The 288,358-nt window shown below is 42.4% G+C and overlaps 4 protein-coding genes and 2 long non-coding RNA genes across 12 annotated transcripts; 3 read left to right on the top strand and 3 right to left on the bottom strand.

The window, feature by feature from the left end:
• Nucleotides 1-51,318: 51,318 nt before the first annotated feature.
• On the bottom strand, nucleotides 51,319-69,863 carry LOC148687347 (uncharacterized). 2 transcript variants are annotated; one of them, XR_015947731.1, is made up of 5 exons: nucleotides 63,702-63,837; nucleotides 59,802-59,894; nucleotides 53,611-53,707; nucleotides 52,281-52,394; nucleotides 51,319-51,448 (listed from the first exon to the last, which is right to left on the bottom strand). It is a non-coding gene; the product is annotated as an uncharacterized LOC148687347 (long non-coding RNA). The 2 variants fall into 2 exon arrangements; XR_015947732.1 differs by lacking the exons at nucleotides 59,802-59,894; nucleotides 63,702-63,837 and adding an exon at nucleotides 69,762-69,863.
• Nucleotides 65,099-69,716, top strand: LSM6 (LSM6 homolog, U6 small nuclear RNA and mRNA degradation associated). Its single transcript, XM_035112839.3, has 3 exons — nucleotides 65,099-65,206; nucleotides 68,065-68,178; nucleotides 69,443-69,716. The coding sequence occupies exons 1-3, from the start codon at nucleotides 65,113-65,115 to the stop codon at nucleotides 69,475-69,477; spliced, it is 243 nt and encodes an 80-aa protein (XP_034968730.1). The 5' UTR covers nucleotides 65,099-65,112; the 3' UTR covers nucleotides 69,478-69,716.
• On the top strand, nucleotides 69,740-86,017 carry REELD1 (reeler domain containing 1). Of its 5 annotated transcripts, none has more exons than XM_088660287.1 (9): nucleotides 69,740-69,877; nucleotides 71,223-71,335; nucleotides 74,320-74,382; nucleotides 76,882-77,098; nucleotides 77,885-78,107; nucleotides 79,542-79,714; nucleotides 81,210-81,363; nucleotides 82,322-82,385; nucleotides 85,094-86,017. In XM_088660287.1, the coding sequence occupies exons 3-9, from the start codon at nucleotides 74,371-74,373 to the stop codon at nucleotides 85,718-85,720; spliced, it is 1,470 nt and encodes a 489-aa protein (XP_088516413.1). In that variant the 5' UTR covers nucleotides 69,740-69,877; nucleotides 71,223-71,335; nucleotides 74,320-74,370; the 3' UTR covers nucleotides 85,721-86,017. The 5 variants fall into 5 exon arrangements, with proteins under 5 accessions (XP_088516413.1, XP_088516408.1, XP_088516412.1 ...); XM_088660282.1 differs by having other exon boundaries at nucleotides 81,051-81,363; XM_088660284.1 differs by lacking the exon at nucleotides 69,740-69,877 and adding an exon at nucleotides 70,050-70,067 and having other exon boundaries at nucleotides 81,051-81,363.
• On the bottom strand, nucleotides 85,989-97,856 carry LOC148687346 (uncharacterized). Its single transcript, XR_015947733.1, has 3 exons — nucleotides 97,495-97,856; nucleotides 93,591-93,737; nucleotides 85,989-86,245 (listed from the first exon to the last, which is right to left on the bottom strand). It is a non-coding gene; the product is annotated as an uncharacterized LOC148687346 (long non-coding RNA).
• A 1,819-nt stretch (nucleotides 97,857-99,675) lies between these two features.
• Nucleotides 99,676-237,914, bottom strand: SLC10A7 (solute carrier family 10 member 7). Of its 2 annotated transcripts, none has more exons than XM_035113913.3 (12): nucleotides 237,155-237,914; nucleotides 232,454-232,536; nucleotides 230,949-231,085; nucleotides 226,604-226,679; nucleotides 202,612-202,650; nucleotides 151,140-151,175; nucleotides 138,534-138,617; nucleotides 128,594-128,759; nucleotides 126,011-126,062; nucleotides 123,950-124,023; nucleotides 105,834-105,979; nucleotides 99,676-103,355 (listed from the first exon to the last, which is right to left on the bottom strand). In XM_035113913.3, exons 1-12 carry the CDS (start codon nucleotides 237,252-237,254, stop codon nucleotides 103,311-103,313), a joined length of 1,038 nt encoding a protein of 345 aa, XP_034969804.2. In that variant the 5' UTR covers nucleotides 237,255-237,914; the 3' UTR covers nucleotides 99,676-103,310. The 2 variants fall into 2 exon arrangements, with proteins under 2 accessions (XP_034969804.2, XP_088516414.1); XM_088660288.1 differs by lacking the exon at nucleotides 99,676-103,355 and adding an exon at nucleotides 103,563-103,853.
• Nucleotides 237,915-272,916: 35,002 nt separating this feature from the next.
• On the top strand, nucleotides 272,917-274,729 carry POU4F2 (POU class 4 homeobox 2). Its single transcript, XM_035113181.3, has 2 exons — nucleotides 272,917-273,183; nucleotides 273,791-274,729. Exons 1-2 carry the CDS (start codon nucleotides 272,917-272,919, stop codon nucleotides 274,727-274,729), a joined length of 1,206 nt encoding a protein of 401 aa, XP_034969072.3.
• Nucleotides 274,730-288,358: the final 13,629 nt, after the last annotated feature.

Genomic DNA, 288,358 nt, shown 5'->3' with positions numbered 1-288,358 from the left:
CAGCTATATTAACTATGATCACATAAATGAAAAGATATTTCAGCTACCTTTACAACTTTTAGAGCTACATGGTTGACAATACATATAAATTTTTGTACTAAAGCTTACCTAATTTAACAAATCTGGATTTTTGTTTAAACTTCTTTGGAATCCCAAACCCAAACACAATGACAGTATGTAATATCACTGTTGCTGTTGTAGTGTTGCCACAAACTTTGTATAAAAGCTAAAGTACAGTTTTAAAATGGAAAGGATCAATGTGCCCCATGACTCAACGTGCCCCACTTTCCTCTAACTCACACACCATGCACTGTCAGAGCCCTGGAAATGTCCAAATCTAGATTATGATAATGATGCACATCGCACTATACAAGGCAGGCAGGCTACCTTCCCGTAATAGCCATTTTTCAGATTATATTTGCAAAGTATCTTTATGACAAGAAGATCTTGTGCAGCACTACAGGTGAAGGACAGAACAATTTGTTTTACTTCAGTTTCACAGGTTCAGAGGCTCTCACCTGTATATTCATAGCAAAAAGAAACATTTGCATGACATTTCACAGAGTAACAGTATGTTTTCCTGCACAAGATTGTCTTTGGATGTGAAAGTCATGTGCGAACTAGTTCTGCATATAGAGCTATGTCATATTTCAGCCATTCTGAATAAGGATGCTTCTATCTCCTTGATTGTCCATTTAATTAGAGCAGTGTTTCTCAACCAGTGTGCCTCCAGATGTTTTGGGACTACAACTCCCATCATCCCTAGCTAGCAAGACCAGTGGTCAGGAATGATGGGAGTTGTAGTCCCAAAACATCTGGAGGCACACTGGTTGAGAAACACTGAATTAGAGAGCTATCGCAAGGATCAAGTTTAAGCCAGACTGGAAAGTATAGTCTGAAGTGGGAAACACATTGGGAGATGCCACTTTTATACCCCACTTCATAAATAATGGGACATCAAGGCTTCTGATCAGTAAGTGCAACACAGCAAGCAAACTGCAATTAGAACATCAGTGACGCAGTTGATATTCTTGTGTCATCCCATGCTGGTTACAGATATGCAAAAAAAAAAAGCCTGATGAATATTTGCCTGCATTATCATTATTTTCTATAGTACTTTCAATTGTTCAGAGTGCTTTGTTAACATTATTTACCCTGCAAGGTAAGCCAGTATTATCTATATTGCAGAAGGGGATGGGAGATAGGACTGAGGTTTATATGGAGTTGCTTACCTCAAGCAAAGGTGGATCTATGGGGGTGCATGAAACTTCTGGGGTGCTGCAGGGGGTGCCACAACTATGACATCCAATGGAAGGTGAGAGGCAGGGGGACGGGCCTAAATGGCCTCAGTCCAGTATACCTGAAGGAGAGTCTCCACCCCCATCATTATGCCTGGAAACTGAGGTCCAGTGCCGAGAGCCTTCTGGTGGTTCCCTCGCTGTGAGAAGTGAAGTTACAGGGAACCAGGAACTCGGTAGTGGCACCCACCCTGTGGAACGCCCTCCCACCAGATGTCAAAGAGAAAAACAACTACCAGACTTTTATAAGACATCTGAAGGCAGCCATGTTTAGGGAAGCTTTTAATGTTGAATAGATTACTGTGTTGTATTTTAATATTCTGTTGGAAACCGCCCAGAATGGTCAGGGAAACCCAGCTAGATGGGTGGGGTATAAATAATAAATAATTCTTATTCTTATTATAGCAATGCAAAGAGCACCACTGAAATACCGGTATTAGACGCCAAGGTCTGCCACTGACCTAAAGCCATGAACTACCTTAAGTTCTGTACATAACCCTGCTGAAGTCAATACAAAATAATGATTGCCTATTCCTTCCCCTTCACATGTAGAAATTTAACACCTGCAGTGTACTAGTAAGGGGGTTGAGAATTTATATACCAATATAGCTAGTTCAGCCAGCACTTGAAAACTACTCATGTGTAGGCAACCTAGTCAACTGAAGAGGGGGAAGATCTTACCCAGCTATTCCTGACTTTTAGTAATTAATAGGATCCTCTGGGCAAGAATATATTGTTTTGTTTGTTTGTTTGTTTGTTTAAAAAACCTAATAAAAAACAAAACCATTAAAATTAAAAACAAAAATAGATTTAAAAACAGGAAGAAATTTACATGTGTGTCTCTCCAATGTAGCCTCATTCTCAAGCATTGTGAAAAGTTAAATGATGCTCTCCCATGACTTTGAGATTCCCACAAAGTTCACATTCATCTTCCACAGTGATGCCACATTGGGGTCATTCTGGGAAACTAAAATGGTGGCACAGCACTGCTGCCTAATAAGTCTACTAGGGAGGCCCACAGATGTACAAGGAAGCCCACCCAAGAGTGCTTTCCCCATCAAGCATGAAACCAGCCCTGCACATTGTATTATTAGCAACCTCATACTGAATTTGTTTAACCGAACTACATGTTTTCAGAGTTCATCCTGCCACTAGGTGCAAATATTGTCACCTTCCATCCAACAAGGGCAACTTAAGAGTAATTGGATTCATCCAGGGATATGAAGTTGTCACCAGTATATTACTTCTACAGGTAGATCAGTGTGTCTCAACCTTGGTTCTCCAGCTGTTTTCAGACTACAGTTCCCATCATCCCTGACCACTGGTGTTGTTAGCTAGGGATGATGGGAGTTGTAGTCCCAAAGCAGCTGGGGACCCAAGGTTGAGAAACACTGTTCTAGATCCTGAGGCAGATTCTGCAGTGGGGGGGGGGACCAACTGTGTGGTTCAGGAGAAATTTTACCAGCAGGACATCTGCTTTCTGTAACATTCTTCTCCCTTCAACTCCCCACAGATTTCTGTAATACCATTAATGCTGACACTGTTGGTACTTGTTTACATCACACTGGTTTCCTTTCTACCATTTGAAACCTCCTTTAGGACTTTTGGTGGTAGAGACCGTCAAAGACACCATAGGACAATGTCATAGCTTCCTTGAAAAACTGTAGACCCATGGAAGAGTAAGATGGGAATTAGTGGTGTGCAGTACACAGCATATCTGAGTGAAGTGTTCTGCCACAGTAAATAGAGATTTGTTTTTTTCAAAAATTAAAACAAGCCTAGAAAGTATAAAACCACCATTTTGTACAACCTTTCTGAACTTCCATGAAAGGTAATTATTAATCACTGGCTGTATTTAAAACCAGGTTTCCATAACTCTTTCTTTGGGCTGTAAGAATTTGAAAGCTCTGTCCAAAACGTGACCTTAGCTCCTAGGGTAAGGAACTAGAGATTAACCGATTTCTACAGGGACCATTCTATTAACTGTTCTGTCTGTGTAGTAGTAGTAGTAGTAGTAGTAGTAGTATTGTCATTATTTGTTACTACCCCAATAACTCATTGACTCAGTTGGTCAATGGACTCAGAACTTATTTTAGTGTACACACATGTGTGTATCTCTCTCTCACACACAATTTTATACCAAAGCAACTCTTGGCAAATTTTGCCCAAAGAAAAGCCAGATACAGAATCTATTTATTAAAATGTTTATATACCACTATATCATAAAAAGTATCAAAGCAATTTACAGTGATATCTATATCTAATAAAAGCACATACAAAGTTTAAATTGAAGACAATCACCATAGCTGCCAAGTTTTCCCTTTTCTCACGAGGAAGCCTATGCAGCATAAGGGAAAATCCCTGTAAAAAAGGGATAACTTGGCAGCTATGACAATCACTTAACAATTATGGAAATATATTTTCTTAATTGTCTGCATAAGCTTGGTGCTTAAAGCCTACGGAATTGCTCTGAAAATCTCTGAATTAGCATTTCATTCCACAGGACTCAACAGGTCACACTAAAGGCTCTGTTTTATGTTGATGTCAAATGAGCCTCACCAATTCAGGGGGCAACCAGCAACATTCCTTCAGATGATCTCAGTGATTGTGCTGGGATTTAGACAGTCCCTAAGGTATCCTGGACCTAAGTTGTTCAGGGCTTTGCGAATTAATTCAAGGCCCTTGAACCTGCAAAACAGTTGTAATGCAAAATAAGCTAGTATTAAAATTTGCTCATATCATATGTAGGATGCAAGACTGCAATGTTTAAACAATTAATTGGTTAGATTAATAAACTAAAGGCTTTCTTAATTTACTAAAGAGGCAACAAGACAGCAGATTTTTACAAAGGGTCAGATCCAACACTGCTGTTCCTCTAGTGCGGCAAGACTTCTGCTTGTGGAATGGAACGCCCCCTCTTCTTTCCTGCAGCTCCCTATCACCCTCAATATCTGCTGCAAAGGGTTGGACAACCCTGCTGAGCAGATCTGAGGGCACATGCAGAGAAGAGAAGAAGGAGAAGACCTGCTGCACAATAGTAACTCCTTGCATGTAGTGTTGGATTCAGCCAATAATAATAATAATAATAATAATAATAATAATAATAATAATAATAATAAATAGAAGTATTATAAAATGTGCAGGTGACAAGAAAACCTTAAGCATGGTGAGCAGGTGAAGAAGATGAAAGGATTCCTGCATCTGTAGTAGTTGTAAGGAAGAAGAAATTCCTACAGATGTAGCTTGAAATGCAACCTACAGCTGCTAAAATTCCTATAATACAAAACTATCAAAGGTGCAGGAACATTGTTCTCTTTTTTTACCTGCTCACCCTAACCTTAAATGCCACATTCCCCATTTTGTCTGATGCTGTTTCAGATGAAGCCTGATACATGTATTTTCTTTAAAAGGCAAATATAAACCGATGAGTTGCCATTTTGGTAGGCTGACCAGGTTTTACCCAGATTTTAGCCATGCCACCTCACCTGGTGACTGTTTCCAGGCCTGGATTTTAACTATTTATTTATTTATTTGAAAACCAAGTCTCTGCCCCTTATAGAAGCTGAGAGGTAAAATGAGGTTAATATGAGGTAAAATATTATTAAAGCTGGGGTACCAAAGTCTGTTACCAAATATTAGAAAATGAATAAACTGTAGTATTTAGATAATATTTGGGATATGAAGGGGAACTACAAGCTGCAGAACTGTGCCAGACAAGGAATTAATGGGTTGGTTTATGCAAACCAGCCTGGCAAGGTGAGCTATGTGCAGAGTCTTTAAGGAACCAAGTCCCTAGTCATTAAGGGTCATTGGCAATACAAAAGAACTGTCATCATCATCATCATCATCATCATTTCTTATTTATACCCTGCCCATCTGGCTGGGTTTCCCCAGCTTCTCTGGGCGGCTCCCACTCAAATATTTAAAATACCTTAAAACATCAATCAGTAAAAACTTCCCTAAACAGGGCTGCCTTCCGATGTCTTCTAAATATCAGATAGTTGTTAATTTCTTTGACATCTGATGGGAGGGCGTCCCACAGGGGGGGTGACACTACCAAGAACGCCCTCTGCTTGTTTCCCTGTAACTTTGTTTCTCGTAGTGTGGGAACTGTCTGAAGGCCCTCAGCGCTGGACCTCAGTATCCGGGTTGAACGGTGGGGGTGGAGACGCTCCTTCAGGTATACAGGCCTGAGGCCATTTAGGGCTTTAAAGGTCAGCACCAACACTTTGAATTGTGCTCGAAAACATACTGGGAATCAATGCAGGTCTTTCAAGACCGGTGTTATATGGTCCCGGCGGCCACTCCCAGTCACTCATTTCTCCCAGGAGTGGACAGAGGCAGGTGAATTGGGAGGTTGCCGAGGTGATGTCACAGGAAATTTTGTCCTTTTTGAAAGCTAAAGGTTTGTTGGGAAGGAGTGGGGCAGAATTCCATGGGCTGCCATGGAGGCGAGAAGCAGGAACAAAGAGATAACATGTTGGGTGGGTCCGAATGCAAAGCTGGGTGGCAGGAAAGGACAAGCTGCAAACTCTGCACTCCCTTCATTTACACCCAGATTATACATATGTGTTAATAAACCATCTTTCAAAGACACTGCAGATTCTGCTGTGTCTCATTTCTTCCCAGAGACACACAGACCCTGTTTGAGGGCCAAGACTCCTGGCATCTCATGCACCACTCAGCAGAGATTGAGGTGGCTCATAACAAATTGTAGGCACTATTTTTCCCAATTGTTTTATGGGAAACCAACCAATCGCTTTGTGATAAACAAGCATTTCATATTCACAACCATGTGAGAAAGCATGTGTGAGTTCCATTAGGCTGTTACAGGGTGGCTATGCATCTTACTTTACAGAGGGCTCTCCTCTCTGTGAAGAAATTGTGAGGACAACGTTTTATTCAAATGAATCTTCTTTCAGAAAAGGCTGTCTGGTCCATGTCCAGTTTAAAGATAAAGAACCAGAGGAAGGGGGAGAGAGCAGCATCCACGAAGTTGCTCAACAGTCCACACACATGGATCACCCATGTCTTATCCATGCTGGTGAGAGGTATTTCTATTAAAATTAGAGCAATTCTGTCTAAATTTGCACCTATACACTATAAATTAACACATGTAAATTTTATGCAAATCTGCATCCTCTTTTGTTCTCTTTTTTGATGATGCACTTCATCTTTCCTTGGCAATGCATAAATGGCCACCCTAGGCTCTTACTGGCACAAGGTCATTCAGTGAACTGAACAGTTAAGTGGGCATTTGAACTTGGGTCTCCTCAGCCCTATGCTGACATTCAGACCACGACACCGCACAGGCTCCTCTGACTATAGAGATACATTCACTGGTTCAGAGTCTAATATGGGTGGATGGTACTGTGTTACGAAGGCCAAAGCAGTTGTCACAGCCTGTGATTTTACTGACAACCCTATGACGGGTTCAACTACCCAAAGGCTAACTTTCAGGAACTATGACACACATGGTCACTTGCAGAAACCTGAGGATAAATGAACGGAAATTAGAAGCATTTTCCTCTAGAAACAGAGAGCTCATCTACCTTATCTCAATAGTTATAACATAGTTATAGCATCTCGGGCTTATATTGCTTTTAGTCTAATTTATCACTAGGGATGGGGAAATCTGTCAATTTTGGTTTCTCTCAGTTTCTCATTTTTCTCATCTTCAAGTTCAGTTCTCCATATTTCCACATCAGTTTGCAACTTTTTTAAAAAATAAAAAAGCCCTCATGAAAGTTTACCCATTAATTTCTACACACACACACACATACACACACACACACGAAGCTAGTTTAAAAAACACACTCTCTCTAATGAGCCAGAAACAGGTTAGAAGACTGCAAACTTTTTTAAAAAGGGAAAGCAGCAAGTTTTTTTTAACTGACAGAAACAAAACGGAAATCACCAAAACCCATCTAGACAATGCACTCCTGTGTGTCTGCAGTCGGGTACCAAGTGATTTTATTTGGGATTTACTTCTCCTGTTCAGATTTTTTCCAGATAGGGAAAATTCAAATATATTGTTGAAAAACTAAAGCGTACCAGTTGGCTGGGGAAAACATCATGTGGACAACATCCAAAAATCAAATGCAGTTTCAAATCTCCATTAACCTTCTGTGTGATTGAGGCCTTTGTCCATTTCATTTGTACTTTCAAAGCATTAGAGGTAAAATTGACAAGGCTTTCTTATTTCATTTTTATGTATCGTGATTTTTGAGTGATATTTGGATAACACAAAATATGTTATTGTCTTGTCACATGTTTAGTGTACAGTAATTCTCTTTTTAAAAAGATAAGTCCCTCCTTAGCACCATGCACCGAAGAACTGGAGAGAGGGGAACAGCTGATTAACAGCAATAGGAACTGACGCAACTAATCAGTGATTATGTTTATCTCCAAAGTTTAACAAGCATTGCTTGTTGATTTATGCATATCATAGCTCTACTAAAAAGCTCCACGCCCCCTTTTCAACTTCTTATCAGCTGGCAATCCCAGCTTTAAAAACTCAAAGGCTAAACAACTTTAAGAACTATTTTTGCCAGTTTGCTGCTGGACTCAGCTCAAAGTTCTTGAATTAATTCATAAAGCCTTAAACAACTTGGTCTTGAAACACCTTGAGAATTGCCTGATCCTTTATGCTTCACCTTGGTCACTGAGATTCTCTGATGGGGCACTTTTGTGGTTCCCCACACCCCTGAGGTTTGGTCAGCCTTTATTAGGGACTGAACCTTTAGTGTGGCAGGGTTTGAGTTTGAGTTGCTGCAAGCAGAATGCCTGAGCTTGACCCTATGCAGAGTAGAAATGAATGAGCTCCACCATAAGAATGCATTCCAAAAGGTTTTACTGTAAAACTGCCTTAAACTAGTTACAAAATAAAACATTGTAAAAATACAAAGTAACAGATTGCTTGTCTTTCTAGTTGTCACAGTCTGGTCGGCGGGCATCAGGACCAGAGGCAAGATGGTGGTGAAGAAGCAGGGTCGAAGGCAGAGGCGAAGGTCCACGGGGCACGAAGCAAGGCGAAGGCAAAGCGAGGGTCCAGGAACAAGAAGCAAGGCGAAGGTCCACGGGGCAGGAGCAAGGCGAAGGCGAAGCAAGGGTCCAAGGAGCAAGGAGCAAAGCGAAGGATCCAGGAACAAGAAGCAAGGCGAAGGTCCACGGGGCAGGAGCAAGGCGAAGGCGAGGCAGGGGTCCAAGAAGCATGGCAGCAACAAGGCAAGGGTCCAAGGAACAGGAGACCAGATGCAACCAGGCAGGGATAGCGTTGCTGTGGCAAAGAGCTGAAGGGAAATGCTGGGCTTTTATCCCTCCCAGCTCCTGCCACCAGGTGCAGTGAGATCTCAAGTGGCCTCACCTGGGTGATTACTCCTTGCCTCTCCAGCACAAGCTGAGGACTTCACCTGTGTGGCCACGCCTTGCTTCTCCAGCACAAGCTGAGGCATGCCCCAGTCCTGCAAAGCACTACAGGCCCCAGAGCCTGACTCCTGCCCATACTCCTGACACTAGTCCTTAAGAAACTTTCCTCTCCCTGGCCCCAAAGAGCAATCCTATTCAATCATCTTGCTTTAGTTACAGGTAGGTAGCCATGTTGGTCTGACGTAGTCGAATCAAAATACAGTGAATTCCAGAAGCACCTTAAAGACCAACTAAGTTTTTTATTTTGGTATGAGCTTTAGCTGAGCTGAGCTTCTGCTGCTGTTGACTCCAAGGACTGACTAAGAAACTGAGTTCTCTACATAACCTTTTTTTTGTTTTGTTTTACTTCAGTGTATACAAACCCCAGGTGGTGCTGTGGGCTAAACCACTGAGCCTAGGGCTTGCTGATCAGAAGGACGGCGGTTCGAATCCCTGTGACGGGGTGAGCTCCCGTTGCTTGGTCCCAGCTCCTGCCAACCTAGCAGTTCGAAAGCACATAAAAATGCAAGTAGATAAATAGGAACCGCTATAGCGGGAAGGTAAACAGCGTTTCCATGTGCTGCTCTGGTTTGCCAGAAGCGGCTTTGTCATGCTGGCCACATGACCTGGAAGCTATACGCCGGCTCCCTCGGCCAATAATGCGAGATGAGCGCGCAACCCCAGAGTCGGTCACGACTGGACCTAATGGCCAGGGGTCCCTTTACCTTATACAAACATTACAATTATGTGTATTAAACTTATATCTTTAACACTTACCCTGTGGAAGTCATTGCCAGCAGAAGTTCAGCAGGAATCACCCCTGCCTTCTTTTAGATGTCACCTGAAAATAGTGTTATTCAGATGAGACTTTGAAATGCAAATTATTTTTTAACCAACCCATATTTATAGATGTCCATCCTTGCTCTGATATTTTAATGATGCTTTTATTGTTGTTGTTACAGGTAGGTAGCTATGTTGGTCTGCCGTAGTCGAAACAAAATAAAAAAATTCCTTCCAGTAGCACCATAGAGACCAACTAAGTTTGTTATTGGTATGAAGAAGTGTGTATGCACACGAAAGCTCATACCAATAACAAACTTAGTTGGTCTCTAAGGTGCTACTGGAAGGGGTTTTTTTTAATTGTATGTTGAGCATTGCCTTACTGTAGTTTTACAAAAGTGCAGTTTGCAAGTATTTAAAGAAATAAGTTTTTATGATTGCCAACTGATCAGAAAAATCAACACGGTCTGCTCCCTACTCCTCCCGTATAATTGTAGCTTTATTTCACCATGTGAACCTAAATTTTGCCAATGGCTAAAGTATGCACAACAAGCTGCTACACTGGTCTGTTGAAAAGTTGACAACCCTGTCGCTTATGTGCTTACTGAGCTATATCTCATTCTGTTCGTCGGCAAGAAAGTAATACTCATGGCACTGCTGTTCCAAGCCTATTCTTCTCCTAGGAAAAACTGGGCATAGACATCTATTTCCTTTTACTACACAACCGCAGCCCGTTTTAATTTGTGGCACATTCTTGCCCAGCTGCTGCTGAAACCTCCTGGTTTGGTTTGGCTCATCGGACACCTGGAGCCAATTAAACAGCCTGGCTGAAGCTTAAACACCCCCCCCCCCCGCCCAATGTACTGCCACTTTCCCCATATATCCTTTCTGACGGAGTGGGCAGGGCTATGGAAGAAAGACTGAAAGGATTAAAAATGTCTCCAGTGTATTACTTTTTTACTATTTTCAGGCTGGTGCTTGTTTGTGAGGAGCAACTCACAGTTCTAAGTCTCCTGTGCATATTTACTCAGAGGTAAGTCCCACTTTATTCAGTGGGACTGACTTCCAAGTAAGTAAGCATTCCAAGTAAGCATTGTAAGGCAATAAAAGAAAAGGCACTACTGTTCTTACGTCACCAAAACTCAAATATTCATTTGGGAAATGTGCTACTATTACTTGTAGGGCACCATCTTTTCTTACACTAAATTTAGAGATATCTGTATTAGAACAAAAACATATAGTTACTGCATTTTGCCTCACCCTGCTATAATAGGACTTTCCAGAAACTGAATTTACTTGAATTCACAGAATGGTTTGAAGGTTGTAAATTCAGTTCCGAAAGCTGTTTGGAGAGCAAAGAAAATCTTCTTCTCTTGTAAATACTGTACGCCTTTTAGCTTGTTGGTTAGGTAAGATTTCTTTAACTTTGCTCTGATCAGGAGGAGCCAAAGCCCATAAATGACTGTTAGCAGAGTGCTGGCAGGCATACGGAAGACGCATGTGTTTTCCCTTTAAGAGTGGTCAGCTGAGGGGGTGTTGGCAGCATTCCTCTGACAATCCCAGCCGTGCGTCTGTGTCACCATTTCTCTCCTTGGCATGCTTCTTCAAGTCAGTGTATTAAGTTTAGAATGGTCTGTGGTTGGTTCCGAGGGGGCAGAGGGTGCCTCCTTGCATCGGTTTATGTCTTTAGTCCAGAGAGTCATCTTGCTAAACTGCTGAGTCTGAGTCTCAACTGTGTGGAAAAATGCATGGCTCCCAAATCGGTCCTTGGCAACACAGTCAAGATGAAGCAGCTCATACATTTTCCTGCACTGTGTGCACAACGGAATTCTCAAGAGGAGAATTCTCTCCTAAAACTTGAATTTCTCAGTCACCCTCCAGAAAGGATTTGACTCGTTTTCTAGTTCCCGTGTAAAGAGTGCTATTAATTAAAGGGCAGGCGGGGGATGGAAACAGTCAGTCAGTGTTTTAATTTTTGAAATGGACAGATGCCGGGAGATGAGACCGCCTGGAAATATCTAATTCTAGGTATGTAGGCTATTGTGGGTACTCTCCCATAGTGATGAGGAAAAGCATTCTACACATCCCTGGTTTGTTTTTTTGCTTCAGATGTTCAAGGGCCAAGTGCTGGCATTAAAAAGAGGTTCCATTGCTGAGCCTTGGCTCAGATTAATCCCTGAATAGAATAAAAATAAGTTTTCTTTGGTTAGGAGAACGAAACAGTTTTGGCATATGGTGATATTAATTGCTGTTTCCTGGCTGGAATTTTTATTTGTTAACTGAGTCTAAATACATAAAGAGTACTCCATTTTATTCAATGCAAAAGGAAGCATTTTGCTTCAAAAACAGAGAACACCTAAAGGGCTAAATCAAGCAAATAAGGGCCCCCTTGGTCTTCTGGATTAAAAATACCGGTATAGTAAGTTGCCAAGGGAATTGAGCCAGTACTTTACTTGCTTAATAAGAGTTGACTGTCACAGGCATTGGCTTCATTTAAGTTAGGTAGGCCTGAGCTTATTTGATGATCTGGCCCAGAGGTTTCTGAAGGAACACTTTCTCCATCATGACCCCCCCCCCTAGAAGTAGGAAAGCCATTGTGGTAAGCAGCCATTGATAGACAATGTGCCGCCTCCACTGTAGGCGCCAGTTGCTGGGACTTACAAGTGGGGAGCATGCTATTGTGCTCAGGCTTGTGCTTTCAGGCTTCCCATAGGCATCTTCTGGCTGGCCACCTTGAGAACAGGATGCTGGCCTAGATGGGCCATTGGCCACATTCGGCAGGACACTACTTCGGTTCTTATTGTCCTCTATAAGAACCATTGTCTTCTCTAGCCCTATTCAAGCACGTGTAGGAGGCATAGTTGTTGTGCATGTTGTTGGCTCTGCCCATTCAGTCTCTGTCCTTCCCATGTTGAGCAGGGAAGGTCTGAAGAGGGGCTTTTGCTTGCAAGCGGTGGCCCTTCAGATGTTGTTAGATGATAACTCCCACCATCCCTGCCAAATGCTAATGCTGGCTGGGGTTGTTGGGAGTTGGAGTCCCACAACTTCTGGAAGGCCACAGTTTCTCCCTGGCTGGGCTACACTGACTGGTAGTGCTTTTCCAGGGTTTCAGGCAGGAGTCTCTCCCAGCCCTACCTGGAGATGTCGGGGATTGATCTTGGGACCTTCTGCGTGCTCTACCAGTGCCTCTGGGATGAATTTTATAAAGAAATACTATGTCTCTTTTGGTTCCCTTACCTTCTCCTTTGGTTATACTGTAAGGTCAAAAAGGGTATGGAAGACAAGAGATGGGCTGAGTGGAGCAGTCTGTTATTATACTTCATGTAAGGCCTTATGCTCTTATACTCCTTCCATGATAAATATAAATAAAATAAAAGAGGATCAGAGATACGAAAGCACATTTGATTGGAACATCTTTGATTATGCTACAATACAGATAAGGCAAAATAATTCACATTGAAACATCCCTTTATATTGCAGTGCAGATCAGATCACCAGAAGACATTAGTGTTAGTAAAGAAAGGAAGATAAACTTACTATATGCTTTTTTTAAAAAATAGCTTTTCTGGACTTTTGTGAAAAATTTCAAATCACAGCATGAAAATTAATTGTTATGGCAATGTTTGATTCAATACTTAGCCTGGCCAAATTCACAAGACGTTTCTGAGACATTGTAGACCTTAAGTAATTATTAATTAGCTTAAGTTTGCTGAGTGACCTCTCTTCAGAAGCTGCTGTTGCTGGAATTGTTAATAGTACTCTTAAGCTAGCACACACATTTGGAAACAGGTCACCAAGTCTTTACTTTCTTAACAAGTTCAGCAGACCTAATGGCTTAAATTGCTTCATGTACTGAGGCTAAATGTTGCATTTCTTTTCCAAAATCATCACCAATTAAAATCAGCAGGATATTGCTATGATAAAGATAAAGATTTTCTCTCCACGTCACTTTCAGACATGGTGAGATATTTCCACAAGAAAGCATTTCTTTTGTGCAAATTGCTTAAGAGCATTGAAGTGGACAGTTAACCCTGCTATAACATTGTCTACCAAAACCTAAAACACCCACTTTCTGAAGTAGGGCTCTTCTGGAGTAACATCTGTGACATTCATTTCTTCCAAGTTAGCATCAGGTGTGCTGTTGTCATGTGATCTTGCCCTCTTGCACCTAACTTAATTACATACATGGGAGAGAGTTTTAGTTCTATATTTAGGTTTGATGCAACCAATCTGGCTTCATTCCACATGCATTTCCGGTTCTTTTGAAGTTTTGTCAGCTCTGTGAGGAGCGTTTCTATGTTTGTTACATCAACATCCAGTGTGGCATCTCTAGCTTGAATGACCTTGTTTCAAATATCTATGCCAGCTATGCTAATGTTTTGTAGCACATGGCTGACACTAACACACAGGCAAAAGATGTCACATATAATAAAACTCCATGGACTTCATTTCTTGTTTTGGCCATCAAATTCAGTTCTAAGTGGTCTTCCAGTGCTAATTTAATGCCAGGCAAGTGATCTTCAAAAATCAACATTCAACAGGATCTGAGCAGCTTGTTTCAGACATACTATGAAGAGAACAACCAATATAGTTTTTGTAGTATTTCCTACCACTTAGGACTCGAACTGAACAGGTGGTGCACATGTTCTTACAATGTATTAGTTATCATCTGAGGCATTTCTTTCCCTCTTTTGTTGTTACAATCTGCAAACTTCAGAAATCTTTCTTGAATCTCATACTGCATTTCTTTTAAAAGTACATCTCCAAAGAAATGTTGTTTGTTCAATATGGGAAGAATCTGGTGTAGAGTCTACTATTACTGCAAAGCATTTGCAGATTGCCTCTCAAGCAAAAAGTGTCGTTTCACAAGATTCAAGCATTCTGTAATAAATTCATTTTGTGAGGCAGGGGACAAATAATGAACTTGAGGCTGCTCACGCCTTTTCTGTGACTTCTCTGCACTTAGCACATGTTCCTGAAGATTGGGGATCCTACCTGGAGAGCAGTTCAATGAGTCCTAAAAGCTTTCCATTGTTTGAATCACCAATTCGACGGGATGAATCAGTAAATGGTAAACCATTTTCTCCCAAGAAGAGTGCAACATTGGTGATGCACTTTAACAAGTTGTACCATTTCACAGCTTCAGTTTTGATGGATGCTTCTAAGATGATGTGAACTCCTGTCCCAGACTGCAGGAACATTTCTAGTTTGCCAAGCTAGGTAACTGTTATGTACTGAGCTGAATCCTACAACAATAGGATTCAGAATCAGCAGTCTGATTGGTCCGCAGGAGCTACCCAATCCAACTCCAGGTGGAAGTGAATCCGCAAACCTGATTGGCCTGCAGGAGCAGCCAATCAGGCGGCTGGTAGAAGTGAATCTGCAACCTGATTGGCCCATAGGAGCAGCCAATCAGGCTGCAGGCAGAAGTCAATCCACAACCTGATTGGCCCACAGGTGTAGCCCTGAAGTAGCCAATCACGCAAGGCCCATTGTGTAAATAATGTATATAAGCAGATGGTTTTGGGAAAAGAGCCATTCTTCTTCTCTTCTTCTTCTGGATGACTATGAGCTGAATAAAGAGCATGAAATTCATTCTCGACTCCGAGTATATTTCAGTAACATTCTCTGTGATTATGTCCTTTTTCATGTTATTAACTATCTCCTGATTCTTAGGAGAGTTGTCTGGAAAAGATCATTTTTCCAGATGTAGTCAGTTCTTCATCTGTTCATGATAGTAATGGTGGCAATGAGCTGCTTTCCCTTCCTCTGCCTTGCCTTCCTCTTACTACACTTTTGAGTGATAGCTGATCCACAGTCATTTGGTGTACCTTTGGGGACGATTAATTTGTTCATTATCCTGGAAGATCTGTTCTGTCTGCTGCTGTGCTTGGAGCACACTATTGCGATGTTTGGAGCACCCATCACTTCACGTTTGTAGTGTTGTGCCCATAGGACCACCGTGCTCCAACTCACTTCCAACTATATTTTGGATAGGGTATTGACTGTGGAAAGGCTATTTCAGTGATCCTTGACAGTGACTTACCAATCCTACCATTCCTGGTTATGGAACGTTTATCTGATTCTTATTAGTTTGTGAATCCATGCACATATTACATGTCTTCTGCTTATTAATTTTGATAAAGTATAGTGTTATAAAATTATTGTCAGTATATTATTAGCCAATGTGTTGCTTGTTGTTGTTCAGATTCCTCTGCTTGAAGGTGGGCCACTGTTAGCACCGACACCCTTCGCTGGCAGGCAGCAGTCCCTTCAGAAGATGAAAAACATCACCCGTAGGAGAGGCAAATCAAGCTTGCTTTCTCACATTGCCCACTCACATTAATTTTTGCTGCCTCTCTGGATTGCATGGGAGAAGTAGGTGGGGGCACATTGGCAGAAGAGGAAGCGGGCAGAGGAAGAAGTGCCATGGCATTTTGTGTAAATGCTAGTCTTCATGAAATAGATGCATAGGTTTTCTGAGGTCCCAGGAAATTTCTGGCCCCTGTGCCCCCCTTTTGACCCTAGGCAGGGGCACTATGTACCCACTGCACCCTCTCTCCTGAGTCTTGTGCTCTGCCACCGAGCTATGGCTTTTCCCAGTAGCTTATCAAAATTGCAGTAGCTTATCAAAATTGACCCAATTTCCCTTGAAACTTCTCCCGTTGAAGCAAGACCCTAAAAATGTGTTTTTATGTGAAATTTGGTTCCAAATTTACTCGGGACGGGAGAGGTATCAGCTTGAACCCTGGTAAAGAAAGCTTATTTAATCTGCAGTGCTTGCATGAAATGGATGGAAGAAAAGCTCATGGCACCTTCCTATGCTATGAAGATGCTTTGAAGGTGTTGGAAACATTTAATTTGTGTCATTCACAGGGGGGAAATGTAAACTAGACAGATTCTGTTCTGAGCTGTAAGAAATAAATGCTTCGAAATGGGGAATAAGGAGGTTAGGGTAAAGTGACCCGCAGATAACGACAGGCTAAAGTTTTGCTGTCATGCAGCACAAAATGTTTTAGAATGGAAAATAATTAATGTTGAGTAAAGAATGGAGCCGAGATTATTATAATGAGATACAGCGTGCTCTTCCGACCATCTAGGGGTCAATGTTACTTGGTTCCAAATGGTTACGAGTAAGTAAGAATTGTCCTGCTATAAAGTAGAAATAATGCAATGGTATGCAGTCAGTTTTACAGTGACCTTAAGGTTAATGGTAGTTGCTCTTAGTATGTTTATAAAGGTTTAAAAGAGACATATGAACTGAAGATTTTAAAGTCTAGAGCTACAGTACTAAGCAGACTATAATATTGAGATTTTGGAATAAAGTGGCTTCAAGTACGCTATGCTTGGCTATTGTTCAATAGCTGAATACTTTCATGGTGACTTTCCTTTCAGAATGGTACCACCTCTCAAGTAATATATCACTTGTATGTCTCAATCTGATAATAGATTACACCAGTATATTATTGCAACAACAGATGTATTGCCAATGTAGTCCTCTGCATTACTGGAAGAGAGCACTTGGAAGATGATGTATTTCTCAAAATATGGCACCATCCAAAAGAAGGCAGGACCAGGAGCAGATTTAGTTCAATATGCTAAAAAGAATTCTGATGCCACATAAGCTCCCTGGTACAAAGATATAATGGCTTGGCACAGCTCTAAATTGAATTCCCGTTTGGTTTTGGACTCTGGAGTTCACACAATCGGGTCATGGCTTAAATTTACTTATTTTTAATTTAGAAGGAACAACAGCTGAGAACTGTAGCCTAATATAACTGCATGACTGAAGTATTTCCATAGCTAATTACTCACATGTGTATGAGTAGCTGTATGTGTAGGACTATGTTCAATTATGAATGAGCATAATCCATAAGCTAAAACTCCAGACACTTACGATCCAGCTATTCTTTGGTCCTGGAAATTAAGATATTTCCAGACGTTGCCTCAGGGTTCCATCTCCCTTTCAGCTTTTTGCACGCTGAACAAACCTACTGGAAAATGTGTTGATACATCCATATGGGGAGCTGGCTTCAGGCACTAGGCCCATTGGCAAACCAACGCTGCATTATAAGGATGTCTGCAAACAAGACATGAAGGTTGGCAACATCAAACCTGCCATGTGGGAATCCCTTGAAGATGATGGCAGTGCCTGGAGACAATCAGTTACCTTGTGTATTTACAGCAGTGACCAGAGGAGAAATGAGCGTTGGGAGGTGCGTAGAGAAAATAAATGCCATGGTGCACCTGTAGCAAAACTGGCCTCCTTCATCTGCCCCACCTACAATAAAACATCTCTCCAATATTGGTCTCTACAGCCACAGCAGGTGCTGTAATTCTCCAATGGTTTGATTTTACCCCCAATGGTGCACTCTTCCATTGTCTCCCGAGACAGAGGGATGCCATCAACAACATCCATATATATGCTTAATTGGGGATAATTATTAATTAATTTATTTTTTAAGACCAAAATCATACAATCCTGGGTGGGAACAATGTCCGTTTGCCACCACACAAAGAGTATTTCAGGACAGGAGTACCTATGCGGTGGGAACTAAACATTATGTGACAAAAAATAAATAAATGGGGCAGTCATATGAGACCATATTGGGGGCTTCCAGCATTGCTCCCCCCCAGTTCAACCTGGAATTTATATGTTCTAAATGAGGTAGTTAGTTTTTATGTCTGGAGAGGGGGATAAACTTGAAACAGTCCTCTTGGTCGCTGATTAAAGCTGACTCAGCCTAGCCCAGAAAGGTCTCTTGGTTGCCACCTCTCTATTAACAGCTTTATATGGGTCTATATGCCTGAGAACATGTATTCCTTTCAGTCTTTGGTTTACCTTCTGCTAAAGTTTCTCACTGAAATAGGTTTTCTCTTGACCAAAGTTTCTGGTGGAGGGCAAAGCACCTGCAACGGTGTACTTGAAGTATTTTTAAATGCATTATACGTGAAGCAAGTGTCCAGTGCCCTCTGTCAGAGTGGCTTGGTTAACTTAGAGGTCACCAACAACTCTACAACTTCTAAAACTTTATCATAAAATCACTATTGTAGAGCAGGACCTCAGAACAGTGATGTATAGATTCAATATCAAATATCTGAGAGCCATCACTGAAGTTGAGATAGTGGAGCTTAATCCCAAGATTCTGATTCAATACCTCCTTTGTTAGATTGTTGTCCTATAGCAGGGGGCTGCAGGCCCTGGCGGGTAGGTGGGGAGTGGACACTGAGTTTTTCCAAGGGGTCCATCAAACTTCACAACTAATGCCCAGGCACTCAGCTTTCCTTTCAAAAACAATAATGCAAGTTTCTACCTGCTACGAAAGGGAAGCAAAATGTGATTTCTGTGAGGTGAGCCAGCCTGGCTGTCTGCTCCCACCTTTTTAACGAATGAGGTTTTAACCAATGAGTGAAGTGAGGGCTGCATTGATGAGTGAGTTGTTTGGACACCAGCCAATAGATATGAATCCTAAAGTGTTGCCATTTCTCCCTCCAATTTAATGGACCTTTATTTCCCGCATGTGTTTAGTCCTTGGAATATCCAAAGTGTACTTTATTCCATTCTAGCAACCAGAACCATACTTCCTAATCCAGTACCAGTTATTTTCTGCAATTGCTTCTACATAGTAAATGTTAAAGGATTCCTTTTCCTCACACAGGAAATGCAAACTGTGAAACTTTGTGGAGAGACTCTTCAAATCACGTCCAAATTTTCGTGCACCTTGATAACATCGCATGCTTAGTGTGATGTTCTTTTTCTATTTCTGTGTATCACAGTGCTATACTTCCTGTAGGTGCTTTAGACTGAGGGTCTCTTATTGTGAGAGAATTCAACCCCCAATGTGTCAGTCCCTTTACTAGGAATACATATGTATACCAGAGATTCTACTTTTTAACGATTCTACTTTTTAAAGATTCTACTTTATTAAAGATTTCTTGAATTACAAAGGTGTGTGCAGTGTCACTCATATTTTAACATGTATCATTTTTGCAAATCAGTTTCATTTGTTAAGACACTAAGAAAAAAGAGGGAAAACGAGGTAGATAGGGGATGGGAGGGTGGATGGGGTGAGAGTAGGTGACAATGTTTCTGTTTTGCTTAATATATGTAGGGCTTGATGTCAGCTTTGTTTTGTGTTGGTACTCCTTTATTCGCTTGTGTTCTTTAGATGGTGAGAGAGATTTGGGTTGGCCAAGGGTGTGGTTGTTCATTTGTGATTGGCTATGATGGTCTTTGTTTTCATGTGTGAGCGGGGTGGGTGGGTATTTTTGGGTCAGGTTAGCCATGCAGAGATTCTACATTTTATTTTGGTGTTGACTAGGGTTATCTGGGACCCAGGTGGCGCTGTGGGCTAAACCACGGAGCCTAGGGCTTGCTGATCAGAAGGTCGGCGGTTCGAATCCCTGTGACGGGGTGAGCTCCCGTTGCTTGGTCCCAGCTCCTGCCAACCTAGCAGTTCGAAAGCACATCAAAATGCAAGTAGATAAATAGGAACCGCTATAGCGGGAAGGTAAACGGCGTTTCCATGTGCTGCTCTGGTTTGCCAGAAGCGGCTTTGTCATGCTGGCCACATGACCTGGAAGCTATACGCCGGCTCCCTCGGCCAATAATGCGAGATGAGCGCGCAACCCCAGAGTCGGTCACGACTGGACCTAATGGTCAGGGGTCCCTTTACCTTTACCTTTTTAGGGTCCAAAACAGATAAGCTATAGGAGATATGTCATCAGATCTCCTATTGTTGGGTTTAATTATTATTTTTTAACTTGAAAGTTTTTTTCTGAGGAAGCAGAAGAAGTTCTGGAACATGGAAAATGTAACCCTTTACCTCTGTGCCATTTTCCCAGTCTCCATCGCCCCCAAACTGCTATTAGCCTCTCTGTGAGGGAAATAAAGGGAACCTTTTGTATTTGCACATTTCTTTCTCAACTGGGGCTACCGTAATAGTAGCTTTGAGTGGGTGGGTTTGCTCTAAACTGGAATAATGGTAAGTGGGGAAAAATATTAAACACTCCCTCCCCGGTACTGCCGCTCCCAATCCTTTGACAATACAATAAGTAAGTAAAAATAAGGCTGCCATGGGATTAAAGGGTGGTGCCTTATTATCTGACTAATTGTGATGCACCACATATTAAGTTGAAACAACTTATTTGTCACACTCCGGAAAGATCAAGACCTTTTCAGCAAGATGTTTGCATCCCACAGGCCTGGAGGGTTGTCCTCTGCACTTTGTACATAATGCGTCCTGCTGCAGGCATCAGTGGACAGGCCAAATGAGACATGTAGCCTTGGACCACCTTCTATTGCTTTTCCATGGTGGGTAGTAAGTAAAGGTTAATTGTTATACTTTTTGTAAAAACAAAACAAAAACAAAACCCTTTTTACTTGACAGTAAGCCATCAGATAGAGTTCCAAACACTGGAGTGATAATAAGGTGGTTGGTTCCCCTCCCCCATTATTGCCCTCTCTGTACTGTCCTTTTGACAGCAGCCCCTAAAGTATTCAAAAATTACTTCACAGGCTCATGATGGAGTGTCACCAAAGGCTAATTGACTCGTCCTTCTGTAATGATCCGTGGCTGGGTATACACAGATGCCATTGTTCCCAGTCAGCTGTATACATGGACCTTCAGCTGAATGCCGGGGTTTCATTTCATAACTACAGTCATACGTCGGTTTAAGTATGCTTCGGTTTGAGTACTTTCAGTTTAAGTACTCCGCGGACCCGTCTGGAACGGATTAATCCACTTTCCATTACTTTCAGTGGGAAAGTTCGCTTCAGGTTAAGTACGCTTCAGGTTAAGTACAGACTTCTGGAACCAATTGTGTACTTAAACCGAGGTAACACTGTTTTGGCTCTCTCTTTGTCCACCTGGATCACCAAAGGAGACTAAGGCCACATTCGGACCATACATTTAAAGCACTTTAAAACAGTTGTGGCTTCCCTCAAAGAATTCTACAAGCTGTAGTTTGATAAAGGTGCTGAGAGCAGTAGGAAAACCCCTATTCCCCTCCCCAAGCTACAAATATTGATTTAATATTTGTGTTTTTGTTTTTCCAACAACAAATGTGCTGGATGACATCCTCTCTCTGGGAAGGGACTTCTTCTGTGCTCAGTGCAGCAGGCAACACACTCTCAGGCAGAATGATAGTTCATAGTTCCCAGTGAAGAGGAATTGACTGTTAAACAACTCTGGGACTTGTAGTTCTGTGAGGGAAATAGGGGCCTCCTAACCACTCTCAGCACTGTTAACAAACTTCAGCTCCCAAACTATATGGGTGAAGCCATGACTATTTAATGTGGTATCATAGTGGTTCGAATGCCTAAAACAACATAATTGCTTGTAATATTTCTTAAAATTCTTAAAATTCCAATATGTGGACATTAGATTTGTTTAATTAAGAAGCAAATATATTTTTCTGTGCCCAATGAATGCAGCTGTGTTGATAGCTGTGCCTGTAGCTCATAGGAAGTGTCCCATGGCTTGTAGAGATCATATTCATTACTCCCTGTATTGTTGCCTACTAGGCAGAGAGCCCTTATAGCTTTATAGCCCTATCCTAACTTTTATAAGGGTTGCTCACACGCCGCACTGAACACAGGTACAAGCTGCTTCTACCCATGTACAAGCGTTTGTGTGAGTGGATTTGTACCGCTCAACTATTGTGTACACAGATTGTACACACTGAATGGGACATGTGAAGGTGTGAACACCCTTGTAGAAAATAATCTAGGGACTGTAGTGCCCTCTTCTATCCTCTGTTATGTGGCTGATCTAATTCCAGAATGTCAACAGATGCAGAAACATGCAGCGTTAAAAGCATTCTTCCCACTACTGGAAAAAATCCAAAGGTCCCTAGATGGGCTTCTCTGAGAAGACAACCTTCTTTCACCTCTGAAGTCCAAAAGTCATTTCAGGCCTGCCTGAATAAGATTCTTTCCCAGCCCCATTAATCAATGACTAGCAGGTGTCCACAGCAATCATGATTACATGTGCCAGGCTGCAGAAAGATAACTCAGAAACAATTTAAGGTCAAGGGTGGGGCAGACATCTGAAAAATAACAGACACCAGACCCGGCAAAAGTACTTTACACCTGTTTTTTTTTTAATTGGCCGAGTTCTCTGAAAAGGGGGGGGGGGACTCACACCTCCTCGGTATCAACTTGCAATTCTCCTTTGCCGATCATAATACCAATCATGCATAGAGCACATTTCTAATTCTTAATGCACTTTACACACATTATGTTTGGTTCTCACTGGGGTTGTAACAATGTGAGGATTAATTGGTCAGATTATCCCATTTTAAAACTTCTAATTGATCAAAAACTCTAATTAATCAAGCAGCAGATTACCTGTATTTGTAACTCGTTAGAAAGTTAAGGATGACAGGTACAGTGGTACCTCAGTTTATGAACACAATTGGTTCCGGATGTCTGTTCATAAACTGAAGCGTTCATAAACTGAAGCGAACTTTCCCATTGAAAGTAATGGAAAGTGAATTAATCCGTTCCAGATGGGTCCGCGGCGTTCATAAACCAAAAATTCATAAACCGAGGTGTTCATAATCCGAGGTTCCACTGTATTGGGTTTTACCCAACTCTGCAGCACAATCCTCCCCTCCTCTCCTCTGCAGCCCCCCACCCCATCTGCTCCAGAGGTACACAAGGAGAGGAAGGAAAAGCCCAACTTTGTGAATGGAACTATACACATGTAGCATTGGACACAACTCCTGATCTCAGAAGAAGCGTTCATCTTATCGCACACAATAAATTATGCTGCTTCTAAGATGGTGTGTGCCGTGACTCATAAGGCAGACATCTGAGGGCATGCATTTCCCCGTCACAATGATTGTTTTATTAATATACAAATTTCAGTCATTAACTTATTCATTAAAGTTCCTATAATTAATTGAGTAATATTTCTTGAATAGGTAGACTACACTGATTCCTTGTCATTGTTTGTAAGCTTGCCCAAACTAAAGTCACATGGTGAGATGTGAACTGAGGTCTCCAGACTCATACTCTTGGCATAGTTTTAAAGCACAATTTTAATCCTGCTTTTCCTAATACTGATTAGGGTGAACCCTGGAGTCTTTCAGATACTCCTTACCTCTTTCCTCAACATCCCAGGGGCATCACTTGGAAAGCTGATTTAAAAGCCATGTCTAGGTGCCCCAGCTTCACCACTGGAACTGGTCTTACAGATAGAGGGGGTGGGAGGAAATGTCTTTATGTTTACTGCTTCAGCTCCAGGCTGGCTCAGAAAACAAGCCTCAGCACAACATGCCCATAGCTGGACTGGCTTAGGATCCAGCAGATCCTAGGCTGGCTTGGCCTTGTTCCCTCCCTACCCCTCAAAACCCCATTTCATAGGTTTATGCTGACTACTCACAGTAAGGATATATCCAGTGGAGATCGTAGGTGATAGTGAAGGTTCTCCACTGGCACAGCCAGGCAGAGCTGGGTGAGGAGACATTTCTGCCTCATCCAACCCTCCCCCAGCATGACAATTTGAGTTATAGATCCCCTGCGCACTCACCCCAAAATGGTAGACCAGGGATAGAAAACCTATGTTGGTAGATTTCAACTCCTATCCACCTTAGCCAGGATATTCAATGAGAATTGTGCAACACCTAGAGGGCCACAGGTTCCCCAACCTTATTGTAGACTTTCCTCAACTAGAAGCTGAGCTGGTCCTCTGATGATTTGGCTTGCTCTTTTCTACACCTTGTCTAGCTCTTCAATATGGTTGCCACTCAGCTGTGGGATAGATACAGTCGTACCTTGGTTTTTGAACAGAATGTGTTCCAGAAGTCTGTTCAACTTCCAAAACGTTCAGAAACAAGGCGCAGCTTCCGATTGCGCAGGCACCCCAGAAACAATAGTGAAATCTGCATCAAACGATCAGCTTCCAAAAAAACATTCAAAAACCAGAACACTCACTTCTGGGTTTCGATCATTCGGGAGCCGAAATGTACAAGTACCAAGGTGTTCGACAACCAAGGTACGACTGTATTCAGAACTGAGCACTTTCTGAAGGGCTGCCCAAGAGGTTATTTGAAACCACTTTTAGTAGCTAAGGATTTGGGAGGGATGGAGGAATGAAAGCAGTTTCAATCACCCTAATAGGGTTTATGACTTTGACGTTGTTGCACACACCATGCATTTAGGAGGAAAAAAGCCTACAAATAAATAAAAAATAAATAAAGGGAGCCACACAGAACAAGGTGGTCTGTATTTCCAGAACACAGGAAATATTGCTAGGCATGTTGAAAGCCATTTCTGAGTAGTGTGCAAACACCAAAAGGATTGTTTAAGCCTTATTTGAAAAACATTGATAGTCCAAATATTTATTCTGAGTATGATATGATTATGGAATTATTTACATTGGAAAGTGGGTGAATAGGGAGGACAGAATAAAAATACTGGTTTAAGAAATACTGCCTCTTCTGTTGTCTTTGAAAGGGAAATAATAGGCTATGCTGTTCCGCAGCATTAAATCAAGCAAAATAGTCAAAAAGGGAGCAAATTGTAAGCTATTCCAATTGTTTGTTTCATTAAAAATATTACAGTTAACAAATTGCCACTCAGAAAACAAGCTGTATGAATCTGGATTATCACCATATTTGTCATTCCAAAGATGTAATAAATTAAATGAGCTTCAAAGAATCTCTCTCATTGTGTTCCCTTCTTAACCAGGTTACTTCCCGTGAGCTTACAGAAGACCATCACTGCAACAAGAACAGCAGCAGCTTTGAATAACGCCAGTTCCCACCTATTATCAGCAGCTGGGGAGCTTTTCTATACAAAGGTATTTTCACCCACCAGCAGACATTGCATAGAGCTGTTTCTTGTGTGCCTCTATGGGTGGGAGATATTCCAGTGTGAAATGCCATGATGAAGGAACTCTTGTCTCCTGCCTTTCCGTGACACCATCATGGCATGCATTTCCAAGTGTTTGGCCATTTCTCCCTGCCTGGCTTTCAGTGTTCCTTGCAGAGAGTCCCAAGGATAAATGAAGCCAAGATCCTATGCCACAAGGTGGTATTCAACTCTTAAGAGTTGTATCCAACTAAGGCTGAATATGCACTATACATTTAAAGCCCATAATTTCTCCCAGAGAATCGTGGAAACTGTAGTTCAACCGCTCACAGAGCTACAATTCCCTGCAGCATTAACAAATGACTGTTAACAATATTTTGGGGGGTGAAGTCATGTGCTTTAAAAAATATGGTGTGTGTGCAGCCTATGTTATACCCGGAGTGAACCTATGGAAATTAATAGACATGACTAACTCAGGCCCATTAACTTGAATGGCTTCATTCCAAGTATAACTTAGTTGGATGTAATCTTTAGTCTGCATTTTGTTCTGATACTGGGCACCTGCTATTTGTTAGGATCTCTTACTATCGAGTAGGACCCTGGCAGAGACACATGCCCGACTGGCATGTTCTTTCCCTCCTAGTTGATCGTTCGGGAGCTTCAAAAGCTTCCTCCAGCCCAAACATCACAGCGACTGATGCCAACTGACATCAGCACACTTACTGATCCACAGAGTTTGCGCGATTACGTAACAGAACTCAGTAGTACAGCATTTGGCTAATCTACATTTATTTACACATAAACACACACGGAGCACTGCAACATGGCTCCCTCTCTCTCTAGCATCAGACAGCAAAGAGAAAGAACAAAGGACAATAGTCCCACTGTAGCAAACACAGTAACACAAACATCCTGTTGTCGTCACTTCCCACTGTGGAATGAAAACACATACCATCATGTGATAGACAACAATCCCATGAATGCAAACACGGGGAATGAATCTCCAACACTATTAGGATGGACTCTTAGCATGCATCTAAGCCTAAGCATGTACAAATGAAACAAACACTGTTTCCCCTGCACCCACTATCCTGCCTTTTCTCTGTTGTTTTCCTTGTGTCAAATATTACACGGTAAGCTTCTGGGCTCTGTGAGCCTGTATGAGGCACTTGCCCTCAAGCAGAAGATTAGGATGTGTAGTGAATTTAACAGCCCCACCCAACAACCCACAGGGCTTCCTACTGCTGCCATACTGTGACCACACCACCCACCCACCCCCTGCAGCTAAGACTTGTGGCTAAATTTGTTGCTGCAGTAGCTGTCTCCTGCCCATTCATAAGGAATGCAGCACCGCTACCATGACAAAAGCCGTCACTGGCACTCCAACAAAGTTCTCCAGGCCCACCACAACTCACTCTGAGGAAAGGATCCTTCCTCAGAGGGAGGCATTTTGACTGATGTGGGCTGTTAAATTTTAAGCAGGCTTTGTGAATGTTGCAGCAAAGCAGCATTGGCATGGACGATCTGTGCAGCCACTTCATCCGCAATGTTTCCCTATGATGAAGGTACACTTTCTTAGAGCACAATATGGTGTAAGCAACAGGCCAGGGAGGATGGGGAGGTGCCAGAAGGCAGGAGGAAGGGGTGGTGGCCCATCAGGGCTGTCTTAAGCACATGCAGCGCCTGGATGCAAAGATCCACCCGGTGCCCCCCCCCCGTTGCCCAGTCCCAGGCACGCAGGAGGGCAGAGCCAGCCGGCCGCCTCAGCGTCTCGATGGCTCGGTCACCCCCAAACTCGCAGCAGAAGAGCCCACCGTGGTGCTCCGACCGATGAGTGGGCTCTTCCCTGGACTCAACTCTCAGGCCCCGGACTCTTGCCTGGCGCCCTTGAGAGCCCGGCGCCCCGGTGCCCCGCACCCCTAGCGCCTATGGGTAAGACGGCCCTGTGGCCCATCTAAGGTGGAACCATGTCCCTAGTAAGCTCCTCATAACAGGGGCAAATCCTTTTATATCCTGCAACTGTTGTGCACACTGATGGTGCTAAATAAATAAATGAACTTATCTCCTGGATTGGTCCATTTTCTTCCTTGTCTCTTTCTGTATTTTGCAGTGAAAATAGTTAGTATGGCTGAAAACTACATGGGAAGAGAGAGAGAAAACTGTGCAGGGGAAAAGGAAAAGAAAAGAAAGGGATTTAAATACAGCTTGACAATTGCAATTAAATAACCCAAATCTCAAGTTTGGCATTTTTCTTAACACCCAATATGATTGATATTTGTACTTCAGAGCCTTTAAAATATTTAAGCAGAAAAGAAATGAAATGAACTGCAACCAGTTAAGGTCATCGACTTAGGACAAAAAATGATAAAATATTAAAACGACAGAAACAAATTTTCCAACAGTTAATATACCAAGACTTCATAGAGATGTATTATTCAAAGCAGAGAAACATGTGTGACCCCTCGTCTATTGCATAATACAGAAAGGATATGAAAGTTCAAATCTACACAAGTGTAGGTATCAAGCAGAAGAAGAAAAGGACACAATATGCATACCAAAGGCTGATTTAATAATTACCATTAGCGGTTATTGCACATGTGAAAATGTCTTGTCCGATTTTTGGGGGGTAGGGGTGGAATTGCAGTCATGAATAACTGATGTACAGTTTGAACCTAATGTCAAAATAGGTGGCCTAAAATGAACTCTGAGCCCCAATGTGAAATCTATGTGTTAGTGATTTGCATAGTACAGTTTAAAGTGATAACAATTACTTTGAAAGTAATGACCAAATGGGCATTCCTTTCACTTCAGAATCATTGTAATTTCACTAGTGAAACCTAACACTAATGAAGTGTCATTGTATTGTTTTGATTCCCCCCCCCTTAAGTTTTAAGAAGGGGAATGTCAGTAAACAAATCAATGAACCAATGTGAGTTGTCTCAGGCTTAAAGCTAATTTATTTCACCTTCTTAATGCTGAAATAGCAGTAGTGATTGGCATGCCTATTCAGAAGTAAGTTCCAATGGGACTTACTGCCGGGTAAGTGTGCAGGATTGCAGTCTCGAAGAAGAAATGGTTTTCAGCTGCGTAACTCATTGCCTCAACTTCTGACACACTGCCAGGAAATGAATATTTGCCTCCATCATGGGCTGAGCAAATTCAGCTGAGCAAATCTGCCTCACTGATTTACCTGAAAGGTCCTCAGCAGGGCCTGTTGCCTAGCCGGATGTTCAACTTGGTGGTGACCTCTACATGTTTTCGGCTAGAAGTCTGATGGGAGTTGTACCATAGCTGCCAAGTCTCCCGTTTTTCGCGGGAAACCCCCGGATTTTAATTCGTTTCCTGCTGTTATCCTGAATAGAAAAAAATCCCGGAAATCCCCCGGATTTCCTACCTGCCAGGGAGGCTCCATTTCAGGTGCCGTTTGAGGGTGGCGGCTGCGGTGAGAGACTCTTCTGGTCTCTTTCTAACAGGGCAGTTTTGGGGCCCCGGGTGTGTGTGTGGCAGCGGCGGCAGGAGGCCCTGCGGCCGCTGCCTACCCCCCTTGAGATGTCCAGACATGCGTAGAAGCGACTTCCGGTGCCGTGCTGCTGCTGATCCCGCATTTTTCAGTGGGAGACTTGGCAGCTATGAGTTGTACTCCAAAATATCTGGAAGACACAGGCTGGTGAAGGCTGACCTAGCCAAAGAGTGACAACAGGGAAGACTAATGATGAGGATAGAAAATGCTGCCTGTATAATCCTGGCACCATATGGACACCCATGTCCCTGATACTGGTCTTGAATATGATTGTGTTATGCAAATTTTTTGTATAGCTGCTTTGAGAACCTCTTGAGGTTGCAAAGTGGGATATAAGTTTTTGAAATAAATAATAAATACACCTGAAAGAAGGATCCCAATTTGGAGCCCTTGTTATCAGTATTTTAACACAATGCCACATTATTCTCTGTCTATAGCCGATCAGGTTACAGGTAGGTAGCCGTGTTGGTCTGGGTCGAAGTAAAATAAAAAAATTCCTTCAGTAGCACCTTAAAGACCAACTAAGTTTTTATTTTGGTATGAGCTTTCGTGTGCATGCACACTTCTATAGCCGATCAGTTATACAAGTTGCATTTTGAATGCAATGATTATGTTCTGCTCACTAGATCGGCCATCCCCAACCTAGGGCTTTCCAGGCTGCCCTGGATGGCTGAAAATCTCCCTGTTTGCCTGTCCAATTAAGCCACTTGTTAGCCATTGCAGTGTGACTGCTGCAACCCACTTGGGTAAGTGTACAGTTCTCCAGGACTGTGTCAGGAGCGAGCCAGCAGTAAATCACACTGTGCAAGTTGAAGTTACCTCTTTATTAAGAAAACCACGATCTGCACAGGAGTGCTATTGAGCACAGCAACTCATCTCCGGTAGGTCTTGCCACCATGAAGCAGTTGCTGAGACTGAAGGTCCCCTGCCTTCCCACAGCTGCCTAAGTCCTCTCCTATCCAGGTTTCCCCCCCCAAGCAATAAGAGACTGTGTCCGCATGTCACCAATCTCTTCTTTGCCCTTTTCATGCCTCTTCTGGTTCTGGGAGAGGTGAAAGTAGGGGAGTTTGTTGCAGCAGGAGGGGGAGACATCTGTGACTCTGCACCAGCCTCACTCATCTGTGCCTTTTGGCGTCTCTCTGCCCACCTTCCTGCTTCAGCTTCTTTCTCTGATTCTGGACTTCTCTTAGCCACAGACTCTCCTAGATCACTAAGCCCTATTACCTCCTCAGCTTCTGACACCCCCTCCCAAGGGCAAAACTAGGCTTTATTTCACCCAGATCAAAGACCCAGTTTGGTGCACACGCACGCACGTGCACACACACGTACACACACACACTTGTGTACAGACACACAGCCTGGGAGCCCCAATGGTGCCCCAGCTAGGCCCCCGCTCCGTAGCAATGGCTCTGCCTCCTTCTCCCAGTCTTCTCCCTCTAACCCAGGCACCCCCAAACTTCGGCCCTCCAGATGTTTTGGACTACAATTCCCATCTTCCCCGATCACTGGTCCTGTTAGCTAGGGATCATGGGAGTTGTAGGCCAAAACATCTGGAGGGCTGCGGTTTGGGGATGCCTGCTCTAACCAGTCATCATTGTCTCACCATTGTCTCACCACCTTCCCTTGAGGATTCCCCAACTGGTTTCTCCCACCATTCCTTTGTGTCCAACCAGACCATGACAGACTGTAGCCTCTTCAGCACTCGCTCATCTGCTCCCTCCACCCGTTTGAATCCTGGTTGCTGAGGCTTACTGCTGATTTATATTATCATTACAATAGGAAAATGAAAATAAATAAAACCTGTCACACTGATGGGCTAGTTAAATAAATCTATTACATCTGCAGCCAAAGCAGCTCTCTAATGCTCCTATATATTTATATGGACAAGGCAGAAATAAAGCTTGGCAATATACTACAAGCATACTGAAGACTACTGTTTCTGAAATAATTGCTTTAATGATGATATAGGTGATGAAAGTCTGCTATGTACTAGTGCTGTTTGACACATATGTAACTCTAAGCAGACGGCAAAGGTTTTTAAGAAATGGACGTTCCATACAAATCTCACTGAAATGGAGAAATGGTGTAACAGTGGTGCTTAGTGAAGTCTACTCCCACCATCCACCAGGAGTTCCCTTCAGGGTCTCTTCCCCTTCAGGGGCAGACAAAGCGGGTGGGGGGCTGCAGGCCGCCCCGGGTGTCACCCTGAGGGGGAAGGGACACAATGGTGGGCGGCACTCACCGCGGGGCCTGCAGCGTGCCCAAGCCACGCTTCTTGGGCGCCTGCAGGCTCTGCAGTGTCTGCCTGCTGCCTCTCCCCCAGCTGTAGGGCGGCTGAGGGCGCGCGCACACTGTCGGTACGCATTTCACGCGTTGTTGAAATGGATGCCGCGTGCGGGCTGTCAGTATGGGCACCACACACTCTGTCCATATGGGCGCTGTTTGAGCGCCGTCCGTACGGGCACCGTCCGTGCGCAGCTGGGTGGTTTGCCCCATCCCTCGGCACCCCGCACCGAGTGCAAGAGAGACTTCCTCCACCACTGAACCCCTTAAAGACATCCTGGCTTAGCCCACCATCATAACACCCATAGTCCCTCCCTGCAAGCATAACCTGGACTCCATCATAGCTCCTCCTTATTCTAAAGAGAAAACATCAGCTTTGCAAAGGGAAGAGTTATAGCTCAGTAGTAGAGCACCTGATTTGCATGCCAAAGGTTCCAGATTCAATCCTTGGTGTCTTCAGGTAGACTCCTGCCTAGAGAGCTGCTGTCAGTCAGTGCAGAAAATAGAGAACTAGATGGACCAACATTCTGGCCCAATATAAGATAGCTTCCTTTAAAAAAAGAAAGAAAAAGGCAATATTTATTTTAAAGAATAAATCAGTAAAAATCAAAGAAACAACAACATCTACTTCAAACAGTTTTTATATGGAAAATAATTTCAACTTCAGCACCATTTGCTACAAGAAGATCTAGTGAAACTGGCAGCCATGTTTTTAGTTCTCTATCAACCCCCATTAGGCTATAGGTTAGTGTAAGTAATAGGGGGAAATAGGAACACAAAAGTTTCTGAACTCAGTAAATATTTCCTATTCAGTCATACCTTTTAGCTGCTACAGAATTGTATTGAAAGTCTTGAACAACTGGTGAGAAATTATGCCTAGGCTGGGTATTATTCTATATAACACTTCCAAATGAATTATTAGTATTATTTTTTTGCAGTGGACCAGCAATTTTTAGCTCCATATCCAAAACATACTACCACGTGGGGCGTAAATGATTACAGATACATTCTGGAGCCTGGAGCCTTTCTTTTTTCTTTATGAAATTCACATTTCTGCTCCTGCTCCTTGCTTTCTGAAAACCACTTAACGTGAATCTGAAGACTTGTGCATGTCCTACTTCATCCACTTAGGTAGCTTTAAAAAAAAAAGGCTAAAAGAGCAAAAAGTTACTGGCAAAATGCCAAAGGGGAGAATAAAGCCAAAAAGATGGACATTTTAAAGGTGAGCTCACTAGATTAATGATTGCAGGAGAAATTGTCATAGTTTAGCTAGCAGTAATGCCAGTATTGCAGGAAAGACTTTAGAAACATTTCTGTAATGGATACAGCTATTAATAAACTGAGGAGGCTATTTAATGTATTGATAATAAATTGTCTCCCTCCCACCCCACCCCACCCCCTCTTAAATGGGATGCTACCTAATCTAGACAGGCAGGTCAAGACCACAAAACAAACATCATTTAGATGTGAAAGCTAAAATATATGTTGCCCAGAATGCTGCCATAGAAAACATTAAGGCATTATGGCTGTTTTCTTCTGAAAATCAAGAACAAGTCCATTATCTTAATTACTGGTGAAACCCCGAAAGCATGTACAAGTCTAGTGCAAGGATCAACCAAAGAGTTCCCTTTCCATCATAGCATACATAACCCAATTGTTGCAATTGATAATGTTATACAGCAAATAAAAAAAATAAAAAAAATTACACACTAAGCCTGATGGAGAAGGAAGCAGGATTTAGAACACATCAGACATTTCTGAGTTCTTGGACTGTCCCAAGGTATTTCAGGGACTTCAAAGCAAACCTGTTGGAAACAGGTTAATTAGAAACATCCTCACCCTGAAATTAAAGGAGATTGCACCAGACAAGAGCCGTTAAATCTCTGAATTACCCCAGCTGCATAGATGTTGTTGTCTACTCGACAAGGTAGGGAATACAGCAGTGATAACAAATGCATGCCAGGAAAATGTAACACTTGACCTACATTCAGAAAACAATTTTAAATAGCTTACTGTCTGATAATCATCTTGCTCCTGATTTGAAAAATCAGTAATATTAACTGGGTTTGAAACATCAATTAGAATGGAATATATTAGTTAATCATTAGCTATTAGCCAAGCTGCCTGCATGAGGCAACCACATACTAAGGCATTCTTGATCTAAAATTTTGATTGGCAGAAACTCGCAGCTTATTTTCAGTCATCCAGGACAGAGGCAAAATACTTAGGGGAAAGACCTTAGCTCAATGAGCGGAGCACATGCTTTGCATGTAAAAGGCCCCAGCTTCTCTAGTTGGAGCTGGGAAAGACACTCATCTTTGACTCCATATCCACCCTGCATTTAAAGCACCTCCCCAAAGAAGCTTGGGAACTGTAGTCTGTTAAGTGTGCTAGGTATTGTAGCGCAGTGAAGGGTAAATTACCGTTCCCTTTGAGGGGAGGAACGAAATGTGCTTTAAATAGGCTTTACTATTGTAGTGCACATTTTACCTAAAAAAAACATATTTTTGCCTCCAATTTTGCCCAATGTACACATTTCTACACAATATTTAGTTGCATGACTGCATTGCAAAATTCAGAGAAGTGTGAATTTTGTAGCATAGCTTCCCTTTGGTTTATGTAATGTTTCAAGAAGTACAAATTACATGGGCTCTGAATCGTCTATCTCCTTCATTCCCAGGCAGTTCTCGCTCTTGCAAACTTTCTGCCTCCACTCCTAGCTACCTTGTCTATCCCGCAACAGAGAGTGAGTTACCTCAGTTGCCTCCATATTGTTAGCATTTTGTGGGACTCATTCAAGCGCACAGCTAAATTTGCATGGCACATTTAGACTTTGGTTTTCATGAATGATCTTTGGAAAAGTTTTCACGGCAAAGTTATTACTAGCTTAGCAGAGATGAGGGGGAGTTTGTGAATGGCTTTGATTCAGGTGGGGTCAAAGGATAAAGGGGCAGATGGACAGAAATATCAACATATCAAAACTAACTAGCCAATCATAGGTGTAGGAGAAGATGATCTCATATAACGTATGTGGTTTTTTTCCCCTATTCTGAAGTTCTAAGTTAGTATGATCTGGGGCAAAGCTGCCTCAGAGTATTTACAAACAACTCGGCAGAGTGAAAAAGTTCACATCTATTATTGATGGAAAGTTCATGAGCACGTCACATATCAAAGGCAACCCCAGAGCTGACTCACCAGCACAAACTGAACTTGAACCGGGGCTGTTCGTTTCTGTTTCTGTGTTTCAGGGCTGAGTCCAGTGATGGTGATGTTTTTTTCCAGAGCTCTAATTAGTAAAAAACAAAACCCAAGGCTTTTGAACACCTGTCTTTCCCTGCTCTTTGTCACCCTCTTCTTCATTATTCAGATTTGAAGAAGGAAGGTTGCTGCTACATTGTCACATGGCTTAATTTATTGATTCTATTTTCCTGTCAACGTTCAGCTGATTTCAGTAAATATTAAAGGTAAAGGGACCCCTGACCATTAGGTCCAGTCGATACCGACTCTGGGGTTGTGGCGCTCATCTCGCGTTATTGGCCGAGGGAGCCGGCGTACAGCTTCCAGGTCATGTGGCCAGCATGACAAAGCTGCTTCTGGCAAACCAGAGCAGCACATGGAAACGCCGTTTACCTTCCCACCGGAGCGGTACCTATTTATCTACTTGCACTTTGATGTGCTTTTGAACTGCTAGGTTGGCAGGAGCTGGGACCGAGCAACGGGAGCTCACCCTGTCGCGGGGATTCGAACCGCCGACCTTCTGATCGGCAAGCCCTAGGCTCTGTGGTTTAACCCACAGTGCCACCCGCATCCCTTAGTGAATATTAGGCACCATTTTTTTTTACAAAAGTTGCAAACAAGCCCAGGTTCTTAGAAGTGAAGCCCTATGTCACAGTGGCCGGAGTGGACTACTTCAGAGTAACGACGCTACGCAGCTCTGCATTTTATTCTTTTATTGGTGCTGCGTATTTACAGTGCTCAAGTCATTGCTATTTACACGGAGCGATGTTGTCAGTCGGTTTCAGAACCTCCTAATGGCTTTTGGCGCGTCTTTCTCCAACACAAAAGCTTTGGCAGACCCATCCTCTTGCCCCTCCTCTTCCTGCGTAATTCTGGAGTTGGGGGGATGGGTCTTCCCCCCTTACTTGCCCCTTCCTGTCCCACCTGGGACCCTGGCTCCTCTACCTTGCCTGAGCCTCGGACACGACTTCCTGCTTCCCCACTGGAATCGGAACTCTCCCTGCTTTCCCCTTTGCTCGGGGACGGGCTTGAACTCAGGAGGGGAGGGACTTCGCGATATCCCCTGTCCCTCACATCCACCCCCCTCCCAAGCTCTCCTTCACCCCTCCCCAGGCCCCCCCCATGTGTCGGTGACGACTGGAAGCCTAAAAACTCGGTGCTCTCCGAGCCCGTTGGTGTGAACACCTCCCCCCAGTCCTGCGAGCCCCCCCCTTCCGCCTGGGAGGACGGGAATCCCAAAAAGTCCGTGGCGTCAGAGCTGGTGGGGGTAAAAATGTTTTGCCAATCTGCTCCTTCCTCTGACTGGGTGGATCTTGGCGACACCCATACCTCATCCTCTGGTTCCTCAAACTCCGCTTCCCAGCGCCATGGTGAGCTGTTCTCCCGTGCCTCCTCCTCCTCCCCCTCCCTTTCCATGTGCCAGGGCTTGGGTCTGTGGGGAAAGAGGGCGTGAAATTCTTCCACCAAGAATTCCTCCTGTATCTGAGTGGCGGGAACCCATTCATTCTGGGACGGTGGAGCATCCTCCCATGCCATGAGGTACTCCAGGCCCCCCACCCCCCACCTTGAATCCAGGATGGCCGTGGCCTCATTGAGTTGCTCCCTGCTTTCCCTCCCCCCCCCTCCCTCGGGGGTTTGTTCGCTGTCTCTGAGCCTGCTGCTTTCCCTGTACGGCGACAGCAGCGATCTATGAAACACTGGATGCACCCTCATGTCCTCTGGCAGTGCCAGCCTGTATGCCACCGGGTTGACCTGTTGCGTGACCGTGAAGGGGCCCAGCCATTTGGGTGCCAGCTTTTTGCACCTCCCTCTGGTGGGAAGGCCCTCCGAGGACAACCACACCTTGTCCCCCACCCTGATGACCTCCCCTTGTCGCCTGTGGCGATCTGCCCCCTTTTTGTACGCTTCCTTGGCCCTCTCCAAGTGTTCTCTGAGCTGCTGGTGCACCGTCTCCAGTTCCTCTGCCCAATCCTCAGCCTGTGGGCCCTCCTCCTCCTCCTCCCTCTCCCTCTCTGGGAAAGATCTGAGGTCGCGCCCGTAATTGGCCTTAAAGGGCGACACCCCTGTGGAGACGTGCACTGCATTGTTGTAGGCAAATTCTGCTAGTGGCAAGCGATCCACCCAGTCCGTTTGCCGCTGGCTGACGTAGCATCTCAGGTACTGCTGCAGAATGGCGTTGACCCTCTCCGCTTGTCCGTTGGTCTGCGGGTGTCTAGCCGTCGACAAGCTGACCTCCACCTGCAGGAGGTTCATGAGCCGCCGCCAGAACCTGGAAACAAATTGGCGGCCACGATCCGAAAGAACCCTTAAAGGTAATCCATGCAGTCTGAAAATGTGATCAACAAACAGTTTGGCTGTCTCTTCTGCCGAGACTGCCCTGGCACACGGTATAAAGTGACACATTTTGGACATGAGGTCCACCACCACCAACACTGCAGTCTTACCCCTGGACGAAGGCAGATCTGTGATGAAGTCCATGGACACCACTTCCCACGGCCTGTGTGGTGTGGCTAAGGGCTCCAGCAACCCTGGTGGCGCTGCTCTGACCACCTTCGCCCGCTGGCAGGTGGTACAGCCCCTTACATAGTCTCGAACATCTTCCCTCACCCCTGGCCACCAGAAGTGTCTCATGACTAGGTGAGTGGTCTTGTCCCTTCCAAAATGCCCCGCTGTAGGGTTGTCGTGCATCTGCTTGAGGACCGTACGTCGAAGCTGGGTGGTGGGTAGGTACAGCGCACCCTTGTAGAAAAGCAGCCCTCTGCGTTCTGCAAAGTCTTTTGCCTGCTCCCTCCCCCCTCTCAGTTCTCTGAAGATGCGGTTGGCAAATTCATCCGCTGCCGTCAGTGCTGTGAGTTCTGCCTCGCTCACCACTGCTGCTCCGCAGGACCATGCCGACGGGGGGAAAATGTGCCTTGGGGCTGGTGGCGCCTCCTCCTCCATGTACTCTGGCTTGCGGGAGAGGGCATCCGCCCTGACATTCTGCTCTCCTGGGATGTAGTGTATGGAGAAGTTGAAGTTCGAGAAGAACTCCGCCCACCGTATCTGCCGCTGGTTGAGCACCCTGGCAGTTCTCCAGAACTCCAGGTTCTTGTGGTCTGTGCACACCTGGATGGGGTGCTTGGCGCCCACCAGGAAGTGTCTCCAGTGCTGGAACGCCGCGTGGATCGCAAGAAGTTCCCGATCAAAAACTGTGTAGTTTCGCTCGGGCTGGGTCAACTTCCTGGAGAAGAAGGCACAGGGTCTCCACTCTCTGTTGGCGTCCAGTTGCAACAAAATGGCGCCCACAGCCTTATCAGAAGCATCTGTTTCAATGCGTAGGGGCGCGTCCTGAACCACGTGGAACAGGTTCTGGTCTGAGGCGAACACCCTCTTGAGGCTTTCGAACGCTGCTTGCGCCTCTGGTGTCCACCTGAACTTCTGCTTGCCTCTCAGGCAGTCAGTGATGGGAGCCGTAACTCGAGAGAAGTTCTTGATGAACTTCCTGTAGAAGTTGGCAAAGCCTAGTAGGCGTTGGGCATCTTTGCGCGTCCTGGGGCTGTGCCAGTCCAGGATGGTCTGCACCTTGTCCTTGTCCATTGCCAGCCCCTTGTCTGACAGCTTGTAGCCCAGGAAGTCCACCTCCTTGGTGTGAAACTTGCACTTCTCCAGCTTCACATACAGGTGGTTCTCCTTCAGGCGCTGTAACACCTCCCTGACGTCCTTCACGTGCTGCACTGGGTCGTTGGAGTAAATAAGGATGTCATCCAGAAAGACCAAGCATTTCCTGAAGAGTAGGGACCCCAGGACGTGGTGCATGAAGGCCTGGAAGCATGCTGAGCCCCCTTGCAACCCGAAGGGCATCACCAGATATTCAAAAGAGCCCAGAGGCGTGAACATCGTGGTTTTCCACTCATCGCCTTCCCGGATCCTGATCAAGTTGTACGCCCCCCTCAGGTCTAGCTTGGTGAAAATCTTGCCTCTGCGTGCCGCTGTCAGGAGATCATCCACTCTGGGCATGGGGAAAGCCACTGGCTCTGTCACCGAATTCAGCCGTCTAAAATCCACCACAAGACGGCGCTGTTGCGTGTCTTTCTTGTCCACCCAGAAGACCGGGCTGCCCCCTGCTGCCTTGCTTTCTCTGATGAACCCCCGCTTGAGGTTCTTGTCGATAAAAGCGCGCAGATCCTCCAGTTCCTGGTCTGACATGGCGTACAGCTTGGCTGGGGGTATAGTTGCCCCAGGCACCAGGTTGATCTGGCAGTCAAAAGGCCTGTGTGGGGGCAGGTGGTCGGACTCCGCTTCACTGAAGACCTCCTGCAGGTCCCAGTATGGTTTGGGTATCGCCTCACCCCCTTTGACGTGCATGGTGGCCACCGTGGCTATCGGAGGCCCCTCCCCTGGTTGGTGCTGCATGCAATGTTCCAGGCAAAAGTCCGATCCAAAAGTGATGCATCTCTGATGCCAACTTATGGAGGGGTCGTGGCGCGCCAGCCAGCTCATGCCCAAAACGATTGGGGGGTCTGAGATGGTGGTGACGTTGAATGCCAGTGTCTCTGAGTGCCTTCCAACCGTCATTCTCATGGGGGGGGTTTGATGAGTGATGGCCCCTCCCAGCAGCTCTCTGCCGTCAATGGTTGCCACGTGCAGAGGAAAATCCAGCTGCAGAAGCTGGATCTGGTGCTCTTCTGCAAAGTTTCTCGAGAAGAAGTTGGCTGAGGCACCACTGTCAATTAGGGCGAGGACCGTCAATGGATAGCCATTTGGGAGCGTGAGCGTCACTTCTAGAACCACTCCTGCTCTGGGAGGGGTGGGCTGGCTCTGCTCCTCTCTGTGCGGGTGGGTGGGCTGGGGCTGTTGTCTGCTGACTGTGCCTGGCTGCCGCCCCTTGTCTCCTGCAGCCAGGCTTTCCCGTTTCCCTGCTGTGGTGCTGCGTCAGTGGGGGAGGGCACAACCGTTCCCGCCTTTCCTTGCCACTCCCTGCGATGTGGGCAGTCTCTGACGAGATGCTGGGGGGAGTTGCAGAGAAAGCAATTCCCACCCCTTCCCTCCTTGCGTCTTGGCGCCGCTGGGGTTTGAAAAGCCCGCGCGCGCGCGCTATCAATCTGCATGGGTTCCTGGTCCTGACTGGCCCCAGGCGTGGCTTGAAAGGGTTGTTGAGGGAGTGGCTTCTCCTGCGACCGTGGGAACCAAGCCCGCTTTGCGCGCGTTGCTTGCTTGTCGCTCCATCTGGATTCCTGCCTCACCCCCACCGCCAGAGCCGCTTTGCTCAGTTGATCCATATTACTGGGCTTTGGACCTCTCGAGAGCTCATCCTTCACCTCCTCATGCAACCCCAAGTAAAACGCCGCTTGCATTGGGGCAGACTCCAGATCCCACCCCAATCTGTGCACCAGCATGGTGAATTTCGCCCAATACGCGCGAACTGTCATATTTCCTTGGCGTAAATTATGAAGTTCCTCCTTAGTCTGGTCCATATGACTATCGGACGAATACATCGTTTTCAAACCTTCTAGAAATAGTTTGACATTCTTCATGCAAGGATTCCTTGTTGCAATTAACGGTCTTAGCCACTCCCTGGCCGCCCCTGTAAGGTGCTCCACAATAAACGCTACTCTGTGCTCATCATCAGGGAACTCATCGTGGTGCAGCTCAAGAGCATACACAATCTCAGTCTCAAAGCCCTGAAACTCCTTCGGGTCTCCATTGAACTTGCTTACTAGGGTCCCGGCTCTCCTTCCTGGCAGCACTTGGACTTGGGGTGCCCCTCCCGCCTTGTTTTTCTCTGCATCCAGCTTGTTTTGGAGGTCTACCGCCACCGCCCTTAAATGCTGCTCTTTTTCCTGGAGCTCTCTCACCTGTTCCGCAAGTTGTAGCCGGTCGTCCTGGACCTTCTTAGTCTCCTCTTTAGCTGCCTTCAATTCTCCCTGCGCCTGCAGCGACAGCTGTTGCAGTTCTAGCTGGGCTTGCTCAGCGATCTGCCGCCACTTCTCCGCCTCTGACACGCTCATCCCGGCAACTCCAAAGTAGCCCAAAAATGATTAGGAGGTTGCTGTCACAGTGGCCGGAGTGGACTACTTCAGAGTAACGACGCTACGCAGCTCTGCATTTTATTCTTTTATTGGTGCTGCGTATTTACAGTGCTCAAGTCATTGCTATTTACACGGAGCGATGTTGTCAGTCGGTTTCAGAACCTCCTAATGGCTTTTGGCGCGTCTTTCTCCAACACAAAAGCTTTGGCAGACCCATCCTCTTGCCCCTCCTCTTCCTGCGTAATTCTGGAGTTGGGGGGATGGGTCTTCCCCCCTTACTTGCCCCTTCCTGTCCCACCTGGGACCCTGGCTCCTCTACCTTGCCTGAGCCTCGGACACGACTTCCTGCTTCCCCACTGGAATCGGAACTCTCCCTGCTTTCCCCTTTGCTCGGGGACGGGCTTGAACTCAGGAGGGGAGGGACTTCGCGATATCCCCTGTCCCTCACACCCTAGCAGCAGGAAAGGCATTGGTGCAACACCAGTGTACGTGTGCCACAGAATGTGCACGCAGAACTCATTGGGTGCACAAGTCAAACTTGATGCCGAAGAAAATGGCTCCCTATGCACACACAGCCCCAGAAGATTCTAGGTCATGGGAACCCATTGGGTCAACTCCAGTTTGTGTATGTACTTGTTTGTTTAAATTATTTATTACCTACTCTTCATAATTCACACAATCCCAGAGTGAGGAATACCACTAATATACAATAAAACAATATTTCAATCTAAAATCTTAATATACAATCTAAAATCAGACAATATACCAACAACAGAACTACATCAGCCAAGGCAAATGCTTGGAAGAATGGACACATTTCCCCCTGGTGTCAAAATTCAATTATAGTCATACCTCAGTTTAAGTTCGCTTCGGTTTGAGTACTTTCAGTTTAAGTACTCTGCAGACCCGTCTGGAATGGATTAATCCACTTTCCATTACTTTCAATGGGAAAGTTCGCTTCAGGTTAAGTACACTTCAGGTTAAGTACGGACTTCCAGAACCAATTGTGTACTTAAACCAAGGTACCACTGTAGTGTTGATATTGATTGCACCTGAGAATGGAGGACATGCTAGAGTCGGGGTGCCACTCTTGCGAATGCTCTATCATGAGTCATCACATTTCCCATCTCAGAGAATTGTGACATTGTGAAAAGGGCTGGACAGAGTCTTGTATGCTTCCTTCCAGCAACTGATACCAAACATATTGCTCTGCTTTCCTTTGGCCCACATCAATGAGCTCTTGTCATCTGGGCAGGCTAGGACCTCCATACACAGTTCCTGGGCTTACGCCCTGAGGAAGTCACTTCAGTGCTGCTAATGCAGAAAAACCAATGCAGAAGGCAGCAGTTATCAGTTACTGCAGGCACTGTGATTTCCAGTGGTTTGACTTCACCCCTGGAGGCGCACTCCGTTGTCTCAAGAAAGACAGTTGCCAACATCTATGGAACTTTCTTGATCTTCATTCTTCTCCCAGTTTAACAAGCCATGCTGCCCCTTAAATAAGTATTACATTATTAAGGTCATTTATTGCCTTGTATAAAAGAAGCAATGTATTGTTGTCCTCTTGCGTGCAGCTGGAAAATGGGTATTGATATGGAACAAAACAGAGATCATCTCTCAGAGGGTCTCTGGTAGGACAATCTAAGGCAAAAAAGCCCATTTAGATGCATAATAATCTGCATTACAGAACAGAGCGTTGCAAGCAAAAACTTCAGTCAATATTTTAAATTAACCAAATATACAGTAAACAGGGTTTAAGGCAGCAAGCAATTACATTAAAAGCAGGCATAAAAAAGCAGTTGTCACTTTTATTCATCAGCCTGTTTGCCCAGAACCCAAAAGCTAACTGTTTGTGTGAACAAGACCTATTAGTTCTTGTCATACATTCTTCTGATTATTGATAGTTGTGCTTGGGTGGCATTGATCCGAGTGGATTTCTTGCTGAACACAACATCAAAGCTTTAACACCAGACAGACTTACACTATCTTTTCAGCCAATCTCATTCTTGCTTACAGGCAGTTCAAAGGTATTTCTTCCTCCCCCTCCAATATACGATTGATTAAATACGATTAAGAAGGGCACCTGAAATAAGGCCATCACTGCCTGGACAGCATGGAGAGCTTCTATGTAGTGCTTTGTAATACAACAGCTCCCTTATATAGCTGCAAACACGCCACACCGCCCCATTCCAGTGACGTCTTTAGGACGTTTCCGGGTCACTTTCATGTTTGGTGCAACGTGCTTATACACGATCGTGCACATATTGAACGTGCATAAACGGGGTGGGGTGGGTAGGCTGCCTGTATACTGAATAAAGTGATCTGCTATAGAATATTAGCAGATATACTGTATTGGGATTCCTTGTTACTGCAGACATATGGCTGCCATGTTTTTACTGGAATCTGTGGGACTGAAAGAGATGGACGAAGCTACTATTTCGGCATTAATGAGCTTCTGCTTCTGCCAAGATCACAAGGGCGTTTTGCAGGCTTTGCTCCTGTGCTGCCACCTCACTTCATTGTCAAAATGCAATATGTATCTATTAAAGCACAAAGCAAGTATACTACTGTATTACAATAAGCTAATAGTGAGGACTTATCCCACTTCCATCACAAGGATGCAGCTGTAGCTCATTCAAATACTGTAGGTTGTTCTGCACGTGATCAACAAAAAGCACGCCTGTAGGACAGTCTTACCACCTATGACTTCAAGTAGTCTTACTATAAGCTCAGGGACATCGTTAGCTAAAAATGCACATACATACAAAAATGCGTAAGTGGGGGAGAACAGTTTTACATGGAAGATTTACAAGGAAGACTACAATGCCTGTCCAATCACTTCTTTGTCAAAGAATACTCAATAAGCACATCTTAAACCCTGGCAAATTTAATTGCTCAAAGATATGGGTTGGCCAACTCACTCCAAACAAAAATAATATCACATGCATATTACTTAAATAATATTTTTATAATGGCATTTAGAATTTAAAACCATTAATGACTTGATATTTGTGGTTGTTATTTTAAACGTTTTATGGATGTATGGAGTGGATGTGGCTTCAAGTAAATATTTAGGTACATTGGTCGATCTGAATATTTAACATTTATGTATAGTATCTGTGCAGTTTAAGATGAGACGATTCATGCTTGTTTGCTACTTTGGTTACTGGATATGCAGTTGTGATAATTAAAAAATTAAAAATTAAAACTCAAATGTTGTGACGTTGTACAAATTCTTTGCTTGCCTAGCAGTGTTGGGTGTGATTTTTCAGCCTTCCATGCAATTATTTATTTCCCCAGAAGAATCCAGTGTATGTCTGTGCTTGTGTGTTCACCAACACTTACAATGCCTGCAATTCAGACAACCACAATTGTCTACATCAGCCAGTGTGGTTTTGTGGTTAGAGTATTAGAGTGTCAGACTAGGACCTGGGAGACCAGGATGCAAATCCCCACTCAACTATGAAGCACACTGGGTGACTTTGTACCAGCCACTGCCTCTCAACTTAATCTACTTTGCAGAGTGGTTGTGTGGATGAAATGAGGAGGGGGGAAACCATGTACACCACCTTGAGCTCCTTGTAGAAAAAAGTATGATGGAAATGCAGTCAATCAATCAATCAATCAATCAATCAGATAAGTTAGCTCTTGGATACAAAAGATGCTGCAACAAATCAGCCTTTAAAATGCCAAAGCATTATTGCATTATTTCATCCACATTCAATTCTCTTCGAGTGTGTATTCTGAGACTCTTGGGCTGTACCTATCATGCACGTACCTATCTTAGATTTAGGCTACCATCTTATGCACACACCTGTTACTCAGGGAACGAGTCCCATTGTGTATAGTGGAAATTACTTCTGAGTAAGCACGCCGAGGACTGTAAGTCTCGTAGAACTTGATGGGATTTAACTGCCAGATTCCTGCCTATACGACTGGACTGTTGGACTCCCCTTTGCTGGCAGGAAATTAAAAGGCCAGGGAAGGGACTAGGATGGAAATCAAATTATTCTTTATAATACAGGGCTAGGCTTGTCTAGCCTTCTGCAGTTCATATATGCCTCTTGGCATAATCAAATAGTAAAGGTTATGTTACTCTTCTGCTTGGAATCAGCCTGTCAGAGAAGCCCTAACATCACTCATTAGAAGGGACAGTGCATGACCTAGTGCTAAGGTTAATGCTAATAATATGTTCTACTGGAGCCATGACTATAGTCTCTCATTACTATCTTCGCCTGATTTTTTTTTGTCTTTGTCAACATAGGCATTCTAATTGCTAAACAGATTCAGCACACTGAGCTACAGTTCCTGAAACACATTCCATCTGCAGCGGCATGCCATGGGTGTGATCCATCTGGAAATGTTCTTGTGGTCCCATTGAACGTTTTCATTCATTATGAAGCATCTCTCAAGCTAGCTGTTAGTGTGAGAGAGAAAATGGGGAAAAAGATGCTTTTCACTGAATGGATGTACATTTAGGTCAATGTAATAAACAGTAATGATAAGCAAACAGTGCGATCCTGTGCATGTTTACCCAGAAAACTAATTCCCAAATAAGTTGGCAGCCATAGCCTAAGCCAAGGGTGGCCGACCCATATATTGTTGGACTCCGTCTCCTATTATCCCTGCCCAACATGGCTATGGTCAGGTATGGGGGAGTTGGAGTTTGGTGGTATCTAGAGCGCCCCTAAGCTGACTACTCTGAGTAATCTATGAAAACACCCGATAACTTCTTTCTTTCTTTTGCCTCTTTGATTCCAATCCAAAATCTGGGGCAGTTACTGTACTGCAGAAGTCAGGGCCGTCTCGAGCAGGTCGGGCGCCCTGGCGCTGAGGCGCGGAGATCGCTCCGGCGCCCCCGCCCTCGCAGCACGGCTTCCGTGCGGCTTCGCCGTGCAGTGCCCCCCCCTGCTGGCCCGGCGCCCTGGCGCCCCGCGCCACCGGGACTGCACCTAGAAGTAGAAGTAGCCACCAGAATAACTTGGGAGAAATAAATCACCATTGAAAGGAGTCTATATAAAACCAAAGTAGTGCTAGGAGGGTTTGGGGGTGGGGTGGGGGGTTAGGTTGTATGCTGAGACCCTTCCGATCCCTGGATCTAGGAAGTGTTAAAATCTAATCAAGACATCTAATTCTTGGAATAGACAGGCTTGACTCGTGGTGAGGTGACAGCCTAGGTGAGGGGCCATTAAGGGCTCTCTGGGAAATGGCAGTTTAACTCCAGTTAATTAGAAGGACAAAGCCAGAGCTGACAGCAGAGAGTTGCAGTGATGTCAGCAAGAGGAAAAGCAGGAAGCTGGAGAGTCAGAACAATGTTTGATTTCGGTTTGAATCCAAGGCTGTGGCTATGGAAGAAGCGGGACCCTTTTGGGGTGTTAATGCTGTGACCTCCTCTGTTGTAGGCTTAGGTTGTAAGGTAAAGGTACCCCTGACTGTTAGGTCCAGCCGCAGATGACTCTGGGGTTGTGGTGCTCATCTCGCTCTATAGGCCAAGGGAGCCGGCGTTTGTTTGCAGACAGCTTCTGGGTCATGTGGCCAGCATGACTAAGCCGCTTCTGGCGAACCAGAGCAGCGCATGGAAATGCCGTTTACCCTCCCGCCGGAGTGGTACCTATTTATCTACTTGCACTTTGACATGCTTTCGAACTGCTAGGTGGGCAGGAGCTGGGACCGAAAAATGGGAGCTCACCCCGTCGCAGGGATTTGAAGCGTCGACCTTCTGATCGGCAAGCCCCAGGCTCAGTGGTTTAGATCACATATGTGTAAATAAGCCATATATCATAAGGACACCACAGCCTCCACAGGAAACACAAGCCTTGGGTAAGCACCTGGAACCCTGGAATCTCACACTGCTTGGAGATAGGGGTGGCGTGCAGCAGCATAAATGTTCTATGCAACTATAAAACTCATTGAACAACACAGCAGTACCTAATGAAACTATTTAGTAGAATTATTAACAGTAAAAATATAACCAGCCACTTAAAATTAAATTAGGGCTCTTCTTTCCAAACAAAGCAAGATCTTGCCCCTGCGAAGCAAGTGATTAGCAGCAGAGTCTTATGCATGTTTACTCAGAAGTAAGTCGTACCATATTCACTGGGTTATGCTTTCATATTCACTGGGTTATGCTTTCTTATGCATCCTAACAGTGCATTCCTAAGCAAGATAACTCTGAATGTAAGACCCACTGAGCTCAATGGAACTCACTGCGTAGAAACCAGGTTTAGGATCGCACTGCTTATATGGAATATATATTTGACAACCAAGGGTTAGAGAGAGTAAAAACTAACAATGAGACACCTATGAATCTTTCCATAAGGAGAACAAATGGAGTTGCTGGCATGCAAATGCCTCTCAGGTCCCATCACTGTGTCCCTAACACCTCTTGATGTCATATGTACCAAAGGCCAGAGAAAGATCTAATAGGGTCAATGTAGTATAAGTCTGCCTGTCAGTCTCTAGAGAAAGATTGTCAAGCAAGGCCACAAACACAGTTTGGGGATCATACAATGAATGAAATCCATACTGACATGGAAGTCCAGAAAGCTGGCAGCAATGCACCCAAGTGGCCCAAAGGCTGTCAACTGACCCATTCATTCATTAACTTATCCCAAGGAGAGAAGGTTGGGGAGGAGCTGAAAGATCGCAGAATCTAAACAGTTTTGCATATTGCAGAAACCTGTGCACTTGGGTAAATGTTACTTGGTGCATCACAGCCTACAGAACATTGCAGAGCAGTCATTTTCTCCCATTGACTCAGCCAAGAAATATTTTCATAAGTGCATATCCAGTGTGCATACAAGTGCATATATTGGAGATAATAACATACAAAAATGCATTATGTTATGGAAAGAATGCTTTGCAAAAGTATTAGAAGAAATGTGCACTGAGATGCCGGTGGATTTTCATGAGGACTTCTTCAAAAATTGCAGATTGATGTGGAAATTGGGAAGGACTGGACTTAAGACCAGAAGAAAATGAGAAACGAGAAGAAACAGAACTTGATGGAGTTGCCTATTCCAAATCAGGATGATGGCTCTGCAACACAGCCCTATTGCACCAGCCACTCCTGTTCTCTGACCAATAGATGGATCATCAGACTACATAGAAGTTCCTAGGCCATTTCCAGGATGATCAAAAGAATAATAAAAAAGAGGGTCAACATCCAATAAGCGATTCATTTTAACACTCCCTTGAGGACATTCATTACCACGTCTTGCCCTTAAAAGGTAAAGGGACCCCTGACCATTAGGTCCAGTCGTGACCGACTCTGGGGTTGCGATGCTCATCTCGCGTTATTGGCCGAGAGAGCCGGTGTACAGCTTCCAGGTCATGTGGCCAGCATGACGAAGCCGCTTCTGGCGAACCAGAGCAGCGCACAGAAATGCCGTTTACCTTCCTGCTTGGAGAGGTACCTATTTATCTACTTGCACTTTGATGTGCTTTCTAACTGCTAGGTTGGCAGGAGCTGGGACTGAACAACGGGAGCTCACCCCGTCACGGGGATTCGAACCGCCGACCTTCTGATCGGCAAGCCCTAGGCTCTGTGGTTTAACCCACAGTGCCACCCGTGTCCCTTATATGCTCCCAAACTAAGTTCTGACTAGAGACTATTCTTGGCTTTACCTTATTGTGGTTAATGCATGCCCGATGTAGGTCTGTTCCCTTCCTTTAACCTGAGCATGTGCCTTCCACCTGAATAAGCAGAATCTCCTCCCTTATTTTATCAATTATTTGCGACCTTTTCCCAGTTGAAAAAAGGTCATTGACGAAGCGGGCAGGTTTCACTTGCTTTGGTGACTGGAGTGAGGAGAAACAAACAAACAGATGAAAAGTCCCAGCCGATCCCCGCCCCCACTTTTTACCTTGTTAGAAGTGACATCATTGTACATTAAAGACCTCATATCTCCTTTCATATTAAAATGCCTGTCACTTCTCTTGCTCCAGGGCTGTAAATCTGCCACAGTGGCCTGTGCTTGGGGAGCTTTATGGAAATAGGAAGATAAGGACTTCACTCCCGTGTTACAAGGGGAAAGATGCACAGCTGCAAAGAGGTTACTTTAAAATTATATGTTTGCATTTTCTTAACTCTTCTATTATCTGTTGGGGCAATTTTTCAGGAGATATCTCTAAATGTAGAAAACTCTCTCTCTCTCTCTCTCTCTCTCTCTCTCTCTCTCTGGTTTTTCTTTTTTTAAAAAAACTTTGTTTAAGAGCCAGAGGAATAAAGCATGAATTTACAGGGCAGTAAAATGTATTAGTGCATACATTTTTAACTTGCTCATGCAGTAAATCATTAGCCTTTCCCATTGACTTTAGGCCGCCAGCCTCAAAAGCAATGACATACAATAATTTAACCTGTTTACCCCACTCTCTTTTCATATTTAAATCACACATAAAACCAAACCAAACCAAAAAACCTGTGTGGCCTCTAGGAAATGGCTATAACACTATTCAACCATTATACATGCTATAAAGGAATCTGATAGCAAAATTCCTTCTGAGCAGTAATAAAAATATAAATAATGTATCAGTTGCTGTCTCATGGCATTGTCAGGCCTCTAGTAAAGCTCACCTGCTTTCATGCTTTCAATAAACTGATTGGAAATGACTTTACAAAAGCAAAATGAAACATAAAAGATTCAAAGCCCTGCCTGAGCTGTTGACTCACCTTTTAGCAATTCAGTTACGTCAGCCTCAGTTCCCGAACTCTAAAATGGGAATAAAAGTGACTGACTTTAATAATAATAATAATAATAATAATAATAATAATAATAATAATAATAAAAATAATACCCTGCCCTTCTGGCTGAGTTTCCCCAGCTACTCTGGGCGGCTTCCAGCAATAAATATATATATATATATATATATATATATATATATATATATATATATATATATATATATATATATACCGTATATATATGATGTCAGTTAAAAACTTCCCTGATGTTCAGATGTTTTCTAAAAGTTGTGTAATTCTTTTTCTCCCTGACATCTGATGGGAGGGTGTGACTTTCTAAGGTTGGTATGGAAAAAATACTGAAACCCATCTGTACTTAGATTTTTTTGTTTTGTTTTAAGGACAATACATAATCCTAGGTAATAATTAAGGAAATGATTCAATCAAATTAATCACTTTTTGTTACACTGACTTAAATGCAAAAAGTTCAAGCCTATTGAATTTAATGTAATTTTAAAGTGTCTAATTGTACAGTCCTTACTCTCCAGCAGGCATCCCCAAACTTCGGCCCTCCAGATGTTTTGGACTACAATTCCCATCTTCCCTGATCACTGGTCCTGTTAGCTAGGGATCATGGGAGTTGTAGGCCAAAACATCTGGAGGGCTGCAGTTTGGGGATGCCTGCTCTCCAGCATTGTAATGTGTGTTACGGACACACACTTACATATCTTTTCAGTAATTAACCTGCAACAACAAAAAGTATGGGTGGAGGGTCCCACGTCCGCATCATTCTCCCACAGCCTCAAGTCCTCAGATGCTATTGAACTACAACTCCCATAATCCCCAGCTAAGGATGGAAGAGAAATTTATTCAGTCTTCATTTTAAAGTCAACTGACCTCATTTGCTGATCCTGGACCTATATGCAGATCGGAATAAAGCTATCAATCAGATTATGCTCTTTGACTTTCATGATGCACTTTCAGTTCAACAAATGCACGCAAAAATGCATATTTTATGAGGAATGTTTTCTAGATCTTTATTTGCAAGTGTACTTCTAAACTGCCTATTCATTGTAAGAAAAAGAAAGCATGGTGGTGTGCAATAAAATAATTAAAACATCATAAAATTATCGAACTGTAATGTGCAGAACAAATGGCCAGCTCTGAATCAAATTAATTCTTTAGAAATGCTTGGCGAAACAGAAACATTTTCAGCAGGCAGCAAAACATCAGAATCTGGGGAAGGGCATAGCTCAGTGGTAGAGCATTTTCCCTGTATGCAGAAAGTCCCAAGTTTCATCTCCGACATATCTGGGTAGGACTGAGACTCCTGCTTGAAACCATGGAGAGTCACTGCCAATCAGTGTAGACAATACTGAGCTAGATGGACCAATGGCATAACTCAGTATAAGACAGTTTTGTATGTTCTGGGTTACCACATTTGCTTTGAATAGCCTAAGCATAATTGTAGTTATTGTAGACAAAACTAGCTACAGTAAAGAGCAACATAAGTAACAGTAATTATTGCATTTTTCATAAGCCAAGTCTAAACTAAAGCAAAGAATTAAAATAAACATTTTCAACAAAAGGGGGGGAAATGTACAGTGTACTTTTTTGTTTCAAAAACCTGATTTGTTGCTAGGGTTAGCTCTTCTACATGACAAAATCAATTCTTCTTTGATGAAATTAAAAGCAGAAGGGAAAACAATGTGCAGTTTACAAGACAGTCTAAGCTGATGTTTGTGCAGAGAATCAATGCTTTTTGGGTAAAGGCTAATTTAATAATATATTAGATTCAGTAATTGGAAACATGGATGGAGAATAACCATTTCTGGTTATAGGCTGCTTGTCCGACAATGATACAGCTTTAATTCAAGACCTTGAAATTGACACACCCTGAAATTGATCCATATAGTTAAAAATTTATAATAAAACTGGAAAATTGTCCAGTGATTTAATCACTCCCCCCCCCCAAAGGCTAACATGAAATACAACTTCTCTATATTAGATATGGGCTTGAAACCACACAATTGCCATGATTTGGCAAGAGTGATGCAAAATCAGAAACCAATTTTCATTCCTGACTAGACTATCCCCTGCTAGAAATATCAAACAGGGGTGATTAAGAACTGTGCATCTAGCACTTTCACATGGCACTTCTGTATTGAAGAGACACTGCCGAACAAATAATAAGAATGGACACCTCTGGCAGCACTAATAATATGTGGTGGGGACAGAGAAACAAGACTGGACACTGGACTGAGTCCTTTTCTTGCTTTCCCATTCCCCAGATACAGTATGTGCTTACAGCTTCAAACAATCTTGCTCCATACTTCCTCAGTGGTGATCCTTAGGTGCGATCCTTTGCCAACACCTCAGGACTGGGACCAGTGTCTTCAACTCCAGCGCACTCTGTAAAAGAGCCAATATGAGTGTTTCCATGGGTTGGCCATTTGTAAATTTTGGGTGTGTGAATACTCACACATTATTAGACAACCCAGATGGTGTGCCAAACAGCAGCATATCATGCTAGCTGTGGAGGTCTCTGGACTGAGTGATGAAAGAGGGGTAGCCAACAGAATGTCTTCTAAATGTTGTTGGACTACAACTCTCACTGTTCCTGAACATTGGACATGTTGGCAGGGGCTGATGGGATTTGTAGTCCAACAGCATCTGGAGGGCATCACACTGGCTCCCCCTGTTTTACATACATCTTGATATCACATTGTGGCCAGAGTTGTTTCAGAACTTGCCATGCCTGGCTCTATAAAGTTCAGTTTCTTAAGACCTTGCTTGTTTTCAGCAATACTTTTCTAGTCATGGCCAATAATTGTGATTCGTAAGATCAGCTGTGCTGAAAGTTGTAGGAATTGCTGACAACATACTAGGACACTCGTCTAAAAGCTACTCAATAGATTGATAGGTTAGGAAACTGCAGCAAAAGCATGTTTGTCAATTATCACCGTATATTAAGTTTACTGAACCAGTCAAATCTCCAGCACATGAGGTTTCTAGCTTAGTTCTCTCTCCCTTCTGCACTGGCAGAATGAGTCCGCTCGAGACCCCTTTCTGAGCATATGGACCCACAGTGATTTTGGCTTGCAATTGAGGATGCTTTTGTTGATTGCCTTTGGGTTGTGAATATTGAAGTGCAATCTTTCTCTTAATTCTGAAAATTTGTGGTGAACCAGAGCCCTATGTTTGTCCGTGGAAGCACTGTGCAATGGCACACAGTGGGGAATACCTGTATCCACTTATGGAGGGAGATATGTCTGTCGGGTTGGTGTCATCACTGGCTCGGGACTGGGGTGGTAATTGCTGTCAGATGAAGAAGGTGGAGCCCACTGTGGGGAACAGGCTGAGAGGGAGGAAGCAGAAGGATGTTCTTAGTTGCTGCCTTTCAGTAATGTTATACTTCCCCCAGAGACATGGCCTCCCCGATGAATCCTGGGAAAGGTAGTTTGTTACGGCTGCTGGGAATTGTAAACTGCATTTCTCAGGATTCCTTGAGAGAGGCAATGTGCCTTACATATGCATTTAATGTATGGTTTGGAGGTGACCAAATTCTGAAGTCTTTTACAGTCTACTATCTTCAGAACAGCCCTGTGAAATAGATCACAGCACAAATTTAGCAGAACAATAAAAAGATCAGTACTAACATCTTCAAGACTAACAAATTTATTATGACACAAGCTTATTCGGGAGTTAAAGCCCGCTTCATCAGAATGCATCATTTTTTGGTAATCCATGAAAACTTATGTAATGATACATTTACTTTTAATGTGCTTTAAAGTTGTGGTGCTTTAAATCCCAAATGCAATTCAATAGACATTTCTATTCATGTCTACTCAACAGCAAGTCCTATTGAGTTCAATGGGGCTTGCTCCCAGGTAAAGGAATGAAGGAACTGCAGCCCTAATTAAATTGATAACTATGGCTAGGGCTTAATAACTGTAAAAACATTATGTTTTTTGTTCTGTTATACTATCCCAGCCTTTGTAATAGCAGGAGCTACAGATAAAACAAATACAACCCTGAAACACATTTTTAATCCTCTGTACAGCTCCCATTGATCTATGAAAAAGGCTTCATTATAAGTAGTTGGGGGTGAGAGGACTTCTTATGTTTCATTGTTTTGTACTTCGGGAAAAGGAGAACAAGAGAAAGACTGTCAAATATCACTTTATGTTTTACAGTTGGCCATAAATTTTTAATTGGGTCTTCTGCGCAAGGATTCTGAAATTGTTCCTCTTTTAACGCTCCACAGTAGGTAAATGTTCCATTGTCTGGATTTCCATCATTAAGCTCAATTGACAAAGGCCAATGCAACTCTCCTCATTGCAACTTTGTAACCATTTATGTTTGAGGTGAAGATGTTAATATGGAAATTTTGTGAGCTAGGAACGGCTATGAACTCTATCATTCTGATTTATCCCCTTTCAACTAATGCCCACTCTAAAGGAAACTTCCAATAGTTTTATATCTCAAGGCCAGCACCAGAGCAGATGTATGAAATTTGGAATGTTGGACATAAACTTTTATTACCAAAATTATAAATAATTTCTGCCACTTACAATGTTCACCTTTCAAGTTCATCTTGATTAAAAGACAAGGGCGGCTTCTGTCTGATTCCAATGAATAATAGCACTGGGGAAGCTTTGCCATGGTACACTGTAAAGAAATTTACAGAAGCAATGGTACATAGAATCTACCTGATCTGATCTGAATCTGCCTTCCATCTACATAGGTTAAACACTGAAAAAAGATACCAGGCTGCAGTGTTCAAGCCAGTTGCTCAAAAATGCATGTAAGGCTATTTGTGACTGAATCATTTCAATGCTGTGGTCATACTTGTATAGTGAACATAGAGCGGCTTTATTTTCACCGCCAGAGTTTTGAACTGTTTAAACACGTCCATTAATTATGGATTACGTAAACTCTTTGAAGACGGTATCTTTGAGGTCATTTAGATTTTGTCACTCAGGAAATGTAGCATTCTTAGGTTGCCCATTAACAGATGTGATTACATGATCTGCGAGGATATATTAAGATGGAATTCAACCATCTTAGGAGTTTTAATTTTCATCTGCTGTTTCCATCCTACATTTGTTAATAATTAATATCCACTCCTCTTGACCGGTAAGAGAGATAAGGCATACTTGCCTGTTGATCCAATGTTTTCTGAGATACTTCAGATTAATCATTTTAATTTACCTTTGCTGTAGTATTCTAAAGAACTGCAAATGGTCTAGGGCATCCAGTGCTTGCACTTACTTCAGTTAAAATTACAGCTATCTACCTTTACTTTGCATGTCTCAGACACAGCATCATTTGTGTATTATCTGAATGTTTTGAATGTGTCCCAACTATTCAGATAAATGCACTTGTACACAACTTTTTGTAAAGTCTGCTACTAGCACGTTTTATCTGCAATCCTATACACACTATTTTGAAGTTAGCCCTGTGACCTGCGCTATAGTTTGTGAGGTGCCTGGACTCCGCTTCTAATTTCTGGACTCCTAATCCCCAGGTGCCAGACCCTGAATTTGGCTTTGCAAAATACAGGCCAAACCAATCCTCCAGTGTCCAGGCCAGCCTGAATGGCCAGGTCATTAAGCAAATGAAGGCAGGGTGTTGACCCATCAAGGAAGCCATCAACAAGGCAAAGACTATCTGGACGCAGGCAGGTGGAGCCCAGCCATGGGCTGAGAGATAGGAAGCAAGAGACAAAAGGCAGAGTTGCAGGAGTGAGGGGCAGAAGTGGAGTGGGTGAGGATGTAAGCTGAAGGAGAGTTTGTTGCATTTGGCAATGAGTTTGCGAGCTGGAGAAAGGGGACTCAGAGCACCATGGTGCTGGCAGTTTTGGATTAAACATTGCAGCTGTGAGAGAGACGGAACCCGCTTTGAGTAGAATGCTTTGAACCCCTACCTTGTAGGCTCGGGTGTATATATGTGCAAATAAACCATATAGCATAAAGACACCACAGTCTCCACTGTGCTCATTTCCAAAGGAAACATGAACCCTGGGTAAGTGCCTGTGCTGTAACCCTGGAATCTTGCACGGCTGTGGAGATTGGGGTGGTGTATAACAACCTGCATAGAATGTACTTTTGAGTTAAGCATGCATAGGATTGTGCTGTTAAGTGAACTTCGGCGATCCTCCTCTTCATCAAAGGACTATTAAACAGGCTCATTTCACATGGTTCTTACCGTACAGCTAAACCCTTGGCAATGTAGTTGCACCATTGTATTTTGTGTTGGGCTTGTAGTGTTTTTAATTTCGGGGAAGCTGACTTCCATTCAGCAAGATTCAGTCCCTGCCAGCTCCACCTCAAAGGGTCAGGTAGTGCAGGGGTAGGGAACACGTGGCCCTCTAGGTCTTTCTGAACTACAGCTCCTATCAGTCTTGACCACTGGTCATGCTGAGTGGGGCTGATGGGTCTTGGGCGTCTAGCAACTCTGAGGTAGTAGATTATGTGGAAGACCTCAGAGAGCTGCTACAAGCTAAATAATACTGGGCTAGTTGGTATGACTCAATTCAAGGCAGCTTCCTATGTTCTTATGATGATGCTTACCATGCCTTTCCAAGCTACAGCATCATAATTTGCCCTCTGAATGATACTGGAGGGATTTGTTCCCTTTGCTGCACACATCATGCAGAAATTCGCAGGAAATCTCTCTCTCAAGTAGCAGTAATTGTAGCAGGAAGACGAAGAGCAAATGAGTTGAGCTTCATTATACTGTACAGGCGCTAATGGAAGCTTTCCCATTGTTTTTAGTTGTTCAGGCTTTATATGGAATTGTTGAGAGGAAGCATGCAGTTCAGAATGTGATATTCCCTTGCCCTTTCCAGTGCTAAACATTCAACCACAGCAGGCCATTTTGAAAGGATATCTGTTATTTTGCAAATGTCAATGCTAAAAGCACCATCACAAATATTGCCAAATAGTGTTTTTTTGGAAAGAAACAAAAACACAGCCTTGCTTTCCAAAGGGAAGGCTGAATGAATTTGGATTACAATTCCTCCAATGGAAGTTCAAGGATGCTATGGGGGGATGAATGTATTGTTACCCTGCCTTTTCTGTGAATGTCTCCTGTGGTCAAGGGCAAGCTTTTTATATACCGTATACATCAAAGCACTTATCAAATATAAGCCTGGTGATATCTAACATTCATTTTAAGTACTACCCACTAGCAAGAAAGTGTATTCTGCGTAAGAGAGAATGTGTTGGAGACATATTCATACTGGCCTGGTACTGGCAGGCAAGCTTTGTTAGGACTATGACAGGAAGGCATTAACATATCCTGCCATCTATTCCACTGTCTTCATGAGAAGTGCAAGCCAAAGGAATTCATGTAACTGAAAATGTGTTTCATCTACCTTTTCTTTTTTTATATAATATTTTTATTAGTATTTTCTCAAAAATAACAGCAATATATAAAAGAAAAAAGGTAAAAGACACATAGAATAAAAAGAAAAAAAACAAAGAAAATATATACGATAGCAATTCTCATATCATCTCACATGGTATAATGGGACTTCCTCGGGCTTCCCTCCCTTTGGTTCTTTAACACATTTATAGTTAGCAAATTCTACATCATTTTCATCACCTTACCTAGCCTTATTTTCTACCTTTCATATCACATATACCTAAATTCCACAGTTTATTTACAACTTAATTTCTGATCTAATATGTTACTTTAGCATGTTTTTTTAAATACAGTTTAAAATCTTTCCATTCTTCTTCCATCACTTCCTCTCCCTGGTTGCGGATTCTTCCGGTCATCTCCGCCAACTCCATAAACTCCATCATCTTCATCTGCCAGTCATCGATCGTTGGTAATGTTTGTAGTTTCCAGTTCTTAGCAATCAGAAGTCTCGCTGCTGTCGTGGCATACATAAAAAATGATACATTCTTCTTTGGAATCTCCTTCCCTACAATGCCCACTAGAAATGCTTCTGGTTTCTTAACAAATGTGTTTTTCAACACTTTCTTGAGTTCATTATAAATCTTGTTCCAGAAGTCACTTACTAGTGGACATGTCCACCACATGTGGTAAAATGAGCCTACTTCTTTCTTACATCTCCAATATTTGTTATCATGGTTGTGATATATCTTTTCTAATTTTACTGGTGTAAGATACCATCTATACATCATCTTCATTAGATTTTCCTTCAGTAAACTACACGCAGTAAACTTAATATTCTCATGCCATAATTTTTCCCATTCCTCAATCATGTATTATGACCGACATCCTTTGCCCACAAAATCATAACATTTTTTGTTTGTTCATCTTTCGTATGCCACTCAAGCAACAATTTATACATTCTGGAAAGTATTTTTGTCTTAGGTTCTAACAATTCTGTTTCCAACTTTGACCTCTCTGATTGGAAACCAAATAATCTGTCCATTTTGAAAACTTTGTTTATCTGGTGATATTGGAGCCAATCGTCTAGTTTACATTTCAAATCCTCATATGTCTTTAACTTAAATTGGTCTCCTTCTTGGATCAACAAGTCTCTATATTTCGGCCAACTGGTTTCCATATTTACCTTGGCCTCCAATGGTGATATCCATTTAGGTGTTTTTCTTTCTAACAAATCTTTGTACCTGGAACAAACACTATACAATGATTTTCTAATTATATGAGTTTTAAAGCCTCTGTGGGCCTTTACTTTATCATACCATAAATATGCATGCCAACCATAAAGATTATTGTAACCTTCTAAATCCAAAATGTCTGTATTTTCCAACAAAAACCAATCCTTCATCCAGCAAAAGGTAGCTGCTTCATAATAAATCTTTAAGTCTGGCAGGGAAAAGCCTCCTCTTTGTTTGTCATCAGTAAGTATCTTATATTTAATTCTTGGCTTTTTCCCTTGCCATATAAATTTCGATAAAACCTTTTGCCATTCTTTAAAACAATCCAGCTTATCAATTATTGGCAACGATTGAAATAAAAACAGCATCTTTGGCAACACATTCATTTTCACAGTAGCTATACGGCCCAACAAAGACAGTTTCAAATTAGTCCAGGTTTCTAAATCGTTCTTAACTTCATTCCAGATTTTAACATAATTATCCTTAAATAGATTCAAATTCTTTGACGTCATATTTACACCAAGTTACTTTACTTTCTTAACAAAAGATAAACCAGTAGCTTCTTGTAATTTTTCTCTTTCCTTACTATCCAATTTTTTGTCTAATACTCATCTACCTTTTCTGAAATAGGTTTTGGAAAAGATTATGGAAGCCAAGGAATATTTCTCATGCATTTTTTTCATGATTTTTTTAATTAATGAAACATACAGTACAGAATGTACAATACAAAAAAATGAGATGAGCCTAATAATAATAATAATTTATTATTTATACCCCAGCCACTCTGGGCGGCTTTCAACAGAATATTAAAATACAAACAAACTGTGCAGGAATAATTAAATTACACCAGCAAAAATAAAACTTTAAGTACTGCCCTGTTCATGAGATAATGGTAGAACTTTCACAACTGTCCTGGGTTAGCTGTTAAACCTATGGGAAACAATGAACATACATTTTGCATGCCCTTTTACTTGTACTAACTAGAGCAGGGCTCATCGACATCGGCAGCTTCTAGTACACAAAAACCGAATACCAGTACGTCTTCTCTGGCACCCAGAGGGTCCTCTTCTCAGCTGAAATGAGGCTTGAAAGATACATTCTACTATAGTGAGTAGCAAAGGTGTGCTTGGTTGTGGTGGTGGTGGTGGTAGAGAAGGTGTGTGTGTGTGTGTGTGCAGTGCCCACAATTTCTCTGGATGGCTAATCAGCCCACAGGTCCAAAAAGCCTGGCAACCCCTGCACCAGAGGATTGGTGCAGGTTTGCATGGATACCCTTTGGCTAGCAAAGAGTGGATGAGCTGACCCAGCTTATCAGAACACCCCATCTTCCAACATGCCCTAAGCAGACATGCCGTCAGTCATTTTGTAATTTATCCAATTTATGCAGAAACTTTGCTGAAATTTATGGGAAATTTGGGGAAGGGTCATAGCTCAGTAGGAGATTACCTACCTTACAAGCTGAAAGTCCCAGATTCAATCTCTTAACATCTCTAGGTAGGGCTATGAATTAAAGGTTAAAGGTAAAGGACCCTTGGACAGTTAAGTTCAGTCAAAGGCGACTATGGAGTTGCAGCGCTCAGTTCGCTTCAGGCCAAGGGAGCTGGCGTTTGTCCACAGACAGCTTTCTGGGTCATGTGGCCAGCATGACTAAACTGCTTCTGGCACAACGGAACACCATGACAGAAACCAGAGCACACGGAAACGCCGTTTACCTTCCTGCCACAGCGGTACCTATTTATCTACTTACACTGGTATGCTTTCAAACTGCTAGGTTGGCAGAAGCTGGGACAGAGCAATGGGAGTTCACCCTGGCACACAGATTCGAACCTCTGACCTTCCTATCAGCAAGCCCAGGGGGCTCAGTGGTTTAGGCTACAGCGCCATCCAGTCCCCTAGGGCTGGGAATACCACCAGCCTGGTCAGCTGCTTCCAGTCAATGTAGAGAATACTGGGCTTGATGGTGTTGGGATCTAACTCAGTATAAAGTAGCATTCTATGTTCCTAAATAAACTGAAGTTGTGCAGAAGTTGTGGTTTTATGCAAGATACCTTCCCAGCTGCTAATGCCTTGTTTTTGAAGACCAATTTTCTTTGAAAACCATTTAAACAATACAAAAACCATTGCCTCTGCTTCCTCTTCTGGCCATACATAAAACTGCTCACCTCTTGTCTCCTCTTGACATCTGTCCTCTGGAGAGCATAGCTACAGCCATCCCAGCACTCAAAGTGTACTTCCTGCTTTGCTTGGCAGAGGAACTAAACAAAATTAATGGAAATTGCGTACTAAACAAGAAATATTTTCAGTTCATGCATCAAGAGGCAGCAGTTATGTAATGGAGAACAAAGGGTATGCAGATAAGGAGCATTCAGAACAAGTTCCCAGCTCTAACTTCCCTCTGCTTCTGTGGGTAATGTGTTGCTGAGTTGACTACCTCTCATTTCCCTAACCTGGTCCCTTCCACATAACATTTGCCAAGAATTCATGCTGCCATTTAAATCAAGATTTGCCAAGGAAGTCATATGAGAAAAACACATTTGTGTATTCCTGTAAAATATGCAATATGATGGGTTAGCGGGTGTTCAAGACTGGTTTTGACACTACAGGTATTTTATCTTTCATCCAAGAGCCAAAACTTAAAATTGGAATGTAAAATATGTCCCATGAAACGAGTCTAGGCAGCTTTTTGACCACTTCATATCTTCTGGCTTGAAAATCACCAAAATATATTTTTGGCTCCTTCCCTTAATATATAGGAGTCCTCAATCTATGTTTTTTAAATTTCAACCAGGTTGAAATAAAAATAAAAACAGACTAGATATTTTTCCAGGAGAGTTGTGTAAATTAGGAACATAGGAAGCTGCCTTATACTGAGCCAGACCATTGGTCAATTTAGCTCAGTATTGTCTACACTGACTGGCAGAGGCTCTCCAGGGTTTCAGTCAGCCTTACCTGGAGATGCCAGGGATTGAACCATGGCTTTCTGGATACAAAGTGGATGCTCTACCCACCCATATCTCCATGAGCCTTATGTACACATTCTCATTTCTCTAGCTCCAGCACATAATGGGAGCTGACAGTGTCAGAGTCCCATCAAAGAAGTGACACACCTGTTGAGAGTTAAAACTAAACAGTGGGGGGCGGTTCTGACAATTTTTGAAAAGCAATAGGCAAAGTCACTCCTGAGCATCTTCTGCAACATTTTTAAAAACTATGCTGTTTTCTACTCCTGGGTCTGCCAAGAGCCACTAGATTCTGCAGCTGAATTGCCCCTCTCTGGACTCCACCTCCAGACCCTAGCCAGTACTGTACCAGAATCCATTAATTTCAGGAATCTGCAACTCTAGTTGCAATTCACAAGTTGTACACTCTGCTTCCTGAGCAATAGGCTGCAGTCTCAAGTGCACTTAGTATGGAAGATGCTCCACTGAATACAGCAGGGCTTACTTCTGATGCTGCTTAACACCATATATTTAAAGAAGATTCAAACCACATTTAACCCCTCAATTCTGAGCGCTATAGTTTAAGGGTGCCGGGAACTGCAACTCTTCTTACAATTCTACAGTTCCCAGGGTTTGTGCAGGGTGCACTTTGAATGTGCTTTAAAGTTATGTATATGCAGCATGAGTAAACATGTGCAAACCTCTATGCACATATTCTGCAAAGGAAATGCTGCCAAACCCAGTGGGGTATTTTTGAATGATGTGTTCAGGCACAAGCTGCTAACAGGGATTTCTGAACAGCTGACCCTAGCAGCAGGGCTGGCTCAAGACATTTTGTTGCCTAAGGCAAAGAACAAGGCAGCACCTCTATTACACAGAGGGCCAATTGGATTGGCAGTTGAATCTTTTTGATGGTGGATGAGGCCAAAAGCTTACTTAGTCCCTATAGTGTAGGGGTGGGGGTGGCGAGCCGACCCAGGCGCAGGGGGGGCTGTAGGTTGGAACGGTGGCTGCTGGGCATTGGGGGCTGGACTACTGGGCAGCAGAGGAGATGCAGGGCAGCACAGCAGTTGCTGGGTGTCTCGGCCGCTGCAGGTGGGTGGAGCCACTGCCCATCCCTCAAAACACCAGCTACCTAAGTTTTGGCGGCTTATCCTAATAAAGCTCAACAATTGTGGCAACTCCCTTTAAAAAAAAAGCTCATATTGTACTCACAGTGGCCAATCATATGCTTATAGGAAGCCCACAAACATGTTTTCCAATTCGTACTGACAATGGGCTAGTGTTGTCCACCAATGAGGTCAGCAGAGGGCACCAGAGGCCACCTTGCCAGCACCTGCTGCTTGAGGCAGTTGCTCCACTCTGCCTAATGATAGGGGGCCAAATTCTGCCTGGAGAAAACACCAGCGCACCCCACCCAGTTGCAACATGTTTTCTGGCAACTCCGAAGCAAAAGGCGTTTTCTTACAGGGGACTCTTCCAAGGATTGCTATTTCAATTATTTCTTTATTAAGGCAGTCGCGTTGGCAAAAGTTTCCTGCATTGCAGGGGGTTGGACTAGATGACCCTCGTGACCCGTTCCAACTCTACCGTTTTATGATGATAATACTTGGGACCGGCGAAGACAGGAGTGCCTGGCGTGCTATGGTCCATGGGGTCACGAAGAGTCGGACACGACTAAACGACTAAACAACAACAACAACTTGGGACCGGCAGCAACAACGTCCTGGTTTGAAAACAAAGGCACAGCTCGCTTCTTATTGCTGCACGCGCGTATTTATTTCACTAAAACAAAAGCGGGCGGCTTATGAACTCCTCCCTCGCGTCTTCTCCTACCTATCCCGTGAGCAGGGCGGGACTCTCTTAAAGGGAGCCCTACAGCCCGATCCCCTGCGTGCGTCGCCTTTCCTCGGAAATAAATGCGATTTAAGTCCAACGGGACTCCTCCTCTCTAGCCAAGGCAGCCTTAAGGAAAGAACTCCGCCCTGCTTTTGAAAAAGCGGAGGAAGCGAAAACTTTTGGCCGGGTGGGGGCACCGTAGCTGCGACGCAAAGTTGAAGCGCGCTGATTGGCGGAGCGAGCGGCCTATCATCTTTTTTTACGTTCGGGGAAAACCGCCCGAGCTAGTTAAGCAACGCGAAGAAGCGCGGGTGAGTGACTGAGGGCGGGCAAGCGTGGAACTCGAGGGCAGCGGCGGCGCGAGGGGTGGCGGTTGGTGGAGGGTGGGGGGAGAGAGAAAGGCCGCGCGCGCGCTGCTGTGGCGGAACATTCTAGACCGCGGCCTCCCTCAGGGCCTGCGCGGCGGGGCCGCTCCCTTCGCAAGCCGCGGCCGTCGAGGGTGTCGCTTTCTCCCTCAGTGCCTCTCGGCCGCCCTGTTAACGAGGGGGCCCTGGCCGTTGGTTTCCTAGACCCTGCCGACTTGGGACACAAGTGACCCCCAAAGCGGGAGACTGCGGCCCTGGCCGTCGCACTGTGTGGTCTTCGGCTCCTCAGCCCTTCACTTCGCTGGGTGCCTGCGATGCACGGCCGAGCAGCCTCCCCGGCATCGGCGTGCGCCCCTTAACGGTATACGACCCCACAGAAGGACTGGCAGTGGAGAGGGTTCAAATTCGTGCAAACGTTTATTAATTCATCTGCTGCAGTTCTGCACTCCACCTTCTGCCTCCCCGAGTTCACGTTATCCTCACAATAAACCTGTGAGGTAGGTGGGGCTGGCCCGGTGTTACCCGGTGGTTCTTTAATAGCTGAGCAGCAATTTGAACCTGAGACACACACCCCACTTCCTAGTACGTCCCTTTGCTCACTACCACACGGGAGCACACCTACAGTCACAGTGGCCATTGCAGGTGCACACTCGGGTAATAAAATAACTGCCAAGCGCAAACTTTTTACATCTGTGTAGAATAGGAATACACTTCAAAAAGACATTTATTTTTTTAACCCTGCGCTTCACAAGGATTGCATTTGCCAAATAATCCAAATGGTGATGGGTCAAGGAGGCTAGGTCTCCGTTAGGTGCTTTCAGGAAATGTTTCCTGGAAAGCTTCCTCTGGTGCTGTTGATCTATGTATGCACCCACAAGATACCTTGATTTTATTAAATTTTATTAAATTTATTACTCACCCTTCAGCAGGACTTCAGGAGGAGTCCCAGAAGTTCTGGGATTGCTAAATGTTAAGTTGCAAGGCTTCTTGACTCATTTTCCTTAAGCAGCTCTTCCAGTCTCTGCTTGTGAATTTTATAATCCAAATGTCTGATTGGTCTATGCTCAACATTTTGATGGAAAATTGTGGACACTTAAGTATGCCCTGCTTTTTCCTAGGGTACATATACACTGTACATAATGTGTCCAAGGTTGCCAGGCTGCCGCAGAGAAGCATATTATAATGATATTACCTCTAGCTGTCTTGGAAATAATTGGGTCATCTGGAGCTTTTATGAATGAATGGGCCTGACCTGTGTTTGCATGCACAAACCTTGTGCATCATGTCCACTTGTAGGTTTTCATTTCTAGGTTATCTGTGACTGTCATCGTCTTGTTTCTAGTGAATGATGGTGAAAATAGAAAAGGGAAATAAGAATAGATAAAACTACCGGTACTTCTTAAAAATCCAGAATATCATATTAGAGGCAATAAATGAAGAAAATGTTTTGATGAATCCTATGATAATGTTCTTGGGCAGCAACCCTAATCTGCTACAGCATAAATCCCAGTTAGGTCAGTTGTGTTGTGTAGGCTTCTAGGATGTTACATCAGGGCTGCTATGGATATTGTGAAATGGGCATAGGTTGACTTAATTTATCAAAAAGTGCAGAGTTCGGGGTATTTAAAAGAAAAGCAGATTTAGAGACTTTAAATAGATCATATTTATTGTGATATTTGAAGAAATGCTGCCAACACCAACTTGTGCTTCTAGGAAACGTATCCAGTTGCAAAAACAATTGACTAAATGGATCTGAAGTTTTAGATGGTTATTTCTATGTTTACCAAATTAGGCTTTTTATACGATTGTGTCAATGTACTTTTGGAGTGAATTCACTCATCAGTATGTTACTGCCTTAAAATAATGAAAGTTCTGAATACATGAGTACATGAGATGAGAGTGCCTGTGCTTGTGCTTCCTTATTTATAAATCCATAGTCACCATGTTAAAAAAAGAATCTGAATTCCACAATACTGTGAAGTTCTTTTGTAGAAAAACTACAGAGACAGAATAAAGGCATGCCAGAGTACTTTGAATGTTTTCAAATGGTGGTGTGTTGTGAACAGATGTGTTAGATAAGCTTCTTATTAAGAATATCAAACTGTATGTAGCTGAGAGTAGTTTCATGCAGTGGCTGTAGAATTGCAGTTTCAAAAGCCTTGCTTCAAATTTTTTTTTGCTTTATCCTCTTGTTTGATATTTATTTCCCAAATGATCACTTTACAGAGCCAGCATCCTACCTCTGTTTGTTGAGCATTTGTGCTGTTTTGAGTTCTGCATTTCAACCATTTTCCTATTTTTGTTTCCTTTAGCCTCCCAGATCTGTCAAAATGAGTTTACGGAAACAAACTCCAAGTGATTTCTTGAAACAAATCATTGGAAGACCAGTTGTTGTAAAGTTGAATTCTGGAGTTGATTATCGAGGTAAGTTCTGTCAGTCTTGTGCGCCAGTCATCATGATATATTTATGTGATCTTTGAGTTGGGAAGAAAGGAACCAATATAATTTGGATTATGATCCTGGCCTGTTCTTGGAGAGTTCTTCACAGTCAAGCTCAGGCATTATGGGTTATATATACAAAGGTAGGAGTAGTGAGATTAATTTAGTCCCCACATCTGGAATCTTTTTACCATCCCAGCCAAACTTTTTGGATTGAGAATTTGCTCTTTTGAACAGTAAGCCTGGCAACCCTAGCTGATTTTCTTAAATTCTAAGCCTACTTGGTGTTCCAAATGAGGAGCAGGTTGTGATGACATTTCTAACCAATACTAGACCTTTCTGAAGATGTTGAGTGTAAATTAAAAGTTTAAATTTCCCAAGAACTCACTTCATTTAAAAGGATTCTATAGCTAAGAAGAAAGTTGATGGGGAACTTTGAGACTGTACATCTTTTGAGGAGTGAGGTTTTCATGGCACCACTACCATAATAGAGGTGATTCTAGGAAAGAGACCATTTAATGCTTGACAAACACAAGATGAAGGCTACAAGTTTGTAGGGTTTCCCCCCTTTTTACATTGAGAGAGAAAATATACTGTAGTTCTAATTACACAGTTTACTTTAAGGTATTCACAAATATTTTGTTTGCCACGTTTCCAATAACAGCCTTGATAAATATGATCTGAGACCTTAGTCTGCTTTTCTGTTTTCCTTGAGATATGTCTAGCTTTCTAATACCTAGCCAAGGTTACCTTTGCAGCTGGGACTTTTGTTTTAAGAGTGTGTAGACAGTGTGTACAAGTTTGTAGGGTTTCCCCCCTTTTTACATTGAGAGAGAAAATATAGTTCTGATTACACAGTTTACTTTAAGGTATTCACAAATATTTTGTTTGCCACATTTCCAATAACAGCCTTGATAAATATGATCTGAGAACTTAGTCTGCTTTTCTGTTTTCCTTGAGATATGTCCAGCTTTCTAATACCTAGCCAAGGTTACCTTTGCAGCTGGGACTTTTGTTTTAAGAGTGTGTAGACAGTGGAACAGATTCTCCTGAGAGGTAGCGGGCTCTCCTTCCTTGGATGTTTTTAATCAGAGCTTGCATGGCCATCTGTCATGTATGATCTAGTTGAGATTCCTGCATTGCAGTGGGCTGGACTAGATGACCCTTGGGGTTCCTTCCAACACTATAATTCTATACTTCTATGATCTCAACTTCAGTATCTTAATTTTCATCATATTAACTTGAAAGCAAGACCCTTTAACATCATTAGGGCTTACTTGAAGCTGCTTGAAACCTTGGTTTAAGAATACAGTCATACCTCGGTTGTCAAACACCTTGATACTCGGGACTTTTTGGCTCCCGAATGCCGCAAACCCAGAAGTGAATGTTCTGATTTGCGAATGTTTTTCGGAAGCCGAACGTCCGACGCGGCTTCTGATTGAGTGAAGGAAGCTCCTGGAGCCAATCAGAAGCTGTGCCTTGGTTTTCGAACCGTTTCGGGAGTCTAATGGACTCTCAGAATGGATTAAGTTTGACAACCAAGGTATGACTGTAACTGAAATATGTTGGCAGGACATTATTTTTAAAATATTTCATACAACATTCTTTTTTTAAACCCCACAAAATCATTACATATTTTAGAATAAACTCGTAGCATTTTCCCCCTCAAGCCTTCCTCTGAATCTGAATCTTGTTTGCACTCTAAGGTAATATTAAATAACTATATTTAATACTAAAGGTAAAGGTACCCCTGACAGTTAAGTCTAGTCGTGAACGATTCTGGGTTTGCGGCGCTCATCTCGCTTTACTGGCCGAGGGAGCCAACGTTTGTCCGCAGACAGTTTTTCCGGGTCATGTGGCCAGCATGACTAAGCCATTTCTGGCGAAGCCAGAGCAGCACACGGAAACACCGTTTACCTTCCCGCTGTTGTGGTACCTATTTATCTACTTGGACTGTGTGCTTTCGAACTGCTACGGTAGGTTGGCAGGAGCTGGGACCGAACAATGAGCTCACCCCATCGTGGGGCCTCGAACCGCCGACCTTCTGATTGGCAAGTCCAAGCAGCGTAGTGGTTTAAACCACAACACCACCTGCGTCCCATCTTTAATACTACACACTTTTAAAACAAAAGTTGCCTCTTAGATTATTATCTCTTTAGATAACTTAATAATTTAGTTTAACTTTTCCCACATTGTATACCTAAAATGTTTTATAGCTGTAGTATTCCAGTTTTCAGTGATAACAGACATTTGGTCTTGTGTACATGGCTGTTTCCTTCTATTATTTGGATTTATTTGGTTTCTATGCCACCCTTCATCCAAAGATCACGGGGTGATTTGCAATATGAAAACATAAAATACATGCCGTACCATACGAGTTAAACTTGATGTGCCCATGTCCAGTCAAATGCATGACAACTTACTGCAGAATGTTAAGATACAGTAGTCTCAAGATAATCCATAAATGGGAGGATGACCTTTCCAGGCTCCAGAGAAGAAACTATTGATTTTGTGGCAAAGGGTTCAGCTACAGTGGTACTACATTTCATATCCTAAATTCCAGATAGTGACTTACAGTGCAATCCTAACAACATCTGTTTGGAATCAAGTCTTATTGAAGTCAATTGGGCTCACTCCTAGGAAATGGGTAAGGATTGCAGTCTTAATCAGTTTCTTGGAAGGTGTGGCAATTCTTTCTACCATAACCTATAGCTCTACACTTCTGCTTGCTTAGTCATTTTTTGCAATAATGTACTGTACTTGTACTGAATTTTTAATACAGCATTTGATTTAAAAATGTAGCTCTGAAGTCTAAGCAGTTCTGTGGGTCTCATTGATTTTAGGTGTTCTGGCTTGCTTGGATGGGTACATGAATATAGCTCTGGAGCAGACAGAGGAGTATGTAAATGGACAACTAAAGAATAAATACGGGGATGCTTTCATCAGAGGAAACAATGGTAAGTATGCTTAACTAGAAGATACTGGGCTTTGGCGTATTTATCCAAATTGTTTTGAGGGAAGAATTTTTTTGAAAAATTAGGTAATGACTCTTTGTGCACATACTTTTGATGGTAAATTAGATGTAGTAAGCAGGCATCCATAAATGTTCGGCTTCTGTAAAGCCTCATGCAGAATGACATGTTACAACACTTTCCTCTTGCCTCATGTTCTGGTACAAATGAGAGAATCTGAGGTATGATTAAATATTTCAACTCCAGTGAGGCTTTGCGAAAAGGTAATAAGTGATCCGTGTTGCCCTCAAAGTCAAGAGTATGGAGCTCAGTGGTGGTTTGTTTTCTTTTTACTTTATATTTTAGGAATTGTTCCTTGGATTGGAAAATAGATTTTTAGGCAGTGCTTCCCTTCAAACATTTTCCATTAGTTTTCTTGGTGGTTGCACCAGGTTTTACAGAGTTGGAAAAAGAGGCTTTCTTAATCTTTGCAGTGATATAACTTCATTTATTTTAGTAGTGATGCTAGGATCAGGTAAATTAAGCCGGGGTTGGTGGAAATGCATGTATATAAATATTTAAAACAAAGAAACAAAAGACCCTGCAGTGTATGGACACTTGAAACTTTTGGAGCAGTCTAGCAGGTAGGAGCTTCTCTAGTATGATGGCTCAACTTAAGTTTAATGGGTGTGTTATTTGCCCTCCTTATTTCAATGGGAACATTAAGCATTTGCCCTTTTAGTTTCAATGGGAGAGTTGAGCACCTGCATAAATAGCTTGCATTGTAATCAGTGGGCTATAACAATGTTTAGTCCTGGCAGGATCATGCCACTTTTAGGATTGAGTTAGTCTTACTACTGCTAAGATTGTTCATTGTCTTACAAAGAAAAGTATATTTAGAGCTATACTACAGGATTGGCTGCAAGGAATAATGAACAGAAGGAAGCTGCTATACTAGCACTGTTGGTGCAAATATTCAAAAAGTCACACGATGCTATAAGAAATCAGTCTTGTAGCAGGTTTCATACAAAAAGTTGCAGTAGCAAAACCTCTTTGGATTTATTTTGCTTTTCTCACAGTATTATAGTATGAGATGTAAAACAGGCTTTCCATCAATGATCCGTATTTTTGGATCAAACTAGTATTTCTGGCAATAATATTAAGTTTATGGACTGTAGCTGTTACAATTATACCTATTATATATACACTATTATATATACAAGTACATTTATGCAAAACATCCTAATTGTCTTTTCCTCCTTTTAAACAGTTTTGTATATAAGTACACAGAAGAGGAGAATGTGAGCATACCTGAAGATGGAACATTTTTGTATTGCAACTTTAGTTTCTTAACATTATTTTGTTTGTTACTGGCAATTCTTCAGTGAACAAAGTTATTTCATTCTGCTGTAAATGTTACGTGGCCTGTAAGAAAGGATGGTTGTTGTTTTTTATATGTAAAAACAAAATGGAATATTGCTGCAGAGTTTGGAATACATCTTGTATTATAATTTGGAATGAAATAAACTTGGAAAAGAATATGATCTGTTTATGCTCTAAGATAATTTTATACAACAAATGGTACTCACATGAACAGTGGTAAGTTAGAGAATAACACCATAGTGGAAACTAACACCACACTGGAAGCTTTCTTGGACTGCTAAAGTGTGAAAGCCTGTTTTCAAAAGTTTGGATGGCTGGAAAGGTAAGGCAAACTGCATGCCCTGTTTTAGAAAAGCACAGCCTCTTTCTTTAACTCTAGTCACATGGTAAAATCTTCAGTTGCAGTCTGAAGTGAACCAACAAAAATCTTAAATAGTGGGTGTAACAGTGACAATTCAACAATAGGAACAGGATGGAAGGAAAATCCAGGGGTAGCATTGTGCCAGCTACAAGTAAGCACTGTAAGTAAGAAGCTGCTGTTTATGTGCCAGCCCTCCAAATCCTGGCAACTCTTTGCTCTCCTGATTGCCGTTAACTTTTTCTTCTTTTTCCCTCCTCAGCACACTGGGAGGCTCATGAATCTGTGTGGCTGCACAGAGTGCAGGATCTGACATGTAATATAAAATCCAGCAGCTCGAGGAGAATCCAAAGACTTTTTTTTTAAAAAAAGCACTGTCAGCCTTGAAACGTGAAAGCTAAGAAACTAATAAAAAATAAATAAATTGGTAGGGTGGGCTATAACAAAAATAGAGAAAGGTCTGTGTAGAGCTGCTGCATATCCCTTAACCATTCTTTAGGCCACACACACTTTCTTTCATACATTTGTGTCCAAAAATGTTCAACAAGATGCCTGACTTTTTAACCCGAGGAAATGGGCGAATAGGGGGAAAGGAATCATAAACTTTGTGTTTTGCAATCTAAGGTAAAACTCAGTTTCTGCAAACAAAATGTTTCCTTAGTCTGAAATAGCCATTGATGTGCGTACAAAGGAATCTTACTCCCGTTCAAAATATGTTTAGGATGTTATTCTGTGTTTAGCTTATTTGGGAGCAAGTCCCATTGAACTCAGCTGGGACTTACCTTAAAGGGACATCTCTGAATAGGCATGTACAGGATTGTACTATATGCGAAGCTAAACTAAAACAAGTCCCATAGTCTAGAGTCGAGAATGTTTTGATAAAAAGTTATAAAACAACCCAGCATGGGGTGCCTTGTACATTATGCTGTTCTCTGAACAACTTAAAGCTGCCTTTTAAAATCAGCACATACCTTTGAGTTGCGCATGAATAAGCATTAACAATTGTGTGAATACAACATTGGTCCATCTCCTCAAATAACAGAAGGCCTTTGGTACAAGGAGGGAATAGCAACACTTGAAGGGAAGGAATTAATAATTGTTAACTTATTCAAATTTCACATGACTGCAGCATACAAAGAGAACACAATTTTATAGCATGTTTCAATAATTTATAACTCCTTGACAAGGGCTTGAGAAAGGACTGCTATGTAAATACAAATCACAGGCATGGTTTTCTATTAATGGCTTCTTTTTAAAATGGATGTTCTTTCAGGTTTACTATGTAATTTTTAACTTGTTTTGGAAAAAGGTTACAGATGGCAAGGTTACTGGGATCCCTTCGTCTTCAAAAATGGTTGCTGGAAGTAGCTAAAGTATTTTGTTTCCAAACATCTAAAACAGTGTATTTATGGAATGTTTATTGTAAGTATATCTGCTATTATATAATATCTTACAGTTATTTAACCCTGCCACAACTCTAAAGAACAGCTTTATTTAAGACCTTAATTCAAATACATGTATACACATGCACTGCATTGCATGCATAGCCCAAGATTATAACTGGCCATCCCCTTGTGTCATTGCAATGTAAACAGAGTAGCATGACTGGGAGTCGTGCTATGTCTGCGTGTTCTTTACGATGTAGCTATACATTAAATCATGGCATCCAGGAAGGCAAAATGGCTTGGTGACAGGGATGAAGACTTACTTAATCACTGTTAAGGAGAAAAGTGATCGAAATAGACATTAGGCTTGGAGTAAGCACCATTGGAACTCCTTAGGGCTTAACATCTGAATGTATAGGATCACAAAGTTAATCCTACCTATATTTTGGGGATGATTTGGCTGAATCTTCACTATTTGCCTAAGGGCCTTTTACAGAGTGAGCAACTCTTGGTGTGGATCAAGGCCTGTAGGAAATGAAAAGAAAGTTGCTATCTTTTGTTGGGATCTTGAAAAGTCTAAAGCTAACTCAGTCTGAATTCTGCTGATCTGTAACATATCAAAAACCACAGAGCTTAGAGCTTGCCGATCAGAAGGTCGGCAGTCCGAATCCCCATGACAGGGTGAGCTCCCGTTGCTTGGTCCCTGCTCCTGTCAACCTAGCAGTTCGAAAGCACGTCAAAGTGCAAGTAGAGAAATAGATACCGCTCCGGCGGGAAGGTAAACGGCATTTCTGTGTGCTCCTCTGTTTTGCCAGAAGCGGCTTTGTCATGCTGGCCACATGACCTGGAAGCTGTACGCCGGCTCCCTCGGCCAATAATGCGAGATGAGCGCTGCAACCCCAGAGTCTGTCACGACTGGACCTAATGCTCAGGGGTCCCTTTACCTTTTTTCTTTCCTATTATAAAGATGAAGCTTATTTGCCCAAGATTAGGAAAAAAAATGTTCAATACCTTTTTTGATACTAAAACTGCAATTCTATACTCACCTGAGAGTTAGTTTCTACTGAGCTAAGGCTTCTGAGTGGACTCACTGTAAGTTCCTCCTTATTGTGTGCTCAAGGCTAGTTGAGCATTATCATGTAGCAACTGCTTTAAAATGCCCAGACAGTCCAAACAAATTCCTCCCTTGAGTAGGAAAGTGCAAGTGATGAATGATAGAAGTACAGGATTTCTGTGCAAAATTTCTATAGCTCTAGCAATTTTAATGAATACCACTAGTGATAAAATATGCCATCACTTACTTACGCTTTCCTGAAAGGAGCAATTAATGAGGAAAATGACAATTAGCAATTTTTAAACTTCCAAGAATGCATCTACAGCAGAACTAACAATCCTTCCCCAAAGCAAGAGTTCTAGTTTTTACTCTGCTTGATGAAGATTTTAAAACCTAAAGAGACATAAGTAGAACAGCCTTCCACTTGAGTTTTTCAGCATTCAAATTTTAAAGCTATTAATTTTAAATCTGCAGAGAACTTGCTACATATGCCCCCAACTACTGGATAATACACAGAGCAGGGTCATTTCTGCAGTGATATTGGAGTTGTGGGACTTTTCTTGGGGAAATTACCTTGCTCCTTCCCTCTTGGTTTTAAATATTTGCCCAGCCAAAGTGTCCACTTTCTAGAGGATTTCTGATTGGCTCTGCTGAGTGCTTTTGGTTTTATTTCTGCTGCTCTGTTTAATGTTGCTTATTCATGGGGCAGAGGTCGTTCGTGTTGCATCCAGGGGCACAATGGTGCCCCTGAAGCCTTTGCCTACGGTAGTGCCCACAAAGCCTCTGAATGCTTCCCTGAACTGCCACCTTGGTCATGATGGGGTAATGGTAGTTTACTCCCCCCCCCCCCCCGGACATACAGCTGAAAGAGGAAGTTGGAAGAATGGCACTCTTATTTCCTGTTTCATTTCCATGTGTTTTTCTAGGTTCAGGTTAATTCTACCTAGATCCCTTGGAAGTAAGATGTGCATGCACTTCATTTCTTTGGATTGGAGGGGAGAAGTGACTAGGGTGGTAGCACCCATGGCACTTGCTCAAACATCCAAATGTGCCCACAGACCTAAAATGTGAAAGGGAGGTTACAAATATTTTAGTGTGTGTGTGTGTGTGTTTGTGTGTGTGTGTGTGTGTGTGTTGTGTACACCCCCACCCCCACACCACTAGCTTAAATTGTTTTCAGACTTTATTCTCAGTATTGGTTCTTCTTCACTGAGGCTGCTGTCAAAGAATATGGTATAAATAAATGCTATGCTGCTCATGCTCTAGTGCTTGGAACACCTGTTTTAAAACTTCAGTTAAGACTTGCAGTCTTTCTTCACGCTAAGAACGGGATTTTGTGGCCATGACCTATATTCTTGGTCAGAATCAATGACATCAGCCAAAGTGAGGGTAGAGAATAGGGAGCTTTAAGGTTCAAGACCTCTCCCCTTTGTATAACTGCACTTTGAAATGTTGTTGAAGTCAAAACATTTATGTTTTAATACAGTGAAATAGACTTGTCTAGGTCTTATTCCTTCCGTATTATTTTTGCTCTCAAGTTAATCCCATACAAATCTGAAAGGCAACATATTCAGTGCATATCATTGAGTGCACAAAAGCAAGCACATCTTTCTTTGTGCTACACATGTGTGGGAAGGCGAGAGAGAGACCAGATCTTAATGTACCTGAAACCCTAGATTATTCCCCCCAGTCTTTTTAATGGCTCTCATCCTATGTTCACTTTTAAATTCATTTGAGATTTTCTTCCAAGTAAATGTGTATAATATGGTAGTCCAGGTTTTGTTTTCACTGCGGAAACTTGGTGTTGCTGTGTTTCTTTTAAAATGGATGAGTAGAGTGTGAAGAAAACTAACATGATTAAAACTGGATTTGAGCACTGACAGAGTTCCTGTAGGTATTAAGGATTAGCAGCAACAGCTGTTGCTCTTCTCATTAGTAGAGAGAGTAAAGAACTTTTTCCCTTAAAGGATGTTTGCCTGGCAGGCTGAAGGAGAAAATTGCTGAGTATCTGAAGGAACATGTCTCCCAAGGTAAGAAACTGGCAATGTTAATGCAACTAAGGTGTTGAATACTAAGAGGAGCTTTTATAGGGCTAAAAGCAAAATTGGGATATGGAGGAAATATCCTATTACACAGGAAAAATAACTTGCATATATTTAACTACTTACAAAAATGACTGTAGCAGGGATTATACTGGAAGATGGGAGTGTGTGTGACTCAATTTGTTCAAAACCTGTGCTAATTCAAGGGCTGGGTTTTTAAAAAGGGATTCCTTTATATGGCTTTGTGTTGCCTTCAGTCTGTAAATGGTTTCAGAAATCACTGTGGAGGAAAATAATTGAGCTAAACTTTGGCTCAGAAGAAGTAGTTCAATATTTAATAGCATCTGATCAGGCACATTTAAAGGTGGTAGGAAAGTCTATGTAAGCTGAACTCTGAATAGACCTATTCTTGTGTATAAGGCGTTTAAGACACTAATTTAAATGCCAAGTGGCTGATATTGTCTGGTAGGATAGAGAGATGACTATAGAAGCTTATGGGATCAGCTAATGGATAACTCTTTAATGGAGAACTGATTTTGCTGATAGGCAGACACAAATGTAAGGGGAAGGAATAGGTAGCAGGAGGAGATTGGATGATGGATCTGCAGTGCAGATGGAAATGATTTTTCTACTCTTGCACGTTTGCTTCACCACCCTTCATTCTTTCCAATCTTAACTCACCTTCCAGAAAAGCTGGACTTTCATTTCATTTTGGAAAGTATGAATAATTAAAGGAAATTTTGGAGTCAAGTATGACATGAGGCCTTTAAACTTCACTGACCACATATGCAGTGGTGACACTCTTGGCACTGTACCCCAAGAGACGTGACCATGAGACCTAGGCCTGACTTGGACAGGACCTTCTGCTATTTGGACCTTTCCTGTTATAGCTCTATAGTGCTGCTCTACAGTATTCAAGCACAGCTGCTTTTAATAATTACATGTATATTTATACGTTTGAAAGATTTATTTTCAAGAACATGAATATATTCAGCATGGGCTTTTAAATATATGAGCACCTCCCTTTTTCCTATTCTTCTTTGGTATACTTCCAAGTCAGTAGGGTTGTGTGTTCCAGCGCTGATCAGGAGGAGCACACAGAGGTAAAGTGAAAGTGGGGGAAATCAGAGAACTGATAAAATGTTGGGTTTGAAATGCTAGATTTAAATGGCTATATTGGGACAGTTGTTAGTGCTCAATTTTTAAAGATGCCTCTAAAAAGTATTTTAGAAAATAAAATGGCATCAACATGGTGGGCATAATTAAGTACTTGTGTCCCTGTTCACTATGGATGCCATGAGGACCAGCCAATAAGTGATATGAATTTTGTATATGGTCATAGGCTGCTTTAGGGACGTGGGTGGTGCTGTGGGTTACACCACAGAGCCTAGGGCTTGCCGATAAGGTCGTCGGCGGTTTGAATCCCCGCGACGGGGTGAGCTCCCGTTGCTCGGTCCCAGCTCCTGCCAACCTACCGTAGCATTTCGAAAGCACGTCAAAGTGCAAGTAGATAAATAGGTACCGTTCCAGTGGGAAGGTAAACGGCGTTTCCGTGTGCTGCTCTGGTTTGCCAGAAGCGGCTTTGTCATACTGGCCACATGACCTGGAAGCTGTACGCCGGCTCCCTTGGCCAATAATGCGAGATGAGCGCTGCAACCCCAGAGTCGGTCATGACTAGACCTAATGGTCAGGGGTCCCTTTACCCTTTACTTTTATAGGCTGCTTTGGGAAATATTTGCAAAAGCAGTATACAAATTAAATAGGTATTTGTAACATGCACAGAGGAAGTTGCTTTATACCAGCTCAGAGCATTTGTTTGGCTAGGTTGATCCATTAAAATGGAAATACCTGGGATCTTCTGAATGAAAAGCATGTGCCCCTACTACTAAACCCTTCCCGACTTATGCTACCTCATCCCACATTGTACTTGCAGTTTCAATGGCTGTGTTGTCTTCCAGCTACTCAGTATTGGGTTTGAATGCTGGGGGAAGTGCCAACTGCCCTTCAAGGATGTGTTAGACGCAGCAGTTTCCTCTGAACTTTGTGTGGAATCCAAGTAGCTGCTATCCATTCCCCGCGTGCTAAACATTGGGAAAGGTCCATCGATGTTTCTGATAGTTACCCCACTGCTAGCTCTCATTTTGCAACATGGCCACAATGTAAGAGAATACATGCACCATCTGACTGCCATGAGCCAGAAGCATACTGGCAAATGATTTCAGGTAACCACTTTGCCTGGGTGGTTACTGCCCTGCCACCCCAACAGTTCCAGAATAAGTCAAAGCCTGCTTTGTTCTCAAAAGTGTTTTATTTCATGTATTAACCAGGAAAAAGCTCCAGGGAAGATTAAAACCTCCTTTCTCACAGTCCAAAGCTTGTGAAACTGTCAGTTTCATCTGAAATTCAAAGGTATCACTGGTGTAGCTTCATACAAATTGTACTTTTTAAAAAAGCACAGCAATAACCTCCAACGTCTTTTCCTGACAGGTAGAGGAAGAGATGAAAGTTCAGGCACTTTTTGTTGTGTGGGCATTGACAACCCTGTGCTTAGTTTCATACACCGCAGCATTCTCTCATGGGGCCAGTCTTTCGGCATGTACTGATATGAGGCCCAAACATATCAGAGCTCACCTTCAGAACCCGCAGAATAACTATATTACCATCCATACCAATATATCCTTTTTTCCAGGTGACAAGGTTCCAGGTAAGGAGTCACAGCAAATTATGATGTTTTGGGGGAAAGCCAGAGGGATGTATTCAGTTAGAGGCCATAGATCAGGGGTGGGAACCTCAGCCTTGGGAGCCACATGTAACCTTTTAGGCCTGCATTTCTTGTTCTGCCCACTTTTGCTTTTATGTCCCACCTATCACTGTGGCAGCTGGAAGTTTGCCCATTGGGCAATGCAGCCCTCATGCTGAAAAAGATTCAAAGCACTGAATCCCTTCTCAGTTGCTCTTTGCTGCTTAAGATGGCCTGCATTTGCCAAAGTCTCAGTTGCTCTCCAAATGCAGGGGGACAAAACTAATTGAATGAACAGAAGAATGAATAACAAGCAGTAAGCAGATGTAACAGCAAGACTAAATTTGAAACATTAATTAAAATAGTCGGGGCAGTTTTGCAGATACTTATGTGGCTCACATAAGGAGCACTTTATGGGTATGTTGGGAAGATATATTACATTAAAGGAAACTTTTGCTTTATATGTGATAATTAATGTGTGTTGGGTGTAACTGTGTGTAAACAGAAATCGAAATGCAGTTATGCTCATGTATATTACAGAAGAAGTAGCTTGCATGTGACATTGCTTGGAATAAAACACCAGTGTTTTTCATACACAGTTCATGGATCACTGCCAGTTACAGTTGGCTCTCATCGAAGGAGATGACTTAGCCTCTTGCTATGGTGTAGTGTGGTGTAGTGTAGTGTAGTGTAGTGTAGTGTGCATTTCCAATGGCTTATGTTATTGTGTAACTTCCACTTTGTCCCCAGTCACCGTCAGGAGCACGCGTGATTTCATGGGCTTTATGCTTCAAGCTCGCAGAGTATCAAACGATCAAATTGCTGGTACTTTTGTTTACATTCCTCCTGGCTCCAAACTGCTGACTTGTTTTGAAGATGGCGACACTGTCACCCATTCAGACAAGTCCCTGAAGAGAAACCTGTCGTTCGTGTGGAAAGCACCCGATCAGCCCATTGGAGACATCAGGTTCTTGTAAGAAATTTTGGATTGTTAAGATTGAAGGTCTGCTTGATGGTTAACAGATTGGAAATCTTCTAGTGGAGGAATCCATGGGTGCTAGCTACCTGGCTCTTTGCAAAATTTACTGAGGAATGGTAGCATGATATTGATTCTAAGCTCAGAAACGTAATGGTCCATTACGTTTCTCCATTATTGTCCCACCATTCCAATATCCCCTGGGTTCCACTCTTGTTTGTAGTCCAGTAGGAATTCCACTTGTAGAAGCTACAACCCATTTCCCTACATAATTTCTTTCTGTTTTTCTTTTTCCCTCAAGAAGGCTTTAAAAAAACCAACTTAAAATTATTTTCTATAAAAGCCTACCCAAAACAATTTATTAACTATTATTTTTTTAAAATATTTCCTGCAGGAGTGTATGCTGAAATGGGAAATAAGAGAAAATGTTTCCTTTCTTCTTCTTTGCACAGGTTTACAGTTGTACTCCTGAGGATTTAAGTTTGATATTTAAAGTCAGAGTGGCAAAGCATCTTTTTTATGCTTTCTCTTTTAAACCTTTAAACTGTATATAAATGGATTTCCAACATTGATCAGCTCTGCTCTCTCTCGTTAAGTGAAACCTCAACATTTTGGAAGGCATCCAACACAGGCAGATTTCATAAGCATCCTAAATGCTAGTAACCGCCCAGCCAAACAGGGCAGTATAGGTTAGGATTCCAGCCTTAGGGCACATTTGCTAAACACTGGGCACAAGTCCTTTTAAGTAAACATTTTTAGGATTGAGCAGTACATGTTTTCCTCACACAGCTAGCTCTAACTGCCTAGAGAAACTAAAGCCAACTTTTGAGGGCATTCATGAGGCTGTTGTGGAAAGAGATTACATTTTTCTGTTTCCCAGTGTGACACTTCAGTGCTAAGACAAGCTCCATCTATTAAAAATATGTCTTTAACCAGTATATGTTTCTATTTGACCAGGCCTTTGTCTTTGTCTGATTAACATTTTATGTTCTTTTAAAAACTCAACAACTTGGGCTGCCCTCTCTCAACAAAAATTCTGGCTACACTTATGACTACACTTACCGGTATTAAAAAAAATGAAATTCAGTTTTCTTCCCATTCTTGATCATGGCATGACTATGGAGCTATATTTTGTCAAATGACAAATTAATTTTTAAAAAGCTTATTAAATTAAAAGTAGACTCCCTCCACCAATGTGTTTTGATTAGCTCTAATTGTGATTTTATTTAAAACCCCATTCACTAAGGTTTCAGCTGGTTATTTGTTGTCATTTCAAAACAGAAAAGTGTTATGGTCTAATCCTTTAATGTCTTTTACGCTAATTCTGTTTGTAGATGTTAAAAAATTCCCTTTGATTTACCAAATGTTCTGATGATTTATTTATGGTACAGAATGACTAAAGCCTTGCTTCAAACACTTTTTAAAAAACAGTTTATCAGTCGTCCAGTCGTACTTTGTTTATTGGGCAAGGATTGAATCTTCCACTGTGTCTCAACAAACACAAAACAGAACCACAGCTGAAAGTAATGTAGCCCCCAGTGTAATAAAGCCAACACCTCTTCAAAAGTCTACTGATCTAAAAGGAGCATTTGCTGCAGGGAAAGGTATGTTTTTATCCGACATCCTTCCCCCCCCGCCCCCAAGTGGAACCTTTCTATACGTCTATGCTATTTCACACTATTATCTTATATGACTTTGAAGTATTAGGACTTATATTAGTGCAAAGCTTTTATGTTGGATTGAATTATAAACTTATTGTGTGATGCCCTGCATCATACTCAGAATAGACTCATTGAAATCACTGGACTTAAGGGACTTGCATCCATTGATTTCAATGAACCTACTCTTATGATTTAGTTCTGTACCACCCATTGACTCGGAAGAAAACAGCACAGATTTCTATGGCCCTGATGTTCAAGTAAATATCCTTAAGATTTTCTCCATTGGATTCAGTTCACACTACATTGCAAAGGGAATGGACTTTAACAGCTAGATTATTCTAAGTATTAAGCAGCTTTGTTGAGATCACTTGCTTTTGGATCTCACCTGCAATGAAAGCATGAGAACTGTACTACTAGATCTCACTGTAATTCACAATCTCTCTGGATGACATCCATACGAGTTCTCTTTGAGGTTTTTTTGGTAGAAGTGGGAAAGAAGAAGGGTGTGCCACTGTTGCTTCTCCTCCCCTCTGCTACTTTGTAAAACTAAATTTGCTCTTTTATCCAAGAGTCTGTCTAACTCCTTGTCCAGCTGACACACACAAACTTACTCCATCATTCCTCTTTCCCATCTCCTGTTTCTCTTTCTTTCTTCTACCTTCCTTATCTTCCTGCTTATCTGGTTGAAAACAGAATATACATACTAGCCAAAAGATGACACTTGTTTTTCCAAAGCTGTAAGGTTTTCTTCTAACTTTTATTATAAGCTTTCTTTTATATTACTGCTTATTGTCATTGGGAATGGAAAGTCTTAATAAGCACTGCATACATTGCATGAAAAGGTCCTGTTTTCAATACCCAGCTTCTCCATATAGATCTGGGAAAGGCCCCTGTCTGAAATCCTGGAGAGCTGCTGTCACTTGGTGTATAAAGTTAGATAGTACTGAGTGAGGTGGACCACTGAAGTGGCAGTAAAAGACAGTGTGTTGTGTTCCCAGAATGTAATGTGGGCTAATGAATGTGAAAGTATTTGCCTTACTGATTGTCATGATTTGAATGTCACGATCATGCCCTTCTTGTGAGGTTCTCCAGAAGCACCTATCTGGCTACTATTGGAAACAGAAGCATCTAACAGATTAGATGTGTCTAATCCAGTACTCCAGTTATGTCCTCTTAACAAATATGAAATATATACATAAGATAAGCATGTTCAATATTTTAAGAAATGTCTGCTAACAGTATTATATTTATTAATGTTTTGCTTTGTGCTTAACCCCAGAAAGTTCCACTCCTGACACCATCTTAACTCAGTTTGCAAAATTTACACATACTAGTCTGACTCGGATTGCAGCCACATTGATTTTGGATCCATCTTACAGCGGACGACAAGTCTCTGAGCCTCCTGACAATGGAAATGTTCTGTCTGAATCCCTTGCAGACTTGGTCACTTCACATGCCATCAGTCACAGTAGAGAAAGACAAGCTAATGGAAGTGGCACAGTTGGTGATCTCACACTGGAGCCATCACTTCAGTTCCAGGATCTCGGCTTCATAGCACAACATCATTCCTCCAGCCACAGCATGTACAACAGGTACTGTATGGGCACTACGTGGACATTATTGCACTAATATTTATGAATATTGGATTTGCCAAAACATGGCAGTCTTAAAAGAGTCTGAGTGCTGCATCTCTCTCTCTCTCTTACACGTGTGTAAATCCAGAATAACAGCTGCAGAGCTTTCAAACACTGCCAGGTGTAGGCATTTTGGAGGACTAAGACCAGCTAAATGCAAAAAGGCTGCCATTTGAAAGTTACCTGGCATGATAGCTGTCTGGTAGCAAAATAAGATGCTCATGGAGCGAGAGACAGTCTCTGGAGAAATGGTCTCTGCGGCTTGTGTCTAGCGCTGCCATTGTTTGTGCAGAATTGACTTCCACTTGTGCAAATGGAATTTTCCTTTCCCCCTTTTCCTTCTGTCCCCTATGCATCCTCCAAATCTCCAGACAGTTGGGGGGCCTCTCTGGAGCCGATTCTGGAGGTCGTGTGTGGGGCTGCAGTGGGGAGGAGGGGAAATGGAAGTCTCAGTGCTCAGTGTGTTGGGCACAAGCCCATTCCTTATTGGTTTTCAGCTCCAGAGCTCACCTGAGCGTAAGATTTCAAATGACCTTCACATAGTGCCTATCTTATATGAAACAGATCTAATTCTGTGGCACATATGGGCTGTGGCTCAGTGGTAGAGTAGCTGGCTTGCAGCATCTCCATGTAAGTCCGCAAATGATCTCTGCCTGAAACCCTGAAGATGTGCTACCTGTCCATGTAGACAATGCTGAGCTAGATAGACCAGTGGTCTGGCTCTGTGTAAGCAGCCTCCTTTGTGGGATTCATATCTGTGACATACCATACAATTAAAGCATCCCCCCCAACCCCAGTCCTGAGTAAGCTTTGGGAGGAATTTCCTTGTGACAGTTAGGAACGTGTGTGCAGAATACAAGCTGGATTTATCAGAACGAAATGTAATTAATTTACACTTTGCTTCCCAACATTTCAGGAGAGAAAATACTTCAAGCTTTTCTGTATCACAGCTTTGTTCTACATGTAAAAAAGGCATGGAGGTAAGCACTGAAAGGATGGCATTTGTTTTCATGAAAGATCTTTGGTAGTACATTGTTACTGTTCTGCTTCAGCATTGTGTCTTACTGACAGAAGCCTAATATGATAAAAGGAAGATGTATTTGTTTAAACTGGTACCACACTCTAATATCATAGAGGTGTGCAAATAAGTAAGAGCCACTGCAGTGACCCAACACATAGCTAAACCCTGCTAATGATAAAATTTAGAGTTTCTCCTCGGACACAAATTCGAATGCTCCTGAGACCATTTTCCTGCTGCTTTGTAAGGCCTGCAGCCAGAGAATCACAGTGTCACTGAATGCAATGAGAACTTGTCTCATTATTTAATCTGCATTGAAATCGTAAGAGTATAACAATGCAAGACTGAAAACAAATCTGTAACTGTATCCCCACCCCCCCACCCCCGCGCGAAAAAAACCATGTAGATGGAGAACAAATTGTCCTTGAAGGTTTGAACTCGAAAGTATAATGGACACACTTTTGCTTTGTTTGTAATGGGAAAGCCATAGGCTTGGTCCCATACTCACACAAGGCTGAACAGACCTTGTGGGAATGTGTTGTTTGCCGAACATTTGGTAAGGGGGCAGAAGCCTTTTGCACGTAGAAACTCTGGTTTTTGCTTGAGTGAGGAAGAATTCTTTGTGACTAGAAAACTTGCCCCCAGTGTACAAATACAGAGGATCCAACGAAAGCTTGATTTTAGCCTTCTGGAATCCTGTCTGGAATGTCTGGCACACGTAGACTGCATCTGAGGTCATTTCATGTCTCTTGATAAGCACAGATTGCCAAAACTGATGTGCTTAATTAGTTGTGACCTAGTTAGCTTTAAGATTCGTCGGATTCTGAAGCAAATAATTCTCTCCCCGCTATAACTGGCTTCAGACCCAGGCATGGTTGTAGACCACAGAGAAAACAGGCCAAGCAAAGAAGTGCATTTGGTGAGTTTCTCCCCCCTTAAAGTGTCTGAATTTAGTGAAAATCTGAAGTACATTCAGAAAGACTAAATGAGCACAGTGCTACAGTGCTGCAGTACTCATGATGGCAGGTCCTGGAAAGAAGGCTAAGTAGTCAATGTCTGATTTTCCAGTCAGTGGATTTTGATGTAGATCATGTACCGTATATACTGAGGCATTAGTGCTGTTCTCGCTTACTCCAGTTAGAGGGCAGTAGACTCTCTGAAATCTTAAATAAGTTAAAGTAAACTCTTGGAAGAGAGCCCCACTGGGTTTGTGGTACCTTTTTATGCAGACATTCAAAGCTATTGTGTTCTAAGTGTTCATTTTGATGGCAATTATTCCTGGAGTTGTATAGACAGGAGACAGCTGGCTGTAAACAGCTCTGCTGAAAGAGGATAGACATGTCTTACAATTAACCCTTGGGCCATAGATACAGCATACGGATATGCTCTTTCAACTACTATGATTCTTAGTACTAGTAGCTTTCCTAGTCCTGCTACTCAGTGTTTTCTTTTGCTCATGATATTAGGCACTGAGCAGAACAGAAGTGATACAGATTCTGCCCAGAGGAGTTACAGTTCATAAGGAAGAGACAAGGCAGCAGTGTCAAGGAGAGGGTAGTAATTGCCGCATGAATAGTAGGGATGAGACAGAGACTGTCAGAAGGCATAAAAGAACAGGCAGATGCTTACTTCATAGAAAAGGATAGGCTGAGAGATGGTGAATGTCCCAAAGGTACCCAAATGAACTTTATTACTTAGTGAGAATTGGAACATGCATTTCCATAGTTTTGCCCTTCTTTACCATATTGGCTCTCACATTTCCATTTTCCTTAACTGGCAGTGGCCAAGAAAGCTCCTGGTGGAGTCTAACCTATAATAATAATAACAAACAACAACAACAACAACAACAACAAACAATTTGTACTGCACCCACCTGACTGGGTTGCCCCAGCCACTGGGGTAGGATTTCCAGCAAATATAAAAGCATAATAATACATAAAACATTAAATCCTTCCCTATACAAGGTTGCCTTCAGATGTCTTCTAAATGTTGTACAGTGGTACCTCGGTTTATGAACACAATTGGTTCCGGAAGTCTGTTCATAAACTGAAGCGTTCATAAACTGAAGCGAACTTTCCCATTGAAAGTAATGGAAAGTGGATTAATCCGTTCCAGATGGGTCCGCGGCGTTCATAAACCGAAAATTCATAAACCGAGGTTCCACTGTATAGTTCTTCATCTCCTTGACATCTGATAGAAACATTTGATTGTGCAACAGGCTAACTTTATTCTCCTCTGTCTATAAAACCTATCAGACATTTTTTGAGCTCTGTAACATTCCTTTACCCAAACGCCAAGCCCATCACCAAAGCATATAATGACATCACAGTAAGAAAACGACATGCTCATCTCTGAAGGTCACAAAATGTGGTGACACAGCATAAACCTGCTACTATCTCTGCAAGCTAAGAAGCTTTCTAAAATGAGAATTCTGAATACTAATCAATGGTTACCTATCTTCTTCCTCATCCCCTCCCATTGGTCTGATTCAATACTGTTCTAGGATCATTTTAAGAGCTCTTAAGAAGTGGTGTGCTATTATGATCAGTTATCTGTGAGAATTGTGATGATTCTAGTAGGTTAATGATAGTTTTGACCTAACTGAACAACTAAAAGGTGACTGTATATCTCAGCCACATCCCATGTGCACTTCATCTCTTTGTTTTTAAGGGGGTTCCTACACCTAACCCAGGCCTTAGCAAGTATGTGCTACCCGTTACAGCTTCACCACTGGTCCACTTCCGGGATCCTCTACGCCTCCCAGGCATGGGAACAATACCAAAGCATTTAGGTAGTGAAGAGGACACAAGTGTCTATCAAAGTTTATCAGGAACTTCAAGGAAGATGGCAGAGAAACAAGCTGCGACGTGGGAAGTTCCAGCAAACTTCCTGCCCCAGGCTGAACTTACATCACATGAGCAGGAGGGAAAGGGCAGAAAGGATATCCCTGGGAACACACTCCTGAAGGTAACAAGAGCCACACCCAAAGCTACTGTTTCTGGAGAAGGAGGAGGAAAGCCACACAAGGAGCTTGTAGTAGCTCAGCTGGGTGTTCTCCTTGGATGCTCTGCTGTCCTCAGCATGGTGCTGGCTGTTGGTCTACGTTGCATCCATTCCCAGTATTGTCACAAGCGAACGGAAGTGTCCTTTAGTGAGCCAGAAAATAATGCCATGGCACTTCAGGAGAATGGGGAGATGATGCATTTCAGAAAGATACGAGAGAACAGCTTTGTTCTGGTACAGGCAGAATACAACTGGATCAGCCCATCAGGCAGTGGGAAAAAAGCTGTTCTCTAGGGTGTCTACTAGCTCATGGTGGTTGTTCTTCCTGTTAGATGTCAGGTAGCTTCATCTGTAGGCCTGAAGTAGAAAATAATAGCACAGGAAGTGGAGCAGTTGCATATAACCATCTAAGCAAACCTATTTTGTGTAGGCATGATTTTGTTGCAATGCAGATGTATTAGCTACTTTGCAGATATTATGCAGATGTTTTACTTTCAGATATGAAAATATAAAGGTATGTTTTGTTCAAAGTGTAACTTTTAAGGCAATTAATATTGCATACCTGCTCATTAAATTGGACTATTGTTGCTATTATGTTTCCTTTGTTGCCTTAAGGTAGTGCCAGAAATAGAAATCCTTCCTCTGCCACTGTGTGTCACCTCCTAGTTCGTCTCTGCAGAAAAAGTTTCTGCTCTTGCGGTTCTTCTTTTCAAGTAAACAGAAGCCCTTTGCCCTCTTCTCACTTAGGTTGCGATGCCTTTGGTTTGGTGTGTGAGATTTCTCAAATCAGTCAGATGTTTGCCACTTGAGCTAACTTTCCTGTTTAGAAAAACAAAGCAGAGCAACACTGGCAGTTAAGAAAATTGATCCATGGGATGCAAACACTGACTGGCTGCATTGTGAATTGATCTCCAGGAAGGAAACAAAGACACAGTAAATGCCACCTTTTGGCAGAGGAACATGGCCGCTCATCAGGTGCAAATGGAGAGAAAGCTTCTTCTAGCCATTTGCACCTCGATATGCTGGCTTGTTTAATCCTCACGGCTGGCAGTTGCTTTGTTTTCTACTTTAGGTCAGTTCAGCTATTGGAACAATTGGAACAAAGACCTCAGGTCATCTCAGGAAACCCAATGGATGGCCCTATTACAACTTTTGCAGCCTTTTAGCACTCTGACTGGAAAAACTTTCTTCAGATTCAGGTTGTGCTGGAATCAAGGCGGCCTGAGCAATGGTTAGTCTGAGACCAAGTAGAAATTCAGAGTTAATTGGCAAAGGCTATTTACTACTCTGAGTGCAAATCCTTCTCTAAGCATACCCAAAAGGTATGCTCTGGGGAATCTTAAAGTATGTAGAAATATATATTAAGGGGTGGGGGGACCCTAGGGAAGGCATGCTCAATAACCATGCAATGCTGGGTGACGGTGGAAGTAGGTGGGGCAAGAGAACAGAAGAGCAGAGAATTGGGAAATTTAATGGAGTATCCTGGGAATGGCTGGCTGGCCCTGAAGAGCAGCACTCTGAACTGCAACATTGTTGCAACTCTCACTTTAAAATCATGTATCTTTTTAAAAAAATTGTCATAGGATAAGATGCACTGGGCATGCCTCTTCACTCCCAGAGCTTGCTATGCATTTATTATAAACATGTTTAGGGAAGTATTTAATGTGTGACATTTTTATGTATTTTTAATCTTTGTTATTATTAATATCCCACCTTTCATCCTCAATATGAAACACTCTGCAAAAATATTTTTTGAAAAGACTTCAAAACTCAAAACATATGCAAAATAAAGTACAAGGCAGCAGGTAATAACAGGGAAATAGTAAGGGAAAATAAAGGTGATGACCAGGAAGAAACAAACAACTAAAACACCTCTCAATCCCTTTTGGCAATAGGTCATAAAGGGTGTGTGACCACATCTTCCCTGAATTATTTTCAGCTGCACAATTATGTGTTTCAGATGAATGGATTCAGCTTAAAGATGGAAATGAACAAGTGCACTGAAAAAGGTTGAGAAAGTATGATGAATTACTCATTAATTTTCATTAGAAGCAAAATACTGCAAAACCTTTCACTTGAAAATAATGCAGGCTATCACGAAAATCATGGTAAGAAAATATGTGCAGCTGAAGTCAGTAAAAAGCTATTACAGAAACAGAGAAGACTGCAAAATGAATGTTCTTCCTAGAAAGATGATCTGGGTCTGTCAACTAAGTCATAGGAAAAGTGATTAATCTAGTCATATATTAAGTGTCTTTTTTGTTAAAGAATTGGGGTGTTTTCAATTGAGCTTCCTTACTCTAGCTGCATTTAACAAAATAAAAACTTTGTGTAATGCACAATAGTTGGGCTGCTTAATTTTAAAAGCTGCCTCTGTTCAGTACATTGTTAATGCAATCCCTAATTAACTGAGAAAATGGGTCAACAAGCTGGTAAATATTTAAAGAACTATCAGATTTCATTTAAAAAGTTTGCTATGATGGCTTAGCAGTTTATGAATAAATTACAAATTCTTAAGTCCTCCCGCACTATTTCTGTCTGTCTATGTTTAATAACACTAGATTGTTATAGCTTAGGATGTTTTTTAAACACACACACACACACACACACCCTTACCCTTGCCTAGTCCTATCTTGTGTAGAGAAGGTTAAATGTGCAACTTGAAGTGTACATAGATTAATTGATGGTACCATAGTTTATCTCTACTTGTGGTGGACAGCCATATTTTAGTAACCCGGGTGCCTCCCAGGACCATTTGGCAAGGTGAGTTTAGTAAACATGGAGCAAGATGGCAGTGCGAGGTTACGCAAGTGATAAAATTTGCTCCCAGCTTTTGATCAGTGAATATTCTTAACCCACTAACTGAGCATTTTCTTGTTCCCTGTTTTGTGTGAACTAAAAAGAGATCACATACGGGTCAAAGTTCAACCCCCAGATCAGGGCACTGTCTGAAGGTGCCTGATGCAGCAACCTTGTTCTACTGAGCTGCTTAGGGTCTGATTCTAATCAGTGCCTGAGAACCCTATGGAGACCTCTTTAAGAGCCCCATGACAGAAAGGCAGGATTATAAGCTTATTTATTATTTTTAATGAACTTAATTCAGTGGGTAAGGGTAATCTTGCCATCACAACCTCTAGTTCTTAACTCTATGCCTCTAGGAAGAGAGCAAGATTATATCTCACAATGTTCCAAGGGTGAAGAATACCAGTCATGAAGCACTTTGTAAATTAACATTAGTAGTGAAGTTACTTACATACCTAAAAACAATTCTTGGTACCATTTCTTTACCACGCAGTAGCATGAACAAGCAGTGCAAACCAAGGTGCAATTATCCAAGGATAAGCTCTATAGGACAAAGACAATGGACTGCAGGCGGCAACATAGTTAAGAAGTGCAGAACCTTTTGTGCTTCCCTTCCTATACTAGTGTCACCTGGAACTGGACAGGAGCTGCATGGGGCTTCATGCCACAGGTGGGTGTGAAATTGTCCACCTCACACTCATCCTGCTCTCACATGCACACAGCCAAGCTCGTCAAATGATCTGAGCAAATTGGTTGAGGAAAGGGATCATCAACCCCCTCTCTGCTCGTCACATGGTTGAGATGATGAATGGGAAGAGGCTGATTCACATCATCAGCCCAACTCTGCCCACACCAAAGCTGTGTGTGTGTTAGTGCTAGTGTCACCAAAAGTATTAGGGCTGAGGGTCAGAAAAAATTGTGTGGGGGCCAGATTAGCCACTCCTGCTTGATCTTGTGGCCTTTTCCTTTCTCCCATATAAATATCTGTCGTTGCTGCATATGGGAAGAATGACAATGTAGAGCTTGTGGATAATGTAGTTGTGAGGCAAATTGGGTCTTCTGCCTGGACTCTGTTTTCAGGGACACCACAGAGCACATGGAAATATGTGTAGGCACTTCCCTCACCCAATGAGGTTACAACATAGCTGCCAAGTTTTCCCTTTTCTCGCGAGGAAGCCTATTCAGCATAATGGAATTTCCCTTAAAAAAAGGGAGAACTTGGCAGCTATGGGTTACAATTGGTATTTCATTAGGAAAAAAATACCAAGCCATGAGCCATGTAAGTCAAGCAAACTAAGGAGTAATGAAACACAAAGCCAAAAGTGGGCATCTTTGGAAAAGAGGAGTGATAATTAAAATTAGCAATACTGATCAAATATAGCAATGGCAAGTCAGTCACTATCAATACTGTATTAGCTAATTAAAGCACACATTACCTTTTTAGTACCAAATGAAACTGTCACACGTATGACCTTCACTACCATTAGCATGAGTGCCTAATATTAACATACTGAGTGCTGGCCAAAAGCTTGACTACATGGACTGAGCTTATTTTGATAGGGCATGAGCCCAGTGCCAATGTTAGAGCTTGGCAGAGGATGATGTGTGAGTTATTCTTGGCAGCTACTGAGTAGCAAGTAATTTATACTTCTAATGAATGATTCTAGAAGTAATGAAACCTCAACCATGCAAGACCCAAGTTCCAAGAAGCAGCTACTCAGATCCTGGGCACCTTACAATGTATTCTGATGATCTCAAAATATCTATTGCTAAGAATAGCTTGAGGTGGCAGGGGACGACAATAACACTTTTATTTTGGACAAATGCAGTCTTTTGTGTGCACTCAGCGTAGCTCTGTTGCAAATGAGAAGGCAATGCACTGGCTATGTTTTGCTGAGGGCATAGTGGTATTGCTAGGCATGAAAATATAGTTACAGAATTGATTAAATACAATGGCTTCTTTCCCACTCACTGCTTGAAAATAAATATGATTTTATTACTAGATTTACTAGTATTAAGAGCACTACCACTGCTCTAATATATTCTCTTTCACTCACTCACTCACTCACATGACTTAGTATTGACCCAAACTGAGGAAGAGATGATATTCCAAATACAAATTTTTATAGAACCATAGAACTGTAGAGTTGGAAGGGACCTTGAGGGTTCTATAGTCCAACCCCTACAATATTGCCCACAGTCTCTGGGTGGGCTCAAACCACAAACCTGGTTAACAGTTGTTTTTGTGAAACATGATACTCTCTTCAGCAACTGAGGTACATAGTCCCACTTTCAGAGTGAAAACAGGAAGAGTTGTCCTAACTCTGATTTTACTTCAGTGTGCTGTCACATAGCCAAATCAGATTGATTTTGTGGTGCCATGGTATCATAACGCCGCCTATATGATCCCTGATTGGCCAGAAGACATAACCAGCAAGTGGAGGAAACTCACCTTCTGATTTAAATTTTGCATCAAAAGTAAGAATGGTTGTGAACAGGGGTAAAATAGCATGGCACACCAAAAAAATCCTTGCCCACAAAAAAATTGGCCCAGCCTTAATGCAACAACTACTCCCTGATGGAGATAAAGATATGCAGCATAAAGCAGGCATCCCCAAACTTCGGCCCTCCAGATGTTTTAGACTACAATTCCCATCTTCCCTGACCACTGGTCCTGTTAGCTAGGGATCATGGGAGTTGTAGGCCAAAACATCTGGAGGGCCGCAGTTTGGGGATGCCTGGCATAAAGGAAGCAAATCAAACCATACAATAGCTGAAATGCTAATAAGCAAGAGAGCAGAGGATGGGAAATCAGAGCAAAATAGGTATGGAGAAATCAATATGGTTTATTGGCACTTGTTGGCAGGAGGAATTGGTTTAGGTCTGGGAGAAACACATGCATATGTAAAGCATAGGTGGCAGGTAAAACAGAAGAAAGAAATTAGAGGCATTTGAACTGTGGTGCTGTAGAGTAATGTGAAGTATGAGGACGAGAAAGAAAAACTACTGAAGAAATTCTGGACAGGACAAGAAGACAGATGGGGTGGGTGCAACTATTGCTTTTGTTTTTGGCAGCCATTAAGTGTTCATCTTTTTTCATGCATCATGATGATATCTACAAGAACATGACTCTAATGCATTTTCAGTCTTAGTAGTGGTGATAATTGCCCACACAAGCTCTGTCACTAGATGGCTGCAAGTTCTTGACTTGAAAGTGGTGCTTTAAAATGCCTCAGAAAGGGAGCCCATTTACATCCATTCTGGCATCAACCTCATAACCCAGCAGTCGGGGTTGGAATTTCTCCATGGCCCAAGGCAGCTTTCACAGTGCAATGTCCTGCTTTTACTTCCCTTATTCTCGGCTCACTCTGTTTACACAGCTTAACCGCAGGATGCTTCAGTAGGCCAACTAAATTTATGGCTAGATCACTTATTGTATGTAGATCAGCTGACTGCCTGAATGAGTTACATGATATTCCCGCAGTGCAGCAGTGTCGTGGCAACTGTGATGCGCTGTTGGCAAATCCCAGTTTGGGCTTCCTGCATTTGTGGCAGCTCTGAAACAGAATAGCTCACTAGACCAGATTGGATTTTTCTGGTTTTGCTTCTTGGGATGGCTTCTTCCTCTGCTTATACTGCTGACTTATTTTTTCTAGTTAATAATCTCATTTCCTTGAGTTGCTCAGAAAGTACGTAACATGCAGAGTGCCATTACAGTATGCCCCTATCCTCTTCATCTGCTTCCTTTAATGGAACTTTGATGATGATGATTTTGCTATAGGGCTTAAAAACTCTAGTCAGAAAACAGGCTCCCAAGTTAGTGATCAACTAACAACTAATATGGTAGCAAGAAGAAGGACTTATACTCCTCAGGTTAAGGTCAAAGATCCCAGCTGGCCTCTCTGACTCCTGGAATTGCACTATCCATTACAGCTCTGCGCTTGCTAATGTCAACACATAATTGATTCTTTACAAACAGTTCCTACTTTACAGGCAGGTCAGAGATCAGAATCACTTTATTAATATGCGTTGATGTACATTAGATACTGGTGCATAAGGTGCTCAGGCATTCAGCTGCCAGTGTGGAGAGAAATGGTGATGTGACATGCTGGGGTTTATTGTGGAAACATGAAGCTCAAGAAGGGAAAGGAAATTTCACTCTGTTATATAAGCTATCACAAAAAGCTTCCAATACTTCAGGCATGATCCCGCTGTCCTTCTGAACCTCCCAGCTGTATACTGTTTATATGGGGTTCCCCCCCCCTGCTGCCAATACTCTCCCCATTAGTAGCCATCAACTGGTGTAAGCGATCTACTGGAATGGGCCTTTAGGTCTCAGTTTTAAAATCCTTACTCGGAGAAGTCCCATTGACCCAAATGGGATTAATCCAAGATAAAGACTCTGAACGAGGTAATCTTTTGATAGTACACCTACTTCATGTCATGACCCTGAGCTGTTCCTACCACTTAAACTTCATGACATTAACATCCATCACAGAATTTTAGTTCTGAACAGTATTAGCATTGCTGTGTATTCCCACCACACTCGTCTGAAGAAGGGTCACATTCTAAACCTCTGGGAAAGTACAGTAAGAAGAAGAGGAGGAGTTTGGATTTGATACCCTGCTTTATCACTACCCTAAGGAGTCTCAAAGCGGCTAACATTCTCCTTTCCCTTCCTCCCCCACAACAAACACTCTGTGAGGTGAGTGAGGCTGAGAGACCTCAGAGAAGTGTGACTATCCCAAGGTCACCCAGCAGCTGCATGTGGAGGAGCAGGGAAGCAAACCCGGTTCACCAGATTACAAGACTTAACCACTACACCACACTGGTACCAACCTCAGGTTCCATCCTGCCCACCCACATCCAAGAGCAGGGATGGAAAAGCTGTAGCCCTCCAGCTGTTCTCAGCTCCAGCCAGCATGGCCAGTGGTCAAGGATGGCGGAAGTTGTAGTCCAGCAGCAAATGGCGTGTTTCCGATTCCCCATCCTTGTTCTTGACAGACTCCAGTGCTCTGGAGCAACCATCTAGCACCCTTGGAAGTCGCACAGGCCCTTTCCATTTTGTTTTGTTTTATATAGAATCATAGAATCATAGAGTTGGAAGAGACCACAAGGGCCATCCAGTCCAACCCCCTGCCGAGCAGGAAACACCATCAAAGCATTCTTGACATATGCCAGTCAAGCCTCTGCTTAAAGACCTCCAAAGATCAGTCTCTGGAGATTAAGGCAGAGAGAACGACTGGATCAAGGTGAACAGGTGGATTTTGTGGCTGTATGGAAATGTGCACCTAGTACTACTTCCAAGTTCAACTGTATATCAACTAGATCAGCTTGGCTCCCTGGGGTGAGACGTACTTACTGGCTTTGGATGATGACGATGACCCTATGCAGGTGGTGGTGGTAGGAAGCAGGCACAGCCCTTGGCGCATGATGATGCCAGCACTACGTTCATTCAGTAACAGTGTAGGCCTCATTTGTGTGGTTGTTCTGTTCTCTGCCCCCATATCTGAGGAGGAAGGGTTGCACAAGTTGGGTTGGCACATGTTAAGATGCACATGCATACTGCTTGCCTCTCACAGTACCTTATACACACGTGTGTGAATATTTGGACATGCCCTGCGCCTCCTCGGTCATATTGCGAGTGTGAAAATGTGCTTTTTTTCAGCCGAAATGCACTGGAACTCAGTTCTGGCACCTCTCAGGTGGGCACCATTGCCATGATAAGAGAGCATGGAAGTTCCAGTCCAATCCAAACTCTCAGACTCTAACATTCACATGCGAGGTAGAAACTCCACAGGTGCAGCCTTTCTTATCGCTACATCATCATGCCTAGGAAGCCAGCCATTAAAGGCCCAGACCCTCTTGTTATGAAAGAAAAAATATCACAGTCCTCCTTTGGTAAGGAAAACTAAAGCTACTCCCCGCACTGCCAACAACTCAATTGCAAACAATAATTGACTAGTTAAAATAGGAAATAACCCTGGTCAGGCTTACGATCCCCTTAGCTCTGCAATAGAATATTTGTTATTGGAAAACCAGGCTGTTGATAGTTTGTGACTGCTGTCCATGCTTCCCACTTGTTTTGGCACTAGCCATTTCATCCCACTAGAGGGCACCATTGCTAAATTTATTGTGGTATTCAGGCAATTTTTCAAGGAAACAATTGTTTCAGTTCAGTGATTACACTCCTGTTTTTAAAATTCAGCTTTGTTTGCATGCATAAAAGTATACAAAAGAATTTTCTCACCAATCTGCTTTTTATCACAGAATATTGTACTGGGGGTAGCTGGGCTACTTGATACTCATTTAATTTTTTTGTATAACATTTATAGTAACTTTCACAGATTTTATGTATTTTAATGTTTTCCATCAGAAGTTTTAAAAGATGCCAATTTCAAAAATTTGTGCATCTACATGGAAAAAAATAGCAAATTTTAGCAAATTTATTATGTTCCTTTTGTATGACTGTTTTCAAAAGACCATTTTTGTAATTTGAATCTTTAACCCGTCTCTGGGTAGAGCAGATCAAATAAAACGTAAAGGATCTTTTCTGTCCTGAACAGGTCAACACTACTAGTGGTTGTTTTTTATAAAATAAAATAACACCCTTCCAAATAACTCAGAATAATCAACTGGTCCGCTTACAACTATGTTTTTTATCTGTTTATTTGTCCATGCTATTTTATACTATTTCCAGCTAGGCTTAGTTGTGCAAAGTCTCTTGTAACACAGAGAAAGCCCTTTGATAAAACCGCTTTCTCACCTCCAGCTAGTTCCTCCTTTATTGATGGTCTTCATCTACGTACGTAATGGACTGGTATTGATTCGCTCCTTTGGAAAGAGTCAGAATGGGGCAAAAGCTATAGCCTTGGGGGCACAGTTAAAAAAAAAAGTGGTACAATTCTGGAGAAGGGATCTATACACACCTCTGGCCAATATTGTGCTAATATGGCTGGTGCACAGCACTAATCCTTTGGACTCATTAAACAAGGATTTGCTATGCTTGAAGCACATAGGCAGGTGTGTGTGTTTTTAAGCCACTTATCTCCAAATTTCTGCTCTAGTTCAAACTCCAGCAGTTTGTTCAATAATTAGCCTTACTGTATTGCCATATTAATTTGAATACACATATTTCTCCCCTTCCAACACCCGCACCAGATGTTTCAAAATGGTGGCTTTAGGAAACAAAGTGCAGCCAGACTTCTGAAGTGATTTTTATGCCTAGAGAAGAGACTCAAAAGAAAAATGATTTGTGGGAAGAACAAAATAAGACAGAATTAAATCATAAGGCTCGTTCCTTCTGGGATTTTTTTAAAAAAAAAATTTATTTGTTATAAAATACTTGTTTTGCTACTGATTTGTCAGATACATTTTGTTATTTGCTTGTTAGGTGTGCATCTGTGCTACATTTTTGGACAGCTTTTGTGGCAGTGGAAGTGGTTTTGACAGCTGCTCTTAATGGCTGACATCCTACCCAGCCCCCAAATGCCCCATTGTGTCATTCTGTGTGTTTTTAAAAAATCAGTTCAGTGGGGGGCTGTCATTTTGCATGTATGTGGTGAATATATTTTTTAATATATATATATATATATATATATATATATATATATATATATATATATATAAATAAATTCACAGAACAATGCAACATCTGGGAACTGCTGATCCCACATTTTCCAGCGGGAGACTTGGCAGCTATGCTCCCCGCCCCCTGCCTCAAGCAAGCCATTTGGGGCTGGCCATGTCTCCCCCTGGCAGCCATTTTAATATAGTTTCCTAATTTTCCAGATGTGCTTACCACTAAGATCAGTACGGGCACCACATTTTTCACAGACAAAAAATTGCAACTTTTCAACCACAAAACCGGATTCTGTGCCTACTTCTTATTGCAATTATGCAAATCACACAGGTTTACAGAATGTGGCATATTCGAGTCCACCTTGGCAAGGACTCATACGCCCTCATCTGTTGGGAATCGTATTCAGTCACACCTCAGGCTTCTGAAATCCAACAAGCATTGCCTATACGGTGTCAAGTCGAGCTTTGCAGCCATAATGGCTAGAAACTTCAAAATCAAAGCTGAGAGCCACAGGAAACTTGCTGTTTCTTCACTAGTACACCACTCAAAATAGTTCTCAGGCAAATCCGAACTGCTAAAAAGTTGCTGTGTTTGACACTGGAATAGTCTCTATGGAACAGAGTCAGTTATTGGTACATTTTACTCTCACTGAGCATATGTGTGTTCCTTTCAAAGCATCCCAGATGAACAACCTCTCAGTTTACAAAGGAATCTTCTTGTTTGTTTTCTGATTATCATAACATCCGAATGAATTATTGTCAATTATAAAATCTTGTTTCCTTCAGGGTGTAAGATGGCAGCTTCCAAGTTCTGAGCAAACACTTTGTACATGAGACAATAACCCCCTGAAGCTAAGAATCGGCAAGAATTGTCCTTGGATCCCAACAGCCACAACCCACAGGATAGGAAAGTGCTCCTCACTTGGCAGAGTCCTGGATATTTTATGTGACAATGCTATTCATTTTCTCAGTTGCCAGCTCATCCCAAGGTTTTAACACCAGGATTATAATGTGTTAAAAGCAATCTTAAAAACAATACAGTTGAACAAAACCAGTGCACATTAAGACCTGCAACAAGTCTAAATACCCTCTTGCTGTTTTGGAACAAAAATAAATTGCTAGTTTAAACTCATGGAAAGGCACAAAAATTGCAGTGTTTGCTAATTTTATGAGAACAAGCCAAATTGTGAGTTGAAATTTATGTGGCATCAGTAGCTAATTCGATTTAGTGGCTTTACATTTTGCTTCATTCCTTGTGAAAATGCAGGTTTGCCGAGTAATGTGTCAAATGGTGAACCATACTATAAGGAAATGTATTTAAAAAATTAGATCTTAAAAAAATGTTTGAGGGAAACATATTATCTGCCACCCGTGTCTTATTTTTGTGTGGGTAGAAAAGATTGATATTACTCTTAAATGTAAGTTCATTTAACTTATTGGTGGGCGATATTCCTGTATAATGTATCCCTTTTATAAAATTTTTCATTATAAATCCCAGTTACGGGGGTCTACTGAAGACAGTAACAAAGATCTGTGAATTATAGCAACACTGCAGTTTGAGGACAACTGGAGAGAGCCATGTTATTCAAGAGTTAACAGCAAGTCAATGCAAGTATCCCCATCACAAAATTTCAGGCTCCACCTGCAATTTGCTTTAACTGATGAAAAATAGGAAATATACTTACTGGAAATCTTGGGGGAAAGACACCATGTGATTCATCCTCTCTCCTGGTGCATGTATGCATGATCTGGACACATGTGGAAAGTTGGGGTCCAGGAGAAACCTTAACGTTGCCTATGGAATTGCTGATGGCGACAACTCTGATAACAGGATCAGAGCAGCACTATCTGACATGGCTATCCTAGTTTGGATCTATATTATGGGAATAATCAAGATTTTAGTACAGCCAGAGTTTTTACATAATGGGGTTCAAGTGAAAAAGCCTGCAGTGTGTGAAGCAGCCCTCGGGGAAAGACAGACAATAGTTTAAGCTGAAGGCTAGAGGTGTTTCTTGCGGGCCACCAGGAAGACAGTCTTCCTCTGTATGGTATGATGCTCAGCAGCAGGACCTGCAGATCTGCTTCAATGGAAAACTCACACCGCAGCCAACAAGATCCTCAGTTCTATGGCAAGGATCTGATTGGCTCATGGGAAGATGCCTTTCATAGTCTGTCCCAGGTAGGCACTAGGCTTCTGATCTGAACGGAATTGTGTCTGCCACTGCCACAACAGAGAGAAATGAGAGGAAAATATATTCAAGCTGCAGTTGACAAAGACGTCCTGCAAGCGGGAGCTGATTGCCAAGTGTAGAATTCCCTTTTGAAGCATCAATTGCTCCATTTTCTCAACAGAAAGGAAGTCAAGGAGGGGAGAGAGAAAAAGGCACCCCTTTGAGAAAGACAACCCGCTGCGGGGAGCAGATCATTTTCCAGACTGTTGAAGCAGCAATGCTGGGTAGTCTTTGTTATTAGCATACGTTTTCAGTAGCAGTTCTTTTACAAAAGCAATGAGAGTTAAGCTCCCCTTTTCAACAAATTTTTACCTCAAGTGTGTTAGCAGAGGGGTGCAATAGAAAAAAAAACTGCCCGGGCCAACATCTAAGGATATGTAAATAAGTCTTTAAGTCTGTTAGGCATGGCAGCATGACCACTCCCCTCATGCCAGCAACTGGCATTACGAGCTTCTTCACCAACATGCAGAATTTCCACGAATCTAGCATGACTAATAGGCACAGAGAGACATATCCTCCATGAATTTGGCTAATCACCCTGATAAATGTACTATTATAGGGGTCACAAAAGCATTATTTGTTGGCATCCATCTGTCTAGGGAGACAATGGAGGAGTGTGCCTTTGGGGTGAGGTCAAGCTGTTGGATGGTTGTAGTGCCTTCTGTGGCTGTAGAGACTGATGTGGGAGAGGCATGCTTTGTTGCAGTTGCGACAAATGAAGGCGTCCAGTTGTGCTGCTGCCTACGCACCATGGCGCTTCTTCTCTCTGTGCTCCTCCCAGTGGTCATTCCTCCTCCGGTCATGGCTGTGGATACACAACCTCTCTGTCTCCAGGCACTGCGGTTGTCTGCAAGGGATTTCCACATGGCGGGGTTGATGCTGCCAGCCTTCATGTCACAGAGTTGGTCCGCCAATTGGCCTGGTGCTGGAAGTAGCTTCCTCCCCACGTTTACACATTTAGGACCTATGAGTACCAAACACCTGAACAGGGCTACATAAATTGAATTATTTTACTTGCATATCAAAGGCCAGTGACACATAATCTCTTACTTACCTTGTTTGGAATTTTGTGTTGTTGTAGTTTTAGGATGCCATCCAGCGGAGTGCTGTTACTTGCCTCCTGTGTTACAGAGGCCCAACTTACCTTAATAAGAAGTTGGGCATCAAGTGTCATCTGTCCTGTGCTGTGGAACACTCTTCCTGCAGAGATTTGGCAGGCAGCCTCTCTTCTGACTTTCAGGTGTCTCTTGAAGACATTTTTTTTTGCCGACAACCCTTTGCAGCTATTTGGTTTTTGTTAGCCAATCACTTGAATGATTAACCGTATTTCATTTATTTATTTTTTAAATGTTTTATAGTGTGCACTGTCTTGGTATTTTATGACACAGTAGTATAGAAATGCTTTTATAAATAAACACGAGTCAGAGGCAACAATAATGTATCCAACAATGCTCAACTCAAAGTACAGAATGGAAGAAATCAACAAGTAAGCCAAACCCTGCTGTGAGATCTGTACACTGCAAACACCCCAGCAAATCTGAATAAGAGGCCAGGCAACAAGTGGTCCATGCAGCTACATCTGCTGCTTGACTCTTTTCGGGGTCATCAGCATCCATTAAAAAAAAGAGAGAAACATTTTTATCAGTTACTTTTATTTTTAAAAAGTGTTCATATAGACTTTAAAAAAGAAACAAACCAAAAGCTTTACCCAGGCAGAAAAAAGGACCCAAGTTACAAAAAAATAAACTGCAGACCTATCCGTTTGCCTCTTTCCAAACTAACACCCAATGAGCTCCTCTTATAACTGAAGGCATGAAATGAACATCTTAACAGTCTTTAAACATAATGTAACATTTTGGATATGAATAATTAAGTTCTACTAAGTATGGACTTAAAGGATGTAATTCAGTTTTGCTTTATGTTCCTTTAAGAACAATCCACCCAACATTCACTTGTGTAAAATGAGGAAGAAACATAATACCATTTAGGCTGTTCAAAGCCATAAACAATTATAGCCAGAAGTGCCTTTCCCTGGAAGCCTTAAATACAGTGTAGTATCAATGAAATTGCCATGACAAATTTTCATAGTTAAAAGTCATGAACTGATGATACTGTAGTAATTTGAGGTAGATCTGTTGGATGAATAGCAGTGTAGCGACTGTTTAAGAGCAGACATGACTCAAATGATAAGACAGAAGAGTTAGTTGGCTGTGAGTTTAACAGTAGTGAGTGGAAGAAACAGCCAGGAATATTTCATCTGCAAGAGGCATCAAAATGAATCGGATTTGCGTAAGAGCAAAACTTGCTCTTGTGGTGCATCTCCTTCTCATTTCCATGGGGCTTGCTCACAAGAGAAAGCCACACGATATTCCATCCAGTTTTGGAACAGTCAGCCACAAAACTCATGGGTCTCATTTTCTTCTTCAGCTTATGGCCAAGATTGTGGACTTAAGATAACCTGTATTTTAGAGGCCCAAGAAAGGATTTGTCAAAAAACAAAAACATGTTATCTGTTCTTTTTCTGGCGTTTTGGCTCCCTGTATTTTTAGACAACTGAATCAAGATGTATACAAGGTGAATTTGTGATTTGTGTGTAAAAATACATATATCTGATCCACTTAACTGAGAATCCAGCTTGTGATGAGTTTGGGGACTACCTTTACAGTACCTCTTCTTAGAAACATATCTGATATGTTACCATTTTATAATTCTGACCCATATGCAAATAAACATGATTGAGGCTATCTAATTGGCAAAATGCAGTAGCTTCTATGCTTGATTTCACTGACCTTAATTCTTATTAATGGGCACTTAGATCTTTTGCACCTCTATCATTCAGAAGTGGTAACTTCATTTCAGGAAAGTGGCCTATCAATAAACACATTTTGACCTAAGCAGCAAAGAAGTCATTTTATACAGATTGATATACATTGTTGATAACATAATACAATTATCTGGGCAGGACTGTTAATTCCAAGATGAATAATGCATTATCAAGTCTTGGGGTATAGGGAGAGGAATGTATTTCAAACAGTTTGTGTGTGCAGTTAACAAGGTTCGCACAATATGGTAAGCCAAACTGCAGATTGTAGTTAATGAGGGGAAGAGCGTAACCATGAGTCCTGGTTCAGACAACACACAAAGCCAAACTTTGACTTAGGTAGGCACAGCAGTAACAAGGACTAAGGAGGATCAAAAAGTACCTGCGAACTCCTCTATGGGAGCCCACATGGTTGCATGTTCTTGCTAAGCCAGTTTGGCTCACATTGTTGCACAAGCCAGGTCAATAATATTGAAACTGAATGACATTCCCTAAGAACTTGCCCTTTCTTTCCACTGTAATGTACAGAGGTCAAAATCATCATTTTCATTCCCACAATTCCATATGCGGTTGAATGCACACATACATTCTTGCAGAAGCAGACATCTTCACATACTTCAGTGGAATGGGCTATGAACAGGGAAGACCCTGTGGACAGGGTTGCGGTGCAAGCTACCAGGTCCATAAGGATCTCCTGGATGGGGCCACATGATTACCAAACTCAAGAGGATGAAATGGCATTATCTGTCTCTCAGAACACTGCTTAGTCCAGGGGTTGTCAATCTGGTCCCTACCGCCCACTAACGGGCGTTTCAGGATTCTAGGTGGGCGGTAGGGGGTTCTACGGCACAAGCTGAATCCTCCTTCCATTGAGCACTGGTGGGCGGTAAGGAAATTTTTTCAAGAAAGATGCATTAGTGGGCGGTAGGTATAAAAAGGTTGACTACCCCTTAGCCCAGGCTTCCTCAACCTCAGCCCTCCAGATGTTTTTGGCCTACAACTCCCATGATCCCTAGCTAGCAGGACCAGTGGTCAGGGATGATGGGAATTGTAGTCTCAAAACATCTGGAGGGCCGAGGTTGAGGAAGCCTGCCTTAGCCTAAAGGCAATTGACATGAATAAGGTACACTGCTTACTAGCAATGCAATCCTATGTAAATTCCTATCAGGAATGGAAGTAAATTCCAATGAGGGAATTACTCCCCGGTAAGTGTATATCATTAACATACTGCACTTTATCTCTTTTATAAAGTGTAAAGAAAACTCAACATATTTAATCTTTAAAAAATACCCACATAAGCTACAGCAGCCAAATTGACCAGAAATACCGCCCCCTTTTTATACCAGTGCTTTCAAACATTTAAAGAGTACACAAATATATGTTTTCTGTGGAAAATATCTAATTACAGAATTAGGTTTTCATTTTCACTAGCTTGCGTGTGCTGCAAAGAACACCACTCTGCAAGCGACAGTAAAGCGAATATTAGCATCGGATATTCTTCTGTCGCTGTGGGGTATGGTGTACTGAATTTGGGGAAAGAGGGGGAATCTTTTAGCTCAGTTTGGGTTAACACCAGTAATACTAATGCTACTAATAAAAACCCTCCTAGCTGCACTTGTAGATCACAGATCTTCCCTTACAACCGTAAGCACCGGGCCTTCTCTTTGAAGATGCTCTCAATGCATTTAAGATATACAATGCCATAAAATCATAAAAATGGAATGCAGAGAATTGCCTTGAGAAACCATTAGCTTTGAAGGAATGTCTAGACAACGGTGTCAACAAATGCAAATAATTTATGCTTCTCCTTTTCTCTCCAATGGATGGCCCCATGCTGAGTGTACACAAACTTAGAAGAAAAAGGCATGTCATAATCATAGGAGCAGGGAGGGTTACGGAATCACACAGAAATTCAAGTTAATCTTGACGAGAACTTCAGAAATTGCTTTCCTGCTGTCAGCCAGAAGAGTGTTGGTTGCCCCTGGTTTGTTTTGGCCTGGGATTAGCAGATATGCACGTGAATGGTGAGCAGAATCTGCAGAGCACGGCTCTCGTTCTGACTTCATTCAGTTCAGTGGAGCTTATGTGAGAGTAAGAAACACTTGGTGGCTTGTGCCCACTTCCTCTGAGAAGGTGTGAGGATGGAAGCTCCAGTCTCTCATTGTCTGAACTATTCACTCAATAAGAAAAATCAAATAAAAAAATCAAATGACCCCAAACTTTAGTGCAACCTCTTACACCAAGCAGCCATGTGATTTTGGAATCAATGCTTTTGTCAAATATATTTTAAGGCACTTCAGTAGGTATTTTAAATATATATATATATATATATGTATCTATAAAAAATAAAATAAATGCCGAAGCAACATTCACATATGCCCATCTTCTGAATTGTCTCTGTGTATGTACAAAATAGTACATATATACATTCATTGGATCTCTTCCGCTGTTAAACTTTCACTGGCATCTTGGGCTGCTTTGTTAATTTCAGTGCCTGAAAGCAGTAAAACACAGCATCAGTTTGTTTGCATTGAAAGAAGAAGCAGCAAAGTTAAACAAGCAATGTACTTGAAATAAATTGGTGGTAGGTTTCCTACAGCAGGAGGGAGATGCTGGTGTCTCTGGCCAACTCTTCCCTAAGGGTCTTGTGCTGCTAAATTACAAGGGGTGTTCCCCCACTATCTTGCTAGTTTTCTTCTCCTCCACCTTATGCAAGAATTCTTTCTCCTGGGATTAGCAAGGATCAAAAAGACTTTAGCTTTTTTCTACAAGTCACCTCACGATGGGCTATAACATACCGTTTCTTCCTTTTCTCTCTCCCTCACACCTGGAGACATGACACTTTCTTATTTCTCTGACACTGACTGGCAGCATACCCTACTCCTCTCTCACTCCTGGCAATTCCTAAAGACAGGGAACTGGAATCACACATCTGATAAAATGAGGAGGATGAAGGTTGATCACTTTTAAGAAGCCATCTGTCGTAGATTTCCTGGGAGAAAAAAATCCTAGATTATCCTTTCCTGTTAAGAAAAGTTTAGAGTGGCACCATTGCATTTCCTAGAGGAGAAAGATGACAACACTGGGCACCCAAGGCAGGCCACAGGGTGGCACTGGGCAGAAAAAGTTCCTCCTTGAACACTTAGCAAAGAAGATCATAAGAACTTAAGAGCCTGCTGGAACGACATCTAGTCCAGCATTCTGTTCTCACAGTGGCCATCCAGATACCCGTGGAAAACCTGCAAGCAGGACCTGAGCACGAGAGCACTCTTCCTCCTTGCGGCTTCCAGCAGCTGGTATTCAAAAGCATTACTGCCTATGACCATGGAGTCATGAACACAGCCATCATGGCTAGTAGCCACTGAAGCCTTCTCCTCCATGAATCCTTTCCCAAAGTTGGGAGCCCTCACTGCCTCTTATTGGAGTGAATTCCATGGTTTAACTGTGTGTTGCATTGCTTTGCTGCCCCTTTCTTGAAGAAGTCTCTGGCACTGTCAAATGCCTTGCGATAAGACTCCTGTTGGCTTTATAGTAATGAGATCTGGTACCGTAGTAATTCTGACAGTATTGAAAGGTCTCATTAGCTCTCCATATTTGCTTGACCCAGTTTCAGGTCTAATTACAGTGTTTGTTGGTCTGTTTTCTTTTTTTAAAAAATCATATGAGAAATTGCACTCGTGTAAATTATGTGCACATATATGTAATGTGGGTGTTGCTGTCAGGTTCCTTTGATGTTAAAACTCATTTACTGTGCTGAAAAGTTCCCAACAGCTTGTGAACCATGATATGGGTATTTGTCTTATATTTAAACATCTTTAAAAAACAGCAAGATAGGTTATTGAGAAAGCATTACCAAAACAGATGGAACACAGACCACATTGCTCTCGTAAAAAGTGCACTATTTGTTTCTTAAATTTGAGAATTAGGGTTAATTGTATTCAATACATTACGAATGAAGACGCATATATTTGCAACATTGTTTGGGAAAATGAGATCTATGGTGTGTGGAGGCATCTACAGTACTACTTGCCAGAATAGAAACGCCCTCTTGTCGACAAACCTCTAAATATTTAAATTCTACTTCATGAAGAAATCACAGGTTGGTATCATAATTAAGGAAGGGTGTCATTGTAGAGCTGAGTACAATGACTGGATAACAGTTTTCCACCAGGAAAGAAATGCCAAAGTGAAGCCAAGGAGTTGATAGAAAATAAACATCAAGGTGAAGTTGACATGTTTACTTTCAAAGCAGGAGACCATTATCCAGGCACAACATCAAAATATATTGTAATTATTGCTACTGAACCAAGAATGAACTTCCCTGATTTACAAAAATAATAATATAGTCATGTAATTAGAATAATATTCTTGGAAAAATAACCTACAAGACCAGAAGAAGAACAGTGGTATGGCAAAATGACAAACGATCAAAATAAATCTGCCAAGCAACGTAGCCTGATTAATTAAAACTTAAAAAAGAAAGACCTGACTTTGGATGCATCTCGGAGGAAAAAGGCAAATGCCCTACTAGATTTGGGGGAAATAAAACCGCCCACAACAGGGCCTTTTAAGACTTTATTGGGCACACATGCATGGATGAAAGAAAGAGTCACAATTTCCTGTCTTTGGAATTTTTCTAGGCAGGGGAAGAGCAGATACTTTATTGTGCAGAGAACCTCACCAAAGCATTGTACAAGGACAAAATGTGGCATGGTGCTTCAGATGCAGTGAGTATCTCTGGGTATGCCTGCAGGTCCTATTTACTGATGTGCTTTTTCCGTGCAAAATGACTGCCAGGAGTCCACAAGAAGCACACATTCAGCCCAGCCTAATCTCCTTGCCTGCAGATTGGTATGATCATGGAGTGGCTCTGCCAGCACCTGAACAGCAATGGACACAACACTTCTCTAATCTTATCTCCCTCTCTCTAGATCTATTGTAATGAACTATGCTTCCGGCCACAATTTCTTACCTTTTGTCTAGAAATCATCCAAGACTTTATTGTTGGTACCAACACGCTACCAAGGAGAATCTGAGCCGGGTGATAGATAAGTAAAGGGACTGAGATTAAGGATAGGTGTTCATAGCCTTCAAATACTATCTTCAGCATTGGTATTCCTGTGGACGGAAAGACAGCTAAATTTAGGACTGCTTTGATTGATGTATTTTCTTTGTCAGGGATCACAGGAAAGCATTATACTTTTTGTAACATTTCACTAAGATTTCAAAAAAGAAAACAAACGAAAAAAGATAGTTCAGGAAGACGAAGACTGAAGACACAGATGTAGTAGGAGGCAGAAAAACTAATTCTGCAGTGAAGAAAAGCCCCTTTTCCTTTTGGCAAAAAGGAACGAGACAGAATGCTGGAGAGACTCCAAGAACAAATCTCCCCTCAATTCAAAAGCGGCATTCTCTCAGCCAGAGGCTGAATGCAAATTTGTAACCTGCTAGAGGCCAACTGTACAAAATATTGGGGGGTGACCTATATTCCTCCACCCTCTTGCTTTCCTTCATCTCAATGCCAAATTGCTTACCTTCTCCCCCCATTTATGATACCCCTCACTGTCTCTGAGCCTACTCTCTTTTCCACAAACAAATGTGTTCTCTTTGCAGTGAAAGGGGAACATTTGCACCTCGGAATGGAAAGGGAATCCTTACCGCTTTGCCCAGGACATTTCAGACAACTGGTGCATCAAAAGGAATGACTGATTGTTTACTTAGCAGTGTCTTGAACTGGGGTGCTTGGGTCTATAAGAGGCCTCCAGGTTGCATAGTATTGCTATAAAATATCCCCGGAATGTTAGAAAGCTTGTGTGTGTGTGTGTGTGTGTGTGTGTGTGTGTGTGTATTACAGTTACAGGAATGTTAGAAAGCTATAAACAAACAAGCAAACAAACAAACGTTACACAGTTACAACAGCACAATATCTACTCAAGAGGCAAGTCCCATAGAGTCGAATAGGGCTTACTCCTGGGTATGTGGGTAAAGGATTGCAGCCCCAAACCCTTTTGGAAATCAAGCCCAGTGTAGTGCCATTAAATCCTACAAAGTTTTGAATGAAGAAAAGAAGCTACACGGGAATGTACATGCTTGTTTGATTTTGGTCTTTTGTCCAAGAAGGGATGTTGGATTCTTTGAACGACGTTACAAATATGGAAACAAAGCCTATTGTAAATCCCAGGCCGCTCTTGGATATTTCAGTCCACAGCGTTTGTTAATGTAACTATGGAACAGGAGCAGTGATTCAAACGACAGTGACAGGAGCAGGTGCCACTATAACAAAAATAGAAAAGCACTGCTGAGGAATTTAAATCTTTAAGATGGGTAGCAAGGAACAAAAGGTGCTATGCATAAAAGGATTTGGTTATCTTTATTTTCATCTGTCCACTCCAGTTTCTTTCATCACTTATAGTACATAAATTCTGATGTAATGGAATACGATAGGAACACCAACATTAGATTTCTTTAGTATAAAGTTGTGCAGCATCTCGGCACACACAAATATATATATTTAAAAACATAGCAAATCCAGCTACTTTTCTAAAATGTTCAAAAAGTTAAGAATAGCTTTTTAAAAAGTGAATTTCAGAAAAATGGTTCACATTGTTACATTAGTCTTCCCATAGATGCACTAGTTCCTGTGTTTGATGGCTGCTTTCAGTGTGTTGTTTTTTTAAAAGAGGAAACATTTGAAATTATTATTCAAACCCGATTTGTAAGGAACGGAAAACAAGTGTTAACAATTTTGCTCCTGCTGTTCATGGACCCGAAGGAAACAAATGAGAACCAAAATTCAGGATCGTGCCTGGAACTTTGCTACCACCCTCCCATCCCTCGACGCATCCTGCCAATTTCTGCAAGTGAAATCAGGAGGGGGATGAAATCAGGACTCTTTCCACACTAGGGCATTGAAACTCTTATCCATTTCCTTGGAAGTTCTATTATGTTCAGTGGTTTTACTCCCAGGTCAGGGGCATTGCTAGGGAGTGAGCCAGGGGCCTTTGTGCCTTCTTCCATCATTGGAAGACTCCCGATTATTTACTGTGCAAGGCATGTCTGGAATATCACTTTGTCAGATTGCTTGAAGTGATACAGAAGGTGGACCAATCAATCCAGAACCCTGCTGGGCACTTGCTGGAAAAATGGAGGAGAGCTCTTCCACTCCTTTCCCGTGATTGTTCTTAACTACAGTACTTCCCTCCTACTGAAAACACTGGGAGGGAAATCAAAGAGTCTCCAGGGTGGACTGAACTCACCACCTTGTAAGGGGACTGAGGTGTTGGGTCCTTTGGATAGAGCCATTTCTCAGGTTCAAAGCAGCATGTATCCAAATCTCCCATGATTTGGTCCTACCAACAGTGGAAATCTGATATTGATAGGGAAAGGGCTGTGGAAGTTTCTGTGACAATAAGGAGGAGACCTCCAAATACAGGTCTCACTCTCCAAGGATGGGACTTTCTATGTCCATAGTAAATAAGATATGGCTTTCTACTCTTACATTATCATAAGGGATATCCTGCCTTTCCCTATTTTGCTTCTTTAGCCCCACTCCCTCTTCCTGAGGTAATATTTTAATTACCATAACAAGACACTGTTCCATCTCCTACAGTCTGAGTACAGTGGTGCCTTGCAAGACGAATTTAATTTGTTCCGCGAGTCAATTCATTTTGCGAAAAATTCGTCTTGCGAATCGCGGTTTCCCATAGGAATGCATTGAAAAAAAATTCTGCCCATAATTAATTAAATTTCATTGCATTCCTATGGGAAACCGCGATTCGCAAGACGATTTTTTTGTAAAACGAATTAGTGTTGCGAGTCACGTTCAGATCGCAAGACTCATTCGTCTTGCGAAAAATTAGTCTTGCAGGGCATTCATCTTGCGAGGTACCACTGTACTTAAGTACTGAGACACAGTACACAAAGTATTTAAGAACAGCCCTGGTAAGTCTTTAGTCCCCTATAAAGGTAAAGGGACCCTGACCGTTAGGTCCAATCGCAGACGATTCTGGGGTTGTGGTGCTCATTTCGCTCTATAGGCAGAGGAGCTGGCTGTCCACAGAAAGCTTCTGGGTCATGTGGCCAGCATGACTAAGCCACTTCTGGAGAACCAGAGCAGCACACGGAAACGCCGTTTTCCTTCCCGCCAGAGCGATACCTATTCATCTACTTGTACTTGACGTGCTTTTGAACTGCTAGGTTGGCAGGAGCTGGGACTGAGCAACCGGCGCTTACCCCGTTGCGGGGATTCGAACTGCTGACCTTCTGATCAGCAAGCCCTAGGCTCTGTGGTTTAGACCACAGCGCCACCCACGTCCTTTAATCCCCTGTAGCTGTATGAAAAAGCAAATTTCCTATATATGTAGCATCCTAATTCTACTCCAATATCACAGGCTAACCCCAAAGCAAGCAAGGCTACTCTTCAAACTAGTCAACTGAAGCAGGATGAGGGTCTACCCCTGTGGTGGTACCATGTAACCTCATACTTTCCTTAGTCTCTTGCCTCTTAATGATTGTGACTCTTTTACATTTAAACAACCCCCTCCCTGAAATACAGCATTTGTACTTCATATTTTCAGTCACTATACACACATACACAGTATTTTTAAAAACTTGCAGGATAGGAAAGTATTTTCACATAAATTTAAATATGACTCTCTTTCTATCCCGCTATCACTGCAACCACAGAAATGAAGCAAATAAATTTTAATGCTCTTCGAGTTCAGTATTGGACCAATTCGATCAGATACTCCCTGCCGATGTAGACAGATTCCTCCGGGCTGGAAGGCCCACCACTTGCTCCCTGGACCCGTGCCCGTCTTGGCTGATTAGAGCGTGTCCAGATGAGGTACGGGCCCCCCTGGGTGAGATCATCAACTTGTCCCTGGGCACAGGGACTTTCCCAGAGGAGTTGAAGGAGGCAGTGGTGCGTCCACTCTTAAAGAAAACATCTCTAGATCCTTTAGATCTATCCAATTATCGCCCGGTTTCGAATCTTCCGTACCTGGGTAAGATAATTGAGAGAGTGGTTGCCGAACAGCTTGGTAGGTTTCTGGATGAAACATAAGCTCTAGATCCATTTCAGTCCGGCTTTCGCCCTGGTCATGGGACCGAGACAGCTCTGGTAGCCTTAACAGATGATCTCCGTAGACAGCTGGACCGAGGTGGGTCGGGACTGCTGATTCTTTTAGACCTGTCAGCAGCCTTCGATATGGTCGATCATGACCTTTTAGACCACCGCCTTGCCGACGTGGGGATTCAGGGCACAGTCCAACAATGGCTGCGTTCCTTCATCTCAGGTCGGGGACAGAGAGTGGCGCTAGGGAGGGAGTTGTCGCCGCGGCACCCCTTGGTGTGTGGAGTCCCGCAAGGCGCAATCCTTTCCCCAATGCTTTTTAATATCTTTATGCGCCCCCTTGCCCAGATTGTCCGGAGTTTTGGGCTGGGTTGTCATCAATATGCTGATGACACCCAGATCTATCTGTTGATGGACGGCTGCCCTGCCTCGGCCCCGGACACACTCACCAGGTGCTTGGAAGCTGTGGCTGGATGGCTACGTGGGAGCCGACTGAAGTTAAATCCTTCGAAGACAGAGGTCCTCTGGCTAGGTCGGGGCGACATGGGGTTGGGGGGCCAACTCCCATCTTTTGCAGGGGCTCAATTGGTACCAGCGCCTTCTGTCAAGAGTTTGGGTGTAACCTTTGACGCCTCCCTTTCCATGGAGGCGCAGGTTGCATCCACAGCAAAGGTGGCATTTTTCCATCTCCGCCGCATCAAGCAGCTGGTCCCTTACCTCTCTCGCCCCGATCTGGCCACAGTGATCCATGCGACGATCACCTCCAGGCTTGACTATTGTAACTCGCTCTATGCAGGGTTGCCCTTAAAGCTGACCCAGAAACTCCAGCGGGTGCAGAATGCCGCGGCGAGGCTCCTTACAGGGTCCCGGCCGTGGGATCACATTCATCCAGTGCTTTACCAGCTGCACTGGCTCCCGGTGGAGTACAGGATCAGGTTTAAGGTGCTGGTTTTGACCTTTAAAGCCCTATGCGACTTGGGACCCTCGTACCTACGGGACCGCCTCTCCTGGTATGCCCCGCGGAGGACCTTAAGGTCCACAAACAATAATATTCTGGAGATCCCGAGTCATAAGATGGCTAGATTGGCCTCTACTAGAGCCAGGGCCTTTTCAGTACTGGCCCCAACCTGGTGGAACGCTCTTTCCCAGGAGACCAGGGCCCTGCGGGATTTGTCATCTTTCCGCAGGGCCTGCAAGACAGAGCTGTTCCGCCTGGCCTTTGAGTTAGACTCAGCCTGACCCCTGTGTTTTTCTCCCTCATGGCTTGGATTTATGGCCTACTTGAAATGAGGCTGCACTTTAAATTTTAATACTGTATTTTAATCTGTATTTTAACTAATTTTTTTTTTTTTATGTTTTACTGTGGTTCTGTTGGTGTCAGCCACTTATGGCCTACTTGAAATGAGGCTGCACTTTAAATTTTAATACTGTATTTTAATCTGTATTTTAATTAATTGTTTTTATGTTTTGTTGTGGTTCTGTTGGTGTCAGCCGCCCTGAGCCCGGTTTTTTGACTGGGGAGGGCGGGGTATAAATAAAAATTTATTATTATTATTATTAAGGTACTGATTCTGTGTCACTATGGTTGACAGGATCCATGCAAGCTTCAGGAGATGGCATTTGACTTTATGGAAGTGAGCACTCTGCACGCATTTACAATTTTACAGAGACTTTAAGCTGTCATGCTGAAAAATGTTTATAAAACATTAATCAAAAATGCCTTTTTAATACAATGCATTGTCTGAAAGATGTTAGCAGGCACATATTGTAAATGGATTCTTTTTTCTGACTAAAGTAATTTCTACCAAAAGCATTTCCCCCTCTGCTGTACAAGTACACAGCGAGGATAGATAAAGAGCACTTTCTCAGCACATTACTACCTGATCCAAACACTTGGGAAATCACTAATGTACAGCACGCCATATTTCCATGTCACACATGACACATTTGTCTAAAATTACCCAACAGAGTTTGACATTGCAGCCTATTCCTTCGCTGAGCTTTCAACTGACATCTGCCAAGCAAGAACTTCAAGTAAGAGCTTTCCCCCCCCTTTAACAAAGAACCAAGAGTTTTCTTTTATCCTATACCCAGGATGGAAAGGATAAAAAAGTAAGAGCGGGAGCTCAGGTCTCCCGCCCCCCATTTTAATATGTTTATTTTATGCTCCTTGAATCTCTGTGCTTTCCTCAGAGTAGCATTTGTCACTTGCTGCTTGGCACTGCTATGATTTGACAAAGAGAAGTTCTCTTTGTTATCACCGAAATACTGGTTATCCTTCATACAAGTCACACATCCCCCCAAATTTGCTAGATGTTGCTCTTTCTTACTCCAGCATTTAGATTTCTTTTCCCTATGCAGATCCAAACCAACAATTCATTTTAGAAGTCTCTCACACGTCCAATCATTTATGTACACATGTAAGTACACAGAGATATTTTACTTCTAGATTGGGCATTACAGAAAAAGATAAGGTGTGTTCCTGTAACACGGATGTACTGAGGGAGGAAAACCTTCCTGCTGTACAATAGCCTGTGACCCTCCACCCCACTTAGAAATAATATTGCTGGGGGCACAGAAAAAGAAAAACAACCTATTGAAGAGTGTTTCCCCCCCCTTTCCTGCACAATCTAGGCTTCATAGCAGTAAAAAGTGTCAGTTGTTTATACAGACTTGCACATGATTGTAGTGAACCACAAGCCTTTAAGAAAACTGGAACTCCAGTTGGCTGCACTAACCAATTTGTTTCACACGCACTTAACACTGGGATCAAATTGAGGAGGAATGAAAAGGAAGAAGTTCAATGCAGTGTCTTCTAAAAAAACACAAGTCTTTTGCATTCCCTTTCCCTGAAGGGGTAGCCAATGAGATGCTCTCCAGATGTTGCTGGACAACAAGCCTCATCATTCCTGACCACTGGTCATGCTGGCCAATGGGAGTTCTGATCCAAAGTATCTGGCAGGCACCAGATCGGGGAAGGCTAGTCTAAGTGCTATAGAGTGGATCCCACAATGATGGCCACAATAACTACAATGGTTGAGGATAAACAGCCATGCTGCTCTTTCTGGGCCATGCTACAGCTTAGTTATGTTACAGACTGAAGTGTGAAACACCCTCAGACGAAATAATTTGTCTATGTGATTGGCATTTGAGTCTACTTTGCCTTATGATTCATCCCAGGCGACTAGGCGAAGTTGAACTGTGGGAATGTGCATTTACAGAGGCAGTATTAACAATCTCTCTATAATCTGGGGTGTCTCAAAAAGCAACGCAACGAAGTCCCCTAAGTGTATTTCCATCAATACTAGCCACTAGTGTACATTTATGGGTGACTGCATCAAAACCCATCAATATATCAGTAAGTATTAATGAGAGAATTTGTTGATGGCTGGAAGGTAGCCATCCATCAATGCAGCATAAACTGCCTTATGAGATGATGTTTCATTTAAGTGTTTGTGAGAAATCAGAGTCAACTAGGATTATTTTGGGCCACAAACATCTTGATGGATCTATGCAAAAGCAGGAGTTTTGCTTTTCGTAAGCTGTAATATAAATATTTCCTCAATACATTTAATTTCAAAAATCAATACAGAAAGACACCAACACAAAAACCACCTCTGGAATAATATGGGGGGGGGAAGCATGAAACACTTCCATTAAGGCTAAAAAAATACCCCCACCCTAATATTTAATGACAGAATGTAATGGCAATTCTGAAACTCTTTCTTTGGAACTACACATTAGGAGAAAGAAGTATAAGAAAACAGGATCAGGCTCCCATGTCCTGATGTGATGTCATCACATTGATTTTTTTGCTTTAGCCACTTGTGACTGATGCAGAGTGAGACTGGGGAAAACGTGCAACATGACAAGGAAACAAACAAGTTTCCTTAAACGTAGAGTGGACAGGGAAAAGATAACATGGGGAAATACTATTCTTGGAAGAAATTCAAGTTTCACCAAAGGTTTGTTTCTGTCCTGAGATAGAACTCTTGTAAAAGACAGAAGCTGAGTATATTGTGAAGAACATGAAGCTTGGGATTCAGAGCAGGGGTGGGTTTTTTTTGTTTTTGTTTACCAGAGAGCACAATTCACCTTTGGCCAGCCCTCTAGGGGCTGAATGCCAGTAGCAGAAGTGGCTAAAAGTGAGTGTCACCCACACTCACTCTTGTGTGCACTCACAAGTACCCCGTACACATGCAGAACAGATCCAAGTGCAAGACAGAGGACTCACATATAGAGTTACACAGCTCTCTGCCTCAGTTGTCTGAGCAGATCATCAGAGGAAAAGGGTTTTCACCCCTTCCTGCCCATCAAATGTTAAATTGATGAGAATGGAGGAGGGGTTTTAAACTGTCATCAAGGCATTAGGGGTGGACTAAGTTGATTAAAGCAGAGCTGTGTTTACTATTAAGTTTGTTTTCTTTTTGTCACCACCATTAAAATCAGTGGGATATTGTGACGGCCAGAAAAAATTGCAGGGGGCAGTGGCGGTGAGGAGGCCGGTGATTATACACATACACACACACATTTCTAAAGATTTTTTTTCTACAGGTTAAAAGACAATCACATTTTCCTTCCCCATGGCTTTTCGTATGAGGGAAAATTTCCTTGTTAAGTTTATTTTGTTTTCTTTTTCTGTTAGGGAAGAAATGCTTTTTTGAAAATGAAAGAGTGAAAGAAATAGCTTTTCTTTTTATTTTGCTGATCTTCCTTCTCAAAGTTTTTGCATGAGAAACTTGATAGTATCTTGTGCATAAAAAGAAGTGATGATTCTGAATCCCAGATTAACTGCAAGGCCTTCATAACACTTGGGGAAAACAAGGGAAAGATGTACATTGTCCTAAGCGTGTTTCTCACTAACAATAGGTTCAGGTCACTGATTCACAATTTTCACATTGCCACAAGAAGGATGCTCAATGTAAAAGGGGAAAAAGCAGTAGAAACAGGAAAGGTTTAGCTCTTCATAGTGCTGTTTTCTTTTAAAGTAAATGAAAATATGAAAAGGATACAAGTGTTCGATGTATTTCTTGTTTTTTTCCAGTGGGTTTGCACAGCTTGGAAATGATGTTTAATGGATGGTCTGAGCACTCTCTCCAGATGCTAACGATGAAACATTTAATGCCAACATCTGAAGATGCCAGCCTCAGATTCAAAAACACCTACACCTGTCTGACTGTGTTGTAGTAGCAATTAGTTAACAGAGAATTAAAAAATGAATTAAGTCACGACGAGATTGATTTTAAAAGTTGTGTGGGCCATAAAATGGGACAACAGTACATGTGCTATGAGTGGTAGCTTATCGTGGTTTAGTACCACTCAGATGGTGACTGCCTTAGTTAATATTAAGTGACTGCGCACACAGGCAGTGCCCTCATTTCTTACACAAGCACAGCCCTGGCTTCATTGCTAACAACCAAACTTTCCAGCTGTTTGAACCATTATGTTAGCGACTGAATAACTCAGTTGTTATATATAGAATAAGACATGAATTCAAATACTATATGGTTAAATGGCAGTACACAGAAAACGTACATCTTAGAAACAGAGAACTAAAACACTATCGGTTTCCTTCTCATGAGATACAACTCTCACTCCCCAACAAAACTTCTATGGGATTGAGTTATACACCCTTAAAATATGTGTATTTCAGTACTTTTACACAATTTGAAGTAGCACAAGAAATTAATAATAATAATATATTATTTATACTCCGCCCATCTGGCTGGGTTCCCCCAGCCACTCTAGGCGGCTTCCAACAAAATATTAAAATACAGTAGTCCATCAAACATTAAAAGCTTCCCTAAACAGGGCTGCCTTCAGATGACTTCTAAAAGTCTGGTACTTGTTTTTCTCTTTGACATCTGGGGGGAGGGCATTCCACAGGGCGAGTGCCACTACCGAGAAGGCCCTCTGCCTGGTTCCCTGTAATTTACCTTCTCGCAGTGAGTGAACTGCCAGAAAGCCCTCAGTGCTGGACCTCAGTGTCCTGGTAGAACGATGAGGGTGAAGATGCTCCTTCAGGTATACTGGACTGAGGCAGTTTAGGGCTTTAAAGGTCAGCACCAACACTTTGAATTGTGCTCAGAAACGTACTGGGAGCCAATGTAGGTCTTTCAAGACCAGTGTTATGTGGTCTTGGCGGCCACTCCCAATCACCAGTCTAGCTGCCACATTCTGCATTAGTCGTAGTTTCCGGGTCACCGGAAAAAAATGACATGAAAGGCAAACTTTTACATCAGTTATGCAGAAAATAAAAATTCATCCCAACTGCTTATCAATTGATTATACATCTTATGTTACAAATATCATACATGTTCCAAATGGGTTTTACATTGTTATTTAATTTGAATGCTTAGAATCCTTCCTGTTGGCAACACAATATAGATAAAAATCAGAATGTATCAGGCATTTTCTTTTTTTATGAGTTTTTAGTCCATATGTGAGACTTTAGGAAAAGATGCATTCACATCCATGTCACTGGACAACAAACAAGCTCAAAAAAGAATAAAAGAATGTTGATAAATCAATCAGCCTTAGTTGTTGTTGTAGTTGTTTTTTTTGGGGGGGGGGATCCTTACTCCAGTTGCAATCCAGAACAGAAGTCATTTGCTGTGGTATAGCTCTGCAGTCATCCTATATACATCACTGGAATTTCAGAGTTGTTGGCATCCATCTGTCTTGGGAGACAATGGAGGAGTGCACCTTTGGAAGTGAAGTCAATCTGTTGAGAGAATTACAGTGCCTGCTGTGGCTGTAGAGACTGATATCGGAGACACGTTTTGTTGCAGCTGAGGCAGATGAAGGCATCTGGTTGTGCTGCTGCAGATGCACCATGGCGTTTCTTCTCTCTGTGCTCCTCCCAGCAATCATTCCTCCTCTGGTCACTGCTGTGGATACACAACTTGACTGTTTGTCTCCAGGCACTGCAGTTGTCTGCAAGGGATTCCCACATGGCAGGGTTGATGTTGCCAGCCTTCATGTCTTGTTTGCAGACATCTTTGTAACACAGAGTTGGTCTGCAAATGGACCTAGTGCCTGAAGCCATTTCCCCGTAGAGAACATCCTTGGGGAACCTTTCATCTTGTGTTCTGTGGACATGACCAAGCCAATGTAGATGACGCTGAGACAGGTGTACAAACATGTGGGAATGTGGGCTTGCGAGAGCATATCTTTGTTTGAGTCTCTGTCCTGCCATGCCATGCCCCAAATCTTCCTGATGCAGCACATGTGAAAGGCATTGCTTCTGGCGGTTTTAAGTTGCCCATGATTCACTTCCTTAAAGTGGTGTACTCAACACACAAGCCTGGTCTGCCTTGCCAGTACATTTGCCCAGCTCAGTGTCAATGGAGAAGTTGCTGGTTATAGTAGAACCCAGGTAGCCAAAATTCTCTACCACCTCAAGCGTGTGGTCACCAATGCTGATGGCTGGAGTGCTGACAACATCCAAAGCCAGGATGTTGGTCCTCATCAGGCTTATGGTAAGGCTGAACTCCCTGCAGGCTTGGGCAAAATGGTTGATGAGACTCTGTAAAGTTTCCTCAGAGTACACTGCCAAGTATTGGTGAAGGTGCTCTTTCAAGAACTTGGGTTCCAAGTACTTGAACAGAAACAACACTCAGAATTGGTGAAAAAGGAAAGTGGTGTCCGTTGAAAAGAAGCCCGGGGGGGGGGGTGTTTAGGTCCACCTGCAGTGCAGTGGGATGGCTTCCCAACTGATTTGCCTGCACTTTGAGTACTACACAGATATGATGCTTTCAAACATCTTCAACACTTTAAAGCCTGTGTGTAGGAGACATCTGTAGCCTACACCAGTTTGGGATAAAGGAATGTTGAATCATTTTTAGAGTAGATAAATTAACTTTAACTGCACTTTGGGTGAGAGAGACAGTAATATGGTCTCCTGTGTCATTATCGTTTTACATCTGGATATGAAGATTTTAAAGAAGAGAGATATATTTATAAAGAGGCACGAACTTGCTGCTGTCATTGAAAAGCTGCAATCTGGTTTTTAGTGTCTGATCCAATTAAATGTATATCTGGGAAGACACACAACCAAATAAATAATTGGAGAGGTGCAACTCTGAAATGACAATTGTTATTCATTGATCCCCCTTTTGCAAGTTGAGATTGAGAGATGTAAACTTCAAGTGAATGTGATCTCCTGGGTGAGATTCTTCAGTTCAAACACAGTAAACAACTGTTGTTCTCTGATGCACATTTTAGTATTGCTGCAGGCAAGCTTTCTAAATATTAATTCAAAATCTACTACAAGCAGACTGCAGAGATGAATTGAGAACATCAGGGAGGCACTCTGGTGATGGCGTTCCTGCCCACGTCAAAGGTTTAATCCAGAGAGCCTACATTCCAGGTCAAATAAAAAAAACAGATTCCCCCAATTAGGAGGTATCATCCCATATGTTCATAGGGGCTGGGCAATTAATTAATATGTCCAATATCACACACAGTTTACTCACATACAGTCTCTCATATAACCATTTCTATTTACTCTTAAATTTCCCCTCAGTTCATTCACTGCTTATAGCTGTATACTGTTGTAGCACCTATAACAGTGATTAATCCAGCAAGCTAAGAAATATTAGTTTGAGAAGACAATAAGGTTGCTACTCCTGGAGTAAAGCTGTAACCCACTTATCCTTTGGATGACTGCAAGGGATCAGGGGGGCATCCCAACCCACTGCTTCAGTGATACCCCTAAAACTACTGCCCAAAGCAACAGCTTGGATTGATCGTGCACTCAGACCAGCCTGCATCTAGCTGGAATGCATCTAACCGGAATGACGAGCTAACTTTCCTTCCCTCTTTGCACTAGGCAAGGAGCAAGTAAAGTGAGGACAGCAATAAAAAGATGTGTGACCCTGACTAGTGTTAGCATGAGCACAGAACAACATGGTGCTGAGAAAGTTGACAAGTTGGAACAACAGTGATTTCACACTTGGAGAGGTAGGGAGACCTCTTTGATATCCACTCTAGGTTTCTGTAAAAGAATGGGTTATTCACCATGCCTAACTATCCTCAAATTAGGCCATGATTCAGTAGAATTAAGATAAAATTGCAAGATAGAATTTCGGAGACTGCAACAACCAACTCCATTTAATCTGTGTGAAGTAATATAATCTTATTGTCTATTCAAATAAGGAAGCTCCTTAAATCCATGCTAGGGGAAAAAAACCTCTTTGCAATTCTTTAGACACATTAGGCTGTTCTATTAGCCAAATCAGAAAACTCAGACAAAGCTCATAACATGGTAATTATTGATATTTTGCTGATCAACATGAGAACCACGGAAGGCATGATTACTTATTCCTGGTATTAAAACTAAAATGTTTGGTACAATCCAGCCTAAGTTAAACACTTGCAAGTCTCACCAAATTCAATTATTTTTAAAAAGCTAAATACACGAATAACCATGTAACCATGTCATTATTTCTAGTATTGATACACTGCAGGTCCAAACGCTGTAATGAATAGTAGCTGTAAAATGGGTTTTCCATCCTCTGAATTTCTGGGGAATCTGCTGTACTCATTGTGAACTGGCAACTTGTAGCAGGCAAATTCATCTCTATAGTATACCGGTAAGCAAGTTAACTTCTCCAAAGCGCTGGGGCTGCTCATCAACTGCAGGCAACAAAGCCTGCAGTATTGTTCTAGATGAACCATCCTGATAGTTGCGGTACTTCCTCTAGGCCTCCCTTCTCCCGCAGAATTAACCCCAGGGAATGACATCATGTCAGGTTTTCCAGATGGATTATGTGAAGCCATAGCTCAATGTCATTTTCAATAGCCAAGCTTATAATTAAAGGTCAAATAGTCACTTCATCTGCAATCAATCAATAGAAGAAGTACTAATACTAAGCACTAATCAATCAATGGCAAATACGCTAATAAAAGCCATGCATCAAATGTCTTGTGTTTCATGTGCTTGCATGTACTAGGCATGCATGTTCCAAAGAGGCAGGGAGAGAAAGAACAAAATGAGAGCAAATATGCCTGAGGGAATTCTCAGGTGCCACATTTATCTTCACTAGTGAGATTTTATATCCCTAATTATCTAGTTAAACAAAATACAAATAAAAGTGATGTCACAGCAGAAATTATACATTCTCGTTAAAAAGAATGAGAGCAGTTCAGTTTCTATCAAAACTGATGTTATTAGATGAAATATACCAAGGAGCAATGTCAGGGAGGACTGTATGTTTCTTCGTGTGTGTGTGTGTGTGTGTGTGTGTGTGTGTGTGTGTGTGTGTGTTTGATCCATACAAATTCAACCTATGCATCCTGTGCCTTGAGGAAATACAGGTACATCAACTGTTCTGTCTACAGAAGGAAACCCAACATATGGGAGGGAACTGTGCTTGTCTCGGTGTTGAGTGAGAGCTTCTTCATGGATCCAAGCAGAGGAAGTGGCAGATGGCCTCCTGAGCATGCCGCATGTGGGAATTAGTTGGTTTCATAATACGGTGTGGGAGAAGTGCCTTACAAGAGTCTTCTCATGCTTCTCTTATTACCACTTCTAAGGCTTCAAAGCTGTCATCTTTCCTCCTCCTCTGCTGGTGCTATGCTGCACTCCCCAGGGAATGGACGCAAGGCACCCTGTGGAGGCTTCACATGCCAGAATGTGAAAAATCAGTTTAAGCTCCAAGTGAAATGGCTTTTGTTGCAGGAGGCCCCTAAGTGCTCTTGTTTGCTTAGTGGTGCTGGAGTTTTGAAAGCAGATAAAAACATCCTCACAGCGGACTTAAAAAAAGGCCCTGAAGTTCACTGGTGCCCTTAAATATTCAAACACAAGTGTTAAAAACAGAATCTTGATTCTCTCCTAAATCTGTTCAGGTAAATTACAGTGGAACAGCACAACAGACAAGTTGTCATTCGTTATGAAGTCGGCAATGAAAGTCTTGTTGGTTTCCTGGGTAGAAAGATCTAGCCTTGGGAACAGATGGTAGTAGATTAACTTAATTACTATTCCACAACAATGTGACTTTAGACAAAGCACCACTCCCATGTTGTCAGGGGCCTCAATCCAGAGATCCCATTTATACTCCCCACCCCAACTTTCATTCCTGAACTGCAGCATCTTGTCCCACTGTGTCCCCTGAAACCTCAGAAAACACACCACAAATAAATCTGCTCTAAAAAGCTGGCAGATTAGTCATGCTTCCACAATTATTCTAAAGGACCTTTGGTAAATTCTATGACAAAAAATTACTCTTCTAAATATAGAGGATTTTAGATCAGAGTACAGTACTTAGGAAAACTGTAACACAGCAATCTACCCTTTTCGGATCAACATTAAACCCCAGCTGGCAACCAAGGGACCCACTTTTATTTCTTAGCCACTAGAATCCATCTTTCTTCTTCTCTTCTCTTTTCCTCAGTCTTTCTCCTATTACTTTCTTCTATTTTCACTTCTCTTAATTTTTTTTAATTAAACAAGGAAATTTGTAGAGAAGCTGCTAGTGCCAAATGTATTGCTTTCCTTTCCTTTGGATCACATCAGTGAGGCCAAAAAGGGATGGGTGTCCTTGTCGTCTGGGCAGCCCAGGACCTCCTTACATAATGGCCAGGCTTGCGCCCTGGCGATTTCACTTTAGAGCTGCTCACGCAGTTTGACTTCACTCCTGGAGGTGCACTCATCTCTCAAGACAGACGGATGCCAACAACAACAACAGCAACAGCAGCAACAACAACAACTGCTTTATCATTATTGCTACAAAGCATACTACCGGTAATTGCTTTTGCTTTGGAAAGTGGAAACTCACAAGTGTTCCTCCGTGGTCTCTCGAGTAGAAAATCTGGTGCTTGTTGTAAATGTTCACCCCTTTTCATAGCTTTTCGGTTCAGACCCCTTTGTCTTGTTGATAGTTCTCTAGTCTTCCTTCTTTATAAGTTCATTTGGAAATTATTTAGGCCCCAACAGCTACCAAATGTAGATACTGTACTAAAACACAACCAATTTCTCTTTTTCTACTTCATATAGGGCTCCCTATACCATACATGCAACATGTCCAAGAACACAGTATATGATGATGATGATGATCATCATCATGATAATGGCCACCCATATTATCCACCACTTCTTTCTTCTTCATCAAGTGATGCATCTATATGATTCACAGAAAGTGGAAGTAGTTTTTTAGAATGCCACATTTCCACCTCTAGCACTGGATGTCTTAACACCAAGGAGTTTGCTATGAATTTAACATAGGACTTACTGTGGGTTAGGAGACAACAGTGAGAGAGATTGCAAAGTGCCTGGCAATGGTTCCATCTCAAAACCAATTGATTTAATTAATGCAATACATCGGAGTTGTGTGCTAACAAGGCCAGAAAGCTGGATAGATATTTGAGGATATTTCCTATATCAGTGGATGTAGTCAACAGATGAGTTTTATGGAACAAATACACCATCCCAAAAATGGTCCACATTGAGTGATCTTGACATGTAGGTCTGAAAGAAACTGAAGCTCTCATTGACGCCAACGTAAGAATAAATTGGGTGCATTTGCAAATATTTTCCCTAGGGTTACCACTCTCTATTTAAATTGCTCGGTAAACTTTTCGTCAGCTTCCTGGAACACTGACTTGTGGTTATATTTGGAGAAAATGCCAAATATTAATTACCGTATAATGAGGTGTTCTTTCCAGTTGAAAAGGACTGATAGACAGTGATGTACTTCTAAGTGCCATGTTTTTGCATATGGAATCTCCAAGGGCGTGTCCAATGGCAATTTTAAAAAGTTCATTTCCAAAAATGTTTATTGTTACCCAGCCCAAATATATGTTAGGTCCCAGCTTATATGGCATATTTCTCTGTTTTACATCACCATCATTTTTAGGTGCAATGAGTTAGATTTCACATGCATTTTGAAGAAAGCCCTACCGGGACTTACTTTGAAGAAAACACTCAACAGGTTTGAGCGGTCATTGTACCTTTTTTGTTTTGGATATTGCAACATAGGTCTGCATCACCAAGATGGCATCAATGTGGTTAATGAGCAGAATCAAGCAAGCTACTTGAAGTAAGAAGGCTTCTTTCAGGAAATAGAAGCTTTGATGGAATGAGGGGGACCAGAAGGAACACACAAAGGCAATGCAAGCAGACATGTGACCCCAAATCTGCCACAGAGGGTTGAAGGACGTTGTGAAGCAGATTCTGGGGATGAGGAAGGGGGGAAATGAGAAGTCCTCTTTGCACAAATGGCTTTTTCATGCAAGTGGACATTATTGGATGCCACCCACTGTGAGAAAGTATGGTATGACAAATATCTGTAAACTTTATATTAAAAATTCTTATTTTGATCTTTACTAATCACCATAAATCACAGGAAATAAATCCAATGTTCAGCAGTGCCTTCCCACTCAAAGTACAACTGTATTTTAATTGAAATTATTGTACATATCTACCATAACAAATGTTATTGCAAGGGAATTTTGAGTGACTAGTAAGTCAATGATCTTTGAATACTGAATTGTAATGAATAAACACATAGTCCAGAGACTGCTTAGGATAAATACACTGATATTTGATAAAACACTGCTGTCTTTATTTATGTTTCTTTATATTGGAAATGCTTTGTGCATTACAGTTTTGAGCTATAATAATTTTGCTGTTTGACTGTGTTGTAATAACTCAGAACATAATCTGAAATGAACCACAAACTTTATCAATATTAGATTAGAGAAAGAGAACATCAAAAACAAATAAAAAAATCACATCACTTTCTCTAAAGAAGGAACAGATTAATGGCACTGTAATACAATTACTGAATTCCCAAAGGAGACTATGTTGTCTTCCTCTTAGGAAACATTTACTTGCCCATTGCAAAAGTGTTCTCATGAATGTACTAATATTAATGCTAGGCTTTTATACTACATCTTGTCATATTGCTGAACTGATAACAGAATATCAGAAAACCACTTTCATAACAAAGTGAACTATAAGGAGCAGTGTGATTAGACTGAAAAGTTGAACTCAACCTCTAGTAAAGACTTACCCAAAGTCAGAGATTTGTGCGTAGAGCAGAAGATAATAGCCACTGTATCTGCTGGTGTGAAACCAGAATTCTTCCTAGAAAAAATGTAAGGAACTTTAGAAGTCTCTTCTACCAAATGTCTGCTCACTTTCCATACTCCATAAGAGTGTTTTTAATCACTTTGCATTAGGTTTCATAAAATATAGTTCTAGCTACATACGCTCACCAGCTTTTGATTTTTGCATTAAATGGAATAGCTTCTCTGTTGTTGCAAAATCTTGTCTGCATATATTCTTATCTGGAAAATGAGAGGGTTCAGGAGTGTCAACCTGGCTCTGCAACCAAAATTTGTGGATGCCTGGCCGCTTAATGGGAAATTTTGTGGGTGCTCTGGCACCCAGGGAGTTGGCACCTATGAAAGGATTCCAATTGGTTCTCATGGGAGATATGTTTATCCCAGCCCAGGGTACTTTCCCACAAATGTAAAGCACCACATTAAAGCTATTTTTCACATTTCCAAAAACTGGGTACCAGAACTCTTAAAACACAGTTCTAAATAGTCTATTAGGGTGAAACCTAAAATACTGGCATAATTTGCTTGTAGCCTTATTGAAACACACATTATCTGTGTGTTTGCACTCAACGTTAAATCACGGTTTAGTGTTACTAGGACAAGATGCAGTGGCACTTGAGTTTATGCTACCCACTCCACTTCCAGTGATATCACAAGGAATTGGAAGGCTTTTGTTTCCATTCTGGAGTAACAGCAGCTTGTTGTGCGGTCTGAAGCTAGGCACATGGCTTAGGGAAAGGAATGGCTGCTCATATGTAACAGGAAAATTATTATTCATTTAAATATCAAAGTATTTTCAATAAAATTCAGTCTGCATTTCTAGGCGTGCGAGTGTGTGTGTGTGTGTGTGTGTGTGTGTGTGTGTAGACAGAGGGAAAACTGCAAGTGTCTGAACCACCTGTCCAAACCCCTACCCAGCTCTTGCCTATCTAGTTCAGCATCCTCTTCTCATAATGGCCAACTATATGTATGTGGAAAGCTATATCTTTTCCCCTTTTAAATAAAAACAAAAACAACTTACAATTTGCCACACAATAGGAAGGAAATAAACTACCCCCGCTCCAAGAAAGGCATAGATTACTTGCTAGTTTAGGGGCATGTTAGGTGATTGGGGAAGGTGCTGAATTCAGTTCAGCACACCCTTTTTGGCTCCAATAAAATTAGTGCATCACAGTTGAGTGCAAAACCAGGTAGTAGGTTCTGTTTTATATTAAATTTGTCCACCATCCACTGAGGGCCATTATGAAAAAATATGGTCTGTATACAGAAGATAAATTAAAGGTGCCTAATAACTGCCTCCTGGAGGCCAATCAACCATGCTGATTGTGCAAGAGATTTTCCCAGGCACTTCAAAAATTAATTGCATCACAGAAATCTTGGTGATAAAAGCCAGGTTGCATAGCAGAGCACTATGCTAATAGGGCTAGATCAGGCCTATGTTAACAAGGAAAGCACAGGGACAGAAGGGATTCCCTCTGTGACTACAGAGACGTAGCTCTTGGACCCTATTCAATTAGTGGCTATTAAGTAAAAAGAGAGTGTGTGAATACGTATTAGAGTAGTAATTATTCCAAACTGCAAGTGTCCAGGAAAGCCCAGCACACCATTTTACCCCCTCCTCCTGAATTGTTTAATTAACTACTCCCCAGTTAGGCATTTTCTTCACTACAGCTGCCTCCTCCACTCACCGTGTAGTTAATTGGAGCTACAGCCAGCCAGAGATCCTCTGCTGATATTTACAGTATTTTCCCAACAGCTGCAAAGAGCTTGTTCTCAGCGATATTGGGAATGTATTGTAATGCTCGTTTTCTATTTTCTATTGAGTCAGATTGTATCATAGCAAGGTGGGGTATAAGTGTTCAAACAAACAGTAACTGGATTATCCATCCATCCTTTGCTTTCTCAGGTGCATAACACCTGGTACAAACTTTTGAGTTGCTGACAGAAAGGACAATACTCCCCAACTATTCTTTTTTGCCATAGAGATAACTTTTACTGCCGTAACATACCTTGTAGAGAAGAAGAAAGTTAACATCATGAATCCCAGCTGAACTGAAAATACTGAAAGACAAAGTAGTTTGATAAATGTTAAATGCAACATGAAAAGACCCACGCAAATGTGCATTTTAGATGCACACCCATCTCTTCATATTAAAAAATGCATCTATTTTACTATTAAGAATGAGAAAATATATGCCTGCTATTCTGCTACAAGTACAAAAGTCAGATATGTACCTGCAGCACTAAACACTGTCATAATACCTTACAAAATTCTCCTATTCACCCTGTGCAAAGAATTGATATCATAGTAGGAAAAAGTAATGAAGGGCTTGGAAATGGCTCTCACACTCTGAATAAATGATCATGAGGGCTGGTGGCTTGTTAGTTTTCAGTATGAGGCTCACATAACAGGTCAAGCTGGTTTCTTTGAATGGGTGAACTTTTGTTAATTGGAGGAATTTGATAAATGTTAATTTTTTGACAAAAGAAATTGCTTCATATTAAATACAAAGAAGCTAAGAAATTAAAAGCTAAGAAAAGTTAAAATTAAAATTAAAAGATGAGAATATTGAAAGGAATAGTAGGAAGAACATATACATGCATATTTATATGTATGTGTGTATGCAATTATATTGCATATAATGTATGACTGCAGTATATCTTATTAAATATTCCTAAGTTATTCATGAATTTAAAAGTGTTAATACAGAAGTCTTCATGTGTTAGTCGCTTGCAGGGTCAACACAGAAAGAAAGGAGCAAGGGAGCTACAGGAGATGTCCAGCCCAATCTCAAGTTCTTCCTGACCTTTCCTACGTTGAGGATAACTTCTGAAGCACATGGTGTGGGGTGTGTGTGTGTGCTTTCTATGAGTCTATTTCTTCCAGGATGAATGAGGATTAGAAATTTTGTAGCTTCACCAGACAATCTCACATGGCTGCTTGCCCTTCCTCACCACCATCTTACACTTTTGGTTTGCATTAATTTCTGAATTGTTTCCCCACATTTTGATCTCTATTTAGTAAAACAGGAACTTTTTTTTAACCACTTGAGTTACAGACAGTCCTCAGCAGAATACTTTTATTTTCTGAGCTAATTTTAATCTTTAAAAGGGTAATCCCAAGGCAGTTATTTATCATCAAATATATGAAAGAAGACAAAACACAACAAATAGTATTTACCTGAGGTTTACTCAGAGTAGACCCATTGAAAGTAATGAACATGACTAAGTTAGGCCCATTAATTTCAGTAGGTCTACTCTAAATAAAATTTACTTGAATAGCACCCTCTCTCTCCTCAGCCAATTAAAAAAAATGCTTACAAGCACCTTTTTGATCCAATTTATCTGACATTTTTTACACCTGACCAAAACATACGGATTATACAGACAGGGCAAAACATACTGATTGTGCAAGAAATATAATTCTTGTGCTTTATGACAGAACAATATTCTACCAACAACAAATATTTTAACATGCTGCTATTCAACTAGAACCATCCTACAAAAATTCACCATGAAAAAACTGACACTCTTGTTGTTAACCACAGAGAAAACCATAATATCGTAAGTTCTATAATGCCCATGGAGAGTGGATGCCCTTTTAAGATTTTATATCCAGAAAACCGTATCTTAGTCAGCTCTGCTATTTACTGCTTAGAGATGAAAGACTAACTGAAGCACAATAAAATTTAAAACTTGACACTTTGCCACATCAGGAACTGCAGGGGCCACAAGAGGATCCTTCCACACATGCCTCTGCACACATAGAGGAAAAATATGCTTCCGTTTGTGTGTTTGGATTCTTCTTACAATGAGGGGATTTGTTCTGGAAGACCATCTGTATTGAAATCGATAGCTGACTCTGTGGCAGAGCAAACCAAGGATGCTATCCAACAGTGTAGATGCTAGCAACACTACTTTCTGAGCACCACGGCAACACAGCTTAGCTAAGCACCCTTGCTCAAAATATTGTGTGCATGTGCATGGAGAGAGGGTGGGTAACTGGTGTCACGACAGCTGCCACTATGAGCAGGTCCCTGTATCAGGCCATCTGTTGCTGCTAGGTCATACCATCAACCTTCATTTTGTAAAATAGTACAACTGTGTGCTTAAAAGTTGCCACTTTTTTGCATGTGTCACTGCAAGCACAAAGGCTGCACTACAGCTGGGGGGGAGGCAGCGGGCCATCTTGTCACCCCTCCCAGGGTGGCACCCGGGGTGCGCCCCCATGCCCCCCCGTACGCCCCTGCCCACAAGTATGCTTGCTCTTCAAGGAGCACATCATTTCTAAATAGAAGCAAATGTCTTAATTGAATCTATGCTACTACGGCATTACCCACATATTAAGGCGCACCATTTCTATGCTAGAAAATTATAGCGAGTGTTACTTCTTTTCTAAAATGCATCCAAAAACCATGGCAGTGCTCAATAGCCCCAATTCATCACATATTAGAATGTGGTTGCAATACAAAGAAACTCAGAATGGATGTGGGAGTACACTATGGGCTCTGATTCCTTGGGCAGCAATACACAGCTCTTTGAAACATTTTCCAGCTCTTAAAAGGGATTATAAATGAACTGGTGGTACTTACTTATGAAAACAATTATAATCAGGCTAAACTTGTCAAGGTCAATGTTTGGATTGGAAAAAGTATCACAGAACGTTGTATAGATGATCATCAGGAGCACACAGCTGCTAATAGCACCAAACGGAGGCTTCTTTCTCTCAAGCCACTCCTTGATGTATCTTTGGACAATCTGAAACATAGCAGGAGGAGAGAGAGGAAAAATCAACAGGTTGCCTCTTTTCAACGCACACAGGGAGCCAAGTTGGGCATCACAAAATGAATCTGACAGCGGAAAGACATAAAGAGAAGAGAATAATTTGGATGACGGCCACAGTGGATTTCAAAGCTTCCCTGCCACATAACTCTTCTTCTGGGGAATTTAACATTTGTAGTGCAACTTCCACTGGGCGTCCATAATGAGAGTATATTTTCAAGTACATTCAAGTCTATCCTTAATCATGCCAAATGTTCTTTGCTAGCTGTCACTGAGACATGCCCATTAAGCCTCCCCAAAGTTTATCTCCTCTGCTGATACTAATGGATGTATGTAATTATCACAGTCCCCTTTGCATCAACAGACAATTCCAAGTGTAACTTTGGGAATCTTAAAAATCTGACATCTTCAGGAATTTCATGTGAGCAGATAATCGAAAGTGATCCATGGAACATTTAAATATTTAAATAGCTAGCGATGCACCAGAAGTTTTTAATTAAATTATAACTCATGCTTGAAAAGCAAAAGTGCATGTGTTGTGGGAGCTTAAATAATTCAGAGTTTGAAGATATGGAGTTTTTGTAAACCGAAAGACAAATGCCAGTTGCATGCTTTTGGAATACCAGAATTAACAGAAGAAGATGAGCAAGCCTACAATGTTTAGTGCAACTTTTTCACATTCAGGAATTTGAAAATGTAATTGTTTCATCAGTTTCCCTCTTCCTTTATTGTTTGGAAGTACAGTAACTAATGGCAGCATGGTTCTAGAAACACAGGAGTGATAAATACTTTTTGCTACTATTGACCAAAGTCCTCTTTCAAAGTTGTGACATAATTCCAGAAGGTGGTGCTGGAAGACTAATTCCCCCTGGGAATTAAATCAGCGTGGCTAGCCTGTAGCCCTCCAGATGTTGCAGGAATATAGCATCCACCATCTTTGATCATTGGCCATACTGGCTGGGGCTGATAGGAGCTGATTGGGCAACACCTGGAGAATCTCAGGTTCAACCATACCTGTCCTACAGGGTTCCATCTTTTCTTCCCTTTCTTTTTAATCTACATGAAAGTGCTATGTGGCACAATCAAAGTTTGCAACTTACAATTAGACTTGCAAGAAATTATACAAGCCATGACTTGCATTAATTTTTCAGTCACCACATTACAAGACTTCTCAAGAGATGCCCCAACAGACTTTATTACTGCAGTGTTTCTGAAGTAACACAGAAAGTTCATGCTACCCATTAATCCAGCTGTTGTCAACCTGGTACCCTCCAGATCTGGACTTTTTTGGACTACAACTCCCATCAGCCCCAACTAGTCTGTTGGATTTGCCATTATATTTTTATACTGTTTTATTGGCTTTAAGTTATTTTTTTTGTTTTCATTGATGTTGCTTCTGTACACCACTTGAGAGATTTTTGAAATATTAAATGGTTTAGATATGCTTTTAAATAAAATTTTAGAAATCAAAATCTTTCATAAGCTTCATTGCATAGCTGCCAAGTTTTCCCTTTTCTCGCGAGGAAGCCTATTCAGCATAAGGGAAAATCCCTTTAAAAAAGGGATAACTTGGCAGCTATGCTTCATTGGGAGGGCTCTCCCCTGAAAGGTAGAATACATAAGGCTTTGAATAAATGAATGTGTGTGTACATGTCTCTGTGTGTAGATAGGAAGCGGTAATTTAATTAAAGGCAGCTGTGAAAAGCCTGGAGCTTTGCAAGGGTGATACTACAGACTCCAAATCAGCACAAATTAATAGCAATGTGCTTTTGCACACAAACAGGTGCCATAACACATTTACTGAGCCAATATTTGCTCTTCAAATAAAGGCAGGTTATTCAAGGCCAATCACTAATCTACTTTGAACCTCTCATACTCTGGAACCAACAAGGCAACAGTTTTCTATATTAAACTTTCTGTATGGTACTAGAGACACACTAACAGGCAGGCTCAGTGGAGTAATCACTGGGATTGGAAATAGGAAACTTAGATTTAAAGCTCGTTCACAAAACGTAAGGGTGGAATCATGTTGGTCACGTGACTTTAAAGACTGGTTGCTGCTTCTTTTCTGCAAATCAGGGCTGGGAAAGTGAGAGAAAGCCAATGTAGCAGAGCGCCAACAGGACTGAGTTATGAAAGGCACCTGTCTGAATATAACCACAGCCTTTAACTTGGTAAGTGGCAGCAAGGACACCACAATCTCCCCCATATATGCTTATGGATAGAAATACTGCTCTATATCCAGATTGGCGTGGTGGTGGTGGTGGGGGAAATCGCATGATGTAAATTAATGATTTGCTAGTGGATACAGCTGACAAAGGGAGAAATGAAAAGCAGGTGCTGGGTAGAGATCTTAACAATAGGCATTGGCTAGCCTATTACTTTCACAGCCACTATAATGAAATTAATTATTAGCATTTATATAACACTTTCTGCATATTCAAAGAGCTCCATGCACATTCTTCTCAGTAATTCTTACAACCATCTTGTATGTTAGGTCCGTATTATTATCTCTATGAGTAGATGATATGGGCAGAGGACTTCGTGTATAATTGAGGTGAGATTGAATTGGCGACTCTCCAGCTTAGCTATACACTACAGTGGTTCTACAACAAAGGATCTCAAACATTATTTGGCCCAAACAAGAAAACAAATAGTATGAGCCTCTCCAAAAAAGAAAAGTATTGCCCATGTCATACTCTTTGCAGCAACTAAAGGTGGGTGTATGGTCCATCGTACAAAGGCATCTGAGGCCACTGAGCAAGAGAGTGTCAAGATAGCTGCAGTTATCTATTATGGATTTAGTTACATTTTTCATATGCCACCTTTCCAACATCACACTTGAAAAAGACGTTCTATCCACCTGTTTCTATCTGAGGATATAACTACACATTACATGATGCAAATGCACATAACTGAACCACAGCAGCCCTTTTATTTAAGGAAAAAGCACTTCAGGAAGTGGTAATCTGAAGCAGAGAATTGGGTGTGTGGCATGCTTAGTCCTTTCCTCGCATGTCAGTTCCCTACCTGAAATTGCTACTGAAAAAGCATTTCCTAAAATAAAAGGGTTATCACGGTTCAATTACACATACTTGCATGCAACATATAGTCAGGCCTCAAGAACTTCTGAATCTAGAACTGTATACACTGCATTCAGGGTTGCCTGCAAATGCTGTATATCTTCCATTGAACTTACAGCACTTGATACAACTGCAGTGGTGATTCTAATAATGACACTATAGGAAGGGAATGCTAATGTAAATTTGATCTAAGTTACCGGTAATTACATGGGAGGTCCTCCAAATCTCCTTTATTTATTTTTTAAAGGGGCAAATAAAAATCAGATGTGAGTTCATGGAAGTGATAAAGTACACCTTGGCAGTTTAATTTAGTAGCTGGATAGGATGGAATACCCTATAACGGTTCTGAGCTTGCTGGATCTGTGCTCTGAACAAATTCTACTTTTGAACTGCTGCCTTTGCTGACTGCTACTTCCCAGCCACTTTGATCTACAAAATCCCTTTCCTTTGAGCATCCCAAAGAAACACATATGACTCAAGTGCTCTCTCCTTTGAAGAAATGTGAAAAAGATCACAAAACAATGCAAGGTTTTAAATATAATTTCCTTTATTGACTATTAATATTCTGATGTAGCAATGTACTTTCCAAAAAGATGGATGTCAGAATAAGGCCATATCCCTCTTCAAATGTTCTCTGTTTTGATTTTGTTATTTTTTCTTCAGCTTATTGCTTCTTTAAATCTCAGTCTCTAAACATCATATACATCAATCTATGTGTTTATGAATAACATCTTGTTCAATGAGCAGGATGCAAATCACAATATTGTGTTCTATTTAGTTTTAGGTGAGTGTTACACAAACTCTTGCATGTTATTAAAATTCCCTAAACAATCTGAAGGGCATTTTCAAACTTCTATTTTTAAATGTTAAAAACACTGCAATTCAATACCATAAAACAAACCTTTCATGACATTTTTAGGGTGCTGTATATTATATTTTTCTTTGTTTACCTTCCTATCAAGAATTCATCTGTCTGTAGTGAAAGTCAAGTGTCAGATAAGAGTGAACTATGGCATGAATGCTGTTAATCTGTCATCTCAATTTTTCTGAACAGCTTTTCAGCAGTGTTGGCCTCCCAGAAGATTGCTGCTTCTTCCTGAAATTCAGCTGAAGTTTAGCTGTAAACAGGGCCATTTCTATATGGATTAAAGTTACATTGTAGTTTAAAATGTTTCTTAAGAAATGCTGTAGCTTTACTTGCTTTAAATGCCAAACTATATTGAAAGGCGAAGCCTATGCACAAGTCAGAAGGAAGTTCCACCAAGTTCTGTGTGCACAGGACTGCAGCCTGAAAGCCTGTTTATAAAATCAACCTAGCTCTTGCTTGAGTAAATTATCATTGGTTTTCCCACGGAAAACTGCTCTTAAAGGGGGGGGATTCGTAGCTGATGCTTTATAGCTACTTTATCTTTTGGATGGTTGTTGTCCAATTGTAATTTGCTCAGAGGTGTTTTATGGCACTCAGTTTTGGGGCATGAGGAAAAGATATGCCTGAAACGAGATCAGCTGGGGAAAGGGCAATTACAGTGATTCTGAGCAAGGGTAGATATATAGAGAGAGGAGGCACAGGCCAGGTGACACAGAATAGAGAGTGTGCCAGGCCCCTCTCCAGCTTGAGGAATGGTGGTTGTCCTATCAGCCAACCTTCAGGTTTGCAGCTATTACTGTTGAACGCCAGATTGACTTTGAATAAGTTTTGTCCTAACCATGATTTGATTGTGGATAAGAAGGCTGACCTGGTCTGTATCACCAAGACCTGAGTGGGTGAGCAAGATGGATATAAAATTGCTTGCATTTGCCAAGAACTTGACTCCACTGTTAAAGCAGATACATCACAAGAAGTGTCTGTCCAGTCCTAGGGGTTGGACGAGTTTCTGTTAGTACAGCCCAAGGACATGGTCAAGGTGCCTGGTTGAGTCTGGGTGACAATCTGTAAAGAGAGGGGTCAGCCTGGGCCAGGATGGTGATGGGGTGGTCTCTGCCTGCAATCCTTAATAAATTCTTATTTTATTCAGACAATCTAAGTAATTAATGACCAGTTGCTAGTCTTCCCTTCTTGGGCAAGGTCCCTGAGCAATGATTGTGGAACAGATCCAGGCTCTCTTGGATTAAACCAACTTTCTAGATCCATTTCAGATGGGATCCATTTCAGTTAACTTCAATATGGAAACTGCCTTGGTCACCCTGAATAGTGAGCTATGCTGGGAAAGAGACATGGTGAGTGTCTTCCTGTTAACTCTTCTCAACCTCTCAGTGCTTTGACCATGGTATTCTTCTTCTGGAACAGCTAAGTTGGGGTTGAGTGGCATTGCTCTACAGTGGTTCCAGTCCTACTTGGATGGTAATTTTCATATGGTTGTGCTTGGGTAATACTGTTTGTTGCCATGGAACATTCAGTGTGGAATTCCGCAGGGTGTGATCTTATCTCCCACACTGTTTAACATCTCCATGAAAATGCTGAGTGGGGCCATCCAGCATTTTGGACTACATTGTCTGTAATATGCTGATGACACACAGCTCTACTTCTCCTTTACACCTGCAGGTGTGGCAGTGGATGTGCTGGACAGTTTGCTTTGCCTCAGGAATTGACTGGATGAGAGCTAATAAACTGAAGCTTTATTCTGACAAAACTGAGCAACAGTTCGCAGGTGGTTCCCTGGACCAGAGGGATGAGATGTGGCCAGCTTGGGATGTGGTTATACTCCCTCTGAAGGAGCAAATACATAACTTGAGATACTTCTGGATCCATTAGAGTTGCTTAAGGTTCAAGTTCCCTCAGTGGCATGGAATGCCATCAACTTCTGCTGGTGGCTAGCTGTGCCAAACATATGTTGTCTACCCTCTGGCAACCTCTAGGATGGACTACTACAATGTATTCTACATGGGGCTATCTTTGGAGGCAGTTTAGAAACTGCAGCTGGTTCAGAATTCAGCAAGCAGACTGATGATCAGGACAGGGCACTCTGATCATATAGCACCAATTCTGGCACAACTGCATTGGCTAACATTTAGTTTCTAGGCTCAATTCAAAATGTTGGGTTTGACATTTAAAGCCTAATGCAGCTCAGGATCGTAATTCCCCCAAGGACTACCTATCCCCAGACCCTGCAATCATAATCTGAGGCATGAAAATGAGCCTTTCCAGTGGCAGTTCCTTGCTTGTGGATTGTTCTTCCCAAGTAGGAATACCTTGCACGATCGTCTCTATTTTTAAAAGCCAAGCAAAGACTCTTCTCTTTAACCAGACTTTTGGCCCTTGTTCTCTTATTGGGGTAGGAACTCTTATCTCTATAGATGTGTTTAAAAGTTTTTATTGGTTGCATTTGTTTTAACTGGATGCTTTTGTGAGGAAAGTGACTAACAAATATTATTATTATTATTATTATTATTATTATTATTATTATTATTATTTTCTTCCTGCTTGAGCAATGTTTTGGGGACAGATTAGCACACTCCACCTGCAAAATCCACTTGCAGAATCACTATATCTCAAGAGAGCAACCCAGTGAGCTTACAAAGTAGAATTCAATTACATATATCTATATACCATATTTACATTTTAAATTGGTGCAATTGTAATAACTAATTTGAGTTTTAGTTAAGGACAGTTTAATATGAAGCGCCCACTTCAGGCTGGCAAACAAATCACCAGTGGGCAACTACAGAATGCATGAATGATAATGTACAGACATGGCTTTTATTATTTATTCATAGAGAACAGTGGGTTTTGGTGTGCTGCTTTGAAAAATGTTCAAACTGGTAGAATATAATAAAAGCACTGTGAAAATTCTATTTCATTAACTTTTAATCATAAATCACTCTTTAAAATAAAACATAAAATAAAAGTCTGTCACAAGCACTTAGTTCTAGAGAAGGGAGAAGGACAGCAGAAATGGGAAGGGAAATACTGTCATGGTACTCATTTTTCTGGTACCTGTCACAATCCTGTTAGAATGAGACAACACAAACAAGAGAGGCCACAATCTTTGTCCGGAGTCCCAGTATAAGGGGGGCGGGGAATAGGGCAACGTGGCTTAGAGGCAGATGAACAAAGTGCTTTATATCATGCAGAAATATTTTACCACATGTGGTAGAGAATTGTGAAAATTTGGCTCCAGCACATCACTGTGGCTCATACACACTGCAACCCAGATCTATGTGGCACTGAAATAATATAAGGTCAAGACAAATCTTCAACAAAGCCTTTTCTACATGTTTTTCTGAGAGGCCACTAAACTGCTTGTAAAGGGGTAGGGTATTGAAGGGTGGGTGTTGAAGATAACACACGGGGAAGAACCTTAGCTTAGGGGCAATACAGCACATCCTCTGCATGCAGAAGGATCCAGAATCAATTACTGGAATCTTCAGATGTGGCTGGGAGACTCCTGTCTAAAATCCTGGGGTACATGTTGCGAGTCAGTGCGGAGAATCAGTATACAGTACTGAGGCTTCCTACATTTCTCAATCCAACAGGGTAGAGCTAACTTGATACAGCAGAAGGTATATGGGGATTCACATCCAAATGCACACCTCAATTTTCATTCCTCCACTAAAGGTCACATAAAGAAGTAGAGGTGAATCTAATGCTGCCATGCAACATCAGTGGGCAGTGTAACTACCAATGCAAGAAGAAAAGGAATGTCACCCAGCTGCCTGGCAACAGGGACATGTCTCCCTTTCACCTCTATTCAGAGTGAGGGCAAGGGGGGTTAGGGTGCCTAAGTTTGCCTTTTGTGATGTAAACATGCAGCCTTAATCTAATTGGGTACTTTGTGTTTGATCATCATTTTCACTATATGATCCCTATATGGGAGCTTAATAATACACACATTCTGAATGTGTGGTTTTAACTTCTAGCTTATTAAACAGCTGAAATATTTTTTAACTTTAGAGTCAAAAGACCTGAACATCAACATGTCATGCAGCTAATTGGTAACTTCATACATATATGTATAATGTGTAAGCATGTTATTAAAGTAGCCAGACTGGCTCTTAGTGTACACTTATCTGTAAAGTACATGCAGTGGCCCACCTGTATTCTTATAACACAACTACAGTTCAAAAATGACAGGATAAACATTTTTCCTGAAAAAATCCGTGTGAAATAATTCTTAGGCAGCACACAAAAAGTGGGTGGGTCCCAGGGCAAAATTTAGCTGCTTATACTTAATGGACTTAACTGGAATAAATAAATTCAAATTCTGAAATGGTGGGAGAAGGCTGGAAAATCCTTGTGACTTGTGGCCTGAAGAGGATGTCAATGAGCCCAAACTCCAGAAATAAATGTTTAAAAAACCTTATGGGCTCCAAAATGGCAGGTGGGAGCTCTTGCTGCTGCCCCACCCAACAGTGGGCTCAGATGTATTGTTCCCTGCTTTGTTTTGCATTCTAGAGGCAAAGGTACTAGAGAGCATGGAAAGCAGGTAAAATGGACGTTTAGAGGCTTTTTAGTAGGTGCTCCCCACTTATGCGTGGGGGGCCCCCAGAACATAAACCCCACATAAGTGGGGAAGTCGCCTGTATAACCTAATATTAATCTTATTTTTTGTGTACAAAAACATGAAACAATATACTCCCAAAAATCCAAATATACACTATTATTTAAAATAATAGCAGGCATGCATTTTTATCCTAATTTTCACCTTGGGAGGCCAACACAAATTGCTTGGACCTTGACATATGCACTGAGACCCATATGGTTGTATGCACACATGCAGGTTCCTGAAATGCAGTATACAAATACTCAAAATACAAATAAATGTATTATATACCCTTACAAACTTAGTTTTTACACAAGAATATGAAACACATATGAACAAACAAACATGAAAAATGATAACCAGAAATGCTTAATTTCTTTTAGCAAGCCCAACTAGTTCTTGGGCAATTTATTTTACTTTCGCACATGCTTGGATGCAATGAACCACATTTGATTTGCATCAATTACCGGTAGCTGTGCAGCTTCACCTAGGAGACCTTTTCTAAATCAAGTCATTTGCACACTTTTACAATACTTTCACAGGGGGACGCGGGTGGCACTGTGGTCTGAACCATTGAGCCTAGGGCTTGCTGATCAAAAGGTCGGTGGTTCAAATCCCCACAACGGGGTGAGCTCCCGTTGTTCAGTCCCAGCTCCTGCCCACCTAGCAGTTCGAAAGCACGTCAAAGTGCAAGTAGATAAATAGGTACCGTTCCAGTGCGAAGGTAAACTGTGTTTCCGTGCGCTGCTCTGGTTTGCCAGAAGCAGCTTAGTCATGCTGGCCACATGACCCGGAAGCTATCTGCGGATAAACACTGGCTCCCTTGGCCTATAGAGCGAGATGAGCGCCGCAACCCCAGAGTCGTCAGCGACTGGACCTAACGGTCAGGTGCACCTTTACCTTTTACAATACTTTCACAGCTCATTTACACCAAGATTACCATTTTCTTCCCTTACTTCATGTTCCCAAACACTTTTTTTAGATAGATATGTAAAAGATTCATCAGAGGGAGTGAGGGACAGCTGCTCATTCTTAAGCAAAATCAATGTGGCTTCAGGAAGCATTTACAGTATGATCTCTCTGTTATTAAATGTCACTATCCAGAGGCCTTTTCCTAAGTGACAGACTCCTCTCTTTTACAGTCCATAAGACTTTAGAAGCATTATATATGTATATTTAAAACATACCTGTCCAATTATGAGTGGAACTACAACGGTCATGAACAGTTGTGAGAATATAGATGAGAAAGGCACCGAGGAGGAGGATCCAAGCTGTAAAAGAAATTAAAAGCATGTTGTTAATATGGAATTTTAATTGCTAATGAATTACCAATGAGCTTAAATACCCAGATATATAAAACATAAATCTGTACTTATGTGTGTAAACTCACTATGGCTTACTTCTGAGTAGACAGGTACTGGATTGCACTGTATATGTTCTAATTTTGCAAGTCTTGTATACTCATTACACAGCTAATATTAGTGATGGGGAATCTGTGCCCTTTCAGATGCAGTTCCCATCATCCCTAATCACTGGCTATGCTGGCTGATGGCTCATGGGAGTTAGAGTCCAACAGCATATGGAGCGCCTCAAGTTCGCCACCCATGTTAAACAAAGTTCTGCAGGTTTCCATCCTATCTCCCATATTGCTCGCATCAGGAGAGCCACAGACTCCCCATCCAAGGCCATACAATGAACATACATAATCTGATGATCTAATAAATCTAGCCTCTAGGGGGCTCCTACCTCCAGATTACAGGATAAAACATAAAAGTCATGCTTCTCGGCACAATATAAAGAAAATGAAATACGATGAAAATGTCCTGAAACCTTCTTGGGTATCCCAGTTTTTAGGCTTTTTCTAAAACAGTGTTACTAGTTTTAACCATGTCTGGCAAAATAATTGTGACCTTATTTCTATTCCAGTTTACAAACAAAGCAAAAACACTAAAAGACAGGATAGATTTGCCCTGGTACAGCAAGTCAAAGTTCTCAGATGGAAATCAACTTTCAGGCCCTTGTTTCTCTCTCAGACCAGCTGTTCAATTTCTCTCCTTTTTTGGCAAAGAGGACAAATATCACAGCTGTGGTATTCTCCAAGGAAGATGCTGCATCTGTAACTGCCACAATTGCATTAGTGGAGTCAGATGAAACACTTCATATCAGTTGTGCCAAATTGCAATCCCTCATCCACTTCGTTAAGTCCACTTCAGAGGCAGTCCTCGGGGCTATGCTCCTCAGAGTGTAAACATTTTTTAAAAAAGAAAGCCAGGTTGTGTTCTTGCATCCTCCAAATAATATTGAGGTTGTAGAACATCTCTAGGAATTCAAGCCAATAAAGTATACAGTGGATAAGCTACTATCTGGAATTCACAACCTGTCTCCACACACCAATTCCAAATGTTGGCTCTTTCCTTTAATTAAACTCTGCTGTTTTAATAATCTCACTAGTTTTATGATTCAGTGTTTTAAATGGGTTTCTACTGGCTGTCAGCTGCCTCGTGTATAAATGTTTAAATAAATAAGGAAATCATCTGATTACACTTTTGTCTGCTACAGAGAAATGAGAGTGAAGCTATTTCACTACAGGGATGCAGAATATGCTTTACTAAACATAAAACTACAGTTACAGGTAGGTAGCCGTGTTGGTCTGAGTCGAAGCAAAATAAAAAAAATTCCTTCAGTAGCACCTTAAAGACCAACTAAGTTTTTATTTTGGTATGAGCTTTTGTGTGCATGCACACTTCATGAGATATCTGATGAAGTGTGCATGCACACGAAAGCTCATACCAAAATAAAAACTTAGTTGGTCTTTAAGGTACTACTGAAGGAATTTTTTTTTTTTTTGATAAAACTACAGTTCAGTAAAGGTGTAGACAGGAATGTCTACCAAATGGTACCTGCTGGTTCTGCAAAAATTATGAAAAAGGAAGTTCCTGGGATATACAGGAATGCATTCCAATAAAAGAAGATTCACCATATCCATGATTTCCCAGGATGCTCCTGTTTGTAGTCTTCAGATGTCCCTGGATCCAACACTATGCCTATTAACCTAGTAACTGGCAGTGCCAGGAATACATTTTCCCAACACCAAATCAGTTAGAAGGAGGTATTGCTTTTTGTTACCCCAGACCAAGGGAGAGTAATTAGGATCTTTGCAAACTCAAAAGTAAGAATACTGCAGTGTGACCTACAGGATGCTGTTCTTGGTGACTGCTTGGAAACTAAAAACTGGAACAATATGTGCTGCTAACAGCACCTTATACTGCTTCTCTAGTATCTCCAAATGCTCCCTATTGCATTTGTGATAGGACAGCATTCATATATTTGACTTCATCTATCCAAACTTCCAGTTAAAAAAAACACACACAAAAAACCCCTGTCTTTTTTTCAGCAGACAGATTTCTACATTATTCTTAGTAACATATTCTTAAGATACATCTAAGTGAAGTGGTTCAGAGGAATGCAACTCTGTTAGTTGGGTTTCAGGACAGTTGCGAATGTTCAGATGTGGCTATTTAGCTCACTCAACATGCACTAAACCCTCCCCCCCAGCCCACTGGAGGAGCTTGGCTAACTGAACATATATTGTGAAAGGTAGCATGTCAAATGGTTTTGAGTTTATGGTTAAATAATAAAGTCTAAATATGAACTCACCATCCTATTTTCACCCTTGTAGAATCAGCCTTAAGTTACAACGCAACAGAAAAATGCAAACAAAAATTGTGCTAAAACGCTGACCAAATGTACTGTACATTACAATTCATCTTTCTCTTTCCCTGTTGTCATATCCCACCCTCTTACCTCACAGATTTAGAAATATAGCCCAGCCTTCATTCCAGGAGAGTGGAAAACCCCACTATTCGCTTTATTAGTGTCAAAATGACTGATACAAATGAAAGAATTTCAATAAAAGTGAGTGAATGCATTAAGAAAAAGGGATAAGCCAAAGAAGTAGAAAGTTTCTCTTCATACAAAAGTATTGCGCTAGTAACATTACACAGGATAGTGAACTCAAATAAATGAAGTACTACATGACAGATATACAAAGCATTGTGAGCACTTTAAAACCCCCACATATATTCAAGACTTTATTCTCAGCATGCTGCTGAAATGTTGCCCAATGTGTCATTCATAAATGGGGCCATTTGAGTTTAGCCCTTGATTAGGGGCATGCTGGATTTTCAATTCTCAATAGCTCAGATTTAGGACTAGGGGTAAGGTACTACAGAAGAGAGTCAACAAAATCCACTATTAGCCACTGGAATGGGTTAATCACATGTGGAAAGTGTTTTAAGTACAGTAGAGATGTTTTCTTTCTACCATATGAATGAATGGTATCACTTTCTTTAGGTTGTCGAGTTATTCAGAAATTTTTATACAGATATGAATATAGCTGAGTATAATTGGGAACAAAGGCTCAGTAACACTTTAACAAAGTTTAATCAGACAAACAAATGACTTTTAAAATTGAAAAGGCTGGAAGATACTGTTTAAGTGAGGTTACAATTACACGAGACCCAAAAAACCCCATCATTAAGGTAACATAAATCCTGAATATTTTTCTTGAAAGGAATTAATCAAATATTAAGTTCGGTCACAGTATTCTTTCAAATACAAAACTGTCTTACATTTAATACCATTCATTTAAGAAAATTAATAATTTATGCAAAATGTATAATTTATTGTAAGTGCTCACTCTTCCCTTTGTGTACTTCAGCATTTCTTTAAAAAGTTACTTCATATTACTCATTTTACATTAACAAGCATGTGGAAGCAAAGCAATGTGAAGTATTAAAAGCTACCAGTATTAAATTTTGTGCAAATAGCGCAAAATATAAACTGTAATCAATAAATGTAAACCTATCTAGAAGGAGAAGTTCTTAAACATTACACATACAGATTAATATACTCATTATTGTGCTGCTTTGAAACCTTAGAGAGCAGTACAGAATAGGAAGTAGAAGTTAAAAAGTTAAAAAGGCTCCTTTTTGGGTCAGGAAACCAAAATATAAATGCAAGTAATAAAAAATAATCGTTTTTGTTACTAGAAAATATGGAAATTCATGGGGTTTACAAACACGATGGTATTCAACTGAAATTAATGGGTCTAATTTAGTGATGTTAATTAATTTCAACAGGTCTATTCTGAGTAAAATGTAGTTAAATAACACCAATCTCCCTTTTACTCATAAACCCCATACATAACCTCATCAACATATGCTCCTGCCACAAACAAATAACCTGCTAATTACATTCACTTTCCTTACATAGTCAAAAGCACACTATCCCCTCAATCTAAGCAGCCCTTTTCCTACAAGGAAGGAAGGTGGTCAAGTCTTTAAGATGGCACCAATACATATTCTGCTACCCTCACAACACCAATGAAGAGAATTGGTGGAAGGGTGTTTCATCCTATTCCTACCCACTGATTTATTCTTTCAGATCTTCCCTGTAAAACCCTAGCTGGGGCTCTGAAACAACAAAGAAGCTCAGTTGCAGGAAAATGGAACTGAGCAGGTTTGAGCAGGAGAATTAGCAGAGGCAGGAGAGGTTAAACACTCTTCCCAACAACCAACCAATTGTCCTAATTTGGCCTTTAGATGGAGTTTGGTGGATAAGAGTGAGAGATCAGTGGGTATCTAGGTTTCATCTGGTATGGTAGCTCCTGGCCACCACAGCTAATGTCCAGCGGGAGGACAGAGTGCTTGCATCTGCTTCTCAGGCCTGGAGTCACCTGGCTAGACATTCTCTGAAGGCTCCAATTAGACAATCTGGAGCTAACAAAAAAGGTAAGAACTTTGACAACTTGTACGAGCCACTTCAATGATTTCATACTTCACAAAAATGCAGTTTATAATGATAATAATAACTACCAATATATTCGCATGCTAATGATTTCTTCCATTTTAAAGATTGCATAATTTCCCCCAAAACTTCTTTTTCACATGAAACTGCACTCATAATGCTTTCCTTACACCTTTCAACCATTATGTGCAAGACAACAGAAAATATCATAAAATCATGTCTGCAATTTTATAAATAGAAATAGGGGATGGATGCAATAGAAGAGGCAAGACTAAAGCCACGGTTAGCGGCAGAAGGCAGGGCTAAGGGCATACCGTGTGATTACAAGGGGAGATAGCAAATCAAAGGTGTTAATATGAAGACCAGGAACAAGGTTTTTAAAAATAATTCCAATGGATCGACATCTTACCAATGCGGACAACCTTTAGAGGCACTGATTATTTTTGTTAGTGATATGCGTGAGTAAAGCATAAGGTGGTTTGAGAATAGAAGCAAAAATGTGAGCAGGAATGACAAAACTGTTCCCTTGAGACATGGTATGGGGCTTTCTTTCCAAAGGAAATACTGCCTCCCACCACCAACATATGCCACTAATTAGGAAGAGGACTAAGTAGAACCCTCTCTTGATTTAGAGGGAAGTAATGTATCCTGCCAACCTAGCAGTTCTAAAGCATGTCAAAGTGCAAGTAGATAAACAGGTACCACTCTGGCGGGCAGGTAAACGACATTTCCTTGCGCTGCTCTGGTTCGCCAGAAGCGGCTTAGTCATGCTGGTCACATGACCAGGAAGCTGTACGCCAGCTCCCTTGGCCAGTAAAGCGAGATGAGTGCCACAACCCCATAGTCGTCCATGACTGGACCTAACGGTCAGGGGTCCCTTTACCTTTTAATGTATTCTAAGGGGGACACGGGTGGCACTGTGGGTTAAACCACAGAACCTAGAGCTTGCCGATCAGAAGGTCCCAGCTCCTGCCAACCTAGCAGTTCGAAAGCACATCAAAGTGCAAGTAGATAAATAGGTACTGCTCCGGCGGGAAGGTAAACGGGGATTTGGTGCAGTCAAAGGCTGAGGGAGTATTGGCAGTCTCAACTAACTTTATGCTCCAATTTTGCTGTATTACCCAGCAGTGTCAGTGTCAGGTGAACCAGAAAAATATATGTAGGGAGCTAAGCAATGCATAAGGAAATTTCACTTAATTCTTCTAAGGGTAGCACTTCAGTTCACTATATGGAATCCTAAATTACAACCTTTTCTAGGATATTTAAACCCTTCTAGGTTAAACACAGGTAAACAAAAACATTTTCTATGTAGTAGACCATACCTAAAATTTCCTCTGAAGATTTCTAAGCTATAATTCATAGCTGATTTTCTCTCTGTGTCATTTCCTTTCTCCCTTGTTACACAACTACAGCCATGCAAACCAAATGGGAAATTAGCTACTTATTTCAGTAGGGTTGAAATAAGAATTAAATATACAGTATTGTTAAACGTTCCTCTGAAATCCATCTTTCAAAGTCACATACAAAGCACCAAGCAACAAATACATTTGAGAAACACGGAATAAAGTCTCTTGGTTTCATTCTAAGAATATAATTCAACCAAACTAATGGATGGTTGAACAAATATGCCTCCTGATTTAAAGGCCAGCAGCAGGTAAATGTGAGCAAAATTTGGTTAATAGCCCCAGTGGCTTTAGCAATTTGTCAAAATACAAGACAATAGTCCTGATAAACACAAAAAAACCTGTTCGCCGTTTTAGCTCTCTCTCTGTGTGTTTTAACATCTCCATTGAAGTTTACTGTTTATCTCAATCAAAAGAGTAGGCAAGGATTTAGAAATACATTTTCATTGGTCCCTATCTTGTACTTAAAAATGGCAACCTGAAAATCACAAATATATTTCCCATCTTTTTTCAATTCTACAGATATAAAGCACATTTATCCCATTACTTACAAAAAACAAAATCCTGCCAAGTCTTACATTTCCATTATATTGTCTAAGCGCCCCCCAAAATCTGTTTGCCATCAGAGGGTGGTTGGTTTCACCTCTGCTGCCCAACCTCCAGCCAAAGGAACCTTCAGGAGGGGGTTGCTATTGTGGGTAAATGCCAGGATCTGTCCAGGTCTTCTTAGGCCCCTATGCCTGGGCAGGACGTCTGGAACACCTTCAGCATACACCCGGGAATCATGGACTCATAACTGGGCTTTATGAGCACCAAATCAGCAGTGAACAGCAGAAGCATTTGTAGAGGTTTCAAAACATTCCTCATTTATTTCTATTAACTACTGCATATTTACAGATCTGGCTTTGTGAGTGTTACAGCCTCTCACTTAGCCATCTTGTCTACAGAAGATATTAAACTGCACACAGCACACGGCAGAGAGCAGAGTCAGGACTGAAAAACAACAAAGTAACAATTCCTAACTGTTCCCTCCCAACAGCAGATATCACCAGATTTTCAGAATGGGAGGGGTGAAAATGCTCACAACCTCCCCCTTTTCATTCTGACCATTATGAAAATCTAGCACAAAAGCAATTTCTTTACATATATACCAAGTTGTTCCTTATTAACAGCTTTAGTCAAAGCATCAGCAGGTATTTCTTTCCCTGGCATATATGAGACTTTTACAACTCCCTTCTGAATGCATTCTCTGGCACGGTGCAATTTGATTAGCAAATGTTTTGTTCTTTGCTTGCACCCTTCTGAATGGATTAGTTCTATGCAGGCTTTGTTGTCCTGATAAACTTGAACTGGACAACAAATTTTAACTCTCATATCCTCACATAGTTGCAATAACCACTCTACATTCATGAGAGAAAAATTTAAAGCGTTGAGTTCTGCTTCACATGAACTCATGCTTATTGTTGCCTGTTTCTTACAAGACCAAATCAAATAGGCACTGATTGTACAAATAACACACACCTGAGGTGCTCTTGCCATCAGTTGTATCACTACCAAAACTGGCATCGGCATAGATCTCAAGACCTCCAGATTTTTGGCTAGTAAGCTTCAACCTGTAATGCATAGTGCCTTTTAAATACCTAACTATGCGTTTCAGTGCCTTCCAGTCTTGCACTGTAGGTTGATTTACATATCTGCTGAGCAAATTTACGCTAACAGCAATGTCTGGTCTTGTGCACCTTGCTATAAAACTAAGTTTACCCAAAACACTTCTGAACAATGTAGTGTCAGGAAAAACATTAGCATTAGTATCATGTTGGTACCCTGTGACCATGGGGGTGTCTACAGAATTGGCATCTGTCAGATTTAATTTTTCAATCACATCATTGATCTTACGTGATTGATGCAGCAAAACATCACCTTGCTTATTTCTCTCTACTTCCAGTGAGAGATAATTGCTGACTTCCCCTAGGTCTTTCATATCAAAATGCTTTTGCAGTTTTGCAAGAGTGGTTTTGTAAATATTTGCATCCTTCCAGAAAAACAAAATATCATCCACAAAACAAATGCAGTACAATTTGTGCTGGTTAGATTCTTTAACAAAAACACAAGAATCAGCCTTTCCTTGCTTGAAACCTAAGGAAAACAGCACTTCTGTCAGCTTAGTGTGCCAGCATCGAGCACTTTGTTTTAGACCATACAGGGATTTTTTTAATTTACACACCATTCCCTTTTTTATCTGCACTCCATCTGGCGGTGACATGTAAATACTCTCATTGAGAATTCCGTACAAAAACGCAGTATTTACGTCGTGATGAGATATGGTCATGCCCTCTTCTGCAGCAATTTTCATCAACAGCCTAACTGTCTCAAATTTGACTGTCGGTGAATATGTCTCATGATAGTCCTGATCAGGAACTTGAGAAAAACCACGTGCAACTAATCTGGCTTTATATCTGACCACTTTACCAGTCTGATCAGTCTTGGTTTTGTAAATCCACCTGCTGTCTACAAGTTTCATGCCTGGTTCTGCTGGAACCAATTCCCACGTGTCATTTTGCTTTAGGGAATTCAATTCAGCTTTCATGGCGTTAAGCCAAGGTTCGGCATCTTTTTCAGGTAAATTTTGAACCTCTTTGTAGTTAGTTGGTTCAAAAACTGAGTTTGGATTGCTAGTGGCAGCCATATCTGAAATAGCAGCTTTAGCAAATTCTTTAGAAAATCGTTTAGGTGCTTGTCCCTTGGTAGTTCTCTCAGATCTACGCAATACTCTGGGATCCTCTGGGTCTGGTTCCTCCTCCTTGGGAGAATGGTGACCTGTATCTGGCAAAGATTCTACCTCTAGATCAGTGTCAGACCCATCTGATTTCTTAAAAGAGGTCTTTTCATTCTGATCATCTGTATCAGTGTCAGAATCTGTGCTACCATCAGCATCAATTACAGGTTTTGCCTCTTTGTTAATTGGTTTCACCACCTCATCATCTGAAATGGGATGACATTGAAAAATGCCAACTTTGTCCCATTTTGGATTACAATCCATGCTTCTGGTCAGCCTAATTGTGTTTGTGTCTGTCATCAGCACACGATAAGAACCTTTTTCATAACCTAGAAAAATGCCATGTTGACCAGATTTGCTCAGTTTGTCACCTTGCAGAGTGTGCACCCAAACTTCAGAACCGAAAATTTTTAAATGTTTTACAAACGGTTTCCTTTTGAACAGCATTTCGTATGGGGTGCAATCAATGGCTGATTGATATCTGCGGTTGTAAATATAGGTGAAACACGATAGAGCTTCAGCCCAAAAGGGGTTGGGTAGGCCTGAATCATGCAACAGAGTTTTAATTCCTTGTTGCAAGGTCTGGTTTACTCTTTCACATAAACCATTCTGCCATGGAGATCTGGGCGTGGCAGTCATGTGCTCTATGCCCTGTTCTGCAGTAAAGTTTTCAAACTGTTCTGAACAAAATTCTCCACCCCTGTCAGTGAAAAGACAACGTACATGCTCATCGTGAACATTCCTGAGCCATGCACAAAATTTTTGAAACTTAGAGAAGGCTTCAGACTTCTTTTGTAACATATAGACCCAAACATATCTAGAATAGGCATCTATCAGAACCAAAAAATAACATGAGTTTCCTCTAGAGAGCGCTAGAGGTCCAACCAAGTCTGCATGCACAATCTCATAAGGTTTCTTAACCTCCCTCCCAGATTTTGTACCTTTGGGAGCTTGCTTAATTTTGTTCTCTGCACATGAGACACATTTCATATGATAAGGACACTTTTGAACTTTCATGCCCTCAACCATATTTTGCATTTTACCTACTGCCTGGAAATGCAAATGACCAAACAAACGATGATAATCATGAATACAATGGTTATGCAATTTCTCATTCTTATCTACTGATATATTACAGCACGCCTTTTCAGTTTCTTTAGTTGCTCCAGCAGCTGTACCTGTAACAAAAGGCAATACATATAAACCATCAACACACTTAGCATAAAGAATGAGTTTGTTGTCTCGAAGAATTTCACACCGAGAGTTTGCAAACACCACTTTAAATCCTTGAGCGTCTAGCTGAGAAACACTCAAGAGATTATCCTGCAAATGAGGAGCATACATAACATTTTTAACTGTTGCATTAAGGCTCTGCAAAGAAACCGTTCCCTGAGCCAAACTTTTAATAGTCGTTCCATCCGCTTGATGAATTGCTCCTCCCTGTTTCTCAAGATGAAGAAAGAGATTTTTATCATTGGCCACGTGCCTTGTGGCTCCTGAGTCGACAACAAAAACAGAACGTGTGAGTTGATTAGAACTGCGTGAAATCAAAGCCTTTGATGCAGCTGGCCCTTGGGGTTTTCGGCCTCCTCCCCCTTTGCCTTTGAAGTTGCCCTTCTTCTTTGAAGAGTTTTTACACTGATTTTTAAAATGGCCGACCTCTCCGCAAGAAAAACAGCGGCGCATTTTAAGAGCTTTTGCAACACTTTCACTTTCCCCTGTTGAAGGCTTGTAGGCATTTCCAACAGCCTTGTCCCTGCTTTCTCTAGCAGTCTGTCTGCGATCCCACTCATTCAAGAGCACGCTAGACACATAATCTTCTGTTAGACGGTCATTGGGCAAAGACGACAATTGAGCAGCTACAGCATCATAAGATTCATCCAAACTGTTTATGATAAGCATTGCAAAAACAGCTTCTGAAATATTTAAGTCTCGCTGGACAAGATCCTGTCTGAGACGTTTTAATTGGGCTAGATGGCTGGGCAAATCACCATCTTTCTGCAATTCCAGCCTACACAGCTTTTTAAAGAAAAGCACACTGGATCCTGCATTTTGTCTTAGATGCATATCTCGAAGTTTATTCCAAACAGCCCGTGCAGTCTGCTGGTTCTCCAAGTTGACCAACAACTGGTCCTGGACACTCAGAATAATTGTCCCCCTGGCTCTCATGTCTGCCTCATGCCACGCTGGCCATCCATCATCATCCTCATTGGGGGGGTCATCTTCTATAGTATGGTAAAGCTTTTCCCTTTGTAAAAGTGCTTTCATTTTGACCTGCCATGTAGGATAGGTCTCTGGTGTAAGGAGAGGAAAAGATAGAGACATCTGGCCAGAATGTGCAGAAGCCATGCCTGTGTTTAGTTAACAGCAAGACACTTCCCTTCATGCACCCCAAATACTCTTGACTCTCTCAGCAACTTCTCTCCCCACTCAGCACAATTAACAGGCAAACTGGAAAAGCGTCTCTGCTGTCTTCCTGGCAGCCAGCAACATACCTTTCTGTAAATCAAACAGCAGCTTGAAAAACAGCTTCAGCTCACAGCTCAACTCCGATGTGCAGCATCAGATGGAAATGGATCAGAAACATCCAATTATCCAACCATCAATAGCCATCTGCAACCACCAGTCTGCTACCAGCAACCATCCGCCTGCTACCATATGTGGGTAAATGCCAGGATCTGTCCAGGTCTTCTTAGGCCCCTATGCCTGGGCAGGACGTCTGGAACACCTTCAGCATACACCCGGGAATCATGGACTCATAACTGGGCTTTATGAGCACCAAATCAGCAGTGAACAGCAGAAGCATTTGTAGAGGTTTCAAAACATTCCTCATTTATTTCTATTAACTACTGCATATTTACAGATCTGGCTTTGTGAGTGTTACAGCCTCTCACTTAGCCATCTTGTCTACAGAAGATATTAAACTGCACACAGCACACGGCAGAGAGCAGAGTCAGGACTGAAAAACAACAAAGTAACAATTCCTAACTGTTCCCTCCCAACAGCAGATATCACCAGATTTTCAGAATGGGAGGGGTGAAAATGCTCACAGCTATCACAGGCATTATTTCTAAGTGTATTTCAATGAGCAGAATAGAGTGAAAGATTATGAGTCATGGGTGTGTGGAGTGTGTGTGTGTAAGAACTTAAGTTTTCTTTTTGCCTGCTATTTTGTTAACATTGCTAATATTGCTTTATAAATTATAGATAATGTACTGATAATCATATGACTTTTGCTTTAATTGTGATGTCTAGTTTATTTTTTAGTCGTTGCTTTGTTAACAGTGTTATAAAGAAGGTAATTGTTTCACTGATCATTTGTTAATTATTCCATACAATCCATGCTGTATTTATGATGTTTTCTAACATGTTAGTCATGCTGGCCACCATAACATTCTAACATGTTACTGCTATTTACTGTTTGCTAGCTGCTTTGGGATTCATTTGAATGAAAAGCAGCATAGGAGTATAAGAAATCAAATCAAATAAAATCTAGAGCAGATACTGCCTACATAGGAGAAGATAGATCTTCCAGTAAGTTACTTGTCATTTAATGCTACTCCTTGTTTTGGTATCAATGCACCTGCTAACTAAGATGAGCACATGGTGATAACTGCTTCCATGACACATTTTTATATCATTTATATCAACTTAGAAAGTTGTCAAGAACTAGTCATGTGTACTTTGATCATTGGAAATGGTCTGGAACATTCAAAATGGCCCCTTTTCCACATCCAATATACACTACTTAACAGCCAATGTGATGATGATGATGATAGAAAGAGAAGCAATATTAAGATACTCACAAAAAGCAGCAGGAGCAAGGGAGTTATCACAATGCCCTGAAAGAAATCAAGAAGTTGATTAGTTTTACTTCACCACACCAAATATGGAAGCATGAAGACATTAGACACCCCCCTGAAAAACATTTGGGCATCTATTTACAAAGCCACTGCAATGTCACTTTTCTGGTAACACACAACCATGATTTGTGATGCTGAACTGGTATACAACTTTAAAAACACTTCTGTGCCAACAAACAGAAAAGGTTTAGCTTCATATGTAGATGAATGGGAATGGGTGGGAATGATCTATGTTAACTATAATTAAAGGTATAAATCTTTCCACTTTTAAGTCTGACATCTCCCTCTCCCTTTATTTAAAATACATAAAATACAGGTCAAAAGACCCTTCCCACCATTGCTTCCCACTGCCTTAATAATCAGCACCTTCTACAGAGGGGACAGGTGGTTTACTATCCTTGTCTGAGCTGTGGCCCTCTCTCGAGTAAAGTCTGCATCAACTGTGATGAATTAGGTGTCGCGTGATTTTGTAATGTAAACTGATATCCTCTAGGAAGTGAGTGGAGATCTCAGAACTCATTTCACTTGATTAGACTCTGTGTCTCCGTGGTGGGAAGGCAAGTCTTTCATCTAATTTAGTCACATAGGACCACTTCAGCTCTCCACATCCCCCAGGCAAAGGAAGGCAAAAGATTTGTTTTCTTCAGTGACAGCAAAGAGGTTTAAGGCTGATCACTGGGCATAATACAAGATTTTAAGTCTCATGAAGACAAAGCTTAAGACAATGCTTTAGGATTGGGAGATAACATGACAAGCATCATTTTCACAGCAGCAAATGGTAATTCTCACTTCACCCACTCCGTCATACTTCAATACTTATCATAAATTAATAAAACAGCCTGCTACTTAATGCATATTAAGTCACAGATCTTACTTAGCCCTTTCATTAAAAACTAAGGTTATTCCCCCCCCCAAAAATATATCTATTAGGTATAATTTTCTGCATTACAATTTTCTGCATTACAAAAGTATATATGTATATATGTGTGCACATGTGTTTAAACAAAACCCAAAGTGGTCCACAGTCTTTGATCTGGGTTTAAATCCCTGCTCTACCATATTTCCCTGATTTACCTTGACATGTCATTCTCAGTTTTAAGCTCCACACTCGTAAAAGGGAATATTCATGACCTCCATTCACAAGTTTGTTGTGAAGAAGGGTGAGGCAAGGGCTCTACATAAAATGCACATGCTGTTAGCTGCTATGGACCTTTGGGAAAGGGCAGGCTATGAACTGAAATAAAAATAAGAAAAATCTGGATTCCTCACACCAGTTCAAGACACAGGCTTTTCTATTTTAGATCACATATTTATTTGTATTTCATGCCAGAGGCACATAAGAGCCTGTAGGGACCTGGGTTCCTCAGAGAGTCTGCTGGAATGCAGACCTTCTATTTGTGGACATATAGGGGGAAATGCATAGATTAAATAGTCTACCCAGTTGCTCTAGATTTCTCGCCAATGAATGCAAAGGGCACTTGGATAACCATAACATATATAAATGTTTAACACAATTAATAATTGTGCACCCTTATTTATTTCATTGAGAACATTTTTGTCCTACTCTTCTACTAAGTAGCTTAGTGCGATATAAAAAGTTTCTCTTTCCCCCATCTTATCCTCACAACAAGTCAGTGAGACTCAGAGAATGTATCACCTCATGAGCTTCATGGCTGAGTGGGGATTTCAACCTGAGTTTCCCAGTCCCCATTCTGACACTCAAACCATTATAACACACTGGTATACAGATCAGCTAAAATGAAATAGATACAATTTAATAAAATGCTGGCCTTACATTGGTTTTCACCCCAGCCACCATACACTTGCTCAAATTTAAAATGCTTTTTACTTTCACGACAGAAAGTCTGAAGGTGGGATAAAAAGCTAAGATCAGGTGAGCTTCCAGAAAACAGAGGGGAGGAAAGAGGAGGCAGGAGAAAAATTATTTTCAACGTGACACATGTCCAGACAGTTTTTTTCACTCTCTTTCATTGTTTGTGGAGAAAGCACAAAACATCTATATTTCACATGTGTTTGGAAAGAGATTGTTCTTTACAGTAGAAACCACTTTTGAAACATACGTTTTGCCCTTCATTACAATAATTCAACAGATTTTAACTATCTACTTTCTTAATGTCTTTAATGTCATCGTAAGGAAAGGACTGAGGGAGAAGAACTTGTTTCAGTTCTACCAATTTCCAGGCAGCTGGTTTTATTGAAATATTGGCACACACTGAATAATTCCTGCAGGTCTCTGGCATGTGTTGTGGGGGTCATAGGGTGGGGTCAGGCCAGTTATTTATAGGGGCAAATTCTGCTCTGTGATGGAAATTCAGCTGAGCCTAAACAATTACCCAAGGGTCTTACAATATGAGCCTCTTGTCCCATATTTAGAATCTAAGAGGGAAATGGCATTTACTTACTTAAAAGCATTTATAAACAGCTTAATATTTTAAAATCTCTAAGTGGTGTGCAATATAAAAAACAAACAATATCATGAAAACACAGATACAACCAATAAAAAAGCAAAGCAAAAGTAACTAAAAACAAAAACAGGAGTCAGAAATATTCAGACACATAAAACAGGGTCTGAGTTTATGGGTCAGGGAAAGCCTGGGAGAAAATACAGATCTTTACAAGGCGTCTGAAGCTTTTATCAGCAACTTATTGAGCTTTGATGCACATGGAAACATATAGGGGGTAGGCTGATATAGAACAAAGCACATGAAAAAAATTAGGAAGGACCCAAACTAGATATTTTGCTACACATATAATTATATATCAGGAGATTCATTTGATGGTTGCATTTTGTTAAAAATATAAACAAATGTATGCTGAAAGTTGCACAGTGTAACTAAAAACTGCATCTCTTCTGAACTCAAATGCATTGCCTAATGGTCACTGTCCACGCATAAAAGCTTTAAAAGCTCAATATTTTAAGAGGTCATGTTGCTTTGCCTGTTTCCTCAGGAGTCAAGTGAGGAAATAAGTGCTGTTCAGAACTTCTTTAGTACTGTAATACTATAATGAAACGCCTAAATTCTGAAAGCAAATATATGTATCTGTATAGTATGTGAACGATGACCATACAATGCTGGTGCCATTAAGAAATAAGGAAAGAAGGGAGAATCTCATTTCCACCACAGGGCACACATCAGTAAAACAAAACCATTCTCAAAACTTAAACTTGACTGCTCTTCCCTCTACTGTGCTTCTTGTGCAAGTGCTGTCAAACAAGCAGCAGAGATACAGAGATTCTGCCCAAGCATTTCTTTGCAGAGAGAGTACAGCATCTGCCCTTGTGGAGGCAAGGTCACTCAACAGCAGAGTATTCTGAAAGTTAGGGTGGTATCTTTGTAGCTTTGTGTTGCAGCTCGTAATGGAGTCAAAGTTGTAAAGTGATTGCCTTTTACCATTCTGAAGAAAAACTTTCAAGAAATCCATTTACACCTCTGATGTGAAAGACCGACAGAATATATTTCAATGATTTTAGTGGGAAGGAGAAGAAGAGGAAAATTCACAGCCTGACCCAAAATGCTCATACAAAGAATGATTCTGTGTAGAAGCAGTCACATCAGGAACCTGTAAATGCACTTTTCTTTACAGTGAGGATCATCTAACATGTCATTTTTGGGAAAGCCAGTTATGCTTTTCTGAAAGGAAAAGAGGCACCGAGGGATAGGTTTTATTTTCCTACAGAAGATTAAAAACTAACTTCTTATTTCAATTTCGAATATTAACTTGAATAGCAAAGGTTATGCACAATGCCCTAATTATCTGCCAAACCAAATTGCAATGCAAGAACACAATGATTTTTTTTTTAAGCTACAAGAGTTAATTATTAAGGAAGGAATCACTCTGGCTGACTTTTTGCTAAGGGTGTACTTCTTCAGAGACGGAGAATTAAAGCTTAAGATGCCAGTCTTTAAACCATGTATTTTAGAGCTATCTCACTGACGTTTATGGATCTACTACAAGATTGCTCCCGAGTAAGTAGTCTAAAAATTGCAGCCTCTCCAGCTGCAGTCATTCTGTGCCTTTTACAGCCACCTCTCCATCCCTCCCCGGCATCAATGAAAGAGCTGGGGACACCTTCAAATCACTTGTTTTACCCTTACCTTGTATGGTGCTTTCAGCAAGGAAAAAGCCCCTGCTGCCTGCCACTCACTCACTCACTCACTCTGGCTAGCTTTGTAATTGGCTAGCGGCTAGCCTATACTGTACTTTGCTGGCGAGTTCATTTTGTTCTCTCTGGCAGCATCTGATCTTCCCTGAGCAGTCAGAGGACGGGAAATTACCCATTTATCTACTCAGGGAAGATCAGTTGCCACTAGAGAGAACAAGCTAAGCAAGAAGGATATATATCCTTTTCTATTTTAGTATCTTATCCCTTCATGGGACAACTAACTAATTTCCCATGAAACAGTAACATCAGAACAAAAACAAAATAAAAAACCCAGAAATGATTTTCTTTTAAAAGAATATCACTCTAAACACATTTTACAGATAAGAGTACTACTCTGCTCCTCAAAATAGTCATAGTTGCTTTTACCAAATATGTATGCCCTTTTCACCTTGTATCATAAAAGATTTTAAATACTAAATGATTATTTCATTCTCTGTCTTTTTCTCTTCCAATGTTTATGATTTTCAGCATTTCCCATTTTTTTTTACAGATCTGTCCCATGTACCTTCTATTTTCTTTTTGCAAATTCATACTTTAAAACACTTCCAGATCAAGCGAGAAAAAGCATCTAGTTTATTTACATGTGATATAATTTGCAATATTCTTTCGTGATAAATGCGTTTGTGAATTGACAGCCATTAGCTAAATCAGCTCTTCTTAAACTAACATTCAGCTGTTTTGCATTTTTGGCTAAGCACCTGGCTAATAAAAAGTTGAGCTTAATTATATTTTCACAAATGCATGCGACTTCTATATTCCACGTCAATTAAAAATGACAAGTGTGACAAAAGGTAAAAATAAAAAAAGGTTTTTAAAAAGAGTGGTCCCATGTTTGTATTTTAATGACTGGATTATAAAATCATAAATGCAATTGTGAGACAACCTCTACTTTATTAGAAGGGACGTAATCTGCCAGTTTTAATTTTCGATGGTGGGATTATGCCCTGGGCATCCAATCCCAATCGGAAGCTTCATGGTTTTCTTTCCCCTGGGACAGCATCTTTTATGGTCTCTTAAGAGGAGGGATTGGATCATTAACACAGCTAGACACATCATATGCAAAACACAGTAATAACATTAGATGTCAGAAATGGGTAGTGTTTCTACCATTTACAAAATAGTCACCTTGGGAACAATTTCACCTGCCAGACACACACAATGTGCACACACAGTATGTCTGCTAGTAAGTCAGGCAGACCAGACCTCTGGCCCTGCTAAGCCAGCACCAAAGCCAACATTAAGTAGTCATGAACTTGTCCACAAGAATAGCATGAGAAACAAAATCTGATGTACCAGTATGAGCAGGCACTGCCACAGCACCCCTACAAGTTCCACCCACACATTCTGGTACTGCAAACTAATGGCATCCCTACTAGCCATTGTAGAAATGGCACTAATAAACTCACAACAGCAGCAGAAATTCCATGACAACGTTATTCCACCCAGAACATACCACTTTGATACCACAATGCACAAGATTCGGATCAGGAGCCATACATGCAGGATGGATCCACACACTGTATTCAGAGCATAGCACACAACAAGTTCATATTTGTGTTTGCATTAAGACGGAAGCCTTTTTCAAGGGGTGGGGGCACACAAAACAGAAAGCTACACACCACAGAAGGTGGCAGCACAGCATTTATTTATTTATTTGGTATATTTTAATTCTCCATTTCAGTCTCCAAGATGGCTAGTTCGGTGTGAATTTCCAACCCAGGTGAGATGACTCCCAAAGGGCAAATATGATCATATGGGTGCCCCACTGAGAACTGTGTGTTTGGATGGGGAAAGAGAGGGGAAGCAGATCTAGAACCCAGGAATCCCACTGAGTACTATACCACACAACTATAGGAGTAGGAAGAAGAATGATCTGTGGTGCTAGGGCTTTTGTAGTCTCCTAGGGACATGCCCTCTTTGCTCTTCTCCATGCTGATTACTGGACAAGCCATGTAGACAGGACTAGATGGACTCAACAACATGGAGCTCTAGCCTTGGAAAACAGCATAGACACACCACAGGAGATCTTAGGTTCAATCCCTGGCTAGATTCCCAGGAGAAAGAGTTGGGAGGAGACACACATGCACACCTGAAACAGGACAGAGTGCTTGCCAATGGAAGGAACGGTGCAAGGACTAAGATACTCACTCTGCCAACTGTCAGCCTCAGTGAGGCCCAGGTTACCAGCCATTTTGCTCACCCACTTCCACTGCAACCAGCCACACACACACGGACATGCATCTGGTTGCTCACCAGTAGGTGGTGTTTCCTCAGCAGAACATGTCATCCATTTCCTCCTTCAATTCATGCAGCCTGATTTATCATACAACCAATTCCCAGGAGGAAAAGTCAGCAGCACCATGAACTGCAGGGGCCATCCTGCTACCCTTGGTGGTGTTCAAGGGGCAAAACCACGGTCAAGATGCAGTCTCTTAGCCCTAGTGGGGTACTGTAAAGAACCTTCTGCCCTCTCCCATTGTGTGTTCCCTTATGAAGACAGCTGAGTTTGAGGGGAGCAGACTCTATTTGCCAAGTATCAGTAATAACAGCAACACAGGTGAATGAATCATAGCTTTTATTGGCAGCATCATTTCTGGAAATAAGTTCTGACAGCATCATATAGTAATGGGCTAACCAACTTGCTTGTTTTTGTAAGACCTCTGTGCCTTCAAGAGCTGCATGATGGGCACAGGAGCACCACAGGTAGCTTTCTTCATCATGGGATATCCATCACCTATTGTATGTCTTTGAAAACTCTGCAAAGTCACAGGAACTATGCAAGAACAAAATGGAAGCAAGCAGCGGAGCACCTAATTTCCAAGGTTGTGGTCTGATGGCACACGAGACCACGACCTTGCTGAAGCTAAGCCAGTCTGGGTATTGCCAGTGCTTGGTTGGGTGGCTGTCTAGATACCACCTTGCCTTCAATGAAGGAAGAAATGTAGAAGATAAACATAAGAAAATAAGTATAAATAGCTCCCCACAGGTCACTGCTACAGTTGTAGGCCTTTTTGCTTGTGGTTTGCATGGCAATGGGAGGAGGGAGACACTTGCTTCTGTGCATTCTGGTAGCCTTTGGAGAAACACAGGGATAGTGATGAATAATTGGTAGCAGCTGCAACCCAGTGGTTAAAGTACTCAGTAAGGGCTGTTGAAGACTGGTTGAGAAAGGGTACTGCTGCCACTACGTGCTCTTCCATCCCTCATGCCCCATATGCACTCACATCTTTGGTACTCCTCCCAATCTCAAGAGGAGTTCACAATGCAGGTCACTGAGACAATAGTCACCAATTCAACGTATGAAGCTACACTGGAAGTCTTGTCTCCAGTTACTGTTTGCTCTACTCTGGATCCCCTGCCTCTAGTCCTATAACTGAAAACAAAAGCCAACCACTGCCCAGAGTGATAAAATATAGTGTGTCTGGTGTTCACCATCAAATGGATGGTGCGCCATATTCTTTTCATTTGTGCCTGGTGAGGACTTACCTAGGTTTCTTGGTATTCCACAGTATTTATTCGTCCTGTGTACCCTATGCAGGAAACACTGCTGCAAACTGTTGAGTAAATGGAGGGTCATAAAGCCAGCAAACTCTTTACCCACATTATTTATTTATTTGAGTTACATCCCATGTTTACTCCAAGGAACTCAAGGTGGCATACATAGTTCTCCTCCTGCCACATTTTTATCCTCACAACAACCCTGTGAGGTATGTTAGGCTGAGAGTGAGTAGCTCATCCAAGTGAGCCGAGTCGAGATTTTAATCCTGGATGCCCAGGTCCTAGTCTGACAATCTAACCACTATGCCACGTTGGATGACACACTGACACTGTGGAAGTTTATGATAGTGCTCTGCATACCCGTGTCTTTTCTTGGTGGTTTGGCAGGAAGGGATGGAGGATGTGAGGGATACCTGCTTTGAAGTATAGTGTCTCCCCCCCCCCAACCCCAACCCCGCAGTGAGCTATACCTCCTGGCTTCTGTGCCGAGTGCTTTGTTGTTGCAGTGCAAGTTGCAACAATGGAGTTGAAGTTCCTGTTGGGCATTTGTGTTCAAAAGCAGAGTATCTGGAAGGGTTCTGAAAAAACAAGCATCATTCATCTGCCCTTTCACCAACCCCACCCCAGCACCATATCCCCTACCTGTTGCATGCCTGTTTGGGCAAAGTTCCAATTTGTGTGCTCCTTGTGCTTTAGACACGGTAGTAGGGTTATGTGACCCTATGCTGTGTGTCTTGTTAGAGGACACATGAATAATATTTCTTTGCTGGGGCATTTATACTTTTGATAGTGTGCCATGACTGATTTCAGGGTTAGTTGGGCTCCTACACTCTAACGAGGCTGTAGGGATAGAGATAGAAGGACAGTTATCTAGGGCTCTCTACTGACTACAATTACAATATTTTAAGCTTATGCCGCCTCTTTTGAGCTATTCTGTCATCAGGAATGGAAAAGATCATTGACTGGATAAGAGTTATGTCAATGCAGCCTCCCACTGGTACAAGAATAGCATTAAGCCAATGTAATTTCCCCCCAGTAATGTTGTGCTCATTGCCCTATGCTTATCAATTGAGAAGTCCCACTGTGCTCCATAGGACTTCCTTCCAGGTAAATGTGCAGAGCACTGTAGCTTTAGTTGCAATCCTATGCCCTCAGCAAGCATAACCTTATTAGATGAATGATTTGTATGTTACATAGATGTATAGATATGTAATATTTAAAATGTAGTAAATATAACATCAAAGAAGAAAAATATGGGAAGTATGCAGGTTAGAATTTACAAAGTAATCAAATGTTTGGTTTACATAATAAAGGAGAAATGTGTGTACGTGTGTGTGGTGGGTCAGAAGAAGAAAAATGTTGAGCAACAGTTTTTGAGTAAGCATCACTTTTAAAAACCATACATACATATACATGATATTTTATATAATATATCAAACACCCACACATATAGATGTGAGAAACCCTCTCTTCCAGCAGAGGGCATCTTCTACACACTAGAAAAACTTCTCAGTTGAGTGAAGACAATTTTATACACACAGGAAAGAAATGTGTCATTTAAAATAGAAATATGGGTGTCCAAGTGTTGTCCAGTTCTGAAAATAACATTTAACTGTTTCTAAGACAAGGGTCAATACTCCAAGACTCTCTTCTGTGTCGGCAACACTGGAATTAAAGAGAGCCCAAACAAGAGCTTTGGTAGTATTTATACAGAATATCTTATGATGGAATATGCATTTGGAAACATTAAGGTAGTATAGCTTACACGAACAGTTTGAACATAGATCTGAAATTCACACACTGCCTGCAAAGGGAAGGTGCTGCTGTCTAACATGCCATTCACGGTTAGCAAGGAAGGTGGGATGCAGTTCAAACCTGCCATGTACACAGTTCATGCACCTGTTTGGACACACACTTAGAAGGAACTGCCCAGCAGAACATGATTAATGGATTTTGCTGTGGGGACAGGGGCTCTACTAGACTTCTGCAGCTAGATCTGCCTGCGTTATCAAATACTTTAGGTGCTGCAGTGACCTTATGTTGCCAATGGATGTGTAATTTACCCAAAATGTTCTGTTCTTGGGTGCCTTGTGCGGCATGTGTGTCCTGCAGCCAGAGGTGCTGAGCCTCTCCACCACCTCCTCCTCAGCTATAGGGCGGCTGAGAGGTAGAGGGCAGATGTGGAGCTTGCAGGTGCCCAAGCCACCACATCACTCCCAGGAGAGACATGTGGCTTGGGCACACTGCAGGCCCCATGATAAGTGCCGGGCCCCGTGGTGTGGTGCCCAGTGCCAGCCGCATTTCGTTACTTTTGTTGACTGAACTAAAAAGTTTTGTGAGCCCGTTTTTTCTTATTTTTAAAAACTCATATTTTTGTCATTTTGTCACCCCCCTCAGTGATGACACCCGGGCCGGACCGCACCCCCGCTTCCTCCGCCACTGGTTCTGATGGTGATAACATCTACAAAGAAACACAATTCTCTGCTGAGAACTGGCCAATAGTCACATTACCAACTTAAATTGGATTTTTATGTTTTATTTCAATACATTACACATACCTCTTGTACTTTCTCTTTTTCATCCACGTATTCTGTCTCCACCAGCAATGTGGAGAATATTTCAATTCTACCTTGCTTCCCTATACATTTTTTCATGCTTCCTCATACATGCCTATTCAGTCCCTGTTATCTTAGCAAGACACACAATTTGATGTCTATTTCTTGGAGGCCTGGGCTACAAATGCAGCAGAATGAGGCAACAGAAACCTGAGGTGGTAGAGTGGACCATACTACTTCAGACGGTATGTGGGTTGGTATCGTTCTTCTTTTTTCTTTTAAAAAAACCAAAAAAAACCCCGAACAGGCAAGAAGTGGCTAGGCTGGAAAGTTTCCCTTGGTATGCTAGGTTACCTCCCTCACTTACAAGGAGTTCTTGCAAGTTAGTTTTCCCTATCTACAAAATTGAGTGGTACTACCTACTCTAATGCCTCAAGGTTGTATCACCCTGTCCTATAGACATATAGCAACTGACCAGGGATAGTTATGATTCTATGTACCTAAGTTATGGCAGGGATCCAAAGAGCTATTTGGGGGGATAGCTTCCCCCCCCCCCAATTAAACAGACCCTCATGCCATATCACAAATTGCTTTTCAAGCTCCCAGAGTTAAAGCACCATGAAGAGTTACTTTCACCAGTCCAAATTCCCCTTGGGAATGTGGAATGGGCTTGTTTGGAGCCTTGCCAGTGTATTTTCTGAATCACCATTAATCGGGTTATGTTGAGGCCTTGAATGTAATTACTGTCACATTATTTCATAAAATTTATATACCGCTTGATTGTAAAAGAAACTCAAAGAGATTTACAAAAATCATAAAGCTTTGATTATTTTAATATTATTGCTATGGACAATGTGCTTTGAACATGTTCATATAAGCTGATGTACCAGGGTTGTGAGGCTAAAATGCAAGGGACTCTCATCTCTTTTTCTAGAAGCATGGTTCTTATGCTTTACATATGCAACAACCCCACCTGGAAACACAGTGGTACCCCAGCACTACAAATATATGCAGCTTCTGTTGATGATTATTAGGGAGAGCAAAAGTTCCTACTAAACAATTTTATAGAAAATATGCAGAATATTTCCCTTGACATTCTCTGTGTTGGTCAACCCTTATCTTCCACAGTCTCTGTTGAGCTGAATGCTTTGGGAAACAAATTTACCTGACGATACATGCTTATTACTGAGTTGTTGGGTCTGAATTTGCATTTATTGTTCCTATTTATTTTGGTTGTCTTCATGCTGACAAATTTGATAAATATTTTTTTAAGTGCTTGCAGATACACACTATGTATATAGGCCAATTTTCAGGATTTCAATGATCCAAGTAACTATTTGGGCATTTTAAAATTTAAGTCCCAAGCCCCCTTAGGTCTAGAGTAATATGAAGGGACATAAACAATTCTAAACACACAGAAGTTTCTGTTGATAAATTGCTAAATACAAAAATCCTATAAATCTGGATATGGGACAGTCTGATACTGGGTGTTCCTCATTATTTTCTATTTCAGCATATATAGACAAAGAATTGTACATTTTGAGGACTGTACCACAGCAGTGCTAAATCATATCACCAGACTGAGATACATGAGTATTTTTTATTGTTTTCTGGGATAATATTTTCGACTGGGATGCTGTGTGTGCTAATTTAGTTTAACTTCCATGAAACAGTCCAATTAATTGAGTGGTATGGCATTCTTCGGAATAGAAAATTATGTCAAAATGAAATGATCTTCTACACTAGATGGTGCTGTGCCACTTTCCAGGGGGGGAAACTGCTACAGTACTTAAAAGGAAGTTTTATTATGCTGTTGATTCTACAGTCTGAAATTTACATTAGGATGTTAAGCCATTTCCAAATGGTGACAAAGGCAATACAAGAAATGAAAATAACGCACCATGGCACAGACAATTAATGTTGGCAGACACTCCTTTTCTAGAAAGTGAAATATAACCCACTTCCAGAATGGCTTCTCATCACTATTTCCAAACCAGAGTAAACAGTTTTCATAGTCAGTCATCATATTCAATTTCATTTCTAATTTAAAACTAAAAGGGCTTTACTTTTTATCTCTATCTAATAAAATGAAGGCTATTGCAAGAATTAGGGGAGACATTTTTATCAAAAGAAATATAATTTTTCATGTTTGCATACATTACAGGGCGAAATCACACATGAAACTTCTTGCCTATAAACCATTCTGCTTTTTTAAAGAAAATCTTAGCAATGTAAGCATGTTATATAGGAAAATGTGCATGACATTTGTACAGTGGAACCTCGGTTTATGAACACCTCGGTTTACGAACGCTTTACGGTTTACGGACCCATCTGGAACGGATTAATCCACTTTCCATTACTTTCAATGGGAAAGTTTGCTTCAGTTTATGAACGCTTCAGTTTATGAACAGACTTCCGGAACCAATTGTGTTCATAAACAGAGGTACCACTGTATATTGAAATTATTGATGCATATTAGCACAATCAAGCCAAAATTGATACTCCCATTGATTTATGAGGCAATCCCTACACTAGAGATCTGTATGAGTGGCTACAAGATTCAGTAGACCACCACAGATACGTCACTGGAACATGCTACCTATAGACCGGTTCTGTTGAAGACACGCTGAGGGAATGGCCAAAATGGCTGGGAGAGAATCATGGAATGGAGGCAGGTGGCTCTGGGGAGGAGTACACACATGCTATATCCCTTCAATTCACAGTCACGCCCTGTTGTGCAGCTCTGCACTACTGACTGGTTTCAATGGGAGGGATTTTTTATTTTTATTTAAACCACCTTCCTCTGTATGAATGACCACCTCACCTGTATTGCCAAGACAGAGCATAGGATATGATGCAACTGAATACACCATTACAGTACATCACCATTAGTACAGTCCACAGTGTAAACAAAATGTATATGACAGGAAGATGGCAAAGCCCTTATTGGCCTCGCTCCAGTATACCTAAAGGAGTTTCTCCACCCCCATATTTCTGCCCTGCCACTGAGGTCCAGCGCCGAGGGCCTTCTGGCGGTTCCCTCGTGGTGAGAAGTCAAGTTTCAGGGAACCAGGCAGAGGGCCTTCTCGGTAGTGGTGCCCGCCCTGTGGAATGCCCTCCCATCAGATGTCAAAGAGAAAAACAGCTACCAGATTTTTAGAAGACATCTGAAGGCAGCCCTGTTTAGGGAGGCTTTTAATCTTTAATCGATTATTTTATTCTTCTGTTGGAAGCCGCTGAGAGTGGCTGGGGTATAAATAATTATTTATTTATTTATTTATTTATTTATTTATTATTACGGTCACAGACCAGTTCCAGCCCACATACAGTATCAAGGAAATCATAAAACACGATAGGAATACATTTGAATTTGCAATCAAATATAACAGGGACAATACAGATATGACAACAATTATAAAAATATATAAATTAAAACTTAGTTACTAAAATACAACCTAAAATTATCGTTTAAGGCCTTAATCATTGTGATAGCACCATTTGTTCCCTGCATTTTATGGCAGTCACACAGAATTTGGCTACTCTTAATGTGATCTCAGGATCCTTGTCCTCTACCAGGGATTTTAGACATCGAAGTTCGGATTCATTTGGAGATTTTTGCAAAGCAGGGGAAATGAATACTGAGCGTCAGAGGATGACCTCCAAACCATCCTAAATACCTTTGCAGAAGCTTACGAAAAGCTTGGCCTATCACTCAACAGCCAAAAAACCAAAGTGCTGCACCAACAACTACAAAATAACCCCTCTGCAGCGCTACAAATCCAACTCAGTGGTGTAACGTTGGAAAATGTTGATCACTTCTCCTACCTAGGCAGTTACCTTTACACAAGGGCCAACATTGATGCCGAAATCCAGCATTGCCTGAGCTTTGCAAGTGCAGCTTTCTCCTGATTGAAGTGCAGAGTGTTTGAGGACCGGGACATTCGCAGGGAAACCAAAGTGCTTCTTTACAAAGCTATTGTACTACCAACCTTACTATATGCTTGTGAAACATGGACCACTTATAAATGCCATCTCCAACTCCTTGAAAGATTCTATCAACACTTAAGAGATACAGTACAAGTGGGAATTTTGGTGAGAGGAACTATGGAGAAAATGAGTTTTGCACACCAAGGGAGCACTTTGGAAAAAACGGCCTGTTGTGAGCGAGAATCGTTTCCCGCACCCGTGGGGTCGTGGCGTGGCCGGGCCCCCTGCATCATTGGAGTCCTGGGCCCGCGTCATGCACCCCAGCCAGCCAATCAGGCTCGCTGGGGGGCGTGGTTTAGCTGCACTTAAACGGCCGTGGGCCCACGGGTTCTTCATTGTTCTTCCGGCTTCCTCGGATCACCCGCCCTCCCTCTAGGTTTTGCTTCAGCACCTGACCTTGCTATGGACCTCAGTTGGTCGCGTTGGTTGTCCAAGGGGCCTGGTAGGAATTTTTTCCACATGGCAGATTGGCACCAGACACTTGGTTTTTCACCTACCTCATAGCAAATTGGCACAACTTTGTAAGGTTTGGCAGTCAGGCACTGGAAAATGTGTTGCGTGTTGGAGGGGAGGTTGTGGCCATCACCTACCCCTCCCCTTGAAGGGTATTCCATTAAAGGAATCCGGTGGTCGTGGTTCCTGTCTGAGGCCCAGGTGGTGGCTAGGGCCATCGCACAACTCCAGTGACTCTAGGGGAAAGCTTCCAGTTGATTTTTATCAACAAGCTCCCCTTACAGGCTGTTAACCCATGTGTGACTCCCTGCTGAGCGGGCAGGAGTCAAGTATAGTCTGTTCGATCCAATGCCTAAGCCAATACCACTCACATTCTGTAACCAACAAAGTTGTGGCCTTTTTTAGCCCATTAACCTAAAATACTTGTGCCCACATGTCTTATTTAATAACAGATCAGGGAGCGGGGCCTCTACTCACAAACACTGATACCACTTCTCAGCCTAGAATCCTAAGATCTTTAGCCTCCAGACACAAATACCCAAACACTCCAAAAATTGGGGGTGCTAGGAAAGGGCACTCCACAGAAACAAGGAAAGGAGAAACACATTCAGTAATGTACTGTATAACAGTTTCAACTGGTAGGTAGGAAATGGTGTGAACCTCTTGTGTCCTGGCATACTCTATAACAAATACTTGGGCACTGTGTGAAGATGTTCCCAACATACAGCTGGAGCCATATAAACAGATGCTATAACTGTTCCTCTCTCTGTCTTGCCATTGCCAAAGGCACAGTTGTCCTGCTGGAGTTGCTAGCTGACAACCCCAGACACCCATCTTTGCCCTTCATGATTTACCTCATCCTGGATGTTGCACAATAAACACTACTGCCATGCTTATATGTGTTGCTCCTGTGGTAGGAATTGTTTGTAGGAGCCCTTTCCCACATGCAGGAAGTTTGTGTAACTGCAGAAGACAGAGAAATATTCCTGGCAGCTCCTGGTCCACCCCCCTGCCCCTGCCAAACACCTGGTTATCAACCAGGGAAGGGGGTGGTAGAGCTTTTCAGTGGTGAAATACAAGCAGCCATCTGGTAGGGAGGCAGCTTAGGAAGAAGCAGTGCAGCTACTGAGGGAAGGGGCAGCTAGCTGCTAACAAAGGAGAGCACATGACTGGCAACCAACCAATCAGGGCAGCCAATACTCCAGAGCTCCAGGAGCAGCCAGTCCAATGAGAGTGCTGTACCAGTGTGATATAACCAAGGAAACTCATTGACAAACTATTAGCAGTAGAATTTCAAACCAATTTTCATATTGCTTTTTGTTCTTAGTTCTTGTTCAATATTCCCTAGTTGCAATTGGACTATAGAATAGACATAGATGTCACAAACTGGATATGCACAATGCATTTAAAATACTTTTCGAAAAGAATCACATACCATAGTAAATGACTGCAATCTATGAGTTTTTATGATCCAAATCACTTCACTGAACATCCTTGCATGAAAAATTGGCACAATCTCATTGACTCCAATAGGACAAAAAGGACTTTACAGTTATGTTACATGTAAAGTAATACCGGTATACTTGAGTCCACATGCTGCGAAACACAAAATATAGTTTGGAACTTCTCAATGTATTTTTGACTTCCAGAGAAAAACTCACATTTTCTAGCAGCGACCAAAGAGATAAATATATGCTTGGCTTCAAGTCAACAGGATTTCAAAAGTAATTGCTACGTTAGAGGTGTATGTCTGACATGTTTGGAAAATAAAACTAATGAACATTTCCTTGTTCATTAATAGTTAGATCCTTATGGAACATGCCCTATACTATTTATTTTTTTTAAAAAAATAGTAAAAATGTTCATGGATCTTGTTGCTACATCAGCATGGCTCATGGCTTCTGTGGAGTATACTGCCCCTAGTATAAATTAATAGAAGTTGTGCAGCAGTTGTGATGGGTGGGTGGGTGGAGGCCCTCTTTTGGTATTAAGGTAATTTCTAAATGCAGAGTGCAAACCTCACACTATGGTAATCTATATATGTGTTGCTTGTGCACTTTGCCTGCCTGCCTGGCCCAAGTCATCAATAATGAATAGATCTGTACAGCAGTACAAGGACCAAGTGTTGGGGCTTGTCAGGGATTTCAGAAGAGGGGGTGGGGTGGGGAAACACAGCTTTGCCATTTGATTGTTTTTTCTGGCATGTAGAAAGCCACAAACCCACAATGAATTTTTTGCTTTAAAAAATTAAGAGGGGGGGAATTTTTTTGAAAGTTTTAAGTATCCATTTATCAAGTATAGCATGAAGCAGGAGGAGGGGAATGAGAAGGAAGATCAACTCTGTAAAACATTTTTTGTTTTGCAATATAATATTTATAGAAATGAAAAGCTAGTAGCTGATAAGGGGAACTAAGAAAATATGAATTCAACAACACCTCTCTTTTTTGTTAAGGGAATAAATATTGCCTCATTCGAGAAAAAGATTATTATACTTTTTAGACAGACATAATGGAAGATGAAAAAAGGAAAACCAAATTTACTTGCCCAGAAAATCAACTGATTCACTGGTCATATAAATTAAACATTTGCTGAAAGACAACTTAATATATCCCCAAAATTTATAACAACTGCAAATAAGTTAAATGTTTCCTAGCTGCTACCAACAAAACAAATTGGTATGATGTTATCTCCAACAATTTCCTCCTCTTTCTCCTAAACATATTTCCATAGTGTGAGGGACGAGGGATACAGGGAAGTCCCTCCCATCTTAAGTTCCAGCCCATCCCCAAGCGCGGGAGAGAGTAAGGAGAGCTCTGCCTCCAGCGGAGAGTCAGGAAGTGGTGTCCGAGGCTCAGGCAAGGTTGTGGAGCCCAGGCCGCAGGTGGGACAGGAAGTAGGACGCACAGGGGGGAGGCCAATTCCCCCAACTCCCGAATTGCGACGCAAACGTAGGGGGAAGAGGTTGGGTCTGCCAAAGCTGTGGTGCTGGAAGAAAACGCGCCAATCGCCATTCGGGAGTTCAGACACCTCACCTTAAGGATGCATTTTTACTGCTCTGAACACTGTAAATAATCAGCACTTAATAAAAACCTTAAAAGACCATGCTGGAGTCGTTACTCTAGAGTAGCCATACCAGGCCCTCTGACAGCAACTCCCAAATCTTTTTTTTTGGCTACTTTGGAGTGCAGCGATGAGCGCTCAAGAGGCTGAGCATTGGAGGCTGGAGGCCGAAGCAGCGAAGCAGGAGCTGCAGAACCTCACAGCGCACGCACAGCAGCAATTGCATGCCGCTCAGGAGGAAGCGCGAGGGGCGCAGGAGGAGCTGAACAAGCTGGTGGACCAGGTGAGGACAAAAGAGGAGACTGAGAAACAGCTAAGGGTGATGGTTTTGGACCTACAGAAGAAGTTGGAAGAGGAGAAAGCCGCTAGAGGTGGGGGGGTGCCCCAGCCGCAGCTAGTCCAAGTGAGAAGGGGACAGAGCCTAGTCACCAAGTTTAGCGGCGACCCTAGGGAGTACCTAGGATTCGAGACAGAAATAAATTATGCGCTGGAATTGCATGCAGCAGAATTCCCAGATGACGCGCACAGAGTCTCCTTTATCATAGAGCATTTGACGGGGGCCGCCCGAGAATGGGTAAGACCGCTCATCGCGCAAAAAAATCCTTGCATGAAGAACGCAAAATTATTTCTAGAAGCTTTAAAAATAATGTACGCTAGTGACAGTGAAATGGAGGCCACTAAAGAGGAGCTTCATAACTTAACACAAGGAAAATCGACAGTTAGGGACTACTGGGCGAGATTCACCATGCTGGTGCACAAACTGGGGTGGGATCTGCAAAGTGAGCCAGTGAAATCAGCCTTCTACATGGGTTTGCACGCAGACGTTAAGGATGAGCTGGCAAGAGGTCCCAAACCGCGAACTATGGATGAGTTAAGCAAAGCGGCGCTAGCGGTGGGGGTGAGACAGGAATCCAGATGGAATGACAAACAAGCGACGCGCGCAGCAAAACGTTGGTTCCCACGCTCCCAGGACAGACCACATCACCAAACCCCACCCCAGGGCCCGCCCCCACACCCGCCCAGGCCAAGCCCAGAGCCGGAACCGATGGAGATCGGAGGAGCGCGCGCGCGGGCTTTTCAAACCCCGGCGGCGCCAAGACGCAAGGAGGGAAGAGGCGGGAATTGCTTTCTCTGCAACTCCCCCAGGCATCGCGTCAGAGACTGCCCTCATCGCAGAGAGTGGCAAGGAAAGGCGGGAACGGTTGTACCTTCCCCAGCTGACGCAGCACCACAGCAGGGAAACGAGACAGCCTGGCTGCAGGAGACAAGGGGGAGCGGCCAGGCACAGTCAGCAGACAACAGCCCCCGCCCGCCCACCCGCACAGAGAGGAGCACAGCCAGCCCACCCCTCCCAGAGCAGGAGTGGTTCTAGAAGTCACGCTCACGCTCCCAAATGGCTATCCCCTGACAGTCCTCGCCTTAATTGACAGTGGTGCCTCAGCCAACTTCTTCTCGAGAAACTTTGCGGAAGAGCACCAGATCCAACTTCTGCAGCTGGATTTTCCCCTGCACGTGGCCACCATTGACGGCAGGGAGCTGCTGGGAGGGGCCATCATGCATCAAACCCCCCCCATGAGAATGACGGTGGGAAGGCACTCAGAGACACTGGCTTTCAACGTCACAACCATCTCAGACCCCCCCATCGTCTTGGGCATGAGCTGGCTGACGCGCCACGACCCCTCCATAAGTTGGCACCAGAGATGCATCACTTTTGGATCGGACTTTTGTCTGGAACATTGCATGCAGCACCAACCAGGGGAGGGGCCTCCGATAGCCACGGTGGCCACCATGCACGTCAAGGGGGGTGAGGCAATACCCAAGCCGTACTGGGACCTGCAGGAGGTCTTCAGCGGAGTCCGACCACCTACCCCCACACAGGCCTTTTGACTGCCAGATCAACCTGGTGCCAGGGGCAACTATACCCCCAGCCAAGCTGTACGCCATGTCAGATCAGGAACTGGAGGACCTGCGCGCTTTCATCGACAAGAACCTCAAGCGGGGGTTCATCAGAGAAAGCAAGGCAGCAGGGGGCAGCCCGGTCTTCTGGGTGGACAAGAAAGACACGCAACAGCGCCGTCTGGTGGTGGATTTTAGACGGCTGAATTCGGTGACAGAGCCAATGGCTTTCCCCATGCCCAGAGTGGATGATCTCCTGGCAGCGGCACGCAGGGGCAAGATCTTCACCAAGCTCGACCTAAGAGGGGCGTACAACTTGATTAGGATCCGGGAGGGTGATGAATGGAAAACCACGATGTTCACGCCTCTGGGCTCTTTTGAATATCTGGTGATGCCCTTCGGGTTGCAAGGGGGCTCAGCATGCTTCCAGGCCTTCATGCACCACGTCCTGGGGTCCCTCCTCTTCAAGAACTGCTTGGTCTTTCTGGATGACATCCTTATCTACTCCAATGACCCAGTGCAGCATGTGAAGGATGTCAGGGAGGTGTTGCAGCGCCTGAAGGACAACCACCTGTATGTGAAGCTGGAGAAGTGCAAGTTTCACACCAAAGAAGTGGACTTCCTAGGCTACAAGCTGTCAGACAAGGGGCTGGCGATGGACAAGGACAAGGTGCAGGCCATCCTGGACTGGCACAGCCCCAGGACGCGCAAAGATGCCCAACGCCTACTAGGCTTCGCGAACTTCTACAGGAAGTTCATCAAGAACTTCTCTCGCGTCACGGCTCCTATCACCGACTGCCTGAGAGGCAAGCAGAAGTTCCGGTGGACACCAGAGGCGCAAGCAGCGTTCGAAAGCCTCAAGAGGGTATTCGCTTCAGACCAGCACCTGTTCCACGTGGTGCAGGATGCGCCCCTACGCCTGGAGACAGATGCTTCGGACAAGGCTCTGGGAGCGATTCTGTTGCAACTGGACGCCAACAGAGAGTGGAGACCCTGTGCCTTCTTCTCCAGGAAGCTGACCCAGCCGGAACGCAACTACACAGTGTTTGACAGGGAACTTCTCGCGATCCACGCTGCGTTCCAGCACTGGCGACACTTCCTGGTGGGCGCCAAGCACCCCATCCAGGTGTGCACAGACCACAAGAACCTGGAGTTCTGGAGAACTGCCAGGGTGCTCAACCAGCGGCAGATACGGTGGGCAGAGTTCTTCTCGAACTTCAACTTCTCCATCCACTACATCCCGGGAGAGCAGAATGTCAGGGCGGATGCCCTCTCCCGCAAGCCAGAGTACATGGAGGAGGAGTTGCCACCGGCACCCAGGCATATTTTCCCCCCATCAGCATGGTCCTGCGGAGCAACAGTGGTGAGCGAGGCAGAACTCACAGCACTGACAGCATCTGATGAATTTGCCACCCGCATCTTCAGAGAACTGAGAGGGGGGGGAGCAGGCCAAAGACTTTGAGGAAAGGAGGGGTTTGCTTTTTTACAAGGGAGCCCTGTACCTGCCAACCAAACAGCTGAGAGGTAAGGCCCTCAAGCAGATGCACGACAACCCAACGGCGGGTCATTTTGGAAGGGACAAAACCACTCACCTAGTCATGAGACACTTCTGGTGGCCAGGGGTGCGGGAGGATGTTCGGGATTATGTAAGGGGATGTGACACCTGCCAGCGAGCAAAGGTGGTCAGAGCGCCACCAGCTGGTTTGCTGGAGCCCTTAGCCACACCGCACAGGCCGTGGGAAGTAGTGTCCATGGACTTCATCACAGACCTGCCGTCGTCCAGGGGCAAGACCGCAGTGTTGGTGGTGGTGGACCTCATGTCCAAAATGTGCCATTTTATACCGTGTGCCAGGGCGGTCTCGGCAGAAGAGACGGCCAAACTGTTTGTTGACCACGTATTCAGACTGCATGGATTGCCTTTAAGGGTTATTTCGGATCGTGGCCGCCAATTTGTTTCCAGGTTCTGGCGGCGGCTCATGAACCTCCTGCAGGTGGAGGTCAGCTTGTCGACGGCTAGGCACCCGCAAACCAATGGACAGGCGGAGCGGGTCAACGCCATTCTGCAGCAGTACCTGAGATGTTACGTCAGCCAGAGGCAAACGGACTGGGTGGATCGCCTGCCACTAGCAGAATTTGCCTACAACAATGCGGTGCACGTCTCCACAGGGGTGTCGCCCTTTAAGGCCAACTACGGGCGCGACCTCAGATCTTTCCCGGAGAGGGAGGGGGAGGAGGAGGAAGAGGGCCCACAGGCAGAGGATTGGGCAGAGGACCTGGAGACGGTGCACCAGCAGCTCAGAGAACACTTGGAGAGGGCCAAGGAAGCGTACAAGAAGGGGGCAGATCGCCACAGGCGACCGGGAGAGGTCATCAGGGTGGGGGACAAGGTTTGGTTATCCTCGGAAGGTCTTCCCACCAGGGGGCGATGCAAGAAGTTAGCACCCAGGAGGCTGGGCCCCTTCACGGTCACGCAACAGGTCAACCCGGTAGCCTTCAGGCTAGCACTGCCGGAGGACATGAGAGTGCACCCAGTGTTTCATAGATCGCTGCTGTCGCCGTACAGGGAAAGTACCAGGTTCAGGGACAGCGATCAGCCTCCAGAGGGAGGGGGGGAGACGGGAGACGCCCGACAGCTCAATGAGGCAACTGAGATTTTAGACTCAAGGAGAGGGGTGAGAGGACTGGAGTACCTGATAGCATGGGAGGACACTCCGCCGTCCCACAATGAGTGGATACCGGCCACAGAAGTACCTGAGGAATTTTTAGTGGAAGAGTTCCACGCCCTGTTCCCCCACAGGCCCAAGCCCTGGCACATGGAAAGGGAGGGAGAGGGGGAGGGGCAGGAGGAAGGGATAGCAGGCAGCAGCTCTCCATGGAGATGGGAAGCGGAATTTGAGGACACGGAAGAAGAGGTGTGGGTTTCACCGAGGTCAACGACGTCAGAGGCAGGAGAGGACTGGCAGAACATTTTTACTCCCACCAGCTCTGACGCCACTGACTTCTTGGGATTCCCGTCTTCTCAGGGGGAAGGAGAAAGATCGCAGGATTGGGGGGAAATTTTTACACCCACAGGCTCGGATGCCACAGACTTCTTGGGGTTTCACTCGTCCCCAGCAAGCGGAGAGCCACTAGGAAGGGGGGGAGAGGAGCCTGGGAGGGGGATGGATGTGAGGGACGAGGGATACAGGGAAGTCCCTCCCATCTTAAGTTCCAGCCCATCCCCAAGCGCGGGAGAGAGTAAGGAGAGCTCTGCCTCCAGCGGAGAGTCAGGAAGTGGTGTCCGAGGCTCAGGCAAGGTTGTGGAGCCCAGGCCGCAGGTGGGACAGGAAGTAGGACGCACAGGGGGGAGGCCAATTCCCCCAACTCCCGAATTGCGACGCAAACGTAGGGGGAAGAGGTTGGGTCTGCCAAAGCTGTGGTGCTGGAAGAAAACGCGCCAATCGCCATTCGGGAGTTCAGACACCTCACCTTAAGGATGCATTTTTACTGCTCTGAACACTGTAAATAATCAGCACTTAATAAAAACCTTAAAAGACCATGCTGGAGTCGTTACTCTAGAGTAGCCATACCAGGCCCTCTGACACATAGATATCACAATTGTAGCATTACAAGAGAGATTATCTCATGTTTTACAAACAGAATGCACCAGCTGGTACTTTACCAATCCATATCCCCTGGGAATAAGCAGAGTTCTGGATAACTAAATTTCTACTGCAAGCACTCGAGCCAATCTCAATGTAAACCCAACCTTTGTTGCTTTTTTGGCTGTGCAAGTAAATTCCATACTATATTTTCATAATGCTAAACTTTAGTAGTCCCAGAACTACTGCACTAGGAGGCTAACACTATTATCAGGAGAGGGAGGGAGAGAGGAGAGAGAGCTGTCTGACAAATTCTCAAAAGCCTTGCAAACTGACCCATCCACTTTTTTAAAAAAAGTGAGCATTTACAGACAAACTTGAATAACAGGACAAAATGCATTACTTTATATTATTATGCCTTTCTAGGTGAAAACATGAAGACAGAGGTAAATGCCTCAACAACATTGCATGCCCCCCCACCAAATATATATATATATTCATCCTTTCAGTGTGGATCAGCTTCCAGAAATGGTCACGAGTCGATGTTGTCCATTCTGCCCCAAGTGATCTGCCATTGTTTTTCCTTATAAATCATTTAGAGAAAAAGAAACACCTTGTGCAACTGGCTTAGAAAAAGTTTCCCATGGTTGCTGCATGCTGTGTCTTCCTCCCCCCTCCCCCCTCTTTGTTATCTACTAAGAATTCATGGCATTGCAGCCATAGATTCCCTGTAAATTTCATCTGCTAATTTCTTTGAGAAGCTACACCTCACTAGTTCCTGTCCCTGCAATCCAATCCCATTTCTAGACTCCCACCTGCCTTCAGCAAATTGCATCAGATTTATTAAAGTGCTCACTGTGGATGACAACTGCACAAACTCACCAGATACATAGTATCCAAAAGCTGCTCATACTATGGTGGAATCTACACATATATAAAAACTGGTTACAGGTAGGTAGCTGTGTTGGTCTGGGTCGAAGTAAAATAAAAAAATTCCTTCAGTAGCACCTTAAAGACCAACTAAGTTTTTATTTTGGTATGAGCTTTCGTGTGCATGCACACTTCTGAAGAAGTGTGCATGCACACGAACCTCATACCAAAATAAAAACTTAGTTGGTCTTTAAGGTGCTACTGAAGGATTTTTTTATATATATAAAAACTGTTCTGAAAATGCTTTTTAAAAAATACATTGAATTTTCCATAAGGCTCACCATTGCCATCTAGTGTCACATTGTATATTGCACTTAAAACACACTTAAAACATTTTATTTGCAGCTGTATACAGTAGTTGAGTCCTATGAGACTTTCCTGCCTCCACCAAATGCCCCCTGATAAGCCCTCTTCAGGGGTGAGAGGCCTTTAGAAATGGCATGGTATACGGTGCAAACTACTGCAGTGGAAGCAAGGCACATACAGAAAGGGGTGGGGCTTAAGTGAGAGTTGCCTTCCACTTACACAAGGAACCTTCTTGATCCAAGCCAGCCTCTCTGGATACATCAACACAAGAAAGGCATCGTGGGTAGCAGCTTTCCTTCACCCATTTTCCAGCTCAGAAACGGGCCATCACAAAGAGAAGGACCAAAGCCAAGTTTCCTTTTACATGAGGATTAAAATAATTTATTTTAAAGCAGAAACAAGACAGAATGAACACATGTGAAGGTGAAAGGAAAGAAATAAAGACGGATTTAGGCAGCCTTGTATGGAAACAAGAAAATCATGCAAAAGGTATTTGCATAAGGGCCACTGGCATGCATACATGTGTGTGTGTGTGTGTGCGGTGGGATTTTGCCACATGGCCTTTCCTTCATCATGTGATTTTGTCATTTCAAACAATTGCTGGAGCGGTGTGGAATGCAGCCATAGGAAAGCAGCAACTACAACACTTGGATAATGCAGCTATCAGGACTTGAGATTTATTGGTATGACACAACTTAAGAACATAAGAAGAAGAGCCTGCTGGATCAGGTCAATGGCCCATTTAGTTCAGTATCCTTGCTTTCACAGCAGCCAGCCAGATGGAAGTTTTGTACTGCCATTTGATAAAATTTGGGATGGTATTCTGATGAACAGTTCTTTCCTGACATTTTCATGGGTAATTCAAGTGGGGAACAGTAGCACACATGGACATAAAGGGTGCTGATATGTGCAATGATGTCTGCTGTTGTGCCATGCCACACCCAGTGTGTTTGAATGAAATTTAACACGACATGGATATATATTGATCAAAAAGCCACTGTTCCATAATGCAATAGGTAATGAAGTGTAAAAGGAGCGTTAGAACCTGGAACTGAATGCACATTTAGAAAAGAATCAGAAGAATACAATGCGAGTGCCGGTAATGTAGATGTGTTGTTATGATATGTTTGTGAATAAACAACTTTTTATTATGTGATCATATACTGTCAGAAGTAAGTTGCACATACCACCCAAGAGTGTTTAGAATTGAAGTCAGATCCTTGTAGCCATTAGAGAACTTTAAGCTTCCTATGGAATTTGAAATAAAAATTTTAAAATTAGACTTCTCTGATGTGGATTTTCTGAGGAAGCAACAATTTTATGACTTCTAGCATTTTCCCCTACCCTGAACATCAGCATTTTGCTGCAAGTTGTGGGTAAGCTTTTAAAAGTTTATTTCAGTTGTAAAAAGTGTTTTCTGTTCTGTCAGCCCCAAGATCAACGAAATGAGCTGCTTGCCAGCAAACAAAACACTGCAAACTCTAGAAACTTGACCGATTCCTTTGCTAAGCATTTGACTATGTAAAACCAATGAATACTTGCAATAAATACTTTAAAATTTGCTCTGTCTTTTAAGCCATAAAATGACACCATGGCAACTTGGAGGATAATGCAAACAGACAACTGAGTCAGCCAATAGTAATAGTAATGATAATAGTAACTTCAGCTGCCTGAATTCAGGGAGAAGAAAATTGCTTGGATGATCATTTAAGTTCAACACTAAGTGAAATGCTTTTATATCATCTCTGATAATGGTAATATAAAAACCCTACTTTAAATATAATGGACTACAAAGTTACAATAAAGGGTTTGATTGAATGATTGTTCCATTTGGTTTCACATTTAGATTTCACTCTTTCATTAGAGATTGATCATCAATTCACATGATCAAAAGGCATGGTGAGAATGAAGGATGAGAGAATCCAAGAAAACTATGCTGTGGAGTGACTGCCAACTTCACATTGGCTTTACTCCCACAAAACTGCTTGAATTCAATATTTGCTTGATAACAGTGTACTAGTTCGGTGTTTCTCAACCTTTTTCTGACCATGGCTCACTTCTGACCTTGTTTCCTTCCTGTGGCCTCCCTTTCCTACCAGTAGAAAGGTAGCTACAGTGGTGCCTCTCTTAACGAACGCCCTGTAAGACGAAATTTTCGCTTAAAGAAAGGATTTTTCTAGCGGAGGTTGTCTCGCTAGACGAATTCATTTTACGAAAAATTCGTCTAGCGAATCGCGGTTTCCCATAGGAATGCACTGAAATTCAATTAATGCGTTCCTATGGGCAAAAAAAAAATTCAAAAAAATTCAATGCATTCCTATGGGATTCGCTAGACGAATTTTTTGTTATAAGAATGGACCCGTGGAACGAATTAAATTCGTCTAGCGAGGCACCACTGTATTTAAATGTTTTGTTTGCAAATAGAAATATTTTATTTATAATTTATATAATTTACACAAAATACAATTACATAAAAATTTATACTTTAAGTATTTCTCAGTCAATGTGACCCTTTTGCTTGATGACCAGAAACAAGCTATTTTATATCCGGTTCTATTGCTATGAGGGATAACCGAAGCTCACCTCTGTGCCCATTATGTTAAGGCGATTCCGCATTAGGCTGAGTAACTCTTGTATGCAGGAACATATCTCCATTCACAGTAATACTTGCATGAAGAAACTCCACATACTGCTTTAGCCACACTCCTTCCCGTGACAAATGGGATGTGGGCAGCCTGGTGCGCACAGCAGTGGAGTGCAAAAGTGTGAAGGAAGCAGAAGCAATGTTACTGCAGAGTGCATGTGGTGCTCCATCCACTGGGAAGCCCAGGTCACTTTTCTGTTCACTCTAGTTCTCCATTTTCTATGTTCTTCACTTGTCTGTTTTCTGTTCCGGGTCACTTCTCTGTTTTCTTCACTTCTCATTTCCCTCTGTGGTCCTCTAGTCTCGTGTCGTGGCACCCCATTTATGCATTTTTCACCTGTTGCCCTCCTTGGAATATCCTGGTGGCCCCCAGTTGGGAAACACCGTACTAGATGGGAGTGGGTATGTAATTACATGGTCCCTGTAACCAGGACCGTCTTAAGCAGGTTGGGCGCCCGGGCGCCGTGGTACGCAGATTGCTCCGGCGCCCCCACCCCGCCCCGTTTCTTCCCACGGCTGGTGATTTCCGCACGGCTTTGCCGTGCAGCGCCCCCCCGCCAACCCAGCGCCCTGCGCCACCCAGCCTACCCCTGCCTGTAACGTGTACTGAGTATATTCATTTTCTTCCTCCATCTGCTCACATTTCACTTTGTAATCACTTCTTAATCTTTGCTCAAAATCTAAAATGAGCAAGATTTGATGGATCAAGCACCCATGCTTCCTTGGAGGATCTGCTACCATAGATGGACAAACATTGGACTGAAGCAATGCTGTGTCAGGCATGTTTCCATGCCACCAAAATCATCCATAAACACTTATTCCCAACCATCAGCAATCATCTGGGGAAAGTGAATATTCATTCGAAGGGCAACACCACCTATGTCTATGAAGATATACAGTATTATCATACATGTTCAGGGTCTACTTCTTTATAATGTTGTGCTCTAGCTACCTCCCAGCACCTTGAAAACTCCAGCTCACTGCAGGTGGTTACATTTTCCAATACTCAGAAGCCTCCCTGAAGCTGAGAATCCTATTACCCATCACCTACTCTTTATCCATCAGATTTCCTATATAACCATTTTCCAAACGAGATGTGGCATAGTGCGTACCCTGAGCAATGCTTTTCAGTGCACACTGTTTAAGACCTTTTCCAGCTGAAATAGTTTTGGAGACCAGCCCTGAGCTGAATTTAAAGGCAGCATTTAAGAAGATGAACGATCAATAGTTCAGATAAATCTTAACTCATTCCTTTCATTCCCCAGTAAGCTGGTGGATATCCCCACAATGTGTTTCTTCACAGTTATATCCACATGACATTCTCATCAATGAAATCTGATAATTTAACATCTTTTTTGTAGAGAGATTTTTTTTTGTTTTGATTTTTTTAAAAGAAGATTTCAACAGTCTATGGTCTGACAAACAACAAAATAGAGCTGATTTAACAAATGAGTGCCCAATCAATGATGCACTGAGGCACATGACAAAAGCAAGTCAAAATCCATTACAGTCAAGAACATCCTTTAAATTCCACTTCGGTGCACTGACCCTGTTGCTCAATGCTAAAGACTTTACAAGTTCTTTTTCGGAAACATTCAGAAGAGCTTTTGTTTTGGCATTCACTCAGCTGCACCTCACAATTAACACCGCCAGACTCGTCTCTAATCAATTATTAATAGAGATTACTAGCATATCTTTTGAGCACCTTAACTTCACATCAGAAGTGTGCGAGGGCTGACACATGCATGTGTACATTACAGAATAAAAGGCAGACTCTAGGCAGGCTTTAACGCTAAATGAGAACAAGGCTAAAAGAAGTGAAATCAACATTTTCAGTCAAAGTTGAGCTTCAGGCAAGCTGCAGGCAGTGCACAGCGTGAGAGAATTTGGCTCCAGAAAAGTGCCCATGTGTTGACAGCTGAAGAAGAGAGTTTGAAGGCTTAATGGTAAAAAATGTTCCATCAATGATAATGTTACACATGACTCCTCTGACTGGATTTGCTAGTCATCGCCACATTTCCTGGCAATCAATGACACACATGCATTCATATACCTGCCCTCTGAAATCTTTATCATGAAAAAAGCACTTATAATTACGGTGAGCTTGGCTACTTCAAATTAAACTAGCAGAGAGAAGGTATTCATACAAAAGTCTAGACAGCGACTGTGACAATATATAGGAAATTTAGAATATTTAAGGGTACAGAGAAATCACAGACATATGGAAACCTCCTAGTCTGTAGGGCTTAGGGATCACTAGCATGATGTTCATGGGTAAAGTGGAACACCTGAGATCTTCCCCTGATATCCATGAAGCCTCAGAGCCCTCACTGCCCCCTAGTCATGAAGTAGTGAGGGTGGTTAACCCTTTCTCGCTTGACAAGTACTTAGAACTTAAGGTGGAAGAGTGTGAATCTTTCCCATTGCCTCTTTCACCCACATGCTTTTTGAGGCTCAGATGGATTCTACTGAATCCAACTTGTACTCAGATCCCTTGAAAAAATCAAGTTTGTATGTGCTTTCGATCTTTCTGTCTCTTGCGTGCAGCATGGCTGATCTGCAAGAGTGGAGACAGAAGTGACCAGAGGGATGGTATTCATAGCATTTGTTCTAAAATCCAAATGTAGCTTATGGGTTTTTAAAAGTTGGTGAAGCCTGGTATAAAATGTCCTGGTTAATTGGAACTTCGTTCCAATCAGTATGAAACATATCAGTCTGTATTACAATCTAATTACAGGAATAAGGACACTGTGGCTCTCCAGATGTTGTTGAACTTCAACTCCTATCATCTCTACTGACCACACTAGCTAGGGCTGGGGGATTTGGGAGTCCAACATCATCTGGAGAACCATGGGTTCCTCATCTGTGATCTAATACATAGGGAATAAATCTAGAACAGTGGAACTCAGAAGACAATGTGAGGAAATGGTATTGCTGGAAATGCTTTAAAAAGTTTCTGTATAGGGATATGGATGGGTTAGGAGTTTTCAAGAAGCAAGAGGGCCTGCACATTGATTTCTCCCCCCATCTGCTTCCACTACATATGAACTGCAGCACCCATACATCATACACACTGAAAAAAATATGAATGATATGAATGATCCCAACAAGTTTACTATATAATCTGTGAGGTAGGAACGAAGATAAAGATGGCTGTGAACATCACAAAAGCATCAATCAGCACTCATGTTTCCTCATTATTTTGGTGGAACAAGGCAACATATTAATACCTGGTAGTGTGTTAGCGAAGTTGCAATTGACAGCACCCAATTATCTATCTACCTCTCACACATGCTACTTTACATGTTTCACATCCTTTTGTATCTTTCCGAAAGAAGTTAAAGTATTCTCGCAGGCAACTTCCCCTTTCTTTTCCAGTGATGCTGCTACTGCATTTGGCCCCAGCAAAAGATTCTAACATTTTAAAGACAAAGGGAGGGAGAAGCACCAGACTGTCCCCTATGTAGGCAGTGGTGGCCGTTCCTTGAGACAAAATTAGTCACATGACTCAGGCATTGGATTGGGACATGTGGCTGATTGCTGCCTTCCTCCTGCTGGTTGCAGGACTCCCAGCTGTGGCTGCCATCACTTGCTGCTCCATAACTAGGGTTGCCAGACTCAATAGGACAGGACTTCTGTGCCTTTAATTGCCCTGCTCTCTTTTGAGTCTGGAAACCTTAAAGAGAAACCAGCAGACCCTTTGCTTGGAAATTAAACAAAGGGTCTGCTGGTTTCTCTTTAAGGTTTCCAGACTCAAAAGAGAGCAGGGCAATTAAAGGCACAGAAGTCCTGTCCTCTATTGAGTCTGGAAACCCTATCCATAACCCAGCCGCCGCCACCCTGCCTTCATAGTGCCTCATTCTAAGACAGGGTCCTTCCCTCAGAGCAAGGCATTGTGGGAGAGGTGGTCCTGAAGGAGGTATCTGCTACTGTTGCTTTGCCACTGTGCAAATACTGTTAAACTTTAAAAATAGTGTTTGCCACCACAGCAGGGTAGCCAGGAGCAATCCTACAGGGCTTTTCAAGGGCATCTCCCCCCCCATAGGGGCCTTCCTGAGACTGAGGCACTGTAGATGAGATCATGGCCCCAGAGATCCTGTAGCAGCACCTGTGTCGCTGTCACCACATCACCTAAAAAACCTGAAGCAGAAGCAGCTGGTCAGTTGTTGCACCACTGGGATAGAGAGGAAGAAGCAGAAGGCAGCTTTTGCTGGTCTGGCCCTTAGGTAGCAGAGATCTAAATGCTATGCATTTTCTCCTCTCTCTTGAAACAGAAGTTTCACAGCTCATTGGCAGAGGACATGTTTTACATGCAGATAGTCCCAGGCTCCCTCCCTGGTATGTTAAAATAGCAGGGCTTGGAAAGATTTCTGCCTAAGTCACTGGAGATCTGGTATCTCTAATGTTCTTATACAGAAATCATTGCCATAAAAGTGTAGCAGTTTCAAAAATTAAAATCAAATTTATGGAAGAGAAGACTATTAGCCATGATGACTAAATAGAGCCTCCAGATTCAGAGGCAGCACATACCTGAAAAAAACATGCTAGGAACAAACAAGGGAGGACTACTGAAAACCCTGCTTATGGGCTTTCTGTAGATATCTGACCAGCACTATTGGAACTTTATTATTGGAACAGGAACCTTAAAAACATTACCAATCCAAAACCACACCACATGTACTACAATTTGTATAGACTTCCTGTCCATGTGGCCTTGACCACTGTATTCTATGGAGGAGTCAATTTTGCAAGTACCAAAGAATCAATACACAACCATGCATAGAAAGATGCACATGCAAACTGGAAGAGTTGGCTGAATTGGGTCAACTGCCTAAATCAAAAGATGTATATAGATGGTTTATAATTGCAGTAATTTTTATTAGCCTGAAACACACTTTCAGATGAGAAAGCTGAAAGTGAATCTGGTTTTTAAATCCGTATTTGAAATCTTATACTATTTGATCATCTTATTAGTACAACTATTACCGGTATATGGCACAAAGCATGCTCAAAGCTATGTTCAGCATAGAGGCCACATGAAGAAGGAACTTAAGGACATTCATAGAAATAAATTTCAAAACGATTTCCTTTCTACCCATTAAATAAACATTGTATCAAAATACACAAAAATCATATATGAGATTAATAAAAAAATAAAGTCAAAGGAAAATTGTTCCCTGCACCTTTATCATAATTCCTATTTCTAGTCAGTCGAATTCCTTACAAGTTTTCTACTTTAGATTTATATTCATGAATTACATAATTTTAATAAGTGCATTCTGCAAGCCAAAAGAAATCAGTCCTCTTTTGGTAACAGTATTTAATTCCAAGCCAAATCAAAAGGCCTTAAGATGTGGGAATCAATGCCTGACTATCTATAGTTAACTCACCAGTGATGAAAATTCTTCAGTCCAATCCAGACATAGTCTGCTCTTTGCCATAACCTTTTAAGATCTGAGCCAAAAGTATGTCTGTCTATCCATCTGTATCAATAGGGATGCTTTTATTTCATATCTATATAATGTGTATTGTCCCACGCTAATATTGATTGAAGGAACTCAGGCAAAGCAGTGTCAGCTTTTATTCCTACAGGGAAACCACTCAGCTGAATGGCAAGGCACTTAAGGTCAAATCAGGATTCATCTCACTTTGTTGCTATGCTATATATAAACTGTGCAGAGAAAATGCAAAAAAAAAAAAACCTTTACAGGTATGCTCAACCCTATCAATTTTAAACCCTCCCACACCTACTGTCCCACCAGCATTTCAGTGGTAAACCCATCCAGTGCATTCCATTGAGATGCTGGAAGTGATGAAGCCATCCAAGCACTAAAGGGAAACACTTTTAAAGAACAGGGAGATATGGTAATATGCACAAATTGCTTTAAGATGATAATGAGAGTATGCACAGAGAGTCTGGGATATAGACAGCTTTAAAAATAGACAAATTATTGGCAAATAAGTAAGAACCACTGGTATACCTATTAAACAGGAATCAAACCATTGCACTCAAAGGAAAAACAATTAATTATGAAATCATGACACAAGCAAATGGGACCAGTTATGATATCCTAAGAAAACTCAGTCACATCCAGTTCCTGAACTTTCAGTCCATTGATTGAACCTTCAGCCTGATTCTGAACAATTCGTTCTATATTTTCACATGTTGAACATAAAAGACAAACAAGCCCAGAATGTGGAAAGTCAAGGAGAAATACATTAGAACAGAGTTTGGGGACAACTCGTACATCTAGAAAACTGCAATGTTTATGTACTCCAACTAATATTCCATTTTAGAGATAAAAGGATACTATTTCTGGAGTGGCTTCAGCAGCTAGGCAATTCTAGGATCAGACATTCTACAAATAATTAGCACCTGAAAAGCCTAGTTAGACTAGGAGCTGCCATTTAGGTGAGTACTGAGACCAGGGGTCAGCAAACTTTATCAGGAGGGGACTGGTCCACTGTCCCTCAGATCTTGTAGGGGGCCGGAACCACTCTCTCCCGAAAGGACACCCCCTCGCCACTCATGCCGCAGCTGCCAACACCGTGTCGTCTTCAGCAGTGTCATCGCTGTCCTCTGCCTCAGCCAGGGGCCTGCGGGGCAAAGAGCCCATGCCGCTTGGCCTGGGCAGTGGAGGCAGCCTCCCCACCGCCACCGCTTCCTCACACTCGGCTCTTGGTCATATACGGCCACCTCAGTGGGAAGGAAGGGGTGATGCCCAGAGGCGTCTGCAGCTTTGGATTGGCTGCAGGAGCTTCCTGTAGCCAATCCAAAGCCGTGCCAGTGTCACAGAAGTCGTTCCCCACATGGAGAGGCTTCCGCACTGCGCCGGTTTAGCACGGGGGTAGGGTCTGCAGGGTCAGATTTACGAACCCAGTAAGCTGTAAGTTTGCCGACCCCTGACTGAGACTGAACACACACACACTTGACAATCAAAAGACAAAATTGTATGAGAAAATTTATCTAAGAGGTAGGTTTAATTTCTTATAAGGAAATAAATGTCAATGACAATTACTCCCATTGGATGGTACTCAACTAAATCATCCTCCAAATAGCTTTTAAATAGGTCTGCTCTTCATCAGACACCACCCAATGATTTCAATAAAGTGTCACATTTCTGAAAAAAATTAAAAAGATAAATGGGGAAGGAAGGTCCCCCAAAAGTTAAGAAATGGCCCACATAAGCAAGTTATTTGTTTGTTTTACACTTAGACTGTCTTTTATTTGAGAAATGTAGCCTCTGTAGGCAATTGTGTACTTTCTACTGATCACCTTCCTCATTCTAATGCATATTGCTCAAAAACATAGAGTAAAATCATCATAATGGACACTACTCTTTCTAAGACTGCAAAATACCAAAGTGTACTTTCACTATTATGTAATGAATCAATATGTGCTGCTGATGGCTAAGGGATATCAAAGTCCCCATAGCTCAAGGAATGGCCCTTAGCTCTTGCCAAATTATACACTTCAGAGTAACAGATATGCTAGTGGAATATTTTTCCATTTTACTGTTGATGCACTCACCAACGCTCTGAGAAAGAAAGACAAACAGCTAAATTACTGAACATGATTTTACATCCACCGTAATAACAAAAGAACTGTGAAGGTTCTAGGAAATGGGTCAGAAGTTGTGGAGCTGTCCAGGTTATAATCATGAGTAAAGAAAATGCCCATTTCGTAAAAATGAATGTGTCATAGTAGCATTAGTAAAGGGAGAGGAAGAACATTAAGTTTATGACTGTGACAGTTTCAAGTATATAATGTAGCAAAAGAAAAATAAATGAATACAGTCATACCTCGGTTTAAGTATGCCTCGGTTTGAGTATTCTCAGTTTAAGTACTCCGCGGACCCGTCTGGAAGGGATTAATCCATTTTCCATTACTTTCAATGGGGAAGTTCACTTCAGGTTAAGTACGCTTCAAGTTAAGTACAGACTTCCGGAACCAATTGTGTTTGTAACCCGAGGTACCACTGTACTACAGTCACACAGCTGAATTTCTACCCTAACACTTTGCAATGATGTATCAGGGTGCAACATCAGAGTAGCGACTCTGATGACACCACACTGCAGTCTAAGAATTCAATTGTTAGCACATGTACAGTGGTACCTTGGTAATCGAACACCTTAGTTGTTGAACAAATCGGCTCCCAAATGTCGCAAACCCGAAAGTGAGTGTTCCGGTTTGCGAACATTTTTTGGAAGCCGAACGTCCAACGTGGCTTCCACGGCTTCCAATTGGCTGCAGGAAGCTCTTGCAGCCAATCAGAAGCCACACCTTGGTTTTCAAACCATTTCGGGAGTCGGACAGACTCCCAGAACGTATTAAATTCAAGGACCAAGGTACACTGTATTAAAATAAGGCTACCAAAATACTTTAGCATGAAATTACAACCACCTCATTAACCATTTTGCTTAACTAATCAACTTATTGTTCCCAGTATACATGTTTTCATTTTGTGTTGGGAGTTGCTGAAATTTGGCAAAAACTGATGTTCTTTATTTTTTCCCCATAACACTTTTCCTACCAACCTGTGGGAAAGGAAGGCAATGTCACTAAATGGTTTCCTGGGTTGTCTGCATTACTAAACCATGGGAGCTTTATGCTTTGAGTCTTTTCTAAAGAAACTGGTTGTCTTCCCTGTATTTTCTCAGTGGATTTCAAATTTAATAATTCCAACTATTGTTTATGTACTACTTTATAACTACCTGCAGGTGTTTGTGTATTTATGTGTGTTTATATGTAGTGTGTGTGTGTGTTTCTCTTCACTGAGAAAATTGTACTGTAGTACCTCTAAAATATTTGTCTGCGTGTAGTATGGTGACAGGGTGCTTTTTTAAAAAATAGGTGTAAAAGAATTTATGGAAGTTCTCTCAGGTTTTCTAAAAAGAATTGTGGGGCGTGTGCACAATGGATAGTCCATTAAAAAGAACCTGCTTTTTCGATGACTTACGTATTTGGAAAGCAGTGCAAAACTTACGCAAAAACAAATCATCCAAACCATCTATTTCTATAATCAAAGAATCTGAAAGAAAGGGGGTGTGGCATTAGAAAACAAATGACTTCAGGCCACAGAAGCTGAATTGGTTAGGCTAATGACTAGGGGATGTGGCAACAGCAACACCAGAATCACACATTATTTTTAAATTATTGCTGCAATTTAACATACATTTAAGTAATGGGCAAGCTAATGGTAAATTTGATTATCTGTACAGTTCTTCTGGTCACAGTCAGTCTTTAAGACTCAAAAGGCAGACTTAAGATAGGCTTCTCTAGGGGTTTGGACAGTTCTACCAGTAATCTTCCAAGACACAAGGGACAAATGCTTCCTGCTGTTACCTTGCAGCAAAAGGTAGGCATCCACTCAGGCGAAGCTGAGTGAGAAGAGAAGGGTATTTTCAATTGTTTCAACAGTTCTGTTCACAATGGAAAGGTACACAAGGCAAGATTATCTACGTACGAAAATATTGTTTGGGGCAGACATGGTGTGTGTTTGAAAGTGAATGGGAAGTAATTACAATAATATTATAGAAAATGGCAGGTTTTGCTTCTTAACTCTTCAGTGGCTGGAATAAAAAAGCTAGCCTTCAGTCTAACCTTTCATTTCAGCAAAAGCTTATTGCCAAAGCATGAAAAATGTGAAGCAACTATGATAATGTTCAGAAGCTTGAACCATATTATTTAAAACAGCCGCCTCAGGGTGAAACTAGATGTTCTGCACACACATTCTGCAGCCCACATTTGTCAAGGTAATAGGAATGCATGGCCAAAGGAGAGCATAGAGGGGGAAACTGGTATTTAAGACTTCCCAAGTCCACCAGTATAGGTCCGTATAGTTAAAGCTATGGTTTTCCCAGTAGTGATGTATGGAAGTGAGAGCTGGACCATAAAGAAGGCTGATCGCCGAAGAATTGATGCTTTTGAATTATGGTGCTGGAGGAGACTCTTGAGAGTCCCATGGACTGCAAGAAGATCAAACCTATCCATTCTTAAGGAAATCAGCCCTGAGTGCTCCCTGGAAGGACAGATCGTGAAGCTGAGGCTCCAATACTTTGGCCACCTCATGAGAAGAGAAGAATCCTTGGAAAAGACCCTGATGTTGGGAAAGATTGAGGGCACTAGGAGAAGGGGACGACAGAGGACAAGATGGTTGGACAGTGTTCTCGAAGCTACGAACATGAGTTTGACCAAACTGCGGGAGGCAGTGCAAGACAGGAGTGCCTGGCGTGCTATGGTCCATGGGGTCACAAAGAGTCGGACACGACTAAACGACTAAACAACAACAACAACAAGTCCACCAGTTTATCCCTGTAAATGCCCCCCCTCAGCTATTCCTCTCCCTCAAACAGGCTTTTTAGGGCACTAAAGCCAGGCCTCATTAAAAAAAATCAATTAAAAGCAGCCTGGAAGGCATTTTCAGAGGGTAATTGGTAGGCGGAAGAAAGGATTAAATATTGCCCGCCCACCTATTTTGCTTTGCTAGTGCACTTTTCTCCACCCCACCATTACAAGGACATAACAGAGTTGGAACCCTGTATTATGACTATGCCTAGCTCCACCCTAAACACCAAGCTAAATCTATGTGCAAATCAGAAGCCACTTATCAGGACCAGCTGCTTAGAAGATGGTGAACCCACATTGAAATGTCATTTTACCTTCATAAACTTGAAAGAAGCCTGTGTGCGGTGTAAATATTGACAGGGAACTTAAGTTCATCAAGCTGTTCAGCTGTACAACCTCCATTTCCCCCAAAGGGCTAGCAAAGGAGCACTGCTTAGCCCACTGCACCCATACGGTGTAAAGACTTATTGTGCAAAAGTCAATATATCATCTCAAGATGAGGAAAAAAAAATCCCTGAGCAACCCTAACTATAATCCGTAATTGTCATTAAGAGCTCTCATTATACAGAGCAAGTGTAATTAGAGCATCATGCCCTCACAGGATGTAGTGCACAGAGAATGCTAGAAGGCTTCATAAATCAGCGCCAGTCTCCTCCCCTCTGCCACAAGAGAAAAATATTATATTTACATATGTTAGATGATAGGAAAGGCCAGTTGGTCCTTACAAAAATTAGCCTAAATGCTATCCACAATATCTTGTGGGGCTCCCCATTTCATTATGCATCTCAGAAAATAAAAGGGATAAAGTTTGCCATCAATAATTCTGAACGTTATCTGCTGAATCCCGCAGATTCCAGAGCATTAATAATTCAAGATCTTGTGGGAATTTTGTCATGGTGGAGCTACAACTTGTCTGCAAACGGAGCTCAGGGGATGTTCAATATGATCTATTCCAGCATATGCGCACAATTGCTACATTCATCACGATGCAAGGAAAACATTATCTTTCTTCAACTTACGGTTTTTAAGAAGATGTTTTTGTAGTTTACACAATAAAACCTCCTGAGCATTAAAAAAATAAAAAATAAGACCCAGGGTTTAAGCACATATTGCTATTTAAATCATGCTAAAAAAGAGCCACTGTCTCTCTGGGTATACACTCAGTCCCTGGGTCTTGTGCTTTTTCACAAATGAGCAATTTGGGTGATTATACAGGCATCGTAAAATGGAACGGAAAAAGAAAGTAATCCAATTGCATAGCATGGCCATGCAACATGGTATAAACATCATAATAGTACACAAAATAATGAGGCTAAAACAGTTAAGGAAATGTTAGAGGATTTAACTAAGATAATGCTATTGAGCTAACAAAACTGCTTACAAATTCACAGTGACGTACTTGCACTTTAATTTGTTTTGCACAAATTATGTTATGCACCTTTCTCACACTTAAAAAAAATTGTGGTGACCTTTTGTGGTAAGAAACTTTTTACAATTTTTTTTAATTGTGTGCCACATTGTTCTTACATTGTTTCAAGGCAACAATTCTATAAAAAAAACCACTTACTAGTAAGTCCCACTGAACAGAGCAGAACTTATTTTTAATAAAGCATGAATTGAATTATATTTTTTCCTCATTCATTCAAGGTAGCAGTAGAATGTGTGCTGTTCTTTATACAGTGGTACCTTGGTTTACAAACTTAATCCTTTCCGGAAGTCCATTCTTAAACCAAAGCGTTCCAAGGCATGCTTTCCCATAGCAGCGGGGGACTCAATTTACAAATGGAACATGCTCAACAGGAAGCAGAACATGTTCTGCTTACAACACAAGTTCGCAAACCAAAACACCTACTTCCGGGTTTGCAGCGTTCTTAATCCAAGTTGTTCATAAACTAAGCTGTTCTTAAACTAAGGTACCACTGTACTTAAGTTTTATCCAAGTTGTTACACTTGTGTGTATCAGAAAATAGCTGCATTGTAGCCTACTGGATAAATTGTCACAGTAGGTTTGTGCTCTGAATTCCACCTTCTCAATGCACTTTGAGAATGTGCAAAATATTGCTGGTGCCAATAATAATATACAAAGGACACACATCTTTCCTATGGGCCAACACCTTCTTGACAGAATATGGCCAAAGCCTTTGCAATGCAGAGCTTTATGCTTCCAGAGATACACAATGGGGCACAACTTTCTAGAGGTTCTTAAACTGGTATCTGCACATTCCTCCACTGCATTTGTAAAGAAAAAAATCACTTTACTCTGAGCAAATAGTTAAAGTCGGCGGTATAAGTAGTACTGAGCTTTGGCAAGTGGCTACTCACTTTTCATACATACAGGAGTTTGTAAGGACTCTGTACTGGCTGGCATCTGTCTGTCTCAGGAGACAACTGAGGAGTGTACTGGAGCTAACTGAAGTATGATACAGTAAGTTTTAATACTTTGTAATTGTGAGGGCAGGCCACCTCCTAAAACTTATTTGCTTTACTAAACTGCTCGACTGCTTCAAATTCCTCCATTTACCCCAGTCTGCTCCCCTCCAGAAGTTTTGGACTACAATTCCCATCATCCCTTACCACTTGGGAGATTATGGGAGCTGTGCCGTCATGATCATGTGATGTAAATTATAGAATACCCTGAACACCTTGTCAAATCACATAACAGACATTACAGAAGAGCAAAAAGTCTCTTTATCAGAGATTAGGAACCAAAGTATTCTTTGTCCCAGGAGAACCATCTCAAAATGCTATTTATTCCAGAGCTATTCTCAAACTATTTTTTCAGAATCAAAATATACGGGTTTTTGAGCATGTGTCCTCAGGAAAGAGGGGGCATCTGTTCTCTCCACAGTCTCTGCAATAACCTTTTACCCATATTTCACAGATGGCCTCCTTTTCACTGTCCCTTGGCTATGATTCCATAACTTGTACATGGTTCCATTCATTTACATGTAAATTACAGGGGAAATGATAGATTAGAAACCTTAAATTATTTACTCCTGCCCTTTGCTCCCACAAAACTCACAGCTGAAGATGAGCCAATGCATACATATCTCCTCTTGTTTTCTTTGAGCACAGTAGAGTCTGATCACCTCGTTTTTGTATCCTGAGAGCTGTTCTGCCATATTCCATAAACAAAAGCTTTCTTTCAACACAAATAAACTAAGCCACAAGGGGCCTTCATCGGGAGTTGCAGGTCTCATATTCAGGCAGCATATTTGCAGGTTCACTAGTTTCTGAAACCAAGGCTACTGATGTGTCCCACCTTGGTTGAGTTACGGGCATGTAGGAAAATGCAAAGCAGAATATCATGGAGCAGAATACAGGCATACCTCATTTTATTGTGCTTCGCAGATGTTGAGCTTTTCACAAACTGAAGAATTGGACCGTCTAGAGGGGCTGGGAGCTGGGGGCACAGTTATACAGTGGTTCCGCTCCTTTCTCCAGGGTCGTGTACAGAAAGTGGTGTTGGGGGATGAGTGTTCAGACCCCTGGGCTCTCACTTGTGGGGTGCCTCAGGGGTCCGTCCTCTCCCCCATGCTTTTTAATATCTATATGAAGCCGCTGGAAGAGATCATCAGGGGGTTTGGGCTGGGTGTTCATCAGTATGCGGATGACACCCAGCTCTACCTCTCTTCTAAATCAGAACCAGTGAGGGCGGTGAATGTCCTGTGAGAGTTCCTGGAAGCGGTTGGCGAATGGATGGCGGTTAACAGATTGAGGTTGAATCCTGACAAGACTGAAGTACTGTTTCTGGAGGACAGGGGACGGGCAGGTGTGGGGGACTCCCTGGTCCTGAATGGGATGTGTGTGCCCCTGAGGGACCAGGTGCGCAACCTGGGAGTCATTTTGGACTCACAGCTGTCCATGGAGGCGCAGGTTAATTCTGTGTCCAGGGCGGCTGTCTACCAGCTCCATCTGGTACGCAGGCTGAAACCCTACCTGCCTGCAGACTGTCTCACCAGAGTAGTGCATGCTCTGGTTATCTCCCGCTTGGACTACTGCAATGCGCTCTACGTGGGGCTACCCTTGAAGGCGAGTCGGAAACTGCAATTAATCCAGAATGCAGCAGCCAGACTGGTGACTGGGAGCAGTTGCCAGGACCACATAACACCCGCTCCCAGTACGTTTCCGAGCACAATTCAAAGTGTTGGTGCTGACCTTTAAAGCCCTAAACGGCCTCGGTCCGGTATACCTGAAGGAGCGTCTCCACCCCCATCGTTCAGCCCGGACACTGAGATCCAGTGCCGAGGGCCTTCTGGCGGTTCCCTCACTGCAAGAAGCAAAGCTACAGGGAACCAGGCAGAGGGCCTTCTCGGTAGTGGCACCCACCCTGTGGAACGCCCTCCCATCAGAGGTCAGAGAGATAAACAACTACCTGACATTTAGAAAATACCTAAAGGCAGCCCTGTTTAGGGAAGTTTTTAATCTGTGATATTTTAATGTATTTTAATGTGTGTTGGAAGCTGCCCTGAGGGGCGGGGGGACCCGGCCAGATGGGCGGGATATAAATAAATAAATAAATTATTATTATTATTATTATTATTATTATTATTATTATTATTATTATTATTTGCAGGAGTTGCTGCTGCTGAGCTGGAGACAAGGCTGCAGGAGCCTGCCCCCACAATGCAGCGGCTCTTGCTGCTCCTTACAAGGACACGGGTGCAACTGCAGGTAGCCTGGCTGCTTAATAGACCACAGCATAGTGTAAACATAACTTATATATGAATTGGGAAACAAAACAAAATAAGTGTGACTTACTTTATTGTGATATTCACTTTATTGTGGTGGTCTGAAACGGAACCCACAATAACTCCAAGGTATGGCCGTATACGGGACGCAGGTGGTGCCGTGGGTTAAACAGAGCCTAGGGCTTGCCGATCAGGTCGGCGGTTCGAATCCCTGCGACGGGGTGAGCTCCCGTTGCTCAGTCCCAGCTCCTGCCAACCTAGCAGTTTGAAAGCACGTCAAAGTGCAAGTATATAAATAGGTACCTTCCAAGTGGGAAGATAAACGGCGTTTCTGTGTGCTGTGCTGGTTCGCCAGAAGCAGCTTAGTCATGCTGGCCACATGACCTGGAAGCTGTAAACCGGCTCCCTCGGCCAGTAACACGAGATGAGCGCCGCAACCCCAGAGTCGGTCACGACTGGACCTAATGGTCAGGGGTCCCTTTACCCTTTACCTTTTTTATGGCCGTATACACTTCTTACTTTTCTCAGCTTTACAGAATTATTGTGGATTTAACTAGGTATTAGTTGGAACATTAGGGAACATTAGGAAAGTGGGACAAATAGGTAGAAATCCATGGTTGGTCATGAACCATGGCTCTGGCTATATCATTTTCTCTCAGCCCAACACACTAAAGGAACAAAATGAATCCCATGCGCCCTTCTTCAAAGAACAGGGCACAAACCATGACTCAGCATGACTGCAAAGTAAATCACAGCTTTTTAGCAATGATGCTTGTTCTCTTGAGGTAACAAGCAAGCCGTGGTAGGAGTCTGCATTACCCACAGGGGACAGCTTGCGGTCTGATGCCTTTTAATGTTGTTTTATACATTTTTTGTCATGGTTATATTATTTTGTACCTCTATCCGATAACTTGTAAAAGCCTCTGGCTTTAACAAGTAAACAATTCAATTGTAAATTTATTCCCATAAACATCTCACCATTACCTTGAGGCATATTCACAACAAGGCAAGGTTTAACTGATCTGAACTCTGATTAACCAGTGCAGCTGATAAACAAGCATTTGGGATGCAGGGTCTACAGTCCTAAACTCTGTTAACTAGAGAATAAATCCCACTGAAATATACTGGAACTTCTGAATAAACCTGCTTAGAATTGTACTTTTAAGGGACCTGATGCCTTGCAGACTGCTTAGATGCACTGATTCCTTCCCGATTTTTATTAATTCATTCAATGCTATTTCTAGGCCACCAAGTGCTCTCAGGGCAGGAATACAATAATGAAACAAGTCAGTACTATAAAACCATAACCATATATAAATTAAAATATATTTTAAAAATCCTTAAAATGTGCAACTAGTAGCTGGTGACAAACAGCTGCAGACTGAGTGGCTCATTATAGACCACCCCTTTACCACCCACCCACCCACCCAAAGACATGTGTGAAGAAGTGTATCTTCACCAACCAACGAAAAATCAGAAATATCAGTGCTAGACATGCCTCCAATGGAACAGTATTCCAGGGATGGGATATTGCTGTAGAGAAGGCCCTTTCACGTGTTCTCAGGGACAGCTCAGCCAGTAGTAGAGCATGAGACTCTTAATCTCAGGGTCATGGGTTCAAGCCCCATATTAGAAAGGATTCCAAGGGTCATCTAGTCCAACCCCCTGCAATGCAAGAGTCTCAAGTAGATCATACATGACAGATGGCCATCTAATCTCTTTAAAACCTCGAAAGGAGTCCACCTCCCAAGGGAGTCTGTTACTTCTTACCATCAGAAAGTTCTTCCTGATTGTTAAATCAGAACCTCCATTTTTGTAACTTGAAGCCATTGGTTCTGGTCCTACCCTCCAGAACAGGAGAAAACAAGCTTGCTCCATCTTACATGTGACAGCCTTTAGACATTTGAAGATGGCAATAATAGTATTATTTATACCCCACCCATCTGGCTGGGTTGCCCCATATTTCCTCTCAGTCTCCTACCATTGAGGTTAAACATACCAGCTCACTTAACCGTTCCTCAGAAGGCTTGGTTTCCAGTCCCTTTATAGACTAGGAAGTCCCTTTATAGACTAGACTAGGAAGATCTGGTCTCAAATTCCCAAACAGCCATGAAGCTTGCCCCTGGTACTATCTCTCAGCTTACCTACTCCATAGTGTTGTTGTGATGATAAAAAGAACGGAATAACCATGTATGCTGCCATGAGGCGGGATATGAGCAATAACTAAAGGTAGATCCATACATCAACAATGGAGTAAAGCATGGAACTTGACCTGAGGACCATAGGCAATCAGACAAGAATGTTGTGTGAAACTCAGTCATTTCACCTAAATCTAGAACACGTAAGAAGCAGTTGCTTCTATCAACATAACTGCTTATGCGTTAAAAGACAGGGTTGGTCAGCTAAACAAATCTGAAACAGCTGACAACTGTACTAGTATACATTTACATTAACTATGTATTTTGGATCTGAACACAGAATATTAAACATATATTTTATATCTATATGAAATGTAAGTTTGGTAGGCCTCTGTAAACAGAGTGTGCTTGTGCAAAACAGTACATGTTTGGGATAAACCACCCTGCAATTCACTTCTTGGGGTTGTACCTGTACTGATCCCTGGCCATTCTGCTCCATGTATGCATTCCCTAACTCAGATCTGGAACCAGTAGTCTCCAGATGTTGTTGGACTCCAACTCCCATTATCCTTGACCATTGGGTGGACTACTGGAGTTGGCAGCTCATAAACATCTGGAAGGCCACAGGTTTCCCACCCTTGCCCAAACTGATGGCAGGTATAATTGGTTCTGCCACATAATTAGCTGTAATTTTTGGAGAGGAGTGCATATGTAGAAATTCTTGCATGCAACAGCAGTTCCTCTTCTGCATTCAAATTCTCAGGAGCTTGGCCAATTAGACTATTCTGGGCTACTGAATCTGCAGGTCACTTCTTCAAGCAAAGACAATAAAAATGAAGCAAAACAGAAATTGCTTGTTGTCAAATACAAATAAAGGGGGAGGAGGGAATCTTCAAAAGGCACCTTTTTCTGAACAGCTGAACAATTTTGCACAACAAAATTAATAATTTAGCTACTGGAAACATCACATGTGCATAGCACTGCAAGCAGACCACTGGCATTTTCATTTCAAATTTGTACAGTCTTTGGTCAATGCACATCATCTGCATTTCTAACACCTGCTTCAGTCAGCTATGAAGTGCAGTACTATCTATAAATCTTCTTTCATCTTTATGATGTCCAGCCAATAATAAAAAAAGAACTGCACAATGGCTGCTAATTATTTAGCTTTAGAAGGATATGAAACTATTCACATTGATTTTGATGTATTTAAAATTCCATTTACTAAAAAATGTTTTAAAGAGTAACATCATTGCTATCCTATTTGCACACAATGTGCATTTTGTCCTTTATAAAATTGGCATTGCATTTACTCCCACCAGCAAAAAATAAAAATAAAGTAAAATAAAATTTGAAAACGGAAGTAAACTACAGTACAATTAAGCAATAATGCACAACAGGGTGTACCTTAATAGGCCATTAACCACATGCCTCAGGTGTATTGATAGGCAGGAGGCCAAAACAAGGAGGACTTCAAATAATCCATAAGTGCACCAATGGCTCATTAGTGCATACCACAGAATTACTTGTTGCTATAGTAATATGCACATCAACAACATAAAAAGAGAGATTTATGGTTGGGTGATGTCACAAGCAATCTTTCATTGAACAGGTTTGTCCATGTGTAGGCTTAAAAGTTGCCAGAAGCCTGTAGTAGAAAGAAAACTAGCAAACCAGAAATAAAGACTATAATGCTTGAGGAATGTTTTTTTTTCCTTTTCCCCAGCAAATCCTGTGGTATTACTCCAGACTAAGCAATTTAAGTGTTCTAGCATACGGAGGAGAAATTGGTTTTACTAATAAAGGCAACCCGATTTTCTTCTTTACATTCCCAGCTCCTGAAGCAGCAAGCAGTGTTAGATAGGGAATAGATGAGGGTGCTTTTGGACAAGCCACTATCTTCCAACCTCAAGGCCTCATCTCACATACGTACAGTAGTTGTAAGAATTTCTCCTGCTGGACTGCAGAAGGTAATAGACACAATAAGACATGGAAAGGATTCTGACTCCTCTCGAAAGACAGCATACTTCTGGAAACCTTCCTGTATGCATTTCGTCATCTGTCTTCCTGAAATTTATCTCAAAGAACTGCAACCATAAGAACTGCAACCATAAGAGTCCTGAAAGACCTACATTGGCTCCCAGTACGTTTCCGAGCACAATTCAAAGTGTTGGTGTTGACCTTTAAAGCCCTAAACGGCCTCGGTCCGGTATACCTGAAGGAGCGTCTCCACCCCCATCATTCTGCCCGGACACTGAGGTCCAGCTCCGAGGGCCTTCTGGCGGTTCCCTCACTACGAGAAGCCAAGTTACAGGGAACCAGGCAGAGGGCCTTCTCGGTAGTGGCACCCACCCTGTGGAATGCCCTCCCACTAGAGGTCAAAGAGAACAACAATTACCAGACCTTTAGAAGACATCTCAAGGCAGCCCTGTTTAGGGAAGCTTTTAATGTTTGATGGATTTCTGTATTTTAATGTTTGATGGATCTCTGTATTTTAGAATTTCTGTTTTGTTGGAAGCCGCCCAGAGTGGCTGGGGGAACCCGGCCAGATGGGCGGGGTATAAATAATAAATTATTATTATTATTATTATTATTATTATTATTATTATTATTATTATTATTATTATAAGAGATGCATGGTAGGTTACTGCTTTTTCTTCTCATCTCCTATATACAGTGGTACCTCGGGTTAAGAACTTAATTCATTCTGGAGGTCCGTTCTTAACCTGAAACTGTTCTTAACCTGAGGTACCACTTTAGCTAATGGGGCCTCCCACTGCTGCCGTGCCGCTGTGTGATTTCTGTTCTCAAAGTTCTTAACCCGAGGTACTATTTCTGGGTTAGCGGAGTCTGTAACCTGAAGCGTCTGTAACCTGAAGCGTCTGTAACCCAAGGTACCACTGTACAGGGAACAACAATTCAAGTTGTTGCTGATCACCTATAAACCCTTATATGAGCTCAACCAATATGATATCCAATTGTTCATAAATTTATGGGAGAACACCTGTAGCAGATTTCATTCACCCATGAGATGAGATCTGTCCAGGCGCAAAGCAACTGCCTGCCACTGGTGGTTCTCAGGCTAGCCCTACCATTAGGCAATTGCCTTAGGCAGGACAGGCTATGGAGCAGTACTGGCAACCCTTTGGCTGTTCCCTTCAGTGGGAAAAAAAAAGATCAGGATGTGGTACATGGCCTGTCATGCATCTGCTACACAACCCTGCCTACCCTCAGATGTGGTGGAGGATGCTATTCCATCACCAGTGTTGAAGCAAGTTTTAATTGCCAGTCCAGTCAGCTTCCGTACATGGAAATGGGGTGTCGTGCTATCTTTGCTTCAGGTAGTCCAAGTGTCTTGAGCAGGCCCTGGTACCTTTGCAGTTAAAATATCTAAACCATTCCAGGATCTGTGACACCAAGACATAAAAGAATCTAAAGCTGAAAACAGGATCAATTCACCACAATTCCTAACAGAAAACTGACAACTGAGAATATGAAATTACACCATGAAGACATAGTTGCAACAGCTAGACATTATACACATTACTGTATTACTCAACATCAGTAGTGAACACTTACTTTAGTTGCTGAAAATAAGCAGTCATAAGAAAGTCAAAGAGGTATGTTTGGCCAACATTCTTCAAACATTTTTTCTTTCTTTTAAAATATATTGTACAGTATGATTTTACAAACTGGGAAAGAAGATATTATCAACAAGCTAGTCTCCTCCCCTGCAATTTTCTGCACAGTGTTTTGGGTTTTTTAACACAATGCAGAACAATTAACAGAAAAAGCATGAACAGCATTTGGTGCAATATAATGAAATAAAAATGCCAGTCAATTGGTTGGTTTCACACCAATGGAATTTCTTTAAATAGTAATGAAATCATTGCTTAAAAAAATAAAATCCATCATTAAAAAAAATAAAGAAGTTGGTTCAGCCTATGAAAATTAGATTTGTAAGTTGTTGGTCATTCCCATAATTAAATCTCTGTCACAAATTTGCAAGAAAAATGGACACTGCACCTAATGCATTTACACGAGTCCTGTCAGGCTATATAAAGCATTCTGCCTACTAAAATGGAGTAGATAAGAATTCCATACATTTTTATTAGAAGGGCATTTTGTGGAAGGATGCTGTGTGCATGTACATATATAAATTTATGTACAGTTACACTGTTCTTATATTAGCACTAAGCTGCTAACCAGCACTTCAACACAACAGTCTTTAGAAACAATACATCCAGAATAACTGGGCAACAGTACAATAGGCAATTAGTTAATATTTAAGCATTTTATCCATTTATGGCATTTAATGCAGGAACCAGTTGCCTTTGGCAGGTGAACTCCAACAACACTAATTATTCCAGGTCTGTGACATTATAATAAAATGTGTATTTTATTGTATAATTATTTTTATTATATTTGTTTCTATCCTGCATTTTAGGGCAAGCCTTCACAAGGCAGTTTACAATAAAAATGGAAAATACATCACATAATTGAACAAACAACATATGGTAAAATGGCATCAGATAAAACAAAGAAGCATCAGATAAAGTCATAAACAGGGGTCCAGCGATTTAAAAACAAACAAACAAACAAACAAACAAACCCTTAGTGGCTTATTATTTTTTAAAGTACATGTACTGTACAGTACTATGGTCTGCCTGAAGAGACAAGGCCAAGCAGAGATCTCAGGGGAGAAAATTCCATCACTGAAACGTCTCCATTGCTTGTTGGGCAGAGAGCAGCAAGTTCATATGAGAGTAGGTGCTCTTTTAAGCAACATGCTCCCAAAACTGTTCTGGACTTCAAATAGCACTAACACATTAGTGTCTCAAAACATAGGTAACCTCTGCAACCAATGCAAATTGGTATAATAATATGATAAAACCACCTACACACAAACAAGCATACCTCTGGTCACTGAATTCTGCACTAGCCAAAGTTTCCTGTCTTCAAAGGCAGTCCTCTGTAGAGAGCATTGCAGGAGTCTAGTCCAGATTTAATCATATATATATTTTTATAACTACATGCTATGCTACCTAATCCTATATGTTTACTGAAAAGTAAGTCCCACTGTGTTCAATGGGTTTATTCTCAAATAAATGTGCAGAGACCTACCATCTTAGAGCCACAGTTATTGCTGATAACCAACTGCTTTGAATTACTAAAATGCTATCATATTTTATTAAGTTGCTGTCATGGGGAAAACTCAAATCACTTATGTTCCACAATTATTCTAAACCCAACTTTTTAAATGAGAGGAGGAGATAATGATATTAAAACTCAGAGCAATTCTCTGTGGCATAATTCTAAAATATTCTCTTGGCCTGAAATTTATGTAAATTGAATTCATCTATTATTAGTTAATTACCAGGCTAGCTACAGGAAAAAAAGTTTTCTGTAACAATTAGTTCTTTAAAACACTATGTTTTAATTAGACCTATGTTATTACATTAGTTATAAATATGCACATATTTCTGCCTGCAAAACTACAGCAATTCATTTTCTGAGATTGGTTTGAAATTTAGTTCCAATTCTAAAAACCATACATCCAGTATATGCCTCTGTCATTGCCAGTAAATGCAGACTATCAAATGCTAATATATTTAAATAACTGGAGAATACATATTATTTCAGAAAGCTCTCATTCATATCTCCAGGACCTCCAAGAAAAGCACACCACTTTGTCTGAAAAACTAGATCTCCCCAACCATATATAGAACCATTCTCTTCTCTTTTCAGGTCTCCTGATTGCATATCTGAAAAGCACTTACAGGAATGTCTTTATTGGTCATAGAATTATCACACTATAGGTCATCGAACCCAACTCAGTGAACCAGTTTTCCGTATCCAACACTCTTTGGGAGGTTAGGCCTTGACATACAAACTAGCATCATCTTGGAGGGCTCTTGCAAATGTCAGGGTTTGCAGAGTGCTTTACTTTATATGAGGTAACTATGGAGCTGAACGGACAGATATGTTGGAGTTTATGGCACAGGGACAGCTACGCTATATTGTACCACATTGTACAATATAGCGTAGCTGTATTGGAGGCTTAGAAACCAAACAAAGTATGTACACTGACCATATTACGCCTACCCACATTTTTTATTGAGATCATGCAGCATGGCAGGGCCACAGTAGTTCTACAGATAGCTGCAAAAGGCAGCTTTGTAGCTAATTGATAGAGGCCTAACACCAGTGCTCTGTGATGTATTCTAGTGCTTTAAAAATGGTAAAAGTTGGAAAAATACCAGGCTTCAAGCATTATGAGCTATATACATGGAAATAACATCTGAGTATGGAAGTCTCTCTCTAAATACCTATGTTATCTCATATTATTTGCAGCATTTTTGTATATGCATGTTTAACTTAATGATAGTGTTCATAACGCACAAAGTAATATTGTACATCCCCTTATTTTAAGTATTTATTATAATGCAACTTTTTATCAAAGTAATTGTCAGCATCATATGTGAGATGAGCAATGTGTATTATAACGATACAAAATTATACAAAATGTCTCTTAAGGGGCCAAACTGTTTGATTTGCTGAATACATAAAACAGAGGAAAGAACTACTGGACTGCCCTTTCTGCATGTTTTTATAGTGTGTGCTCAGGAAGTGCAGCCCTAACATGTAAACACAGAAATGATACTTTGAACAGCATTGACTGAATGTTTATTTATACTTCTTCCAATAGCCTCCCTGGGGTCATGGAGCAGAGAAAATTGGTGACACGTCACTGAGTGAATTAGCATTGTCTCTCTCATCATCTGGGCCATGTTTTTCTTTCAAAATGCATGGCCCCTTGATAGAAAATAATGATTGTGTGATAAGCCTCATTAGAAAATCAATATATTGACACTAGCCTCCAAAACATCTGAATAATAATAGATTGTCACCTCATTAAGGAGACTATTAACATGTACTTAAGCATCATTAAATTATATTGATCAGAGATTATTCATGCACTAATTTTCCGAACAGCAGGAGACACAGAAAAGAAATACAAGCTTGGGTATATTTAATGAGCACCAGGACAGATAATAACAGTCTCCAATTCTCCTCCCAAGCAATACAAATATTAAACAATGGTAAATTAAAGAGGCGTATAAAAAAACAGTATGACTCACCAAAAAACTTCCAAATGCTGAATTAAATATCGCGGCTGCCTAAATAAAGAAAAAAGAAAATCATTAAGTCTTTCTGCTTTACGCAAAACACTCCTATCATTTCATTCAAATCTTAAAGAATCTAGCTTGCCATCACCACTGCTTATAACAATTGCAAGTAGGTATAACGTTATGTGATTCAGAAAAGAAATCTGTAAACATGAGGCTGCACAGAAGGCAAACGGACCAATGCCAGTGAATATGATACAAATTATAAACTACTGCTAAAGACCTGTCCAGAGTGAGTATTTTTTTACATGGATGACACAAATAGTACAAACAGACCAACAATATAATCCTAAACATAAACTTACTAGGGCAGAAGTCTTACTGAGCTCAGTGTTTAGAAATATACTGTTACTATCGTGGAACTTTTAACTGAATTCATATTGAAATAGGTAAACCATAGGAACACAAGACTTTTAATCCTGAAGGCCAGAGATACCTATAGAATGTAAGGAACTCAACAAGTAAGAAAAATAAATGACTTTGAATTGATTTTAAATAAAGTGTTATGCTTACCTAAATTTCCAAGAAACAATGATGGAAACAAGCATTAAGGATAAGCTATCAAACTCCACGAGATATAAAATATTTACAATCTTGTAAAGCTTTCCCCTTTGCTATCAGAGAAGAAGAAACCCTTGCATGCCATCCACTTCGATGATGCAGAACCAGGATTAGAGGGAAGGAAAGTGGGGGTGGGGAAAGCAGAATCTGCCATTTAAATGAAGAAGGGAGGCAGAATCAAGTTAATCACCAAGGATGTCTTGCAGGCACAGAGCAAGGACGTTTGAAAGAGCTGGCAAGTTTGAACCAAATCCAAACACAGGCTAAGCTGAAGCAGAACCTGCCTTCTGCCTCTATAAAGAGATTGCAATGTGAATGAATGACTAATGAGATGCTTGGCTCCAGAGAGCTTAGCTTTCTTATTCGAGTTCATAATTAATTCAAAGCTTTGATAATTTCATTAGAGTCATCCTTTGCTGGCCTTATCAATAAAAGATAGCACTGGACCGCAGCCTCTCCCAGTGGCCCAAAACACACAAGGAAACACAGGTTTAGAAACCATTGCCTAGCTGCTTACTCACCAGCTAGTGAGCAAGCAAGCAAGGACAATGGCATATGACATTCTTCATTGCGCAGGGAACTTCTGAATAGACAGAGCTGAATAAAACATCACAGTTGACAGTTGTAGAACTACAGCAACCTATTTTAACACCTCTACCTCATCTGCATTCTGCTTCTGAACATAAGGGGTAGGCACTAGTCCAGACAACTCTGCTAGCCAGCAATCACAGATAGAGAGCAGGAACATGTATTCTCTGACAAGGAAGAATTTAACTAATAGTCTACCAAACTATAGTTTCAAACCTTGAGACAGGTGCGCCCTGTAAGCATATTGAATATTCACCCACAAAGTTGTAAAAGCACTTCAGACAAGAACTGCCTTCTCTAGTATGAACTCCTCCCATTGCAATCATCTTCTAAGCCTGTCTTCTAGGGGTCCTCACCTTTACAGGTTTGCTGAGTAGTGCCTGGACATGTCATTTTTCACCTGCTCTGCACAAATGATACCCACTGAGCAGAATGGCCCTAGAATGAAGCAATCTGCTTTAGGTGTTTCTGTAGGGTAGATATGGTGCATTAAAAATGCAACAAAGCTTTTCACAGTGTTGACCCTAATTGGGGGGTGGCAGCATTTGACCTTTGCATGGCAAAATGTCTTGGGCTTGCACTGCCCCCAAGACATTTGTGTGGCATTGGCAATACAGTATAATATTTTAGGGTACTCAGTGAACGCAGCTTTATTCTCTTGAGCATTTGATGGAATGCTTCTCTGCTGTACTTTGTCTGCTATAGTGTAAATATCTTCGCAGAAGCTTACGAAAAGCTTGGCTTATCGCTCAACATCCAAAAAACCTAAATGCTGCACCAACAAGCACAAAACAACTCCTCTACAACTCCACGAATCCAACTCAGTGGTGTGACATTGGAAAGTGTTGATCACTTCTCCTACCTGGGCAATTATATTTCCACAAAACCTAAAATTGATGCTGAAATCCAGCAACACCAGAGCTCTGAAAGTGCAGTGTTTGAGGAAAGGGACATTCGCAGGGAAGCCAAAATGCTTGTTTACAAAGCTATTGTACTATCAACCTTACTGTATGCTTGTGAAACACAGATCACTTATAAATGCCATCTCCAACTCCTTGAAAGATTACATCAACGGTCTCTCCGAAAAATTTACACATCACTTGGGAAGACAGGTGAACTAATGCCAGTGTACCGGAAGAAGCAAAGATCACCAGTGTCAAAGTAATTATTCTTCAATATCAACTTCTTTGGACTGGTCACGTTGTTCGAATGCCTGATTATCGTCTTCCAAAGCAACTACTCTATTCCAAACTTAAAAATGGAAAGTGTAATGCTGGTGGTCAACAAAAGAGGGTTAAAGCCAAATCTAAAAAAATGTAGTACAAACACAGACAACTCAGAAACACTGGCCTACGAGCGCTCCAATTGGAGAACAGCCTTCACCAAAGGTTTCGTGGACTTTGAAGACGCTCAAACTCAGGACGAAAGGGAGAATCGTGTTAAGAGAAAGCCATGTTTGGCAAACCCTCACCGTGATCAACTCCCACCCGGAATCCCCACTGTGGAAGGATGTGTGGATTCAGAATTGGCCTCCAGAGTCACTTACAGACTCACTGTTAAGACCGTGTTCATGGAAGACAATCTTACTCGGCTACAAGTGATTGCCAAAGAAGAAGAATGAGAGTATTAAGATTTTGAAACTAAGATTTTAAGTAGATTTTTAAAAAGTTAGACTGTTTTAATCTTTGTACATCTGGGTAAGGTAGGCCATAACTATTAAAGCAGTGGATCATGTGGAATCACAGACGGACACTCACCCTTTCTGGCTCTGTATGAGCTAGAGACGTACATGGCACTCCATGGCACCCAACATGCACAGCACACCATTTCAGAATCTACTTAGCACAGGGAGGCCTAACAGTATGGTCCCAGAATAGCTTTAGCAGCAAGGGTGGGAAACCTGCGTCCCTCCAGATATTCCTGGACTACAACTCCCATGTTTCCTGACCTTTAGGTGGAGCTGATGGAAGCTAGAATCTAACACCACCTGGAGGGCAACAGGTTCCCCATCCTTGCTGTATAGTGGTTTTTAGGTGGGTGGGTGGTGTGGGACAGAGAGAGAGAGAGAGAGAGAGAGAGAGAGAGAGAGAGAGAGAGAGAGAGAGAGTGTGTATCATCATGCAGCCCCATTGGAAGACCTGTAGGGCTCATCACAATCCTGGGTTTGCATGAAGGCAGGGCAGGGTGGCAAAAGTGAAGGCATGTTGCACAATAGCAGTTGCCTTGGCATGGGAACAAGAAGAGAAGTAGACAGAGGGGGAAAGTGGTGGCTGAAAACAGCTGCAAGAGTTTGAATGGCAGTAACTGAAAGGAAAATAAATATGTGTTTTACTCTATTATTAGCTTATTGCTTCATTATTATTTGAATGTTTCAAATTGTTGTTTTCAACCGCTTTTACTGATAATTTTGAGGTTTTATTTTTTGTAAACTGCTTTGACTGTTTTCTTTACAATCAAGCAGAATATAAATTTCAAACTGGGTTGTTTTAAAAGAAACTCCTCTTCAGTATTTCTCCATCCGTGCTTTACTTAAAGTTCTGCTGTGGTTTATAACTGCCATTTCCCCCCAGTGAAATTTAGTTTCAAATGGAGAGAGGATAGAAACCTAAAACTTGTAAACACGGGATAGAAGGAATAGTAATCATATGTCCTTTGTCATAACCTAGACGCCTAGCCCATAGCACAGGAGTAATGGGAGCTGTGGTCTTTCAGACGTTGCTATACTACAACTCTCAACAACCCTGATCATTCACTACGTAAGAAGAGTCTGTTGGATCATGAATTTGTCCTCTAGCATCCTCCTGGACCTCGTGGTACTTTTCCTGTCCTGCAGTATACAGTACACTCCAACTGAGTTCCTAATATTGCATTTTTTAAACAACTCCGGAATATTTTAGTGATTTGACCCTCTTGACTTCACCTTTCAACTTCCTTTTAACCAATCTCCTCAATAATAATAATAATAATAATAATAATAAATTATTTATACCCCGCCCATCTGGCTGGGTTTCCCCAGCCACTCTGGACGGCTTCCAACAGAAACATTAAAATACACTAATTTCTTAAACATTAAAAGCCTCCCTAAACAGGGCTACCTTCAGATGTCTTCTAAAAATCTGGTAGCTGTTTTCCTTTTTGACATCTGATGGGAGGGCATTCCACAGGGCAGGCGCCACCACCGAGAAGGCCCTCTGCCTGGTTCCCTGCAACTTGGCTTCTCGCAATGAGGGAACCGCCAGAAGGCCCTCGGAGCTGGACCTCAGTGTCCGGGCAGAACGATGGGGGTGGAGATGCTCCTTTAGGTATACTGGACCGAGGCCGTTTAGGGCTTTAAAGGTCAGCACCAACACTTTGAACTGTGCTCGGAAACGTACTGGGAGCCAATGTAGATCTTTCAAGACCGGTGTTATGTGGTCTCGGCGGCCGCTCCCAGTCACCAGTCTAGCTGCCGCATTCTGGATTAGTTGTAGTTTCCGGGTCACCTTCAAAGGTAGCCCAACGTAGAGCGCATTGCAGTAGTCCAAGCGAGAGATTACTAGAGCATGCACCACTCTGGCGAGACAATCTGCAGGCAGGTAGGGTCTCAGCCTGCATACCAGGTGGAGCTGATAGACAGCTGCCCTGGACACAGAATTGACCTGTGCCTCCATGGACAGCTGTGAGTCCAGAATGACTCCCAGGCTGCGCACCTGGTCCTTCAGGGGCACAGTTACCCCATTCAGGACCAGGGAGTCCTCCACACCTGCCCGCCTCCTGTCCCCCACAAACAGTACTTCTGTCTTGTCAGGATTCAACCTCAATCTGTTAGCCACCATCCATCCATCCTCCAACCGCCTCCAGGCACTCACACAAGACCGCCTTCACTGGTTCTGATTTGAAAGAGAAGTAGAGCTGGGTATCATCCGCATACTGATGAACACCCAGCACAAACGCCCTGATGAGCTCTCCCAGCGCCTGCATGTAGATGTTAAAAGGCATGGGGGAGAGGACAAAACCCTGAGGCACCCCACAAGTGAGAGCCCAGGGGTCCGAACACTCATCCCCCCACCACCACTTTCTGAACACGGCCCAGGAGGAAGGAGTGGAACCACTGTATGACAGTGCCCCCAGCTCCCAACCCCTCTAGACGGTCCAGAAGGATGTAATGGTCGATGGTGTCAAATGGTGTCCCTAGCCCGCCGGAGATCATCAACCAGTGCAACCAAGGCAGTTTCAGTCCCATGATGAGGCCTGAATCCCGACTGGAAGGGATCCAAATGGTCCGCTTCTTCCAGGCGTGCCTGGAGTTGTTCAGCAACCACCCGCTCAATCACCTTGCTCAAAAATGGGAGATTTGAAACTGGGCGATAGTTGGCCATATTGGCCGCATCTAAAGATGGTTTTTTAAGAAGCGGTTTAATAACCACCTCTTTCAGCGGGTCTGGAAAGGCTCCCTCACAGAGAGAAGCATTCACCAACCCGCAAAGTCCATCGCCTAACCCTTCCCGGCTAGCTTTTATAAGCCAGGATGGGCAAGGATCAAGGAGACAGGTGATTGGTTTCACTCGTCCAAGCAGCCTGTCCACATCCTCGGAGGTAACAGATTGGAATTGATCCCACACAACTGAACTAGACAGGACTCTAGCACTCTCCCGCCCCAGCCCTGTTCCCACGGTGGAGTCTACCTCTTCCCGAATCTGAGCGACTTTATCTGCAAAAAACTTTGCAAAATCGTTGCGGGGCAAGTTTGCTCTTTTGAAATCAAATGTGACCCTGTTGGACTTTCTTGGCAATTAACCATTTACATATACAGTGGTACCTTGGGTTACGAACGTAATTCATTCCAGAGGTCCGTTCTTAACCCAAAACCATTCTTAACCTGAGGCGCGCTTTCACTAATGGGGCCTCCCGATGCTGCCACGCGGCCAGCGCGCGATTTCCGTTCTCATCCTGGGGCAAAGTTCACAACCCGAGGTACTACTTCCGGGTTAGTGGAGTGTGTAACCCAAAGTGTTTGTAAGCCAAAGCATTTGAAACCCAAGGTACCACTGTATATTTAATAGCACTGTCGTCACTGCTCTAAACTGACTTAACAACACATCTCACACCACATCATGGGTGCCACTCAATATTAAACCCAGGGTCATCGCTGTCCTGGTTGGTTCCATGACCAACTGTTCTAGGGCACAATCATTTAGTGTATCTAGATTTTTTTCTTCTTTAATGTGTCTGAAATGCATATGCAAACAATCTACGTAAGGGAAGTTGAAGTTACCCATGCATTTCCTCTTTTGGGTGCTTCCTTGATTTCATTCCTCACTGGCTGAGGCAGGTGGAAGTTGGAGTCAAGCCACAGCTTCCACACCCCTGCCATTACATGTCCAATTCCCTGACCCACATTAAGCTTTCCCCTTCCCTTTGTAAGTCATCTCAGAACAAATATTCTAATTCCACAACCCGGTGCCCCTCATATGTTTTGAATAACAACTCCCATCATCCTCAGCCAGGAGCACATAAATACAGGATTCTGCACTGTCAGGCCATGGGTAAGACTTACAGAGAGCTACAGAGGGCAAAAGGGTGCTAAACCCATGTTTGCTTTTTTTGGCTTCACCTGGGTGTGCAGCATAACATCTAATTTGGCCCTAAATTGCAAACCCAGACTAGACTGAATCAGTGAGAAGTTGTGCCTGAAAGAGCCACACCAAGCATCCTTTTTCTTTTGAAGTGCTCCTTTTGGAACCAAAGTTAATATTATCTCAGTTTAAGTCTTAACTGTGATTTTCCAAGAATTAGATGCTCTCCTTTTTAGAAGCATGTTCACATACCTCTGAGGCTTAAAAAATAAAAAAATAGGAATGCATTTTATCTCAGCTCCTGCTCATAACTATTCATTTGACATCAGAATGGAAAAGAATATATATTCAAGTTATTGGTTGTTGGTGCTAAATTGAATCAGGTGTCCTTTCCTCTTAAGAAAATTAAGTTGCTTTTGTGCACGAGTGTTTTAATGAGAACAGAGGCTGCCGACATTGATAAATGGGAATGACACCAGAGAGAGCATGTAAGCAGGACAATATGTGCATGTTACAGTCTTACAGCCTATTTTTCACTGACTATCCTGAATGACTTCACCGTTTCTTAAGGGACCTATTAATCTCAAATTTAGTTATTACACAACGTTTATTTGAACATATATTCTGGGGATGATGACAGTTAATAAAGGAAATTTTTTACGAGCAGTATTTTTACATATTGTTCCAGCCACAGCTCCCTTCTCATTCTTCTGTATTGATGGAACACTCTGGTTATGATGCAGCTTTATTTAAGAAGGGGGGAAGTACATATATTCAGATGCTTTTTTAAGCACACGGGGAATCTTAAATAACTGTTAAAATGCATATAAAAATCCTATTGCAGAACAGCAAAATAAAAGTGTGGCGCTAACTGCTTGACAAAAGACAGGGTATGAATAAAATGGTCCCTTTAAGGCAAACAAAAAACTGCCCCTGTTGTGTCTTTTAGTACTTCACCACCACTTTAACACACAGCGAGATCCAGATTCTGTCTTTTGATAAGCCTTTGTAGTTGAACTAAGTGGAAACTAAATGCATATCTGGAGTTGAATGTGCACTAGCTTACTACTTTTTCTGGAACATGAACCTTCCTGGCAACACAAACAGGGTTGCAGGGCATGCAGGCCCTATCACACATATCTGAAAACACTGAAGGTGAAAATTTAGATCCTCACATCCCTCCTGGTCTCTATTACGTGACCCATGGTAGATGACAAGTCTAAAGGAGACAACTGAATGCGTTCATTCATTCATTTAAGTCAAACTAAAAGCAAAAATATTACTGATTTAATTGGCTGGAGCAGGGTGCACTACACAGAGGGAACACAGACCTCTGGAATTTACTATGAAATTCATCTTGAAAAACATTATCATATGGGTAAAGGGGTGGGGGAGGAAAGAAAGCAACAATACACCCCTGTGAAGTGAAGATGGAAGATTAGCTCGACAATAGCTATTCCTGGGACCCAGGTGGCGCTGTGGTTAAACCACTGAGCCTAGGGCTTGCTGACCCGAAGGTCGGCGGTTCGAATCCCTGTGACGGGGTGAGCTCCCGTTGCTTGGTCCCAGCTCCTGCCAACCTAGCAGTTCAAAAGCACGTCAAAAGTGCAAGTAGATAAATAGGAACCGCTATAGCGGGAAGGTAAATGGCGTTTCCATGTGCTGCTCTGGTTTGCCAGAAGTGGCTTTGTCATGCTGGCCACATGACCTGGAAGCTATACGCCGGCTCCCTCGGCCAATAATGTGAGATGAGCGCGCAACCCCAGTCGGTCACGACTGGACCTAATGGCCAGGGGTCCCTTTACCTTTACCTTTAGCTATTCCACAAAGGCTAGGATCTCTCCCCCAAGACCCTGGTTAGAAGATTATATAATATACTTCAACTCTGAGCCTTCCACTCAGCTCTCACATTCTAAAGCTATTTCACCTGTTGTTGGTTTGCTGTTTTGGAGAGTGCCTGCAACACCAAACCCCAGCTTGGAGTGGGTAGTGGAGAAGAATCCACCTGCCTCAGGGTTGTCTCCTTGCATGCAATATTGCACCTGTAAAATGTTCCGTGTCTGAGAACTTTACAATTAGCAAGTGTCCTTCAAGAGTCTCAGTTGTATTGCAGACTTTGGGAACTCAATCTCCAAGTTCCTGCCTTCTACAAATTCAGAATTTTGTCTCCTACTACATAGATCAGCCATACACATTTGTTTCTTTATTCAGATTTTCAGTTCCAAGATTTGAAACAAGTCAATAGTGAGTTAACCTTTGCTGGAAATGGGTGTGAGGGGAATTTGATCAGAGTGCAATGTGACCATACTGGCAATATTGAAATTATCAAAAACATTCTGTAAAATCTCTGAAAAGTAAAATATTTTGAAGTATTTTATCATTAATGCTACTTTTCATTTACAAGCATTTTTAAGAGAACATTGCATTTCTTCCTTGACAAGATCCCCATGATGCACCCTCCAAGCAAGGCACCTTCGGCTCTTGCTGGGTCTCCCATAAAATCCCTACCTGTTCCAGAGTCACTGTGCTGCTGACCAAAGGCTTCCTTGCTTGCAGGGTGCTCCAAATGAGCCTTGCCTAGGACCTGGGATGCTTCGCCTCACCAGCCCACCTCCAACCAGGTATGGTTAAAATTTAGCAAGTCAAATTCATGCAAGATGCACGCAGGATAATGCACAACCACAACTCTCCACCTAATCTGTCCTTCATCCACCCACCTCCCACTACTGCCAAGAGAAGCAAGCCTGCATTTTAAGCCTCTTATTCATCATTGGTGGGGGGCATGGCAGAAGGGGAGAACTGCCTTCCCCATGTTCCAAAGGCTTCCTCCTCCCATCAGAAGTGGCAGTGGTGGGCGAGGGTGAAGGCAGAAAAAGACTTTCTCCTCTTCATTTCCCTTTCCCACCAGTGGCAATGGTGGTGTTGATGGAAGGAGCATGGACTACCTGGCCGCCAGCTTGTTCCTCTGGCATGCAAACTTAGTTGCTGGAATGACAACAGAAAAGTGCAAATTTATTAGAAAGAGAAATCTTAATTTGTTCTCTTTCTAGTATTAAATGTTATCATATAAAATGAATTAGTACAAGATAAAAAGTCACTGCATCATCTTTGGTCAGATCCTTAGCATATAACCATTAGGTATAAGGCTGCAATTCCAAGTTCCATTGAATTCAGGGGGATTTACTGCTAAGTAGACATAGTTAAGATGATATTTCAATTCACCAAACTACTATGCAACCTTCATCTATTTCAAAGGCACTTGCACGGTCTACCATAAAATCCACATTGAAACAAGTGGAAGTTGCAAAGCACAAGTAGTTAGTGAACTGTACTTGTAGTTTCTTTTACAGAAATGTGCACGCTTCCCCCCTCCTTTTCTGAAGGGTGGAGGGTTTAGGGTTGTTCTAATGTAACCCAATGCCTACTTACATGAAGACAAATGAAATAATGGCTTCGTTGCCCTGACATCAAACCGGAATGCAGCTGACTGCATTGGGTCCAAAGAATTTCTACAGTACTCCTTGTCTGAGATGAAGCCCATTGCTGAGCTATTTCCAAAACCTAACTTTATCCATGCATGGTTTCAGAAAGTGAAAGGTTACTCAATAATGAATAAAAGGCAACCCCAAACCCCCAGCTATGAAACTATCTGAAATTTTAATTTATGACTCAGTTTTGTTCACTACCAACGGCTTATTAGCTTAGTAGGCTAGGCAATAGCTGTCATACCAGGACAAATGGTTTGTCACTTTTATGATTTAATAGAAGAGGCCCCTGAACAGCGATGCCTAAGTAACTGCCAACATGTGACTCTCTTCTAGTCAAGCACTTTATATCTCTAAGTGACTTTTCCTCTCTGTCTTTTAAATTACCTCAGAATGTATTCTCCAATGGATACAGAGCAATAACAGCCTCCCAAACAGAGGTTTCATTTAAAGCTAAAAATTTTCCTGAGATCTTAAGCTGTGATGAAAACACTTAAAGGTCTTGTCCCTTGATCCTCCTCAAGACAAATAATCTATAACACGATTAGAGGTCTAGTTAAAACAATGCATCCCCATAACTTCAAAGAATATTACTTTCTAAGTGAACTGAAAGAACGAGGCCACATCTTAAATGGTGCCCTTTTAAGCTTACCTCCAAAGCTATATGAACACAAATATTTTTCTGTGGAGAACCTATACTCTCCAGCTATTTCCTGTGAAACTTTATCTGTAGAGGCATTAAGATAGGTGAAAAACAGGAGTTACCAATCAGCCACAGTTAATGGAATGGAACGACCATGTTATTCACATGGTTAATTGCAATTATTATATGACAGCCTAGCCAACTGAAGCTTTCATTACATAATTGCTCAATACAAGCTGGTCATTTCATCTGTTAAAAGCAGTAGCGATCAGTAAAGTGGAGGTGGGGAAAGAGCTTCCATGCAATGATATAATCCATTCTGTGGTTTACCTGTTAACCAGTTGCCTAAATCTACCCAGAATTACACCCTGAAGGAACAGCTTTCTGATCTGCATGTCTGTCCTCATGTGCAACCACCACCACTTATATTGACTATCAACAGCACTGAGCATAGAAACTTATGTGCATATTTTGCTTTCATACTTCATGTATTTGTCATCAAACACATTTCTGTTTCCTACAATAAGCAATGTGTTGTGCTGCCTGATGTTTTTTATTTTAATAAAAATTGTAATACAAGTCTGCATACAAGCTTAAAGTCAGGTCACATCACATAACTTTGAAAAAACGAAATTAACTGTCTTGAAAATTTAACATACAGTATGCATGCCTCAATTTCCCATTAATCCCAAACCTTCTCTCTAGTTCGGCATCATCAACATTATTTTAAAAGGAACAGACACCAAATTTTTCAAGTCACACATACAATCCTATTTATTTATGCTAGGGCCTTCAAAACAGTATTATCAGTTTCCGCTATAGCTCTGAGGAAGGAGGAAGCTTAAAATGTGCCACCACAAAAACTCTTCTAGCCTGTCTGGAATAGTACAAAACTGCACCATCAATACATGCTTTCCAAGTGACATGGGTTCCAGCTGAAAGCACCAATCATCCACAGCACATTACATGGGGAAGTGCCCCCAAACAATCCTGCAAATTGTATGCTCGTTATCAAAACCTTCCCAGCCTTACACAAACAGGGGGGGGGTGTCACTCTGGCAAGCTCAAGACAAGTCTCTATCAAGGCTTGGTAAAAATACTAGGGGGCAAGAAGACCGTCTATATTTTCATTACAATTAGCTATAAATAGCACAAGCATGCTAGCCTTAGGTCCTAGCAACTGAGGGTGCAGATCTGTAAGCAACAGCAATAAATGTTGCTCATTTGCTGGTGCCAGAAACAGAGCCTTCCAATATAGCAAATACAGTAGTGGGCTGGCCTTAGGTATGCAGATAAAGCCCAGGATACACAGAAGGTGTACTCCATCACTGGGTCCCTTGAATACAGTGTGTGTGTGTGTGTGTGCGCACACACACACACACAAAACAACACACAGTATATTTAAAGATTTAACATTCAACAAAACAAAATAAAACTGCTATACCCATGGCCACATAATCCATCAAAGATCAAAAAGTGGTTTTTAAAAGACAATGCAGGAACTGTACCCCTCCACTGACAATTACATTTTTTAAAAAGAAAATTAGCAATGGGGAATAAACTGGGATCAAAGCCTGAAACAACTGAACTGCTATCGGTTTGCATACTGGTGACCTGTATAATATCATTCAATTTAAAAAACCAAACAGAATTCCTACAGCTCCTTCAGAAATATTTACCAGCCTGGTGTCCGCTAACATTACAAGCAAAAATGCACATGGAAATTATTTTTAATGGGATTTTTAAACAACAGTGCAATTAGCCAGCCCTGTATTACTCATTTTCTAATAAATTCTCTATCTATACCTATATGGAAACCCTCCTACTGACTTCCTTTCCTCATTTACATATCTGTGCAGGCCTATTCTTTTTTCTTCCAAGCCCCTTTGCCCTTTCAATCATGAAGCATATTACTCCACTGTCAGTGCAAAGCAGTTCCTAACAACAGGGAACCCAGCTGGGATAGGAAGAGGGCAGCAGGCTCATGCATTAACATAATAATCCAACTGTGTTCCCATAGGCCCTTAGGGCAGACAGCATATTAGGTAGGCCTCCTGTGCAGACCCAAGTGGAAGCTGCCTTATCACCTGCCTATCAACCTGTGGCAGTTACAGCCAACTCAATAGCACCAGCTCCTGCCAAGCTGTGGTGCCCAATTACCTTGCTACAAAGGACAGAAAGCCATTTTTCTATGTCTGTTTAATGTACCTGACGCATTTCCTTATTTATGATTTGAATTTCTGCATAGTTTCCAGAGGGATTGACTTATTGCCTTTTAACTTTTGAAAGTCTAGAGGACATATTGCTGCATCTAGCAGAAATGAGCCCTTCAAATCAAATTTCCACCACAAGCACAGCTTTGCAAAATGCAAAACACATCTTTCAGTTGCTCACTTCTTGAGGAATTTGGGAAGAGCAGAAGAATTTAAAAAGAGCAAGGTAAAGAATGAATCAAAATATGTGTTACCCTAAGCTTCACAATCCTGTTCCAATAGAGAAAAGGCAATCAACAGTGTCCCCCAGCCAGCCAGCAAAAACCTTTGACTACTAACAACTTGATCATGTTTGCAGTCAAATTTCTGATGAAACATGGGAAATCTTGAGTTGACTATGTCCCTTATTATGCTTCAAAGAGTGCAAATAAATACATGTTTAAATAAAGCATACTACAGTAAACTTCTAAGCGATATTAAGTACAACAAGAAGACATTGCATTCAGGGCAGTCTCGAGCAGGTCGCGCGTCCTGGCGCTGAGGGGCGGAGATCGCTCCGGCGCCCCCCGCAGGGCGCAGCATGGCTTCCGCGCGGCTACACTGCGCAGCGCCCTACCGGGACTCTACCTAGAGCCAGCCCTGATTGCATTAACCCATTACATTATTTTTGGGTTTTCCTTGTTTTAAGATGAGATTTTTAAAAATGAAAAACAGATTTCCATTTTTCTACCATGCTTAAATCAAGCCAATATTTAACCATGTTATGCTTTCGTTTGCCTTGGATTTATTTTTAAACATGCTTTACAAGTAACACATAATATATCAAATGTGGTAACAAAAATGGGTTAAAGGGCAAAAAATGAAGGGCAAATTAGGCATAATGTATAAGTATGGACAAAGAAGTACATACTAACATAACAAAATGCTAACTTCACAGCACCCTGCCCCCACAATGAGATCGGGGGCCTTCTCAGTGGTGGCAGCAGTAGCAACCAGGTTGTAGAATGCTCTCCCAATGAAGTTTCACCTGGTATGTATTTTATCTTTCTGAGACCAGTCAAAGGCTGGTATTCTCCAATGACTTTTACTTTAACTATTAAGCCTTGACAGTTTTATGCTGCTTTTAATTGCTGCTGATCTCTTTGTATTGATATGTGTGAATATGCATTTGTCAAGCTGCCCAGGGGAAGTTTTTTTTTAACAGCAATATAAAAATCCATCACTCTATGTATTAAATTACATTAATATATAAGCTGATGGACTATCAACTGGTGGTGGCCACCAAGTAAATAAATTTTAGGGTTGTAAACAATAATTCAGAGAGAATATCAATTTGGTATCCAGTGACAATGAAAGACGAAAATTCAGTGTCAGAAGAGGCACTGAGAATGAGAACACCAACAGCATTATCCCAAACGTGTTTAATCACATTGGGTTTTGTCCAGTGAAGTATCTCAGTAGCACAAGGACTTTGCAACAGGACTTCTCCCTCTCTTCTACCTGCACATACCCTAAATGCGTTCTGTGATTCCCCTGATCCCCCAAAGCTAATGGGGAGGGTATAGAGGGAAAGAAAGTCCTGTTGTGCAGGTAGAAACCTTTGTGCAAATAGGACAACTTCTTTGACACAACCCACTATGTCCAACCTGAAATTATGTATTTTGAGATGCAGAAAACAAATTTGTGACTGCATTTTGCATCAACTGGTGCTTCTGCACTGTCTCCAAGGGCAGCCGTACAAAGAGACCACACCAGGTTATTCAAGAAAGACTGCAAATGTGAACCAGATTAAGCCTTTACAAGGCAACTGCCAGCACTTGAGCATCCAAGCAAATGGCCAGGTTAAGGAGTAATCCTAAAATGCACCCTATCTGCTTCAGGAAAGTAAAAAAATATTGACTAGCCTCAATCAGATTATCAGAACTAAGGAATGGTAGCATCCCCACTTTATCTAGAATAAATTTCAGGGGTTCCCCCCAGCCCCCATTTCATAATACAACATTACAAGGCACTTTATAAGCAATTTACATTTTGGTTCAATCCATTCAGGTAAGACATACCATCTCTTTATACTTTTAAAGATGATTACACTAATATTGCCTATTCCTACATTGTTTATCCTGTCAAAAACCATGCAAATAACCGTTCAGGTTTGTTATTTGGCCTTCATTAATTTAATATCTCCACAAGCCTTCCACACCACCACAGAGAATTAAAGTGTGCTTTAAGTTTCATCTTCTCAATAAATGCATAGTCAATAAGTAAATGTTATGTTTGTAGTGAGATTATATTTCAAACTGCGGAGGGGGCAGAAATACTTAAATCAATTATTCTCAGAACAAAAAGAACCAATTCAGAAACCAGACCCATGTAGTCACTCTCCCACTTGCAAGAAAAATGGGTGGCAATGGGCATCTGAAGAATCCCTCCAGGCTATACACATGCTCTACAGAGGCCTCTCTATCCACATGGGATCCCTGCACAGCTTTGTTTTAACTCATACAAAGTAGGGAGGAAGAACAGCAGCTTTTTGATCTTGTTAGAGAGATCAGCAGAAAGGCTAAAACATTTCAATAAAAAGGGCTCTACTTGAGTCACTCTCAACTTTCAGTCATCTAAGGGAACTTTCTTCTATTTTACTGCTTACTGAGAATAACAACTCATCCTTCTTGGATCTCTGCAGTCCACAAATAATCAGATGTTACATAATGTTGGCAAATGGGGGCCATGTCACTAGGAAAAGGCACACTGTATCCCTAAATAAGCTTTTTCAGGACACAAGGAAATTTAGGCTGCAATCCTAAACACACTTACTAGGGGGGATAAAAAGCCACTTTTCCGCACACCCTCCTGCCTCCAGCCGGCCCCAGAGCTTCAACTCTAGTTGAAGAGAGAGTTGTGTGGAAAGAAAGTGGGGGGGGGAGCTGGAGAGCAGGGGGGAAACCAGCATTTAGAGGTTTTTTAGAGAGTGCTCCCCACTTGCACCTTTTGCACTTATACACATGGGGGTCCAGAACATAACCTGCACATAAGTGGGGTGGATGGGTGGGTACGTGCATTAGGAAAGTGTAGTGCAAAAAATGGCATTGGCCAAAGACCACCGTGAACCTCCCTCTGCACCCACTGTTTTAACCTACTTCATTGCTTTTGTTATTGTTAAGCCTGCTGCAAGCAATAATAAAATCTCGCCATTATAAGCACTCTCAATTTACACATGCAGACCTCAGGCATCACCAGTAAGAAAGGAAGTTTAGCCTAAGCCACTCTTTCAGTAATGATCAGCTTCTTCTGTTTTCCTTTAGTGCTCTTAAGTAAGAGTGAGAGAGCAAGAAAGAAAATGGTGAGGCTGTCAAGTTTGAAACAGATAAATCAATTATGTCCTTTAAATTACTCCAGAGGGCTTTCCTACAAGGGTTTAAAAATGTCTGCTCACTCAAATTTGTCCCTTAAAATTGCTCAACATGCATCACAGGCAATAAATTGCAAATGCAATTTTATCATGAACACAAGCACTCTTCCCCCCTCCCCCTCCAAACACTTACATACATATCAGCATATTAACACTACTTTATATAAAAGAAAGGGAAGTCGCAGCACTGAAAACAGACAACTGGCCCACTAATAAGGCCCTTGATAACAAAGGCTGAGTATACTAGAGCCAGGAAAAGCATGTTTCAGACTGGTGCACTGCATTTGTTCACTTAAATACAATCAACCAACTGATTTGGCCGACACTTTGACATTAGCATCCAATGCTAGAACAAAACTAAGCTAGCTACATTAAGTGAAGCCTAACTATATATTTTAAACATTTATTAAATTTTCAGTATTTGGGGAAAGGATTCAGAATTTTTCTCTGCCAATTTCGTTTTTGGATAAGGCACAAATTCTTACAACTCACATCAAGTATTTCAGCCAAAATACTGCATTTTGGCTATAATGAGATTATGCACAGTTGAAGATTAAGAAAGGTGTCTGTATCGGCTACTAAAAAGAACAAATTATTCTCTCATTCAGGACTGCATTCACTCTCTAAAGCTTAACCAACAAAAGGGTTAATTAGGGATACAAATTTTCACAGACTGTTAATAACGGGCATGACACACACTATGTGCCCATAAGTAATTCTCAGGTATCTTTGATCTTAGCCCCAAATGATTACAGTTGCCTACCATACCCTGACCCCTGGGACTCTCTCAGAACCAGACATCTGGCTACTTTGTTCTTGTAGACTAATCTCATCCCAAAAGAGCTCAAGAAATGACACCAGGCAAGGAGGCTCCTGGCAAGGGAAAAAACATTACAGTATTAGCAGATCCTGAAAGTGAATTGGCATATCACAATTGTTTTCACATTTCTTACGGGCTGGGGTCATATGGTCTGCTGGCGCTTTATAGGGCTTTTTGCTTTAGCACAGCAAAGGGGAGAAATAGTTCAGCACATCTTTGAGGACTATCAGTCAAAATGTAAAAAAAAGTGTACTCTGTCAGCTAGCAGGAAAAAAAGGCACAAGGGGAAAGGGGGAAACTAAATATTTTTCTTTAAAATGACAAAAGGTCTAAAATATTTTTTAAAAATTATTCCTGCCCCTGGAACCTAAGACTGCTGCCTTTTTCTTCATTAGTTTAAGCTTCCAATTGTTACTGTTACTGGTCAACTCAAAGCCATATAAGTATCCCTGTAAACCTAGCCTCAAACTGATTAACATGGTCTAAGAACTGTTTCCTTCTGCTATGACTTTTTGCCATTGGATACAATGACCCAAGTATGAATACACCTGTAAAATAATTTGTGATTTGTGAATGTTGCTCACCCATTTAAGTCACACTTTTCCCCATCAAAAGCCATTCATGTGATAACCAGAAAAAGATCAGTCCTATATTTTGTTATCTAAAACCTGTGTGTGGAATTATCTATTGCCATAAGGTGCATGCATTCTGTGCATGCATTCTGTACTTTGGTATCTCCACTCAAGTGCAAATATGAAATAAGAAATGGGCTTGGATGAAAAGATGCTATACTGCGGAGGTGGGCCACTTAAAGTTAAGTCCCACTTTAAGTCCTCTGTAGTCTATATCCCAAGTAATTCAAAGCAACCCATAAATCACTGCCAAAAGTCAGAAGCTAAGGAACAGTCCACTTGTAACGATTCCCAGCTCTGAAGGCAAAGAAGGCTTTTGATGTCTTAAAAGTAAAAGTTACATTCCTTTCCTCCTCCTTGCCACTGGAAATGCCCCAACAAAAGCCATTTGTACAGTCCTTGTTATACCACACCCTTCTTCTGAGCTCCATTTGGTTTCCCAAAGGTGTCCTCTTCAAACAATCTTAATGTGAAAATAAATAACGTGTTGGCCTTTGGAAAGCAACTGAAATTGTGGCTGTTTCTCCTCAGTTTTTTATGTGGTTTGATACTAGCATCTCCTCTGAACTGCAGTTGTTGATTTTTGCTTTACTTGTGGATGCTTTTTGTAGTTTTATAGTAATTTTATATTTATGTGTTGCTGGCTATCTTTGCAATTAAGAGTTGGGATACAAATATTTTTAATGAATAAATAAAATGCTGTAGACCTACATTACCCTTATACATCTCCTCACAGAGAATACGTTAGTAGTTCTATCTAAATAGGTGGTGAACAGATGTTTTCAGCAAATATGCTTAATATTTTCAGCATTTCATCTTAGATCAGGGTTTTAGTAGGAACAGTAGAAAGCGAGATATTACTGAGGAGAGAGCCAATCAGAATGAGACACATGGACACTATGTGAATGGTGATAGTCAAAGATTACAGCTTGAATGAATAGTAACTTTGAAAGTAGCAAGAGAAGTGTCAGGAAGAAAGAAGGAATTTGACCTTACTGGATGCGAACCAATATCCTTCGCTGTACTGCTTATTCTTTTGTGTGTGTTGCTCTTTCGTATGTTGTACCGTCAAAGCACATCAAAGTGCAAGTAGATAAATAGGGACCGCTCCGGCGGGAAGGTGAACAGCGTTTCCGTGTGCTGCTCTGGTTCGCCAGAAGCAGCTTTGTCATGCTGGCCACATGACCCGGAAGCTGTCTGCGAACAAACGCCGGCTCCCTCGGCCTATAGAGCGAGATGAGCGCCGCAACCCCAGAGTCGGACACGACTGGACCTGATGGTCAGGGGCTCCTTTACTTTTACCTTTATGTTGTACCTTCATAAAATTTGAAAATCATTTGAACCTGCCTGATCTGTCACTTCATGATTCAGATGTTGGGGAAACTCCTATGGACTCAAAGATCTCTTGCAGGATGGTGGTGGGGCCACATTTTAAACTCTCTCACCAAACATTCCTGTAGTACAAACTGTACGAACTGCAGGCCTTCTTCCCTGTACAGCTTTGTTCACACCATTCAATCATGTACAGGAAAGATCACATTAACAAAAATGTGTAGCTGTTTTAACATGGGATCCAGTTAGGGTTGCAGGCAGATTAAGTAATCGGTAATTAATAAAAAAAAAATCCAGCAATTTCTGTAAATTCACACATTTACATAGGAAGAAAATAAAGACAAGAATAGGAAAAATTGCATTAATATTTTTGTGCATATTGGGTATACATTTTCCAGTAAAGGATGAAGAAAAGTATTTTCCTGTAAAAGCAATATACTTTTTTTAAAAAAACAAAACACCCAACATTAAGAGAACACATGATTAAGCATTTAGTCTTTGTTCTGCAGCCAGGACTTCAAACATCCACTTCACTAGTGAGACTATTTTTTCTATAGCATTATGATAAATAAGATAATAGCAGCCTTGTAAGCTCCAAAATATTGAAGTGGGTTTCCTGGCAGTGGCAGCCAGAAGCAATTCTCCCTCCTTCCTCCCTCTCCATCCATGAATACAAGAGCTTTCTTGCCTCACAAGGTACAAAGACAGATACAACTTCTGTCAGTGAGATACAACTTCTCTTCCCCCAACACAAACAGATCCCAAAACAGCCAGTCAGGTGCAGGGCTCCCTCATCAATTATTGTCCCACCTGTTTAAGCATAGCATCCTTGCTCCCAAATTGTGGCAAGCCAGCAGCCCCATCAATAATAAGAGCTAAAACGGCACTGTCATCTAAACTGTCACACAGTACTCCATATGCTTACTAGCCAGAAATCGATGTGGGTCAGGCAACAAGCAGTATCTAATAACCTCTTCAAGCCCACTAACTGCACCACTGTTACAGTATTCTTAAAACATAGCAAAGGTTCCCCTCATGTCCAGCTGATCACTTCCAACCAGGTTGTCAAGACTCAGGCTATATAAAGAGAAGAAAGGGTAAAAGAATCCATGAAGGTGTTAAATTAGAACTTTTTTAAAAAAAACAGACCAGGGTTGTTGTTTAAGAAAATTGATGGCCATTTAAAAGGGGGAGATCAAGCCCAAGCTCCAAAATTGTGAAATGTTTCTTAGTGAGGGGATGGAGGTTCCCACCACAATAATATTAGATATGGTATTGTATTGGCACCTCAGTACCTCTATATTTTGATTAAAACTTATTGAGTGACCCAAAAGTTAAGCTTAAGATTCGCATATGCTCATATATTCATGTTAAAAATGATGTTTTGTAAAACATTAGAGTCTACTCACTCACTCACCAATGCTAATTTATATATTTTTTAAACTACAATCAAAACTCTTCTACAAATTATTGGTACATATGGGCAATGGATTTTATCAACCAGTAAAGAGAAGCTAAATGATGAGTTCAGTACACTTTGAGCAGGGGAAATTTTTTGCTAAAAGCACCTGTGGTCCAAACGTCTTGCCAATGGTTTTCCAACACTTTCAAAGTGCTCAAGTAACTTCCTCAGATCTCAAGACTGAGAATGTGTCAAGAGAACACAACCCAGATCTCCACAGGAATCCGTTATTTCTAATTTTGACTGGTGTGCAAAGAGACTGGGACCTGAACTCCCTAATACCTCAAGTAGCACAGGTGTTCTCTGCCTAGAACAGCTGGCACCTGCTAATTAAAAGAAAAACTCAATACAACAGTTTTGGCTTATTTTTGAACAAATTTAAATAACATCTTTTGCAAGGCCACAACTATTGTTAATTCAGTATGGGAATATTCTTTTTCTCCCCTTTCCCAACCATAAACAGTTTGAAGATAGTGGAGTGATTAGAACATTGAGAATTTTAAAAAATAACGAAAGCAACAATACACTAAAAACTGGGCTTGACTTTGGAAAATGTTTGATGGACATCTGCTTTCTCCGCTGATAAGATCAGCACAAGTAGCATTCATGCACTTTTTCTTTTCCTCCCCCCCTTTTTGAGTTTTCCTTTAGGCAACAATGCCCAATGGCTGCCTCACCTTCATCATCAGCACAATAAACATTTTATCTGTCCAATGGATGGTCTGGCTGCATTTTACAGTCTGCCTGTCCTCCCATTTCTATACAGCCCTTCCAATTTTATCCAACAGAACAGAACAGAATGAAACAGCACTGCGAGTGCCTTCCATAGTATTAGTAAAAATCTTCACTTTCTTTAAAAGAAGATGGAAACCGCAATAACTTGCATGTGACATCACTCTAATTGGTATGTCATAGATACTTAAGGCAATTCATACAGATCAAGCAACTGAGTTGCCCTCAATGAGCTTTGTGCCCATTCCTGACTAGACGAATTGTACCACTCTGGCTAAAGTCGAAAAATCCGTGGCTCTGCTGCAGTATCAAACTTCAATGCCACTACTGCAGAAATTGCTTGCTTGTTTTTCCAGATCTGACTCACACCATCACAGATATCAAAAACCAGTATGATACAGTATCTAGAGCAGGCATCCCCAAACTGCGACCCTCCAGATGTTTTGGCCTACAACTCCCATGATCCTTAGTTAACAGGACCAGTGGTCGGGGAAGATGGGAATTGTAGTCCAAAACATCTGGAGGGCTGAAGTTTGGGGATGCCTGATCTAGAGTTATCTGCAAAATTGACAGTAGATTTAAAAAACACTTGACCATCACATATAGTGTCATGGAGTGTGTTTTTAGATGTACACGTAATATATCTATTGCTAAAAATATAAAATGTGGATGCAATACATTCACTTAAGAGAGCTGGAACTGGCTATTTCCTCTAAATGAGTATTACACATGATGGCAAACTTGGGTAACATGAGGGCCTAATGCAACTGCAGGAATCCCAAGTGCTTATAATGCTAATGTAGGAGCATTTGCCAGATGGAATCCAGAATGGCTTGGTATAATGCTCAATTTATCAAATCCCTATTCAGCTTCAAGCTGACAGGATGACCTTGGTCCACTCACTCACCCTATTCTACCTCAAAGGTTCATTTAAGAAAAAGGTGGAAAGGGAAAGAACCTGTACACTTCCTTGAAAGAAATGTTATACGTACTGAGTCAGATCACTGGTCCATCTAAATCAGTATTGCCGCCCTACACTGACTGGCAGTGGCTCTCTGGGGATTTCAGGATAGGAGCCTTTCTCAGCCCTACCTGGAGATGCAGAGGATTGAACCTCGAACCTTCTGCATGCAAAGCAGATCACAGAGGTATGTTCAACAGATAAAATGTTCAAAACCTTTTATTTCATTACATTTTAACCAAATAATCTTAATTGAAATAAAGTTGCCTTAAAAGTATTGTCCTAAATAAAAAAAGCAGTCTGAGACTTAATGTATTCCTTTCTGCCTTGTGAAGCCTTTGGTTTTATTCAGTAGATTACAAAAATTCTGATCTTTGTGAACTCTTTATTTTCCATCAAGAACGCACGAGGGGTGGGGGAATCAGAACATCTCTTGTTCCACATCTGAGAAAGGACTTCCGAGTCCTTTATGTCTGCCATGAACTTGATCTTTCAGCTGCAGTGAAAATTTTCTTAAAGGTATAATTTTAAAGTTAAATGATGAGAGGTTTCATTTGCTTTCCAAGCAGAGAGAAAAGCTTTTTCAAATTAGACTCCTACTGCCTTGACCTTGGTCTATGACTTAAAGAGTTCACCACATGCAATAATTTACCTTGCCCCATGGGACTCTCCAAGATTTCGTTTCTGAAAAGGCTTTAGATTTGGAGGCATCACTAAATCTAAAAATATAATATTCTTTACACTAAGTAACACCTTTTGTGCATCGAATACAAATTAAAATGAAGGAATTTAGTACAGATTTAAATGCGTAACACCAAATCATGTCATAAATAGGATTCCTTTAAAGATTTTTAGTAAAGACAGAACATACCTTTAGCATAGAACCACCTAGAAATGATTGGTAAGTAATCCCCTCACCAAAAAGATGGTGAGGGAGGAAAACTGGACATGGAGGAAGTCAATCCCTCACCTGGGATCCATTCAGTGAGGAAAGGAGTTTTAAGGACATGTGGCACAGTCCAATCCCTTTCCCCTACCACCACTTCAAACCTACAGATTCCTTTTAGTCTGTTAAACTCCAGATCCAAAAGGCTGTGTGCCCATGCCTGCCCAGTGGTTTCTGCTGCCAGGCTCCCTAACTGACTTGAGGAGGAAGGTACTGGTAAGTAGGATATTCCTTTAAGGATAGAGGGGCTTCTCTCCTGCTCTCCCTTCACCCTTGTACTGCAGGCAATAACCACTCTATAATGGCACTTGATTTGGTCAGAATGGGTCTGTCTATCCATCCTGGCTCTGATGCAACTTCAAAAGAGCTATGGTCACGAAGAGATGGGCATTTGAAAGTTTAAAGGGCGTGTATCCCCAAGGTTTCAAAATATTCACCAAAAGTTACATCTCTGCCTTTGAAGGTACATGGATTATTATTTGATGGGATCTCAATTGGTATTTTCATGATCTGTCAGCCAACTTTACTCTAAGGAAAGAAATCTTTTGCACAAAAGGCATTTAAATAAAAAAGCAATTAATAAAAGAAAACTGTAATCAACTCACCTCATTCCCACCAACAGCTTTGGTTAAAATCACTGCTGAAGACACAGGAGGTGGCATGCAGCCTACTGTCTGCAAACTAAGGGGCAGAAAACATACACAGATACAAATGTAATATTCATTGAAATTAATCACAAAACAACCCATGAAGGAGAATGGGCAAAATTACACACTACATTCAGAAGACATGAATACCAATATTCTTTGTTTTGTGACTAGAATACAAAAACAGGGTAGATTTCTTAACTGAGATAGTAGAGCATGAGACTCCTGATTTCAGGGTTGTAGGTTTAAGCCCCACATTGGACAAAAGATTCCTGCACTGCAGGGGGTTGGACTAAATGACCGCCATGGTCCCGTCCAGCTTCACAATTCTGTGATAAAATAGTTGAATCCACAAAGGCTACCCCATTCACAAGAGTGCAAGTATCTGTATGCTACATGCCCCATGAAAGTAAATGGAGTAGCTCAAACTGTAATGCACAAGTAGATCTAGACTGGGATAATGGGCAACTCATCTCATACAAGCTGTTTCTGTATCTGCCCAAGAAGCTAAATATTCCCTTTAAGGAAGACCACATGGTCTTCTAATAAATCTATTTGCAGTCTACTGCTCAGTCCTTTTCAGATGTATACATGAGCAGCTTGCAGAAGTCATTCTACACAAAACGGGATAAGAAGCTTTGTTATAAAGTTTTGGTTTTCCACTGTAAATTGGAGTGTTATGATATTCAGTGCCGGGCTCTTGAGGCATAAGCTACAATTCCCTAAACACTTTAACCGTTCAAATTTTATTCATGTTAATGGAGTGTGTGGCAGTAGATTGCTCTGAGGCATGACCTACCAATCTATTAAATTCAAAAAATGTTCCAAGATCCCTCATCAGTTATGGAAAATAATCCATGAAGTGGCGGCTGTAGGATGCTTGTCCTTTTAAATTTTGGATGGGTCAGGCCTCTGTTCATTCCTAGATAAACACACTGTCTCTGCTTTGTTTTGTTGCTTTTATTTATTCAGCGCCTAAAATACCTGGGCACTTGGCAATAATTTTTTTAATACAAAATAAAATAAAATCCCTGCTTGCAATCTATTAGACATGACAGGAAAGGAGATAGAAAACTGTTATTAAAAACTGAAGCCAAGGAATATATACTGAAAATTGAAATCCAACTTCCCAGATGCTCTGAACTAGACTAACATGCTAAAATCTCTTCCGGTCCTGAACTCAAAGTCCAAAATGACTTCTGTCACAGGATGTAAGAGTACCAGTCCCACCATTCACAGGAAAACAAGGAAGTGGTCACTGCACGCTGCGATTGTGCCATGCATGGTGAAATTCTAGCTCCCAGATGTAGTCAATACATCTAGATTTCCAAGCATTTTTGTTTGTTCTTTTAAAAAGCATTTCTCCAACCCTTCAGATTATATTGAGAAATCTTAATGCAATGTCCTTCAACTTGGGCCCTTAGATGCTGTTGGACTACAACTCCCATCTTTCCAGGCCAGCTCAGGGATGATGGGAATTGTAGTCCAATGACTTCTGGGGAACCAAGATTGAAGAATACTGCCTTAATGTGAATAATGTTTGGTAAATTTGTACAGATAGGCGTAACCTAGGAAGGTGGCAAGCCCTGGGAATGAAAGAGCTGAGTAGCTTTTCAGGAACGTCTGCCTTTACATTATAAGTGGTTGTTTCCGCTGGGGTATGGTAATACATGCATTAATTTGAGAACCTTCCTGAAAGGATGTGCATATAAAGCTTACTCCCAGAATCTGCTTTCAATATCAAGATTCAGCTCCAGAAACAAGAGGATCCCTGAACGCATGCGGAGTACAATTTTCATTATTACATACCCCACCCCCATCCATCATATATCTGGAATTGGAGAAAGTATTCTCTGCTTCAGAGGATGTGGTTTGCAAGCAGGTTTAGCAACAGTGCTGAGAGAAATCTGAAGTGGTCTTAGGGGAGGACCCCTGGTGCTGTGGACGAACGTATGTTTTGTCTCCAGGTGCCAGGTTCAATCCTGGAACAAGCAACAGGCCACCAAGTTAAGAGTAGACAATACTGGATGAAATTGACAAATAGTCTGACCTAGTATAAGGCAGTTTCATGTGTTCCATCCTCTCTCTGCCCTCTACCCACAAAAAAGGAGAGAGCAACATGATCTACCTCAAAGTCAGAAAGTGCTAAAGAATCAAAGTTGAAAGGAATCTCAAAGGCTATCTGGTCCAGCTCCCTGCTGATGACCCCATGAAAATCTCAAGTACAATTGCTCTCACTATAACATGGCGAGAAGAGAAATAATAACCAGAACACAATGAAAGGACAGAGGAATTTCATCACAAGATCTTCCCTTATGGAAAAGCACTGTTCATTATCATCACATTCTTGGTATTAATGAACCCTAGTTAGGACAAGAGTCTCAAAGATGACCATGACAATATATTGTATGAGCTAAACAAAACATATCCTATGTGGCAAAGGTGATACCAAGAAATAAAAAGGAGGCAGCATTATTATAACAGAAGTAAGCAATAAAATGTTCTTATACAGTATTTAGCAGCCTAATAATATACAATGTAGACTGACAGCCTGTGAGTGAGATGTAAGTAATTGCCCTAAACAGAAGAAGTATCTGAAGAAGTGTGCATGCACACAAAAGCTCATACCAAAATAAAAACTTAATGGTATTTAAGGTGCTACTGAAGGAATTTTTTTATTTTGCCCTAAACAGAGACATTTGCTGTAATATTTTCTACATATTGGAGTTAAAGTTGAGGGAGTAACACACAGTTTTGCACTTTAAAAAAACCTTCTAAATAGCATTACTAGGAGAAGATGTACAAACAATATTCCTCAAACCACATTTGTTTGGCAACTGTTTTGCCTTGAATTTCTAACAGCTTACCTGCAATTCAACACTTCACTCTCAGATAGTAAAATAAAAATTGCCCTGTTCCTAAGTATTTGGGTCTTATCTTTGTGAACAGTTACACACCAGCATTTACATTTGTACAGGTGTCTCCCCACTTGTGCAGGGGTTATGTTCTGAGCCCCTGCACGCATAAGCTAAAATCGCCTAAGTGGGAACACCCTCTAAAAAGCCTCTAAACACCCATTTTTTTCCTGCTCTCCAGATCCCTCTTCTCAGGTTCTCTCTACAGACAACTCTCTCTTCAACTAGAGTTGAAGCTCTGAGGCCAGCTGAAGACTATGCAGAAAAGCAGCTGGGGCTGTGGGGCTGCACATGTCAGCTACTAGGCAGGGAGCCTGAGCAGCCTTAAAGCCCCGCTGCGCCTCCGGTCTCTTTGGGGCTTCCTCCGCCCTCAATGAAGTCCTCTTTGGGCTCAAAACTATTTTTAATCATCTTTCATTTCCACTGCTTGTACGCATGACTGGTGCAGTCATCGGTGTGTGATTTTTATGGTGTATTTTGAGTATGTTTCAGTTTGTATTCTGATTTTCTTTTTATTATCTGCCATGAGCAATACGCAGATGGAACGGTAGCATACTGGCGTACTAAATAAATAAATAAAGTAGCTATATTCCTTAGAGGCAAAAAAAAGTACTTCTAGAAAAGGATACTACTTGAACAGCTTTCATTACAGAATTTAGTTGAATATGCTGCAATATGGTGCTTAATATTTTTTCTTCACATTGACAGCCATATTCATACTCTGCAATTTTCTATAGCTCTTGATCTCTGAAAGCATTTACAGATAAAATGGGGGAAGGGCATACTGCACTGAAAAACAATTACCATCATGGCAAAGGACTTTTCTTAGTCAGAATTTGAGAGAGTGAAAAAATAATTCAAGATGCTGGGAAGCTAATAGCTAAAGAGAGAGATCACCATGTAATCTTGCCGGCTCCACTCGCTTTTGGTCCTGGCAGTGCCTGCCATCAACTGTGACCCCCAATTGACTTTTCCCACAGGTCAACAGACCATCATAGAAAAAAGGTTCCTCACCCCTGCTGTGGAGAGTGAAGCTGCATATTCTGTTTCATACATACTCAAACAGTTAAGCTTTCCCCCCATTTTTACTCCTAGTCCTTGAAACCTAAACTAGCAAATTCAATACAGAAGGCTTGTCAAGAAGAGGCATGATCTGCTGAGTAAGTCCCTACATATAAAATTAGCTGCCAAGTCTTTGGATACATGAGACCAAGATTTTGAAAGAGTAATGTTTTGCATACATTTTTTTTCCAACAGCAAGTGTCAAAGCATGAACGTACACAGAAAAATCACGCACACAGGGGGGGAAAATCAGCCCTAATGATACCGAAAGCACATTTCTGGAAAAGCAGCCATAAATATTTCACCCTTTAGATGTTAAAACATACCCTTTTAAAAGCCATTCATTTATAGGTGTGATAGATAACAGCTGAAGAAATAGCCATATTGCTGTTGGGAAGAATACAAGTGTGAAGATCTGGACAAAAAGATGCAATTTCACATGCATCAAAGCACTTGTCAGCTCCTACAAAGCAACAAGAGAAGAAGAGGTTGCAGTTTTAACAGCTGAAGTCAGTTCTATTTTGTATTGCTTAAGTTGGTACCATTATTATATATGTCAGATACATATTGCTTCAAAAAGCCTATTCTCCAATTCTGTAAGAAAGGGTCTTTGTTTCACCTGTCCTGATGCATGCAAATTGTAAATCACCCATTGTCTAAACTAAGCATAAGATAGATTAACAGTAAAATACACATTCAAATTAAAAATAATAATTGGACAGGTGACACCTGTACCTACAATGTTAAACAATAAATAATATACTTTAGAGCAGCCTTCTAAAACTTTGGGTCCCCGGGTGTTTTGAGTCAAACTCCCATTATCCCTAGCCAGCATGGCCAACAGTCAGGTATGATGAGAATTACAGTACAACATCTGGTGACCCAGGGTTGGGGAAGGCTGCTTTAGAGCTTTACGTAGTAGCAAGACTTCACCAAAGGTTAGCCCTGCCTCCACCCAAAAAAAAGACTAGCTAGCATATATACGCGTGTATATAAATTACTAGTCCTAGTGCAACGATATTTTCAATATTTGCCAAGCTATGACCCTAAATAAACAATCCTGCTATCTAAAGCTATTCTAATTTCCCCCCCAAAAAATGACTTCTCAAAAAGCCATCCAATGTTCTTATAAGGTGACTCCAAGCCTACTTTACCACATAAATACCACAGGACTTGAATTCTGAGTCTCAGATTACACATGGAGAAATAATAAATTGGGAACAAACTTACAACAGCTGCAGATAAGTTGTGATATTGAACATGTTTACAAAAGCTGCCCACACACTAAGGTCATGCTGCAATGCATAATTAGGAGCTTGGGAAAAACAGGATGTGACTGCTCTGAAATATACCTAACTTCAAGAGATCACATGGGCTGTTCAGCTGATGCTGGTTCAATACCAATTTATTAGCCACATGCCCATATTAGCAGAATCAGCTCTGAAACACCTGTTACGAAAATTAGAGTCGCCTGATCACAATTTTCTAGGACCCAAGTTCCATTTGAATCAATAAAATGACTCCAAATAAATACTTTGCAAATGACCCACTGTAGGATTGCAGATAAAGACTCAACACAATCCACACAGATAATTTCCATGTTAAACTGACAGCAAAATATCAAGTTTAATACAGAAGCAATAAGGGACCTTGTGACGGTCATTTATGGGTGCAGGGATGTAATCCATTACATCTTTTTCTCCCACTCTGGATGCATATACCCTCCTAAAACTACAAGCACATTTTTGACTGCTGTTGGTACTATGCCATTAGCAGCCTGATGCTCCCATCAACAAAAAAAGTGAGAAAGATTAACATTCATTTGCAGTACCTCAGTTTTCAACGAGAGCCCACTGTTAAAGAATATAGCTGAAACAGCTATGTATGTGATGGTGATTTCTGGTTTCAGTGGTCCTGAAAATACAAACACAAAAAATAAACAAAAATAAACCAAGATAGAAAAGATTGATTTCCACATAAGACTTACAGGCCCCGCCAAACACGCATGATTATGTGGTTCCCACTTAAGACTATATGAGGTTAAAACCAAGCTCACTGGCTTCTTCTCTTCCCATAGCCAAGAGCAGAAGCGCAGAAGCAGCCCAGCTCTACCAGAGCGTAGTCAATGCATTCAAGATCAATATGAAGGGTTATGATTCATATGCAAAGGAGTGAGAGAGACATGGAAGTAATAAGATTTGGATATTGCAGAAACAAAAATATAACAGACTTGTGATCTAAAGAATAAAAGCAAAGGCCTTCTTTAACATTAAAAAAACCCCTGTAAAACCAGCTATGAAGAAAGGGCTAGCTTTTATAATTACTTCTTGTAAATTACTGTAAGTTAGTCTGTGCTGTCCTAATGTATATTTTCAATAGGGGAAAATAGGGGTTCATATCTGGACAATCAGTTAAAATCCAGCTCCTATTGATTTTAACCTTTGCAGAGTAATCCTGCAAGTCCAAATTCAAAGTCAACAATTCAATATCAAATTCACACATAATGAATGGGGGATAGGAATCACTACAAAGATGATGGTAGTGGAATACTTGAGTTATATACAGTAGTGCCCTATAGTTCACAAGAGATGGAGTACACAACTTGGAATAGAAAGTGGGTGTTCCGAGTCAGTGCTAATCACTCACAAAATGCTATGCCTCAAAGCATTCTTAGCAGGGCTGTAATGCTGGTACAATCAGTTGTAAAAATCAATTTAAAAAGTGTTTCCTTAACTACGTAATTTTTTCATGAACTACTTTTTATGTAAGCTGCTTAGAGACTTTTTATTTATGAAGTGGTATATTTGTTGTTTAGTCGTGTCCGACTCTTCGTGACCCCATGGACCATAGCACGCCAGGCACTCCTGTCTTCCACTGCCTCCCGCAGTTTGGTCAAACTCATGTTCATAGCTTCGAGAACACTGTCCAACCATCTCATCCCCTTCTACTTGTGTCCTCAATCTTTCCCAACATCAAGGTCTTTTCCAGGGAGTCTTCTCTTCTCATGAGGTGGCCAAAGTATTGGAGCCTCAGCTTCACGATCTGTCCTTCCAGTGAGCACTCAGGGCTGATTTCCTTCAGAATAGATAGGTTTGATCTTCTTGCAGTCCATGGGGCTCTCAAGAGTCTCCTCCAGCACCATAATTCAAAAGCATCAATATAAATATAAATCTTGCTAAATGAAATAAATTTAAAAGTCCCAAATAACTGGCCAGCACTTTTTTAAAAAGCTTATCATTAATACAATTATACAAATTGGAGGTAGCAAACACTATCATAGAAGAGGCATTCTCCTTTCTCAGATACATCAGACATGAACATCAACTCGAGAAAAGAAATAGGTGCCTTGGTTTAAAACTGGTTTAAAACTGTTTTTATGTACAGTATATGCCAATTGCTTCACATTTAATCAAACAATCTACAGTACACAGTCAATTTCACTAACTGGGCAACAGAATGTATCCTTAGTTGACACTATTTTTGTAGACTTTTTAAAATTGTAAAGTCTGTATTCTATGTTGAGATTCCTGCTTTGCAAGGGTGTGGACTAGTCACTAGATAACCCTTGGGGATCCCATACAGCTCTACAATTCTATGATTCTATTATTTATCCTGAACACCAGGCAAAAGATCCTCACATTTCACTGAATTGACATACAGGCAAATGAGGAGGTAGCAACACTTTATGTCTTCCATAAAATGCACCTCCTGGGAACCAGTGTTTTCTCAATGGAGCAAAACAATTCTTCATTACCAAAACAATGAAACACAACATGCTACCTACCACAGAACAGATTATGAGCCATTATTAAGGCAGATTTCTGACCCAAGGTTAATTACAACATTTCTAAATTCAGGTGCAAAATATATGAAGTCATGGAACTGAAGATTAAGAACCCAAGAACTTCATGTCCAGGTTTCCACTGGGCAGTATTAGCTAACCTGGCAGAAAACTAGATTGGAAAGTGTGCTCTTAACCTGCAGTCAGATATGGGGAAAGAAGTGGTCTCCTGGGCATAAAAGTTCCTTAATAAACAAAGAGTGATTAAATGCAATACTCAATACATTTGTAAACAATTGCTGGCCAAAAACCTACAAAGAATAACTGCCTAAGACTAGTTAGCCCGGCTACTGAAAGGCTGTCAAGCTTACAGATGGCCGAACACCAGTGATATACTGTATGACAGATGCAACTGCAGGAGCCAAGTCTGGATCACCACAGATAAGATAAAAAAGACACTGAACTGAGTGGGAATTACATGAGTAAATGTGCTCAGATGCACTGAAGAAGAAAAGGTATGAGTAGTGACAAAATGCCCCACTGTCCAGTTTAAAATTAGCACTTTAACAGATATTCCTCTTTAAACACTGGAGCACTCCCACAGCAAAATCTGCAGAATTAAACTCATATCAAGCATATTTTTGTTAAGCCTTACACAAAAGTTAGCAGCCCTTCCTACAAAGCCATGTGCTATGAGACAAGAAATATTTTCTGGGATATTTAAAAATTGGCCACAAAATTAGAAGATAAATAGAAAAAAAAGCTAAAGCAAGTGGTTGAATCTGCAGGCCAAGCAAGTTATACATTTTAAAAGAGCCATTTGCCTTGCATCAATTTCAAAGCTTTTTCATTTCCTGCCATTCTCAAAACATGACAGCAGTGTCCTATGCATGCTTGCTTACCTGGAAGCAGGATAAGTGACCAGATGAAAAAGAGAAAACAGGTATCCTACAATTTTAACAGAAATCTGTGTAGAAGATATTTCAGCAAGTGTAGACTTTGTCAGAGCTCCATCCACCACTTACACCTTGCCACTCCATTAGGGACAAAATGAGAAGGACTTACTTTCATGTATACATGCATAAGATAATAGGGAGGGGGAATTCTATGGAAATTAAGCTAACGTGCATAAGAAAAATGTCAGTTTGCATCCCGAGGGAGTGATCTAATTTAGCAAGTTTATTTTACTTGCATTTAGTAAATAAAACGTTGAAACTGCCAATTTGCCTTAATTGTATTTGCAATTGGGCACCCATTTATTTCTTCTAATGAACTCCTGAAACAGAACATTTTATGCAGATAAAAATTAAGCATTTGGAAATTTTCCATCCCACATCACTGGCACACACTAATTGTGAGGATATGGCATTAAGTACTCACCAGTACATTTTAAAATAAAAAGGAAGATGTTCCTACGCATATTTTCGACTCAGTGCTCAATATTTCATTTTGACACTTGAACAAGAACAGCTTGTACATTTATGGTATGTCAAAGGCTATTTAGCAAATCCACAAACTGAGCCTTAATATTCAAGCTTCTTTCTTTGTGCAACAGACGCAGATAGTATTACTGAGTCACAGGCAGTCTATTCTATGTGCTTTATTCGCAACAGTTTTGGGTGGTGTGTGCAGGGTTTATCTGCTTTTTTTAAAGGGCCCAATGGTAATGAAGTTTGCTCTTCCCTATAATTTGAAGAAAACAAAACTAACACAACTGCTTTGTAAGCTCGTTCATGCACTGGGGGAATGGCTATACATAATTCATGCATTCCAAGTAATTCTCTCCGGAAGAGGAGGAGTAATTATCCCAGATTCAACAGAAGTAATTTTCCCAGGTGAAATGGATATAGTACGTGGAAGTAAGGAAGTTGCTCCCTGTTAACAAGTGTATTTGTTTAAGTTCATTGTTAACTCAGTCCTCATGATTGTGAAAAACTACCTCCTCTGGATTACCATGTCTTACCAACTATTACTGTGAAAATTATTGAGACACACACACATTTCTGAAGGTGGGAGCATACAAGGATTACATCAAACCCAATTATTTCCCAATCTGGGAATGACTTCCCCCTCTCCCTCTGTTCATTTACAAGGCCTAATAGCAGAACAAGAGTTTCCCGCTAGTCAATGTACTTTCAAGTTTCTACACTGGCTAGGAAACAATAAAGGCTATTTGGGGAGTGAGGGAGTTAAATCCCTGTCTTTTTTTTTTTTTTTTTTTTGCAACTCCTAGGTGCAGTTTTTTTAAAGGAGTCCACATATCTCCTTCAATGTTGTCTGCTGCTGGGGCTTAAGTTTGCTCAACCCGCCCCAGAGCTCAGCCTTAGCCTCAGCCCCTCCTGCTTGCTGGGTGTCACCACGCGGAAGTTGGGTCGTCTCGCTCGCTCCTAGTGTGCAACGTGTCAACACAGCTCCTCTGCCGAAGAGTTTTGGAGCGCTAGGGAAGCTATACTGTACTGAACCTCAGAATGGCTGCAGCGGCCAAAAGAAAAGAAGGGATCGGATAGCAAACCGCAGCGTGCAGATATTCGGGACGTGGGCTTCCTCCAGTCCTGCTACGGTGTGGAGAGCGCAACATTTTTGCAATGGACCCCATATACACAACACCCCACTTTTTAATATACAGTATATTTAAAAATCCCAATTTCCTCTTTGTTTGCAAACAAGCGAGTTGGGCATGTGAGGGGAAGGGCGGAATCCAGGGCTGACACGCATTTCATTAGGCAACGGCGTGCCCACGGTCAGACTTACCCCCTTTCACCCCAAAGGCCGGCTCCAGCTTGGCCACCGTGATGACCAGGACTATTCCGAGAATGAACCAGTCTTTCCTCAGCCTGTCCAAAAAGCCCATGGTGGTGACGGCGGGGGCGGCGTGGCCGCGAGACTCCCGCCGCTGCAGGCAGCTAGGAAAGGGAGGGGAGGAGGAAGAGGAGGAAGGCGGTGAGTTGGTCAAGACTTCCCTTTGGCCCCTCCCGCAGAAGGGCTGTGCAGCATGGAAGCAGCAGCGGGGCTACTTAGAAGCTGCTCCCGCCGCCGCCGGTAGTAGGAACAGTATCCAGTGACAGGAAAAGTCTCCCTGAAAGCCGCCATCACTACCACGCGCCTGCTAATAGACTCGCACGCCATCTCTGGAAGCTGGCAAGCGACGAGGTGAGGCGGCTGAGGCTGGGCGAAGGCATAGAGAGGCCGGCTCCAGAGAAACGCCCCGCAGCTTGCGGGGAATCTCTTCAGTAGCAGCCGCCGCCACCGTGTCGCCTGCATGTTGCGCGAAAGAGCACCCCCCCCCTCGCCGCCCGTTAGACGGGAGAAAAAGCCCCGCGTCCTCTTTCCCTCACAGCGAGAAGGGCGCGCGCGAGAGAAACTCCCGGCAGCCCCTTCGCCCGCCAGCGGCGCGCGGGACAGCGAGGCCCCGCGTCTGCTCGTGGAGGGGTGGGGGAGGGGGAAAGGCCAACGGTAACCTCGCGAGCGGCGGTTGGTGCGGGCCTGCGCGCTTCTTCGAGACTTTACGCCCGTTCGCCGACGCGACGCGCTTGACGTGAGGAGGCCGGGGCGGGGCTTTCAGTTTCCTGGAGTGGGACGCGTTTCCCGGGAGTTGGGTTCGTGGCAAAGAGAGAGGCAGGATTGGCTGGCCGGTTGGGCGGGGCCTGGGTCGTGGGCGCCTGAAGGTGCAAAGCGCGCTGCTATCGAGGGTTTCCATGTTTTAAAGCCAGGTCGCCGCTTCAGCTATGAAAGTTCTAAGGACGTGGGAAAGTGTTGGCTTATCTGGACAGGCTGCTAGCGTTGGTGCAAATGGAATCCCCATTCTGGACCCCTTGCGGAGTAGAAGCGCGTCTGCTCCCCACCACAAGAATGCATTTGGAAGCTTTGCTGAGGAACGGTCTTGAAATGGTTGCAGATAAACGTTGCAAAATAACACATTGCTGTTAAACAGCAAGCAATGCGGCCTCTTCAAATGGGGGTGAGGGACGTGTGTGTTGATATTCCTGCACTGCAGGGGGTTGGACCCCTTCCGACTTAACAAAGTGGATCCCCGCCATCTGTGGATCTTGCCATCTGACTACTCTGCAGTCAACTGAATGGGACTTCAGAATTAACATGTTTAGGATTAATAGAGAAGGTGATCTGTTGGGGAAACAGAAGTGTGACAAAGAAGCAGCACTCAAATCTTAATCGTGGGTGTAAGCTTATAGAAGAGCACTTTTTCCACCAGCTGTAAATTCATCTCCTGTTGGAAAAAAGGATAATTTAAGCACCATAGGGCCAAAATTGATGTGCTTTCAAGCGTATTTGCATTAAGAAAAGGAAATACTTCTAGGGGACAATTCTAGATCCAGGTGATCTCAGTGTCTAGGGGCACATTTTACCAGGTTCAGCTAGTAAGAGAGCTAAGGCCATTCCTAGATTGAGATAGCTTTACCACAGTTGTCCATGCAGTGATGACCTCACAACTGAATGCCTGTGATTCACTCTGTGGGGGGCTACCCTTGAGCTTGCATAGAATGCAGTGGCAGGGCTGCTTGTGAGGCAACCTACCACCAGCACTGTGGAATTTGCACTGGCTGTCAATCTGCTGCCGGGCTAAATTCAAGGTTTTGGTACTACAGTAATATATAAGGCCAATGCAGCCCAAGTCCTATTTCCTTGAGGGACTGCCTTTTCTCTTATGTTCCCAGTAGATCAATGCCTTCTGCAAGAGAGTTCCTCCTTAAGAGTTCCCCAAAGTATCAGAAGCTCTCCCCATAACATAGAGTAAGACCTTTCGTGTGGCTGCTTCTGTTTTGTGGAATAGCATCCCTGTTGAGATGCAATAGCTGCCCACTAATTTTCTGGAAACAAGTGAAGGCATTTTTGTTGTAACAGATTTTTCTAGCTGGATCAAAAGGCGTCTTGCCTTAGGTTTAAAAACAATACAAAATGAATGTCTTTCTCTAGTTTTGTTTTGCACTGTATTTAAAGCTATTTATAGCTGTTTTTATAGTATGTTTGTAAATTGTAAAAAGTGATTCATAAATTAAATGAACAAATAAGAATAATAGCCATATATATCTATGTCTATAGAATGTTACCTAGCAGAATTTCTCTTTGTATCCTCTGTGCAGTTTTGTTTTGAAGTGTGCTGAGCCAGAGGCTGATTTGCAAAAGTTTTTCTGTATTTGCATTCACCGGGGGGGGGGGGCACAAAAGTTGCTGACATAGAGCAGTTGTTCTTTGGCATTTATGCTTTAGCGTATGTATATATGTTGAAGGTGTGTCACAGCCTCTGTGTAATGGTTCACCTGTAACTATCAGGGATGGACCATGACTCAATGGTAAAGCATCTGGCATTGCGTGCAAAATGTGCTGGCTTGAATCCTCAGCATCTCCAGCATGGTCAAGAGAGACTTCCTGTCTGAAACCTTGAAGAGCTGCTTCCAGCCAATATAGACAGTACTGGCTAGGTGGACAGTGGGTCTGACTCAGTATAAAGTAGCTTCCTACCTTGCTAATTCCTGCTGCTCCCGTTGAGTGGAAAGCACCACCAGTTCTTAGAGCCTGTCCTTTCAGGAGTGCACATAATGCATATACCAAGCAGTATATAAGCAACAAAGGGACACAGGTGGTGCTGTGGTCTAAACCACAGAGCCTAGGGCTTGCTGATCGAAAGGTCGGCAGTTCGAATCCCCGCAACGGGGTGAGCTCCTATTGTTTGGTCCCAGCTCCTGCCAACCTAGCAGTTCAAAAGCATGTCAGAGTGCAACTAGATAAATAGGTACCACTCCAGCGGGAAGGTAAACGGTGTGTCCGTGCGCTGCTCTGGTTCACCAGAAGCGGCTTAGTCATGCTGGCTACATGACCCGGAAGCTGTCTGCGGACAAACCCTGGCTGCCTCGGCCTATAGAGCAAGATGAGTGCCACAGCCCCAGAGAAGTCTGCGACTGGACCTAACGGTCAGGGGTACCTTTCCCTTTCCTTTTATATAAGCAACAAGGAGCAATGCATTAAGAAGGAAGACATTAGCAATTATATTGGAGCATAGGGGCCAACTCCTAGGGGCCAAAGTCCCTTCGGCCCCCAGAATAAAATATTTGAGGGGGCTGGACCCCCCCCCCAAGTTGATGGGCATTGCCATTCAGTTACTGTGTGTGTGCCACGTCATAGGATCAGTTGTGTGGAGTAGGGTTTACCTATCCCCCCACCCAATGTTTTGTTCAGGTTGGCACCCCTGTATTGAAGAGTGAGAGACAGGAAATAAAGGTGTAGACAGCAGTGCAAGCCTATGCATGTCTACTCAGAAATAAATCCCATTGAGTGGGGCTTACATGCAAGTGACTGGGTAATAGAGTGGCAGCTTAAAGGCAGCAACCATCAAAACTTAAAACGGTTTAACTGCCCAACCAAAGAGTAGAAACAAAGGATTCTGGTTGCTCTCATCGGTGAAGATATCCATTTCTTACTATTTTTGTGCTCCAAATTATGTTATTTGGATTTTATACAGTCCTATATTTTGTCATTCACCTGCTTCAGATAAGTAGCAAGTGTTGCATCCACTAACTGGTCCTGTCCATGCATGGCTTGGGGGGTACTCATTCAATTTATCTCCTAGCCTTAGAGTTTACCAGCCTTTTATGGCTAGAAGAGAATGCTGTGCTCTTTGAACTGGTGGCTTGAGTTCTCAATTGCTCTTTCCTCCTCTAGATCAGCATTCTCTGAGACTAGAAAAGGAAGAGCGAGGTCTGCCCTGCTAAGTCATCACAGTTGCAGGAGAGGGGGATAACGGGCAGGCTACACAAGTCTCTTAAAAAAGAAAAGAAAAAGACTGCTTTTCACATAGCTATTTTTCAAACAATCAAAAGTGGTATACAGCCAGAATCAGAAAAGAATTAGCTTTAGGGTAATGACTAATTTAATAATTCTATAAAAACCATTAGTGGCAAATACAATGCTCTGCTACTGAAAGCCTTGACCTGACTGGATTCTGAAACATCTGCCATTCCTTGGGGAAAGGGCACACCTATTATAAACTAAAGACAACTTAATCTCTTGTGATTTATTCTGTTTCATTATGTATGAGTTCCTGCTGAATAAGATTGCTCCCAGACTTAGGAAAATATATATGATCCTCTTCTGTACTTTACCTGAAAGTCAGTGGGCTTATTTCAATGTTAAATAAATCTCTGCTAATAAACCATATCATAAAATACTCTCTTAGAACATGTACGGTATGTGTTGCAATTTCTTCATTGTCCTTCAGATTCTTCCTCAATATCCATTCCTGTAAAGGCTCTGGCTTAATTTCTTAATCTCCTTTTTCAAACATAATCAAAATTTTCTCACATGCATCCCTGGTCCTTTGTGTCTTTTGCCCTAAGCTCCCTGACTCCTGTTGTTTCTCACATTGTCTTTTTTACATTGTAAGCCCCCTGAGGGGAAAGACCTTTCCATTTTTGCCAATGAAGCTCTGTAAGGCTCCATAGATACTGATAGCACTGTGTAAACTCTGATCCTCCAAGTACCAGTACTCTCTCTCTCTCTCTCTCTCTCTCTCTCTCTCTCTATATATATATATATATTGTATTCCCTTCAATCTTTTTCCTTTATCAAAAGATGTGATTGTGATAAACCATGATGGTATCCGTGCCACATTCGCTGTATTGCCCAAGTTGCACTTGTTCAAAGCTGTTTTAACCACACACGGGGTGTGTGTGTGTGTGTGTGTGTGTGTGTGTGTGTGTGTGTATCTTCCTATATACTGTATAACAAAAATGCAAGGCGGTCATCACACAGCCTCCGTTGCATGATATGTAGCACCACATTGTAATCCTGGATTTGCATGAAATCAGAGTGCAGCCCCCATCGGAGAATTTATAGTGTCTCATCACAGTCCTGATTTGCATGGTCAAGGTGGGGCATGGGAGCAAAAGAGAAGACAGGAATAGAGAAAAACAAAGGGGGGGAAATGCCGGTTTTAAACAATAGCAGAGGTTTGAGAAGTGTGGTGGAAGGATGACACTAGGGTGGAGAAATGGCCATATAAACAAGGTTTGAGTACAACAACAAGGGAGTTGGGAAAGGCTGTGTTAGCGTTTTTGTGTTAACTTCTGTGTTGTAACGATCTCTGCTACTTTTCCTTGTTAAAACTGGTGTGTTTGTTTTTTAAAATGGCCCCTCAGGGTTGCTCCGTCCTTGATTTTCTCAAACTTCTGCTGTTGTTTGAGTACAGTGAGAAGGAAGGAACAGTGAAAGAAAACATTTGACTCTTTTAAACTTCTCCATTCCTCAGCTTCCTCATGTGTGAAAGAGAACAAATTTGGAGGCCTCAAATATCATATTATCCTGTAATGATACCACTCCAGGGCTCCCCAAAAAAGAGAGAAATTGTCAACTAACTGGCAAAGCCCTTTACACAGCTGTGTTTGGGTTGGTCAAGCTATGGAAGGATGTTGTTTTAAATATCTTCAAGCAGAAGGTACAAACAAAATTTATTGAACATTATTAAAATCCTTGTTTCATTAGCTAATTGGTTTAAACTGTTATTCTGCTAAAATATGTCTGTTGACAGGCCTAATGAAAGTCCACTGTGGCTGGCAGGAGTGATGTGTAAAGGTTTCCTTCAGTGGTGATCTGAAGCCCTTGACCTTTTAATTCACATCTGTGAAATATCCTGCCTCCTTATCCACATGACCTACCTTACGATCAAATAAATACACAGTTAAATGATTTTCACGAACCCACTGAGGTTTTTAAGCCATGCAGCAGTGGATGTCAACTGATTATGCGTTTAGACAGCAGAGATTTCAGAATAAAGGAAAGCAGCTCACAAGATAAAGAGAGCTTAAATGAAAAGAAGAGGTGGTGGTAAATAATTTAACTTGGAAAGAACAAAGATAGTCAAAAAGGAACAAGATAAAGAGAGGTATTAATTATGAATAGAGAAGTTGAGGAAGAAATCTAGAAATGTATGGGAGACAGGTTACAACCCATTTTTATTTCTCACAAGCACTTAATGGCATAAGTTCAGTCGTCCCCATCCCCCCCCCCCGCCACTGAAAGGAATTGCTATAGAGTGGTACCTCGGGTTACAGACGCTTCAGGTTACAGACTCCACTAACCCAGAAATAGCACCTCGGGTAAAGAACTTTGCTTCAGGATGAGAACAGAAATTGCGTGGCGGCAGTGGGAGGCCCTATTAGCTAAAGTGGTACCTCAGGTTAAAAACAAAGAATGGACCTCCAGAACGAATTACAGTAAGTTCTTAACCCGAGGTACCACTGTAGTGTTCACACTTGCGCTAAAGTCAAAATCTATGCTATATTAGGGAAATGTAACAGCAGGAATGCGGGCATACTTGAAGGTCTGCCTCTATATGTACCGTATCTACCAATACATTAAGATCTTCAGTAAACTCTTATGGGTGTCTCACCATCTGAAGAGGTGTAAGTACATACCGGGCCATCTTAGGGGTGGTACCACAGCTGTGGAATGCTCTCTGATACCTGTGTTGTTGACATATTGATGCCCATCACAGACTCTTTTAAAAACAAATCCTGAACTTTTAAAATACTTCAATCCTGCTGACTCTTTTTATATCACTTTTATGATTTTGTGACTTTTTGCCTTTCATTTGTTTTATATTTGCATTTGGAAGAAGTCTCACTGTGTTCAGTGGGGATTATTTCCTTGTAGCGGTAAGTGTATTTAGGATTACAGCCTCAGTCACCCTGTTCACGGATGTTAGTCTGAAATAGAGTTCCTTGTCTACAGCTTGAATAGCCTGGAGGTATACAGCGAAGAGAAGCAACCTTCTTTTTCAACTATTTCCAGATCTTAATCTTTTGCAACAAAAAAACAGCAAATAGTCTTGTGGCACCTGAAAATCTAACAGATTGGTTATGTTGAAACTTTCCTGCAGGAGAGTTCACTTCATCTGCCACACCCTTCTTTTGTTACCATGAATAGAATACACAGGGGGAGGATGTGATCCTCAGAATTGAGTAAGCCCCACTGAATAATAATAATAATAATAATTTTTTATTTATACCCCGCCCATCTGGCTGGGTTTTCCCAGCCACTCTGGGCGGCTTCCAACAGAAAATAAAACACAGTAATCTATTAAACATTAAAAGCCTCCCTGACAGGGCTGCCTTCAGATGTCTTCTAAAAGTCTGGTAGTTGTTTTCCTCTTTGACATCTGTTGGGAGGGCGTTCCACAGGGCGGGCGCCACTACCGAGAAGGCCCTCTGCCTAGTTCCCTGCAACTTGGCTTCTCGCAACGAGGGAACCGCCAGAAGGCCCTCGGTGCTGGACCTCAGTGTCCGGGCAGAATGATGGAGGTGGAGACGCTCCTTCAGGTATACTGGACCGAGGCCAGGTAAGTGTGTATTTAGTTGTGTCAGAAGAGCTAATGGAAGAATTATTCACAGTGGAGGTGGGTGGGATGGGACTTACTGCTGGAGTTAGGGGAGCTGTTGGTTGTGAAAGTCAGAGACTGAGGAACAGTGCAAAAAGAGAGAATTTAAAAAAAATATATAGTAGGATTTATATGCTGCTTAATCACCAAAAACACAAATGATTTACATGTCATGAAAGCCTTTGACTTGGCTTAACTGTCCAGGGGGGTCAATTACATATATGTAAAAAGAATTAGAATGGCTCCTGTGAATTTAGTATAGTTATGTTAGCTCAGAAATCTAGATCCCTTACTTCTTACAATGCTCCCACCACCACATGTAGATATATCTTCGAAAACACTCAGTGTATCAGATTAAGTGGATGAAGTAGTTCATAGAATCATAGAATCACTGAGCTGTAGAGTTGGAAGGGACCCCGAGGGTCATCTAGTCCAACCCCTTGAACGGCAGAAATGTAGTCTTTAAGGGGCCACAGAACTCTCTGCAGTGATCACCTTTATTGTAAATGTGTGCATTCTTTCACCTGTCCGATGTGTCAGTTTGTGGTGTTAGTGCCACATACACGCCACCCGAAGCACTTAAAAAATGGCACAGCAGGAGGTTGTTGTCAGAATGTGAACTTTCCTGTTTTTCTTGTTATCCCTACATGCAGATAGTGGTATATAATTGAGCTTTGGAGGCATCTCCTCTCTGGGAGTGCTTCTGAGCTTTCCTCCTAGGAACGATGAAGAATTTTTCTTCAGAACAGATCAGATGTAAAAGCAAATCCCAACTGAGCGACATTTCTCACATTAAATTTCAGTGAATGACATATGCCGACCCTTGGGAGTCACTCCCATGTTTGAGACTTGCATGCAAATATAACATGAGAATTAAAATATCCTTCCCCAAATGAGACAGAGGATTCTAGAATGCAAAGTCTTATGGAAATGGTTTTGTTACTTTAAGGGCCAGCTCCAGACTGGTGTTTTATTGTGGAAATGGTATATAAATTTATAAAGCTGGGCCAAATATTCCCTCCCCCTACCCATTTTTGCAGGGGTATTCTTTTGATGACAAATCTGGAAAAAATCCAGTGATTTGGGGACAAAGTTTACAATTTTCAGGGAAAGGGGTTTTCTATTCCAAACAATGGGTGTTGAGGGTTTTCCTTGTACTTTCCCCCCACAAAACACAGGGGAGCTGGATCTTCCTGAGCAGCTGTCTTCTGTCAGGCAGGGAATGTACAGAGCGAGGAATTAACTCTTTATTGCCTAAAGTACACTCACAAGTTAGGAAAAAGCATGTCCATCAGTCCTACGTCTCCCAGCTACTCCTAGATATGCACCCGATGAGGCAGCAGCTACCACAACAGTGAGACCCAGCCCCTGCCCCGACCTCAGCTTATGTATCTCCCCTATCTGAGCTGCATGCAAGCAGGCACAGACTCTGCCTGCATGTAATTTGCTTCTGCTCCTCTCTCTTCAAAGTTCTGGTCGAAGGAGACAATGGAGCAGGAGGAGGTCTGGAAGCCCCTTGACCCTCCACCCGTCCCTGACCCATCCCTCCCTCCTCCTGCACCTGTTCATCCCTCTCCAGTCCTCTAGCTTCTTCTGCCTCTGTCTCTTGCCTCCTGGCTGTTACAGGTTCTCCCAGTTCACTGACCCTGTCTTCTTCCCAGTCAGTCTCCAACCCCTCTTCTCCCTGTGCCCACTTATCAGTCTCCAGCCACCACTCCTCAGTGCGCAGCCAGTCCCAGTGCAGCCCCAATGGGAACAATGCTATGTTGTGATCTAGCATCATTCCCAGAGGCAGACTTGGAAAAATAGCTCTCCTAATTGTCCTTTACAGATGTGAAAGAAACACAAGACTTCTTGTGATGCTTTGTAGGGCTCCAGTCCTACCAAAATTGCCCATGTGGCCATTGCAGAAGGGACATCCAAGCTATTTACATCATGTAGGAGTTTAGCTAAATGACACAGCAATATGAGAACAAACCACATTTCGGTTAAAACCAGTGCCTCAAATTACAAGAAACAAACAATTTGATTGAGGGATGCAGCCATCAGTTTGAACTCACGTCTGTTAGAATATTGTGGTCTTCCTTTCCTCACACCATACTGCTGCTAAGATGATAAAAAAATGCTTCCAGGTATTATAATTCAAGCCATCAGGAAGGCTTCCTTCTCCAGTGGAGAGTACACAACCATCTTTTGTTTATTTAGAAAGATTCTCGGGCCACTGAAGCTTAAAACTCTCCAATACAATTATAGTTGAAAAAAAGCTAAAATCTGCAAAACTGTTTTTAAAATCAATATAACTTTTAAAAATAAATATTTTTTATTTCAAATGGCTTGCCACAATCTTCGATCGAGTTTCAAACAGGATCAATCACAAGCAAGGTAGAGCAAAAGGGCCATTTAGCCTGGGACCTCAACCACAAACCGGGCCCCAAATTTAGACACTTGGTTATTTTTTGGCATTTGATAAGTTTCGCAGCTTGCTCATCGGACCAAAATGAGACACACATTCTTGCCTCAGAGCTGCAAGTTTGAACAAATCAAATAACTGATTGGGTAAAATTATTTTGTTGTTATTAATTGATATAGATTTTGTCGTATTAAAGAGTTAAATGTTTGTCATAAATAGAGTCATACCTCTTCTTGCGTTTGCTTCACGTTGCGGCTTTTCGGGTTGCGAACGTGGCAAACCCAGAAGTGCATATTTCTGGGTTTCGCTGCACACTTCACACATGCGCAGAAGTGCTCTATCGCACGCCACACTTGCGCAGAAGCGCCACTCTAGTTGCAGACTTTTTGCGGTGCGAACGGCACCCCAGAAAGGACCGTGTCCACAACTAGAGGTACCACTGTATTACTAAAAATGCAAAGGTTCTGAGTGCACAATATTTGATGGACCATGATGGATGTGCCCTATCAGATCAGCTGATTATATAAACAAACTACTAGTATTTAATTTTTTATGATGTTGTCATTTTAAAAATTATTATTATAGCTAAGAGCTTTAAAGGCTGGAAGTGACCTGGGCCTCTCTGGACCTCTTCAAAACATCTCTCCTCAGGAAACTTTTTTTAAAAAATTCCACATCAACTTTTTTTTTAGAACGTGTGTGTGTCTCAAAATATGTTCAATAATACCTGAAAAAAGTTAGTTCCGTCTTTGGACTTTAAAAAAAAACAGACATAATTTAAAAAAACCTTTTAGATTGCATTTCGATATAAATTCATACTTGCTTCCTGTCCAGTAGATATCCAAGCACATTACAAGTTCTATGTGAATCCTACAGCAAAAATCACATTTTCTATACAGGATCCCTTGTGGACCGTATATTAATGTCTGCTTGGCAATTTAACAGCACCTCTAGGCATAAACAAAAGTTTATTAACACAGTAAGTAAAAATTTCCTGAAGTCTGGCCTGCATTTTTAATTTTTATATCAACACTCCAACAATGTGGATAACTTTATGCAAATATTTTTTTTTAAATACTAATTTGGCAACTCTTAAGTATCATACGTTTATGCAAGTTACGTAGAGCAAAGCCTTGAGCAATGAACTTCTTTATTTGTGTTTGCAAGCCTGCTCTTTTCTGAAAACCATTAACAATAATAAAGAAAAACCTTTTATGTTTTGATTGAATCATGAACATCTTGCAGGAATAAGAAATAGGAAAAATATTAAGAGTTTTAATAAATGCTTCTTGAGAAGTCGTCACCCTGGTGACTGAGGGGAAGTAGCATGATCTCTTAATGGCAACACCTGCCTTTGATCACCATCTGGCAGATTGACATATTACCAGTTTTTAATTGCCTTGATCACTTTGGCTCTTGCTTTTTTTATTTCCCCCCCACAATGCTAAGTAATAGTCAATTTCAAAATCTGAATGTAAATTTACATCTGGAAATAGCCTATATGGGTGGAATGCCAACCACTGTAGTCAGGAATGTGTGGAATCTGGTGGAAAAACCTTGATTTCTTGTTAAGCACAAAGTAACCCAAATTCTGGGCCAAGGCAAGCTGATACTTACAAATCTTGCAATAAGCATCTGACAATTTTGTGCCATGACACTATTTATTACAGTTATCTAGAGGACTCTCTGGTCCTGAATGGGGTAACTGTGCCCCTGAAAGACCAGGTGCGCAGCCTGGGAGTCATTTTAGACTCACAGCTGTCCATGGAGGCACAGGTCAACTCCGTGTCCAGGGCAGCTGTTTATCAGCTCCATCTGGTACGCAGGCTGAGTCCCTACCTGCCCACTGACTGTCTCTCCAGAGTGGTGCATGCTCTAGTTATCTCTCGCTTGGACTACTGCAATGCGCTCTACGTGGGGCTACCTTTGAAGGTGACCCGGAAACTACAACTAATCCAGAATGCGGCAGCTAGACTGGTGACTGGGAGCGGCCACCGAGATCACATAACACCGGTCCTAAAAGACCTACATTGGCTCCCAGTACGTTTCCGAGCACAATTCCAAGTGTTGGTGTTGACCTTTAAAGCCCTAAACGGCCTCGGTCCGGTATACCTGAAGGAGCGTCTCCACCCCCATCGTTCTGCCTGGACACTGAGGTCCAGCTCCGAGGGCCTTCTGGCGGTTCCCTCATTACAGGGAACCAGGCAGAGGGCCTTCTCGGTAGTGGCACCCACCCTGTGGAATGCCCTCCCACTAGAGGTCAAAGAGAACAATTACCAGACCTTTAGACGGCATCTCAAGGCAGCCCTGTTTAGGGAAGCTTTTAATGTTTGATGGATTTCTGTATTTTAGAATTTCTGTTTTTTTGGAAGCCGCCCAGAGTGGCTGGGGGAACCCGGCCAGATGGGCGGGGTATAAATAATAAATTATTATTATTATTATTATTATTATTATTATTATTATTATTATTAGAGCATGCCTTTCAGGATGCAAACCCTTCCAAGGCAGTTTACAAGTATTATTATAATCTAACTTTATAAAAGCTACCAATGAATGGAATGTAATTGACATGTTTCTGGCAAGGTAGTTGGTGGCAGAATGGCCCTAGGAGGGGGAAAGGATATTCCAGCTAGAGCAAGCTCTGAGGTGATATTTAGCTGCACCCAGTGCTGCTTTTCTAGAAAAAGAGGTGCCAGAACTCACCATGCACACCTCCCCTTTTCCTCTTATAATGACAATAATGCCTACCTGAGAGGTGCCAGAACTGAGTTCCAGCAAGTTCTGGCTGAAAATAAGCCCTGGAATCCTTCACAGAGTTAGTTGAAGGTAGACGGCCATAGCAGCGGGGGGGGGGGATAGGGAAAAGTCCAAGTGAAGCAGGAATCTGGGAATTTTTTCACAGGGAAGTTGATGGTACATCATTCTCTGTGTGTTTGGGATTGGGGAGTCCAGGATGGGCAGGTCCTGAGGTAGTCTTTGCCTACATTTTTCTCCTGGAATACTTCCCACGAGTGACAAGACTACAGTTGTACCTTGGTTTTCGAACAGCTTAGTTCTCAAATGTTTTGGCTCCCAAATGCCACAAACCCGGAAGTGACTGTTCTGGTTTGCAAACTATTTTTGGAAGCCAAACGTCTGACGGGGCTTCCTGGGCTTCCAATTTGCTGCAGGAGCTTCCGCGCTTTGGTTTCCGAACACTTCCAGAACAGATTCCATTTGACTTCCAAGGTATGACTGTATGGGTGGCTGAAGGGGATGAGAAAATCACCATGAGAAGAGCAGAGAATAATGTTTCACACTGTACATTTTTATTGTACAAAACCTCTATTGACAGGCTATGAGGCAATTACTTGCTGTTCCCAGCAGAACCCACTAAAACATATCATCAGTGGTGTGCAAACTATTCTGGACAATGATGTTTTCCTCTTGCTGGCCTTGCAGGAAGCTCCTGTAGCCAATCAGAAGCCGTGGAAGCCCTGTCGGACATTCAGGTTCCAAAAGAATGTTCACAAACCGGAACAATCACTTCTGGGTTTGCGGCATTCAGGAGCCAAAATGTCCCGGTTCCAGGGCATTCAATATGCAAGGTACGACTGTATAGCTAATGATAACAACAACAACAACAACAACAACAACAACAACAACAACAACAACAAATGTTTAAATCTCTCTCAATGAGAGAGTACATTTTACAAGCCAAATATTTGCTGCAGGTGAATAGTTAAGCTTAGATGGGTGCTTGCAGGAGTGTGTTTTGCATCCTTGTGAATGCAAAGAGATATTATAACTAGTAATATCTATAACTAGTAATCAGGTAATTTCTGAATAGGAAGGTAGCTCATCAGAATTTTGAATAACAGTTCTTTAAAAATTCCCTGAAGATGTCTACCTCATGTTTATTTTTTTGCTTCTGCTTCCAGCTCCTTTTGAGGGTTCCCATTTTTAAAATGCCAGATAATTGGGTGCATAGGACTTCAGAAGTAGTATTGCCCATTCCGGGCCTGCTGAAAGGGTTCTGTTCTAAATCCTTAACTTCCAATTCCTCCAATTTAGACAAAGGTGCACATAAATATTGGAAGGTTGAGCCTGAACTGGTGACATCTTTGCCTTGAAAAGCAGAAAAGATTTTTTTTATTTAAAAAAGGATATTGGTTCAGAGCCCACAAGCTTTGCATATTCATACTGCTCACAGTTGTTCAGCATTTGAAAATTCAGGTAATGAGCATACAATACTCTAGTTGCCTTTGTATTGCTTGGGGGTTTGCTGTTCTAGTAATGTCTCCACAGAAACCATCCTATCAAGTCAATTTTCCCCTTCAAATTGAATCAGTACTTGTACATTGAAGTTTTCAACATCACCCATAAGGTTTTTAAGCCTTGTCAAATGAATCTGCATGGTCTCTAACCATGAATAAAAATGATTTCAGATATCATCTTTATTTCAAGTTTCATTTCATGGGAATAATTTAATTGATTGTGCTGTTGGCTATGTTAAGTTGCTGCTGCAATAAAAACATTTTCCCGTTTCACAAAAATGCAGATTTATTCGTCTTTTTGCATTTCTGAAGCCAATATTCGTCACCCAAAGCACCACCTTTTTATTTTTAAATGTTTTGTCACTTTTATAAATGACACACACTTTTTAATCACAAAGGGTTTCAGTCTTCAATCTCTTATTATGGATGTATCTCCTTTTGTGGGATCAATATTCATTTTGAACCTTTGTACAAGAGTTTGAAACAACTAATATTAAAGGTATAGCATGATTTCTCAGTACCATATCAAAAAGCTGTTGATCGAAGTCTGTGTAACCAAAGGAGGAAAAATGGTATCAAATAGTGCCAAAAAGTTGTGATTTACAAGAACCAAAGTGGCCTTTAAAGTGACTAGGCTCTAGGATCTAGACAAGCCATTTCCTTCCTCCATTTATGCTCTGGCTAGGAGCCAAAGGACTGCTATTCTGATTCCATGCTTTCTTGTTTTCTCCAAGAGCAAGGAGCTTTCATTTTAAAAAAGGTAAGTCTCTAGCACTTTGTAGATCAAAAATTATGAAACAAAATCAGCAGACACCATGTGAAGCAATTGCTTTTATGAGATATGAGCTTGCTCCCATCTTCCATTGTGTTTCTATCCAATGAGTGAAGTCACAGCTATGATTGATGTGTTAAGTGGAGAAATTTAAAGTTATACACAGAGAATATTGCACACAAAAAAAGGCTTCAGAATGACCCAGAGAATTACTTCTCCAGACAATGCAGAGTTTGTAAGGCAGAGTTGGAAGGTCTGTTTTTACTTCCTTGGTGGGTAGGTGTTTATATTCTTTTCTTTTGACTCAGGCAGTGGAGAAGAGACTAGCTTTGTTTTGAAGGGAATTCCTGACTCACATAGAAGCTGCTTTTCCATTGTCTTTCCCAGAAAAGAAGTGATTGCTGCCCAGAGCAAATAATTTAGAAAGTCATGATTTTTAGTACAGTTGTGACTTGGCAGTAGCAGCAAAAATAGGATAGCAGCAACACAGGTTTAATTTCATGCAAACAACAACAACAACAACAGTTTCCCCTCTCCATCTGAACATTTTAAAAAATTATACTGCAAATGCAATTAAACTAATCAGTAGTATAACCATGCTGTGCAGGGAAAGTGTGTTGGGTTGTGTTTAAGAATGCATGGGTTCTGCAAAGTAGCCCAATGTTGCTAAATTCAAATTATATTTAAAATACAGTATCCAATCTCTCTGTGTGTGCATGTGTCTGTGTGTTTAGGGAATTGCAGTTGGAGGGGCTGTTGAGTCAATTGTAGAAGCAGCATGGGAGTGGAGGAATTCCATCTTTGGGGTGGAAATAGGGTTCTTGCAGGTGGGTTGTTGTTGCTGCTGCTATAAATACTTGAATGAGTATATTCATGGCAAAGGCTGAAATATTTATTTGCTCAAGGAATAAAACAGTGGCTGTTTGACCTGCTCTGATAACACTGCCATAGTTATTGTACAGTATAAATAAATAACCACAACAAATGCTTTTAACACACACTGCTTGCTTTTTAACAATTTGATCTTGAATTTATCCCAGCATTGATATAAGAACCTTGGTTGCTATGAATCTTGACTCTCATTTGATCCCCTCCCTCTGAAGTACCATGCCTCATATTGCACTGAGTTTAGTATTGCCAGCCTCAAATCAATAGTTCTACAGTAACATGATTGGATTACAGTTCATGTCACATGAGCTGTTTGCATGGTTTATGGTTATCTTTACGGGGAAGCAGTGCTCTTACACATTTTACAACTGTGTGGCAGGCAGAAATTCAATGGGTTAAGCCTTTTCTGGTATGGAACTGGCATTTGTTACTAGTATATGGCCCTTGATTAATTTTTGGCCCCAAATTCCACCTGAGAAGGGAGATACAAATTTGCATATGACAGAAGGTACATCCAGAGTTCTGCCCTCTTTTGAAAGTGCAGCACAGACCCCATTCCACGGGCCTAGTAAATCCTGTTGGCACCCCTGAGTTGGACATATCTAAAGTAGCTTTTTTTGTATCTCAGCCTGGCTTTTACTTACTATGATAAGCTGGGTGGGGAACACCCATCTGTGCCAGGGACACCTAAATTCATTCTCCTCCCTGCTATGCAAATAAGTTGCATATATTTGCATGTTTTGCAAAGCTGATCCTATTTCTGCTAGCTATGTGAAAGGTCAGCTAACTATGCAAGGCACAGATCCATGCCCAATGGAAATCCTACATAGGTAAACCCATACAAACCCTGATATTTGATCAGGCACTGAAAACATTTCAGAGTCATAAGGACTAGAACCTTCTTTGTTTAAGAAATAACAGCTGGATTTTGGGAGGAGAGACTTTGGTCTTTCAAATTTCAGTGGTACCCTGAGGGAGGTCAAAATTTGGTGTCCGCTGCCTCCTGCCTCCGGTTCTGCTTAATTCACTATGCCATGGTTGTGATGCCCCCTAGTCTCAGGGCTCAGTGCAATGGAATTGATCACACTGCATCTGCCTCTGGGAGAGGGATGCCAAGTTCAGCACTTAATACAAAATCTTACCACTGCAGCATGATCCCGGAACTGTGAAAGAAACAGCCCAGCTCTACACCTAGTTTTTCAGATTAGAATCATAGAATCATAGAATCATAGAGTTGGAAGAGACCACAAGGGCCATCCAGTCCAACCCCCTGCCAAGCAGGAAACACCATCAAAGCATTCCTGACAGATGGCTGTCAAGCCTCTGCTTAAAGACCTCCAAAGAAGGAAACTCCACCACACTCCTTGGCAGCAAATTCCACTGCCGAACAGCTCTTACTGTCAGGAAGTTCTTCCTAATGTTTAGGTGGAATTTTCTTTCTTGTAGTTTGAATCCGTTGCTCCGTGTCCACTTCTCTGGAGCAGCAGAAAACAACCTTTCTCCCTCCTCTATATGACATCCTTTTATATATTTGAACATGGTTATCATATCACCCCTTAACCTTCTCTTCTCCAGGCTAAACATACCCAGCTCCCTAAGCCGTTCCTCATAAGGCATCGTTTCCAGGCCTTTGACCATTTTGGTTGCCCTCTTCTGGACACGTTCCAGCTTATCAGTATCCTTCTTGAACTGTGGTGCCCAGAACTGGACACAGTACTCCAGGTGAGGTCTGCCCAGAGCAGAATACAGTGGTACTATTACTTCCCTTGATCTAGATGCTATACTCCTATTGATGCAGCCCAGAATTGCATTGGCTTTTTTAGCTGCTGCATCACACTGCTGACTCTGCATTGGCTTTTTTAGCTGCTGCATCACACTGCATCACACTTGCCAGATTAAGATGCCCCTTTTAGTGTACAGCACTGTATAACAGCAGTAGTGAATGATTAAAATGGCCTAGCTGCTCTCTTCATGTGTTCTTCCATGTACAGAAAGATTAGCCAGCTACAAGGGGTCCCTGAACGAAATAAAGTAAACCCTATGTCTGTGAATAAGTTAATCTCAAACCCTCTGTATCCCTGTTTTCCAGAACACTTGTTTATAAAGATCAGCTCAACTGGAACCAGTTATTTCCTGGTCCGGTGTCCACGTTGAGTGCATTTGGGGATTGTTGACATTTGTACCAGCCGCAGGAAAAGTTGTGATAGCGATCTTCCACAAACGCCGGCTAGTGGAAGATCCTGGTCCTACAAGTTTCAATCTCTCTTGGAAGTCATTTGGCATTGGACATTTCATAAATCAATTTTGTATTATGGGAAGGGGATTTCTAAATCAGTGAAAGCAGGCCTCTCTCAAAGTGATGCTTTGACTAGCTGCTTTAAGCACTGCAATACTCTTACATGATTTGCAAGTTGGGGGTTAAATTCTTCCCAAATTTTTACATTTCCATAAAATTGTGCAAGGACGTGAAGCCTCCCTCCACACCTAGAGTTTAGGGCTTTAAAGGTCATAACTAGTACTTTAATTTAAGAAAAGTTCCTTGCCTCAAACAGAGTGTGGAACTGTGCGAGGAGGTGCAATGGATGGGCACACCGAACTGTTACTGCAACCTCCTTCTAAGTTCACATGCTTTGAGGTTGCAGCGGCAGTTGCTTGTCCTGTGGGGCTGTGTGTAGGTGTCATCTCAGCCAGAGCTAAGACTGGGCACAGTGCCTTCTGTCTCTCCTTCTTCCCAAATATTAGTATTTGTATCACTTGGATGCTCGCTAGATGGGAAAAATTATAAAAGGGGAAGCAGCTCTAATACTTTCTTTCTGTGGCTGTTTTTAAATCCATATTTAGTATTGATGTTGCTTCTTGTATCATTTTAGGCATTTTCAGGTTTCACTGCTTTCCTGTATGCATTCATGCTTCCTATCTGCCAGGTATAAAATGTCTGGATAAGGTTTTAAGTGTGTTTCCTTGCCAGATTAGTCTGGATGAACACTTCCCTCTTTTACTTATTAGACTGTAAACTCCATGCTGATCACTGAAGGGAAAGTTGATTTTTCCACTATTTAAGAGTGATCAATAGAATTGACAAACTCAGATGAATTAGGTTCCCTCCTGGGGAATAAGGGCTGGTAGGTTGTGGATGCAACTGCTTCTTTTACATATACATTTTGTTTTATCGGATATCAGAATATTAAAAGTAATTGCGTTCTTTAGCTTAGATCCTTAATTTTCCACTTGACACCCCACCCCACCCCCAAAGCCTCTGTGGGAGAAAAGTTAGGTCCCCCCTTCTGAACAGGGTGTGTTTGGGTGCAGGAGTCAGCTGCAAGATGTGGCAATAACACAAAATCTGGCTCAGACCCTGCAAAGAAAGCTGGGCTGAATATCACACAAACACACACCTTCAGGGGACCGTTCAAAAGGGTTATTCTATAACTTCCAGGCCAATGGAGGCAGACATGTCCCCCGCTCCCACAAGTACGGTATGTTCCTGCCTGAAGAGGAGGAGCAAATTATATCGCCTGTGCTCTAGTCAATGTGGGTGAAATTATTCACCTATGACTGGTGAAATCATTTTGGCATCCGAAGCAGAAAATCCCATAAGCCTCTCTCCAAGCAGTAAACAAACAAGCAAACCCAAACAAAGAATGATAAATTAAATAGCTAACAAATGTGCTGCTCTTTTATAATACCCCAAGTGAGTGGTCTAAGGCAGTTGTGTCACTCTGCCTAATGGTAGGGACAAGCCTTCTTGGGAACCATACTACACCATGAAATTGCATGGCCTATTAAGGACAGCCAAGCTGCCTGCTTTGAAGCCATGGCAAGGCTTCTGTTGTTGGGAAAGGGATAGGGAAAGGGAAATCCTCAAATACCTCATATTTGAAGAGAAGGCAGCTTCCTCTGAAAAATTATTAGAATCCCCACCCCCCCACCCCAAAATTAATCCCATGTTCAGGGTGGTGCTTTCACCCCACCCCTCCCAAAACATACAAAATATCCTAGCACTCTCTAGATGATAAGCTAATTTAAGAAAATTCATGGAAGGAACTTTCCCCTTCCTTCTCCTCTCTTGCCCAGCAACCTCTGGGCACCATCCTGCTTTATTCAGGAGGCCCTCTCAACCCTCCAGAGATGCTGTTCAGGAAGAATAAGGGCGTGAAGGTAACAGGAAACATTTATTATATGATCTTCCTTAACTTATCTTAGGATTCAAGTCTTCACAGTTTTAGTTTTAATTCTGATGGCAATCAATCAGTTTCCAAACTGACAATCAGAACAAACTGCATATTAACTCCCAGCAGTTGATGTTCTGTACATTTCCTCAGTCAAACTTACATAACAGGGACAGGAAACCAGTGGCCCTCCAGAGGTTGTTGGACTCCAACATCCCATTGACCCCCGCCAACATGGCCAATGGTCGTCAGACCTCCGTCAAAAACCTCTCTTTCACATGAGATCACAGCCTACCCAACTCACATATTCAGGATCATTTTAAGTCTTAAAGTGAATTTATTTAAGCAAACATCTGTAGGGCTTTGCTTCCTTTCTCTGTATTACTGTACTTGCTTGTTGATCTTCAAACCAAGGATGCCATTCACAGATCCACAGCAAGAGACTAAGATTAAATTACATGCTTCCCCAACAGTGTAGTTCAAGAGAATTCTCAGTCCTTATTATCAGTGTCCCTTTTCATAAAGACTTGCTGGGTGTCAAAAGGGGCAGGGGCAGCCCAAACCATTTTGGTTCCTGAGGCAAACCACAAAATGATGCCTGCTCACCAGGGAACAAGGGGTAAGTGAAGATTAACATAAGGATCAAGTGGGGAACAAAGATCTACATCAGGAATAAGGGTAAGAGGAGACCAGTAGTGCCTCCTATTCACCAAGAAACCACTGTAAAGGCATTCCTGAGACGCTGGATCTGCTGCCCTCATCTTGCCTCAAGGGTGGGCTGGCCCTGAAAAGAGGTCTAAGGATGACATCAGAAAGAGTGCTGCATGCCAAAGAGACATCCAAGACAGGCAGGAGAAATCTTGTACCCTTCGAAGAAACTTGCTAGAGTTTTCCCCACAAGTTCTCTAGAATGTCAGAATTCTCCACCACATTCCAAATGTCTCCACTGTCTGTTTCAAACCTTCCCTGCAGCTCTCCCTCTGCCTCTCCATCTTGGGAGCATGGATGGCTATGGGAGCTGTCATGATGAGTTTCTGCACTTTGAACTTCACCCGCTGCACCTCTGCTTTCCTTCTATGTGGACTTGCATATGTATTTAGCACAACATTTGCTGTGCTGTTAAATGCTGAAAGCTGCCTCGAGCTATGAATATGTAAAGTAGATTTTTTAGAAAGATAAAGTATAGAAGTACTCAGTAACACAATGGTAGATACCCAACTAAGTAAGCCCTTGGAAAATGATGGACAAGTTACTTATATCCACTGATTTCAGTGGGTTTACTCTGAGTAAGACTGGCATTAGCTATCACCCACCACAACAAAAATTTCCAAACAGCAGCTCCTCTAAATGCATTACAAACTCCTTTTCAACCTGAGAAGCCTAACCTACATTTCAGCATGAAGGGGGTTGAATAAATTTAAAGGTTTGTAATATAATATTACTATTGTTTTTGGCATCCGTCTGTCTCAAGAGACAATAAAAGAGCATGTCATTCTTCTTCTGGAGAAGAAAAGGCCAAGGATGTTACTATGTCTATTATGCCATTTTTTAAAATCTATTAATCTATTTATTTTTGAATGTGAACTCATTTTCTGGAACAAGCCCTACCAATTTCATAATCTTTTTTAATGGAAAAAAAAGAAAAAGTTTTCTCCCCATGACTGCTGCTGAACTTGAAATTGTCATGGGGAGCTTTGTAAAAGCTCAAAAACAGCCAATACTTAGCTTTTCTACAAAGCAATATATATTGTGCTGTTAATCACACTGGTGAAATCTAGCGCTTCTTCATGTGGAGAGATTGTTAGCACTCTAACAGTGTTTACACATATTGCCAGCAGTACAACTGACAGAGCTTAGATACCTATTAATTCAGCATGAATCTGAATTCTTTTTTAAAAAAAATGCCAATAAGACCTAAAAATTAAATTGAAATGGATAGTTTCAATTAGTTCAAAATGGAAGAGTTGTTTGGCTCAACCTGATTTCCTCCAGATGCTTTAGACTTCAACCCCCTGCTAGCTCCAAAACAGCCCAAAATATCTGCACAAGTTTGGCAAACACTGGTTTTGATTATAAGCTGTATCTGGACCAACACAAATACAGAACAACACCAAACAAAAATGTTTTGCATCAAATTAATATTACACTAAGTCAGAGAAGGGCAAAAATTTTTTGTTAAGGGTAGGTAGGCATGGGTGAGATATTGTCATGGTCCGGTCGGCGGGCAGTTGAAGCCCTGGCTGGGGACGTCAGGACCAGAGGCAAGATGGAGGTGTAGAAGCAGGAACAGGTGCAGGGCTGAGGGTCCAGTAGCAGGCAGTCGCAGGGTCAAGGAGCAAGGCAGAGGCGAAGGTCTGGGAGTCAAGGAGCAAGGCGTCGGCAAGGCAAATGTCCAAGGGTCGAGGATCAAGGCGTCGGCAAGGCGAGGGTCCAAGGAGCAAGGCGTCGGCAAGGCAAGGGTCCAAGGAGCAAGAGGCCAGAGGCAACCAGGCAGGGATAGAGTTGCTGTGGCTAAGAGCTGAAGGGAAATGCTGAGCTTTTATCCCTCCCAGCCCCTGCCACCAGGTGCAGTGAGATATCAAGTGGCCTCATCTGAGTGATTACTCCTTGCCTCTCCAGCACCAGCTGAGGTCTTCACCTGAGTGGCCACTCCTTGCTTCTCCAGCACAAGCTGAGGCAGGCCCCAGTCCTGCAAAGCACTACAGGCCCCAGAGCCTGACTCCTGCCCATACTCCTGACAGATATTATATTCAATTTGCATTTAAAGGTGAATCTATTAAATCTGCACTTTCCAAAACAGTACGAGAACTGAAAAACAGCCACTTGGGTCCACTTGGAGAGAGACACCATTGAAAACACCCTCTTTTCTCCAAAACAAACTAAATAAAGTCTCCACAACACAGAACAGGTTCACACAGCGTGGAAGGGAAAAGTAATCAAACTATCCCCATCCCCATCCCCACTAACTCCCCTGGCCTATCACCCACTATTCCAACACGCATCACAAATTCTCCAGATAAAAACCTGGCAAGTAAAAGGCCTACACTGGCTAAAAGATTTATACAAAAACAACAAACCCATACCAAAACAAGAAATGCAAAACAAACTAGGGGACACCCAAATACCTTGGCTAACACAGCATCAACTGCATACCTTCTTAAACAATCCAGCAGTAAAATCAGCAACCACTATGCCCTTAACCAAAAACCTTCTTCTGACAGCAGAGGGACACTGGAAAGGGATGGTATCCACAATATACAAAATACTGCTCCAAAATCCCACAACCCGCCCCCTTGACACAATCAAAGAACAATGGGAGCACCACGTAGGCTGTGAAATTAACCCCACCCAATGGACTAGAATGTGGTCTAAACTTCCCTTTAAGTCCATATCAGCCAAAAGAAGGGAACTCACTCTGAAACTCACTAACAGGTGGCACTTAACACCAAGGAAACTGGCACTGATATGCCCAGGAACCTCACGAAGATGTTGGAAAGGCTGCATCTCCACAGGCACAAACCTCCACACACGGTGGGAATGCCCTAAAATCCAACCCTTCTGGATAGCAGTCGTATAAGAGATATGCAAAATAACTAAACAGGTATTAGAACTCACCCCAGAACTGGCCCTACTGAACACCTTCCAAGGTGATAATGACCACTCACATTATACAGAGCTGATAACCCACCTACTCTCAGCAGCCAGAAGCCTCATAGCCAGACACTAGAGAGACCTGTCAGGAGTAAACATGGACCAATGGTATCAAATTGTATGGGAAACGGCCTTACTAGAAAAGCGAACCAATAAACTGAAACTGACACAGGGACAAATAGAAAAGGATGCCTTCACCCCAGAATGGTTCTCCTTTATCACATACACAGCCCAACAAGAGAAGAACCAGAATCCACCGACAGCATACAAATCAATCTGATTTACTTGACCCAACAAGCCCTCCCCTCGCACAAATGCAAACAAACCCCACTGCAGACAACCACAGACAACCAACCACACCCTGCCCCCCCAATACCTCTCACTACCAAGGAAATGTAATAAATGAATAGAAAGAGAACCTACCTAGTTGATGCTGAAATAAAACCCCACACGTATGCTATATAAAAGAATATAAGCCTCACCACACCACCCCTCCTCTCCCCCACCCTCATACTGTACTGTACTCAACACTAATGTCTCACAACAAATAAAACTGGTTTATAAGAAAGACTATACAACCTAAAAAAGAAACAAGGTATTACTTTTGTAGACCAAGAAAACCTCTAATAAAATTTTTTTAAAATTAAAAAGTGCTAAATTGGCTCCACGAGAGTGTTTACACCACACTGAAACTAGACAGAAGGTTGTAAGTTGCCCATCTCTGATCTGAATGGAACACAGTGTGGTAAAACATCTTTATGTGGCTTTAAAATTTCTCTGTTCTCTTTTCCCTGTTGGATGCTTTGGAACAAGTAAGGCTGTGCATCTATCTGAGGCCCCTGGTGCTTGGTTTTCGGTGATGACCAAATTTTAGGACCAGTGAAATTAGGTTTGGTTTAGAAATGCTTCATATCACAGTACAAAACAGCTCTGTATGACTGACCGAAGCAAGAGACTCGCCTGTAATGGAATGGATGCCTTAAGCACTTACTTTCCAGAAGAGTGTAATCACCTTATAATCATGTAATTGTGATGCTGTATAATTAACTTTCAATCCTTCTGATATGGATGATTTCCATAATGTTCAAAATTATTTTCTGCTGTCTTTTAATTATGTTAATATTCATCAAAACCTAATAATATTTCATTCATTAGGAACTGAGTTGAATGTCGAAGGGGCTGTACATACACATTGTGTATGATTTGTTTCTCCTGATTTGCCAGCTCTGGGTGCCCAGTAGGTGGGATGACTGGTTAAATGTTAAGTATTAAGGTAACACTTTTGGCTGTTTTCTCAGAATGCTGCCAGAGGATGTTGGAGCAAAGTTGGTTGGTTGGTTTAAATAGAAATGCCAGGCTCAATACCTGCCATCTCCCCTGGAAGCAAGTCCAGTTCCTCAACACTGAATACAGTTGTAATTCCTCACTGGAGGAGCAAATACCATGTGCTCAAAGGAACACCATTATAGATTATTGCTTAATAATGATTTCTTTAAAGAAGAGCCCCTGATAGAAGGCAGTTTTCTTAATAGATGGGAGAGGGCTTACAATATCAAGAGCATGGTTTTGGTCTCGGGCTGGATGGGGGACCCAAGATAAAAACCATACGCCCCTCCCCATCTTTCCAGTTGAGCTTGCACAAGTAGGCATGGAGGTGGGAACCATGCCCCTTTCACTTGCTTCTGAATGCTTATATAGACTTTACTTCCCAGTGACTACAGTTTAGAGCATGCCAAGTCAGAAAGACAAGGCTAGGTTACTTAGGAACCAATAATGGTAGGACTGCCACCGTCATACCCACCTTGTGCATTTGAAGTTTCTGATTGACTGCAGTTGGAAACAGGGTACCATTCTGGATGGCCCCTAGGTCCAGCAAGCATCTTCTTATGCTGTGTCTACACAACAAAAGCCTGCAGGTTGATTTGCTGTCAGCAGAGTGCTGATAAGCAACATAATCATGCAATCTGAGCACTGGTGGAAGAGGGCTGATGCACAACATCTGCCCCCAATGGTAGCTCAGTTTATCCCTCTGCTATTTGTTGTCTCATCTGTCATGCTGGAGTTGCAACTCCAAGCAGTGGACACACATACAATCTAAATAATTCCTCGGCCTAACCTGTCTTTTGGTATTGCCAGATTCACTAGACTGTTATGGTAAGGTAAAAGTAAAGGGACCCCTGACCATTAGGTCCAGTCGTGACCGACTCTGGGGTTGCACGCTCATCTCGCATTATTGGCCGAGGGAGCCGGCGTATAGCTTCCAGGTCATGTGGCCAGCATGACAAAGCCGCTTCTGGCAAACCAGAGCAGCACATGGAAACGCCGTTTACCTTCCCGCCGGAGCGGTCCCTATTTATCTACTTGCACTTTGATGTGCTTTCGAACTGCTAGGTTGGCAGGAGCTGGGACCTAGCAATGGGAGCTCACCCCGTCACAGGGATTCGAACCGCTGACCTTCTGATCAGCAAGCCCTAGGCTCAGTGGTTTAACCACAGCGCCACCTGGGTCCCAGACTGTTATGATGAACAGTTTAAAAGCGGAACAATTCCAAGTAAAATAGCACCTTGTTCTGTCTTTGTTTCATCCATGCCTTGACACTGCCCAGACCTATGTTAACTAAAAGAGATTGGCATGTTGGGTATGTTCAAAGGAATCCTCAGCTATATTGCCTGTGTTTACGCTGATGGATCACGGGTGCCTTAGAAACATAGTAGAAATAAATGAAATAAATAAATGCATGGGGAGTTAATTAGATTACAGAGTCAAATATTATATATATTGGCAAAACAGGTAAGAAGCTACTTCTTAGTACATACTCCCTGCACACAAATGCTGTATTTTGAATTTGTTGAACTAGATGGGCCATTGGCCTGATCCAATCCAAGAGAAACCCACACTTATTGGATCTTCCCATCCACTCAGTATAAAGAGAGGTTCTATATCTCCAGAATTTGGAGGAGTGATGCTCTGTTCTCTCCCTTTACACTGATTGACTGACACATCTGCCTGACACATAGCAGATGAATTGGAAGGATTGTCCTGACCCTCTCATCAACTGAGATATATCACAAATGAATTAGGGTGGCAGGTTCTTCACTTCCCACCAGTCTAAAAGATCTCAAGTTTCCCTTGGTGCTTTGGGTTTTCCCTAATGCAGAACTATATTATGCCAGGTTTGAGGGAGAGAGATTAAGCAGGAATAAGAGACTGTAGGACTTGTCCACCTTGACATATGGGATACCTCACCATAAGAAATCAGGAAGAGTCATGGTGCATCAGGCCAAAGGAGACCATCTGGTCTAGCTAGCATCCTGTTCTCACAGTGGCCAACTAGTTGCCCCAGTGGGAAGCTCACAAGCAGGACCTGAATGCTACAGCATTCTTCCCACCCATGGTTCTAAGCATGGTTATTCAAAGCCATATTGTCTCTGGCAGTGGAAGTAGAAAGCAGACATTATGGCTTGTATATTCCATGAATTCATCTGATCTTCTTATGAAGCCGCCCAAGTTGGTGACCATCACTACCCTTTCCACTTTTCTCCAATTCAATGCCCAAATCACTTTGTGGGTAGTTTTTGCACAGTACAAATTCACAGAGAATAATTCTTGTAGGAAAAAGTCTACATCCAAAGGAGAATGATGGGAGCACTATATGCATTGTTCATGTTGTCAGGGCTACTTTTCTATAAGGAAATTTATGGTGGGTAAGGAAAATCAGTGGGTAAGGAAACTCAGTGGGTAAAAAATGACAGCAATGCAGCAATGTCAGTATTGATGTGCTCCCTCCATGGATGAGACCAGGGCTTATGGAGTGATTGAAATGTGGGTAACAGCTTACTGGAAAGGTTCATACAACTAGGAATCCAGAATGCATCTTCACCTACAGAAACAAGGCCAATACAAGACAGTCCCTTCTCTCCTCTGCATCTCTTAGAGAAGCAGGGCAATCACTGTTTCTACCTGATTCCTGATTAGCAGTTTGCTCACATCCCTCTCACACTAAGCATATTCCACTTTCTTTGTCTAAGGTGCTGAATGGCTATGAATAGTAAAGACAGACTATCTTTAATTATTTTTTAAATTATTAATGGTTTTGTTAGATCCCTTCACTTTTTACATTATATTTTCACTAATGTGAGTTAAATAAAAATGTACTTGATGTTTCCAGGGAGTTTCTCCCCTCCCTCCCTCCCATGCATTTTTCATCTTTTCATAACATCAGTTCAAATTCTATGAGCCATAAAAGTTGGATTGTGACTCTGAGCAGCGGATAGTCGGGTACCACTAATGAATGCAAGAGGGGCTGGGGGATTTGGGGGACTGCTAAAACACACACACCAATACACAAACCCCCATTCCAGCTCATAGCACCGGTTTGATGGTTTTCTTTCCATAGTCCAAAAGAAGGTACTGGTCGCTCTCTTGCAAGCTTCGAAACTCCCAGTCACCACCACCAAACTCCCACTGAGGCAGAGCCTCAGGGATATCCAGAATGCCAGAAAGTCAGAAGGGGGTTCAAAGGAGCCCACTGTGTTTCGCAGGGCAGCGAGCTTTCTAGTCAAACAAAATTGGTTCTTATTCTGTTCTACGGAAGACTTCTTTGGAACTCTAAAGCTTGCACTGCCCAGCAGTCTGACTTCTCCATCCTCGGAACCGTTTCGATGTATTTAGACCGTCTCACTCCCTGTCGAATTCCTAAGCAAATGAAACGGCTGCCAAGAAGAACAAGTAAAACAGACTTGCGGCTAAACTGAAATTCCAGCATAGGGAAGAACCATATATTTGGTGGTGGCCGCGGCAGCGGGGGTGTCCTCTGTTTAAAAATCACTTTTATTTTATCCTTTAGTTATCGGTGAGAAATACTTAGTCAAGTGCTAAATGGCTCCGTAAACAAGAGCATGTAGGTACTCCCTAAGATTTAGAATGAAGTCCAGTAATGAGCAGTTTACGAATCCAGCGTGTGTGTGTGTGTGAGAGAGAGAGAGAGAGAGAGAGAGAGAGAGAGAACCAAGTTTAAATGCATACAATTCAACGCAAACTCTCCCCAGAACTCCCGGATAAATTATGCAGAGGGATTTCTGGATTTCTTTCAAGTAATTAAGTTTCGATTTCTTGCATTTCTGTTAGTGCCAGGAAGCACAAGGCGCCACGGATTGCAAAAAAGCTTCATTGATTGTTCCGTGCTTTAAGTTTGATTTCGTGACTTGACTTAACTTCGGGAAAGGTACATTCACCCGCCAGGGGAAAGTCATCAGGGCACACCGCTCTCACTGCCCCGCCCCTGGTAAGGGATTCATTCAGCTTCGACCGTGAGGACGCCTCTGAACTCGGAGGAACTTGCTTCAGGGCAAAAGTCAACAGGAGGACGCCGTAAACGTTGAATATGGCAAAGGTGCATATAGGGCAATTTGCTCAGGAAGGGGGGGGCGGTGTTTGGTCCTTCATACCTGGATTTTGGCTGCAATTTGAGAAGGTAGGCATGAGGAGTCACAGGTGAACTCGTCAGTGTTTAGAGATGGCAAAATAATTTCAGTAATCTGAACTCTGTCCAGGGAGACTAATCATTACGGATTTCAGCATAGATTAAATATTAGCAGAATTTATTCCTTATTTGGCACTTTACAATCTGATACTATGTTTTCTCAAAAGTAACCCGCTGCACTGAATTCAGTCGGACACAGTCCCAAGTAACTGTGCGTGGGACTACAGCTGTGCAGTGCAATCCTATGCATGTTTATTCGGAAGCCCCACCGGGGCCAAGTTTACAGCCAAGGAAGCCTGCATAGATTAGAACTGCAGACTTAGGCTGCAATCCTAAACACACTTCCTTTGAACCCAGTGGGACTTGAATCCGAGTGAATGTGCATAATTAATGTGGGTGTAACTGCTTCGCAACGTCTTCAAAACCTTCCCAGAAAGTCTGTGAAATAGATCGCTATTATACCCATTTATCAGCAGGTGCTCCGAGACTCACACTTTGTGGCTCTTCCCACGGCTGCCCAAAAAGTTTATGGCAGAAAAAAAGTTCAAACTTGAGCCAAGTCCCCCCCCCCCGCCTCGTTGACCATTTCCTACTTGTAAAAGGGGGGGATGACCTGCCCTGGAACCTCCAGTGGACCCAATGCTCAACTATGAACTTGAACTCGGACCTCTCCAAGTCCCGTTCAAATCGCAGGTTCTCAATAGGAAGCGGGGGGCTATTCTAAGCAAGCCTTCGGATTTCCATGCAGAAGCAGCAGAACAGACAACGAACAGCCCATTCCTGTTTTCTCGATCTCGGCTGTGTTAGCTGTTAGTATCCTGCGAGGCAACACTTGACCTGAACAAGCTCCACTCGGTGCTAGTTTAATATTCCAAGGTGTCTTCAGGTAACAGCACCTTGAGAGGATGCTTCTGGCCTCAGCGTGAACCGGCGTGTTGGGCGAGGTGGTTCTCTTCAGGATTACTCCTGTTTATGTTTTGTGCGCGCGCGCGCAAGGAAAGGATGGAGCGCGACGGATCTCCTGCGGGTTGGAAGGCGGTGCGCAGCTTATTTGCTCTCATTTCGCATTTGCCAATAGGAAGAGAGCACTGCGCTGTCCAGGGTCCTGACTCCTTCCAAAGTTCTCCCTCACGTCAGGCAGAGACTTCCGAGCGCAGCTCCGACTCTTTCACCAGACAGTAACTGTCATCACCTGGCAGCCGTGCCGCGCAACATTCCTCCCCATAGGATTGTCGGTGTTAGGCAAAGAAAATGAGCAAATTATTTGAATAAATCATCTCAGAGCAGGTTTGTTGACCGGGAAAGCCGGGCTGAGCGGGGTGGGGGGAGGCAGCGCCAGACGAACATTCCCGTGCACTAAAATGAAATGGAGGTGCTAAGCAATGTGTGTTCATTAATATAAAACAGGGAGGGCATCGGACAATCGGGCAGCGGCATTTTCGATAAATAACTGCCCTAGTCATAACCGAACTCTCTATTCCTTGCTGAAAAACAAAGGCAGAGCTTCCTAAAGTATAGCCTGCATCTTAATGGATTAAAATTTCATCTGGCGCATTAGGTTCGGTAAAATATGAATGCGTTGCTTTAAATTTTAATCATAAATCAGAGCAGGGATACATGAGAGGCGACAGTGATTTCTCCCCAGATGTCTGCGTGGGTCAGGCAATGAAAGGGGGACTCTAATTTTATTTAGGCAAGTCCATTTGTGCGCAGAGCCTGCAGGAAGACTAATGGCTTTGGAAGGCTCGCGAAGGCAGCCTTGCGCTGGTACCCGAGGGCTTGACGCTGCTCTGGGACAGCTGCATTTCACATCTGTCTGAGGCCAGTCCGTGGCAGAAGCTGCTGTTAGACAAAGAGGCCTCCAAATCCAGAAGCGCCCAAGGACTCTCTGATGTGGGGAACCCAACCTAATTTCCTGCTTGGGGTTTAAAAACAATAACATCTTCAACATGCAGAACAACATATTCCTTTTGGAAGGCAAATTGTTAAGTCGTGGATACGTCGTCAGTTCAACCCCAATCAGATTCATGATGAGACAACAGTCCCCTCTTTAGACCCCCGAATTCTCCTACAACTCTGTTTTCTCATGACTATCCAAGAGAACCTTTCCCAAGCATTTGACATCCCATCCAACGAACAATTTCCCACTGATCTTAGAGAGGCCAGGAGTCAGGGCTCGACCCTTTCACAGAGGTCAAAGCGCAAACTACATAACATTATCTGGTGCGCATCTGTTCCAGAGTATTTTGTGGTGACTAATAGATTTTAAAATGTTTGCAAGGTTAGCACCTTGTTTACGTTGTCCGCTTTTGCCTGACTTTTGTCACGTGGGCTTGAAGGAAACTATATGAATGGTGACTTGGGTTTTTTGTTTGTTTGTTTGTTTCTATCTGTTTTCTCACGGAGAAAAAGGGGTTTATAGCTACATATCAGAACTACAGACGAATCTCTGTTTAATGACAAGAATTCCATTCCCCAGCAGAATTGGGCAGCTTAAGTCTCATTTGCTTCAGTAGGATTTGTCCCCACAACTATACACAGGATAGCAGACAATATAGGTCGCATACTGTTGAGGGGAGAAGGTTTTGCTGAAAAGAGCGTGAATGACTAATCTACATTAGTATCGCGGATTTGGTAATTTCCCTTCTGCCCAGACCTTTGGAAAAGGAGGCCTTGGAGACTGCAGTGTTTAAATAATCTTAGCTAAACGTAGCACCAAACAAAGTTTGCCCACTTATTTCACGAGTGTTCCCTTTATTTCATTAATATATTATAATCCCTTATTTACCATAGGAAGTGGTGACAAGTGTTTAGCATTTTGGAGATCAGTTGTCAGTTGCTATTAAAATCAAGATTAATTCATATTAACGATATGCATTCTCAGTTCTCCCATGTGACAGCATACATTAAAACAACTAGTGCAAGTAATTAAACCCAATACAGGGGGTTAAATATTTTTAAAAGAGGGTTTTTAAACTCAAAGTTCACTTGAGAGCTAAGTACTAAATTGAGAATGCCCTGTTAATTATCTGTTAGAAAATTAGAAGATAATTTGATTTGAGGTCTATTTGGCTGATTTGTGGGAAGCATAATTGTCCTCAGCCTTTGTTTTTTATTTTCAATAGTATCCCGAAATGCAATGTTAAACAGCTATTGCCTGCTTAGGATTCCTCTACCTGTAACACGAATATGGAATATGACTGGCCAGTCCAATGGCTGATGGCTAGAGAAACCAGCTTTCCACCTCTGCCCTTCAACTGTCCCTTGTAAACTTTTCAATGAAAATACAAAAATATTATCTACAGATCTTTTTATTAGGCGTTTGAGATGCTCAATAGTTTAGACTAATTAGACAAGCCAAAAGCCTTTTGAAGATTAAGCAAATTGGACAACCCTTGTTAATTAGAACATAATTTAAAGTTTGAAATTATATCACTGATGAAGTAGCCTAATTAGTATGACGATATGTTAATGGCCTACCGAGACAGCCCTGTGGAGGTCTGACACGAACTCCTTAAAGGCTTGCAAGAATCTGCTCCCTTTCTATGTTGCCATTAATAAAAGATTTCTATAGACTTCAGCCTTTCAACGGTTACATACAATTTATAGTACACACAATGCATTAGCCCATAGTGCTGCTCCGTGGTTTGCCTTTTTTTTTTTACTATTATGAAAACTAATAAATTCGTCAAGCTGAATTAAGCATACAAATCAGATGAGGCATAACAGATTACATATTGAAGCGCTGTGTCTCCCGAGCCTAAATGAAATTTCAATCTAATAATTCCTTCCTGGCCCGGCCATAATTTGTTTAGAGATGTTGTTCCACTCCTTTCCAAGCGCTGTTCGCACAATAATTAAATGATACTCAAGCTTTTAACTTTGATTTATTTCATTTCTCTGAGCTGGCGACAGTGAGAGCTGATACAATGGATTTTTATTTTTATTATTATTATTTCCCTGAAAATTACAAAGCCTATCGTTTGGGGTGAGAAACCTGCTGGAGCCGCCAAGTGTAAAATTAAGGCACACAAAAGGGCCAGCTGTATTGAAAAAAGTCACTCAGCAGCCTCTCCCCCTCTTTTACACACCCACCCACACCTATATATATATTTTTTAAATATGAAACCCATCCATCATAAAACTGACAGAGCCAAGGAACTGGCTGGTCTCAGAACTGAGCCCATCATGCGGCTTTGGGTGGCACTAAGATGCCGGATTGCAAGAGATGAAAGAGGAGGATGGTCTGAACATTTCGGGGCATCTCCTCCCCCTAGTGTCACTTTAGCCTGGAGAGGCCCATGGCACCCGTGGAAATCCCACGTGGAACTCCTGCATGAGGCCAAGCGGAAAAGCAATGGCACGAGAGAGACAGACAGGCTGTTGGCTGGCAGGGACCAGAGCCATCAGCTGGTCCCAGGCTCTGCTCTGCCCCGCCCTTCGCACCCCCTCCAGCAAGCAGCTCCTTCTCCCGCAGCGCCTGGCCCCTGGAGGCGGGCAGCTCCATCCAGCCTGCAGAGCGCGACGCAGGAAACGGCAAACAAAGGTGACGGTGCGGGGGAGCGACCGAGGGGAGGCAACGGCACCACCCTCTGGCACGCGCCCACTTCGGAGGAGGAGGAGGAGAGCGGCAGGATTCCAATTCCCAAGAGCCACCGCGGTAGGATAGAAACCAGGCGCCAGCGGCAACTCAGGGGAGTTGTGCCAGTCAGTCTCTGGGGTAGCGGATGTGTGGCGTGGCGTGTCCTCCTGCTGCACCTGCGCAGTGAAGTCTCTCTGGGCAAACTGCCCCCCCACTCCGCGGTGGCTAATGAATGATAATAACTCGAAGGGAAAGGATTTCACCATTTTCCAGACCCCTCCTTCCCTTCGCTCTCTCCGCCTCGTGGAAGAAGAAGGATGGACAGACTTGTCTCTCCCCACCCCCCTCGCGACAACATTGCAACAGCCCCTACCAGGGAGCTGCCTCAACGTACTGTATAAACACAAGCCAAGGGAGATAGATACGTTAGATTATATTCACACACACATTCACAGCACTGCTCTATGGACTCCGCACAGAGGCAGAAAAAAGCGCGATCAAATATGTCATCTACATACAACTATAGTAAACACTTTTATCCGAAACCACAGAGCTCACCTCCCAGGACAGTAAAGTTCAATCCACATCTCTCTCTCACAGAGACACAAATACACACACATTCTGCCATGCTTCGAAACAGTCCGCTCTCTCCTCCGTCTTTCAGCCCCACAGAAAGGACCACGACGTGGCCTCACGGGGACCCCCGCTCTCTCCAACAACTAGGTCTCCCTCACTTGTTCTCCACAGGACATTTTCTCTCGCACTTTTCCACACCGTGTTCCCTCACACACACATTTTCCTTCTCCTCTCCACACATTATCCTGCCAACATATTTGTGATTATATCCCTTTCAGGTCCCTCTTAACATTCTTTCTCTCTCTCTCTCTCTCTCTCTCTCTCTCTCTCTCTCTCTCTCTCTCTCTCTCTCTCTCTCTCTCTCTCTCTCTCTCACACACACACACACACACACACACACACCTAAAACAATCCCTCGCTCCCACCTCCGTCTCCCTCCCCGAGCTTCCTCCTCGCGTTCCACCAGCCCCTTGCTCGGCAGTCGCACGCGCACGCTCTCTCGCAGGACGCATGCGTCTCGCCCTGTCAGCCCCGGCTTCGCCCGCGTCCAATGGGCGACGAGCAGAGAGAAACAGAGGGAGACAGAAAGACTCGCTCAGCCCAGTTACTCGGAGGTCTCGCTTGCTCGCGCTAGGCACCTGCCAGGCCAAGGTGTGCTGCAGCCCAACGCTGAGGCGGCGTCCCAGCCGCCGAGGAAGGAACAATAGGGCGAGGCTAGAGCGCTCCTCCAGCATTTCCCCCCCTTTTTGCTGCTGGGCGGGCAGGGAGGGGAAGCCGGCGGCGAAGAAAGAAGGCAGCGCTTCGGGGCTCTTGCTCCAGTTTGAGCAACAGCTGCCGGGGCTCCAAGCTGAGGGAGGCTAGGCTGGGCGGGGAGCGGGCTTCTTGGGGCGCCGGGAGCAGCGGAGGGCGGGCGGGACAAGGGGGGCTCTGGCGCTTCAGGGGGAGGCGCTGGGGAGGAGAAGGAGGGGCGCTGAGGAGAGGAGAGGAAGGCAGGCAAGGAGGACTAGCAGGGAAGGGGCAGGAGGAGGAGGAGGAAGGGAAGGGACTTTCCCCAAAGAGTTGGGGGGGTCCTAGTGACAAGGCAGCGAGAGGGGGGGCAAGGCGAGTAAAAAGCCAGCGGCGAGGCGGCTGAGGGGGCAGTTTGACGGCGGGGAGTGGCGAGAGGAAGAGGCTTCGCCGAAGGGGCAAGCACAGGACGCGAGAGCCGGCGAGGCGCCTCAGTCCGACGGGGCGGTGGCGGCGGCCGCTGAGGCAGCAACTTCTCCTCGCGCCTTTTCCCGCCTCTTCGCCTCTTCGCGTTTCCCGCCGGCTCCTGGCTGCTCCCCACCCCGCCGGCCACCATGATGATGATGTCGCTCAACAGCAAGCAGCCCTTCGGCATGGCGCACGGAGGTGGTGGCGGCGGCGGCCTCCACGAGGCCAAGTACTCGGCCCTGCACTCCTCGTCGCCGTGCACCTCGTCGGCGGCCGCCTCCGTGCCGTCGGCCAGCTCGCCCAGCATCTCTAACGCCGGCAGCGGGGGCGGGCGCAGCAGCGCGCCCAGCAGCACCACCAGCAGCAACAGCACCTCGGAGGCCCTGCGCCGCGCCTGCCTGCCCACCCCGCCGGTAGGTCGCTCCGTCGCTCCCGAGTGAGGGAGCCGGGCGGGAAGGGTTGAAACGGGGCAGCCTAGGGGCCGGCATGTTTATTTCATGGCCAGGCAGCAAATCAGCCCCGCGCGCCTCCCGCCCTCCCCAAACTCAGCGCAGTCTTCCAAGGGGCTGCCATGAATTTTTACGACCTGCGATGCTGCTGCCGAGCCGGGCTGGGGGTAGGGGGTGATGGTGAGCGTCAGAGAGAGAGAGAGAGAGAGAGAGTTGCCTGACTGCCCTCCTGCTTCTTTCTGCCCTCCTTCCTTTCCCACTTTCTCTTTCCTTCTTTCTTTCGTCCCTCTTCTTCTTCTCTGCCTCTCTCCCTCCCTTTTTCCATACCTTTCTTTTTCCATTTCTCTCCCTCTTTCCAGCTCTCTCTCTTTCCCTATTTCTATCTCTCTTCTCTCCTCTTTCTCTCTTTCTCTCTCTCTCTCTCCTCATTTCCCTCTTTCTAGCTCTCTCTGTCTCTCTCTCTGTCTCTCTCTCTGAGCAGGGCTGGGCTGCCTCGGATGGCACCCCGAGGAGCAAGGAGGCGAATTCCCTCTTGGCAGCAGTAATGTGTGCCTTCTATTTGCAATTGCAGAGCAACATCTTCGGCGGTCTGGACGAGAGCCTGCTGGCCCGCGCAGAAGCCCTGGCTGCGGTGGACATCGTCTCGCCCGGCAAGAGCCACCACCACCACCCGCCGCACCACAGCCCCTTCAAGCCCGACGCCACCTACCACACCATGAACACCATCCCTTGCACGTCGGCCGCCTCCTCCTCCTCGGTGCCCATCTCCCACCCCTCAGCCCTGTCCGGGAGCCACCATCACCACCACCACCATCACCACCACCACCAACCCCACCAGGCGCTGGAAGGGGAGCTTTTGGAACACATCACGCCGGGGCTGGCGCTGGGTGCCATGACGGGCCCCGACGGCTCGGTGGTCTCCACGCCGGGCCACGCTCCCCACATGGCCAGCATGAACCCCATGCACCAGGCGGCTCTCAGCATGGCCCACGCCCACGGGCTGCCCTCGCACATGGGCTGCATGAGCGACGTGGACGCGGACCCGCGGGACTTGGAAGCCTTTGCCGAGCGGTTCAAGCAGAGGAGGATCAAGCTGGGGGTGACCCAAGCGGACGTGGGTTCGGCCCTGGCGAACCTCAAGATCCCCGGCGTGGGATCCCTAAGCCAAAGCACCATCTGCAGGTTTGAGTCGCTCACCTTGTCCCATAACAACATGATCGCCCTCAAGCCCATCCTACAAGCCTGGCTGGAAGAGGCGGAGAAATCGCACCGGGAGAAGCTCACCAAGCCGGAGCTCTTCAACGGGGCAGAGAAGAAGAGGAAACGCACTTCTATCGCGGCTCCGGAAAAGAGGTCCCTGGAAGCCTACTTCGCCATCCAGCCGCGTCCTTCCTCGGAAAAAATAGCGGCCATCGCGGAGAAATTAGACCTCAAGAAGAACGTGGTTCGGGTCTGGTTCTGTAACCAGAGACAGAAGCAGAAACGGATGAAATATTCCGCTGGGATTTAGAATCTTTGGAAACCTTTCTGCTTAGAATTTTTTAAATAAAAAAAGACCCAGAAAAGTAAAATAATAAGTAAACACTAACATTTCAAGGAGACTTTTCTCCTTCTATTTCCGGAAGAGAAAGGAAGAGGCCAGAGTTCATCAAGAGGGTCAGACTGAGACAAACACACACACACACAGAGAGAGAGACAGACAGACAGAGAGAGAGACTTTGACTGGAGAAGTAAACTGTCAAGTTGAGAAAGCTGGCAGCAGAAATCATTGGACTTGAAAGCTCAGACTTTTTGAGCAGGCATCAAAGACAGACTGATTGTGTGAAAGCAGATAAGAAATCTTTATAAAGGACCGAAGACGTATCAAGTAAGAGTTGTTTTTATTCTTAAAGACATCGTCTTTGTTCAGATGTAAGAGTACCCTTTGCAGCTATTTTTCAGGAAAAATAATAATAAACCGATTAGAGAGACTGAAACTTTAATCTAGAGTTGAAACTTATACCATAAGAGAGGCTTCTCAAAAGTATTTTGATTTTTTTAAAAAATAAGATGGCGGGTTTTCTGTGATTACACTGCATATTATAAATATATATATATTTTTACTGTGGCTATTATCTGTTTCCTTCTCTTAAGTGACAATGTGGAAGGAAAGCGCTGATCCTGCTGTGTTCACAGATCTTTTAAGAGCTATTATTAGATTACTGCCAAACAATCCCTTGTAAATTATTGATTTATCTCTCTAGTAACTTCATTTTGTGCTCATCCTAATTAATTGCACCTCTTTCATCAAAATCTAGATAAAAAAAGTTAAAAGGAAAAAAGTATGGTTAGTGTAAATTCATTATTTTCCGTTGGTTGGTAGCCATTACGAACTTTAAACGTTTTATTACTATTTGAAAAGGAGGAATCCTTTTGGCCATCTGTATATTTTCACCTGAATTGAAACTGTTTCTCCAGCAAATATTTGTAAGGCGTTCTCACTCTATAGTGGCTGTCCTGCGTTGCTTGTGTAGAATGACTCACTTGTCCAAGGAGGTATTTGTTGACTGCGTTACATATTTAATGGGGGGATTCCCCAGATCGTCCCCACCACACGCTGCTTAAAAAGATGCCCCTTGAGTAGGCGACAGGGTGGTGGGTTCTGTTGCTTTTAGATTTCCTTTCATCTAAGTAGCTATCTGTTCTAGATTTCAACGCTATTTCTCCTCAGTGTTCGGGTCTCCTAGTTACTCTTTATTTCCTTTGATTGCTAGAGGGTCTTTTTCTCTCTCTTTTGCATTATTTTTGGAGGTTTTGTTTGTAGAAAAAGCCAAAACGATATTAGGGAGAGAGAAGGAGAGGGAGAGAGATCGGGCGCGCAAGAGATAAAAGGGAGAATGCACTGTTTGTAAATTCACATTGTTCGGTACAACTCTTTTGAAACAAACCCTCCCCGAGGTACTTAGATTGTGGTACCGTTGTGTATTGTAAATAATTCATTCAGAATTGACGCACATACAGTTATATTCTTACAGATTTCGCTGCATTGTTGTTATGTTCGAAAGGCTCCTTGAAGTCCTACTTCTGTACATTATGACGATTTCTTTGGTTTTGTTAATAGAAAGTTTATTTATTATGGTAATGTATTGATTTATTTAAAATGTTGTTGAATTGTCTTTCATTAAAAAAAAGATTTTAACGTTTTATTGACAAAAAAACCCTGTTTCCCGAGTTCCTTCCCCCCACTTTCGTAATTCGAACTCACTTCTTTGGAAACAGATTTCACTGGGATCAGTGGGACTTACTTTCAGTTCATTGGGTTTAGGATCAGCTAGTCAAGGTATGAGTTATTTCTTTGAGTAGTCCTTTCTATTGACCCAAAGTATTTCAAACTCCTGGCGTGTATTCAGACTAGGAGAGAACTGGATGATCCACAGATCTCTGTATTGGCATTTATTTTCTGGACCTTGCAAGGATTACTTTATCGCTTTACTCCTGTGCATCTTATGTAAATCTACAGCATTTCCTTGATGGGCTTTAGTGTATTGTGGCTGTAGATTGCCAGATTGCAAAAACCCGGGGCATGGAAAATGACTATGGAGCTCAGGGACTTTGGAAGGGAGCTATTCAATTAGCCCGTCTTCGTAGCTGGGCTCTGGGAATGATGACGAGGGCAGGTTGAGTCCCCAGAGCTCAGCGCCACCACCGCAGTGCCAAGCGCATAAGCAGCAAGATCAAGAGACAGACAGAACCGGGGAGGAGGAGAGGAGAGAGGGGGTGAAGAAGAAGAGAAAGGCTTGCCCGCTTATTTGTCCTCATTTCCTGTACTGCTTAAAGTGCTTCAAAGACATTGTGGGGGGGGGGGATCAGCTGCAGCATCAGAGCTAAACAAATCTAACCAATAGCGGAGTCAAGATTCAAATGTAGGCTGCTGCAATCCTAAACAGACTTAATACGAAGTAGGCCCTACTGAGCACAGGCTACTTTCCGAATGAAAATGCACAGGGTTTGGCAGGTTAGGAGTGCAAAGGTTTCCACAAGATGTTTAGGTGGAGAACTTTTCATGTGCTCCTAACCTATAACAATACACAGTTCTGTGGGAAGACCGAATATGCCCCAGGGAAAGATCTGAAAAAAGGACAGCAGGTTTTCTTTCCCTCACCCCACCACCTACAGACAAACCGCTGTTGTAGCTCACCTTGGGTTTGATAAGCGGCCACGAATTGCCCCGGATCAAGAGCTAAATTTAAATGATGCCTTGCGATCAAAAGATCGCCCAGAAGGAGCTATATAAATACCCGACAGAACTATGCTGTCCTGAAAAAGAACTAGCAGCCCATAGAAAGCTTTGTATCTGGTGTTCTGTGTCTCCTTGGAATCAAACCGAGGTGTGCAAATTGGCAACCTTATTGCCTAAGGAGACACGTCTTTGATGTAGCGAGTTTGAAGGGGGCGGCGGGAGGGGGGGAGCTGTTTTCTGCTGGAATTTTAAGGCTCTGGTGAGCTTATCTACATTCCCCCTAAAATGGTGTTAGGATGATAAAATGAAGTCTTCTTGTCATTGCCATTCTGGAGCCGGGTCTGTGGCCTATGAGAGACTGGTCTGTGAGCAAAAAAAATGATTCCAACATTAAAAAAATATTTTATTTATTTTTTACATACAAAAGTTAGCGACTGGAAACAGCCTCACCACCCTTTCCTTTCCACCCTTTCTTCCGCCCACCTTTGATTTTTCGGTGACAATGATGATATTGCCACTGCAGCCGATCTGCTCCCTGCCGCCAGTGCTTTCAGCACCAAGGACAGCTCCTGGGCGCTCTCTTGCTCTCAGTTCAATCTTGCCAGTTTGCCAGAGGCTGTCTCTTCCCTTTCACAGAGGGAGACAGCGAAGAAGAGAGAGGCAATGAGAGAGGGGGGGGCGGCGGCGGCGGAATGAGCTGGGAAGGAGGGGTGGGTGGAGGAAGGGAGATGAATGTGGCAGCTTTTTGCTACTGGGACTCAGCAAACTAAACGAAGTTTCATTTGATCTTAGAAAATACGCTCACGTGCGAACCTACTGCAAATACGTTTAAGAAAACAAAATACCGAGAAAGGGGGAAAGATTTGCAACGGAGGCGCAAAATAATGGCAACGAAGCCACTTACTATTTTGAGCTGACACAAGTCCATAGGCTTTGTACATATGACAGAGAGAATAGAGGACGCCACCCCCCACCGCCGACAGTATAAGAGTTGATATCTCGTTGCTGAAATGATGCATCATATTATAATGGTGTAATTTCACCATTAATCGATCAAATAAATCTTTCTTCGCATTATGTTAATTCAGAGCCCTATGGTTCCAAGCACAAAGTATTTCTCTTTCATTTGCTTATTAGGTGTAATCAGGAAGCCATTCGAAGGAACTGTGTTTTCCTTGATCTCTTGTTTTTCTATGAATGCAGGTTCCTTGCCTGATAAACTGATATAGACAAAAAACAAACAAACAAACAAAAAACCCCTGATTTTGTAGGCTACAGTCTATTTCGATTTTCTAGAAAGTAGCGGCATCTGACGCTAAAAGGAAGAAGTTAGTCGGTTCTTTGTAACGCCACCTTTTAAGATTCGCCTGTCGGTACCGAAATATTATTATTGATACACTTTGAACGGCTAAGAAGTGCTTCCTAGGAGCCTGATAGTCTTTCAATCAAAGCAGATGGCCCATATGCTGAGATATATTTTTGACAACACTCAAAACAGCACAGCAGTTGCGGCTAGGGATAGTTGTTAAGACATGGAAATATGATCCTGGGGATGGAGTTGGCTGAGGTAGTTGACACAGAAAGTATAGATTGGAGTTGCGCACACACTTAAAAAAAAAAAAGGAAACCAGTGCTTTGGACCAAGCGTTCTGAAGTTTTGTCTTTATTGGCAGGCAGCTTCTGTAATAGGGTTCCATTTTTTCCCGTTTCCACGTTAGGTCGGTCGATCAAAAAGGACACACACACAGTTGATGGGGGTGGGGATTGTCAACAAAGAAGCGGAACTTCAGTGCGCATTCCCTCTGCCTAGAACTGAGTTTTACCTACACATTTCTTCTGCAGCTGATTCTTTAAAACTGAAAGCTAAATCTATGAGGACAGAGTTGATGTTGGTGATAGTGACGATGAGCATTATGATTATTTTATTTTAATAAAAGTATCTCACGTCTTAATCCGGTGAGGATAGGAAAGGCAGCCTCAACATTAACTAGTAAATATTGTAGGTTTTTTTTTCAGGGATGGGGAGCGTCAGCGTGCCACAAATGTATTTTGGCAAGAAAGAATTCAGCAAAAGGCGCTGTCCAAAATATAGCCCTTTTAGTGATAATTTAGGGGTGGATGAAATATTAGCAGACCCCCTTATTTTTCGTTCTATGTGTAATGGGGGATCCTGTTCAGAAATCTTGCAACTCGGTTGAATCTGGAACTTGACTATAGCTCACAGTGAGGTAGAGCAAAGACGAGGAAGAAGAATGGCGACTGTACTGTTCAGCTCTGAAGACAGGACAAGCCCCGAAAAAGCACGAGCCCCAATACCTAAGGACTGTAGAGGAGGGGGTTTGTCCAGAGACCTGCGCAAGGCGAGACGAAGTCTTTGCACTTCCTCTTGGCCCTCTTAAATGAGCCATTCACTTAAAGGCTATTAATAAATTACACGGCGAATTATTAAATCCAGATAATTACAAGGAATAAGTAAGTAATCATTCGTTATCTCAGCTAATTACTGCGGGTCACAGTGAGGTGGAATGTGAAACTCTCCTCGGGAATTGAAATTAACTTCGCGCAGCGAGGCTTTGCTTGACATCCCTAGTCTGTAGGCGCGTGGCAGCTCCCCTGCGAGGGCGGCCTCGCTATTTAACTTGCAGAGAATGGAAATAAAATTAAGTGGCGATAATAAGAAGCTGCTTAGAAAGTCAAAACGCAGAGAGACAGAGACAGAGAGATTGCCTCTTTTTTTAAAAAAAAAGTAATCTGGAAACACCAACCTTTACAGTCCTATATTTTTATATCTATATTATATGTGAGCTAGGCCTGGAAGCCGGAAAGTATCCTACGGTCACATCTTTAATCGCCTATTAAAGGCAGATGAAACCGGGGCGCCAAGATCTAGGGCGAAAGAGAGTCCTCCCTGCTTTCATACTGCAAAAGGGGGGGGGAGGGAAGGGCTCTTGGAACCGAGAGCGCTCAGGGAAGCAGCGTGCGCTTTGTTTTGAAGACAATAAAAGCCTTCATCTCGTAACTGCGAGAACCTAATGAGGGAGCAGTGTCGCCTCTTCTGTGGATCTTTCGCCAAATCTCGCCCAGAGCTAATGTCAGGATTCCCCACCATCACCTTATTCAACACGACCCCCGCCCCCCTCTTTAAAGCGTAAGTGTATTTTTGTAACGCCCAAATCTACAGTCCGCACTACTAGGTGATCACCTCCTTCCTTTCTCTACATCTAATGTTTAGCGCATGCACACACGCACGCACGCACGCACACGCTGGGGATGGGAAGAGCATGCTTTTAATCACATATTGGAGAAGAAAAAGGAGAAAAATCTGAGGCTTTTTATCAGTTGTAATTAGGTGGACAGTCTTCCTCCCCTTTCCTTGCTGAAGCCTGGGATGATAATTAAAATTTAATGAAGGCTGGGACTGGAGGGAGCCTCGTCTGGGGACTCTGGCATGGAATATTTTAACTGTACATTTACACCCAATGTCTGGTTTCAAAGACGTGACTGCTTTTAATCTCGAATTAGAAAAACCACAGACCTGAAATGAAACATTAGACACTTTTTCGGCTTCTTTCCCCTTCCTAGAGTCCTGTCACCAACGTGTTTCTCTTTTTTTGTCCAGTAACTCACTCACTCTCTCTCTCTCTCTCTCTCTCTCTCTCACACACACACACACACCTACCTCGCTTCTCCAATTACACGTGCGTTAATAATACATGGCTTTGATAGGGAACGGGATTCTGGTGCTTTTGGATTTTCTCGCTCTCTTTTTCTAAATGGGGTTAATGCAATATTAATCGGTTGCGGCTGTTCTAAGAATGCGCAGGGTTTTTCAGGAACAAATCGATGAAGGCTGGGGATAGCAAGAGCAAAGGCAACCTCTCTCCTTGCGGTGTAATCTCGCTTTCAAACGTTCTCAAAGCTTTGGGTGAGTAAGATTGTCAGTTCTGTTTGTGTTCCTTTGACGAGACGCCTGTTCGCGCAGGTAGAGCGAGCGAGCGAGGGAGGCGAGGCAGCGGCCTGGCCTTTAGCTCGTGCGCTGAGAGGCGGGTGGGTTGGAGGGAGAAGGAAAGAAGGAACGAGGGAACGCCTCTCCAGGCTTTGCTCTGCTGCTGAACATTAATCACAGCAAACCGCTCCCCCCCCCAACAGCAAAGTCCCCACCGCTGGGAGACCCGCAGCCCCCGGAACGAGGTAGAAGGCAGACCCAAAGCCTGTACAGCTTAGCTAACTGTCTCGCCGCCTTCGCCGTACTCTTTCCAACAAATGCCTCTCCACAAGAGACCCCGGCCCTTAAGTTCCCAAATCAGTCACTCAGAATTAAGGTCTGTTTTAAGCCCATTGCCTCTTAATAATCGCGGCCATTTGAATTCTAAGTTGGCCTCGCCATTTCCCTTCCAAGGAAATGCCCTGGAGAGCTCAATACATATATAATTTTTTTAAGGGTCATGAAACTTGCATATTCTTGGGCGAGAAAAAGCATGACTTAATTTGCGCCCTGGTCCCTTCCTTACTTCCAAGTCGGGGTTAAGAACGGTCAGTTTTAGGTCCAGATTCGTCAACATGCTTCCGGAATTAAACGTGGTCTGCATAGAAGGCTATCATTTACTGCTCTTGTATTCCGCCTTTCCTTTAAGGAAGTCAAGGCGGCGACTCCCCCCCCCCCGCACATTTCCTCACAACAACTTTGTGAAGTAGGTTGGACTGGAAAGTAGTGGCCCAAGGTCGCTCAATGACTTCATGGCTAAGAGAGGGGTTTGAGCTTGGGTCTCCAATCCGACGCTTCAACCACACTCTTGTTGCTGCGAGGTCTGTTGAAACACGGCATTTTCGAATGTGTATAGAGCTATGATAATCTCTTCTTCTTGGTTAACAGACACCTACCCAAGCTTCAGAGCCCTCTGAGATTACTCCCTGAGTAATTTAACTGCAGCTTTCTGATTTTACCGTCGTGTAGCAGACGGATGTGAAACCAACAAAATAGTCCTGGAGAGAGGACGTGACTACACGGTGACAACGAAAAGACAACTGTCTGGTGAGTTCATGGACAACTTCTGAGCGCTGTCTGAAGAGAAGGTAACACTCCATTCCTTTTCCCAAACGACACACCCCAAAGTCAAATGGAAAAGAACTGTTTGTGTGTTTGTTTGAAAGAATCCTGCAGGATTTGCACCCCTAAACGGTTAGTTGCTCTCTGTTTCTTAAACTTTGGTTGAACATTGTCTCGGATCTCCCCCTAATGCAGCAAGTTAATCCCGCCCTGCTGCATATATTCCTGCCCGACAGAGGCTGGCTTTAAATTAAACCAATGAGCCCCAGGCGGGAGCAGAACGGCGGAGGCGTAGCTGAGAAGAACCGGTGCAGAACCGCAGCCGGGGACAGCGCCATCCACTTTAATGAGAAAAGGAACCGGGCCTTGGGCATTAATAAGACAGAGATCACTGGTCACTCATTCATTCAAAGCTTGCGAGCCCTTCGGGGCAGAGCCTCTTAGCTCCCTCTCCCTTCAAAATAAATACTGTTCAGCACTACCATTGTCACCCCTCCCCCCACAACGGCTGACATAATACCATGTGGGGTTTGTAGCTCGGTCCTGCTTCAAGTATTGCAGTTGCCCTAGCTGTACAGACTCGGGCGCAGTGATAGTCGTGTCTGTGGATGTGTGTTTTGTGCAGGCCCGCAACACCTTGTGCATTAATTAACGTGAGAGCGATGAAAACAACCCAGGCCTCCACCCAACCCCCATTTCTATCAAATATTGTCCTCTTACAAAACAAAAAAACCCCACACGTTATTTAAGAGACGGTTCCTTTTCTGTTCTCCATCCTCCATGTTAAATTGAGCGCTACTCACGTCAAGTGAAAGTCTGCAGAAAGGTGAAAGAAAGATGAAAGACTGTAATAAAGGGTAATCTTCAAATTCCTTACTCAGGAGAGAGTCAATTTAAGTCAGTAGGCTTACTTTAGAAGTAAATGTTTTGAGGTTAAGGGCACCCTGGCGAACTTTATCAGTTCTTCTGTGCTACAGAAATGTCTCAGATAGAAGGCAAACAAAACAGCAAATTTAGCAGTGAAGCTATTGCCTATTGACAAAAGCTCAATAAATGAGAGCATCCCATTTTGGGGGGACACGTCGTCCCCCTTTGATTGCCTCCCCTGCACTTTTTTTGGTAAGACTTCAATACGCCATACCAATAAGTTCCTTGGGAGTAATTACCCATCGCAGAGATCTTTAAGCAGCTCCTTAACAGAGCACCGCACCCCTACAGGAAGCAAGGTCAAATAATTGGCACCCGAGTCCCTTATTCACCTTTAAAAAGGATAGTGGTTGCTCATTTCAACGCTCCTTTGCCTGCCTCATATTATGAATAGAAGGGCACTATTTGACAGCAACTTTATGTAAAAACAGGTCATAATGTTGACCAAAACGATGGAAGTGGATGAATTTCTTTTGGCTTTAACAGCAAATTAACTTTGCAATCCTAAAGATCTTTGCCCGGCGGTGGAGGGAGGCCTTATGGACTCGGGGTTCCACATAAGGATATCTATCTCGGGTTCCTTTCAACTTAGTGACCTGGGATCCTCTAAGGCAGCCAGGGTAGGCTGTAAAAATCAATTCTCTGAGCTCCGATCTTGCTTCCCTCTTTAGCACAGATATTATTGGACCTTCGCTACCCCTGGGAGATGAGAAAAAGTGAAGGGTATATTGAGGATGTGCACAAAACAAGGGGGCGCTATTCTGGGTTTTGATCTCCTTTTGCCTCCCCTTGCAGCTTGTGGCTTGGCTGACTTGCTGGAGCTATCTTCTTTGGAACCACATGGGTGTCCTGAAGCTGCTCCTCACTGTGCTTCTGGAAACCTGCGGTAAGTTCATATCGTCTGCGCTAGTGGGAAATGACTGGTTTGAATGAACGCTGGGCTTGAGTATCTGGTTCCTCCCAACTCCATGTTCCCATGGGTCTGATTCATGCCCCAGAGGAGATATTCAGCCGCGGAACACTGTCACAGAAACAGTGCAGGTAGGCAAACCTTTGGCCCTCCGGATGTTAGAACTACAACTCTCCTCAGCTCTAGCATGCAAGGCCAGGGATGATGGGAATCGCAGTTCAGCAACATGGCCACAGGATCCTCACGCCTGTCTTATGCAACAAGCTAAAAAAATAAAAATAGTGTGCTTAGAAATGAGGGCATTTTCCCACCTCTGGTTCCATTCCGGCTTCACAAAACCTTACGAGGCAGGCAACAGACAAGGCCAAATAGAATCGCGGATCTATAAGCAGAGCAGACATTTCAGAGCCCCCTCCTCGCGCGCCTCCTCTGGGGTTGCCTTGACCAGGAGGAATCGATCATCAGTTAGAATTACCACCGAGTGGGGGAGTTGTTCGATGTTTCGTCAGAGGATAACAAGGCAAACGCCCCTGTCCGTTTTTTTTCCTGAGGCTCTAATAAAGGCAAAAGTGCAGGTCCCAACAGAAGGAACCCATCCAGCAAAAGTTAAGCGCTTTGTTTCAAATTTTTAACGCGTCTACTCGGTAGTAAAGAGGATTCGGATCAATAGGGTAAATGGCCATGGGATTGCTGCCTAAAGGTGTGGGGAGGATGATATGAGTTTATTTCCCATCCTTCCTCCCGAAGCAGCCCAGATTTTTTTAAAAAGCATTTATAAAGCGGTTAATCCTTTACAAAAATCTGAAAGCCGCGATCGTGCTCGACTTTTAGGGGTGTTTCTAAACAAACAGAAATTCTAGCCTGCAGTGAAGGATCCGTCACTGAGCAAGAAGGCATGACCAAGAGGGAAGTTGCACTGCCTAAACATTTACCTCTCCCTTCCGCTAACCTTTATTACTATTTCAACTCCATCTTCGATAACGTCTATATACCATCAGCCCCTTGAGCTCCTGCAAAGCTAGAGGGAACGTATTCCACTTATTATAATGTAAATGGAAGCTCATGTGGAATGAGTGTTTGGTGGCCTTTTCAACAAGGAACTAAACGCAGACTCTGTGCATTAGGCCTATAGTTAAGAGGAAAAGAACACACATGGAAATTTGTCAAGAAGAAGCATCACGTGGACGACTAGTTTTGGTTTAAAATAGAATTAGGGCAGGGTCCAGAAGCTACGGCTGAACACTATTAAAACCCTTTGATTTAAATGGAAGCTGGCTTAACACTCTCGGTGAAAATAGTAGGGAGCCCAAGGTATTCCGGCTTGGAAGTAGGGCGCACTGAGGGACACAGCCGCAAGTAAGTTTGCACTGAGAATCGTCTCTTTGACTTTGGCTAGATCTCATCCCAAGGGACCTAGGAAGGGAAGCTGCCTTAAACTGAGTCCGACCACCCGTCAATCTATCTCAGTCCACTGACTGGCAGCAGTTATTCATTGGTTTCAGGGAACGGGGTCTCTCTCAGGCCGACTCGGAGACGCCCACGATTGAAACAGTAGCTCTTCCCACTGAGTTACGGCCCTTCCCCAAAGGATAGTGACTCCTCGCGAACTTTTTGCCCATTCTTTCCAATGGAATAAAGAAAGCCAGTCTGCACCACTCTTCCTCTAGTTTGGAGATCGTCGTCCTACTCTCCTCTATACCAGGCATAGGATAACTCCGGCCCTCCAGATGTTTGGGACTACAATTCCCATCATCCTTGACCACTGGTCCTGTTAGCTAGGGATGATGGGATTTGTAGTCGCAAACATCTGGAGGGCCGGAGTTTGCCTATGCCTGCTCTATGCACTTCAGACTTGTTGCACTATCCAGAGCGCATGTGCGTCTTTCTCCGCAGCAATCTCAAACATTTGTGTTCAAGCAGCTCTTAATTAATCCATTGCTTAGACCTCGCCCCGCGCGGAGAACGTGCGTCTTTGGATGTGCATAATTCCACTGACTTCCCGGTGTGCTCCTCATTCCTGCAGGCGCTGCATCGCTAATATTTGAGAGCAATACCGCATGGAGGAGAGTCGCGAGGTAACGGAGCCCCATTTCATTCATCCAGCGAGAGGAAGCGTGTACTGTATGCCCTCCGGAAGAGGGTAAGTTGGCGACAGCATCTCTCGACTCATTAGCGCATCCCTGTTAACTTAAAAGAAGTGGCAGGCGGAGAGAACTGTCTAATTGAGAGAGAGAGAGCAGCGTTGTATTTATTATTATTATTAATGATGATGATTAGGGATTTATTATAATTAGCAAGGGATCTTAATTACCGCCTTCTGACTGTGTTTTATAATGTTCCAAAAGCAGAGTGTATTCTGTGAAGGTGGCAGATGCTTGCTTTTCTGTATCGGGGGTTTAAAAGAGTTAATTGATTGGAGGCAAACTCTATGAAAGCTTTGCAAAATCCAGCCCCTCTTCCATCTTCAGGAAAAAATGGGTTAATCTTCAGCAACATATTGAACACATTGGAGCCAAAGCTAACCGGCCTTTAGTTCTTTTCTACCATAAATGGTATTTGTTTCTGTTTTTTTGTCAGTTCCATCTCCTAGGTATAGCAAGGCTCAGATTTACGAAATTTGCCAGATGCCTAGCGAGAGCCAACGTGTTGCCCTTCAAGTGTTGCTGGACTACAACCCCCATCAGCCCCAGTCGTCATGGCCAATAGCAAGGGATGATGGGAGTTGTAGTCCAGAAATATCTGGCGGCCACAGGTTCCCCTTTCTTGCAGCCGTCTCTAGGACAGAACTGATCGATGCAACTCCAAGAATATAAATGTGAAGCAATGATCGCCAGAACCGAACCGAACCGAACAGCTCTGGAATTTGCTGAATGGGACCTAAAAGGGAATACTGAAAAAGCGCAGAGTGCCTTTGTCTCCCCAACGAGAAACCACAGGCCAAATCTTAAACTTCTGGAATTAGAGATCAGGTTCCAAGGAAAGGCTTCCAGCTGGAAGCAATTCACCCGTGGCGTGAACCAAACCCTAAGGTCACAGCTGTCGCCTGCTCTCCAAGCCTGTATAAAGAGCAGGTTGCAGTTCCATCACCTTTCTTTCGCACCAGACACTTTTTTCCTGACAACTCTGCAGACGCAAGTCCTTGAAAGAGATTGAGGGCGTGGCTTCCGGTGTCCCAAGATTCCAGAAAAGTTACCTCCCATGCTTCTCCTCTGACATCCTCCCACAGAGATCTACATGCTTCTGCGTTGGGGGCTTGCATCGCATGGGAGTGAAGGGTCAACGACGGGAAGGGAGGCCACCGGGGCAGTGTTGCTCGTCATTCCCCCCTCCCCAATCCCAGCACCACTCTGAAAACCATTGGCCTGCCATCCGGAAGTTGGTCCTTCCAGTTTTATAAACCCTTTCAAGTAGGAAGAGTAGGGAATCGACCCCCCTCCCAGGCCCCCAAGGAAGGACTCCAGCAGCAGGTAGGTGCGAAATCCAACGTGCCAAGCAGGGCTTTCCAAGGCTGGCAGAGCTGCGGGTCTTGCAAAGAAGTTCAAAGGGGGCAGGAATTCTGCGCGTGTGTGGATGCTTCCTCAAAGGCCTCGTGCGAACTTCAGCTGCAGCGGGGGTGGGGTGGGGTGAAGAGCGCATTACTCCTCGCGACCTCTGTTTGGAACGTGGCCTGCTTGCTCAATTTCTTAACTGGAATCAGTACGGGAGAAATAAGCCGAGGCTGCACATCAGAGCATTTCATGCGGATCAGAGGTGACCTCCCTGAAGGATGATCTGGTCCTTGCATGAACTCAGGATTCCAGCTCATTGTTACGACCCAAGAGCTACTTCGCAGGACACCTTTCCCCTTCTGTACTTCACTGTGTACATCTTTCCTGTCACGTATATTTGCTGCCTAGACTCGTGCGGCTAAGTAACAAGAAGCCTGCAGAGACTGACTGGCCTACAGGGGGCGCCCGACCTTAGCAGCAGATACAAAGGCTCAGGAATCAGATGCCACATCTACTTAAGCCGTTTGCCCTCTACTGTAAGAGGACAG

The sequence above is a fragment of the Zootoca vivipara genome, chromosome Z1 (genome assembly GCF_965207765.1).
Source record: "Zootoca vivipara chromosome Z1, rZooViv2.hap1.1, whole genome shotgun sequence".
Lineage (NCBI taxonomy): Eukaryota > Metazoa > Chordata > Lepidosauria > Squamata > Lacertidae > Zootoca > Zootoca vivipara.
Note: the sequence above shows the minus strand (reverse complement) of the source record. Positions and strands in the feature narration are given on the sequence as shown.

Bases quoted from the DNA above. Each gene is read 5' to 3' on its own strand.
- LSM6 (XM_035112839.3), top strand. From the start codon at position 65,113: ATGAGTTTACGGAAACAAACTCCAAGTGATTTCTTGAAACAAATCATT. The intron at 65,207-68,064 runs GTAAGTTCTGTC...CATTGATTTTAG, and splicing joins TTCTGGAGTTGATTATCGAG to GTGTTCTGGCTTGCTTGGAT. The intron at 68,179-69,442 runs GTAAGTATGCTT...CCTTTTAAACAG, and splicing joins TTTCATCAGAGGAAACAATG to TTTTGTATATAAGTACACAG.
- REELD1 (XM_088660282.1), top strand. The intron at 77,099-77,884 runs GTAAGGAGTCAC...CTTTGTCCCCAG, and splicing joins TCCAGGTGACAAGGTTCCAG to TCACCGTCAGGAGCACGCGT. The intron at 82,386-85,093 runs GTAAGCACTGAA...TTTGTTTTTAAG, and splicing joins CATGTAAAAAAGGCATGGAG to GGGGTTCCTACACCTAACCC.
- SLC10A7 (XM_088660288.1), bottom strand. From the start codon at position 237,254: ATGGGCTTTTTGGACAGGCTGAGGAAAGACTGGTTCATTCTCGGAATA. The intron at 232,537-237,154 runs GTAAGTCTGACC...TTGTATTTTCAG, and splicing joins GGCCTTTGGGGTGAAAGGGG to GACCACTGAAACCAGAAATC. The intron at 124,024-126,010 runs GTATGTTACGGC...CATTTTTTCTAG, and splicing joins ACTTTCTTCTTCTCTACAAG to GAAGAATTCTGGTTTCACAC.
- POU4F2 (XM_035113181.3), top strand. From the start codon at position 272,917: ATGATGATGATGTCGCTCAACAGCAAGCAGCCCTTCGGCATGGCGCAC. The intron at 273,184-273,790 runs GTAGGTCGCTCC...TTGCAATTGCAG, and splicing joins CCTGCCTGCCCACCCCGCCG to AGCAACATCTTCGGCGGTCT.